Raw genomic sequence first — 243,793 nt, forward strand, 5'->3', positions numbered from 1 at the left:
TGGTGGCAGGACATGGTGACAAAGTGATGCCACGACGACGACAGTGAGGGACCAGGAAACTGCAGAGCATGCCGGTTGGAACCCCAACCCTGGAGGATAGAAAAATAACAACAGCGAAGCTTTTATTGAATGCTCACCACACATTGGATAGAATACTGGTTTCCATGTGCCGACTCACTGGCTCGTGCAGTAACGGTGAGGTTCGTTCTGATATGAGTTCTACTTGACAGACAGGGGGAACCTCATGCCAAGAGGTTAAAGCATGTTCCCAGGCTCCAGGCTCCAGGTCCCATGTGTGAGGCTCGGGGCAGGGTTACAAATGGAGACCCACTGACCGCACATCTAAATACTTGAAAGTTATGAATCCACCTAACAAATTAAGTAGAAACATTCTCTCATCCTTCTTGACAGATATGCCTGGGTAATGACTGCAAAGCCCATTGTGAATTCAGGATTCTCACCATCAGGAATGCCCGTTGTGGTTCAGTGGTAATGAATCTGACGAGCAGACAGGAGGACCGGGTTCGATCCCCGGCCATGCTCAGTGGGTTAAGGATCTGGCATTGCCATGAGCTGTGGTATAGGTCACAGACGTGGCTCGTTTATGGTGTTGCTGTGGCTGTGGCGTAGGCAGGCAGCAAGAGCTCTGATTCAACCCCTAGCCTGGGAATTTCCGTATGCTGCAGGTACAGCCCCAAAAAGCCAAAAAAAAGAGAAGAATTCTCATGCTCCTTGGAGTTCTAGACCAGAATCAGTGGCCCCAAGAGAGCGGTCCCTGGCCCACTGCTCACCTTCTTCTCTTCCTACACCAGCTCTGCCTTAAACCAGGAAGGACTGTTCACACGTGCTTGTGGTCACACCAGCCCATGCATCCGAGCCTTAGACTTTCCCCTGCAAGCAGCCCTCGGGAATAGTACGTCTGCACACCATGTTCCACTGGAGGACCGACCCACAGGGGAGGGTTCCTGGATCCTGGGAGCGGACCTGGGGTCATTCAGGCAGAGTTCCGTGGTTCCAGGGACCCAGGCTGTATCTAGAATGAGAAACGTAGGTTTCAGGAGGTCACGTCCTCTTAGCCTGGTTGGGAAGGACAGAGACGAAAAAGAGCCAGGGGAGACCCTCTAAAATTCAGGGTCTGGAGCAGGCTCAGTGGCAGAGCTGCCCCAGGCTCTCCGGCTCCTGAATCCAGACGCTGTATTATCTCTTGTGAACCGGAGGCTGGCACTTGCCATCTGCCTCTACACGGATGGAATCATGAGCCGCTGCAGGTGCCGACCCTCAGCCCCCCTGAAAGGAGCTCAGGGCGGAGACCAGGACGGAGGCGCTCGTGCTCTGGGGAAACTGGCAGAACAGGTCTTCAGATAATTAGATATTTTCAGGCGGAGATTTTATAAGCCCAAATCTTGCATCTCCTCGTATCTAGAAACACGCTAAAATCCTTCATGGGGATGTCTGCTCCTCGTGACTAGCAGTAACCGTCACAAGACCAGCAGGGATCTTTTGCAAAAAATGTGTGCAAATGGAGGCTGCAAGGACCTCCCCCTTCATCAAAATCACATATACACTGACCTTCCCCGTGTCTATCTGGAGTGGTTTCTCAGAGCTCTCTGAAATGCTGCCTCCTGGGCTTTGGTCCGCATTTTGCCCCAAATAAAACTTAATTGTCAACTTTTAGGTCATATATATATACACATATATATATACATATATACATATATACACACACACACATATATACATATATACATACATATATACATACACATATATACACATACACATATACATATATCTACATACACATATACATATACATACACATATGTATATATATACATATATGGTCTTTTGTCTTTTTAGGGCCGCACCCATGGCACATGGAGGTACCCAGGCTAGGGGTCTAATTGGAGCTGTAGCTGCCAGCCTACACCACAGCCACAGCAATGCCAGATCCAAGCCCCATCTGCAACCTACACTGCAGCTCACAGCAACGCCGGATCCTTGACTCATTGAGCAAGGCCAGGGATTGAACCTGCAACCTCATGGTACCTAGTCGGATTCGTTTCTGCTGCACCACGATGGGAACTCCATGGTCGGATTTATTTTTTTAAGTCAACACTCTCAATAACAAAACATCAAATCCAAGGAGTGGATATGGACTCCTGGAATCCCACAGTGTTAGGGCAGGGAGGGAGCTATACAATTTAAAGATCATCCAGTCTAACTCCTGCCCATGATTGCTTTGACTCTTCACCCATTTTTATGGATAAAGAAACCAAGGCTCAGAAAGGTTAAGTGGGAGTTCCCTCTGTGGCTCAGCCGGTTAAGAACCTGACATAGTATCCATGGAATGCGAGTTCAATCCCTGGCCTTGCTCAGTGGGTTAAGAATCCAATGTTGCCACAAGCCACGGTGTCAGTCACAGATACGGCTCAGATCCCGCATTGCTGTGGCTGTGGTGTAGGCGGGCAGCTGCAGCTCCATTTCGATCCCTGGCCTGGCAACTTCCAGATACTGCAGGTGTGGCCCCTTAAAAAAAAAAAAAAAGAAAGAAAGGAAAAGAAAGAAATGTTAAATGACCGGTTGCCCATCTGATCCGTTGTCTCCTGCTCCACCCCACCACCCCACCTGTCCCCACCCCACCCACCAGCTTTCTATGGAGGACCTGGATGCGTGTCCCTACAGGGCACACCTCCCTGCCTGTGACCTCCGGTGTGTGTTCTCAGGCCAAGGCGGAGATTCCTACTCCCATCTGTGTGTCGGGCCGCCGGAAGCCCTGGGTGGTGTCAGTATGTTCCAGTTAGCCTCCTGAATCATATTTGTTGTCTTAAAGTATTTATATCCAACCACTTTCCACCAGCTTGAGCTGAATTTTAGCCTCACTTCCTTGCCATCTCAAGCCCAAAGGAGCCCTCTTGCCACTTGAGTTGTTTGTGACATCAGTGGCGTCTTCCAAGGGCGGTCGTGTTTCCTAATGGGACATAAGCAGGATGAACGGGGCCACGACCCAGGGCAGTGAGGTCCTTGCACTTGGAGCTTATGGGTTCTGACACCTGCAGGTTGCTTCCACCAAGAGGGGCCATTTACCATTCTGTTTACCCACTTCAGCGGGCTCCATGCTTCTGCTGCGCTGTGGGGACACCCCATGCCCCCCCCATATACTTTTACCCTTCTCTGTGGATGGGGAAAAGCAGAGCTCTATTACTGCCAGTTACATGGGCATTCTTCTTTCCTAAGTGGTCATCGGCATCATGTCATGTCCTTTTAATCCGCAAGCCGCAGAGCACAATGGAAAGAGCCCAGTTGCAAAGCCAGGATTTGTTTGAGTTCTATCTCTTAATAGCTCTGTGACCTGGATTTCATTATTTAACCTCGCCAAGTCCCCATTTGCAAAATAAGGATGAGGAAGAAATTACAGTAAAGAGGTGATAACATGAGCTGCTAGCGCGGCTTATCACTTTCTGGGAACACCCGCCCCGTGCCCCACGGCTTCCAAATCCCTTTGAAATATGTCACTTGCCCAGTGGAAGATCTGGCTTATTATGGCAGGCGTGCTATTCCAGAGGGGAGGCAGGAGGGGAGGAAGGCAAGTGCCACCTTTTTACAAAGGAGGAAGGCGAGGCTTAGAGGAATCCAGGGACCGGCCACCCTCACCCCGCGGGGAAGCTTCAGTGCCAGGAACCCCACCTGGCAGGCCTGGCCCCACCTTCCAAAGGCTGTCCTTTCGTCCTCAGAGGGGACAACCCCGCCCAAGGAGAGCCACGTGGCTAAAAAGGTGTGTGCCTAGGTGACACCCTGCACCATGCTTTCTCTCCTTGGGAGCCTGAAATTGGGCACTTGGACATCTCACCCAAGGTACCAAAATGATGCCAGGGCAGCTTCCCCTCTCCAACATATTGCTTCATCTCATGGATTATAATATGTATTGAAATACTGAGTCCCATGAGATTTTGGCAGAATTTGTATTAGTCGTCTTCCTCCTATTCCCCATCCCTTCAGACCATCAATCTCCAAGTCCCCTCAAGTCCCAGGAGGATAAAGCCATGAGGGCAGGCATCCTGTTTTTCATTTTATTTTTTTATTTCATTTTCAGGGTGGTTTTTTTTTTTTTTTTAAATCTTTTCCTAGGGCCACACCTGTGGCATATAGAGTTTCCCAGGCTAGAGGTCTAATTGGAGCTGTAGCTGCCAGCCTACACCACAGCTACAGCAACCCCAGATCCAAGCCTCATCTGCGACCTACACCATAGCTCACGGCAACACCAGATCCTTGACACACTGAGTGAGGCCAGGGATCGAACCCACATCCTCATGGATACTAGTTGGGTTCATTACCACTAAGCTACAATGGGAACGCCTCATTTTATTTTTTTAATTAGAGTATAGGGAGTTCCCGTCGTGGCACAGTGGAAATGAATCTGACTAGGGACCATGAGGTTGAGGGTTCAATCCCTGGCCTGCTCAGTGGGTTAAGGATCTGACGTTGCTGTGAGCTGTGGTGTAGGTTGCGGACACGGCTCGGATCTGGTGTTGCTGTGGCTCTGGCGTAGGCCGGTGGCTACAGCTCCGATTCGACCCCTAGCCTGGGAACCTCCATATGCCGTGGGAGCGGCCCTCAAAAAAAAAAAAAGAAAAAAGACAAAAGATAAAAAAAAAATTGTAGTTGATTTACAGAATTATGCCAATTTCTGCTATATTCAGAGTGACTCAATTATATGTATGTATACAATTTTTTTGGTATTCTTTTCCATCTTGGTCTATCCCAGGAGATTGGATATATAGTTCCCTGTGCTGTACAGTGGGACCTCATTGCTTATCCATCTAAATGTAGTAGTTTGCATCTACCGACCTCAAACTCCCCGTCCATCCCACTCCCTCCCCCTCCCTCTTGGCAACCACGAGTCTGTTCTCTATGTCTGTGAGTCTGTTTCTGCTTTGTAGATAGGTTTGTTTGTATCATATTTCAGATTCCACATATAATTGATCTCATGTGGTATTTGTCTTTCTCTTTACTTCCTTCGTCTGATCATCTCTAGTTGCCTCCATGTTGCTGCAAAAGGCAGGGCCCTCGTTGAGGTGCTGTGTGGGGACAGACAGCTGGGCTAGATCTGTGACCCCTCCTTCCCCCTAGCTGTATGACCTTGGGCAAGTCATTTGACTTTCCTGATCCTCAGTTCCCCTTTCTGTACGATGAAATTGATCATGTGTGTTCTCTGACCCCAAATGCTATCTTTTAGTCATTGGGTGAGAAGTCTGTCTACTCTGACAACCTACAAACCCCCTGAGGACAGGGTTCCTTTTAATGGAAAAAAATGCAAGACCTTTTTCCATATTGGATTGCAAAACACTTTAAAAACGGTAAGAGAGCGGAGTGCCCGTGGTGGCTCAGTGGCTAACAAATCTGACTAGGAACCACGGGGTTTCAGGTTCCATCCCTGGCCTCGCTCAGTGGGTTAAGGATCCGGCATTGCCGTGAGCTGTGGTGTAGGTTGCAGACGCGGCTCGGATCCCGCGTTGCTGTGGCTCTGGCGTAGGCTGGTGGCTACAGCTCTGATTAGACTCCTAGCCTGGGAACCTCCATATGCCCCGGGAGCAGCCAAGATGCTTTTCCATCCACACTCTCCCTTAATCCTGACCGTGACCCTCTGCTGTATGATTATCTTCATTTTATGGTAAGAACACCGAGGGCTAGAAAGGATAGAGGAATTGTGCCAAGGTCACATGGACCCCGAGTGATGGAGCTTGACTTGCGCCTGCCTCTCTCTGATGTCAACAGGCTCCGTGAGTTTGTCTTTCCCACGCTGCTGTCATTGGGGGGTTTTCAGCCTGTGCAGAGGCTGCTTTGTGCCAGCTGCCTGTGCTCAGGAAGGCTGAGGATGGGGCTGACATTTCACTTTTTAAATTTTCCTTCCATTTTAATAAATAATATGTCACAAGGCAGGCAGGCCAGCTGAATAATAATTTGTCGAGCCCGGAGCCCGACTTAGCTTATTCCCACACGTCTTCCTACCTCCTACCTCTCTTTCTCAGTCCAGTCTTCACACATCCTGCTGAGCTCCAGATATTTCTGCCTGGGTGCTGTCATCATCCCCGGAGACATGGCCAACAGCGGCTCTTTGTCTTTCCCAGTTCTCTGCTCAGCCTGCTGCGATAGGCTTTGTGGCTTAGACTATGGATGGAGAGAAAGCCGAGGGCCCTGACGACCCTGCTGAGACACCCCAGGAGCTGGTTTTCACCCCATATCCTAACCCCAAGAACCTGGTCCCTTTTGACCTTCCACTTGATTTCTCAGAGTGTGATAGGTTGGGCTGCAGGAGCTCCCAAGGAACAGATTTGTGCCCTAATCTGCAAATGTTAAGGCTTAGGTTTGTACAAAATATATATGTATTTTTTCCCTTCTTACCAATGCTGTAAATCCACATATTCACACATAGAGCCCCAAAAACTATTTTTGAAAAACTCTATATACACAACAGGTGCTGTATTCTTGCCACATAATAGTCACCCTCATGACAGCTGGCATTCCTAGGAACCTTTTAGTTTCGTGAGGGCTTTCACACCTATCCTCCCATTTGACCCTCACAACAGTTGTGTGATGTTATGATAAGGGCAGGTGTCAGTATACCCATTATGTGGATGAGGAAACCAAGGCATGAGCAACATGCTGCGAAAACACAAGGGGAGGAAGATTCAGATCCTAGACCAAGAATAGCTTCACGGTAAGCTTGGCATTGGAGGTGAATTTTGAAAAATGAGGAGTGTGCAGAGGAGTGGAAGCAATAAGCTCAGCTTTCTGGAACAGCATGAGCAAAAGGTGGGAGGCTTGGGAATTTTGTGGCATGCCTGGGATCTGGATAGAGGCTGGGGCCCAGTCACAGAGAGTCTTGACTAGCCTCCTCCACCTGCCAAGGTATTTATTTTCTCTTGCCTTAGGGTAGATTCCCCAGAAACAGATCCTGAGACAAGGATTTAAGTGCAAGTGAGTTATTAGGAAGTATTCCCAGGAAAAATCAATAGTGAATTGGGACCTTGACATTGGCCAAGCCAAGCAAGGCAACCATAAGCCTCTGAGAAGAAAAATGTCCTCCGTCTCATGGGGTGTCCTGCAAACAGCGTAGACCAGCGGTACTCCAAGCATGGTCCTGGACCGGCAGCATTGCCAGGCACCAGGGAGACGGTCAGAGGTGCAGAATCTCAACCCTGGCACAGACGCTCTGAATCAGGTGGTCAGGTCTTCTTCTACTGGTGTAGATCACATCTCAGCATTGACCCTGAACACACAAAGGAGTATTCACACTGCAGCTGTCTGTCAGTCATTGGTTAAGGGTTGCTCCCTAGGGAGCATGTAAACTCCCAGGTACTTCCAGCTTCCATGGGGTGGATACAGATTCTGGCGGGCAGAGGACAGCCTGTGGACAGAGGCTCGCTGCTGGGACTGAAAGCACATCATCCCAGGAAAGCAGTGGCGGTTCCAGGGGGTGCATGAGCAGAGCACTCTAGGGTCTGGTCACCCCAGCAGCCCCAGTGCAAGCACAGACACACGACCCCATCCTTTCGTCCAAAGGCACAAAATCTCTTGGGCAGTCAGCTGGGGAGGGAGGGTTGACGCTCTAGAGGAAGGGACCCATTGCAAACGGAGTCACTAATCTCCAGATTCATCCTGGGGAAGCTTCCTGACACTTAGCAAGTGTTAACAAAGGGTTCTAAGTAGCGTTAAGCAGGGCTTCCCCCCCACTGAGTGAACAGATAAAGCATCTTTGTAATTAGAGCATTAACATGTAAATGGATACCATTAAAGGACTTTCCAGTCCCTCAGTTCTTTCAAGGAGGTTAAACATTTCCCTGAAACCTGGGGTGAACTCTTTAGTTGCTTCGTAATTCCTGCCCTGTAGACTACGTGGGGACCCATGCTTATTGATCAAGGGCCAATTCGGGAAAAAAAAATTGGAAAATACATATATGCAGGGATTTTTCTATTCAATTCAGAAATAGCTGTAGTGTAGCCCACGGCCCCATCCCCCCCAAAAAAGTGTGTTATGGAAACTTGATTTATCTTCTTTATTGTCTAGGACCATGCCAATTAGAATGTTTGGCACCGCTTTTTTACCTGGAAAATATTAATATCTGAGCACTTAGGAGAAATAGCACCAGAGAGACAGCTTTCCAATTGTTTCCTCTTAAAATCAAATCACGCACTGTATCATCGTGAAGCAGGATGGGGTGTGGATTTGCTGTACAGTAAAGGAGTCAACTTTTACGTGGCTGTTGTTGATTTGTCACTAGATCTGGATTAGTGGGTACCTGCAGTCAGGAGGTGAGGGACCAGGGCCAGCGGAACCTCTCTGCTCCCTGCCCATCCAACAGACCCCAAGGCTTGCAGATCCTTCTTAATGCATGTCACCTTGGGAAGAGTAAGCCCATCTTCTTGTCCCCATTTATAGCTCCGTCTTTAAAAAAATATATACCCACACTTCTTTTGAATCTATGAAACCGTGTGTAGCTTTGGCCTAGAACATGTCTTTATTAAGAAGAAGGGGAAGGAGAGGCAGAGGAGGAAAGAAGGAAAAAGAAGTGTCTTTCATGGTGAAGGGAAAACCATCTTAGAGTAAGAGCACGGTGGTGAACTCTGGGGTCAACTCCTCAACACGCAAGCTCCCTCTTCTACTGATAGATGGGGTGGACTTGCTTCATCAGAAATTCAGAGAAAGGCATGGAGCACAATTCTGGCCAATGAGATACAAAGACATGCTTGCTGGGCATGTGTTTTCTGTCCTAGGAAGGGACGCTACAGCCTCAAGGGAACGAGCCCTAGTTCTGCGAAAGCCAGCCCTGTGAATGGCGGGGTTGGGGGGGGCGGCAGTCCTTGGAATGTGGCCCATCCTCGCTCTTGGTGGCCAGCAGCTTCTCCTTATCATCTTCCCCTTCCTCATCCTCTTCTTTCATCGGTACCTCCTCCTCCTTCCCCTTCCTCTTCTTTTAGCATATTTATGACTTTATTGAGATGTGATTCATTACCATAATATACACATATTTGAAGTGTTCGATCTGATGAATTTTAACAAGTACACCTGTAAACCCATCAATATGATCAAGAAAATAAATATGTCTCTCACCTCCAATGTCACCTCGCGCCCTCTTGTAATCCCTTCTTCTTTCAATCTCCATCCTTAGGGAACAGCTGATCTGGTTTCTGTCCCTCTACTTTAGTGTGAATTTTCTAGAACTCTATAGAAATGAAACAGTATGTTCTCTTTCTTGGCTGACTTCAACTGAGCACAATAACTGGCCGAGTGGAAACGAATCCATCTAGTATCCGTGAGGACACAGGTTCAATCCCTGGCCTCGTTCAGTGGATTAAGGATCCGGCGTTGCAGTGAGCTCTGGTGTAGGTTGCAGATGCGTCTTGGATCTGGAGTTGCTGCAGCTGTGGTGTAGCCTGGCAGCTACAGCTCCTATTGGACCCCTAGTCTGGGAACCTCTGTGTGCCATGTGTGTGGCCCTTTAAAAAAAAAATGAAAAAATACTTTTATACTTTATATTGTTGCATATATAAGCTAGACATACGTATTAGTCTTCTGCAAATTCCTTACAGTCTTCTACACAGATGATTATTTTTATCTGTGACTAAAAATGGTTTTACATCTCCCTTTCCAGTGGATATGCCTTTTGTTTATGTTTCTTATCTTACTGCGCTGGCTGGCACCTCCTCTGCAATGCCCAACAGAAGTGTAAGAGCAGACATTCTTGCCTTGTCCTTGACCTTAAGGGAGAACACTTCACTGACCTTTTTTTTTTTTTTTTCCCCTGTCTTTTTGTTTTTTGACAGCTACTCCCACGGCATGTGGAGATTCCCAGGATAGGGGTCCAGTCGGAGCTGTTGCTGTCAGCCACAGCCACAGCCACAGCCACACCAGATCAGAGCCGCGTCTTCGACCTACAGCACCGGATCCTTAACCCACTAAGCAAGGCCAGGGATCGAACCCACAAACTCATGGTTCCTAGTCGGATTCGTTAACCACTGAGCGACAACAGGAACTCCTAAGGGATACTATTAAACATCTTACCACACACAGGACAGCAGCCTATGACAAATAATTATCTAGCCTCCAACCCTAGCAGTGTCAGAGTTGAAAAACCCTGTTCTAGAGTAACCATCAAAACCAGTAAACAAAGAGACAGCTTAGGAAGCCAACAAAGGGGAGAACATGGAATCATAAAAAATAATTAATCTGAAAGAAGGCAGGGCAAGCAAAAACAGGAACAAAGACCAGATTAACAACAAATAGCAAGCTGGAAGACTGAAAATCCAACCATGCTAAAAATCACGTTAAATAAAATAGCCTCGACATCTCAATTAAAGGCAGAGAGGGTCAGATTGGATACAAAAAAGCAAGACCTATTTCCATATACTGCAGGTGAGGCCCTAAAAAGACAAAAAACAAAACAAAAAACAGTATCTCTTAGCCTCTACCCACTAGATACCACTCGTCACCAGCACCTCTCCCCACACTGTGACGAGTATCCCCAGGAGAGGCCACCTAGAACCACAGGTCTAGAGTTTACAGTGTAAAACGTTGTCACCGTCTGTCTTCAAGCAAACGAAACAAACTCTCAAAAGTGTGCTTACATCTCCTCCCCCCCACCTTAGTGCTTTTTCATACATTTTACTTCTCCGTGTGCTATAAACCCCACCATCCATCATTATTTTTACATTTTGAATATCACCTTTTAAAGAGGTTTTTTTAATAAGAAAGAATAGTTTATGGTTACTCACATATTCCTTATATAAATTCACAGATCCATCTGGTATCATTTTATTTTCTGCTTAAAGGACTTTAACGTTTCATGTGGTAGTTGTCTGCTAGTGAATAAATTCTGTCATTCTTTGTATGTTTGAAAAAATCTCTGGTTCACTTTTGTTTTTGAAACATATTTTCACTCGATAGAAAATTCTGGGTCAACGGTTATTTTCTTTCAGTACTTTCAAGATGTCATTCCACTGTCTTCTGGCTTGCAGTGTATCCGAGATGCCTGTTTTCGTTTTTATCTTTGTTCCTCTATATACAGTGTATCTTTTTCTCTGACTCGAGATCTTCTCTTTATCACTACTTTTCAGTAATTTGGTTACAGTGTACTTGAGGTAGTTGTCTGTGTTTCTTATATTTGCGGTTCATTGACTTATTTGCGTCTATGGATTTATCATTTTCATCAAATTTTGAAAAATTCTGGCCTTTGTTTCTTCAAGTTTTCTTTCTTCTCTTTTTTTCTGTTCCTCCAGTTACATGAATACAAGGTCCCTTGATGCCATCCCCTAGCTCACTGATACTCTAATATTTTTATTTTGCCTTTTCTCTCTGTTTTTCATTCTGGTTAGTTTCTATTGCTGGTGTCTTCAGGTTCAGGGACCTTTTCTTCTGTCATACCTGATCTTCAGTGAATTCCATCCAGTGTATTTTTCATTGAAGACACTATACCTTTCCTCTCTGAAATTTTGCTTTGGGTCTTAATATTGTCCCTGTCTTTCCTTATCATGCTCACACTTTTCTCTATATTCTTAAACAAGTGGTATATGCTTTCGACAGCTGTTTTAATATCCTGTCTGATCATCTTTTTCATTTGGCAGTCTGTTTTTATTGATTGTTGTTCCTCATGATCATGCTTTTTCATTTTTGCATGCCTTATCAATTTTTTTTTTTTTTGGCCCTGCCCATGGCATGTAGAAGTTCCTGAGCCAAGGATTAGACCTGCACCATCGCAGTGACAACACCAGATCCTTCACGCACTGCACTACGAGAGAACGCTGCCTTATCTTTGCTGATGGGATGTCAGATGTTATGAATTTATGTTGTTTCTTATTATTTTTCAATTCCTCTAAATGTTGGGAGGCTTTCTTCTAAGATGCAGTTAAATTATTTGGAAACAATTGTAATGCCTTAGAGCAGGGAACCAGCCAGCTATATTCTGCATGCAAAAGCCAGCCTATTTTCTGTTCTTGTAAATGAAGTTTTAATGGCTCACAGTCACCAGCCCCATTCCTGCATGTATATATGGTTGGTGGCTATGTTTGCATGACAACAGGAGAATTAAGTAATTGAGACAGGAACCATATGTTTGGAAGAGCCTAAACTATTTACTGTCTGGCCCTTTACAGTAAATGTTTGACAACCCCTGCTTCAGAAGCCTGCTTTTAAGCTTTATTAGGTGGGTCAAGGGCAGCCCTAGTCTATGGCTAATTTGTCTCCACTACTGAAAAAACACCGTTCTGAGCACTCTGCTTGATGCCTGGTGTACTGCAAAGTGATTGCACTCTGGCTGATAGAAAAACGCAGTATTCCTGGCCTTGTTTGATCTCTGGGGATGGTCCTGCCTGCTGTGGTTCTTTCTCTGAGTCTTGGTCCTTTCCTCATATACATGCACTCAGCAGTACTCACCAAAGCCTCCAGGGAGACTTTCTGCCAACTTCTGGGACACTTTCTCTATACAGCTTTGTCTCTAAGGTATTCTACCCCACGAATTCCAGCCCTTTGGCCTTCCTGAATTTTCAACTCTGTCACCTCAACTCAGGAAGGCTGTCAGGCTCTCTTAGGGGTCCCCCTCTCTCTACTGCAGTCTAGAAACTCTTGGGCATTCATGGGGCTCACCTTGTTTGTTGCCCTTCTCTCGGTGAGCACTGTCCTGTACTGACCATTCTCCCAGGTCTGAAAACCATTCTAGGCTTCTTTTTTGCCTTTTTTTAGGGCTGCACCCACGGCATATGGAAGTTCCCAGGCTAGGGGTCAAATCGGAGCTGCAGCTGCTGGCCTACACCACAGCCACAGCAACGTAGGATCCATGCTGCGTCTGCAACCTACACCACAGCTCATGGCAACACTGGATCCTCCACCCACAGATCGAGGCCAGGGATCAAACCTGCAACCTCCTGGTTACCAGTCGGACTCTATTCCACTGCGCCACGAGGGGAACTCCCATTCTAGGCTTCTTATGCTAACTAAAGAATGTACTGTGTGAGCCAGATTGAGATGGGTTTTCTATGTGCACCCCCAAGCTCCCCCACTGATACAGTCATCCACGAGGATGGGGTGCCTGTTTCTGGAGAGAATGTTTTTATCCCTTTGAATCCTGAACAGCCATGTCGTGAAGGAGTTCGTGAAACAAGCACACAGAGCATAATCAAAAACTGAGAAACAACGCCCCACTCTAGGAAAGGGATATTTCAAAACAACAGAGTCACTTTTTACCGATGCCAGTAGGCAGCGTTACAGACAAGGCATGATCAGTTTGCTTTCCATTTAGACTTTTGTTATTATACGTGCTTTGTTTTGCTTTAATAAGAGATTCCCAGAGAAGGTGCCAGAGGATTGGAATTGAATAAATCTTTGAGGCAAATTTCTCTCTTTTATTAATACTGCAAAAGAAGTGATGGGAGTTGATTGCTCTTGAGATATTTATCGACGGTCCCAGCTTTCAAGATCTTAACGCGTTTGCTTACATTAAGCAGGTGCTAAAACCCATGTAAATCGCTACTACTCTCTGAGGGCCATGAGTTCTGGACTCTTACTACTTGCTGTTGGAAGCAGGGCTGCCTTTCATTGTCCAGCACTTACTGTTGAATTGGAGCAAACCCAGCAAAGCCCCAGGTCCTAAGGACCAGTGCTTGGGTAGGATTAGCAGGTCTGGTGCTGGCAATGAGTCCTGGCCATAGAGAGGTCAGAAGGTGATGGAATGCAGGGAGGCGTGTAAAAAAAAAGCCAGGGGAGAGCAAAGGATGGGAGTCCAGGGCAGGACCTTGGGAGAGGTTTGAGGATTTCAATTAAAAGCAGTCAGAAGAGGCAACAGGGCACAGAAGCCAGGATAATCAGGGGCAGGTAGGGTCATCGTATTTGGGATGCTTCTTGCAAAGGATGCACAGGACTAGAAATCTGACACGTTTGGGGATTGACCACATGCCACGGGAGAAAGTTTTCCAAAGACATAAGTTAATGGCATTGGACCGAGGGGGCTGTCCTTCCCTCCAGAGTCTCAGTTGGCAGCACTTTTAGGAAATTTGGGGCATTTATAACTCTGCTATTCCCAGCATGTCCTCTTACAGGCAATGCCTTTCTCAGTTGGCGTGTTCCAGATGGAGAGGTTTTACGAGGGCTACGTCAGCGCAGGTGTCCTTCCATGTTACAGTGGTTGATGAGGTATTGAGTTTGGGGGCAAGATACCTTGGTTCTGCTTCTGTATCATCCTGGCCACCAGATAGCCAGGTGCATTGGGGCAAATGGCTTTAACCTCCTGATACAGTAGTCTCTCTTCCTTAGAGTAAAGGGCTTGGGTCACGTGGCTCAGTGATAGCAAGAGACGCCTTTAACCGCACACTATAGAATATGCCAATTTCCATAGTTGACATTTCAGATACAAAGCTCAGGTCCTCCAAAGAGCCCCATCACCTAGACATTATCATTATCGTCTTCATTTGATGAAGACCCCACAGCTCAGAGAGTTTAAGGATGTGCCCAGATTCGCACAGCTAGGAGGTGACAGAGCCGGGACTCTGTGGTGGGTCTTGATGCCAAAGCCACAGGCTCCCGCCTCCTTCTAACTAATGATGATTTTGCCAAGTATGATGGAGCATATGTAGCTGGAATGCACATCTTCAAATCTGATGTAAACCCCAGGAAAATGGACCAGGAGGGTGATGGCTGATGCCTTGTTCCATCACTGCACGAACCAGGGCGTGATAGAGAACCACCGGTGAAAGATTATCGTGGATCCAGACTTCTTTTTCTGGCCATGCCCCCTGTGCCATCAGGGAACTCCAGTGCTTCTTAATCCGAGTCCTCGTCATTCAGAGATAAAAGTAAATACGGTGTCCGTGGTTTTTGTTTGTTTGTTTGTTTGTTTGTTTAAGTAGATCTTTTCAAATTACCTCTACCGCTGGAAACTTTGGGGGTCTCAGCAGGTAAAGGAAATCCATTTAAAATCAGTATCCTTTTTCTAAAAGTGAGGGCTCTCAAATGAAGCATTCCCTTCATGCATCAGCAACTCCCGAGTCCAACCATTAATTATTATAATGTTAAAGGTCTTTTGTGTTTACGATGCGCGCGTGCGTCCTGCAGGCTTATTATGAATTGTAAGTTTTTCATTAACTGCCCTCATATTCATTATTTGCCCTCTATTATATCTTAGTTGATCATTTATATAACATTCGAAAGTAATAAAACTATTTTTCATTAAAATCACTCTATGATTCCAACGTTTCACTACGGTTAATAAAAACCTGCTTTGGAAGGGGGTGGTGTGGGGTGCAGGAAGAAAGGTTAGTTTCAGTAAAATGAGTTTCCTTGAAAATGCACAGTTCAGCGTGGTGGTCACACTTGGAAGACAAGAGGCGGATGGGCCTCACGTCGAAGCTTTGCTCTCCTTAGATTTTAAGCGTTGCATTCCAGCTACATGTGTTCAGCCATGCTGGGCAATATCACCCTTGGTTAGAGACAGGACGGAGCCTTGAGCATGCATGGTCCTGGGCGTGTTCGTGTCCCCTCTCTGAGCATCAGTGTCTTTATCTGTAAAATAGGGACAATGACAATGATAACGATTTCCTATTAATGAACGTTGTGAGGTGTTTGAATGAAGGAACTGCGGAGGCAGTGGAAATACACCCGTCCACCAATGCATGAGGTCGGGAACACCGCCCTCCTCTAAGAGAGAAGAGAAATCAACAGGAACCTGTCACGGTGACAGCTGTGGGCAAGTTGGAAGGGAATGAATTTATCGCTTCCAGAGCGGTAGCCTATCATTGTATATACTTCACAGCGCGAAGAGCGGAAAGCCTGCATCGGCTTCATTTACATACAGAGGCTCAGGGGAGAATGACAAGGATCTGAAGGAGATAATTTCGAAATTGCCACTGTTTCCTTTGCCGCTGCCTAGATTGATATTGCCTCGTCCATTACGATGGAGAGAGAATTCTCGAATGTCAAATAGGCCCCCAGCACAGGCACGGAGAAGAGAATGAGGTATTAAAAAAGGACGAATTAAAGTTATAATCAGATAATTATAGTCTCTCGTAATTGAGACACTGATTTTCTCAACACAGTGGTTCGGCCCAGTCTGGCACCTCCCAGCAACCTAGAGCTGGAACAAGTTTCAGACTGCAGAACAGCAACAATAATAATAGCTACCAGCACCACCAAAGGCATGGGGCAGAGCTCAGGGCAGCCCTTTCTTCCTTCTTATCTCATTTGGGTGCTTCAGGAGCCCTGCGAGAAAAGCATGCAACCTCAGTTTTCCAGGGGCTTAGGTCAAACATCTTGGCATCCAGGGTTCCTGTTGTGACTCACCAGGTTAAGAACCCCACATAGTGTCCATGAGGATGCAGGTTCGATCCCCAGCCTCGCTGGGTAGATTAAAGATCCAGCGTTGGAGTTCCCATCATGGCGCAGTGGAAACGAATCTGACTGGGAACCATGAGGTTGCAGGTTCGATCCCTGGCCTCACTCAGTGGGTTGGGGATCCAGCATTGCCATGGGCTGTGGTGTAGGTTGCAGATGCGGCTTGGATCTGGCTGCTGTGGCTCTGGTGTAGGCCGGCAGCAACAGCTCTGATTGGATCCCTAGCCTGGGAACCTCTGTATGCCATGGGTGTGGCCCTAGAGGGACAAAAGGACAAAAAATAAAAATGAAAGAGATCCAGCATTGATGCAAGCTGTGTCATAGGTTGCAGATGTGGCTCAGATCTGTCGTGGCTGTGGCTGTGGCTGTGGCCAGCAACTGCAGTTCCGATTCGACCCCTAGCCTGGGAATTTCCATATGCTGAAAGTGTGGTCCTAAAAAGAACAGAAAAAAAAAATTGACATCCTTTTTCTTATAAAGCCCACTTCTTACCGGCCCAGCAGATCCTGTTGGCTGTTCCTTCAGAATACGCACCGAATCTGACCATTTCTCTAATGCCATTACCTCCCTGCTCCACGCAGCCTCATCTCTTGCCTGGACTGTTGTGGAAAACTTCCAGCTTCCCGTGTATGGCTTGGACCTGCAATAGGCCCTTCTCAAGCCAATGGTCCCTCTGAGGTCCTTTAAAAACGCAAAGCAGATCCTGTCACCTTGTCTCTCCAAACCCTCTGTTAGTCTCGCATCTCGGGGGGGACTGAAGGTCAGAGGCTCTAGCAGGTTCTACACAATCTGGTCCCTTTTACCTTCCGATCTCAGCTCCGGCTACAGGGCCCCTCGCTGACTCTGCTTTGGCCACGTGCCTTCTTGCTGTTCCAGGGACAGTTTCGAGGTCTGCTTTTTCCTTTTCCCCTTTTGCTCCTGCCGTGTCTCTAGCCTTAGAACTCTACCCAGATCAATAGGTATTTGTCTAAAGCAATGGTTTCTTAAAATGAGCTCTGAAGTCAGACTGTGGCGGGGGGGGGGGTTGCCTTGCAGATCTGCCACTTACTAACTCTGTGACCCTGAGCGGTCTCCGCACCTATAAAATGGGGATAACAGACGTAGCTATTTCCTAGGTGTGGCGAGTTGAATCGTGTCTCCCAGAGGGATAGGGCCAAGTCCTAACTCTTGGTACCTGTGAACATGACCTTTTTGGGACCTCGTCTTTGCAGATGTAAATGAGTTAGGATCTCAGCATCCTATCATCCTGGATTGAGGCTGGATCCTAAATCCAATGGCTGGTATCCTTGAGAGGAAGGAAAGGGAGATGCGAGGCTCAGGAAGAAGGCAGTGGAGGGAGAGACAAGTTGTGCAGCCACAAACCAAGGAATGCCAGGAGCCACCAGCAGTTGAAAGAAGTAAAAATGGATTTCTTCCTCCATCCCTCCGAGGGAGCACAGCCAGCTCACCCCTTGATTTCAGACTTCCAGCCTCCGGAACTATAAGAGAGTTAACTTGTGATAATTTGTGGAGTTCCCTGGTGGTGCAGTGGGTTAAGGACCTGGCCTTGTCACTGATGGGGCTCAGGTTGCTGGTATGGTGCAGGTTCGAGCCCTAGCTTGGAAACATCCACATGCTTTGGGCATGGCCAAAAACAAAAAACAAACAAACAAAAAAAAAACTTACGATAATTCATTACATCAGTTCCAGGAAGCGAATACAATATTGTCGTTGATCTTATCTATAGAAAGAGTTTCACTGTGAGTCTCTAGGATTAGCTTTGTTTTACAGACAATGAAAAGTGCTGAGAAGAGAAGTGACTTATCCAAGAGCTCACAGCTGCTATGCAGTAGGTCAGGGGTCAGACCTCCCACATCATGGCTCCAGTTCTGCCAGGCCGCCTGGCATTTTGATGCCAACAACCCCTGACAGATAGTAGCCCCCGTTAAGTCTCTTCCAGCTCCTAATCATCTGTGAATTGCTTTCTATAAAGGTTTTTTTTTTTTTTCCTTTTCCATCAAAAGTTAACCGAAACTGCCCCAAAGAGGTTCCGAGTTGCGAAAGGACATGTTCCAGATGTGAAACAGCACGCCCGGGTGACCTTGACATTTGCCCACAGAGACCAGAAGGAACAGAGCTTTTAGCCAATCAGATTTGCCCGATCGGGCCCCCACTGGTCACCACTTCAGTCTATGAACTGGTCGCTTCACACAACTCCACACACACGGGCTCGGAGAAGCGGGAAATGTGCCCAAATGTTGTCTGGAGTTGGAATTCTGGCCAATAGTAAGTGGCTTCGAGAAGCATGGTCTCTGAACATCGCAGGGTCCTTGAACAGCTGAGTGAGTTCTCCCAGTCATGGTTTCCAGTAGCAATTTTCCCTGTAAATCAGCCAGCGTGAAATCACTGCCAAGGACTTGTGGCGGCGATTCCTGGCCGGGTGGAGGGAAAGGGAGGAGCAGGGGGATGAAGAGGGATTTCAAATGGAACTGTTCCCTGTCCCCACCTGGCCAGCCCCGGATCCCAGGAAGCGGTGGTGATACTCTTGAAGGCGCCCTGCCTTCCGAGTATTCGGGGAACAGAGGGACCCAGTGGAAGGGAGGGACCCACCAGCAAGGCAAGGCGATGCTCCCCACCTCCGTGACACCTCCCCGAGGCACCACCTGGTCACCACAACTGGGACAGTGCTCCCCCTCCTGCCTTGTGAGGCCTGGAGGAGGCGGGGAGCGGGGATGGGGGGCTTTGCTGAGCTTTGGCCACTGACAATACAACTAATGAAATACCTCTTGCAAGAGAAGAGCATCTCAATAGGAAAACTGGCTGCATGCCCGAGAATCGTGCTCTTTTGGCAGGTGGAGTCCGATCGCTTGCTCCTGATGGAGATGCAGGGCTGGGGCTGGGGTCTGTTATCCGGAAACAGAGAGTGTAGGCCTTGAGAGCAAAAGGACAACCATATTCTGAGAGCGAGCCCCTCAGACCAGCAGGAAAGCAGTTCTCAGCTGGTGCCTAAGGAAAAGCTGGAATAAGGGCAGGAGGGAGGAGCCCTGGGTAACCAAGAGGTGGTTTGGATGGGGATGGGCTGATCCTGGGCAGCTCCCAGAGCCTATGGTAAAGCGTTATCACAAAAGTAGTTACATTTGCACCTTCTGGAGTCAGCCTGCTTGCCTTCAAAGGCAAACTCCTCCATTCGGAAGCTCTGTAGCCAAGGCAAAAATCTCTTAACCGCTCAGCCTCCGTTTCCTTATCCGTAAAATGAAGTTTGCAGAGATTAAGCGAGTTAATTCCTGGAAAGTACTTAGTGCCTGGTGTGTAGCAAGTGCTCATTGGCTGTGGGTATTTACTCTTATCACTGTTACTGTTGTCAGCAGATCTATTAAAGGGACTGGGCTGGGCTGGATTCTAAAGCCTGACCATCAGAAACAGCCCTGCTTCTGCCTAAGCTGCCTGCTTCGACGTCCCACAGGGGGCGATGGCGAAAAGTCACAATGTGGCGCATGCCCACCAAGAGGAAGGACCAAGACTGAACAGTGGAAGTGGCCATGGGGCAACAGGAGAGAAAGCAAAGGCGGAGGGCATTTGTGTCTTAGGCTGCTGTTCAGTGGTCTCAGTGATGTTTCTGAACTTTGGAAGTCAGCAAACCATTGTGGACCAATAGAATTTAGGGTCACGATCTTATAGTAAATCTTTCTATAATTTCCTGGCCATTCTTTTCCAATTATTTTTATTCCTTGGAAAATCTGAAGGGAGGCTAGGCTTCTTAAAGTGGAGGTGGGGCCTTATGATTCCTCCAGAGAGCCACAGGAGACAAGCAAGGAAATCTAGGAACGAGTTACGGACAGATCACACATTGGGGCAGATAAAACCTTTCAGAAGGAAGTTGTCATCAATTCCTGTTTTCATTCCACAAATACTCCTCCCACCCCTCCTCTGGGAGGGACACACTAGTCCCCAGGAAGGTCGTGAAGGTCCCTGCATCAAAGAGCCCCACCGAATCACCGTTAAGAGGTGATTAAACGTGGATGTGACTTATGATGAAAAAGTAGAATGGAAGGGTCTTTAGAGCAGAGGAACTAACTTGGCAGCCGTTTCTAATGAAAAGAGGAGGCTCAGCAGGTTAAGAACCTGACGTAGTGTCTGTGAGGATACGGGTTCAATCCCTGGCCTCACTTAGTGGATCAAGGATCCGGCGTTGCCGCAGACCGAGGTGTAGTTTACCCGTGCGGCGCGGAGCCCACATTCCTGTGGCTGTGGCATAGGCTGGTAGCTGCAGCTCCATTTAGACCCCTAGCCTGGAAACTTCCATATCACATAGGTGCAGCTCTAAAAAGAAAAAATAAATGAAAAGAGCATGAGTTTTAGCATCAGCCAGACCTGGTTTCAACCTCCGGCCTTATTGCCTATGAGCTTCAGAAACTTGTACAAGCCTCTTGACCTTGAAGCCTCGGTTTCTTTCCCTGTAAAATGGCACTGCTACCTACCTTTGCATTGCAGAGGGGATGGTTTGAGAATATATATATTGTAGCCCAGTCCCTGGCACAGGGTGGAGATGCAACGAAAATCTGTTCCTTCCACTGGAGGGGGTCCAGGAGAGGCTTTCTAAAGAAGGGGCCACTTAAGCGCAGAATCCGAAGGAGGAATAAGCTCTTTGCCAGGTAGAGTGGGATGCACTTCGGGGATGCTTTCCACAATATTGTGATTTCTGCCCAACTTTTCAGGAACCCATATGCCCACTGACTGACAGTAATTTTACAAAGCCAGACGTCTCTGTATTCTTTTTCTATCCAAAAAAAAAAAAATCTTTTTTTTTTTTTTTTGGTACTTAACGGTTGTTTTGTGGTAGTTACAGAACGTCCTCTAACTGCCAGCTATGAATCTGCCAAAAATATCACAGGGGGCTTTAAATGTGCCAAGAAACTAAAAGGAAGCCAGGAACTGGTTTCCTTCCATTAAAGTGGAATGGAGGCTTGCAGGTGGAAAACTAGCCTTGCGCCCAAAGAAGAGGTGGCGGGACTGACAGCTGCACGTCTGGGTCCCCCGCCTCCCCCATTGATGGTGGTGCCCAAAGGTACTGAAGCTTCGCCATGGCATTGGCCCCCAAGGACCTGGTGGTATCCGAGCTGCCAATGAGCTTCCATTTCTCGAGCACTTGAAATTCTAGCCAAAGTGTGGAAAGAAAGAAGAGAAGGCTCCTCCCAGGATGGATTCTGGGCTGCGATCGGAGAAGAAATCTCAGCAGTACCTTGAGCAGAGTACCCGGATGTTGGCTCTAGAGGCTGGAGGAGAACTGGGTCCACGGTGACCATGAGCTGGTCTGCTCATTTGTGTCTGTGTGTGCATGCACACACGCGCACACACAGCCTCCCCTCCCTCCGTGGAGCCTTCCTCTGCCAGACTGTCTTCTTCCAGAATGAGCTCTGGAACAGCTCCCCCCACTCGGTGGAGAGAATAAAGGGGGAGATGAGGCCTGTCTGCCTGTGGTCCCAGAACTCAGACCATGCCTCCACCTCAAGCCGTTCTCTCTGTCTGGTCTGCCCTCCCCATCTCCTTTCCTGACCTGAAAACTCAGGTCAGATGCCACTGCCCGATCCACTGGACTGTAAGAGCCAGAGGATGGGGAATAAATGGGCTTATTCACCCCTGTCCCTGATGCTCAGCCCAGTGCCTGACACATAGTAGATGCTCGATGAATTTGTCAACTGAATGACATGCCCTGTCTTCTCTGACTCCACTGTCCATAAAGTGAGGGACTTTACCTGTCATTTCTCAGCTTCCTGTTTCCTATCACACAATTGTTTCCATGCCTGTCTCTCCCTCCAACAGAGACTCTTAACCTAGGGTCCATGGATAAGCTTTAGGAGAATCCAAGGGACAACCTGAGTTGTATAGTGTGTGTGTGTGTCTGTGTGTGTGTGCATGTGTGTCTGTATGTCTTTGTGTGTATCTGTGTGTGTGTCTGTGTCTATCTCTGTATGTGTATATCTTGGAGTGCATCTATGCCTGTGTATGTCTATGTGCCTTTGTGTGTGTCTGGGTGTGTATATGTCTTTGTTTGTGTATCTGTGTGTGTCTGTATCTATGTCTTTGTGTGTGTCTGCATGACTTTGTGTGTCTGTGTATGTGTCTGTGTCTTTGTGTATCTGTGTGTGTATATGTGTATGTCTGTGTGTATGTGTGTGTGTATCTATGTGTGTGTCTGTGCCTGTGTGTGTGTGTGCGTGCATGTGTCCCTAGGTTCATCTTTTTCTGGAGGGACAGTCCCAGCTTTGACCAGGTTCTCACAGAGTCCATGGCTGGGATAAGCTGGGACACTAAGCTAATCTGAGGAGGACTATGCAATGTCCCCCATGCCCCCCTCTGCCCCCCCACTGAGCCAGGATCCTGGTTAGCACCATGCCTGGTGCAAAGTAAGTGCTTCATATGTGTGCATTGAGCAAATGAGTGAGAGAATGATGCCAGGCCCAGGCCTCCACCATCACCAGATTCCCAGACACTTCTTCCTCCAGTCACACCACTCCCAACCCAGCAGCTGATGGGGACAGCTGCATCCTAGTAAGTCAGAGCAGGCTGTGTCCCTGAGCCTCAGTTTCCTCACCTGTGAAATTGGGGATAATCCTTGCTCTGCCGACATCCCTAAGCTGTCATTGAGATCAAATGAGATATGGAGTGCCCATTGTGGCTCAGCAGTAACAAACCCAACTAGTACCCTTGAGGTTGTGGGTTTGATCCCTGGCTTCTCTCAGTGGGTTAAGAATCTGGCATTGCCATGAGTTGTGGTATAGGTCACAAATGTGGCTTGGATATGGTGTTTCTGTGGCTCCGATTCAACCCCTAGCCTGGGAACCTCCATATGCCATGGGTGTAGCCCTAAAAAAGCCACACACAAAAAATCAAATGAGATAATAGTTTCTTTCACTCCTACTCAGCCAGTCCTCATTGAGCACCTACTGTGCCAGGCTCTGGAGGTAAATGGAGACATGGGATCCCTGCTCTCAGAGAGCTCAGAATCTGATGGGGGGGGAGTTCCCGTCGTGGCGCAGTGGTTAACAAATCCGACTAGGAACCATGAGGATGCAGGTTTGATCCCTGGCCTTGCTCAGTGGGTTAATGATCCGGCATTGCCATGAGCTGTGGTGAAGATTGCAGACTCAGCTCGGATCCTGCGTTGCTGTGGCTCTGGCATAGGCTGGCAGCTACAGCTCCGATTCGACCCCTAGCCTGGGAACCTCCCATATGCCATGGGAGCGGCCCAAGAAATGGCAAAAAGACAAAAAAAAAATCTGATGGGGGAGACAGACAACATAATGTGGGAAATGCTTCAGCACTGTGGGAAAGCCCACAGGCTGCCAACCTGGAAGGCTGAAAGGGGAGCCACCTCAGAGAGGCTTCAGATCTGAAGGATGAATGGATGTCATCTAGAGAAGGGAGATAAAAGACATTCTCCGAAGGGGAAACAGCCTGTGCAAATTCCAGGATATATGAACATGGCATCTTTATGGGGCTCACAGCTTGTTCAGTATATGTGGGAAAGGCAAAGAGACAAACTTGAGAGGCAAGCATGGACTGGGTTGGAGAGGGGTACCAAAATTGGGCTTTTTCCAGAAAACAGTATGAGGGATCTTGAGCAGAGGCATAGCAAGCACAATGTTGTATTTCAGAAAGCTGACTCTTGGAGTTCCCACTGGAGCACAATAGGATCAGTGGCATCTCTGAAGCACTGGGACACAGGTTCAATCCCCACCCCAGCACAATGGGTTGAAGATCTGATGTTGCCACAGCTGTGGTGTAAGACTGCAAATGTGGCTTGGATCTGATCCCTGGCCTGGGGACTCCACATTAAAAAAAAGGAAGAAAGAAAGCTGACTCTTGGCTATAAGGTGGAAAGTCCATTGGAAAAGCTGATTGAGAGCACCAAGACCAGTCAAGATAGAGTGGAGGAGTTCCCTTCATGGCTCAGCCAAAACAAATCCAACTAGGAACCATGAGGTTGTGGATTTGATCCCTGGCCTCGCTCAATGGATTAAGGATCCGGCATTGCCATAAGCTGTGGTGTAGGAATGGATCTGGTGTTTCTGTGGCTGGTGGCTACAGCTCTGACTAGACCCCTAGCCTGGGAACCTCCATATGCCACAGGTGTGGCCCTAAAAACACCAAAAAAAAAAAATGGAGTGGAAGCCCTGCAGGGAAGAGGCGAGGCTCCCATGAGGAGGGAGAGTGGCAGGGACAAAGGGAGAGAACGGATTCCACGGTCATCAGGCGGTGGGGCAGCAACCAGACCTGATGAATGAATGAGGAAGTATTTACAAACTGAAAAAGGGCTGCTTCTTTCATAGAGTAGAACTTCCTCATGCTAGATCTGGGAGCCCCAGGAAAGTCATTTCGGCCCACCACAGGCGGTTGAAACCTGCCACAATACGACACCTAGTTTTTTGTTTTTTTTGTTTTTTTTTAAAAAAAAAGACCCTTTTTTTTTCTATTTGTGAATTCTCTTATCTTTATGATTATACAAAGTCAAAACGATTTAATAACAGTCAGGAGGAGAGGACTGCTTTTTAAAAGCAAGTGACATTAACTCGGGACAGTCTTTGAAAATGCAGGGACGTAAAGTACACACAGAAATTGCCTTTCGACAACAGCTACTCAAGAGTAGTGCTAGAAATGCCCCCTAAATAGATCAGGAGGAGGGAAGCATTTCAGGCCAGATCAGACTGTGGATTGAAAACGGTGCAAAGGATCAGTGTCAGGGAGAAAGATTTTGCCAAAGAAAAACGCCTAATCAGTATCAATTGAATAGGCCACTTGAGCCATAGAAGAAGAAATGTTGATAGTCTATGGAGGCTGCTTTATAATCACCAGAGTACTTAGCTTCATAAGCCATCTCATATTCATTAGAAATAAGAGGAATTTTATTCATTTAGAAAGAACTCTTCAATTTATAGCATCTTAATTGCTTAGGGTTTTCAATTCTGACAAAGGAAGCTCCATTTTTAGTGGGAGTGGGGGTCAGGCCGAGGGGAGGATTCATTCATAATGACAAAGACATCGGGTCAGTGTGGTGCTTGATGGCTGCGTCGGGCAGGACGGGCTGGATTGTGCGGTGGGGATAAATAACCCCCAAATCTCCGTGGCTTCAGGCAACACAAATTGATGTCTGGCTCATGTCATGTGTCCAGTGTGGCTGGACAGCAGGGCACGCAGCGATCCAGGCTCCATCTCCATGTGATCAGAAGTCACATGGCAGGGTCGTACAGTCCTACCCTCCCTCGTGCCTGGGAGGAGGAGAATGTCCCAGTGACTGCACAGTGGCACTAAAGCCATCATGTCCTTTGTGTCCCCACTAAGTTGTGAGCTCCCCAAGATAGGGACCATCTTATGAATTGGGTACCACCGATACAGTGCCTCTCCCAGAGTCGATGATGGTGAATTTTTGACCTATGAATAAATGAATGTCTTTATACATGGATTGGATTTGCAGCACCTGGGGAGTTTTTCTAAAGGCATGGGTCCAGGGATGCTGGCTTATATTCTTTCATCCAATTTTCCTTCAAGATTTTCTGCATCCCCAGGAGCGAACATACTGGTTCCCCAAAGTTGAAAGAGCAGACCCCTGGGCAGGGGATGATTTGTGAAGCCTCCACTCAGCCAGGCTAGTGGGGCAGGTGGCATGTCCGTGGCTATTGTCACCTGGTTGTCTGTGACACAGGAATCAGCCATCAGAGGCCAAGGTGGAGGAAAGGGGGTAGCATAGATGGCATCCTTATTTTGTGTTAGGCACGGAGCCTACAGCTTTGAGAAACGTTTCTCATTTAATCCTCACAGCAGTTCCGAAAGGAAGATGTTATGCCTCCCCTCCCCAACCCCTGTTTTTTACCACCGAGAAAACTGACACTTGAAAAAAAGCAGGCATTTGCCCAAAGAGCTCAAGGCTACTAAATGGCTTAGAACCCAGATCTGTCCGTTTCTAAGCCAGGGCTAATCTTAACCCCTGGGCTGACGTCTGTCTTTTATAAGCAGGTCACACATGAGCTGCAAAGCGTTTTGTTAACCTAGGAACGTCCAGCCATGTGTCAACAGGGGGAAGAAATGAGAATTAACAGTTGAGAATTATGGGGCGTTCCCGCTGTGGCACAGTGGCAGGGGGGTAAGGGGAAGGCTCTGGCGTTGCTGCAGTGGTGGCATAGGTCTCAGCCTCAGCTCAGATTGGATCCCTGGACTGGGAACTTCCATATGCCTTGGGTACAGCTGAAAAAGAAAAGAAAAAGTTGAGAATTATGTTCTATTCGGGGCACTATTGAAGACGTAGTGCCCAGCAACTTGTGTCTCAGATCGCTCTGAGGAACTGTTCCAAAGGGAGAAGGGAGCAGCCAGGATATATGAGTCTTTGCTTAAACAAACAAACAAACAAAAACCATGCAGTCGAACAACAAAAGATTATTGCTAATCGCAAATGTATATATATATATATATATATATATATATATATATATATATATATATATCTCAAGTTAATGGATTTAGCACTTTTCTATATAGGCGAGAGTCTGGGCTCATTGCAGCGATAATTCCTTGGATGTGCACCTTAACCCTTTAGGGCCAGGATCTTGCTTTTCTCCATCTCAAATTCCCCTCAAGGAGCGGCTGCAGTGGTCGATGGCCTTGTGGCCTCAACACCCTTGGTTTACTGAAATGACAGGTCATGTTCTTTGTTCACACACGTGTGACTTTTTCTCACCACCCTCCAGGAGGCAGGAAGGGCCACAAAAAAGCACGCCCCCTCTCTCCCACTGAGGCCCAGCAGCTCTCCCGGAGGCCCCTGAGTCCCCTCCTTCCATTAGGATCCTCAAGCTGTCGAGCGCTGAGACATGCAGGCTCCGTGAGCTCGGCCCCCGAAACAGTGGCGGTTTGCTTCCTTTCCCTGGTTGCCCGTCTTGCAGTCACTGGGCTGATGAACCACTTAGGGGGTCCCCAGCCCTGAAGCCTGACTCTCTCCAAGTATGTGTCTCTCGGAGGTGGTGAGGTCCCAGGAAGGGAATCAGACTGCATCCCTCCCCCACCCCATCCTCCCTCCCTCTGCCTCTCGAAGTCCAGCCTCCCAAGTCTGCCTCCTCCTTTATAAAGGGGAGGGGAGGCGGGGCATCCCTTATAAAGAATGGAAGGGAAATGGCACTTGTGAAGCGCCTACAGTCTGCAGGACACAGGACATGAGAACTCTCGTGGCATCTCCACGGAGAAGGGTGTCCTGCCCCCGCTTCACAGATGAGAAAACTGTTCAAAGGGATCCAGGACCTGGCTCAAGGGCCCACAGCCAGGCAGAGAGGCAGCCAGGATGCTAAGTCTGGTTAGCCTCTTCCCAAGGTTGATGTTCGTTCTAACACGTTTGTGGATCTCCCACTTCTGCCTGAAATGAAGCGACAGCCTGGAGCACTTGTTAAAACTCAGGTTACTGAGCGCGCTCCCCACTCCCACCCCCGCCCTGAGTCTCTGATCCAGCAGGACCACAGTGGGGCTTGAGAAATTTGGTTTTTAGCATCGCAGGGGATGCTGAGGCTCTGGTCTGGGGGACGCACGTTAACAAACTATCAACAAAAGGCACTAAAACAAACTATCAACCTCTTTGACCTGTCGGAGCTCACAGCTAGGAATTCGTGAACACCAGAGGGCTCTGTATCTTGACGTGTCTCTTGAGCTACAAGGTGTCTCAGTGTGTGACCAGCATCCCTAGCAGGAACAAAGTCACTGTCCAGAGACCACTGCTATGACTATGTCTCCCAGGGTAAGGACAGACCTGCAGGGCTGGGGTCTACCCATTGTTCCTGGAAGAGGAGCACCTGTCCGTCCACAGAGGGGAAACCATGACCTTTCTCACTGTTCATGGGGGTGCTGCCCATCTGCCATCCAGACCTGGGCTCTAATTTTGCCATCACCATCTGCTGCCTGTGGTAGGAGTCAGGGTAGGGGATTTCAGTGGGTCCCCCAAGGCCAGTCCACACATGGAAAATATCACCCCCACCCATCCCCTGCCCTGGCGTCCTATATATAAAGTGCAGGCTTTCGCATCATTTGCTAAGCTTTGGGGTAGCTCATTTGAAAATGCAGGCCCTATTCCTCATTCATGCTACTAATAGTTATTGGGCAAGCTCCACATGGCAGGTATTGTACTACCAGAAAGAATGATGCACAAGTGAGCAGGAATAGAGTCATGGCCCCCTCCCCTCTGGTCAAAACTTAGTGGGTGTGGCAAACATTAATCAAAGAATTACACAAGGGAAAATGAGCTGCAACCCTGACCAGGGCTGTAAGGGTCCTGATGCTATGAGAGAGTCTGAGGAAGGGACATGGCCATGAGGCTGAAATCTCAAAGCTGAGGATTTAACTATGGCAGCAGAGAAGGGCTCTCTGGGCAGAGGGAATGATGTTTGCCAACGTGCTATGGAGGAACGAGGTAGAGCAAATAGGAGACACCAAAAAGGTGGCCAGAGGGGCTGGCGCTCAGGGTGAGATGAAGCCAGAGATGCCCAGGAACAGACTGAGGCCACATGGTGGGGTTTGGATCCCATGGTCCAGGGTTATATCTCCATCCCAAGGACAATGGGAAAGCTTTGAGCATTTCTGAGCAGGGAGTTATGCTCGGATTTGTGTTTTGAAGGCTCCATCTTTCATCTGGAGACCCCATTGGAGGAAGGCCAGTGGGGATGCAGGGAAACCTGCAGGTACAGAAGTCCAGGTAACGGGTAATAGTCATGGTGAGGATAGTGATGGAGAAAAGCAGGTCGAATTGTGTTATATTTAGGAGGTAGAATCAGCTGGGCTTAGTAATGGATTGGGTGGGAGGCCATTGACATAGAAGGTTGAAAAGCAACTCTTGTTGTGCAGCTGAATGCATGGCACCACCATTCAATGGGATTGGCATGTTGAGTTTGAAGAGCTTCCTAAAGTACTGACACACAGTATTAAATAGCAGTGACATTTGTGGGTCTAGAGTCCTGAGAAGACACTTGGGCCAGAGATAGGAACATGCCAGGCAACTGAAACCATGGGTTTTAATGAAATTTCCTAGATTGAAAAAATACGTATATTTTTTGGCTGCACTTGCAGCATACAGAAGTTCCTGGGCCAGGGAATCAAACCTGTGCCACAGCAGTGACACCACCGGATCCTTAACCTGCGGAGCCACCAGAGAGCTCAAAAAAAAAATGCATTAATATTTACTGGCTGTGAGAGAGAACCAGTGGTAGAGTAAGATCAAGAAATTGGGTTTTCCAACTCCTGGAACCATCATGCTGGTAGCATCCGGCTCACAGGGTGATGCATCAAACCACACCAGTGCATTAAAAGGTCTGATGCCTTCTGGAGCATGTGGATGTTGACCTTGAGAGCCATTGTCAGCCTTGACATCTATTTCCCTTGGTTACAGCCTACAATATCACATATCAGAAGTCCTGTAGAGGGAAGAGGGTAGGCCTAGCTCAAGTAGATGGCACTCCATGTACTGGGCTCAACACCGACAACTTCTGATCAATCAGGGCTGTGTGATGTGGAATGGACTGCCCTAGGAGATAGAGGGCTCCCCATCACAGCAAAACTGGTTGAAACATTTGCTGTGAATGTTATAGAAAGGTGTGTGATGATTATTCGAGCAACCTGATCTTTAGCCCTTTAAGATCTGTGAGGTCTTTGAGGCCCTTCCTGCAGGACATTCTTATGCTCTTCTGCTGCCTTCTCGGCTATTTCTTGTGTATTTCTTTGAGGTGGGGGATCTAGAAAACACAGGGCCTCTTGTGATGTGTGTGTGTGAACTACACAGTCGGACAATCACCTTGGTGAAACACACAACAGGAGACAGGCGATACTGCAAAAACTAAACCATAAAGGACTTTGGTCCCTTCCCTTCCTGTCTATATTTCAAGAGCTGTCCTAAAGGACCTTCAGTGGATAGACTTTTCCTACTTGTGCCTTTAATTTTGTCTGACCTCGTGCTCCCCATCTCTGAGTCAAAGAGTTAATAATCTGTTTTAAAAATGACAATGGGAAGCCATTTCCTACTTGAAAGTAATTGAGAGGTGAATCTTTTGATGACATAAGCAACCCCCAAGGGGTTTCATCTATCTAGACCTCTAGGTACCCAGTCTTTCTAAATCAAGGTCCTGCCATTTGGATCACACATCTCCGCAATTATGTTTAAATCACACTGCCAGACATTTCCATGAAAAGAATGTTCGGATGAATAAAACCAGAGGGAGAATTTACCAGAAGGATGGGTCCTCTTGGAAGGGCTCACATTCTCACATTCATGACCGCGGGTGTTTCTAGCACCGCTGGGGGTATGGTCTTTTTGGTCGGTTCCCCATGATGAGCTTCTAGAAAGTTCCTTCGCCTCTGTCGCCTCCCTAGCACAGAGCAAGATGGGCTCTGAAGTGGATTGACTTTTTCTGGGGCTCCTGTACACGTTCTGGTACAGAGGAGCCCACCCGAGGCTGCAAAAATTATGATTTCTGCAGATGCTGTTGTGATAGAATCTGAATGGGGATTGGCAGGGCCAGAGGGAGGGCTGGGAACATGGGCGTGGCCACGGAGAGGGGTGAGAGGCGTGTAGAAGAGACCGCTTTTCCACCAACCTCCTCTTCCGTGTGTGTGGAAGAAGGATTTGGGACCTAGCCGGGGCTACACTGACCCCGGGGCTTAACTCCATCAACTAAAGGACCGTGAGAGACACTCGGGGTCTCTAACTTCTGTCTGGGTGGCATTTTGGAAAGAGGAGAGCTGTGAAGGGAGCCAGGCTTGGCTTCGATGCCCAGCTCCCCTGCTTACTGGCTGTGTTGTTCCGGGTACCTTATGTCACCTCCCTGAGCCTCTAGTTTCTTATCGGTAACACTAACAGGTAACTTTTAGGGAGGGTGCGCTGTCTGCGAGGCACAAAGCGGAGTGGTTTATAGGCTCTGTCTAATTGAATCTTTACAGCAGATTTTGGGGTGATGGACAGCATCTTATTTCCTTGCTTCAATCCAACACTGTCAGCACCACGCACTGTGGGAGAGGATTTGGAAGGAAGGGACACAGCAGAGGCTGCTCATCCCTGGGAGCTGGGGTGGGACCTGGGGTGTGGGTGGTCCCAGGCGCCACGGAAGATGCCGTGTTTCCCTCTGGCCAAGGCTTGGAGAGGTGCCTCCTTCTGTTCTTCCATCACCTCCTCTCTCCTTTCAGGTTGCCCGTGACCATATCCATCCCTTCATCATGTCCATTCTTCCTGCCCCCACACCATCCAGGCTGTGAGTCCCCTGTGGGCGGGGACTCTTTCTTCGCTCTGAATCCTCGGGACCTTCTGAAGTGCCTGGCAGGTACCTGATTCTCAAGACAGGAACTTGAATAGATGACTAAATAAAAGAATGAAGCAGTCCATTCAGCAATGCCTCAGACCTGAGTCTCTAAGATTCTGGTCTTGGTTCAGCCTCTGTGTGATCCTAGTTAGGTAACTTCTCCTCTCTGGACCTCAGTTTCTTCTGTAAAATGAGGGCGTTAGAAAGGATGAGGTCTCAGAAACCTTGGAGCTTAGAAACTTTGTGACATCTACAACAGCCAATCCGCACCCTACAGTCCTAGCGCCTCGGGACTCCAGAAGGTCTCCCTTTCCGAGCAGCAGACAGCACAAGCTTGACCTGGGGAGGGTGGAGAAGGATTCAGATGACCCACACGCTCAGTGGGAAATCTCGTTTCCCAGGCCACAACACACACCAGTCGGCAGCTACATAGTGTCTCTAGTGTAGACAGCCCTGCTCGGTACTGGAGGGGATTCAAAGAACTGAGTTCTATCCCTACCTTTCATGGGATGGGCTGCCCCTCATGACCTAGGAGCACCTATCTCCAAATGTCCATCATGAGGGGCCACCAGGAGAAGAGTTTCAGGGGGTTCTGAGCCATGGTGTCCTGTGACCTCAGAAGGGGAAAAGGATGGCACCTGGGCAGAGTTGAGAAGGACTTCCTCCTCTAGGCGATGGCATCGGAAGGGCCCCGCAGCATGGGTTAGACTTGGGCACTGGAGATTGAGGACGGCTTGTCTGGCAGAGGGCTTGGAGGTGGGCAAATGGGGCAGAAAGGCCCTATTTGGGAAATGGCAGATGATCTGGTTTTGCCGGGCATAGCATTTATCGAGGAGGGACGCCAAAAGGAGGCTGGGAGCTCAGCCCAAAGCATTACCGGGCTTGAACGCCAGACTATGGTGTTTGTACCAAACGCAGTAGGCAGTGGGGAGCCATTGAAGGTTTTTGAATACGGGGCGAGAGCAGAGCTGCCTTTGGAAAAATCCTACAAGTATCATGGCCGAATCGAAGAGAGAAGAGACACAAAAACTAGGGACAATATTGAGACTGTTGCAATGGTCCAGGGGAGGAATTACAGGGAATTCAACCAAGGCGATGGCGGTGATGCTCACAAGCCAGAAGCAGAACTGGGAGCCGCTGAGGGGTAGCCCTGCAACCTGATGGAGAGGTCAGGAGAAGAGGCCCCGCTGCCTCTCGGGCTCCAGTCACAGCTGGCTTGCCCCTGGGGGAAGTGGTGCCACCAAGAGAAAGGGCAGATGCAAGAGGAGGTGCGGATTTAATGGCACTGGGGGCAGCGAAAGGGGCGGTAAGATGACAGATGCATCTGGGACAGGTTAAGTGTCACATGCTGGCCTGACACCACATCTTCCAAACAGGGGGTCTTGATCATGTGATCATACCTAGTAGGCAGTGTGCACCTACTATGGGCCACAGCCTGCATTGAGAGTCTTTATAGGTCCCAGCTCCGGTAATCACCACAACCTACCTAGGAGACAGGCATTGCTCTTCACTCCAGCCATGAGATATTCTGTGATTCCAGAATATCTGGAATATTCTGTTACCCAAGGATGCTCTTTTCGTCAGAGCAAGTCAAAACCCTGGCTCTTTCTGAAGCTCGTCAGAGGAAACAAACAAGTCGCTGTCCTCCCTCAAGCACAGGCTGAATGTGACATCCTCTGATGAGTCGCCGAGCTGCCTTCTGCACAGCCATGCTGCTCTTCTAGCGCAGGAGAGCGGGGTTCTCTTTGCTCAGCTCTGGGCTCCGCCGGCTGTCCTGGCTCTCACTGCAGCCCATCTCCTGTAGGCGCTGCAAGGGTGAAGCCAGGAAGAGGGGGCCTGACTTGCAGCCCTAGGGAAGCAGGTCCTGCCTTCATGCAGGGAGCCTAGGGCATGAGACATGCCAGGACCTCAGGGACACCTGCCATTGGGAAGAGGTGACAGTCTTCCAGGACCCTAGGAACAGGATGGGACAAAGCACATTTTCATTCTCCCAGCTAAAAAGAACTCCTCCTCGCTCTTCTGGGCTCCCTCAGCACCTGGTCCCCGCAGTCCTTGGGAACTTGACTTTCAACTTCATGTTCATTAGCTCCGGGCTTAGATCATTTCTCCCACGAGACCATGTGCTACTGGAGAGCAGAGAAGAAAGGAAAAGAAATAAGGTGCCATGGTCACCACTTCTGGGTCAAGCAAAATGCTAGTGACTTTATAACACTTGGTTTCTTTCATCTTTACAAAAACCTGGTGAGAAAGGGATTCACATCCCCATTTTCTAGGTGAAAAAAAAATAATTAAAAATTGAAGCGATTGAGTAAATTCAGGAAAAGCGGTTAGACAAGTGCCTGGCACCAGTGCCCTATAAATTACAGTGCTTGTGTTTTGAAGAGCCTGTCCAAGAACTCACAGCCTGGAATTCAGTCCAGTGTGGACTGAGTCCAGAGTCCATGGCTGCCTCGTCGCTGTGGGTGTCACAGTGCCCACTGCAGGAATTTAGAAAGCGCTCACTCATAAGTCCTTTATTCTCCCGTTTATATTGCTGACCCTCCCATACCCTGCACGATACTTAGAGTGTCTCTGTGGGTCACCAGTAAATAATCACCGAGCAAATGATTCACAGACTGAATGAATGCATGTGGAGCTGGGTGTGGAGTTGTGTGTGTGTGTGTGTGTGTGTGTGTGTGTGTGTGTGGTTAGGTGTGTCGTCGCGTGAGTGGAGTTGGGTGCATGTGTCGGTGTCAGTGGTTGGGGACAGCTGTTTTCAGAGGAGTGGGGGACTCTTCACCCCTCCCTTCAGTGGCACCGCCACCTTTGCCTGAGATTTGGGCCACAAGGAATGGGGTCAGTGGCCGGAGGAAGTTCTGCCACCTCCAGTCACCCTCCCCCCTCGCCCTCCCCGCTCTCCGCAGCAGTAAGTCCCGCTGGAAAGACTGCAGCAGCGGGCATGAACACCTGACTCCCAGGGAGGAGGTACTCCAGCGAGAGCCTAGGAAGACAGCAGCTCATCAGCATCCCAGGAGGACTCATGAGTCACCTAAATATAGAAACTGCCACCCTACCAAGAGGGAGGCGAGCTTGGCACAAGCTCAGGATGGGCCAGGAGGAGAAAGGATGGGACTGGTGACCAGACACACCTACAGGACTCCGATGGGCCCTGGGCCAGAGAACAGGTGGGAAAAAAAGCCGGCCAGGCATTTGGAAGCCAGCATCAGGCGAGGAGGAGAGGCCAGCAGGTGTGGTAGCCTGAGCTTTGTGGCAGGACACACATGAGCACAGGTTCCATTTACATGACCTTAGGTGAGGCACTCAGCCTCTCGGAGCCCTGGTTTCCTGATGTAGCCGATGAGATAGACTGCCATTGAAGAGCCCAGGGTCCTCCCACCTGAGGCTTCTCCCTGGCTGTTCCCTCTGCCTGGGGCTTTTCCCTGCAGTGTTTTGTGAGGGCTGCTCGTGCACCGCTTGGGATCTTTACTCAGACGTCACCTTCTCAGGTCGTTCTGATCAGCAGTCTAAGACCGCGACCAGCGCTGGCATTTTCGGGTCCCCCTTCCCTGCCTTAGCATTTGTTTCTGCAGCCCCCTCTTTTCCCTGAGGCATTTATCATCATCGGATATATTCTGTATCTTACCTGTTAACCCACTAGGCTGTGCGCCTCCCAAGCTCACATCTGTTTGGTCAGTGCTGTCTCTTCCATGCCTAGAGCAGTTCCTGGGGTCTAGGAGGTGTTTGTAAATACGTGTCGGATGAAGACATGAGCAATCGAGCGAGTGAGTGAGTGAGTGAAAGGAGGAGGTGGCATGTGGATGTCACTTGGCACTTTATACTGGTGGTAGGTGGTGGGTGGATGACATCTGGCAAGGGCTCAACCAGAGGTAACATGGGAGGGTCTCAGGGTGTGGGCAGGGGGCTGCATGTCAGCCTGGGGAGCCCCGGCCCACAGAGAGTGGGTCCAAGAAGCTGGTCTGCAGGAAGTGAGGCCACCTCTGGGGGCCAGGAGGGGCAGGGGGGCTTAAGAGGCAGGACATGGGATCCTGGAAGAACCTGGCATGTGGTCTGTCTCCACTGAGGAGGTGGTGCCTCTGTTTCTGTGCCTTGAAAACACTTTGTCCTTGGAGGCTGCTCAGGGGAGACTTCGCTGACACCCAGATGTGCCCTCTGTGCAATGGAGCCTCCGGGCTTCCTTCTATCAAAGGTCTCTTCAGGGTCCCTTCATGTTCACGTTCCTCCACTCTTGCCCTGCTGGGCTGAGCTCCTTGGGGACAGGACCATGTTTCCTTTGCCTCCTTATCCCCAGAGCTTATCCCAAGATCAAGCACCTAGGGGACTGCGCCGGTCAGAGTCTAGTGCAGGGAAGAGAAATAACTGTGGCCGCTTTAGGTACAAAAGGAAAGCAGGTGCTTTCAACATCCCTGGATGAAGACATGGGCTCTGGGGTGTGGTCCCCATGACTCTCAGAGTAACCCCCAGAAGTTGCCCACCGGGGGAGATGCCTCCTGGGAGGAAGGGAACCAGGAGGTCACTGCCCCCATCCCCATCCACTTGCCTTTAGACATCCAAAAAATAGCCACATGTGAAATGAACTTCCCATCACCAGGACTGGGATCCAGGAGCAAGCAGGCTCCAGGGACATAAGACGGTTTACCCAACACCTAGAACTGGAGCCTCAAGTCAGAGCGGGACCTGAGGGGAGGGAGGCTTGTTCCGGAGCCCGGATCAGGGCTTAGCCTACAAGTAGGGGTGGGTGTGTGGCTTCGGTTACAGACAAGAGAGGGCTGTGAGGAGCACGAAGCCAGGCGAGCCGTTACAACAGCCCGCTTCCAGGCAACATCCGTATCCTTGGCTTATCTAGGAATTTTATTCCGTCAGATAGTGAAAAAAACGGGCCACCCCCTGGGAGGGGGAGATGTTCCATGCAAGGGGATTTGCGTTGTGACGCTCTTTGGCCCAAAGCATTGAGACAGCTCATCTGACCGTGCCTCATTCACCCCCACATCTCACGTGCAGCCACCCAGGGCTTCCTGGGGTGCCTGCAGGATCTGCTTCTCGGCTGAGCGAGATGAGAAGTTGATTACATCAATATCCATAGGCGTGAACAGCCTCCATGGGGCTGGATGATACATAGAAATGCCCAGCTTCCCTCGGGGAGAGAACTGCCAGGTAGCAGGAAATATTCATGTCGCGTGGTTGGCATCTTCTTCTCCATCATCATCTCCTTAGAAAGTTAGGTTAGGACCAGGTGGTTGCTTGGATGGGAACTGGAGGGATTTTGATGATGCTCACGGCCAGTGTCTTGTGCTGATCTGAGGCCCCTCTCTCTCCCCTAGGGCAGCAGAATAGTAGTGTGTCTCAAGGCATGGCTTTGAAATCAAAAACCTAGTTCATTCCTAGCCCTGTCATTTCGTAGCTGAGCAGGTCCCTTATCCTCTCTAATCCTCTCTTTCTTCATGTGCACATGGAATAGTTATACCACCTCTTGGGGCATTTGTGAGTTTCACATAAAACCCCAGGGGAAGGAGTTCCCATTGTGGCTTAGAGGTAATGAACCTGACTCATATCCATGAGGACACAGGTTCGATCCTTGGTCCTGCTCAGTGGGTTAAGGACCCGGCATTGCCATGAGCTGTGGTGTAGGTCGCAGATGCAGCTCGGAGCCTGTGTTGCTGGGGCTGCCACGTAGGCTGGCAGCTGCAGCTCCAATTAGGCCCCCTAGCCTGGGAACTTCCACATGCCATGGGTGTGGTCCTGAAAAGACAAAACCAAAAAACTCCATGGGAAAAACTACCCGCTCTCCAGCTGCGAAGAGAGATTTGTTGAGATTTTTTTGCTCAGTGCAGTCCTTAGATACACAGTCATGAAGGGATCCCTACCCTCAAGGAGCTTACATTCTAGTCATAAGCAAGCAAGTAAATTAAATGTTTTGTTATGGAGAAGTACATTAAGGAAGATCAAATAGGGTGATGCAGAAGAGGATGGGGGTGGGGCAGGGTAGAATTATGGCTTTGGCTAGGGTTGGAGAAGGTTTTTCAGAAAAGACAAAAATTGGAGCTAAAACTTAAATGGTGTTAAGGAGACATCCATGCAAAAGGCAAGGAGAAGCAGCAGAAGGAAAAGCACGTGCAAAGGTCCTGTGGTAGGAACAGTTTGGTTGGAGAGGAACAGAAGGTTCGTGTGACTGCAGCACATAAAGGCAAACAAGATGCCCGACCCAGTGCTTGCCACACAGTAGGTACTCGATAAACATTAGTCCTCTTCCCCACTCCAGCAGGAAAGGCTGGAATACTCATGTCAGCCGGCTCCCCATCCTCCGCTGTAACAGTAGATGTTACTCCTTCTCTGGTAGTAATTGCATTCCTGGCTGGTGATGAGATTTGAGAAATCCCCTCAGGTCTGCTACAACCCAGCCACAAGCTGTCCCCTGGATGGGCCTCTGCTGCCGATGCCTTAATCGCCCCTGTCTTTATGTCTTTTTTATCAGCTAGAATTTCAGAGGAATGTTTGCTGACATTGCCCCAGATTTGCTCATTCTCTGCATATTAACCGAGCTGGGGCCAGAGCTGCAGAGATGCCTGAGGGCCTCTCCCCACCCTGGGGCAGTGCGCGCCGCTTACGGGCGGGGCCCACAGGGAAGCTTGCAGTCTGCTTGGAACCTGTCAGCCCCTCCTCATCCAGGCCCCATTCTGGCCACCTTCCCATCAGTCAGGCAGATGGGACCTGTCACAGGTGTCTGCCCACTCTTTGCCAGCCGTGTTTTACAGAAATAGCAAGCAGCCCCTGCTCTTCCTGCTAAGGTCACTTGCACCTAGTTGAGAAAGACTCTACCCAGGCAGAACGAGGAGAGAATGATCTCTGAATGGCCTAGAAACGTGTGGATGGCTGCTTTGGGCTGCTCCACTCTAGAGTGAAGCATCTGTGAGGCAGCAGGGGGTTGAAGCAGGACCTGAGGGCAGCCGTGCCAAGCTTAGCCCTGGAGCCACGGTTAGGAGGGGAAGGGCTCTGGTCCTAAAGCCACAGGACCTGAATTCAGTGTCTTTCCATCTTTGAAGCTCAGTTTTCCCATCTATAAAATGGGGCTAATAATCCTTATCCTTGGGTTGTGTTGGGGATCAAACGATTTACTGCAAAGGAAGTTTCTTGATCATCTTGAAAGCTTTACCATTTTTTCTCTCTTCTAAGTGGCGCCAGGTGGGAGTGAGACATCAGCTCTGGACATCCAAAAATATTAGCAAGAGTCATCACCCACCCAGCATTGTCTATGCATCGGGCATTTTACTAAGCCCTCTGGGTGAATTGTCCGGTTAAATTCTTCCAAACCTAGGGAGATGATGGCACTGTCCTTGTCCTCATTTTACAGTTGAGGACATTGAGGCCCAGGGAGACTATGGAACTTGTCCACATTACACAGCTAGAAAGTGCTCGGCCTCCAGAACCCCGGCTCTTAGACTTTGCACATGTCCCTTCAAACCAGCACCATATTGGAAGACCCACGAGAAGGCCCTAACCCAAGGGTGGGCAGTTTCAAGCCACCTTTGTGGGGATCCAACACCCTCCATGGAGGAAGGGGTCCTGGCCTGTGAGTGGAAGAAGCCCAGGATGGGTAATTAGGAGGACTCGCTTTTAGTGACAATGTCTGACCTCTGACCCTTCGCCTCTCTGGGCCTTTATTTCTCCAGGAGAGAGAGGGAAGATTGATCTAGAACAGCACCCCATCCTTTTGGACTCTTGCCCACCTAGGCGGGGCAAAAGGACCCACAGCCCCCTGCCCCGCCTGTTCTCAGTTCCATCAGGAAAGGCAGGAGACACGATGAAAGTGTTGCATTGCAAGCAGCTTGGGGGTAAGCCGGAGAAATGGGTTTTCTTTAGGAACGAGAGAGAGATGATTCACCACTGCTCTGCCCCACCCACGTGCCTTAAAGCCCAGCCATGGAAAACTCATAAGCCCAAATTATGGTTGTTAAGCAAACAACGCACAGCAAACTAAATTGGTAATGATGAAACTAAAGGAATGGTAATTGATCATTAAAAAGCAAGATCGGTAGCAACCAGAAGGCAGCTCAAGGCAATACCGCCGACATTCTCCTGAATAACGGCCCTCCCTCCTGATCTCTGCAGAACTTTCAAACTCGGGGCTGGGCTCAGGTGTACAAGGGTTTGGCAGTGCCACCCACATGGCTTAGGATTTGGGGAACTGAGCACCTAATTGAAGGCTTCAGTCAACTCAACAACCCATTCGTTTTCCACTTGCCAATACTGATGTCTAGGAACCCCTCCCCTTCACTTGATAACAAGGGCTGCCCTTTATCAGCATGTGCCTGTCCCCACACTGAGCCCTCTGCAGGCTTCGTCTCAGGGAGCAGGGATGGTTTTCAGCTTACACATGAGGTCCAGAGAGATGGAGCGACTTCCCCAAGGACGCATGGCTAATAAGTGGTGGAATTTGGTTGTGTGTGTGTGTGTGTGTGTGTGTGTTTAGGGTCACACCCTCGGCATATGGAGGTTCCCAGGCTAAGGGTCAAGTTGGACCTGTAGCTGCTGGCCTTCGCCACAGCAACACGGGATCTGAGCGTCTGTGATCTCCACCATAGCTCACGGCAATACTGGATCCTTCACCCACTGAGCAAGTCCAGGAATTGAACCTGCATCCTCATGGATGCTAGTCAAATTCATTTCTGCTGAGCCACGATGGGAACTCTGGAATTTGGTGTTGAGTCCAGGCCGATCTTGCAGGGATGTGATGCGGATCCAAAGAGATGAGGCATGGAGGCTGGTCGGAAATAAAATATAGGGCCGTTTACTCAGTGACGTCATTCCTGGCCTTTCGGTTATTAAAGCCCTTGACTCTGCTGATGGGCTGGATTCCTTGGGGTGCCTGGGGTGGGGGTTGGGGAGGAAGAACCACTGAAGTGATGGCCTCTCCTTTCGATTGGCCAGGGAGAGGATGGGGCTGCTGGCTTTGTGCCTTGACCAAGCCCCGTCTCATGAGCCATCGCAGACTTGGGTCCCCGTCTGGTCCTCCGGAATGGATCTCAGTCTCAATAACCTTCCCTGGACGCCCCCCCCCACACACAGCTCCTCCCAGACCTACTGAGGTCGGGCACATGCCCCAAAGCAAAGGAAGGGGAGGGCAGGTGAGATGAAGTGATTTCCCCAAGGACACATGGCTAATGAGTGGTGGAATTTGCATTTCCTTAGGGGCTCAGGCGGTGGCCCCCAGCCCTGGCTGCACTACAGAATCACCCAGGTAGTTTTTAAAAATATGATGTCCAAGTCCCCCACCCTGATCGGGCCCCCCACCTCATCTCATCAGCCAAAAGTGCGGTCCCAGAACTGGTAATTTTTTAAAGTTCCCCAGGTGATTCCAAGGTATGGACCAAGGCTGTGAAAGGCTGAACCAAGTTATGATTTTGTCCATTTTACAGATAAAAATACTGAGGCCCAGAGAGGTTAAGGGACTTCTCCAGGGTCCCTCCACTGCTAAGGGATGGAGCCAGTGCTCAGAACCCCAGTTTGACTCCATATGTCTAGGGGTCTTGACCACATCGGGGCGCTAATTAGAAAGTGCTTATGATAGACGTTAAGCATTCTTCTGTGGCTCCTTAACTCCTTTATAGGAAGCCTTGGGGTGGCAGAAGTGGTCTGAAATGTAACTCTTGAGTGTTAGGAAGCGCCTGAAAAGTAAAAGCACAAATCCAGAGTGATTCAGAAGTCGGTAAGGGAAAAGGACTCGGTCCACGGAATTTCAGTTTACAGACAGCATCTCAGAGACACCTCTGCAGGGCACATCCAAGAGTCACTGCATCCGGGACCAGAGAGGCCAGCCCGGTATGCCTACCTGGTGCTTGGGTCAGTGAGCTGAGGGTTACCTTAGGAACCACCCATGATGGGCCAGCATCCTTGAATGCCTACCCAACTCTAGGCTGGGCAGATGGGGGGCCCTGGCTGAGTTAGAGGCTCTTCCCAGCAAATCCTCGATGGCCCCAGCCCTGTCACTCTGTGTTGATGGGAAGTCTCAGGGCTCCAGCTGGAGCCGCTATGCTCACAGGTGGTGCTTGGAGAAGAGACAGGACATGGCCACTGCCACTAACAGCCAGTGGGGGGAAGGACAGCCGGGAGACTGCAAGCTTGGCCCTGGGTGTCCTCCGAAGCAATTAGAAATGCAAATAAGCCACACAATAATTACACACAAGTTTCAACTTCTCTTACAGCCTCACAAACCACCTGTTATGAAATTAAAGGGGATTTATTTTTTAATTAAGGTGACAGTAATTAGCAGAGAGTTCAGATGCTTAGAACAGGGCCTGCATGGAGAGGGAGCATAGGAAAAAAAAAAAGAGTGTGATTGTGTTTTTCAAAGCAGTTCTGAGCTAGTTTGGGATTCTGCAAGGGCCCCTCTCTGCATTTGCAGTCACTCAAGGCTGTGTTTGGAACCACAGCCAAGGTGCGTGTTTTAAAACGAAAGAAGGCTGGGAGTGGGTAAAGCCCAGGCATTGGGCTCAAGCAGCCCTGGGTTTGAATCGTGTAGCCTGGGAAAAATTTCTCAACGTCTCTGAGCCCTCCTTTCCCATAGCGGTGATACTCTGCCTCCCCAAGATTGTCATGAGATTCTGGGCAGTGTTAAGGGAGAAATGGAACGTGCTCTTCTACCAGCTTTTGAAAGAATAAAAAAGAATTACCTATCCCCATGAAAGCATCAGAACATGCAGTCACATTGCTGGAAGTTGGGATTGCTGGGCGTTCCCCCCATGCCTAGGACTGTCTTGGTTTCAGCACGCGGCAAAGTGGGACAACTGGTCTCCCTCATTTCCCGACAAGCAGACCCCAAGGTGGAGCTTAGCGCAGGATGTCCATTAGGGGGCGCCCTCGGGACCGACACGTTTGGCCTGCAGGGGAGGGCAGCAGGGGGTATGTCAAGCTTTTGGGATTCAGACCCCAAAAGAACCTTGGCTGAACCCTCAGGCACTCAGAGCCAGCTGGCCCTTCAGAACTAGCCTAAGTTGGGCCCTCGGGAAGGGGCGGGAGCCGACCCTTGAGGCCACGGCTGACCGCACTCCCGGTGACAGGTGGCAGGTCAGCCGCTCCTTGGAGGGGGATGGGAGAGGGCAGGCGTGTCCACCAGAGACAGGCCACCAACCCCATTGCCTGGGAGACCTACATCCCACCAACTGTGAAAGGATACGCCCTGTAATACCAGCATCAAAACAGAAATGTAAAACCTTCCTTTTCGGCAGCCGAGAAATTCCCACACATCACCCCCTTCACCGCCCTGACCAAAGGCTGGAATGTAGTATGAGGGTGGAGATCAGAGCAAGCACTCAAATTAATAAAGAAGAAGAAGTTGTTCTCTAGGAGTTCCCACTGTGGCTCAGCAGATTAAGAACCCAACATAGTGTCCGTGAGGATGTGGGTTTGATCACTGGCCTCCCTCAGTGGGTTAAGGATCTGGCGTTGCTGTGAGATGTGGTGTAGGTCGCAGATGTGACTCAGATGTGGTGCAGCACCAGATGTGTAGGCCCGCAGCTGCAGCTCTGACCCCCCAGCCTGGGAACTTCTATAGGCTGCAGGAAAAAGAAAAAAAAAAAAAATCACTTCTCTGGACTTGCGCACATTGCACGTGATCACACTGCCCCTAAATTAGTTAAGCAGACCCTCCGCCTCACACGCACTCCCACGCCTGCAGCACGTAAAGCCAAGCCGCGCCCCTCCTCAGGGAGCACCCCGGGGAAGGGCAGAGGGGGCGTCTGCAAGGAGTACGTGGAGCGCAGCGTCCCACACTCAGAGACAGGGGCTAGGGGCCATCCATCCCCAGGGGCCCCGCCAGCTGAAGCATCCAGTGAGGGCGCTGTGATTCTGAGACTGTTCGCTCACTTCTGCAATGGGGATCATCACCCCGTCCCAGGGTTGCCGTGGAAACCAGGTTATGTTTGTTGTTTTAGGGCCGCACCTGTAGCTTATGGATGTTCCCAGGCTGGGGGCTAATCAGAGCTGCAGCAGCAACTCGGGATCTGAGCTGCGTCTGCGACCTACACGACAGCTCACTGCAACGCCGAATCCTTAACCCACCAAGCAAGGCCAGGGATCAAACCCGCATCCTCATGGATACTAGTCAGGTTTCTAATCTGCTGCACCACACAATAACTCCAGGAGAGGGTTTTGTGAGCCACAGATCCTTGGACGGGAGAGAAGAAGAGGGACGCCAGGGAGGGAAAAAGCAGCTCAGCCGTCCCAGCCTTCAGGAGATTTCTTCTCCGAAGGTCTCACCCCAGGGGTGACAAAATTGCCTTCCGTCCCAGGAAGGAAGTCTTTCCATTACCAGGTGACTAGGTTCTATTTTTTTACCAAACCTTATTTAATTGAAAATTTCCCCAGGGAAAAATTTAAAAATAAATGCCTTCCATGTCTGTCTTTTCTGCATGACTGCTTTGCCCTCTAGACTGTGCTAACGTGTGGTGTAACTCATCAAGAAAGGGCTGGTGTTAGAGTTCCCGTTGTGGCTCAGCGGGTTATGAACCCAAATAATATCCCTGACGATACAGGTTTGATCCTCGGCCTCGTTCGGTAGGTTAGGGACCCAGTGTTGCCGTGACCTGTGGCGTAGTTCACAGACGAGGCTCAGATCCCACATTGCTGTGGCTGTGGGTGTAGGCTGGTACCTGCAGCTCCAATTAGACCCCTAGCCTGGGAACTTACATATGCCACAGGCACAGCCCTAGAAAGAAAAGAAGAAAGGAAGGAAGGAAGAGAAAAAAAGAGGAGAAATGGGTGGTGTTAAAAAAGGAAGGAAAGAAAAAAGAAAGAAAGAAAGAAAAAGGACAAGAAAAAAGCAGAAACTGCTGGGATTTCCTCTGTGGCTCAGTTGGTTAAGGACCCGGCGTTGTCAACTGCTGCGGCTCTGGTCACTGCTGTGGTATGATTTGATTCCTGGCCTGGGACCTTCCACATGCCATGGCCATGGCCAAAAAAAAAAAAAAAGAGGTGATTTCAGGGGCCCCTGTTTTCTTCTTTCCTCTGAGACTCTGCCCAGGTTCAGTGCTGTGTGGCTCACTTTGGGAAGCCAGGTCCCAAGAATAAATCATAAATCCTGACCCCTTAACCTGAGCTTGGAAACCCTCCATATGCCAGCTCCAGGTCCAGCAGTCTCTCTCCTCCTGCCCGGTGCAGACCTCTTGTTCCAGGGCCTCCTCCTTCCAGCCTCCTTGCCCACCCCTCCCCTTCTGCCTTTGTTCTTATCTCTTCCTCGCTCTTGCTTTGCTTTGCTATTAATCTGGATGAGCTCATTCTCCATGAAGCCTCTGGCGCCTCAGTCTGTAGGGATCTCGTCTGTCTCTGAAACACCAGCACATCACACATTCATGACTTTGCAGCGTTAGGCACCTGGTGAAGCATCTTGGCAGGTCAGTGGGAGGATAGACCCCTCCTGCTCGCTTCTGTTCCTCCTCTGGGCCACCCCCACCATGCCTGGTACGACCTAGGAGGTCTCCCCTGGGCAGCGGGAAGAGCATGGGTACCATCAAATCTGTGTGACCTTGAATGAGGACCCTACCCCTCAGAACATCAGCTCCCCCACCTGCTCCACAAGACTGCTTTGAGTATCGAAGCAGATGACATAGGAGATATCCCCAGATGAGACAACTTGAGATGGTAGATCCCTAGTCCGACGCTGACTCCCCTTCTCCCCACAACGTTGAAGCCAAAGGCCCTGTAGGAAGGGGAAACAAGATTGATTAAGCCACCCTCACGCATGAAGCACTTTATTTACATCCTGACACGTAGAATTATATGACTTGGCACAGTCGTGACTCCAAGACCATCATTCTAGAAATGAGAAAGCTGCAGCCCGGGGGGCTTTCCAAAGTCACCTATAAGGAAGTGGCAGGCATTAAAGCAGCAACCACTTCCCTCCGATTAAAGAAAGTGCCCCATGCTCATCAGTGGTAAGACCATGGAATGATGGGTTATAGGTTGACGCGACGCCTTGGTTTCCAAAGATGCTCCAAGAAGAGATCCCTTGTTCAAGGGGGGCTTGAACATTCCCCTGGAGGTGAGGGATTGAATCTCCTGACCTCTCCAGTTCTGGAATGTTCTGTGATTCCCTGGGCAGCAGGTGAGACATCTGTGCCAAAGAAATATGCACCTGTATTGGGCAGGTGGGTGGGAGGGAGCCTGTTGTCATGAAAGGAAATAAAATCCATTTTTCTTCAATTGCCGTCACTTCTCAGTAATTAAGCGGATGCTAATTCGGAGATGAAGCTTCCTCCGAAACCATAATTGGACTTTAATAAGGTGTGCGTGGAATTACAGGAAAGCAAAATGGCAGTCGGAGCCGAAATGTCAGGAAAGTTGTGTGGCAACTGCCAGCTGCCTAAACTTGACCGAGAAATTCACGACCACCTTGAGAGCTGTCTCAGCTTCCTCCTAACTGGTGAATACCTGAACTTATTAATACAGTTACTTGGGAACAATTAGCAAGGACCCGGTTCCTTGTCAGGAGCCTCATAAAGTATCTGGCACTGCGAAGACATCTAAGAGAAATATATCAGTCGAGCAAGGCTGACGCCTGTTCCTTCAAAAGGCATGATTTCAAAAGAAGGAGGGAAAGATGAAAGGAAGAAAGAGGACAGAAGGGGAAATACGACACAGACAGCCGACTAATATATGAATAAACATCCACCCTCGCTATAAGCAAATAAGAAAAAGATTAAGACAACAAAGAGATCCCATCTTTTACTTGGCAAATGGGTAGAGATTTTTTAAAAATTTCAAATCCAGTGTTGGAGGGATTGGGATGAGAAGGACATTCATACGAAGGATGTAGGGATGTAAATTGGTAGGAACTCTCTGGAAGGACCTATCGAAACATGAGTTTTCATTCACCCAAACATTAATAAACTACCTATTGTGTGCAAAGCACTGTGTTAGCGTTGGGGGGGGGTGGTGTGTGTGGCATTGACCACTTAGAGCCTCTCCAGCCAAAAACGAATGAATAGCCAACCTCATAGAACCGTGATATAATGGGTACATAGATTTTGCTTCACCTGTGTGAGGGCATAATGTTGCAATGACTAAAAGTTATGTTTTGTTTAATTTTTCGGCCATGCCCACAGCCTGTGGAAGTTCCCAGGCCAGGGATTGAACCTGCACCCCAGCAGCAAGCCACACCACAGCAGTGACAATGCTGGATCCTTAATCTGCTGAGCCACCAGAGAACCGCCGAAAGTTATATTTTAAAAACTGTTTAATAGCTTGGGTAAAGGACCATGTTACAATGCCTAGTAGAAGAGACACGACGAACACTCGCATGTGGTTGGGTCTCGGTTTAGGAAAAGATGGCTGGAAAGACATCAGACCCTTGTGGGTGATGGCTGTGTGTTGGGCTTAGAAGGGTTTTTTCCTTCTTTATGTTCCTATGTTTTTCATTTTCCTACCAAGCCAAATGCCAACCTGAAGCTGCGGAATCAGAAAAGATAACGTCAACTTTAAATTTGTATTTAATTTTTTTTTACTTTTACTGAAATATAGTTACTGTACAATGTTGTATTAGTTATAGCAAAGTGGTTCAGATATATATATATATATATATATATATATATTCTTTTTCAGCTCCTTTTCCGTTATAAATTATTGCAAGATATTGAGTGTAGTTCCCTGTCCTTGTTGGTTATCTATTTTCTATATAGTAGTGTGTATGTGTTAATCCCAAACTCATAATTTATCCCTCTCAAGTGGTATTTCTTCATATTATTTTCTTATTACTTTTATAATAAAAAATACCGTTAGAAAGTAATAAGAAAGGTACTCTCATCATGCCCATTTTACAGATAAGGAAACGGAGGGACAATGAGGTTAAGTAAGGACACGGCTCCGGAAGCATCATGATGGGAATTTGAACTCAGGCAGGTTGACCTCAGCCCCTGGGATCTTAATCTCCATGTACTTTGTAAATGGTGTTTCAATATTTAAGTGCTTTTTTTCCAGTTCATCCCAATATGTATGGGGAGGGCATCTTGGCACTATTGAACAAGACCTACCTGTGAGGGCAGGTGACCTTGAGTTAAGTCCTAGCTTTGCCACTTCCTGGTGACCTTGGACAATTTGCTTCTCCTTTCTGAATCCCAATTTATTTCTCCGTGAGATGGGTTTAATCACCCCTGCGCCGCGTGAATTGGGAGAAGGGGATATGGGTCAATGTTTCTTTGCACAGTATGACATTCTGTAGAAACCCACGGTCCAGTTATCTCCCTGCCACCCTCATGGGGCTGTGGCAGATCAGATGGCATGGCAGGTATGAAAGCATCTGTTTCATGGGCAGAAATGGACTCCTTGACCTCCAAAGTTCCCCCAACTCGAACGTCATAGTTGGTCCCCAATCTGTGATGAAAACCGCTGCCTGAGACTGGTTGCTCCAACCAGGAAGGGGAGCCTCTGAGTCAGAGCTGGATTCAGGTTAAAAGTCTTGTTGAGAGCATTGAAAAGTGATGATAATGCCACCAGATCCCTAACCCACTGAGCAAGGCCAGGGATCGAACCCGCATCCTCATGAATCCTAGTTGGATTCGTTTCTGCTGCGGCCCAAGCTGTGGCTGTGGCGTAGGCTGGCAGCTACAGCTCTGATTCAACCCCTAGCCTGGGAACTTCCATATGCCATGGCTGTGGCCCTAAAAAGCAAAAAATAAATAAAATAAGAAATAACAGTGATGATAGATGTACCATGCTCAATAAATATGCATGCCCTTCCTTCCCTGCATGTTAGCGGAGTCAAAGTTGGCGCTGGCCGTGGATTTCACTGGAGTGTGGGGTCGTTTTGCTCATTAGAAAAATCATTAGCCGTTCTTTCCTCGATTAAAACCTGCAGTGGAAACAACAGAAAGATTGCTTTGCATCGTCTGTGCTGCTACACCACAATTTCTCCAGCACGACCCTGCTGTGTCTCATTAAATGTAAAAAAAAAAAAAAAAAAGAAAAAAGAAAAAAGACGGTGACTTGAAACTCATTAGAGAACACAACACTTCCTCTGGCCCAAGCAGAGGCGTATATTGGTGCTGTCAAAGTTGCAATTGCGTCTGTCTGGTAAACCGTCACCACCTCACCTGTCCTCTAGATTGAGACACCAGCTGAACCTGTACGATGCCTTTGATCAAACAGTGAAAATCATTTCTCTTTTGGGGTGTGGCTACCAGCAAATTCAGATCTGACTTCACAGCTCACGTGCAATTGCTCACTCATCCCAATGTTTGCTTCTCTCTCCTCCCACTTGCTTTTTTTTTTTTCTTTTTATGGCCACACCTGCTGTGGCATATGGAAGTTCCCAGGCTAGGGGTCGAATGGGAGTTGCAGCTGCCTGCCTATGGCCACAGCAACGCCGGATCCGAGCGTCCTCTGTGACCTACAGCACAGCTTGTGGCAATGCCAGATCCTTAACCCACTGAGCGAGGCCAGGGATCGAACCCCCATCCTCACAGACACTGGGCCAGGTTCTAACCCACTGAGCCACAAGGGGAACTCCTCTCTCACTTGCTTTTTAATCTGCACCCTTTTTGGTAATTTTGACTGTTCACTTTATATATGTTCTAGGATACTGAAACTTCCTCCAGTTCCCTACAATGTTAGATGAATAGCCCTCCTGCCGTCTACCCCTTCCCTGTGATGTTATCCAGTTAACCTAACCCTACCCAGATTGAGATGTTAGCAGACACTTACTTCAAATGCAGGTTAAAAATAAGCAAGCACATTTTCAAAGAGGGGATGGCAGCAGTGACAAATAGAAGGACTCATTTGGACCTGTCAGTTGACATTGGCATAGGAGGATTCCCAGGTTTGGTTTTACTTCCCCCCACTGTCACCTCCCAGGAGTGACCAAAGTAACAAGAGCTCCCAAACAAATAGCCTTGGCATTTACAGGTAGACTTCCTGATCCTTCCGAATGCTTCCTCTCCCTACCTTCCTTCCAGTCTGGACCGTAGCTGCCCTTGGGAATCCAGCAGGTAGAAGCCAAGGTCCAGCAGGTGAGGACACCACTGGGATGCAGCCTTCCTCTGCTGACACAGAGAGGAAGGCTCCAGAGTCATGGGCTGGGGGCAGCATGTCTGGCTGCCTAATCTGCATGAGGGTTCTGCTTTGAGCCCGGGTCCCACGGTTTGGCTCTGAGCCAGCTAGGGGCCAGTGCCTGGGAAATGAGGTCTGAATGTCACATTCAGATCCCAGAGCCCATCTGTTTCCCAGTTTTTGATCGTGGGCGGCTAGCTGAGTCAGGTGTCCTCAGGGAGGACCTGGAAGGCAAATTTCACCCTCCATCCGGCAGCCCTGCAGCCAGCCAGATGAGGCTTTGGACCCCAGCTCTGCCACCTGGATCGCAGGACACTGGGTCCCCTCCCTAACCTCTCAAGTTGCTCCTCTGGAATATGGACAGAACCTACCCCTCTGCCTTGTAGGTTGTTGTGAGAATCGCACGAGAGGTGATGCTTTCAAAGTCACAAACACAGAGCCCAAGCACCCAGAGGTGCTCACGCGGTTATCCATTCTGCTGTTAAATGGAGGGTGACTTTTCCTCTTTACTCACTCAGTGACTTCCAGGGATTTGCCATTGACTCCAAGGAGGCAGGATGGAAGTTGAGCTCTGGGTACCCACCTATGGCATAACATATGACACTTGCCTGGGGCCATTGAAGGATATTTTTGAGACCAAATTAGAATCTGCTTCAGTGACTAAAAATAGGAGATGCTAAGAGGAAGAAAGATTTTGCAGACTCCATTCTTAACACTTTTTGTTCGTACCTGCCTGTGAGTCTACACTGGCCGTGAAGGAAGCCAGAACCGTGCCGCCTGGTTAACTGTGGCAGGCAGATGGGGAGGCTCCGCTGGCCATGGCTTCTCACCACTTAGGGCACAGTTTCTGGAGACCAAGATGCTCAACAAATCACAAAGAGGAGGAAGCCTCTTGCATACACGGGTTGACTATTTCAGTCGCAGGGTGAAGGGAGTCACCAGCATTCGTTAGCACTGACTCTGTGCTAATTAGTTCATGGAATTCTCTCAACATCTTCCTGCTATTATTTCATGGAATTCTCTCAACAGCTTCCTGAGGGAAGACTTATGACTCCTTTTTCAATCGAGGAAGAAATTGAGATTCCAGAAAGTTAAATAAGGTCCATATTGTCGGGAAGGCAGAAATGGGCAAGCAATTCCAAACAGAGGACATGTAACCTGGGGCATTTGGAAGGGCTGAAGGAGCAGGTGGCAGGGGCTGGGGTATCCCAGAGATCAGCAGCTGCAAGGAGCCGTCATCCCCTTCGAGGACTGAGAAGGCAAGGGAAGAAACCCACCAGTGTGCCTGATGTCCCAGTATACGTCCAGTTCCCAAAGAGAAACTAGACTCTATCCACACGCGTGCTAAAAAATTCCGGGAAGGGAACTGATTGGCCTAGCTGGCTCAGGTGCCCACTTAGGACCAATCACCTGGACCAAGAGAGCCGGGTCACATAAAAGGACAATTCCCCCGGGGTAATCAGTTCCCAGAAACAGAGAGGGATGAGCATTAAGTAGGACCCTATTACAAGACCGCGTCTATTACTCTAAATGACAGCACCACACTCCATTTAACTGTTGTCCTGTGGGTGGACACTTCTTGTTGCTGTTTTTTTAAGATTATAAATAATGCACCGGGAGGAGTTCCCATTACGGCTCAGTGGTAACAAACCCAACTAGTATCCATGAGGACGTGAGTTCGATCCCTGGCCTTGCTTAGTGGGTTTAGGATCCAACATTTCAGAGTCGGCTCGGCTCTGGTGTGGCTGTGGCTGTGGCATAGGCCGGTGGCTACCGCTCCAATTTGACCCCAAGCCTTGGAATTTCCATATGCCACAGGTGCGGCCTTAAAAAGCAAAAATAAGAAGAAGAAAGAAAGAATGCACTGGGGACATTTCTTTATGCACAAATCTTTTCTGTAGTTAGAAGTTTCCTTTATACACTTTCCCAGATGTGGGATATAGATTAAATAGAGTTTAAGTGGGTTTTTTTGAAAATCAGATTACCCAAATACCAACACTGATTTTACTCTTGTTGCTATGGAAACTATTTTCTCTGTTGCTAGGCAAGTGGGAAAAGATTAAGTGGTATAGACAAGTAAAAAGATAGAGTCCGTCTGTGGAGCCAACCATCTGGAGTAAACTCCACTGTTCACTGGCTCTGTGACCTTGAGCAGGTTGTTGGGCAATTGTAATGATTCTCTCTTCTTCCAAAAGTGGGACATAGTTTTCCTAACCGGGTCATTTGGAGGAGTAGGGAGAATATACAAAAAGCAAAAACAACCATCCCTGCCCCCAGCACATAGTAAGTTTTCAATGTGTTGTACTTTTTAGGTTATATCTTAGATGTTACAAAGGATGTAGTCGTTACTTTTTATCATAAGATTAAACAGGCAATTGAGGGCGTTCCCTGGTGGCCTAGCAGTTAAGAATCTGGGATTATAAGTGCTGTGGCTGGGGTCACTTCTATGGCGCAGTTTCAGTCCTTGGCCGGGGAACTTTCGAATGCCAAGGGTGCAGCCAAAAAATATATATGTATATATAGTGAGTTCCTATTGTGGCTCAGCGTTAATGAACCCAACTAGTATCCATGAAGATGTGGGTTTGATCCCTGGCCTTGCTCGGTGGGTTAAGGATCCGGGGTTCCCGTGAGCTGTGGTGTAGGCCAGAAGCTGCAGCTCCAATTCAACCCCTAGCTTGGGAACCTCCATATGCCGTGAGTGTGGCCCTAAAAAGCAAAGAAAAAAAGGCAGTTAAGAGCTTTATGGAATGCAAGAGACCTTAGCACACCTCTAGTCCAACCTGTAGCTGTCCCTAAATGTCGTCTAGCTGAGGTGTCTGCATCTCAAATTAAAAGAAAATGTGCCTGCCTAGTGAGCACACATGAAAAGGAAAGACTCAGAGGTCTAAGCAGCCCACCGAGGCTGCTGACACTGTTGCTGACGGCCACCAGGCCCTGGTCACATGGAAGAGGCAGTACTTCCTCCTCCTTCCAGCCCCACTAGACGGCATGCACTCTTCTCTCAGCCCAGCCCCAAGCCCCTAGTGAGCGTCCCTATTTATATGCGGAAGAGGAAGGGGAGGCCCCCAGATTCCAGGGTTCAGAGAGACCCCTCCCCCTAACCTTCAGGAGCCCAGACAATGTGCCCAGTGGAGGAGGAGCCATACACCAGAATCTGGCCACATCCACAGCTCCAGGAGCTCACCACCTACTGGACGCATGTACAGGATGGCCACCAAATCTGAAAACGATGCTGAATACAAAATGGTTTACTGCTAGTACATTCAGATGCATGAGAAAATAATATCTATCTTTCCAGTGAAGCCCAAAGGAGGAATTAAGATTGGGGTCACTGAACTGAGTCTTTTTTTATCTTTTTAAGGCCACACCTGCAGCATATGGAAGTTCCTGGGCCAGGGGTAGCATCAGAGCCGCAGCTGCCAGCCACAGCCTCAATCACAGCACCAGATCCTAGCTGCATCTGTGACCTATGCTGCACCTTGCAGCATTGCTGGATCCTTAACCCACTGAGTGAGGTGAGGGATCACACCCACATCCTCACACAGACTATGTCAGGTTCTTTTTTTTTGTCTTTTTAGGGCCCTGCCCAAGGCATATGGAGGTTCCCAGGCTAGGGGTCTAATCAGAGCTATAGCCGCCAGCCTACGCCAGAGCCATAGCAACCCCAGATCCGAGCCGTATCTATGACCTACACCACAGCTCACAGCAACACTGGATCCTAACCCACTGAGCCAGGGATTGAAGCTGCAACCTCATGGTTCCTAGTCAGATTCGTTTCCACTGCACCAAGACGGGAACTCCATATGTCAGGTTCTTAACCCACTGAGCCACAACTCATGAACTGAGTCTTGAGAGATGGAGCCAGGTGGACTGGAGGTGAGGGTCTGGACATTCCTAACACGTACAAAGACCTCAAGAGAGTCCCAGAGTCCCAAGCGCGTGCCAGCCTCACTTGCCCTCTCTGTCCTATCCAGAGAGAAAGCCTGCTCTTTGTATTTTGAGGGCGCCAGGCTGGCCATGGCTTGACCTGTCATGAGTCCAAATTCTCCGGGCAGGAATCTAATCCTTTATCAAAGGATGTGGCTTATCCTTTGAAGACAAAGAATGGCTCTACCAACGTCCAGAAGAAGCTGAGCGAGGAGTGGATTCATCTCCACGTGCTAGCTCTTAGCTCCCCACCTTTATCTCTTTCATCACAACACCACCCTCTGGGTGGAAATTTTACTTCTAGACGCACCATGGAGAGCCTGGCTAGTGAGCCAGGTGTCCCAGACATCTGATCGTGTTCCTTCCAAGCACGCTTTTTTGAGTTCCCGCTTCATTTCATTGCCCTCCCCACTGCTAAGATAAGCCTGGACGTTCACTTGTTTACTCAATCCTTTAATTGATGCTTCCTGAGCTCTCAGTTCATGACAAACACGGTGGACAGCTGGGCAGGCCACAGGAAACAATCTCTGGTCTTTGTCCTCAGGGGGGTTACATTCCAATGGAGGAGATAGTGAATAACCCAATACTCTTACACACGTAGACATGTGCCAATAAGGTCTGAAAACATAGGTCCCATTTCATTTTTTTTTAACAGATTGAAGATGTCCTTGTTGACATGCCAGAGGGCCACCTGTGTTCCCAGGCTTCCTGAACACCCTGTGTAATTACAGGCTGTGTTAAGAAAAGGCTCATGGAGTTCCTGTTGTGGCTCAGTAGGTTAAGAACCTGATACAGTATCAGGATATGGATTTGATCTCTGGCCTCGTTCCGTGGGTTAAGAATCCGGCATTGCTGCAAGCTGCAGCGTAGGTCACAGATGCGGTGTGGCTGTGGCTGCAGCCGATTCAACCCCTGGCCCAGGAACTTCCAAATGCTGCAGGTATGGCTCTAAAAAGAAGGGAGGAAGGAAGGAAGGAAGGAAGGAAGGAAGGAAGGAGGGAGGGAGGGAGGGAGGGAGGGAGGGAGGGAGGAAGGGAGGGAGGGAGGGAAAGAAAGAAAGAAAGGAAGGCAGGAAGGAAGGAAGGAAGAAGGAAAGGGCCTGGGCAGCTAAGAAGATGCTTAACAGAGAGACTTAGAATGAAGATTCTGGAATATTAGGGCCACAGGGAACTTCAAGATCATTAAAGACTAAGGCTTAGTGACAGTGAGGGATTACCCAGGTATTACAGGTAGTTAGTAGCTGGAAGAAACCGAGGTCCTTACCTCCTAGTGCAGCTCCTGCCCTAAAGCTCAGGGTATAAATTAGTGAAAAGAAGTTGAAGCCCAGGTAACGGGAGTTGGATCTGCTGGAAGCAAGGACCACCCCCCTGCCAACACCCCCATCGCCATCCTTGTCTTCTAGGAAACCCAACTCCAGTCCCGAGGCTTTTGGGGTCAAGTCTGCCGTCACAGCCCTGGCACTAACTCACCCCCAGAGCTTCGCTTTAGTCATGGGTGTTTGCTCTGCACTTAGAAGAAGGGAGGCCGCTGAGTGAGCACTTAGCAGGACGTTTTATGCTGCTTTTCTTTGCCAGGAAAACCTACCCCTCCTTCGTCTCTCCAGTTTTTCCCCTGAGCAAGATATAAATTATTTTAACTATCTTTACTTAAAAGCCAACAGCCTGTAAAAGAAAGCTGTTTGCCTTCTGTTTGTCACTGCTTGCAGAGCAAAGGGCAGAGCCCCCCCAGGGCACAGGAGATGGGGGGATTGGGGCTGGGAAAAGGGGACATTCTAGACAGCCTCTGGGACAAAGGTCAGAGGCAGCCTCCACCCTTGGGGAGGGGGCCCCCAGTCTGATGGCAGAGAAGTAGAGCTGCCCAGGACAACTCCTAGTGTGATGCAGAGAGCACAGTCCTGCCCTAATGGAAGCCCTAGTCTGATAGGACAGACACAACCTGGCCCTAGAGAATCCCAGTCTGATGAGAGAGGCAAAGCTCTGTTTAAGGGGAGTTCCTGGTCTGAAGAGGGAGACAGCCAGGCTGTCTTTCTTTGCAGATGAAAAGCTGCAACTCAGAGCCATTGCCCAGCTGAGTACAGATGTCTAGGACCACAGAGCTTTACACGAGGCCACTATGCTGGTCATTCAAGCTTTGCAGCCCCAGAGTGATGGCCACCCCCACCCCATTAAGGCCACCTCACAGCCTGGCACACACCCCATGGGGGCCCCGTTCACTGCGGGCAGCCCTGGCTGGGGTTTAAAAGCCAGTCCAGTGTGGTTTTAATAATGCATGTCACACAGAATTGCTAATTAAACTTTTAATAGTCTTGCACCGAGAGAGAGCAGTGGGTCTCACTCAGGACAGGGCTTAGGCTTTGAGAAGTTCAGCAGAAGTCTTCAGCTGCTCCCAGGCTCTCAGAATCAGGTCTTCTGTGGGTCTCAGTTCAAACATGTCATGTGAAGTGACACCCACCTTACAGGAACCAGGGCAGACCTCCGACCCCTTGGGTGGAGGAACTAGTTTTTTATGAGCCTCTACAATGTAGCAGCTACTTTTCACACATAAGCTTATTGCCTGTCATCCTGATCACAACGCTGAGATAATAGCTATGATCCCCATTCTAGAGACAACAATGAATAGGCAGGGAGCTAGGCCATCCACCTAAAGTCAGTAGCGGAGCTGGGCTTAACCATTGGTTTAATTGGAAGCTTTTGCGTTTTCCACTCCACCCTGGTGCCTCTTGGACATACGCAAAAAATATCCTAAAGCTGGAAAGTGGGAGGGAGGGAAACTGTTCAGACGTGAGGCATATGGCATCTCTTCAGAGCATGCTCAGTGGGCCCAAGGAGCTGAAGGGAGAGTTGAATGTGCAATATGGGGGTCCTAATATAATAAACATAAGCCAGGGATCCTTGAACATCAGGACTCATGAGAGTCACCAAGGAGATTTATTTTATTTGTTTAACTACAGCTGATTTATAATATTATGTTAGTTTCAGGTGTACAGCATGGTGATTCAGTATTGTTATAGATCATAGCTCATTTAAAGTTATTACAAAATATTGGCAATAGTCCCTGTGCTGTAGAGTATATCCTTGTTGTTTGTTTATTTTATACATAAGAGTTTGTACCTCTTAATCCCATTCCCCTATTGTGCTCTTACCTCCCTCCTTTCCTTTCCCCACTAGTAATTTCTCTGATGATTCATTATTGATGTATAGAAAAGCAGCAGATCTCTGTATATTAATCTTGGACCGTGCAGTTTCACTGAACTCATTTGTTAATTCTAATAGTGTTTGTGTGGAGATTTTGGGGTTTTCTCTATATGGTTTCCTGTTATGATGTACAAATAGTGACAGTTTTACTTCTTCCCTTCCAATGTGGATGCCTATTTCTTTTTCTTGTCTGATTGCTATTTCTAGTACTTCCAATACTCTGTTAAATAGAAGGGGTAAGAGTGGGCATCCTTGTCTTGTTCCTGATTTTAGAGGTAAAGCTTTCAGCTTTTCACCGTTGTGTGTGAGGTTAGCTGTGGGTTTATCATAAATGGCCTTTCTTGTGTTGAAATATGTTCCCTTTATACCAACTTTGATGAGAGTTTTTATCATGAATAGATATTGAATTTTGTCAAGAGCTTTTTCTGCATCTATTGAAATGATCATGTGGCTTTTCTTCTTCAGTGAATTAATGCAGTATATTGCATGGACTAATTTGCAAACATTGAACCATCCTTGCATTCCTGGACTAAATCCCACTTGATCATGGTATATGAACCTTTTTCTATGTTGTTGAGTTTGATTTGCTAATATTTTATTGCGGATATTTGCACCTATATTTATCAGACTAGGCCTTACCATCAGAGAGCCTGGCTCAGTAGCTCTGGACCAGGCCTAGGAACATGCATTATTACCATCCCTAGGGAGTCCTGAGGCAGCTGCTCTAAGAAGATATTTGGAGAAACCCAAATAACTTCTCTCCTACATGCAGCACATTATCCTTTATAAACGCATGCCCTTTCATCATCTTACATGATCCTTGCTCCCTCCCTGGCAAATAAGCAGGGCAAGACCTATTCATCCCACTTTATATATAGGAGAACCGGTTCTCCATAAGTAAAAAGGACAGCCCAAGATCACAACAGGTAGAGTTAAGGCCAGGACCAACACTCATGCCTCCAAGTTTCACATTTATTCAAGCATTCGGTCTTAACGCTCTGGGCAGAGATGGGACCGGAGGCGGGCCGGTACCCTTCAAGACATGGCCCTTGGTGAGGGTCTTTGGGTGTCGGTCCCTGAGACCATGGGAAGTCTGTGGGGCTTGCAGAGGGCACAAGCTGATGCAGAAAACAAGGTGGGGGGGAGAGGGGGGGCTTTGGCTGCATTCACAACAAGCCAGAAGGGAGAAGGAAGACTCCAGTAGCCCAGATGGGAGATGGTGGATGCCTCCCCAGGGCAGTCACTGATGTGTTGGGAGACAACATGCATGAAAGGGGTGTGGAAGATCTGTGCCCAAAACAGTGTTGCCCTCAGTAGTCACCAGTTCGGTACTGAATGAGCAAAAAGAGGATTGTCTGTGGCAACCCATCAGCCATATAGCATCAAGGATGGAATGGATGCCATAATTTTCCCAAGAAATCTTGTTCTGGGGCATCAGAGAAAAGATGGATTTGGGGAAGGGACTTGAAACAGCTCCATCCTCATCATATTTAACTCCAGTTGGGGCTGAGGTTGCCCTGGGGCTAAGAAGTCTGGAAGCAGAGAGCTACCAAGTAGACAGGAAAAAGTATGTCCCCAACACGTAAACAGTCTCAGAGTCAGGAGGGAGATGGCATTGTTGGCAGTCCAGCAAGCCTGGACCATCTGCTGGCAAAGATGACAGGCAGAGGCAAGAACTGTGTTGGGGAGGACTCTGGCAGTTCAAAAGTCAGGGAAAGTTAGAGTGAGAAGGAGCCACAGGGGTTGTCAAGTCCTAACTCCTCACTTGCCAGATGAGGAAAGGGAGGACCAGACATGAGATGTGACCCGCCCAAGCTTACACACCTGGCAACTAGATCCCAGGACTTCTGACTCCCAGGCCAGCCCGCACTCCTTCCAACCCAGCCAAGGGCATCTCGCCAACCACCTCCGCTGTCCCACTTACTAAGTAGTCTATGCTCCTGGACCTGGAGACGCAAGAGGCAGCCAATTAAAATGGGCAATTTTTAAAATGTCAACTCAGGATAGTGTATTAACATAACCCCCAGATGAAGGCATTAGCATTCGTCTCCCTCACAGTGCCTGGCGAAACTTGCTGACATGTCTAAAATTACACATGCTATTGCTACCTGAAGTGGCAGGGAACCCTCCAGGGAAGACACGGGCTGAGATGAAATGTGGAGGAGAATTGAGAGCCCCTTGGTGTCCCAGTTGAGAGGGGAGGGGGCTTGAGCAGAGGGAAACTGCACAGGATTTCATTCTCATCAGAGAAACCGTGGGCAGTGGTCAAATTCTTGGCAAGCAGGAACCCTGTAAGTCAAGGAATCCAAAAAGAAGGGCTTTTTTTTCTTTCTTTCTTTCTTTTTTTTTTTTTTGGCTTTTGTCTTTTCAGGGCCACACCCACTGCATGTAGAAATTCCTAGGCTAGGGGTCTAATCGGAGCTGTAGCTGCTGGCCTCCACCACAGCCACAGCAACGCAGGATCCAAGCCACATCTGCAACCCACACCACAGCTCACGTCAATGCCAGATCCTTAACCCGCTGAGTGAGGCCAGGGATCGAACCCTCAACCTCATGGTGCCTAGTCAGATATGTTAACCACTGAACCACGATGGGAACGCCTCTTTTTTTTTTTTTTTTTTTTAAGGCCGAACCCACAGCATATAGAAGTTCCCACGCTAGGGGTTAAGTCGGAGCTGCAACTCCCAACCTACACCACAGCCACAGCAACACAGGATCTGAGCAGCACCTGCAAACTACACAACAGTTCACAGCAGACTCAGATCCTTAACCCACTAAGCAAGGCCAGGGATCTAACCCACATCCTCATGGATACTCGGTGGGTTTGTTATCGCTGAGCCACAACGGGACCTCCAGAATGTGCATCCTAAGTGCTGGGTGATGCTGAGGAAGTCCCTCCACTGCTCTAGTCCTCAATTTCCCTTATCTTTAAAACAAGAGTTTGAAAAAGAAAAAAAGGGAGTTCCCATTGTGGCTCAGCCATAATGAACCCAAGTAATATCCACAAGGATGCAGGTTCAATCCCTGGCCTCGCTCCGTGGGTTAAGGATCCAGCATTGCCGTGAGCTGTGGTGTAGGTCACAGAGGCAGCTCAGATCTGGCATTGCTGTGGCTGTGATGTAGCTGACAGCTGCTGTTCCGATTCGACCCCTAGCCTGGGAATTTCTACATGCCACGCATGCAGCCCTAAAAAGGCAAAAAAAAAAGAAGGAAAAAAAAAAAGCTGCACCTCCAGGCAAAAAAAAAAAAAAAAAAAAAAAAAACCAAGTGTTTGGGTTTAGATGATCCCCAGGGCTCTGTGCTTCCAGCTCTGACATTCTATTTGTGGCTCCCTAAGACACCAGGGCAGCCCCTGAGCTAAGTCTCATATAAAGACTGTTCTGGAACATTCTGGCTTATTCTGGCCCATCATGACCCATCTGTTATTTCTCACTGACACGTTGTACCCCAAACTTGGCTCTGGTTTACCAGTTTCAATCTTGGCTTCTCTCAACAAGAATTCTGGCTTTCTTAGCGCCAGATACCTTGGGTCACTGCCTTTCAGCTACATCTCACTTTTATATGGACGCTTTAGGCTCGCAGACTGTCACAGCAATCCAGTGATGGTTAACAGAGTATTCTCACTGTCACTTAGAGGGAAGAAATCTGAGACTCAGAGCAACAAAAAGACATGCCCAAGGTTATACAGCTAGTCTGTGGCTCAGGACTTCTAACTCCACGTCCCCCTTTGCAATGGCTTTCCTACTTAGCAGCAGGACTGGGAATAGATTCCAGGTCCCCATTATCCGAGTCCAAGATTTCTCAATCCCCCTGGCAGGGAGGGTCAGCCACCCGCCTCCAAGGGTTCCTATGCGAGCACTGTTCCCACGAGCTTGAGGGGGAAACGAGAGAGAGTGGAGGGGCCCTGAGTTCCGCACACTCTTTAGGTATTAGGGTCTTTGTTCTGAGGCCGTGAGGACACAGGTTTGATCCCTGGCCTCTCTCAGTGGGTTAAGGATCTGGCGTTGCCATGAGCTGTGGTGTAGGTGGCAGATGCAGCTCGGATCCCGAGTTGCTGTGGCTGTGGTGTAGGCAGCGGCTACAGCTCCAGTTTGACCCTTGGCCTGGGAACCTCCATATGCCACATGTGTGACCTGAAACAGACCAAAAAAAAAAAAAAAGAAAAGAAAAGAAAACCACCAAGGAAGGTACAGTGTCCAGCACACAGTAGGTCCTCAATAAATATGTATGAAACAAATGGATGGATCAACCCACAAATGTGCAAACCGCACTCCTCTAAGTAGCACACAACAGTGCACACACACATATGCATGCACACCCCAGTACACGTAGGCAAACACACATGCACACAGGAATGCGTGCATGCTGGGATCCCCAGTGCCCAAGGTCAAGACGTGGGCATCTGACATGCAACTCTTGAATGGGATCCAGAGGGCCCCTCCCCCACTATCCCACAGCAGCCATCCCTCCGCTATCAGTCTATCTGCCCCATTTATGGTTGAAATAAAATGTGTCACGGTTGCTTCACTGGAGACCAATGTAGACGTGGAGGGAAATGGAGACATATCAGCCCAGCTTGCATTCTGGCTCACTGGCTTGGGGGAGCTTAAGGCATAAACGAGTTTGGACTTAATTGACTTTTTTATTGGGCTTTAATTCACTGGTACTTTTCCAGAGACTGACTCCAACAGGCAGATGCAGGGTTGAGCAGTCTCTGGGGCTGCCAGCCCCCCTCGCCCTCTCCTCACACCCTCAGGCTCGTTCTAAACCGCTTCTCCGCACAGGATCACCCTTGGCCCCGTGGCGATGGGAGGAAGCCGGCTGTTGGCATCCATCTCCTCCTGCCTGGCCTCCATCTCTCGCCCCTTCCCAACAGGCTCTCCTGTCACAGCTCCCTTTCCCCCAAGGGCATTTCAATTTAATGCAATAACATTGATGGAGAGCCTACTCCCTTCTCAGGCCTCTGTGGGGTGCTAGGATACAAAAATGAACGAGAAAGAATCTTTGCCCTCTGGGAGCCCACAATTAAAAGAAGAGGCAGGTACATAAATTGCACGGTAGAGTAGATACCAAAAATTCACCCACAAACAAGATCCAGAGAGGCAATGATTCAGGTAAGGCTGCCAGATGGGATGCTACTACTTCCTCGTGCAGGAGGAAAATGTTTGTCAGGCAAGTTACTCCCGGGAAGGGCATGACAGGCAAGTGGAATGGCAGGAACAAAGGCATGGAGGTATGAGAGCGTGGAGGGTGTCCAGGCACTTGCCAAGGTCCCATGTGGTGAGTGGAAGAGGGAGAAAGAGGATGCTCAGAGGAAATAGCTCAAGTCTGGGAGTCAGGAAACCTGGATCCCAGTCCCATCTTTACCACTAATTAGCACTGTGACTCTGGGCAAGTCATTTTCCTTCTCTTCATCAGTAACAAGGAGAGTCTGAACTCACCATGCTCAAAGGTCTCCTGTCCTCCGGAGAGGCTATGGAGAAAAGGGAACCCTCTTACATTGTTGGTGGGAATGTAAATTGGTGCAGCCGCTATGGAGAACAGTGTGGAGGTTACTCAAAAACTAAAAACAGAACGACCGTACGATCCAGCAATCCCACTCCTGAGCATCTATCCAAAGAAAACCATAATTTGAAAAGATATATGCGCCCCACTGTTCATCGCAGCACTATTCACAATAGCCAAGACATAGAAGCAACCTAAATGTTTATCAACAGAGGAATGGATTAAGGAGACGTGATAGCTAGCTAGCTAGCTAGCTAGCACATAGAATATTATTCAGCCATAAAAAAGAATGAAATAGGAGTTCCCGTCGTGGTACAGTGGTTAACGAATCCGACTAGGAGCCATGAGGTTGCAGGTTCGATCCCTGCCCTTGCTCAGTGGGTTAACGATCCGGCGTTGCCATGAGCTGTGGTGTAGGTCGCAGATGTGGCTCGGATCCTGCGTTGCTGTGGCTTTGGCGTAGGCTGGCAGCTACGGCTCTGATTCGACCCCTAGCCTGGGAACCTCCATATGCCGTGGGAGCGGCCCAAAGAAATAGCAAAAAGACGAAAAAAAAAAAAGAAAAAAAAGAATGAAATAATGCCACTTGCAGCAACGTGGATGATTCTAGAGATCATCACACTAAGTGAAGTTAGTCAGACAGTGAAAGACAAACGTCCGCTATCACTTATATGTGGAGGCTAGAAAAGGGTACAAGTGAACTTATTCGTAGAACAGAAACAGACGCACAGTCTTTGAAAAACTTATGGTTCCCAAAGGAGACAGGTTCAGGGGAAATAGAGGGACGGACTGGGGGTTTGGGTGGGCATATGCACACTGAGATATGGGGAATGAATGATGGGCCAACAGGCACCTGCTGGATAGCACAGAAAACGCTACCCAGTATTCTGTGGTCATCTATGGGGGAAAAGAATCCAGAAAAGAATGGACGTGTATCCACGGATACCTGAATCGCCTTGTTGTGCAGCAGAAATGATCACAACCTCATCAATCAACTCGACCTCAATAAAACTTAAAAAAATGAAAGAAAGAAACATCTTCTATTCCCCCCACCCCGGGTTGAGGGTCTTCTCATCTTCTTTGCATTAACATTTCTCTGCCCTCGTAAGTCTCTGACTTAGTTGATGCTGGTTTTGAGTTTCTGTGAAAGCAGCTGATCGCAAAAAGCCCAGTACAGAACCGCTGGGCTCTGAGACTCTGAAAGTCTTTTAGAACAAGCGTTGGTGCCTCCTCTTCTCTTGGCGCCGGGGACGAAGGGGGGATAGAATCCCCCTTCTCAGAGCTCTTCCCTGAGTATGCAGGCTGCAGGAGCTCTCCCCAGCTGAGTGGGAGAGCCTGGCCAGCTGGGGGCACAGAACCGCGTGCCCTTTCTTCCATCGGCAGAACCTGGGCTGCATGTCAAGTTCATCCTCCGGCACCATCCAGATTCTTAGCACGTCATCTGTGAAAAGATGAGCTTCAGTTATCTGGGAACCTGTTCTCTTTTCACCATATAAATGAGGCATGACTGAAAGTGGGGAGAGGATTTGGAGATTTGGAAAGCTTCAGAGCCCCCGGCAAATATACATACTCATTTGCCTTTTGCGGGGGGTGAGGGTGGGAGGGGGGCGTGGGAATGACATCCTGGTTTGTCCAGGAAGATACCAGGTTCTGCCTGTTGTCCCGGTGTCACTGCTGAGCGTGTCCCCACCTGTGAGTCTCAAAGGTGTCAATGGTGAGGCCACCGTCAATAGTGAAGCTCTCGAAGGCAGGACTGATAACCGGGAGGCAGCTTGCTCCAGTGGAAAGGAGTAAACTGTGGGGTTACGCTGGCCTGGGTGACAGTCCCACTCTGCCTTGGATGCCTGACCGAACCTTTCTGAGCTCAGCTCTCTTGTACGTAAAACAGGACTCTGATACCTTTCCCACTGAGTCGCTCGCAGAAATAAAGGCGATATTGCCCAGAAGTACCCAACACGGTCTGTGTTCGTGTCCTGGGCAATGCCACAAAGCTCAGTGCTGGGTGTAGAGGGGACCGATGGGCATGCAAGAATGGATGCGTCCATCAGTCAGTCAGGCACAGAAGCAGAAGCTGGGGATCCTCTTTCTGCACCCCAACTTTCTCTTCTGTCAAAGGGGCGGAGACCTTCTGAGAACTGAGACCCTCCCACTGACTCCTTCCCTCCACCCACCGCAGAGCCCTCTCAGAGTCTGTGCCCTGACAGCTCTCTGCTCATCCACTTTTAACTCCATCCAGCCTCTCGTCCTTTTTCTTTCTTTCTTATTAGTGGTGGCGATAAGGAGCTGGGAGCCTTCTTCATCTTCACTCCAGGGCCTCGCCTGAGAGATGAATGTAGGTTTCACCCAGCCTTTGTATTTCGTAAAGTCCTTCATTGTTTCCCAAACGTCTCCGGGCAGCAGTGTTTCATTCTTGGGGACATGGTGAAGGTAGGGTCTATGAATGTGAGTTTGGATCCTGCGCATGGGCATAAAGGGCTGAGTTTGGGGTAATAATTTGCTTGTGATAGAATATCTTATAACCTCTCAGAGTTTAATGTTCTCATCCCTAAAAGGGCCATCGTAACACCTAGGACCCTGGTGGGGGTTAAATACATAACTAGGTAAGCCGTCTTGCACCGTGTTTGGTCCCAGCCCAGCATCTTCACAGTCTGCCCCAACCTACCTTCTCCATCACACCTGCTGCTTCCTTCACCCACAGCCTCCTCTCCAGCCCCTCCAGCCCCACCAGCACACTCCCTGCTCCCAGAGCACCTCCTAACCTACCCTTGCCTCTGTGCCTCAGCCCATGCTGTTTCCTCTGCCCTTCCCCACCTTGGTGCCCTGGAATTCTCCTCCTGCAGCGAGCCACAGTGCAAGTCCCCACCCCTTTCTCCGGGCCTTTCTAAGCCCTCAGACCATAACTACTCCCTTAGCTGCAGTCTGAGTCTCCCCAGTGTATTTGACTGATCCCTCCACGTCCCACCTCTTTCCTTTTGCTGTTGTCTGTTGTAGCAACTTGCTTACACTCCTGTGCCCCAAAGGGAACATAGAGTCTTGGAGGTTAGGGGCCTTACCTGGTTCATCTCTGTATTATAATTGACCTCAATATCCTTGTGAAACAAGATAGGGCACGAGCAAATAAAATTAAAATTCCAGCCCTGATGTCTAGTTCCATTGTCATTGGACTGAGCCAACCCAAACCTGCCTTCCACTCCATGCACACGGAAATGCAAGACAAAGTACAATTTTTAAGAAAATTTAATGCAGATCCAAGCTCCAAAGAAAGGGGAACTTCAGGTGCCAGAAAGGAGAGCCCAGGAACCAAGATGGCTGCATAAAGCCAGGACCCAGGACCCAGGAATAGGTGCCTCCAATGAAAGAGTCTAGAAAATTGCACCTGCCTACCAAGGAAATAGATCTCTACTGGGGGCTCTAGGTGGGGGGGGGGGGTGTATATCCCTACTGGGGCTCTGGGTGTGTGTGGGGGGTGTATGCATATGTATATATCTACTGGGGGCTCTAGGTGGGGTGTGTGTGTGCAAATGTGTACACGTGTGCATGTGCTTTGTTCAATTCAGATAAAATCCCCTGAACACCTACTGTGCTCAGTCGCCAAGCTAGACACAGGGATCCGGCCCACAGTCCCCTCCCTCCACGGGGAATGTTAGGTGCTTCGCCGGGAGGGCAGAGACCCTTGGGGGCGTCGTCACTGCTGTTCTTCCCCCCACTCTCCTTTAGCTGTGTGACCGCCTTGCCAGGTAGAGGGTAGTACAGGAAGAATTGAGGCAAAGGAAGTGAACTCACTCCCAGGTCAGGCCAGAACCAGGGTTTGAACCCAGACAATCCGAGACTGACCCTTTTGAGTTTAGATGCCCTGGTTCATGACCTCGTGCCACATAGTAGGTGTGCAAAAATGTCTGTTGAACGAAAACCTGAGTAAGGGGCCAGGGGAGGCTCACGGAGCCATTCAGGAAGCTGCAGTCAGGGCCAGGCTGGCAGGCCCGGTCCGGGCAGTCCTGAGCAGCCAGGGGCCTTGCCACATCCAGCCCAGCTCCCTGTAAAGGGCACTGATGTTAAGTGCAACGGGCTCCCCTGGCCTGCAGGTGCTCGAGAGATGGTTTCTCCTGTCTCGGGATGATTGCATTGGACCCCCGCTCCTCTGAGATGCTTCTCAGGTTTTTTTTCCCCTCCCTGCTGTGCAGCTGGCTCTCATTCCTTTCCCGGGTCCCATTTGGTGGTTACCACTTATGTTTTAAATCGCGCCATTAGGCATCGGATGTATGGTGTGTTCGGTGGTTGTCCACACGGGTGCGCCGAGCTGTTCGTGGAAATGAAGAGGCAACCGCTGTCTGCCCGGGTCACCGCCTGCCAGGGGCCCTTTGGGGGGTCTGTGGGCCCAGCTGGGGGAGGATGGACTGTCCCCCATCTTCACAGGTGCCCCCCAGGGACACAAGGTGCAGGGTGAGCAGGTCTGGCTAAAGCACCTGTCCCCATTCTTAGCTCAAGTATCTTTGTTGGCTGAGACCCCACTCATTACATAGCCGCTGTGTGCTGGGAGCGAGATAAGAGGACTTTCCTGCCCGGGGGGCTCCTGTGTGTAACTCCAGGCCCGGCCAGACCAGCTTAGGATCTGGGGTCCATGGGGGCTGCCAAGGGGAGACCGTGTCCTGGCAACATGGACACAGAGCCCTCCAGCACCAGGCACCCCTACAGCAATGGGAATGAACTGGGGCGTGGAGAGCCCCAGCAGTCACTCCCGAAAATTGCTTGGGAGCCTCTAGAATCCTGGGATGTTATTATCAATACAAGAGTTCTGGTAGCTTTCTTCCCTGCCTTTTTTTTTTTTTTTCATCATTTATGTGTGTGTGTATATATATATATTTTTTTTTTCTTCTGTACAGCATGGTGACCCAGTTACACCTACATGTATATTCTTTTTTCTCACATTACGTGTTCCATCATAAGTGCCTAGACAGAGTTCCCAGTGCTACCCAGCAGGATCCCATCGCTAATCCATCCCGAAGGCAACATTCTGCATCAATCTTCCCTGGCTTTTGAGCCAGGCTGACCCATTCAGATACCCGTCCCTTGGCCACCCCTAAAATGTGGCCTCCAGGAGGAGCTGGTGAACGAGACAGGCCTTCAAGCTCCATCCCTTTCTCCCCACGGAACCTGTCTTTACTTGAGCTCACCTCCCCCTTATAAATAACCACAGTGAGCATGGCTGCTTAGATGCCGGGCACCCCAAGCTCATTTAATCCCATGAGGTTGGTCCAGTCTCCCATTTTCCAGATGAGAAAACTGAGGCTCATGGAGGTTTGAGTGCCTTAGTCAGATTCACGCAGCTCGTAAGCCGTGCCATGTGGCTCAGAGCCTGAAAACCCAGCCCGATTGCCAAACCCATGATTCCTCATTTGGACTTGGACCCTCCCCCGACTCCATGCCCCCACCCCCAACTCCACGCCCCTCCCCCCAAGTCTGGAGACCTTCCTGGACATCTTGGCTCTCTGCCCTGCCTCCAGCCCCAGCATCTCCCACTGTCCGCGATAAGGGTCTCTGGCTCAAGTTCATGGCTCTGGAGAACCCAGCTCTCTTCCAGACCCTCAGCCAGTGCGGGACAGGCCTGCCAATCTCCCCACTCAGGAGGAGACGTGTGGGGGCTCCTGACCAAGGTTCAGGCTTCTGCTCCTGGAACATCCTCCAAAATGCCAAGTCTAGGGGTGGGGGAGAATGCAGCGTATTTGCATAAATACTTGTAGTGACAGGAAGCTCACCGTCTCCCAACACAGCTCATTTGATTCAATTCATCTTTGTTCAATAACTAATATGTATCTGCTTTTGATTATGCAAAACATTAAATATATAGAAAGTAAACAAGATAGTATAATGAGCCCCAGGTGCCTGCTCTCCAGCTCCAGTAATATGAACATTTTGACTTTCTTGTTTCCTCGGGACCTCTGCTCACTCCTATCCTGATGACCATGAGGATTTAGCAGCTCCCTTTTGTTGTAAAATGTATATATGCTGAAATGCCTGGATCTTACCTGCACTGTGTTGACAAATGGATACAATTGTGTACCCCGTGCCTTTATGATATAGAACATACCCTTCTCCCCAGAAAGAGTATCATCCCACATTTTAATTAAGTTCTTCCCCTGGGTCCAACCCAGATCCTAGAGCCAGTCTCCACGGCAGTACAGACTAAGTCTCTTCTCTCTTCCAAATGACATCCCCTCAAATATGTACAGACGGCTGTCGTGGTCCTCCCCTACGTCGACTCTTTTCCATTCCGTTCAATACCCCCAGTTCCTCCAGCCATTTCTTCTTTGTTCGCAGAAGACGGCTGACCTTGATAAAAGGAAGGATAATTTTCTCCTCACCAGATCTCTCCCAAGCCCATCTGGCCAGAGGTCTTACCCACGGTTGACATTCTTCGTTCTTCCTTCGAAGGAAGCAGGCTCATGGGGGGTCAGGCAGGAGTCCTTGCTCTAGGCAGTTTTTGAACAGCAACATTGTGTGCAAACGTATCTTGCTTTTTAAAATAAATTGCATGATTATTCTTTCATTCTCTATTAAGTTCATCATTCCCGCAAACTTCCTTTGAGAACCTGTGCTAACCTGGGCTTTGCATAGGGCACTTGGATAAATAGGAGGGAGCGGGATGGATGCGGAGTTTAGGGTTGGCAGATGCAAACTGTTACATTTAGAGTGGATAAGCAATGAGGTCCTACTGTACAGCACAGGGAACTCTATCCAATCTCCTGGGATAGACCATGACGGAAGACAGTATGAGAAAAAGAATGTGTATCTTTGTATGACTGGGTCACTTTGCTGTACAGCAGAAATTGGCACAACATTGCAAATCAACTATACTTTAACAAAAATAAAATTTTTAAAAGGAATAATAAAGCATAAAAAAAGACACAGTCTCACCATTTAGGGATGAAGCAAAAATAGAAAAACAAATGGAAATGCTACTTTAATCTGAATTTATTGGTTACCTGCTCAGCCCCGGAACTAGGGTGGATACGGTGAACCTGGTAGCACAGAGGATGCTCGCCCCGACAGGATGGAGGCACACCCACCCAGCAACCTGCAGCAATGGCAGGCGACAGCTCTCCTCTCTGGGACTTGCCCCCTGGTGGAAAGAGGGACCTCACCCAGGGTCCTGTCCTTTCCCCCAGGGTGGCCCAAATCCAGTGCAAGTGTGATAGCTGGCCCGTCATGTCAATCCAGAACCACTCTGAAGGGCCACCCCAGCTCCAGAGCTCCCAATGGATCTGTCGGAGCCTCTATCGCAACTGCGTGGAAGCTCAGCTTCTCCCACCTCCTTTGCTCCCTTGTAGTTGTGGTCCCTGCATGTGGATCTGGAGAACACTGGCCCATAAACCTCCTGCAGGCAAGTCTCCATCTCCAGGCAGCTTCCCAGGGAACCCAGAAAGTGGGCAGAAGCGAGACAGCCTAGAATGTACAGTCCAGCACTGAGAAGCAGCATCGATCGAATGCTCACACAAATGCACGGTGACCAGGGCTTGAAGGCCCGTCCCTTCCTCAGAAGGAAGAGCTGGCTGAGATCTGAAGTTCAAGTAGGAGTAAGCAGACTATCTGGTGTGATGAGATGGAGGTGACCCAGGGTGGCCTCAAAGCTGGGAGGAAGGCACTTCCCCTTATTCTGAGGAGGCAGTCACGGAAGGCTTTCTGGAGGAGGTGGTGCCAGGCTGAGGCATCAAGAATGAGAAAGAGTTAGCTGGATGAAGGAGAGGGAAGGTCCTGAGCAGAGAGGTATGAAGTAGCATGGCCTTTTGGAGATGAGCAGAGGTGGGCAGAGCTCTTGGGGTGCAGGAGAGAAAAGGCTGGAAGGAGCTGTGCAAGCCTCAGGTCATCAGCATCTTTGCATGTCAGCCTAACCAAGGAGTTTGCAGCCAGGGAAGGGTTTGCTCTCCAGAAAGCTCCCCATGGCTTACAATGTGGAAAATAAATGGAGATGGAACAGAATGGGGGCCAGGGAGACTGTGCAGAGGCTGTGGCTGTTAACCAGGTTGGAGATGAGTAGCACCACCCTGGTGGACAGAGAGAAGTTTACAGAGGTAAGAGGAGGAAATTAACTAGAAATTGACTGGATATTTTCAGGGTAGAACCTATGGGACTTAAACCTGCAGAGAGATGCTCACCTGCCCCCCTCAATTCTCTGGTTTGGGGGAACAGGGTTGTAGGACTTCAGCTGAACTTTTAGGACATAGTCAAGACTCAGCTTGTCCATCAGTGACACCCCCGGGCCACCCAGGAGAGCCCAGACCATTGCTCTGCCATGTCTAGGAAGCAGTTGGCACTCTTGTGGTTTCCAGTCCTGGCTTGCAGTGAGTCTAACTTGTATGCAGACACATGAGAACGTGCTTTGGTGCAAATCCCAGGTTTTGCTCCATGTTAGCCTGGATTTCTTTTTGTTACTCTTTCATCGTGCGCTGCCCGGGGGCCTAGGTTTCTTAACCAGACAGACAGAGTGGAACCCCAGGCTCTGCCTCTGACTTGCTATGTGACCTTGGACGAGTCATTTGGTCTCCCATAGATTTTGTTTCCTCTCTAACAACAGGAATAATAGTAGGGTTGCTGAGAGTTTTGAATGGGATCGTGTGTGCGTGCACTCCTGGCACAGCACCTGACGTATATAACAGGCATTCCTTCTCAATTATCCCCTCTCCAAGAAGACCTGCAGCTATTATCAGAGACCTTCAAAGGCTACCACCAAACAGATGCTAACCCCCCACCTCGCATCCCAGGATAACAGACAGTTGACAGGGCTGGAGAGACAGCAAAGCCTATTAAGGATCTCTCATTTGACCCTCCCAACAGCCCTTCAGATCTCACTCTGGGTTGATACAGCCATCATTTATTTCATTTGGTCCCCGTGGCATCTCTGTGAGGCAGGAGTAGCCGGTCCACTTGACACATGAGAAAGCAGAGTCACAGAACCAGAAGCTAGAAGTGCCTGGACTTCATTCCCATCTGACCCCAAGGGGTGTTATTATCCCCATTCTTCAGAGGACAAATCAGAAGGTGAGAGAATATAAGTAATTGGCCCAAAGTTACATGGCTCAGTCCCCAGCTGGATCTGTCTCAGTAAAAGGCCTGTGACCTTTTGCTACCCTGTGATGCCTCTGCAACTAACTCACCCTCTCTGAGCCTCAGCTTCTGCGTCTGTAAATGGGATGATAGGGTCTACTTTACAAGCTTGTACGAACCAGCCATCACGTCACTTTGATCATGAATGTCGCTCCTCCTGAATGTCGCTGCCCCTGACTTTGTCTGGAGCAGGGCCCCAGACTAGGGTGAGCAGGCGAGGTAGCTGAGGTGCAAAAAAAAAATTTTTTTTTTGGTCTTTTTAGGGCCGCACCCACAGCATATGGACGTTCCCAGGCTAGGGGTTGAATCGGAGCTGTAGCTGCCTGCCTACACACCACAGCAACGCAGGATCCAAGCCACATCTGCAACCTGCACCACAGCTCATGGCAACACTGGATTTTTAACCCACTGAGCAAGGCCAGGGATCGAACCTGTGTCCTAATGGATGCTACGACGGGAAACTCCTTGAAGTGCAAATTTTAAGGAGGCGCTCACTCTGAGCTCCTGAAAGTGAGTACCTCCTTAGACTCTGTGCCCTAGGCACCTCGCCTGCCTCATCCTCCTCCAGACGGTGATTTGAAGGTGAGGTGATGCAGTGGGGCTGGTGGGGGAGTGTGGAGAGGACAGGAAAGGCCACCTGGAGGACCTGCTGATACAAAAGCAATAGCTAAAAAACAGGTCACACTCACCCAGCTCAACGGGACTGAAGAACTGGAACATATACTACACGAGTGGACCTTGCATCACGTTCATTGTTCCTCCAGAGCTGTGTTCTGTGCATTGATGTGCGTGAGTCAACCACAGCCTTGAAGCTTCTCCGCCTCCTTGAGGATCTGAAGCTGTTTTTCCTCCACGTCTACCCCGACAGCTGAGGGTGGTGTCCAAGTCTTATTTATCTTTGTACTGCCAGGACCTCGCAGAGTATTTGACACTTAACGGTTGCTCATTTGATGCTGAATGAGCTAAGGAATGCCTTGTCTTTCATTTCAAAAACCCCTCATCATCTCAGGTTCTTTGATACTTCGATCGATCATAAGTCAAGGAGTTGTGGTACCATGAAAATTACAGTCGCCTAGGCGTCTGGTCCACCAATCTGAGAAAGACATGGGGACGTTCCAGAAATATTAGCCCAACTTTCAAAGCTCATAGAATTGGTATTTGATCCCAAAGCTTATGCTGGCTCCACCAGAGCGCAGGGGGGCGATTGCAAGCAATTTCTTAAAAAAAAAAAAAATCAAAATTCTACCTCTGCCTCTTTCACTAAATAGCATCCTTTCTACCTAACCCCCCAAACTGTGCCCCTCATATTGCCCTGTGCAAACCTCCCCCCACTCTTAGGCATTGCCCCTTATTACAGAAACACTGCCACCATCAGCAGAACTTAACATTCTTCCAGCACAAGGAGGGCAAATAGGATTCAAACGACTATAGACTTGCAATAGACTCACAGTGGCAGGCAGAATTATTAGGCTGAAGGAAAAAAAAAAAAAAAAAAAAAAAAACCAAACTGTGCAACTCAGAGGGAAAGTACAGTGTTCAATTAGTTATGTCTGCTGTGGACCCAAAAAGCAGCTAACGTTACATCATGCATGCTGTGTATCTGCTGGCCAGGTCTTAATTCCACATGTCAGGAAAGCAATCTGATTAAACTACCAAAATCCCTCTGCATTTATGAATCTGCGCTGCCTCTGAACATCCATAATGCAAGCGTGGCTACTCAAATTACATTCTATTCAACCTCCGAGACCAGCCATGGGGAAGAACTGGAAAACAGTGACTTTCTCTGAGCAGTTCCTGGAGAAGCTGAAATATGTTTTTAATGAGAAAACTTGAAATCAGTGAGAATGTAGTGTGAGGAGTTTCGTGCCGTGTGGGTAGTTACCTATTTGACCTTTTCTTAATCAGCTTTTAGAATCAGCCTGCCTTGGGATTGTTTTCAGCCCTGGCATTAATTGGAACATCTGCTTTTGCTCTGTAAACATCATAAACCATCATTTGGTTTTCACCATGCGCTCTTTTCCATGCAGCTCTGTCAAATAATGTGAAATTAAGCAGGAACACAATAGAGTAATTTTCTGATCCCCTCTTTTCCCCTCCCCCATTACACACCTGCTCAAAGAAGGGCAACTCCCACAAGGTGTGTATGTGGCTCAGCGGAACCGAATCTGACTAGGATCCATGAGAACACGGGTTCGATCCCTGGCCTCGATCAATAGGTTAAGGATCCGGTGTTGCCATGAGCTGTGGTGTAGGTCATAGATGTGGCTCAGATCCCGCATTGCTGTGGCTGTGGTGTAGGCGGGGCTGGACCTCCGATTCCACCCCTAGCCTGGGAACCTGGGTTTGGCCCTAAAAAGACAAAAGAAAAAAAAAACCCACTCACAGGGGGATGGGAGGCCCACCCAAGCCCCTGGGATAGGTGCTGGGAAGATGGGGGAAGGTGACGTTCAACTGAGCAGAAATTTCCAGCCAGGATGATACAAACTTCTTATATAGGAATAGCTAAGGAATGTTCTAGAAGGGATCTAGGCAGGGCCACAGGAAAATCAAGTGGGCCCATATATCTGAAGTCCAGCAGGCAGCAGTTTGAAGTGGACGCGGGGTTGTAGTCACAGGATCAGGCAAAGTAACTGTAAGAAGAATTTGCAGCAGGGACCAAGGACCCAGAAATCACCTCGTGTGGGAGCTCAGATTTCAGAACTCCAGTGCAGAATCCCTCCTGCCAGTGCTTGTCTGAGCTACAACGTTATTAGTGAGGCCCCTCTGCCTGCCCCTTCACATCCATCGTCTTGGCAGTAATCAGAATGTAGACTAAGCTGTGTCCTGCCGTGGGGCTCTGCACCCCCAAAGGGTCGAATGAGGCTGAACTCAAGGCCACATCCCCATGTGTCTGGTTGGCCTTGAACACGCCCCACCTCCAGCCAGCTTAGCCTGGGAGCTGGTGCAGGCTGGAGCAGCAGGTGCCACATCAGCAGGGCTCGAAGGAGGGAATGAGGGCAGCAGAGGGACATGTGACAGGCTGTGGATGGTTTGTACCCACTCTTTCTCCTTCACTTCTTCAGAGCTTCTGCCCCCCTTGAAGGCAGGGTCACAACTCCCTGGGTCGTGCCCCCCACACTTACTGACAGTTAAAGGGCTGGTCTTTGCAGTCAGCCTTGGCTTGCTAGACATGTGCTTTATTAATCCGCTTGCCTTGGCGCGAGATCTCTCAGTTTGGGCTTGGTGACCTGCTGGTGGGGGGCAGATCAGAGAGCCAGGCTTGGGGGGTTGGTACGGGTCCTCTGAGATGGACACCGGTATCTTCAAAGAGCATCAGAGGCCAAGTCACTGGATCCCTGTTTTAATGATTATCGACCCACTGGCAGCTGAGCTCCCCTGATCGTTGCGCACAGTGTCTGGCACATAGTAGGTGTTCAGCCAGGATAATCTGACTCCAAAGTCTGTGTTCTTCCCCCAAACCTGCCATTTCATCTCTTTGGATCTTGGGCCATCATCTTGGAAACACTGGGAAGAATAACTTCCAATAGAATTGTTGTAAGGATCAAAAAGTTTATGATGGATCTGAAAGGGGCTTCGTAGGAAAAAAAAAAAAAAATCCTCAGCTCATCATTGTCTACCTGGGGGATGGAAACAGAAGAGAGTGGAGTGATGGACTGATAGGCAGGGCTCAGCGGGCACCACTGACCCTGCTCAGACCAGGAGCCAGCCTGAGGAATCTGTCTCAACCTGCTAAACACCACTGGGGTCACCAGCCCTGTCCCTAGAGAGAATTCTTTGTCAGCCCCCCCACCCCAATCCACCACCACTGCCCACCAGGCGGCTTCCTCTGTGCATCCTCATAGCACTTGGCACCACCCAGGATCCTTCCGTGGGACCACCCTCCCTTCTAGGTGGTTCCTAAAGAGCTGATTCATCTCGGCATCCCCAGTGCCTGGGGCGGTGCTAGAACACAAGAGATGTTCTTCAGATATGCACTAGGCAAATGAGTGGATGAGCCACAAACGTGGTCCCTAATGGAACAACATCTCAGATTCCATTTTTATAGAGTCTGTCTCGCCTCCCCTGCTCCTTCAGGGTTTGGATATAATACCACAAAGACCACAAACAAAAATGTTCCCTGCCTGGGCTGAGGATTTTTTTTTTTTTCTATGAAGCCACTTTCAGATCCATTATAAGCTTTTTGATCTTTACAACAATTCTATTGGAAGTTACTCTTCCCAGCATTTCCAAGATGATGGATCAAGATCCAAAGAGCTGAAACGACTTCCTCCAAATCAAGGAAGAGTCAGTATTGGAAGCTGGGGATGCTGGGTCCCCAGTTCCATGCTTGACTCTCTTTTTCTTGTCCCCAGACACCTGCCCATTAAGTGCCTATGATGTGTCAGGTCTGGGGCCAGGCATTGGGAATCCAGAGCTGAAAATGACACACTCCTACTGCCCCCAGGAGACCGACAGTGGAGGACGCCCACAGGAGAAGCCACCAGCCCGTCCCTGAGTCCTTTTGGAGACTTCCATCGTGCCCAGCCTCCCCTCCCCCCTCCAACCAAGCTGTGGTTCAACTTGAAAGGCTTCTAGCTCCCCACATCCCCCTTCATAACCCAAAAGTCACATGAGATGTCAGGAAAGATACAGGCTGGCCCTTCCAACGACTCTCCGGGTGCCTCAGAGTGGCCCCTGTGCCCCTGAGCCATCCTCCAAGAGAACATTTGCTCCCACGATGTTTGAAGGGAAGGGGAGCGCTCACCATCCCCCGTTGCTCCCCTCTGTGCTGTTTTCCCAGCTGACAGACAGATTTGTCATCACTCGATGCTCTTTTCTTCTGCGTGGCGCTCACACATGTCCTCCCGCGCGGTCGGAAGCTCTCTGGACCGCTGCCCAGCAGAAAAGGCCTGGGCTGTGCTTCAGGCTTGGAGAGAGGAGACAGGAGGGCCTCTTGGTGAAACCCGCACGGCAGATGTCACATCCCGGCAGAAGGGTGCAGGGGTGTGGAGGAGGGGGCGGTCCACAGTCCCAGCTTATATGTTCACATCATGCCGAGCATTCTTCGAACAATCCATCTGTATAAAGGGAAAAGCCAGGCCCACCACTCTGTAGCTGTAGGGCCTTGGAGGAGGTATTTAGCCTCGCAGAACCTTGATCTTCTCATCTACAAATTGGGGAGACTAACACCTACATCGACGGGCTTCGGGAGCCTTAAAAGACAGCTGTACGTCGCCATCCGCACGGCGCTGCCTCTTGCGAAACGTCCAATGACTGTACGGTCTTCTCTTTCTCCTCCGAAAAGGAGCCCTAACAAGAACCATATCCGTCACGTCCTAAAAGAGACTGTGACCTCTCGGTTGGGAAGAGGGGACCAGGGGCCGCCAAAGGATCACTGTCTCATCTCCTCCATTCCCAAGGACCGCGACCGCCACACAGAGGTGCTATCTTGGGGATTTGTTGAAATCACCTTTGATATCTCATCACGGGCAAAAGCACAGGCGTGCAATCGTCTGTGCTTGGAATGGGACAGGTGGTCAAATTTCTGTTGCGGGAAGAGTTGAGGGGCAAAGATTTCTTACCAAGATGCAGCTCTTGCCTTCAAAGAGCTGACCGTCTACACCGGCCTCCTCACGTCTCCGTCCCACTGCCGGATTCCACTTCCAAACACGTTCATTGCTGCTTCAGAAAACAGGAGGCAGGTGTTCCCATGGTGGCTCAGCCAGTTCAGAACCTGACACAGTGTCTGCGAGGATGCGGGTGTGATCCCTGGCCTCGCTCAGTGGGTTAAGGATCCAGTGTTGCCTCGAGCTGTGGCATCGGTGACTGTGGTGTAGACCGCAGCGGCAGCTCGGATTCAACCCCTAGCCTGGGAACGTCCATGTGCCGCAGTTGTGGCTTTAAAAAAAAAAAAGAAAAGAAAAAGAAATTTTTAAAAGGGGGGAAAGAAGAAAAAAGAAAGAAAACAAGAGGCAGCTTCATTTTGTTTCCTGGAAGCCTGGTAACCCATTAGACAGACTGCTTCATGTCCCATTGCGTGAAATGTGTTTGAGGGGTTTGATGGAGAGAAACAGCAGCAAATGAAACAAATCGATGGGCTTTAGCATGTATGTTGTTTTGAAAACAGCCTAATAAGAAATTTTAGCAATTCATGGAAAAGAAAGTTCAAGCAACTCGGGGCAGGGAAAGGGCTACGTCTAGAGGCAGCACAAGTTCATTGCCTTCAAGTGTAATAAGCAAGAAGAGACAAGAAACTCACTGCCCAGGAGAAGCCCTAAAGGTCAGGATTAATGAAGAGTTGGCAAGTTCGAAGCTTGCAGGCACAGTTGTGTGCTGGCAAGTGGGTATTTTGACATCCTTAAGGGAGCTTATACATAATTTATTTTCTTAAGTAGGGACATGGTGTAGAAAGGCTGTTTGCACTACTAATCAGACCAGAAAATTCTGTCTTCATGGGTATCAGCCGCTCCTAACCTTTCCCAGCAAAGGCTCCACTTTGCATTTCCCAGACTCTGTAAGGCAGGGTGCTCTCGTGGGTCATGCCGAGCCTGGATGCTGGCACCTGGGCCAGCAGGAGTGCCAGTCTTTCTCTTATTCCTGGATGCAGTGCCCCAGGAAGGGGAACCTAGCCGGAATCTCCACCCTCTGGCACCTGCAGACAGAAGGCTCTAGAGGAAGAGCACAGACCTAAGCCCTCAAGCCCACTCAGATCTCAGCTCCACGCCCACAGTAGCTGTGTGACTGAGGTGCAGGACCCTTCACCTCTCTGAGCTTTCAACTCCACATGCAAAATGGGACAATTGAGCAAGGAGGTTTTCAGAGCGTGCACTTTCCAAGATTCCCCAGACGGTGAGATACACCTCCCCCTCCACCAACGGGGAGACCTTGGGCTCGCAAGGCACCAGTTTCTTCTGTGTGCCCGGGAACAAAGCAGGTTGGGAGGGGGTGTGAGTGTGAGCGGCAGCTATGAGGAACCCGAGGCAAAGAGCTCAGCCCTTGGAATTAGGCAAGGATGCATTTCACCCTGGATTCTCTGCTTACCAGCTCTGTGATCTGGCTCAGCCCCTCCGGGCCTCAGTTTCCTCATCTGTAAGATGGGGGTGATAATGCCAACCTCACAGCATTGCTGCAGACGTTCATGGCAGCAGGTACAATGTGAATGGTGCACCAGAGAGGGCAGCAGAGCCACTCTGTCACATCAGAGCCACTCCGTGAGTTACTTGAAGGCAGGGAGACCCTCTCTCCATCTCCACATCTTTCTTTGATTTTGAACATGCCAATGATGAACAGTTATATGCCAAAGACTGGACAACCTGGAAGAAATGGACAAGCTTCTAGAAACACACAGCCCACCAACACTGACTCAAGAAGAAACAGATCATTTGAACAGACGGATCGCTAGAAGTGAGATAGACTCCGTTAAAGAAAAGCAACCATCGCCACCATCAAACAAACAAACAAACAAAAACCTCCCACAAACAAAAGTCCAGGAGCAGACGGCTTCACTGGGAAATTCTACCAAACATACAAACAAGAATATACAGCCATCCTTCTCAAACTTCCAAAAGACTGAAGAGGAAGGCACACTCCCAAAGTCATTCTATGAGGCCACCATCACCCTGATACCCAAACCAGGCGAAGATGCTGCCAAAAAAGAAAATTACAGGCGAGAACATGCCAGCTTCAGACTGGCAGTGGCTTATCCACTGTACCAATAGCTGGTTACAATTCGGTCGCTGGGATCCAAGTGCAGATTTTCAAAGTGGGTGGTATGCATTGAAGCAGCTCCCTCTGCTCTAGAACTCCATGGCCGCAGTAACCTCAGGAGCCTGATTCCACCCCTGGCCTGGGAACCTCCACATGCCGCGGGTGTGGCCCTAAAAAGAAAAAAAAAAAGAGAGAGAGAGAGAAAAGAAAAGTGCCCAGCAGGGGCCAGGACAGAGTAGAAGCCCAAGAAAAATGCCCAGCACAGAGTAGAGGCTCAAGCATTGTTAGTTTGCTGCCTTTCAACCTCACAGGACCCTGGGGAAACGCGAACCTGTAACTGGACACAGTCTCTAAACTGTAACGCCCAGTGCCAGTGATGGCCTTAAAGATATGGTCAAGGCGCCCACTTTAGCTCAGGCCCCTCCCCTGCCCCGCCACTCCTGGAGACCCGGGTTGGAAATGTGCACCCTGAATTCTTACAAACGGATCCAACTCGGGGCAGTTCTAGACTCTCGGCAACCCTGCAAATCCAGCCCTGCCCTCCGTCCGCAAGGAGGCTGTCGGCACTTACCCGGAGGGCAGAAACGTGCCAGGGAGAATGGCAGGTCTGAAGAAGCAGCCGGCTCGGCCTGACAGTCTAGACTTAAATAAATTGTATTTTCTGTCTGGAGGCGATAAGGCATAAATTTGAAGCGCCTGTTACACTTACACGTCATTATGCATCGAAACGGGAAAGGAGAGCGGCATTTGTCCCAAGTTTCTAGCAAAACTGCGCTGCGTGTAAATAGCTCTCAGGCCTTTGATGTTGAGCAGAGAGGAAAATTAGCCTCTCAGAGAAGCCAGGCAGCAGCGGCGGCGGGCTGGGCGGCGCGGGCAGGGAGGCCAGCGGAGGATGCAGCCAGCACGCACCTGCCTGTCGCTGGAGTCCTGCTCCTGCCCCCACGGAGGTGAACTGTCTTTGCTCCCGAAAAGACCAAGAAGCACGCGGAAAGGCTTAGGAACAATTAAGCGGGAAGCTGAGAAGAACAGAGCCGAGAAAGGGAGGGGAGGGGGTGACCCAAGATGTCACCGTGAGCTCCCGCCAGCACCAGCAAGGCCTGGCGATCAGAGGGACGGGAGGTGGCAGCACGCTGGAGCCCATTCATTCATTTATTCTTTCAACTTGCAGTCTGGTGGGCGACATATCGGGTAAATAATCAGATGAAGAACCATCTAATTAGATTCTTTGATTCACGCCGTAGAGGAAGAACACATAGGGTGTGAGCCTGTAGAACAGGAAGCCCCAGAGTAAATGGAGGCTGGGAGCAGGGAGGGGGGGGTCTGGAGAGGCTTCTGAGGAAGTGGCATCTAAGCCAAGGCCTGACCACAGGTTGGCCAGGCAGGGGGTGTGGGGAGAACATTCTCGGCCTTGTGGGGGAAGAGCCTCTTGCACATTCCAGGAACTGAATGACACACGTGGAAGAGCAGAGGAGGTGGGGCCCAGGCCAAACCATGCAGGGCCCCGTGGGGATTTGGGACTTGATCCTAAATGCACCAAGAAGCGGCAGAAAGGAAATTGTTTGACCTCTTGATGGTGGTCCTGCCTTGATGAAGAACTTGGCTGTCTTAGACTGTCACCTGGCTGTCTCTCAGACAGGCTCTGTGCCCCCCCCCCCCACTCTGGTCACCACCCCTGCTCCCCTGACGAAGCTCTGTGGGCACCTGGCAAGTCTGTGCACCTGCCCCAGGAGGAGGGGGCAGGAAAGGTGGGATTGACCCTGAGGGTTCCTGCAGAAGCTCGCTCCCTGGGCCCAGGATGGGTACCAGGCCTGGCAAGGAGCAGCCAAGGATGCGGAGCGAGTCTGTCACTCCCCCTGCAAACATCGCTCTGCTCCCTCCTCAATAAGGTCAGACTTCGATCCACGGTGGTGCCAGCCCAGTGCCTGGCACAGGGCAGGCACGCGGTCCTCCCTCTTCTCTTGTGAGTGGGGACACCAAGGGAGGCTACTAAGAAGGAAGGAACAGGCCAAACCAGGAGTCCGTGTCCCAGATGGACTCATTCTTACAGCAGAGCTTTGAGCAAGTCGCCTCCTGTCTGCCAGGTCACCATTTCCTCACCTATAAACCAAGGCAGGTGGAGAGGAGGAAACCGCCCCGCCCCCACCCCAAGACGCCTTTCAGTTCTCACACTTTGACGTCATCCTCAGAAGCTCAGAGAGGGTCAGAACCTTGGTCAACGCCACACAGCATGTTTGGGGGTGGGGGCTGCCATCACAGCTGATGTTCGAAGCCGTCACCCCATTCTAACCCCAGCCCGATATTCTGGAGTTCAAGTGTGCAGGGGTATTGAAATTGAACAAACCCGGTGCCAAGCTGAAATGTACTTTTTGCTTCCACATCTCTTCATATGCATAGACAAATTAATACTATAAAGAGTTTTGGAGCCAAAGGGAATATTTAATGGGTCTCTAAAGAAACGCTCTATTGGAGCACCCCAGACGTCACTCCAGAGGTGTTCAACCTCTTGCAGTGAATGAGCTAGCTAGAAAATGCTCGTGTTTGTGCATCGCAGTGGTCCCCCAGAGCGTCTCTCCGGGCGACAATTCGGCAGCCAAGTTCAGTGCCCTATCCAATAGCAGTGGTAAAGCTTAATTCTTTGGAAAAAAAATCACATTGCTGCTGTCCTTCCCCACCGTGCCGCTGAGAGCAGAGGGCTCGGCTGTCCTGAAGTAGGGCAGCTGGCCAGGGATCCAGAGCTGTTTGGTACAGTGGGGAAAAGTGCAGAATCTGGTGTTTTGCTGGCCCTTCCTGCAGGTCGGGAAGGCAGGTAGGAGGGCTTGGACTTCTTTACAAGCTCATAATCCTTGCACATAGTAGGAGCTCGTGTGTATGAATATTGACTGGCTGAGAGACACAATGTTTGGCTCAGGAATGTCCCAGTGACAGCTTGGCCAGAAAGAGCACGTGTGTGAGAAGCAGAGATGGCTTGGAATCCCAGCTTCCGACCTAATAGCTGTAGGACCTTCAACAAGTCACTTAACCTCTCTGGGTCATGGTTTCTGCTTCGGCACCATGGCGACAACAGTAGCCACCCGTGGTCATTACTGCGTGTGATGACTGCCATGGTGGAGGAGCAAGGGGCACAGTGAGGAGGGTCTAATACCACTTGGTCCGGGAGCTCGGGAAGGCTTCCTGGAGGAGGAGGCAGTGCATCAGTCCAGTCTTGGAGAGCAGATAGAAGTTGCTCGGGCTAGAGAGCTAGAGATCGCCCAGGCAGAAAGAGGAACGAGAGGAGTTACAGGTGGCAGAAGCAGCAACTAGAAAGCCACAAGTGAGTGGAGCAGCAGGGCACCTTCAGGGATGCTGCGAGGTGTTTCATCTGGCTTCTCACCCGCTCACCCACTCATTTATTTACTCGTTCATTCAGGCGGCATGTGTTTCTGAGCAGCCCTAGGCATCAGGCACTGTGCTAGCCCCCAGGGATAGGCTCCCCGGTGAAGAGGCTGAGGTAGTCTGTAAACCCGCGGAGCGTATCTTCTAGCGGATTCCCGTGGACTCAGACGGGAGGAGAAGGATGGGAGAGGCAGAGAGCATCGAATAGAAGGCTGTGTGTGGGGGGAGGGCCTGGGTCTTACCCTAAGGGACATGGGGCGCCCTGGTGGGTTTTAAGCCCAGGATTAACATCATCAGGTTTGCATTTCGGACAGAGGGAGCCACAGTTCACCTGGAGGATGGGCTGGAGAAAGTTGTCTGGAGTCCGGGAGCCCCGCTAGGAAACTGCAGCAGCCGGGGCGAGAAATGATGGGGCGATAGGGGCCTCGGTTGTGGTGCTGCAGAAGAGTAAAGGCCACATTCAAGCTGGGTGTCGATGGGCCCTGCCGGTTAATCGGACATGGGGGTGAGGGAGAGGCAGAGAGGACAGCCGCTCTGAGGGTCCAGCTTGAGCCCACGAGCAGGTGGCTGTGCCATTCTCGGGACATAGTGTACAGGGGGACCACCCCGGGGCGTGAGGAGGCTGAGGAAGGTCTGATCCCATGGGACATGCCGAGTGGGAGAGGGGGGGTCCGGGGCTCCCCCCGAGGTCACGTTTATCAGGCAATGAGATCAGCGTGGCTGGAGGCAGAGACTGGAGGGTCAGGAGCATGGGGACAATACCTGACCCTTGAAAGTGGACAGGACCGCCCAGAGTGGGGGCGTGGTCCGAGGGAGAAGAGACCAGATCCCAGGGCAGCAAACCCCACAGGGTGTCCAGGTTTGCTCTGTGATGCCAGAATCCCACCTGGCAAACGCCAGGCCGCTCCTGAGGGATGAGGAATTGTTGTCCCCAAGAGGGGCTGATTGGGACGGGCTGTGGGGGCTCTGGCCTGCTCTTGGACTTCTGGGGTCTCCCTCATCTCTGGAGCCCAGTCTGAAGTCACCCATGTGCTTTTCTCTCTCTCTTCTCTCCTTCAGGTGTTTACAAAATATGGGAAGTGTTACATGTTTAACTCAGGCGAGGACGGCAAACCTCTGCTCACCACGGTCAAGGGGGGGACAGGCAACGGGCTGGAGATCATGCTGGACATTCAGCAAGATGAGTACCTGCCCATCTGGGGAGAGACAGGTGAGCTGGGCACAGGGACCGGGGCCGGGGGTGATGGTGGAGGGGTGCGGACTCTGAAAGATGTCTGTCTCTGGTGGGCTGTCCTGGCCCACCCTATGACGGGCCACTCTCCATCAAGGGGTTGGTGACATGCCAGTGAATGGTAAGGATGTCCCTGGAAAAGGAGAGAAACAAAGAAATAAAGCGAGTCCTGGAGGGAGTTCCCGTTGTGGCTCAGAGGGTTAAGAACCTGACTAGTATCCATGAAGAGGCGGGTCTGATCCCTGGCCTTGCTCAGTGGGTTATGGATCGGCATGGCCGTGAGCTGTGCTGTAGGTTGTAGACACAGCTTGGATCCAGCATGACTGCGGCTCGGATTTAATCCCTGGCCGGGGAACTGCAAATGCCATAGGGTGGCCAAGGGAAAAAAAAAAAAAAAGGCAGACCCAAGATCAAACCTTCAGCCCTTTCTTTCCTGCTGATCAAATGAGCACTCTCTGCAAACTGTAAATAATGGTGACCAGTGGATGGGAGGATGGTGAGACCACCCCAAATACCCTGTACCCACAAAAGGGTCTGGAGCAACTTATCTGGAAATCCCATTCTCAGAGCAGAGCCTCTGGCACGTTTTGCTTCACCTCTGAGAAATTTCAGGAAGCAGTGAGGGAACCACTCCTCCAGGTATAATTCTCACTGACAGGAAGGATGTTTCATGCCAACCAAAGTGAATTAGGAAAAGGCAGCCTCTTTGGGTGGACTCAGTGCTATGGGCTCATGCTTAGCCCAAGGAAAGTCACTATGAAAATTATCTGAAGTGTCCTCTCCTCCTGGCTGACAATGTCTTCTTGGTCAAAGGTCGTTGTGCAGGGCACCCCTGGGAATACGCCAAGAAGGCAAGTTCAGTCACACCAGGACCTAGACAGTGTGCCCCCGGTTCAACCCTAGGGGCTGTCAGGAGTTGGGGGTATCACCTCTTACCGGAAGAGAAGGGATCTATCTGGGGAGCCCCAGTTAGGCAAAGTTAAACACGTTAATTCATGGCAGGAATTCTTGAATATACTACACCATGAATCTTGAAGATAGGAATATTGCAGGCAGCATTTATTTCCCCAATGCTTTTGACCGTGGAAAACCTTCTTTTTCATGGAAGAGCTCACAAAATAGAAAAAGGACAGAAAATCTGTCCTAGACGACAGAAGTGCAGATTTCATGACCAGCGCTTTCTAAAGGAAATTAAATTGAAGGCGGGTGGGAGGTTGTTAAAAATGAAACTCTGTGTAGATGCCTCTGAGTACCTTCACAGATAAAAGAAATAGGCAGTGGGTTATCTAGGCGGAACAAGAGAGGAACCAGATTCAAACAAGCTTGGGCATAAAAGGAACTGCATTGCCCCTGGAATCCAAGGCGAATTTCAGCAACCGAGCAGCGGGAAGGCAGCGTCAGAAACAGCTGAACCAAGGGCTCCTGTCCCGCCCCGCCCCCACCCCCCATCTCTCACCTCTCCTCGGAATTGCTTTATTCTTTCTCACCAGAGACAGGCTTTTTCCACACACATATATATTTTTTACACACGGCTCCCAGTAGATGTGTATTTTACACACCCTGCCATCAGCAAGAGACTGTGCTGAGTCTCTCACTGAACTATTAAAAAAAAAAAAAAAAAACGGGGAAGAGAATCACTGGTCCAGCCCAGTCGGGGGCCCCACCCCCGACCAATCAGTGACTGGGAATTGTATTCCTGGAAGGACAGGGTCGCCCTGAGGCCCTGAAGAAGGGGGATGGACGGCAGCGGGGTAGGCAGTCCGGTGAATGGCGCTGCTGGGAAAGCAGGAGCAGCGGCGGGGAGTGATGAGGGGTTATATCTGAGCAGATGAGACTCCGTGTGCAGGGAGCTCTGATGAACTCACCTTCTAGACAGAGAGGCTCAAAAGTTATACCTTCATTCATTCTGATGCAGAATATCCATTTTACCAAGTAAACTCTCCCTCGATGACCCCAAATCCTAGGATTGTAGAAAAACAAGTTTGATATTATATATGTATAATATGCTTTATATATATATATATGTTTTATATATATAGATATATATATATATTTATATATATATTTTTATATATATATATATTTTTTTTACGGCCGCACCTGCGGCGTATGGAAGTTCCCAGGCTAGGGATCGAATCGGAGCCGCACCTGCTGGCTTCACCACAGCCACGGCAACGCCAAATCCGTAGCCCACTGAGTGAGGCCAGGGATCCTACCCACATCCTCATGAAGACTATATCAGGTTCTTAACCCACTGAGCTACAATGGGAACTATGCCTGATATTGTATTTTTGAACAAAGGAATTATTTTTGCGAGCCTATGGCCTAACTAGAGGTCACTATCTTGCCCCATATTATCTCCCCTGCCTCATCCGCTCCTACTCCGTCCTCTTGTTCACTTGATTGTAGCCACATGGGCTTCCAAGTGCCTCCTCGTACATTCCAGGAAGACTTACCTTAGAGCCCCTGCATTCTCCATGCCGTTTGCCTAGCATTTCCTGCTCACACCCACGTGGCTCTTTGCCCGCCTCCATCACGTCTTTGCTCAGATCTCACCTACCCTGACAACCTTATTTAAAACTGCCCCCTTCCCCACTCCTCACCCCCTCCTTATCTGCTCTCCTTGTCCTTTGTTCCATGTCATGTGTCACCTTTAAGTGTACCATATCATTTACTGATTTCTTTTTTGTGGTCAGTCCCCCTCTCCTGAAACACATGCTCCAAGAGGTCAGGGATTTGGATGCCTGGCTCACTGCTGTACAGCAGGGCAATACGTATTTGCTGATGTATTTGTTGAGAGAGAGAAAAAAGTTGCTGAAATCGTGCCCACTGACGGGGCCAGGGGGAGGGAGAAATTAATGTTAGAGTAGCTCTTACATGCCAGGAACATTCCATCCCATGAATCCTCCAAGTGACCCTCCTAATGAGGTGTCATCATCCCCACAGAGAGAGAAAGACCCTGGAGCCCAGAGAGGCTGAGGAAGCTCCCCAAGAACACACGCCTCATTAAGTGCTTGAACCACGCTGAAAATACTCTTATGGACCCCAAAGCAATTCTCCTTCCACTACATGCCTTTAATGTTCAAAATGTGATTATAAAAGCACTGCCATGAAAATAGCGCAGGAAAAAAAAAAATGTTCCAGTGACATCTTTGGAGACAGAATGGCATATAATGATAGGTCTGTTGCCGTTCTCCTTTTCTATTTTTTCCTCCCTTTTTTTTTCCCCCATGGCAGAATCCTTGTATGGAACAAAAGCTGTAGCACAGCCCCAATATATAACACAGATAAAGGGAGAGGGGCTCCGGATCAACTGGAAATGGGGACCTCCGGTTGGATTTCTCCCCACTCACTGTGGCTGATCCCAAGACATTCACCGAGGAACCCTTGGGCTCCGAGGAACCCAGTTTGAAAGCCACTTTGAGTGGGTGATTGATTGGGAACGCAAACCGTCCTTTGGTCCTGTGGCTGTGTACATCCCAGGGACCAGCTCCAAGCATCTCTTCCCGGCTCCTGGGATGATGAAAGGAGCCTGCTGAGCTCCAGAGCCTCAGGAAAGTTACCAGGTTAGACGTCTGGTTGGACACAGTGGAATGAACAGAAGTTTTTATGGAGGCTCCTTCCCCAAACCTCCTCAAAATGGCAATCAAGGGTTTTTTGTTGTTTTTTTTTTCTTTTTTTAATATAAACCCACAAAGACAAAGAAGATGGGAGAGAAGTCAACAGTAGATATGGGCACATTTTTGGAAAATGGAGAACAGAGGGTAACTGACTTAGGCACAGGGCAGGCTGAAGGGTCAGGGTCTGCCCAGGGGAATTGATCAAAGCCACCCAGTTCTCACCATAGACACCCTCCGTCCCAGAAAGGATCCGGGATTGAAGGCATCAGACATCGCTGACAATGGGAATGAGAGGTGCAGCTAGAGCTAGGAGGATTTGTTAAGTTATGTGGTCCCCCAGATTAAAAGCCTCTAAAAGGAGTTAAGTTATGTGGCCCCCCAGATAGCTTCCCATGGCCCAAAGCAGCCAGGCAAATCTCTCTCTGAACCCCAGCAAAAGGTAAGTTTGAGGGAGTTCCCATTGTGGCTCAGCAGTAATAAACCTGACTGGTATCCGTAAGGATGCGGGTTCGATCCCTGGCCTCCCTTAGTGGGTTAAGGGTCTGGCATTGCTGAGAGCACCAGTGAGGTGCCAAAAACAGGGAGAGAAGGTGAAATTCTGCTTGCTGAGTAGTGAGACTCCCAGCCAGACTCATCTACACCATCCACTCCCCAGCCAGAAGTCTGGAGCAGTCCCTTCCTGGAGACAAGCTCAAAAGAAGAGATTCACAGAGAATAACAGTCAAGAGTTCCCACACAAATGACCTAGTTACGTCACCCTAGAAATCCTGCAGTCAGTTCTCTCACACACAAGGAAGACTGCGCCGCCTCTAAATAACTCTTAACTATGAATGGGCAGTCAAAAAGTCAAGGGAAGCCACTACCTGGAAAGGAACCAAAGCCAAACAAACCAAAAAGAAAGTTGGAGGAAATAGAGATAAACGATTAAGGGCCCAAGCTCTAGAGCCTGGACTAAAATCCCAGCTATATGCCTTACCAGCTACGAGACCTTGGAAAAATTACTTAACCTCTCTAGGCCTCAGTTCCATCACCTCTAAAATGGGAATATTATTTATCTACTCTTTAAGATTGTTAGGAAGATTGAAATGAGTTAGTATTTGTGAAATACTTAGAAAAGTGCCTGAGTAATAATAGGCACTAAGTATGTGTTTGATAATTTAAAAAATAAATGCAAGGAGCAGGGGAAACAGCAAACCCTTTTAATTAAAATTCTCAAGAGATAAGAAACGATACTGCATTCATAAACACCAGCTATTAAAATAGAAGGCTATTAGGAGTTCCCTTGCAGCACAGCAGGTTAAAGATCCAGCATTGTCACTAAAGTGGCTCAGGTCACTGCAGTGGCATGGGTTCTATCCCTGGCTTGGGAATTTCCCTATGCTGCAAGCATAGCCAAAAAAAAAAAAAAGAAAAAAAAGAAAAGGATGCTATTAAAAAGTAGCTTTCAAAGAAAAAGTTAAAAAAAAAAAAAACCTCCTGGAAATTAAAAATATGATCACAAACATCTTTTTAAACCCACAGAAGGGTTGGAATTGGGGAAATTGCCTTGAACAAAAAAACAAACAGATGGAAAATGGGAGAGAAAAAAAATATGGAAATGAGAGGGTAAATCCAAAAAGTCCCACATCCTACAACAAGGAGTTCCAGAATAACAAAAGTGAGAGAGTGGGGAAGAGAATGTTGCCAAAGAAATAAAATAAGAAAAATTCCCAACTGCCCCACGTGATTTTCTGTATCGAAAGAATGCACTCAATCCCATCTGCAATAAGTGGCAAGACCACCAGACCAAGACACATCCCTGTGAAATTCATGCTCATGAAGCTTTAAAAGGTTCTGAAGAGGAAAAAAACCAGTCCCATCCCTAGGATCTAGAATCAGAATAGACTTCTCAACAGATGCAGTTGAAGCCAGAAGACAATGGCGCAATGCCTTCAAATTTGGGGAAGGGCGGGGGCAGGAATCTTTCTTTTCCAAGATAGAACTCTGTATCCTGCAAGCTACAAATGAAGTATGAGGGTAGAATCTGATTTCAAATATATTCATACTTATATAAAGTTCTACTCTCTTGGCAAATTTCAATTCTATGCTATGGAGTTACCCACTGAAGTCACCAGGTTTTACATTAAGTCCTTGGACCTTTTTCATCTTATGGCTGAAAGTTTGTACACTTTTACCAGCCTCTCCATTATCCCCAGCCCAGCCCCTGGTAATGACTTTTCTGTGCTTTCTATGAGTTTGACCCTTTTTTTTTTTTTTTTCCATTTGTGTGATGGGTATAAGCCAAACACATCAAAACAAACAAACAAAAAAAACAGGAAAAACACAATAGTTTCATGAGAGAGGGATCCAAAACATTATATACTATAAGGCTGGGGTGTGAGCAATACTTAGATAATTATAATTATATAAAAGCTGCGTACCGATTTGACCAAAATAATCATGTAAGCATATAGAGGAGGGTGAAAGGAAAGCAAATATATAGCAGGATCCTTCATAAAGGAAGCCTACACCCTCAGCTCCCATGGTAGAAACTCAGTAGAGAATATTTAAAATTGTTAAAAACCAAGAAATAGGAGTTCCTGTTGTGGCTCAGCAGGTTGGGAACACGACACAGAGTCGGTGAGGATGTGGGTTCGATCCCTGGCCTCACTCAGTGGGTTAAGGACCCAGTGTTGCCATGAGCTGTGGTGTAGGTTGCAGACACAGCTTGGATGTGGCGTTGCTGTGGCTGTGGTGTGGGCTGGCGGCTGCAGCTTCAATTCAACCCTTAGCCCAGGAACCTCCATATGCTGCTCTTTAGTGTGGCCCTAAAGAGAAAAAAAAGAAAGAACTGTCAAGCAGTTGATGTCTGTGAAAATATGGACATCAGTGCCATAGAAACAGCTCAAAGAATTGAGAGTACTTGTCTCAGCAGAGGCGCACACGGGGGGTTCAGGAGAGGTGGAGCAGGAAACTACTGTTTTTCATTAAAAGCCTTGAGGTACCATTTGGCTTTTTAAATTATGTACATATATTGCTTCGATAAAAATTAAAATTAAATTAAAAATAATCATAAATTTTCCATGTAGCTGGAAGGCCTGAGCAGCTCTCAAGGGTAGCACAGTTCCCAGCCCCCATCACAGATGGGACACAGTGAGAGTGGATGCGGATGCTTGCTATGGTTTCCCCGACATCTCTGCTCCCAGGAAAGACTCTTGTCTTAGGACCTGGTACTGAGGACCTCGCCAGAAGGAGAGGTGCGGGCTCTGGTCTGAACTCCGAGGGTCTGGGTCACAGGAACCTGCCTCAGCCAGCTGGGATTCTGAACTCACTCTCAGAGTGGGCGTTTGTACTGGATGGATGGTCTCCACAGGTGCCAAGGAATCTGGAGAAGTGATGCCATAGTTAGAGGCACCAGTGGAGACACGCATCCATGACGTAGCCAAAAGAAGCCTGATTTTCATCATCTGCTTCATACAGTGGCTAAGGGCTACGCAGAAAATATACGTGCTCTAGTTAAAACCCTCAGCCAGGAGTTCCCGTCGTGGCGCAGCAGAAACGAATCTAAGAACCATGAGGTTGCGGGTTCGATCCCTGGCCTCACTCAGTGGGTTCGGGATCCGGCATTGCCATGAGCTGTGGGTGTGTAGGTCACAGATGCGGCTTGGTTTTGGCGTTGCTATGGCTCTGGTGTAGGCAGGTGACTACAGCTCCGATTAGACCTCTAGCCTGGGAACCTCCATATGCCGTGGGGTACAGCCCTAAAAAAGGACAAAGGACAAAAACAAAACAAAAGGAAAAAAAACACCTCCCAGCCAGAGTTCCCTGTTAGCCTAGGAGTTAAGGATCTGGTGGTGTTACCGCTGTGGCTCAGGTTCGATCCTTGGCCTGGGAGCTTCTGCATGCCACAGATGCAGCCAAAAAAAAAAAAAAAACTCCTCCAGTCGGACAGGCAGTGGTCTGGGGGGATCATCTAGGCAGTAGATGAAACAGACCCGCCACAGAGTTCATGTCTTCCTAGTTAGGAAATTGCCAAGAGCGCCTACTACCTGCCAGCCGCTCAGGGATACAGATGTAAAGCCCTGTCCAGGTGTGCAGAGCGTTCACCATCTAGGGACTCTCTGGAGGGCTCCTTTTAGGTAGGAGATGGAAATTCATTGACTCGACAGCTCTCCTGTAAAGGTCCTTAAGGGATGGCAGGTGTTTGCCGTCTGCTCAGGAGACGTGTAAACAATGAAATGTCATCAAGCGCTAAGACGGACAGAGGAAGCCTGGGACGCCGAGGAGGGGATAATGAGGGCTGGAAGGGAGGAAAAGGGAATGGCAGGGGGGGCTCCAGAGAAGAGATGACCTCCGTCCTACCCTCAGGCCTCTTTGCCAGGTGGCTGGGCGGTGTGTCGGAGTCAGGGAGGGTGTGGGTCATTGGGCAGGGACATGCCAGGCAGGGGGACGGGAATCGGGAGCAAAGGCCAAGGACAGTCCCAGGTGTCACAGGGCCAAGGACAGTCCCAGGTGTCAAGGGTGCAACCTGGGGCTGGAGAGGCAGGCAGAGGCCGGATCACCAGAACACAGATGTTCTGTGAGTCCTGCTGCCCAAAGTGTGGCCCTCCCACCAGCAGCACTGGCATCCCCCGGGAGCTTGTTAGAAAGGCACAACCTCAGGCCCCACCCAAATCTGCACAGTAATAGCGTCCTCGGTGACTCCCATTCAAGTCTAAGAAGCTCTGGAGCTCCCCTTGTGGCTCAGCGGATTAAGAACCCGACAGAGTGTCCATGAGGATGCTGGTTTGATACCTGGCCTCACTCAGAGGGTTAAGGATCTAGTGTTGCCACAAGCTGCAGGGTAGGTCACGGATGCAGCTTGGATCTGGTGTTGACGTGTGGTGTAGGCCAGCAGCTGCAGCTCCGATTCAACCCCTAGTCTGGGAACTTCCATATGCCGCAGGTGCGGCCCCAAAAAGAAAAAAGAAAAAAAAAAAAGGAAAAGAAGCAGCTCTGATCTAGATCATTATTTCCAACCTTTTAGAAGTACAAGGATGCCTTTTTAGCGTCAAACTATTGCTCAGACATCACCTCCACATGAATATCATGCTTTTTGCATTATTGTTGAAAATACTCGATCAGAAAAAGTTGCTATGAATTTGGTAATGCTTTGAGTGAGTTTGAATTCTGTAGTCACCCCACAATCTCTACGCCTAATCTCTCCGGCAATGTGGTTGCATCTAACTTCCGCCGTCAGAGTGTGCAAACAGAATTTTTATCAATAGAATCTCAATCATCCACCAACTTCCCCTGTCGTTTCAGAGACATGCCACTTTTTCCTGCACGCTGGTTGCCCACCCAGACGATCAGCCCTGTTAGCAAGTAATTTATAATCTCTGAGCCTGAATGATCTAGGGAAACTCATTATTTAAAGAATCCTTGGAACAAATCTTTTTATAATGAGACTAGACCCAACTCCACACTGGGTGCCTTCGCTCATGTGTGTTTTGCAAATATTCCGTTTAACAGGGATGCTTTCAGAGTGGACCCCACATCTCTGTGGCATAACCAAGACCTGACATGAACTGTGGTCTTTGCCAACACAAGCACGTCACTCTACAGTATATAAGGCACACGGCCTGTGGACTGTCCTTTGCTCCTCACAGAGTCTCATGATGTAGGCAGGGCAGTTCTCATCATTTAACCCACTTCGCAGATGTGGTAAAGCAAGTCTCCAAGATGCTGAATGACTTTCCCAGGATCTCATGCCTAAGTTTTGGAATGAGGACTTGAATCCCTATCTTCTTTTTCTTTTTTTTTTTTTTTTTTGTCTTTTTAGGACCGCACCCATGGCATATGGAGGTTCCCAGGCTAAGGGTTGAATCGGAGCTGTAGCCGCTGGCCTACACCAGAGTCACAGCAATGCCAGATCCCAGCCTCGTCTTTGACCTACACCACAGCTCATGGCAACACCGGATCCTTAACCCACTGAGTGAGGCTGGGGATTGAACCTGCATCCTCATGGATCCTAGTCAGATTCGTTTCTGCTGAGCCATGACGGGAACTCCCTGAATCCCTATCTTCTGATTTGCTCCTTGGTTCTTCCTGCCAAGAACAACTGCTCCTTAAAAATGAAGAAAAAGAAAAGGAACCATGGAGTTCCCGTCGTGGCACAGCAGAAGCGAATCCGACTAGGAACCATGAAGTTGCAGGTTCGATCCCCGGCCTCGCTCAGTGGGTTAAGGACCCGGCGTTGCCGTGAGCTGTGGTGTAGGTCACAGATGCGGCTCAGATCTGGCGTTGCTGTGGCTCTGGTGTAGGCTGGTGGCTACAGCTCTGATTAGACCCCTAGCCTGGGAACCTCCATATGCCACTGGAGCAGCCCTAGAAAGGGCAAAAAGACAAAAAAAAAAGAAAAGAAAAAGAAAAGGAACCGAAAAAAGTTTGCTTTGGGTACCAGTCATTTTATCAGAGGGTGAGCAGGTTTGTAGGGCCTTTTAAATGCTAGTGTGTTCTGTGGCTCTGCCGGAGGGGGCTGGGATTTGCAGCCATCACCAAACTTTTGTGGCCCCTTGAGCTGTTGGTGAGAACACTTTGCTACCTCCTGCTGTAGCCCTGCACAGACATAATTGCAGCCCCTCCAGCCTGGGGACTCAACGCTGATTTTTCTTCCTCCAGAAGCTCAGCTCGCCTCAAAATGTCACTCAGGAGCAATCAGGCGTGAGCGTACCTTCTCCAGGCCGGCTTTGGATTTTCTCACCCAGGATGCTGCTCAACTGGGCCTGTCTGGGAGGGGCAGGGCCACAAGGGAGGACGAGAGATGCTTTGACCGTTCTTATCAAGGCAGCAACTCGTGGGTTCTTTGTCCTGTCTTTAGAAAAAAACCACCGTTCTGACCTGACCTGCGTGCTGAACAGCCCAGTCTACTGTTTTAAAACGCGTTTCTCAGGAAATTAAAACAAGATGCCACGAGGCTAGAGGCTTGGGTGTGATCCCCAGCTCATAGAATGTTAAAGCTGAAAGTAACCTGAGAGATCAGTCCCCTTTTGCAAGGCTCAGAGAGGCATTGGAACTTGCCTGGGGTCACACAGCTGTTAGGGAGTGGGGCTGGGAGTCAGACCCAGGTCTCCGTGATTTCAGAGCCCATGCTTTTCTTGATATGCTTTCCTGCTCCTCTTCACCGGGCCCCCCGCCCCACCTGGGATTCGGGCCCTGGATTTCTCTGTACAAGCCAGGGGAGCATGAGGGATCAAGATGACACCTCTCATGGCCCAGCCCTCGAGGGGCGCCATTGCATCTGGCAGGCCCATTCTACCAGGGCTCTCAAGGGCTTGGGCTTGATCCCTGTGATTGTCTCACTGTCACAGGATCAGTGGGCTTTCCCTTGAGCTCTGAGATGAGAGCACACAGGCTTCATCCATTTCTACGTTGCAACCCATTCTGCATATTTTACAGAAAAGTGAGGCTCCAAGAGATGAAATAGCCTGCCAAAGGCCGCAAAGTTGGACTTGACCTCACCCTGCCTGAGCCCAGAGCCCCAAGCATCTCACCAAAGGTCCCAGGCACTCCCTGGCTCTGACCCCCCCCCCCCCCCCAGGTAGAAGGGGCATGTCCACTGACTTTGGCACGCCTGGTTTGCTCCTTTAGGAAAGGGACGTTCTGTCTCTGGGCACAAGCCCTGCCCACCTGGGCCCTGCTCAGCATGCAGGTGGGTCCCCCGAACTCCATAAGACATGCAGGGCAGCTGGCTCTCCTGGGGGAGACAGGGAGAGGGTCCCAGGCTCCTCCCTCCCCGCAGAAGCCTGGCCGGGCCGTGCCCACCCCTGAGGACACCTCAGTTAGTGGGGTCCTCAGAAATGAAGATGCACTGAGATCAGCTCTGCTGGGGAAGGTTAGCAGGAAAACAAGAAAACTGTGGTCACATTAAGCACCTTCAGATCCTGGAAAAAGGGGTGCAGCTAGAAACCAGGGGTAAAATCTATATGCCGGCAGTTTTCAACTCGTGCAAGGATGAACTTGGTAAAACCACGGGCCACCCCTACAGGGAGTGAGGTCTCCCTCCCCAAGTGCCCCAACCAGAGGCTGCTCTTCAGTGGATGCTGAGGCAGAGGGGCCTCCCGCTGTCTCCGGGAGGCAAATAGATGCCCTCTACCCATCCTGGGGACTTTGCCCATCAGGATCCAACCAGGAAATCGACAGCGCCACAGACTGGGCCGAACAAGGGAAGATGAATGAAGGGCCCCTCACAAGGGTGCAAGCGAGGCTTGGGGAAGGCAGTGCTGATGGGGCCAGGGAGCAGGAAGAGCCATGACCGGGCTTAGGGAAAAGGGGGAAAGCCAATATCAGAGTGGAGAGCGCCCCCCCGCAAGGCCCCAACCCAGAGCTGCGCCCATCCAAAGTGACACACAGCTAACCCACAGGAACCAGCAGATAGAGTTGGGAGACTGACTAGCCCAGCCTGACTCTCCTGTCCTCCAGTTTCCTACCCGGACTCACCACTGGCTGAAGGCAACCAGAAGCTGGAGGGCAAGGGAGCCCAACAGTACATGTTATACAAGGGCAGCTCCCAGGGCAGAGAGCAGAGGGGACAGGATGGGTAAGGGGACGGACAGAGCCAGCCTGCACTGAGATGCACCACCCACCATGCAGCCAGCCCCCCTCCACCCTCCCCTCCTAAGCCAGCACTCCTAGCCACTGTTACAAAACAGCCTCATGCCACCCAAGATTGCTTTGTACCAGCACATCCCTGCTTTAGCCTAGAAAATGCCTCCCAGATTTTTAGAGAAGCTTCTTTGCCTACTTCTCTCCAGTGTTTATGGCCTCGGCATGCTTCCTGTAATTTGCAGAGATTAAAGATGCAAGCCTCTTTTATTGCGATGTACTTTGCTGCCCCATTATGCATGCTGCCTGGCACTCCCCGTCTCCTCCCGCGGAGCTCCCCTGCCCTTGCCACGGGCACAGAGGATGCTCCACAGGTAGACCTCACCTGGCACCGCCCGTGGCCCTGCTCCCGAAAGGGGCTGGCAGACTCTGGCTTCTGCAGGCTGGACATCTCCTTACCCTCCCCCTCCTCCCCCAGATTCAGCATCATCTTTCGTGTTAGGCTGTCGAGGGCTTTGGCTTGGTCCCAATGAACAAGGGCTCCTAACAGCGGGTGTGTAGTAACTTCCCCTTCCCTGCACTCTCTCGCGCTCTCGGGGGGGGGGGGGGGGGGGGCTGTGAATCCTGGTTTGCATAATGGGTAAGCAAATCCTTCACAGCATTCTTTAAAGCAACTTGGCGTTGAAACATTTGGTGGTGGCTGCTTAAATTTAGGCTTAATTAATTCAGATTGGTTGGATTAACAATAAATAAAGCACACCAAAAATAGGTAAATATGTGAGGTGATGGATATATTAATTAACCCAATGGGGAAGGGATTCTTTCACAATGTATATCAAATCATTCCACCGTGGACTTAAGTGTCATACAATTTTATTTGTCAGTGATGGCTCAGTAAAGTTGGGGGTATATATTACTTTATTTAATCATAAATTCATTTCTTCAGTTGCACTCTTCACATTTCCTGTGGCTACCAGTACCAGGTTGGATAATACAGGTTCTAGAATATTCCATCTTTTTTCTTTTCTGCCCACCCCACGGCATATAGAGTTCCCCGGCCAGAAATTAGATGTGAGCTGCAGTTGTGACCTATGCCACAGCTGTGGCAACACCAGATCCCTTGACCCACTGTGCCAGTCCAGAGATCCAACCTGCATCCTGGCACTGCAGAGACGCGGCCCTTCCTGTCATGCCGTAGCTGGAACTCCACGGAATAGTCCATCTTGGCAGAAGCTCCCTCTAGGTGGCGCTGTCCTGGGGAGGCCAGAGACCTTCTTCATCACGCTCTTCTGCCTCTGCCCATCTGGTGGCTGCATGTTTGTAATGATAATGAGAATACTTTCGGAATTTACGCTGCTCTAGCCCCTGCTGCTTCTGAAAAAAAACTCCCCTTCGAACCCTAATGCAGTCTGGGTAGCCTTGGGCAGCTCTCGCTAAGGCGGGCATGCCTGGCTGTCTGCTTTGCCCATTACTCACGGCACTTCTGACACGACGGCCTCATTTCTCATTTCTCCCTGTAACCACAGGTACCTCCCCCTAGCCTGGCTTACTGGCTCTCAGGTTTCTTAAGCTCACTTACAAAGCAGGCGCACAGCTCCAGGTAGCTCTGGAAGACACGTTTTGGCTTCTCTCCCTCTGCAGCTCATCGAAGGAGCTTTCGGTTCACCCAAGTACGAGCATCCCTGAATCCCAGCATCACTGTGCGTTCACTCCGTTCCCCCTTCTCCCCCCTCCCCTAGCCAAGCCTGTTCTTCGGGGTCCTCGGCCTCTCCTCAAGCCCTCTCTGGGGCAGACCTTAGAAAACACAGCCCTGAAAGCTGGCTACTCAACCCTCCTCTTCCCACCCATCCTCCTCTCCCGCAGCCCCCTCCCCCTTGTACCTGTGGGCCAGGCCCTGGGCTGGGTCATGGACCCAGAAGTGAGCTGGAATGAGCAAGAAGCGCGCTCTTGTCTTGAGGCACCCACCGAGTGTGGGAAAGACTGACCCCAAACCAGGGAGGGGCCAGAGTCCAGATGGAGCCTTTGGGTAAAGATGGCGGGAGAGCTGAGTCTGGTGGAAGCAAGTGGAAGGGGTTGGGAGGCTGCCTGGAATTCTCTCCTGCTCCTTGAAGAGGTAGATGAAAGGATTCCTGGCCTAAACCGCACAGCAGCCACTGGACTCCTCATCCCGGTTGTGAAAGTCCTGCCTATCTGCCCCGCTGGTCCCTGTCCGCCTGGCAACCCTTTCCTGAACCCCCGACCTTGGACCCCCCCCTACCCTGCCTTGGTCACTGGACGCCAGGCTGTCCTGGGTCCTGTGCATTCCCGTGCCTGGCCCTTGCCCATCCGTCCTCGTCTCTCTCTTCTCTGCCAGCTTTAGAGTGTGTCCCCCAAATCTCCCCATGCTATGGCCCCAGTGCTGACACCCCCCCCCACCTTCCTGACTGCCAATCTCACGTCCCTCCCCCCATCTCCCCCTCAGTCCCCCTCCCCCCATGTCCCCCGCATTTGCCCATCCTGTCCCCGTTCTCCACCTCCAGCACCTTCCTTGACCTAGATTCTATGTTGGCTTTGCCCATTAATAAATAAGTGAGGGTTTGAGTTACAAACCTCTCACCTGTGCATTCCACAGGCCTTCCCTGGGTGCCTGCTAGATGCCCAGCCCTGTGCAGGGTCTCTGAAATCCACAGAGAAAGCTCGGGACTTGGCCTCACGATGCTCCAGCCTGGAGGAAGAGACAGGGAGATAAAGGATTATGACACGGCACGGCAGAGGCTTTATCAGGCACAGGTGAAGAATACAACCAGGAAGGAGGTGCTGCTCTGGGCGGGGCTGGGGGCTGCATCTTCAGTGATGAGCAGGGAGATGGTCGAGTGGACCGAGTAGAAAGATGTTCTAGACAGAAGGAGATGCCTGTGCCTCCGTGCAGAGCAGGCAGCAGCAGCATCCGGCGCAGTGGTCCTGGTGGGTGAGACCACGTGGTACCAGAAAGCAGAGGGCTGCCCAGAGCAAGCAAGGAAGGGGGGCGGGTTAAGGAGACTGGGCTCCCTATGCGTTACTCAGGTTTGCATTTTGGTTTTGTTGTCGTTGTTTATTTGCTTTCTCATTTTTCAAAGTTTTATTGGAGTGAAGTTGATTTACAAGGTAATGATCATTTCTGCTGCACAACAACGGGACGCAGGTATCCATGGACACACGTCCATTCGCTCTCAGATTCTTTCCCACATAGATTATCACAGAATATTGGGTAGAGTTCTCTGTGCTACCCAGCAGGTCCCTGTTGGCCAATTATTCCATACACCTCAGTGTGCATATCCCAATCCCAACCCCCAGTCCATCCCCCAGCCCCACTCGTCCCCTTTGGTAACCATACGTTTTTCAAAGTCGATGAGTCTGCTTCTATTCTGCAAGTAAGTTTGTTTTTTTGATTCTACATGTAAGTGATATCATATGATGTTTGTCTTTCGCTGACTAACTTCACTTAGTATGGTAATTTCTAGGCCCATCCGTGTTGCTGCAAATGGCATTTTTCATTCTTTTTTATGCCTGAGTAATATTCCATTGTATATGTGCCACATCTTTATCCATTCCTCTGTCAGTGTTGCTTCCATGAGGTTTGCATTTGGGACAGCCCGTTCTTCAAGCTGTCTGCAAAGAGAAAGACAGAGAATGAGACCCAGGATAGGCTGATCTAGCCCATAAGTGTACCCCGCCCCCTCCCCAGTTTTGAGAGCCCACACGTGGGATGGGCCAGGGTCTGCTGTCACATCCTTTTCTGCCACCCCTCCCACCCCTCGCTGCCGAGGGCCATTTCTCCTGCCAAAGAGAGAAAGACGAGGAGCTGCTCTTCCAGCTGCCCAGCTCCTGCAGCTCCAAAGGACTTCCAGGCAAGCCCTGTGTTTTCAGGTCACCTGCTGTATCATCATGTTTTCCTTCTCCTGAGCTCCTCGCCGCAGCTCATGGCCCAGCAGGGAAGTTAGTAAATAGAAAGAAGAGGAGTTGGACTCGCTTCATAATCTCATTCTGTGGTTTTGGAGACCAACGCAAGGACTTGGCTTAGCTGACTGGAGTGAGTTTCTGATTGCTGCAGGAACAGATTGCCACCAACTTGGTGGCATCACACAGCACAAATGTATTCCCTTACCGTTCTGGAAGCCAGAGCTCAAAAATGGGTTTCGAGGTGTCAGCAGGGCTGCCCTCCTTCTAGAGGCTCTTGGGGAAGATCCACTCCCTTGCCTTTTCTAGCTTCTGGATGCTGCCGACATGCCTCGGCATGTAGTTCCTTCCTCCCTCTTCAAAGCCAGCGGCATCGCATTTTTCCCATCTCTCTGACTCTGATCCTCCTGCCTCCCTTTGGTAGGGACCCTCGTGATCACAGTGGTTACCTGGGTACCCGAGGGCGGTCTCCCACCCCCAGATCCTTAGTTACATGGGCAGCGCCCCTTTCGCCCATGTCGGGTAACATAGCCACTCCTGCCAGGAATCAGGATGCGCACATCTCTGGAGGCCGTCATCCTGCCCTCTGCGGAGGCCTGTCCCGCATCCCTTTGAGCTTTTCCATCCCAGGACCCCACAAGCATCTGCCGTCACTGACCCGTGGCTCTGTCCGTCTTTGTTCTTTCAGAGGAAACGACGTTTGAAGCAGGCGTGAAGGTTCAGATCCACAGTCAGTCTGAGCCGCCTTTCATCCAAGAGCTGGGCTTTGGGGTGGCGCCAGGGTTCCAGACTTTCGTGGCCACACAGGAGCAGAGGGTAAGTCCCCTGGGCTCTCTGAACCCATGGTCCTCAGCCTCTCCCAGCGCCTGCCTCATGAGGAGGAGAAATAGGATTTCCACTCCGGGAAGCCTCTCAGTCCACCCAGGAGGCTGGAGCGGGGCTGGGCTCAGTCAAGAGACTCAGCCTGAAAGTGGAGAAAGGTACCAGCTTAACCTCCATAAGCCACTTCTCCTCTATTGCCTGTTGGTTCCTGAAACTAGGTGTGAAAGAAACCCAGCTTATTTTCTTTTTCATGAATCGGTTGGTTGTTTGTTTTTTTGCTGGAACTCGGGGCGGGGGGGGGGGGGGGAACAATCTTTATGAGGGCGGGGCGGGAAGACAGTGCGTGCGAAGGGAACCTGTTAGCCAGAGTTTGGTACGTTTCATCACTTGTGTTAATACGGTGCAAAGTGACTGTGCAAAGGGACAGGCGCAGGGCATCACAGAGTTCAGGTGGAAAGAAGCCTCCTCCCGCTTCGTCCACTCTCTGATTTAACACCAGGGGAGGGGTCCTCCCAGCCCGCCAGGACGGCTGCGCCAACGCCGCGTGTCAGTGGAGTGAAGGCAGGCACAGATGTGACCTTTGCAGCTTCTCAGTCGGGATGAGGTCTCAAAGCAGGACTGTAGAGACAGGGGGTTGCCTCTCTTATCCCCTGGTCTGCCTGGAATAAAAGCTGGAGAGACCATGACTCTGAGTGGACGCTAAACCAGGTCAGCCAAGACAATTTGCCCTGGGTGGCCTGGAGCTCAGAGGGAGGGCATGAGTGACAGGGAGCCCAGCTCCAGGCGGTGGGGGTGGGAGAATCTGGAGGACGGTGCAGGACTGGTCTGCAAAACGATGCGAAGTTGGCAACGTAGGAGCTCAGCTTGTTTTTAAAATTTGGCCCAAATCATCTTTCGTCTGGTACTGATCACAGCTCCTTAGCCATTGCACTGGAAACTGGCTTTAAATCTCTAGGTGAGGAGTTCCTGTTGTGGCTCAGCGGGTTAAGAACCTGACATAGTGCTAGGGGAAGGGGGAGGGAATGGGATGGATTGGGAGTCTGGGGTTAACAGATGTAAACTATTGCATTTGGAGTGAGTGGACAGTGGGAACCTGCCATATAGCACAGGGAACTATATCTGATTACTTGTGATGGATCAGGATGGAGGATAATGTGAGAAAAAGAATGTGTGTGTGTGTAACTGGGCCACTTTGCTGCATAGCAGAAATTGGCAGAACATTGTAAACCAACTATTAAAAAAAAAAACAAAAAAAAAAACCGACGTAGTAGCCATGAGGACACAGGTTTGATCCCTGGTCTCACTCTGTGGGTTAAGGACCTGGCGTTGCTGCAAGCTGTGGCGTAGGTTGCTCAGTGTTGCTGTGGCTGTGCCATAGGCTGACAGCTGCAGCTCTGATTTGACCCCTAGCCTGCAGCCCTAAAACAAAAAAAGGAAAAAAAAACATCTCTAAGTGAGCAGTATTTTTGAGTCTCTGGGAAAGCATTTCTGGGCCTCACGAACTATTCCCTGTACTTGACACCTGGGCCATTGCCAAAGGCCAAGGTCAACCTCCACTGGAGCACATAGTGAGGGGAGAGGGGGATGGCGACTTTGCGGCCCGGGTAGAGGAGGCTGGGAGGTTGCCCCAGAGATCGAGGCAGGCTGTATGGGCAGAAGTGGAGTGTGCCAGAGTGTGCAAGCTGGGGGCCTCGTGGCGCAAGCAGAAAACGTCATCCTTCAGAACAGAGGGAGGGGAAGACCCGAAGCAGACAGCAGGGAGCCAAGTTCAGGGCTGAGAATTTGAGTCAGGAAGAGTCAGAACAGAGACTAACAGGTCAAGGTATGCAAAGAGTCTGGAGCCCAAGCTATTAGCCTGGCGTAATAGCCAGCCTGCGAATACCATCAGAGATAAACTAAGCGGTTCACTAGTTAAAGCATTAAGGGCAGATTCATCAGTGATATACCATTGCGGTGGGGAACAGGGTTCAGTGTGAACGGAACTCAACTTCAGTGTGTGTGTGGAAGGCACGTGGCGTTTCAAAGGGAAAATGAGGGGTCAAGGTCAGGGAAGAGAGGGTGCTTGAGCAGAATCTGGGAGATGAAAAAAAATGCGGGAAGGTAGGGAGTTAGTCCTTGAGTCCACCTGAGTTTGTTCATAGGACCCCATCACCGTTAGGCTCTTCCTCCCGCAGAGACAGGGTGACAGGTGTTGGCAGGAACCAACCAACAGGAAGTTCTTTGGGCAGCCTCGAGTTCCTTAAGGGGGCTGGGGGTCACCCCAGGGATTTGGCGTTGAGCTGGTAGAAACCATATGAGTTTGGTCCAAGCCTTTAGAGGTCAAGGTTGAGGGCAGGGGGAGAAGAGGACGCGGAGGAGTCCAGCCAAGGAGATAATCGTGGTCAATCCTCACGTCTGGGTGTGATGCGAATCATCCCGCCTCCCTTCAGGGAGCTGGGCATGGGTTAGACTCAGTGTGCCCATGAGTTCCTTCACTCGTGAAAGGTGAATTTGGGGCTAGTTGTGCAAGGCAAGTCGGACTCTGTAGGTTGCTGAATGTAACCGCCATATGGGTCTCAAATGACGCACCTGTGGTGACCTCTCCTGTGTCTGCATTGCTGCTGTCACACAGAGGACGTGAACAGCCTTCCTTGAAACCTACCAGGTCCCCATCTCACCCCTGGCAATGGTTGGAAAGAAGGATGCTGCTCTCTGTGGGCTGCTGTGTCATCGGTCTGTGTCGTCGGAGTTCCATGCTCTCCCATCCTCACTGCCTCTCTCTTAGTGACACCCAAGGAATTTCTGGACTGGGTGGGAAGCTGGAGCTGATGCGTCTCAGAACCCTTAAGTCTCTTTCTCTTCCCCACGTGAAACCGAGGGACTCCCTGTGGCGACAGGGAACAGAATATATTCCCAGCTTCAGAAGACAAATTCGTTGTTAGCTTTGAAGTCGATGTTCAGAAAAGCAGCTTCATTCGTATTAGCATCGCTATGGGTTATTATAACTAATGGTAAGATATTTGGTTAAACATTTTACAGTCTTCAAAGCATTTCTGCGCCATCTCATTGCATCATTTCGTTCATATTAATAGAGAAATACAAAAACACATCCCGGAGCGAAATCTAATAATACATTATGTTTACATGTATATAAAAGAGCATATTCATAGGATATAAGACTCACAGGAAATAAGGCAAAATACCCACGGTGGGGGAATTATGAATGATTTCTTTTTTCTGGGCTCGCCGCGTGTTTAATGACGGGGCTTGGTTTTATGTATTTGTCGAGGAAATATTTGTTGAACACCTACTATGAGCGAGGAGATGGGGATACAGGGATGGTCAGCACGGATCTACCATCTGTCCTCTCAGAGCCTGCATGTTAGTGGTTTCTTTCACAAAGAAAGAACTAATCATTAACTAATATTAAGCCAAGTATAATTTGGAGATTGGCCCCCATTTGTATGTTCTCACTCTGCCATCAGTACTAACCTGTCCGGCTGCCCCTAGTTCTCAAATGTTGATTCTAAGATGCATTTTTTTTTCCACGTTTTGACATTTCTGAAATTGGGGCTTGTTTCCCCATCAACCTCATCTCTGTTACAAGTGGCAGTGCTTGGAGTTCCTGTGGTGGCTCATCGGGTTAAGGACCTGACTAGTATCCATGAGGATGCGGGTTCGATCCCTGGCCTCATTCAGTGGGTTGAGGATCCAGTGTTGCCATGAGCGGCAGTGTAGGTCGCAGATGTGGCTCAGATCTGGCGTTGCTGTGGTCGTGGTGTAGGTTGGCAGCTGCAGCTCCAATTCCACCCCTAGCCCGGGAACTTCCATATGCCGCGGATGCGGCCCTTAAAAAAAAAATCTTTCTTAAACTACCTTGCCCATTCTTCTTGGTAGGACTAAGAATGAATCAGGAGACCCTGAGCAGTTAGTTGGTCTCCAGCCTCATTGTTCAGAAGGTTTTCTAGAAAACAGGGCCCTGGGTTTATATTGGAGGGTCTCAGTGATACCTTGGGGAGCGATACCAAGGTCACCCAGGGGTTGGCCATCACTGCCGGGAGGTGTATCTTTCTCACCAAGACACCTGCCACTACCCGTTTGGAGCCATTGGGAATGAGAAGGGTTCCAGTCCCACAACCTAAACTCTGTGTTGGGTCCTCACTTGGGCTGCACTGAGAAGCTGCCCACTAGCCATTTGGGGGCTGTGAAGACCCAGGGCAGACACGAATGGGTCCTGCCGGCCCCAGTTAGGTCGCTGTGTGAGCACAGTCGGCTCCTGCAGAAGCCTAAGCCTTTGCCTTTGGCCACATCTCCAACATTTGGAGGGAATCCTACCCGTGGCTCACAGCGAGAAAGAGCATCCCCCACTCTACCCCTAATTCAAAAGGCCCAGATGTGGGGTGGGGTGCCCACCAGCTGCTTTTAACAGCTCCTCTCAAGCTTCCAAGGACAACTTCCCAAGTTGACGTTCAAAAGAGGAGACTCATTTGTCAATCTGACAGCCCAGATCCGCGGCCCTTGATATGCTTTGTGGGCCCCATTAGAAAGGGAGACTTGCCCCGTTGTGCTTTTCAAGGCAGGGGAGAGAATTTGTTGCACAAGCCTCGTGCAGCTTCCAAAATTGTCAAAGCCAGAGCCGCACAAACATGGCAGCCTCCACTTCTGCTCCAGAAGCGCCAGGGAGCCACCAGAGGGCGGGAGAGCCTGCCGGGTGGCCAGTCTTCCCTCACCAACAGGGAATAGTGTTTCCCATAAATAGATGAAAATAAGAATCAATTAATCATTGACGAGCGTGGCTACCTCAGCGCTCATTGCCACTCAGCCTCTAAGGGAGCCGTTATCTTCAGATCCCCCAGATGGTTTTGCCAATAGTCAGGTTTTCACCCTTTTTTTCCCTACCCAGTGAGGGTTTGTTTTTATCCATGTGGAGGCGATGACAGGGGGTGGAGGAGGGAGGAGAGGGGTCCTTCAAAGAAGTCATTCTTGGCTGGGATGAGCCAATGTGCTCAGCTCTGTTGGGGGAAACCCAAAATGGATTCACATAAAACACATTCAAGTCTTAGAAGGAAATTAAATCCCTCCATCCTGCCTCCTCTCTGCCTGGCTGTTCCTCCCGCTCCTTCCCTTCCCAAGAGTCTCCAAAGAGGTCTCTAGACCTGCTTCTCTCTACTTCCTCACCTCCCTTTCCCAGCCCACCTCCAGCGTCCCACTGAGACCCTTCTCCATCAAGGACACCCAAGGAAGTCTTTGTGGCCAAACCCCATCTCTGTCGGTGAGGACACTCTGCACTCCATCCCACCCAGTTTCTCAGCAGCACCGGAACGCTTGGCCTCGCCACCCCCTGCCCCCGAAACACTCTGCTCCCAGCTCTGGTCTGGTTTCCTTCTCGCCGCTTTGCCCGCTCCACCGGCTCATCTTTATAAGCCGGCTCATCTTTATAAGCAGTTCGTTCTCTGTTCACCCCTGAGACGAAGGGCGCCTGGGACGCTGGTTTTGACTTGTCCACCTCCGCAGTCTCCTTGAACGAGCGTGCCCTTCACCGGGACTTTTCAGATCGCTACCCCCAGCCCAGATTTCTTTCCTGAGCCCCAGATGTAGCCAGCCAGGTGCAGTCGAACGCGTCCCTGTGGGCATCTCAAACACAACAGTCTAAGTGGAACTCATCTTCCACCGCACACCTCCACCCCCAAACTGCTGCTCCCCCTAGATCCTCCAACCCTGTAAATGGCCTCAGGACACATACACATTCTCTGGATGGTGACCCTGTGCCTCACTTCCTCATCCATAAAATGGGGCTAATGACAGGTCCTGTTTCAGAGGGGAACTAGAGGACTAGGTGAGTTATGCATGCTCAGAACAGTTCGGGCATACAGCAAGTGCTCAGTAGGTGCCTCCACCCCGACGGGACTTTAATTTAGTCCTTTATGGTTCCTCTCCTGCCTTGCAGGTCTCCCTGTGGCTCGCTCACCTTGTCCCTCTCCAATCCATTCTCTGCATCAACACGATCTTCCTGAAAAACAGCTCTGAGCATCTCCCTCCCTCGTTTCCTCGAGGATGAAGCCCAGGAGCCACTTCACAGCCCTTTCTGTTCCGATCCCTACCTACCTTTTGGCAGCATCTCTCTCTCTCTCCTCCCCCGGCCTCCCACGCGGAGCCCCGAGTCTCCTAAACTGTGCGCAGTTATTCCCAAGCATCCCATGCTCTCTCCTCGCTCTCCCGCAGCCAGCAACACCCTTCCCACCCTCTCTTTACTTCATTTGTATGTGTCCTTTGAGACTCGGCGCTCATGTTCCCTCCCCCAGAAAGCCACCCTGGAGGATTGCGTGTGAATCGCCAGCATAAAATTCACACGTTATAATCATCTGTTTACTTATCTCTCTCCGCGCCAGATTGTGAGTTCTTTGCGACTCGGACCCTATCTTATTTCCGTTCTTTGTATTTCGGCATTTGAGACGGAGCCTGACATCACAGGAGATGCTTGATAGACTGTATTGAATACATGAATAAATGAATGCATGAAAGAGACAGGCAGAGAGCCTACTTCATCATCTCAGTCTCCGGCTTGATGCCCATTAGTAACTTTCCCAACCTCGAGAATAAAATCCAAGTGCCGCATCCCGGCTCCAGCTCTCACCTTCCCCCGTGACTCTACTCTCCAGCAGCGCCCCCCACCCCCCCGCCCCAGGTCCACGCACTGCCCTCTACACGGGCCATGAACCTCCCTGCCCCATTCCTTGAGCTTCCTGCTGACTCATTCGTTTATGGAGTATCTACAATGTGCCATGAGGGATACAGCGAAAGACAGGACTAAGCTGGTTCTTCTCAGCTTACAGTCTAGCGGGAGCAGCAGAAAATCAATCACAGATTAAGAGCTGTATGTGTCTGTGTCATCTGCCCCCCGTATGTTGTTAAGGAGAACGATGAGGTCTTAATCGTTCTCAGATGGAGGGATGGATGGATGGAATGTTGTAGAATGATCTCTGAAGGCTACCTTCATTCATTTACCATCCATTTAAGCTCTGCTTAGCCTTCAGAGATGATGTCACTGAATTCAACAGTCTTTAGCACTAAGAACATAAAATTTACACGTTATAATCATCTGTTTACTTATCTCTTCTTCCTGAGTGCTTAGGGGAAAAGGTGATACGTTCACAGTGGTACTAACTGATATGGCAGCGCCAGTCTGGGTCCAAAGTCTAGACCCTTGGTGGTACCCACTGTCACGAGCATCCACCAGGGCAGAACTCGCTTCTCCGGGATCCTCTCTGCACTGCCTCTGACATCAGAAGCCGGTTGTTTATCTCTCAATGGCTTATTTCCTCCTCAGACCCAGCAGAGGAAAGGCAGCCTACTGTCTGCTGACTCCCCCACTTCATCTTCCTCAGGAGACAATAAATGATGACAACCTTTGGTTGCATCCTGACACCCAATATCCCATTCTCTCTTGAGTCACGAGCAGCCTCTGAACTCTGAGTACGGTGGCCTTGGTTAAGCATGGTTGTTTTGGTGTGGGTTTTGGAGAGGAGAGGAGACCTCCGTACACAGGGTGAAAGCTTTTTCTTGCCCCCTTGAAAGGTAGAAGATAGTCACACACAGAAATATCAGCCAGAATGAATGAATGAATGAAGTGGTCCTGCTGATGGCCACACTCTTAGGAAGGGCACAGGGAAGGGGGCTGGGAAAGGGATCTCCTTCCTATTTCTCCCCTCCTCCTTCACGCGTGACAACAACAGTTACCCTCCGGAGATGGAGAAATCCTTGTGCTTGTTTACGTGGTGACAAGCAGGCTGGAGAGCCCCACGAATCACTCACTGTGGGCGAGTAAATCTCAGTGATAACCTGTTAGTCTAGCCCCAAAGCAGCTCTGGTTTCTTACCTATTGAGACCTCTCATCTTTTTGCTTTGGAAACCTTTTAATGACAGTCTGCTGGCTGGGAGTATACATTTCCCTAAATAACCCGAGTTCTTTGCATGTCTTGCTCCGTGGAGGAGGGTATGCTCTCTGAAGGCAAGGACGCCGAGCAACTAGCACAGAGCCTAACGCTGTCGATCAAAGAATGAGTTATTTATTAATTAATTGCAGAGTGAATCAGTATTGGTGAATGCATGGCTCCCAACCCTGCAGCCCAGAGTATTGTGGAACAACAACAACAACAAAAAAATCATTCTAAGTGAGTGAGTGTTATCACTCCCCAATTTATCTGCCTTATGTTTTAAGACAGCACTCTCAGGAGTTCCCTGGTGGGCCTGGTGGTTAAGGGTCCAGTGTTGTCGCTGCTATGGTGTGGGTTCTATCCCTGGTCCAGGAATTACTGCATACCTCAGGCGCAGCCAAAAAATTACATAAATAAAGATAGCACTGCCAGTCGTTTGATACAAATTAGGTGACAAAGGCTAGGAAGATGGCATTTGGCCAAGAAGACTATAAAAGGAACAAGCAGAAGGGAAGCGGGACTCCAGAAAAGAGGCCACCCGTCTCTGGAGAAGGCAGACGAGACAGCTGCTGAGGGCGTGGAAACTGGTAGAGCCTTTGGGTAGCGAGGTGGGCGGGGACTCGGCAGCATCCATTCAAATAAAAAAGCACACCTCCGCTTCGATGGAGCAATTTCCCTTCTTGGAATCTGCCCTAAAGTCATCCTTACCCAGGTCCCGCAGGGAGCACGGACGGAGATCTTTTACGCAGCACTGTTTGGAAGAGCAAACCTTTAGAAACAATTTCAATGTTCAGCAAGTGGAGAATGATTCCATCAAGGAGGGCCAATGCCTATGCGTTCCCCTGCCCCCTGCAGCAGTTAAAATGGGTGAGGAAGCCCCGGTGGTCCCTTAGGGGACATTTCCAAGACATGATGGTAAGTGAAAAAAGCAAGTCAGAACGATATATGCAGTGTGGTCTCATTTGTGTTCAGAACACCCCCACACAAAACTAAACCATGTCTTTATAAATGCACATGTATGCATGGTAGCACGCAGGAAAATCCTGGAGAATTTTAAATTCTGGAGAATGTAAAAAATACTGACAGCTGCTCAGAGGAAAAGAACCGAAGTGAATGTGCAAGATTCTTCGTTTTTTTCTGGATCTTTGGAATATCCAGAATGCACTAGTGTATTCACGTATTAATTGTGCCATTTTTAAAAACGTGCATCATGCAGCTATTTACAAATATGTTTTCTCGTTTGGACCCAGCATCAAACAGACAAGCTCACATCCAGGGGTGGGGGTGCTGCTCCCCCCAGCCAAGGGCAGGCCGCCACGCCAGGCTGGTCCTGCGACACCTTCCCCAGCAGACATCCTCCTCCAGCCCCTGGTTCTGCTCCTGGCACAGGCAGAGGCCACAGGGAAAGGCTCTAAAGTATTTCTTCCAGGAAGAGCAATTTGTGTACAGATTTTTGCCTGGTTTTGAAGTTAAAAAAAAAAAAAAAAAAGTGCCCATCAGAGTTCCTGCTGTGGCTCAGTGGGTTAAAGCCCCAGTGTTGTCTCTGTAAGGGTGCTGTTTCACCTCTCTGGCCTCTCTCAGTGGCTTAAGGATCTGGAGTTGCTGCAAGCTGTGGCATAGGTCGAAGATGTGGCTCGGATCCCACGTGGCTGTGGCTGTGGCGTGGGCCAGCAGCTGCAGCTGCGATTCAGCCCCCAGCTGGGGCCGAAGGGCGCAGTTCTCAAAGATTGAAAACCACAGTGCCTGGGATCATGCTGGTCCTTCATCCACGTGGGATGGGTTTAATTAACCCAATAGGCTGGACGGGACTGAATTCGATTAGATGGACAGCTCTCCTTATCCAGCCCCTAAAATGACACTCTCCTCTCCCCTGCCTCAACTGGGCATCACAGGGATGTCCCCACTCTCAGTTTTTATCCCCACTCTGAGCTGGACATCTTCTCTCTGCCTCACCATGAGGGCTCCAGGTCCCATAATTATAGGTCCTTCCCACTCATCTGTCTCTAGGACTGAGACCCAGGCCTGGGGGTGTCCCCGCGCCCGCCCCAGTGCTCAGTACACAATGAGGGCTCATCAATGCATATTGAACTGAACTCAGCCCCCTAAACCTGTAAGAAAAGTTGTTAACAAATATGACTAGGAACCATGAGATTGCAGGTTCGATCCCTGGCCTTGCTCAGTGGGTTAAGGATCCGGCATTGCTGTGACCTGTGGTGTAGGTCGCAGACGCGGCTCGGATCCCGTGTTGCTGTGGCTGTGGCGTAGGCCGGCGGCTACAGCTCCAATTAGACCCCTAGCCTGGGAACCTCCATATGCCTTGGGTGCGGCCCTAGAAAAAAAAGACAAAAAGGCAAAAAAAAAGAAAAGGCCTGGGGGGAGCCAGCATCAGGAGCAGACCCAGCCAGGGTAGGGGTGCTCCAGCCAGAGCAGTCAGGCTGCTTGTGAGGTCAAGCCCCAGAACCACCATTGGAAGCAGTTGCTCCTGTGACCCAAAGGGTAAAGGATGATGGGACACTCTGGTGCTTGGTGATGGCCGATGGAGGAGAGGTGGCTGAACTCGGCCACTTTGGGAGCCTCAATGATAAAAGAGCACAAGCAGGTCCTCCCACCTCTCAGAGGGGACACAGCCACATAGGAGGCATCACTCTGCGGAAAAGACTTTCAAGGAATCAGAATTGGTATTTATTGAGTCCAGAACCTTTCTAAATGCATCATCCCCACCACCTCAGGTGTGCCTCTCAAATCTAAGAAGGTAGAAATGATTGGAAACCATTTCACGGAAAATAACACTGGAGCACAGAGAAGTTAAGAAACTTGCCAAAGACACACAGCCAGGAAGTGGTACAAGCTTGGAATCAGGATCAGCTTGACACCAAAGCCTAGAACACTACCCATTTAGAAATACCACCTTCGGGAGTTCCTGTCGTGGCTCAGTGTAAACAAATCTGACTGCTATGCATGAGGACACAGGTTCAATCCCTGGCCTCGATCAGTTAAGGATCCAATATTGCCGTGAGCTGTGGTATAGGTCGCAGACGTAGCTCGGATTTGGCATTGCTGTGGCTATAGCATAGGCCAGAGGCTACAGCTCTGGTTCAGCCCCTAGCCTGGGAACCTCCATATGCTGTGGGTGCAGCCCTAAAAAAAAAAAAAAAAAAAAGGAAAAGAGAAATACTGCCTTCAGTGGCCCTGGAGTGTTCTGCTTTATTCTGTCTGGGAAAACAGGACAGGCTCTGAGGAACTCAGAGAGAGAGGAACTCAGACATGGAATAAGGCCTCCCCCTCCCTGCACAGGTGTTGTGCAAAGCCCCAGGTGTAGGGGAAGGAAGGTCAGCTCAGGAAATGGAACTTACTAGAAGGTCTGGGGAAAGGGGAAGGAACGACACAGATATGAATTCAGCACAGGCACCATGAGTCCAAAAAGGAGAGAGAGGAGGCAGGGCCAACACAGACTCGAAAAAGAGCCAACGGCAACCGTCACGGGTCCTGTGGGCCGGCAAGATCTTACAGCCGTGTGTGTACAAGATTTGGCGGGGAGGACAGACAATTAGGAAAAAATAACCCATAGAACCCCCACTTGGAGGAAGGCATGGTTAGGCTCTGGCCTCTCTCCTTGCTGTTTGCTCCCTGTGTGCTGTTAGGACTTTGCGGGGTGCAAGGAGCAGATCGCCTCGGAGGGTAACACAAGGAAAAAGGGCCATGGTTGCTGAAGGCTGCAGAAGGGCTGCCAGAGAGCCCCGAGGACACAGCGCGTGGCCTCTGGAACCCAAACCAGGGAGCTGCCCTCTTCTTACTCCATATGATCGTGTGTCTCCCTTGCTTTGTCTTGTCCTCTCTCCTTTCTGTCCCTCCCCTCCCCTTCCTCCCCTTCCCCCCTTCCCCTTCCTCCTCCCCTCCCCCAGTTCATCCCTCCTTATCACTCTTTCTCTCTCCTTTCGGAGGCCACACGGGACATCCTTGCGTCTCTCCATCCGCGCTCGCTGTCTTTCTGCGGGTGGGCTTCCTAACCCCACTCACACTTCAGACGTGGCTTTGCCTCTTCATAGTCTCCGCTTGCCCAAAGCCCATGGTGGCCCTCTGAGAAGGGCTTTGGGTGGGGCAGGTTCCCACCATCGTCTCTATCCAGTGCATTCGCTGGACCTGGATTTTGTTCTGTCCTTTCATCCGCCCCCATCACTTCCCCTGAGCATCTCCTCTTGCCTCGAGATGGCCTTCGCATCAGTGGTAGCGCTTCATCGCAGTTCACTGAGTCGAGATGCCCTAGTGGACACCATCATTCTTTGCTTTTAGACCCGTAGGACCCCGGGGGGTGACAGTGGTCGTGAGTGAGCACTGCGGGCCAGCCACTTTCTCCCAGCTGCCTCATCACGACCGCCTTGCCTTGCGTTTCCCTATGCCCATCTCACAGATAGGGAAACTGAGGCTTAGTAGTGCAGAGAGTAGTGGAGAGCATCTCTCCGCGACTGAGATACCAAACCCAGACCTTTCAGCTTCCAAAGCCTGTGCGCCTTCCCTCAGCCTGTGCCAAGCTCACAGGCCACCAAGGGAGCCAGGCCTCGGACAACGTGGGGGGCAGAATCCCTGGCCACCAAGAGGAACTGGGACCCGCAATTAAGAAGAAGCCATTTCGGAGCTCCACATCTCTCTCTGATGCCACCTTCTCTTTGCCTGTGATCCATGTTGCTGGACTTCACAAGCTTTTAAGAAGCCACTCCGTGATGACAACCCACTTCCTGACGGGTAGCACACATCGCTCTTATCATGGCTGTTCCCCCGGGCTCACCCGTTTCTTCAATTGGTCCTAGTGGAAAGGAGGAGGTGACACTTGAAATCTTCCAAGGAAACACACTCCCGTCTTGTCCACACACCATGGCAACCGTCACAAAACACAGGCTTGAGGGTACCGTACATGCCATGCGTTGAGGCAGCATGAGGGGCCCGCCTGGGACTATATTCACTGTGGCACTGCTTTCCCTTGTGTTTCCTACCAGCAAATGGGATTATTCATCCTCTCCCTAGTGGGGAGATGCGTGTGTCATTAGAGAGCAGGAATGAAGGCTGAGCTCCCTGCCTGCTGCCTCGCAGGGAGAGAGGAAGCAACAGATGCAGCCCCAGAGTGGAGAAAAGAGGCCCTGGTCAAAATCCTGACTCTGCCATTCACCTTCTAGGTAGCTATGGGCAGGCCCCTCACTACACCTCTTTGGGCCTCAGCCTCTCTACCTGTCCAATGGGCTACTAATGCCCGCTTATCTCACTCGGCTCTTGAGAGAATCAGGTTTGGTGATAACTATGCCAGTACTTCAGTTGGGAAGGGGCCCCATCAGTCTCTTCTGCACGGAGAGGCGATGACCCGTGAGTCAGGCACACCTGTTTCAAATCTGCTGTTTACTTGGGGAAAGCAGTTAAGCCCTGGTATTCCCACTGTGGCACAACAGGATCGGTGGCGTCTCTGTAGTGCCAGGATGCAGGTTTGATCCCCGGCCCAGCACAGTGGGTTAAAGGATCCAGCGTTGCCGCAGCTGTGGTGTAAGTTGCAACTGCCGCTGAGATCCGATCCCTGGCCCGGGAATTCCATGTGACCCAGGGCAACCACAAAAGAAAATATAATAGTGGTAGAGTGAGCCTGGTGTTGAGATGTGGTAACAAGAGTAGGTTTATTCTCCCACCTAAAACAACCAAAAACAACTACAGCAAAAAAGATGACGTATATGAAACGACCGTTTTCGAGAGTTCTGAATACTAGACAACAAAGAGCAATCAGTGATCCCAGAGAGCGGGAGGCAGAAATGTTGAGTCCAATGCCTGCCCCCAGCTTACATCCTTCAGAGAGTGTCCAGGCCACAGTGCCTGCAAGGGGAGCCCCAGCAGAGCCTCATGGGTGCCCTGAGTGAGGACATATTACTGAGGGTCCAGAAAGACCAAGGCAGCTAGAGTTCGCAGGACAGAACGTCAGAGAAGAGAGGACAGTACAGAGAGGATGCCGAGGAGCCATAGCAGGTCCCCCTTCCGAATTCAGGCTCCTGATTGGGCTCTGCATGTGAGAAAACTACCCAAGGCCAGGGAAAGAATGACCCAACAGGGTTAGCGGGAGCCGTGCCTATCACTCACACAGAGCTGGGGATGCTGCCAGTTCCTAGCCGCCAACCTGGAAACCCTCATAATCCCGAGACTTGGGGAAAGGCATCCACAAGGGTCTTGCATCAGTCGTGGGGACTGATTAGTCCCAGACTAAAAGCTACTCCGCTTCCACCTTACAACTCCCATGGGAAACCCAAAAAGGTCAGACTATCATCAAGGAACTTAAATGTGTCTCAGAACAAAGCTCGAGAAAAGTTAAAGGATTACAAAAGTATCTGACACAAAAATTTCACCATGTCTGGCATCCAATCAAATATTACCAGACACAAAGAAGCATGAAGCTATGATTTATAATGGACAAAAATGATCAATCCATTGAAACCAACCCAGAACTAACACATGTGAAAAATAGCCAATGAGGTCATTAGAGTAGTTATAACTAAATTCCACATGTTTAAGACTTGCGGTTGCCAAGAGGGAGGGGGAGGGACTGGGAACTGGGGGTTAATAGATGCCACCTATTGCCTTTGGAATGGATAAGCAATGGAATCCTGCTGTATAGCACTGGGAACTATGTCTGGTCACTTGTAATGGAGCATGATAATGTGAGAAAAAATAATGTATACATGTATGTATGACTGGGTCACTTTGCTGTGCAGTAGAAAATCGACAGAACACTGTAAATCAGCTATAATGGAAAAAATAAAAATCGTCATATATTTTTAAAACAGATACACGCACCCCAATGTTCATTGCACCCCAATGTTCTTGGTTTACGAGAGCCAAGACATGGAAGCATCCTAAATGTCCACTGACAGGTGAATGAATAAAGAAGATGTGGTATATATGTACAATGGAATATTATTCGGCCATAAAAAGGATTAAATAATATCATTTGCAGCAACAAAAAAATAAGCAAATAATAAATAAATTCCATACGTTCAAAGTATGGCCATGGAATATTTTTTTTTTAAAGACCCAAATTGAGCTTCTAGAAATAAAAACTGCAATGTCTGAGATGAAGAATACACTGAAGGGGACTAACAGCAAGTTAGTTCAAGTAATATTATGTGAGAAAAAGAGTAGTTAACTTGAAGAAATAGTAATTAAATACAGAGAAAATTCTTTAAATTTTTAAATGAAGAGTGTCATTTTTTTTCTTTTTAATGAAGAGCCATAGGGCAATGTCAAGTTGCCTAACATGTTTATCTGGAGAATTTCTAAGAAAGGGGAAGGGCAGAAAAAAATATTTGAGGAAATGATGGCCAAAACCTTTCCAAATTTGATGAAAACTCTAAGTCTAGAGATCTGAAAAGCTCAGTGAACCCCAGTCTCAAGAAACTTCAAGAAATCTACACCAAAATCGCTCAAAATCAGGAATAAAACCCTTCGAAGCAGCCAGAGAGAAATAACTCATGAACATACAGAGAAACAACGAAAAGAATGGCTACAGATTTTTCATCAGAAACAAAGCAAGTAAGAGGACAGTGAATCGATATCTTTCAAGTCCTGAAAGATGGAAAACCGTCAATCGGATATCATATACCCACTGAAACTATCTTCCAAAAATAAAGGCTTTTTCACACACGTAAAAGCTGAAGATCCAGCAGATCCGTGTCCCACCAGATCCATCGCCCGCAGATCTGTATTCCGAAAGATACTAAGGAAAGTCCTCTAGGCAAAAGGAAGATGATGGCAAATGAAAACATGGATTCACATAAAAGGAATGAACAAACGATAACTACACTGGTCAAAATAGAAGATATTTTTTATTGTTTCAATGAGTTTAAAAGATAACTGACTGCTTAAATAATAACGATGTATTGGGACGTTTATAATGTATGTATAAGTAAAAAGAATGCCAGCAATAGCATAAAAGCCAAGAGAGGGAAAATGGGAGATGACTATTAAAAGATTTTTCTATGATGCATGAAGTGCTATAATATCGCTTGAAGCTAAATAGGGATTTTTAAAGATGCGCACTGTAAGTCAAAGACGTACACGATAACCCCCAGAGCAACCACTAAAATATCAAAACAAAGTTATCACTAATAACCCAACAAAAGATATTTAACAATCACGAAAATAAATACTCACCCAGTCGACTAAAAGGCAGACAGGAGGGGAAGGGGAGCAGAGGACAAACGGGACCAACAGAACACATGTAGCAAGTTGGTAGACGTGACTCTATCACATGAAGTGAAAACGGTTTAAGCATCGCAATTAAAAGGTAGATTGTGGAACTGAATAAAAACGCCAGTCCCAACTATATTCTGGTTATCAAAACAAAAGCGAAAACAAAACTCTGTATTTTAAACGTAAAAATGCAAATAGTTAAGAGGATAAAACCATATGCCAGGCCTGCGATAATCACAAGTTGGAAGGTCTGTACAAATATCAGACAAAGTAGATTTCAGAACCAGTGGTATCGGCAGGGATAAAGAAGGTCATTTCACAATGATGAAAGGGTCACGTCGTTAAGAAGACATAGCAATCCTAAACATTCATGCACCTGATAGCAAAGCTTCAAAAACACGTAAAGCAAAAACAGATAGAACTGCAAAGAAAAGTAGACAAACCCACAATTATAATTGAAGATTTCAAACCTCCTCTCTCGGTAACTGATAGGGGAGTTCCCATCACGGTGCAGCGGAAACAAATCCGACCAGGAACCATGAGGCTTCGGAATCAATCCCTGGCCTCGATCGGTGGGGTAAGGATCCGGCGTTGCCATGAGATGTGGTGTATGTCGCAGATGTGGCTTGGATCTGGCGTCACTGTGGCTCTGGTGTAGGCTAGTAGCTATAGCTCCCATTGGACCCCTAGCCTGGGAACCTCCATATGCCACAGGTATGGCCCTAAAAAGCAAAAAACAAAACAAAACAAAACAAAACCTGATAGAACAAGTAGACAGAAAACCAGCAAGAATGTAGAATATTTGAACAACACTATCAACCAAGCTGATCTCATGGGCATTTATACAGCACTCCCTGCAACAATAGCATAATACACATTCTTTTCAGGTACACGCAGAACATTTGCCAAGATCAACAATATTCTGGGCCATAAAACAAATTTCAATAAAGTTAAAAGGATTCAAGTCAAATAAAGTATGTTCTCTGATTACAATGGAATTAAATTAGAAACCAGTAACAGAAAGGTAGCTGGAAAATCCCCAAATATTTAGAAGCTAAATAACAGTTCTCAATAATCCATAAGTGAAAGAAGAAATCAAAAGGGAAATTAGAAAGGATTTTGAAATGAATAAAAATGAAAGCCTATTGTACAGAAATTTGTGGCTGCCACTAGAGCAGTCCTAAAAAGGGAAATTGATGGAATTGAACACCCATATTAGAAAAAGAGGAAAGTCTCAAATCAATGACCTCAGCTTCCACATTAAGAAACTAGAAATAGAAGAGCAAATTAAACCAAAAGTCAGCACAATGAAGGAAATAATTAAGACCAGAACAGAAATCAATGAAATATTAAAATAGAGAAAAACGATGAAGCCAGAAGATTTTTTTTTTGAGAAGATTAATAAAATTGATAAACCTCTAGCCAGAATGATCAGGAAAAAAAAAAAAAAAAGAGCGGGAATAAACATAAGCGATCAATATCAGGCAGGAGAGAGGTGACATCAGTACAGAATCCATAGAAGAAGGGTTATAAGAGAAAATGATTCATAACTTCATGCCAATAAATTCAAAACTCGGGACTTGGGGCTGGGTTGCAATGGCTCAAATTTGCAATCTCTTTCGGAAGCCTCCAGGGGTGACCAACCATCCTGGTCCAGAACTGAGAGGTCTCCTGGGATGTGGGAGTTTTGATGCTAAAATTGGAATGGCTGGTCACCACAGGCCTGCGTCCTCCGGGTCCCGCTCCTCTCCCCCAAGTCCAATCACTCAGAAGTCACCCAAGTCTACCAGGCTTGACTTTGTCCTTGTGCCCTCTGGGTTGTCTGAGTGCGTAAGGATCTCTGCTTGACCTTTCTCTCCATGGTGGTCCCACAAGTCAGAGGCAGGGTCTAGCCCAGGCACTCCAGGCCGCAAATGCACCGAATTCATCCTCCCCTTGCTTTGGGAGAGGTGGCTAGAGTCTCAGAAACACCTCTGGAGGCAGCATTAACAAATGACTCCCGGAGTTCCCATCGTGGCACAGCAGAAACGAATCCAACCAGGAACCATGAGGTTGTGGGTTCAATCCCTGGCCTCGCTCAGCCAGTTAAGGATCTAGCATTGCTGTGAGCTGTGAGACGTGGCTTGGATCTGGTGTGGCTGGGGCTGGGGCGCAGGCCAGCGGCTACAGCTCCAATTAGACCCCTAGCCTGGGAACCTCCATATGTCCTGGGTGCAGCCCTAAAAAGACCAAAAAAAATAGTGACTCCCAGGAAGTTCCTATTGTGGCTCAGCAGATTGAGGACCTGACTAGTATCCATGAGGATGTGGGTTTGATGATCCCTGGCCTCGCTCAGTGGGTTAAGGATCTGGCATTGCCACAGGCATTGCTGTGGCTATGGCTGTAGCATAGGCAGGCAGCTGCAAATCTGATCTGACCCCTAGCCTGGAAACTTCCACATGCCGCAGGTTCGCCCCTAAAAAAGGAAGAAAAAAAAAGTGACTCCTAGCAGCCAGGGCTGGAAGTGGTTTTGAAAGTCTAAGTCCTAGCCTGGGCCACAGCCATCCTCCACCTCTCTAACCATTAACGCTAAGGATTCACTTCTTTTCTTTTTAAATGTCTCTGTGTTTCTGCCTCTCCCTACCCTAATGGGAGTTCCTGCGCATTCGAGACAACCGATGGAGAAAAAGTCAGACTTCACAGGCATCCCTGAGCCTTGCCCCGCCCTCACTCAGGCACCCTCCATAGGGTGTCCCTGCTGTCTAAAGAGTCAAGTACAGTTTCATGGAGCCAAAGTTCAAGGCCTCCCACCATCGCAGTTCCTACTTCAGGAGATGCTCTGGCAAAGAGCGCTGCTCGCTGCAGGTTCCTGACTCTGAACTTTCTTCTGCTCTATTTCCACTTCTCAGAATTCCATCTCTTCTAGCTCTTCATGTACAAATCCCACACTTCTTTTCCTGCTCACCTCAAATGCCATCTCCTCCAGGAAACCACCTCAGATGCCCACAGCTGGAAGGGAGGTCTTTTCTTCTGAATCAGCTTTGTCTGTGGCTCTTGGCACTTTCTGCTCAGCATCAGAGCTATTCACACACACAAGTTCCCTTGACTTCTGGATTCTAATTCTTCCTTGACAGCAAGCTCCCCATCTTCTAAATCTTACTACCCAGCCGTGAGCTGACCCCATCCCTTAGCCCCCAGAACTCTATATTTTAGCCGTCCTAAATAGCTTGTCAGTCCCGTCCCCCCCCCCGCCACAGGGCTGTACTTGCTCAGGGAAGATTCTGGGTTTTTACCCGTGCTGTTCCCACCCTCCATCATTCTCTTCCTCCAGGTCCACTTGAAAACCTATCCATCATTTTACACCCCGAATTTACTTCCCCAAGTCACCAGGCTCCCACCTGTTGCCAAGGGGTCATGTATTATTCTGTACTATCCCATCTCCTGGCATCCCTGTCCCTTCACTATACTGGGGGTACCTGGAGGGCATATGCCTTACATTCATATTCCTGATGCCCATCTTTATATCCCTGCCCCACCACGAAGTATGCAGCAAATGTTTGTTGATTGAATGATTGAGCATCAACACTCTAAGTCATAGTTCCCTGATGAACAGGCAGCTCACCACCTCGAAAAGCCTATACTGATTTACTTCATCCTGAACTAGAAGCTGATTAACATTGCTGTGTGACTTTAGGAAAGTCACTTTCCCTCTCTGGATCTTAAGTCGTTCACCTATAATATGAAGGGTTTGGATTTGATGGAAAAAGAGGAACCTGCCAAGTTTCCCCTTTTCTGATCCTGGTTCAGTGACACTGAGTTTTAGCCTAAATCTTCGATATTCACTTGCCTATTCTCTTCAAGTGACCCATGAGACTATCCTTCACCCTCCAGCCCAAGCCCAGCACCAGGCTGGGTTCCCCCAAAGCCCTACTGAACACCTGCTGATTAAGTATTCGGCCTCTCAGGGGTCCAGGGTCTTGCCACCAGCAAGCAGGGTAAGAACCCCAAAATAAAGGTACCATAGGATCCAGCAATCCCACTTCTAGGCATCTAACCAGAGAAAACCATAATTCAAAAAGATACATGCATCCCAGTGTTCATTGCAGCACTATTTACAATAACCAAGACAAGGAAGCGACCTAAATGTCCACTGACAGATGAATGGATAAAGATGTGGTATATTTATACAGTGGGATATCACTCAGCTTATCCAAAAGAATGAAATAATGCCATTTGCAGCAACATGAATGGACCTAGAAATTACCATACTAAGTAAGCCAGAGAAAGACAAATATCATATGATATCACTAATACATGGAATCTTTAAAAAATGATACAAATGAACTCATATATAAAACAGAAACAGACTCACAGACATAGAAAACAAACTTTTGGTTACCAAGGGGGGAAAAGGGGTGGGGAGGGATAAATTAGGAGCTGGGGATTAACATATGCATACTACTATATATAAAATAGATAACAGGGAGTTCCCATCTTGGCTCAGTGGTAACGAACCCGACTAGTATCTATGAGGACTCGGGTTCGATCCCTGGCCTCACTCAGTGGGTTAAGGATCCGGTGTTGCCATGAGCTGTGGTGTAGGTCGCAGATGCAGCTTGGATCTGGCGTTGCTGTGGCCGTGGTGTAGGCCAGCAGCTGCAGCTCCAATTTAGTCGCTAGCCTGGGAGATCCCATGTGCCGTGGGTGCAGCCCTAGGAAGACAAAAAAAAAAATTAAAAATTAAAAATTAAATAAAATAGATCATAAACAAGGACCTACTGTATAGTCCTTGCTGCTCAATAAAATGCTACTCAATATTTTGTAATAACCTATAAAGGAAAAGAATACAAAAATATATATAAGTATAACTGAATCACTGTGCTATACACCTGAACTAACACAATGTTATAAATCAACTCTACTTCAATAAAAAGAAAAAAAAAGAATCACACACCATACATGCCAGAGCTAAGGGCACCACATCGGACAAGCCATGCCTCCCCCAGGTGACAGGTGGATGTGTTCCAAGTCATTCTTTCTAACCCTCCTCACTCACTGATATGTCCCCATCTCCAGAAGCTCTTTACTGCCACTGCACAGCAAAGACGTGGCCTGAGAGAGAAGGACATCGGCTCCCACCGTGGGGGCCAACTGGCAGGAGGTGGGTTCACACGACCCCAGAGGAAATTCTGCTTCGGAAGATGTCCCGGGGCTCCCGCGTGCTGGGGCAAGAGCTGGTGGAAGACAGCCTTCCAGTTGCCGGGTGGGAGGTGGTTTGATGTGTTGCATTAGCGACCCACTGGCCTGAGACGGACTGCCCGCTCTGCCCTCACCAGCCGTGGCATCTTAAACAAGGGCCTTAGTTGCTCAGTCTCATCTGTCCAAGTGGAATGCAAAGCATTTCAATTTCAAAGGGCTGTTGTGAGGGGTCCATGGGACAAACCATCTGGTGTATAGGGGTTTGGTGTTTTTTTTCACTTTACTCCACTTGTATTCTTTCAAATGCGTAGCTCCGTTTTTCTCCAATTCCCGTTCTCTCTCCTCAGCCTGTTAGGTCACGTGAGGCTGATGGTAATGACACAGACGCCATTCTCGTGCTGGAATTTCTTGCATATGGTGGACCCTTCATAGATGTCCATTGGACGGATGAATAAAGATCTAGTCATACCTGGAAGGTAAGGATGGACGTTGCCCCCATCCTCCTCCAGGTATCGTTTGAGTAATAATAATAATTCATTCGGTTGTTTTCAATTGCTATAGAGCCCCTAATAAGCGCCATTCATTTTAGTAAATGAATTTAACCCCCGAACCACCCTGTCCACTCAGTGTGATGTGTCCTCATGTTCCATCTGAGGAAACTGATCCTGGAAGGATTTATCCACAGACCTTGTAAGGGACAGGGCTCTGGTTCAAGTCCACTGTGCAAAGGATGTATCATCTTTCCATTTCAGAAGTTATATGCATGCCTCTTCTTGGACTTGGAAAAGACAGAAAAATGGCAAGCATGAAAGTTTAACCACCAGAAGACATCTTGAGTTTAATATCTTGGAATATATGTTCAGATTCTTCTGTGTGTGCATAGATTTCGTGCATTTGTTTTTTGGTTGGTGGCAGGGGGGTGGTTTAAAGCCATAATCATATGATAGAAGCAGGTGTGTATCCTGGTTAAGAGCTCATTGAAAGGATTTTCTCCTTACCTTTGCTCCATCATGTTAACGGCTGCATAATACTTCTATTCGATGCCCTCACCCCTGAATTTATTTATCCTCCCTCTATTGTTAAACTGGAATTGTTTTATCTGCTTTTGCTATTGTAAACAATACGCTGCCTGCTGTCTTTGTAGACGGAGCTTCTCAGGCTAATTTTAATTCTTTCTCTTAGGCTAGTTTCTACAAGAATGAGATTCCTGGGTCAAGGGAAATGAGCATTTGTAAGGCTCTTGAAAAATCCAGTGTCTTGTGTTTTCTCAAAGGTTTTCATGTTAAAAGGGGGGCGGGGAGGAGCGGCTGAGGACCAAAGAAAGATATAGATGGTTACCAGACGGCTGACAGCCAGACAAGAAAAAACAGGGCCTGCCAGCTATAAAGCTTTATCACAGACTGAGCCGTGTCAAAGAGAAGCAAGAACAAAAAGCCAAGAGCTGTTTTCTTATTTCTCGGGAAGGGGAAAAACATATAAATACTGCATGTGGATTCATGAAAGATATTTTCAATCACTCTAAAAGCACAACAGGTATGCTTGCTCGAAAAAAAAAAAATGACAGGTGGAAATCTACTTGCAGAGGACAAATTTCCTGGCCTTTTCTACTCTGCCACACGTCTGTACTTCGAGAAAGAAGTACAGACTTGGTTCTAACTTGAGGTCTGTCACTGAACAGCTTTATAATCAGCTGCTTTTCTGTACCTCGGCTTATTGGTCTGCCTGGCCTACCTCCCTGAGGTTATTAGTAGGACGAATAAGCCCGTGTGTATGAAAATCCTTTGTAAAATTTCAATTCCTCATATGATTTGTGGGTCAAAAAATAATTTCCTGTTAATTATGATTCATAGGATAAGGACAGTCAAGGCTCTCCGAAAGGCATTCAGCAGAGTTTCTCAAAATGTTTTAATATGCCAGGAAACTTTATGCAGTTCCTTTGAAATAGGCGCCTAGCAATGTGTAAGAGTGAGGAATGCTCCTCTTTTACCGGAAAACTCAGATTGTGTAAAGCGAGGCATCACCTCGTGCTGAGTGTGGGCAGGTGCCTTGGCCTGGTGCTCCCGGCTCAACCGCCAGACGGGACTGTGCTGATTCACACGCCCCCTGGAGCTGGGCTGACCCACATCTGTATGACTGGGCTCACTTAACCACCGAGGACCTGGGCCGACCCCACCCCCTACCCCTGCAAGAACCCCTGACCCTGAGTCAGCTCTGGAGGCAAGACTAGCTACGAGGGCCATTCCTTTTCAGTCCTCCTGAGCACCCTGGGGACCTTGCTTGAAAAGACGCTTCCTTCCACTCCCTGGAGTCTTATTCCAGAAATGTGTTTGGTTCCTCCAAATCCAGCAAAACCTCGGAAGACGCTGGGGGTTGACAGGCCATCGTTACAATGACGTCAGAGCACATGATGGGCCGCATTTCAACTTTCATGCGTCTGCCATCTTGGCTTCCAGCCACCACGTTCACGTCCATCCACAGGGCCAGAGGGGAGCATGGGTGCCCAGGGCTGAAAGGGGCAAAGATCATCTAGTTCTTTCCCTGGATTTACAGTTGAGGTATCGGGGTCCAGAGAGGTGGCACCCCCTCATCTCTTGGATATTGAGTATGAAGTTTTCCCAAGCCAGCTGTTCTTCAACCTCAATGTGCATCAGAAGGAGGCAGGAAGTTAGTCAAATGTATATTCCTGGGCCCAACCCCACACCTGCTACATCAGACTCTCTGAAGGTGGAACCCAAGGATCAAGTCTCCCAGGATTGCAGATGCTCCCAAGATTGTAAAACTCCTGAATGGCAAGGAGGACCACTCGAGCCCATGCCTCCTGCCGCTGCCGGCCCTAATTTAGCACCTGCTGGTACTGCTTCCATGCCCATCTGCCTAAACACACACACCAGCGCAGGCACTTACAGCGGGTCTGTTGACCTAGGGGTGGGAAGCGACCAGGCGAGTTCAACATCCAGAGAGGCTCAAGGACAAGAGAGGCCTGCACACGGTCAGCAGCTTTGGGAGAAGCCCTCTGGCCTCCGGAGGAAATCCCGGGCAGCTGGGGAAGGGCTGAAAACACACTCGGTGTCTTCCGATGACAGCAGCTCATGACTTGAAGACGCCAGCTCAATGGGGAATTTCATTCCCAGATCATAGACAGCCTCTTCTGCCCATTAATTTCTTCCTGAGGGCAATCCCTGATGGGAACAACTTCGATTCCTGATGGGTCACTTGTTGGCCAGTAAACTTGAGAGAGCAGCCCAGGACACCCAGCCCTGAAATCCCGCACGTGACAATGACTGTGGAGATATCAGGCTCTAATACAGATACATGGGGATTTGGGGAAAATCCACAGCTAACCCCGAACATGGCTTGAGGGCTGGGAAATAAGACCTGTGAGCCTGATGATGTGGGCATCTCCCCAAAGAAGCTGGATCCCATCCGGAGTGGGGGAAGGCGTTAGACACCCCGCCCTGAACTGTCAGGAGTGATAACTAGGCAGACGGCATTCAGCTTGCCTATCTTTAACTTGAGGTCTTTGACTTCAATTCCCTTCCAAGCTCTCCTGTTAACTTCTGCCTGGATTTTTCCAACAGAGTGAATCTCACACACACACACACACACACACACACACACACACAGCTGTGTGTCCATGGGGTCTCTCGCCTCCCATAAAGGTTCAGTGGCATAGACCCGTTAGAGCTTTGAATGAAGAATCCAGGGATAATCCAGAGAACTGGATTCTAACCCCTCCTTTGCCGCCCACTGCGTGACCCTGGGCAAACGTGGCCTTTCTGGACCTCAGTCTTCTCATCTATTGAATAGGTTGAACTAGATTAATGGTTTCAACTTAGTTACAGGACTAGGCTCCTCTAGGGAGCTTTTGAAAAATTCTGATATTTGGACCTCATGCCAGAACCATTGAATCCTCACCTCTAGGGTGAGCCCTGGGGGAGCTATAATGTATACAGTTACCTCCAGGTGATTCTGATTCAGAGTGTGAACAGAGAGCTGCTGGGCTGGGGGATCCAGTTCTGCTGTTCAGTTAATTCCACTATTTATCATCAAGGAGACAAGATGGGGAGAAGTTGGAGTGGCCACTTTTCTTCTGAGTCCCATGAAGAGAGGCCAAGGACAGAAAGGCTCAAATGTGCCATCTGGGATTCAGGGTGACTTAAGGATTTCCTGAATAGAAAGAAAATGATGGTCTGATGATCTATACTCAGACCACAAAAGCCCTGGGCTTCAGGTGTCTTCGCAGAAATATGCTGCCAAGCCACAGGAAGAACTTCCTCTCCACCTGGTACAGCCTGGGGTGTGGGACAAGCTGGGAATCTCGGGGGTGGGGTGGGGGGGGGGCAGGCATCCAATGAAGGCAGAGAACCCTCCCTCCTTGGCCCTGGGCTTAAAGACGCTTTCCGAGCACCTTCTCGGGCCCCACAGGAAATGAAACCGCAGCAATTAAGCCCCTTGGCAGCCAAGCAGCCCCGGATAAGTCCCTTCTCTGTGCTCCTCTCATTTTCCTCTATAAAATGGGGAGGGTGGGCGTTAAGGCAAATATCCTGTTCCATCCAGGCTGAGCCACACATTTAACAGCTCTGACATAGAGGGGGGGGTCTCACCATCGGCAGGATTCTTGTCAGAGGTGTTCATCCAGACGGTGCCTCTTACAGTGGAGAGCATCTTAGCTTTGGTAAAAGGCGGTAATACGTCTGGTCCCTTCAATTCAACCATTCTAACAACTGCATGATTCTGTGACTCCGTGGCCTTTAAAGAGTACGTGCATTAAGCCCTAGGGAGAGGCACCAGTATCTCCTAGTTCCTTGCCATTCAGTCTTATCCGGGGACCAGCAGCATCTGCCACCTCCACACATCAGGAACACCAGCTGGACACAAACTCAGAGTCTCAGGCCCCACCCCAAACCTGCTGAATCAGATCCTGTATTTTAATAAGATCCTCTCGTGGTTCCGGGCACATCAAAGTGTGAAGAGCACTGTAATAGTTCACACTCCTCCACCCAACACACACACATAAATCTGTTTGCCAGGAACACTCATCCGGAGCCTTACTATAAATAAGAACCTCCGTGGAGCTCCATTTCGTTTCGTGCTTGCATACACTGCTCTCGGTTTGTTTGAAGCCTGAAATAGGAAGGGAAACCCTGGGAGGATGTAAACATGTACTGTTCCTTTAAGAGCCAGAGGTGGGGCAGGTGGATAAGGGCAGCTGTAGCCACACCCTCTTAGATGGTGGAACTAGGGCTGGGTACCAACATCAGCATCTCTAGCACCACCCATCTCCTTCCTGGGCCCTGCTTTTGGAACCCAGCTGACCCAGAGAACCCATCTTCTCTTTGGATCCCTAACACCAGTCTAGTCCTGGCTAATCGTCTCTGCCCCCTGGACCTCGACTTCACATCTATGTTTTCCACTTTCCTTTGTCCTTCTTATTTCCAGCCTTGCAGTACTTCCCATGGTCCGCTATCCATCCATCCATCCATCCACCCATTAATTGGACAAGCATGTATCAGGCATCTGCACACCTTGGGAACCCATAGGGGCTTCAGCGCACAGGCTGATGGAGGAGGCCAACCAACACACGAGCCCCTGGTTGTCGTGCCTCATGGTAAGGGCTAGGAGAGAAGCACAGGTGCTGTAGGAGTCCAAGGAGGGAGGCTCACTCTAACATAGGGGGTCAGGGAAGGCTGCCTGGAGGAGTGGCTGTCTAAATGGGTATTCAGGGATCAGTAAACCTGAGCTGGATGAAAAAAGAAGGAAAGGCATTCCAGCCATCATGAACCGCCTAAGAAAAGGCACAGAGGCAAGAATCAAGCTTAATGGGCAATTAATAAAGCCTGGATCAGGAAGTAGGAGGCAGGTGAGGCTGGATCAAGTAGGGCCTGTCAGGTGTTGGACTTTAACCTTAGGACTTCTGTTGTCCTGCAACAGATACTTAATGAGAGCCTTCAGGGTATCCTGAACCAGGTGAAGTTGAGTCAAAAGAACCACCAGGCAGATTCTGTTCTCAAAGAGCTTAGAGATGGATAGAAAGATGCCAGATCATAGAAAGATAAGTGGGGGCACAGGGCTGCGTGCACTGAGCACCCAGCGATCAGACAGGAAGTGCGACAGGAGTCAAGAAAAGGGAGAGGGGGAGGATCAGCCAGGAAAGCTTCCTGGAGGAGGCAGGACTTAAGAAGCAAGTTAGCAAATTCAGCCATAATATAGGGATTCAAAGCAGACAGAAGCACAGGAAGTTCTCAGAAGACTGGCCAACTCATAGAGGACCTTGGGAAACCAGAAATGACCCTTGGGGAATGAATAGTCCTGGAGCGGGAGAGCAACATGTGGCAACGGGATAATTAATAGATGAAGAGCTGCATGGGAATCAGAGTAAGCGGGGTGTCTGGACTGAGTGGGTGATGCTCAGGGATACCCTCTCCATGCAGCCATCAGGGGCCAAACCCCATGGCCAAGGCCAGGCGTCTGGGAGAGAGGCACTGCCAGCTTCATAAGAAGCCACTGAATTCTGTTTTCAGCTTGCTAAACCTACGACTGTAACCCCATTGGGTGAAGCTGACTCTCCTGTATTCCCAGAGTGCTGGGAGAGGGACGGGTCATTCCAACCCCACCCCATGATGCCACTTCCCTGGGAAATGCTGCCGGAAGAGCCCTAACCCAGGGGCTAACAAGGGCTTGGTGGAGGGAAGGGAGCTTGCCCCAAGCCGCGTGGCCCACGACAGCGGCAGGGCTCCCTGAGCCTGTCCCTGGTGGGACATGGAGTGTGCTGAGAATCCCGTCTTCTTTACTCAATGCTCTCCCTGAAGTCAGAGCCTCTGTGGAACAAGTTGCAAGCCTGCAAACAGCCTTTTCCCCAAGCCAGGGCATCATCAATCATGCCCATTCCTCATCGGGATCAATACAAGGGGACATTTTACCCCAGTTTTTTATATCTGAGGGATAGTTTATGAGCCAAATGACAGAAGTCTAAATAATGAAGCCATGTTTACTTGATAAATGAAGCGCCGGAATGCCTAAGACGCCAAATTTGCTAAACCTGCACCATAAGCTTTTCTGTAATGATAAATTCTCTCTGGCATCAGGCAAAGCTGAACGCCACAGGCGCTCCCAAGGACAGCCTCCTGAAGAATTGTGGCTCACACAGACACAGCTAAGGAAAAAGTCTGAATACTGATTTTCCTGGCACGACTGTGCTGTGTTAGCGGTAGAATCATAGCATCCCGGGATGCTGAACTGGGAAAGCCCAGAGAGACCATTAAGGACTAGTCCTTGCCAAGTAACCTCCTACTTTTACTTATGGAGAAACGGAGGCCCGAGGAGGGAAGGTTGCCTTGGTAACTGGCTTGGCTGCCCAGAACGGGGGTCGAGTCAGTTGAGCTCCAGCTTTGTAGCCCCACCACCACCACCCTGGGAGAAGAGAAATTGGTCCCTCGCCTCTCTCCTGCAAAGCTTGAGGGCTACTAGGAAGCAGAAATGTCAGCTGATGAGTACAAGAAGGTGATGCAGGTGTGGGCATAAAACACAAGCCTGGATACCAGGGTTCAAGGGCAAGAAGGAATGGATGGAGAAGGCTTCTTGGTCAAGGGATACAAACTGAGCCTTGAAAGCCAGGTAGCTGGTTGCAGGCTGTGAAGCTGGAAGAACTATCCAGGCAGGGAAAGGTGGAAAGGGCTATGGTAGCCCGAGGGTTTGGGAAAAGATGAGAGGAAGGACAGGGAGGAAGATCCTGAAGGGTCTTCTGAAGAGAAGGAACTTGGATTCTATGGGGGAAGGTGGTGACATGACTGAGTGCATTTCAGGAAGATCAGGTGGGAGTCAGATTGGAGGGGGTGCCTGAGAGGCACATGAGGGGGTGACATTTAGGAGACTGCAATGGCCTAGGAGGGAGCTGAGGACAGTCCTAACTTGTCAAGAGTAGGGGACACTTGCATGGACATGAGGAGATAGAATGGGACTTGCTCACCTCCATCTAGTTGAGACTAAGGGAGGAAGAGAAGGGGTCAATTTATTGCATGTAAAAATTAAGAATCCATGTATCCAATATTCTTCAAGTTGTAAGCAGAGTGTGCACACAACAGCCAGCAGAGGGAAGTTACAGTGTACTGTTGGCTTAGTAGAAGCCCCTGCGCTAACTCAGGATGAACTGCCCTGGGTTTCCTTCAGTTTGAGGAATTGAGTTCTGTTAAATAAGGTATTGCCATAGTAGACAGGAGAGGCCAGCTGCTATAACAACCAGACCTTAAATCTGAGTGGTTTGACACAATGCATGTTTATTCCTCCCTTACGTCAGGGTCCAATGCAATGGGCAGTGGAGCTCTGCTCCATGTAGTCATTCAGGGATCCAGCTTTCTCCCATCTGTGGCTCTGTCCTCCTCTAGGTTTTCAGACTCATCTCTCTTCCACCATCAGCTGGGGAAAGAGAGAGACCATCTCCTCTTAACTGCCTCAGCCAAGGAGAACTCATGAGATGCCCTACCTAGAGGCACAGGGGTCTGGGAAAGGCCACCAGCCCAGGAAGAAGATGAGGATTCCAATACCAGAGCCTCATGGACTCCACCACACTGCCCTGGTTTACCTGTGTGGTAGCGTCACAATTTATCCAGAACATGGCATTTTCTTCATGGAGATGCTCTAGGCACTCACTGGAGCTCAGTGGTTAGGATTTGACCGGCCATCCTTGAGCCAAAGACCCCAAACAGGCAGGGTGCCCCATACCCTGGGGCGGGGGGTCACTGATCATAGACTGTGTCCTGCATCCTGTGCCCTCGGCCTCTCCATCCTGACACAAGAGCTCAGTTTCCACCTGCTAACTTCCTGATGCCAGGAGCTTCCTGTTCTCCATGTGTCCTTCCTAATAGATGGCTCTTCCCTTGGACACCCACAGGAGACAGAGGCTCTAAGGCAGTTGTCAAGAATTACCACAGCCCAGAGAAAGGACGGGGAGAATGAAAGTGATTCATCAAGAAGACTTATAAGCCGATTGGGCAACCCATGATTAGAGCTGTTTAGATACCCAAAGGGAGAGCAAGATAAATTACAGCCAGAAGAATTAACAATTACAACCATGGCCTCTTCTATTGTAAAGGCGTATCCCAGTGACAGGTGACTGGGCTTTAAAAGTTTAGGGGGAAACGTTTGGGGGGCCTGACTCTGCATTTATATCTTGCTTTAAACAACTGAAGGATGCTTCCTGGGAAAGAAGGTAAGATGGATATTTATAAATGAAATCTTTTTCTTGGATTACGCTTTCAGACCTATTTCTTTCTCCAGGTCTCTCTGATTTCTAGCAGGTGATGTTTCCTAGCACTGGCTTTCCATAACATGAGCTGTGCTCTTTCTCTCCCCCTATGAACACCACTGTCAAGGAGCTAATGAATCATAAACAGGCATGGCAGCGTGCACATGTAGCTGCCATTTAAAGGACCCTGGCGAAGTCCTTTGTGAAAATCAGGGATCCTTGAATAATTAAAATGACCCCTGCCCTGACTCAAGACTGGGTGAATTTTATAAACGGATTTTCCTAAGGCAGATAAAATGTTCTGGACTCTTTTGTCAATGACAAAGGTCAGGATCTCAGCTCCATGGAGCACCTGCTGTGTGTCACATAAACAGTGCGCTAGATTCAGTTCACATGTTATCTCATAAAAACTCTCCAAGGCAGAGAAAAATATTCCCATTTCGCAAGAGGTAACTGATACTCAAAGAGATTCAGGACCCAAGGCCACCAAGCTAGCACATGGTCAAGCTGAGTTTCAAGCTTCGACTGTCTGACTCCAAACTCCATAATTCTTTCTGCTCTCAACACAATCATCAAATAAGATGTCTGTCTGTGGGCGTCTCTGGAGGATTCTAGAGAGGGGTCAGTTCATTCATATTTTTTTGAAATGCTCCCAGGAAAATACAAAACTTAAATCTGCAGGGCTATGGACAGTGTGATGGTGGACTCGGTGTATGGGATTACTCGTCTCTGACAGCTGGCTGGACAGAACCCAGAAAGGGGGCTAGACAGGGGAGGTGGGAGAGGCAGCTGGCTCAGTGTGGGCCAGGACCGGAGTCAAACGACTCGGTTCTTGTCCAAACCCTCCCTCTGAATTGCTAGATGATCGCAGGCAAGTCATTGTGCTTCTGTCACCCTCTGTCTTCTCCTCTGTACAGTGGCGTTGATACAGCTGCCCCACATGGAGAGGAAAGGGGAGGCCTTCCATTGAGCATCCTGGGACGTGCAGGCATCTCTCAGTGGATCTCGTAATGAGTGGCTTCTTTCTGGGGCAGTGGCTGTCCCCTCCCAATACACAGGGACGGCTTCCTCGGAGGGGAAAGGGGGGGGGGACAGTGGGGCCAGGCTTCAGCGTCCGACTGTCCAAGTCTGAATCCTGACCCCACCTCTTCCCAGCCGTGGGACCCTGGGCAAGCTTCTGTACATCCCTGCCTCATCTCCCTCATCTGTATAAGAGGGAGAGCATGGTACCTACATCAGACTTACTCTAAGCCAGTTTCCTGGGCTGAAAGGGTGTCCGTCCAGTGACCACCCCCCCCCTCCATCAGGATGGGATACGCCAGAGTCCCCACCACCAGGCAGAAGAGCTGAGGCTGAGGAACCACCTCTAGGAGCCTGACAAAGAGCTCGAATGGGGGCTATTTGTTCCTCTTTGAAAGGCGGGCACCTAGGGCTTCCTCGTGGTCTGACAGTTTGCATCTGTTCATCTGTGATGTTCCAGACTTGCAAGGGAAGGTTCACTTCAAAGCCCCTTTATCAGAGCAGCGGGGAAGACATCTGAGCATTTTGTAGTTAAGTCAATATTGCTTATGGTTTCCGCCGACACGCTTGCCAAAGCCTCTGAGTCGGAGAGTGGGGGAGTGGGGTGGGCAGCATGACATTTTTGGGGCACCCACCCTATGGCTATCTGGGGGGCACCTACACACAGTACCTACTACCAAGACCTGTAGACAGGGTGTCTTGCCACTGTGGTCATCTGGAGTCAGAATTTAACACCTCAATCCAGTCTCTCAGGGACAGAGGGGAAAGGATGCTGCCAATCCATGGTGCCAACCCAAGGCTGCCCTCTCTTACCACCTGTGTCCACCCCTGGGGTGATGGGAAGCAGGTGGGGACCCAGGAGTGGCTCTCAGTTTAGACCGCTGGAGAATTTTCCCAGCAGCCACGTCCAGTAGAAAGAGGTCTCAGTGGGACATCATCATCATAGTCGCTACCCAGGTTGGTCTTCATCATGGTCTTCATGCCCAGCAGGGTTGCCAGCCACGGTTTCCCTCCTTTAACGGTCCTATCCAGTTCAAGCATCCTTGCCCTGAACCTTGGTACCACTGGGGGCAGCAGTGAGCAAGAGACCTTGTTTAACAGGGCCAAGGAGCTTGCGCATCAGGAATCTTAGCCCTGGAGTGTGTGTCTCCCTGGTTAAGAACCCTGCAAAGGGTCGGTGATGATGTGGGCTCAATCCCTGGCCTCGGTCAGTGGGTTAAGGATCCAGCGTTGCCGCTCCAATCGGGTGTTGCTGTGGTTGCAGCTCCGAGCTGAGCCCTAGCCAGGGAACTTCCATGTGCCACAGGTGCAGCTCTAAAAATAAAATAAAATTTTAAATAAGAATTTTGGCCCTTCCCACCCCCACAGCCCTCTCATCCTACCCCATCCCACACCCACACCCCCAACCCTTGGGCCAAAACTCCACACAAAGGGGAGGTTTCCCCTGGGTACAGTGCCAGGCTGGGGAAGATACATCCGGAGCCCCTTTTATATGAGAAATGCTGTGATGGGTGCCTCTGTCTCCAAGCTTTCTTATTTAAAAGTCCCTCAAACCCTAGTGAGCAGAGATCATTATTCCCATTGTGCAGATGAGGAAACAGGCTCAAAGAGATTTTAAAACTTGCCCAAGTTGGCATAGGAAGTGCTCACCACAGCTCCATTTATTGAGCACCTGTGCCTGTGCCAGACATATGCCGAACCCTTCAGGCATGAGCTCATTTGCAATGTTTCATCAAACCTAAGACAGTGACAACGGTAGGGTCAGCATTATTATATGTGCTGGTGAGAAAGAAAAACATTACCGGAGTTCCCATCGTGGTGCAGTGGAAACGAATCCGACTAGGAACCATAAGGTTGCGGGTTTGATCCCTGGCCTTGCTCAGTGGGTTAAGGATCCAGCATTGCTGTGAGCTGTGGTGTAGACTGCATACGCAGCTCAGATCCTGCGTTGCTGTGGCTGTGGTGTAGGCCGGTGGCTACAGCTCCAATTAGATCCCTAGCCTGGGAACCTCCATATGCCGTAAGTGCGGCCCTTAAAAAAAAAAACACATTACCACTGATGGTAAGGTCTTACAGAGATGTTAGGACTTGGGAAAAATATTGATTTCATAATATTGATCAATATTGATTTAGTGATATTGATCAATATTACTAAATATTGATTTAACAATCAATGAAATAGACATTCTCACAACAGCGAGATATGTACTATTTTTTTTTTGTCTTTTTGCCATTTCTTGGGCCGCTCCTGCGGCATATGGAGGTTCCCAGGCCAGGGGTCCAGTCGGAGCTGTAGCCACCAGCCTATGCCAGAGCCACAGCAACATGGGATCCGAGCCGCGTCTACAACCTACACCGCAGCTCACGGCAACGCCGGATCCTTAACCCACTGAGCAAGGCCAGGGACGGAACCCGCAACCTCATGGTTCTTAGTCGGATTCGTTAACCACTGCGCCACGATGGGAATTCCGAGATATGTACTATTACTTTCACTTTACAATTGGGGAAACTAAGCCAGTAAGTGACAGAGCTAGAACCCAAAGCCAGCCTGCCTGAGTCCAGAGCCGTCTTTTAACCTCACAGAGCTACCCCTGGCTATTGACTAAGTCCCTGCCCTGTTCCAGCGCCAAAACTCTCCTAGGCCACCTCCCTCTGTCTCCATGCAAACCTGTGGGTGGTACGGCTGTCCCTCATTTAGCGATGAAGACTCAGCTCATCGTTAGAATCCCAGGGCCCAGGTCCAAGATCCCTGTTCTCTTTTCGAGACATCAGGCGGCCCATCCCCTGCCTCCTCCTGCCTCTGCAATCCCCAAGACATCTTTTCCAGGAGCCCACGTGGTGTCCTGTGTGGACACCGACTCTGCCGGGCCCCCACTGGGAACGCGAGGGTGAATGTCTTTCTCAGGGCCCGGCCAGGAGCCAGCCTGTAACACGTACAAATGCCATTGAACTCCTGAGGCTGGTGGGGCACTTTGCAGCGTGGTCCTTCCTGATGGTCAAAGCATCTAAGATGAGGTCTGAAAGAGCAGTGCCTCCCCAGTTCCGCCTTCAAAGTGTTTCCTGGATGCACCGGTGCATCTGTAACTATCACAGGGAGCCATCCCAGACCACCAGCGCAGCCATGCAAAATTGGACTCATTTAGTGGAAAAGAAGGGTCCGTCTCAGGTTGTGAAGTGCTCTGATCATGCAAGCAGTCTGGCCCAGCGGGCTGACGGTGGTGGCATTGCTAGGACTGTTGGAAAGGAAGTCCCAGTTTGAAGGCCTGAACGGTCGTGATAGATGGGCTTTCACGATTATAATGAGCCCCCTACAAATATTAATTATTAGGGGAACAAGGGAACATGGTGTGGCATTACAACCAGCCTAGATGCAGCGCAGGTCGCCCTCTTTGGAAAAAGTCATGATTCGCTTAAAGACACGTCCAGTTGGTGCAGAGCTGAGCCAGAAAGTTTGGACCTGAGACCTCAGCCTCCATCTGAGAGTTGAGGGGCAAAAGCATCCACTTTTGCTTTTTTTTTTTTTTTAGGGCTGCATCTGCAGCAAAGGAATGTTCCCAGGGGTCGAAAGGGAGCTGCCACTGCCAGCCTACACCACAGCCACAGCAAGGCCAAATCCCCAATCCCCAAGCAAGGCCAGGGATCGAATCCGCATCCTCATGGATACGAGTCGGATTTGTTTCTGCTGCACCACAACGGGAACTCCCAAAAGCATGAACTTTTGCTTCCAGATTGCCTCCGCCCAGCATCCACACGTGTTTTATGCCTGTGAACATCCACCCCCCCCAACCCCCGCACCCACCCTGGAGAGCTACAGGAGGGGGGCAAGAAAAGATGAATTTTACGGCAGCTGCTCTGTGCACACAGAGGCTCTCCGTGGGGCCATCTCAGGCTTGCTGGGAGGGAGGTCACGGAGCATTCATCACGCAGGGTTGCAGCCCAGGGAGGAAATTCATCCAGACTCTTGATCACGAGCATCCAGGGCTGCAGCGATGGAGTCCCAGGGGGAGAAGGTGGCTGTGGCTTATTTCGATGCCCTTGCTGGGCCTTCAGATGGCTCCCGTGGGGGGTGGGGCATGGAGTTATTTAAAGTGCCGCTGGACCCCTGCCTCGAGATTTTTATCCTGAGAATTAACCGAAGCTGCACCCGTGGTCTGGGCAAGGGCTCAGCAAGCATCCCATCCTTCCTTACTCAGGGCGAGGACTTGCAGCGTGTGCTGGGTCAGCGCCAAACCCTCCCGGGTAGCTCAGACGCTGTTCTAGGGCCCGTGGAGGGCTTAGGTGGGGGTGGGAAAGGGGGACGGGCAAGTGGCCCCAGGTGAGGCCAGAGGGGGAGGGCAGAGCTGCGCAGCCTTGCCCTGTGTTCAGCCCATCCCATACCCAGCACCCACGTGCTCACCCTCCCAGCCTAGGCAGAAGCCACCCCAAGACCATGGACACTCCTCCCAACCCTGCCTCCACCCCAAAATGTGAACAGTGGATTCTGAATGGAGCTAAAAGCCAAAACTGTAGCAAATGCACTGAGGCACGCTCCACTTGAAGCAAACCCATTAAGTGAACATTGAAACCTGCACCCCACTTCTCGCTCAATAATACTCATTTTGAAAAAAGCCAGCTCAGAGTTCCCCTTGTGGCTCAGCAGGTTACGAACCCAACATAGTGTCCATGAGGATGCAGGTTCGATCCCTGGCCTCAGTCAGTTGGTGAATGATCCAGCATTGCTGAACTCTGTCATGTAAGTTGCACCAGCTGAGGCTTGGATCTGGTGTGGCTGTGGTGTAGGCTGGCAGCAGCAGCTCTGATTTGCCCCCCCGCCTGGGAACTTCCATATGCCGCAGGTGTGGCCTTAAAAAAGAAAAAAAAAGAAAAGAAAAAGTTAGGTCATAAAAGGCGCCCATTCCAATAGAGATTGTGAACAGAGGCCAGTCTGCGCGCCCACAAACACACTTAAGACCCCAGGCCCAAGCCCCTGCCCCTTCCAGTCAAACAGGAATGTTTTCATTGCCTGAAAAGGTGGTGTGTTTTACAGGGAAACAGTGGGATGATGGGGGTTGGAGCTAGATGGCCGTGAACCCCAGGCGGGGTTGCAGTAGAGGGAGACAGACTGCTCAGGCTGCCCGGTGCACTCTCTGGAGGCGACATGCACACCTTACTGCATATGAATCTCCTGCTGTTGTGCAGTGCGTGCCCTGCACAGCCGTACTCAGCAGCTCTGAGGTGGTCTAGTCTAACAAGAGAGAGGTCAGTCTTCTAGACTCTTCTAGACTCTTCTATCGGTGACGCCTGGAGGTGGAAACTGGACTGAGGGATCTTCTTAGATGAAAATGTGCCCAGGGTTTTTAATTTTTGTAAAAAAAAAAAAAGGAGAGGACTTCCCATGTGGCTCAGCTTGTTAGGAACTTGACCTGATGTCCATGAGGATTCGGTATCCCTGGCCTCGCTCTGTGGGTTAAGGATCTGGCATTGCCCTGAGCTGTGGCATAGGTTACAGACACAGCTCAGATCTAGCATTGCTGTGGCTGTGGCTGTGGCTGTGGCTGCAGCAGAGGCCGGGAGCTGGAGCTCTGATTCGCCCCCTAGCCCAGGAACTTCCATATGCCGCAGATGCGGCCCTAAAAAGATGAAAAAAATTTAAAAAGGAGGAAGAGGAAGGGAAGAGAGTGCAGGGCAGAGGTGCTGTCTGGCCACTTTCCAGCTTACAGAAATGAGTATATGGGTCAGAGAAAGGGGTTTGGGGAGTCAGGACCCCCTAGTACCATGTCATGAGGACCCCAGCAACACTGATTCCAGAGGAGAACCCTCTGGAGCCCAGGACAGGAAAAGAAAAGGACACTTATGGTAACAGCCAGGCCTGGGGTTGGAGGGAGGGAAGAAAGCCCGAGGCTTTAAGCGGGGGGATGGGTGGCCCAGGGCAGCGGCCCAGCCAGGACATGTGCCTCTGACCTCCTTCCTCTGGGTGAGGTCACCTCCCTGCCCCCATCCCTGAGACCCTTCCCCTCTCCCTGTTCCAACCAGTGAAGCACACACCAAGGCAATTTGCTGAGAACGCGCTGCCGATGCCGACAGCACTTGCCCGAGAAATTGTGTTGGGATGAAGATGTGATTATAATGGTGTGTCAGCATGCACAGACACACACACTGAAGACGCTCTTCTGCCGAGGCAGCACTCACACTTGGGGAGTGGAGGGAGGGCCTGAATTTTGCAGGGACTCCTGCATACCAGTGACGTATTCACTGCATGTGCAGGAGTCGACGAACAGTCGGGGAGAATTTTTCAGTCACCGGGGGCTGTTCCCCAGGCACTTTGCAAGGCACACCAGCCCGACACTTGTAGCCGAAACTAGCTTCTGTCCACTGGCACCAATCAAGCCTCAGAGACAGAGTTTTGGGTGAAGCAGAAAGAACAGCTTTATTGCTTTACCAGGCAAAGGAGGCCACAGCAGGCCAATGCCTCAAAACCGTGTCCTCCCTGGAGAGGGGAGAGCAAGGGGGTTTATAGGTTTAACTTGAAAGACAGGGTTATTAATTAAAGTGTCTGCATTCTTCTCCCTCCATAGATCATTTCAGAGTCATCAAGGCCAGGCTCAGGTGGACCAGTGATGGTTTCCGGTGGCCTCCGGGGTTATTGCTCCTTGACCTTCTCCCAGGAATGAAGATTGTTTACAAAGGGAAGGGGTGTTGGGGAGTGTTCCGAGAGACAAGAAAACACTAGGTGCCCTGTAACTCTAACTAGAAAGTAAGCATTAGTAAAAAAAAGCAATTAAGCAAGGAAGAGATCATTTGGGAGAAGCCAGTTGGAGTAAGTTAGTGGGCCAAGGCAGGATCTAACATCACGGAGGCCGTTTTAACTAGTTTTATTTTTTTTAGCTGTAACACAGTCACCCACAGGCCCACCCACCTTGTTGCACTGCCTGAGGCTCCCCCTCCAGGCTGGGCCACTCTTTATCGCTGCGTCTTTGCCTGGGCTGTTCTCCAGACCAAGAGAGCCCTTCCCACTCCAGACCTGTCTAATGACCACCACAGTCTTTCTAGACTCAGGTCAAAGGTGACCACCCCCTCCATAAAGAATTTTCTGATTCCTACCCCCACTCCAAGTTGGTCTGGCCATGCCCTTTTCATTGCCCCCATTACTCCTGTACATTGTTACCCCATTATAATACTCAATTTGCTGTGTACATGTCTGTTCTTTTTAGACTGCAAGTCCGCTGGTCATAGGAACCACATCTTATTCATCTTCATAGCCTCAATTCCCAGCAGCGTTCCTAGAAGAGATTAGGTGCTAAACAAATGTTTATCACACACTTGGAAGGTGGATGAGTATGGGTGAGTGGGTGGATGGATGTGGAGTTGGCGGATGGATGGGTAGATGAAGGGGGAGTTGGTGGACAGATGGATGGATGGATGAATGGATATGGAGTTGGTGGATGGAAGGATGAAGGGAGGGTGGATGAATGAATGGATGGAGGGATGAATGGAGGGTGGGTGGGTGAATAAAAGGATGGGTGGGTGGATGGATGGATGGATGTGGAGTTGGTAGATGGATGGATGGATGGTGGATGAATGGATGGAGGGATGAATGGAGGGTAGGTGGGTGGGTGAATAAGGGATGGATAGGTAAATAAAGGAATGGATGGGTGGATGGATGGATAGATAGTAAAAATAAAACTACAGAGGTTGTCTGCCCCCTAAACACAAAAGCTGGAGAGATTCTTATAAAGCTTCCAGAGCCAGCAACCCCAAGGTGAAAGTAATGTTAGAATGAGGCGAGTTGCAGTTTTTTGCTCTTGTCACATTTTCCCCCACTCACAGACATTTTTTGCAGTGGATATAACCTCATTATATTCTTATTAGTCACAAACCAGGAGCAATTCACTTTTTAAATTGATTTTTGTTGCTAGCTAAATGCTGCATCAGCTACACTACTACATAATTTCCGGCCAGCACAACAAGCAACTCTGTGTGTGACCCCCGTGCAGGACCAGGGTGCTGACGAATTCTGACTAGAGGTCAGAATGGTCCAAATGGCAGTGAGGGGTGTTCCCTGTGTCAGAGGGCAGGTTCTGGTTACTCTTCTTACAGGGAAGTCACATTCGGTACTTTGCATAGGACAGAATAAGTCTTAACTAGCCTATGCGAATATTTAACAAAGTGTCATTTGACGGTTTCTGTATATGAAACTTCCCCCAAATACAACATTTTCTCTCGGTTCTAATTTCAGTCAAATAGCAGTGTTAGGTAAGTTCTAACACCATCTCTGTGATCGATTGGTGATGTCTGCCACAGGCCCAGGATGGGGGGAGGAGTACAGTCACCTGGTTTGTCTATAAATCACCCCCTGGAGGTAACCTATTCTGAACCCAGATGCTCCAGAAGAAAAAACTAAGTCCCCTAGAAAGGACAGCAAGGTGACAGAAAAGACAAGATTGGGTTGTTCCCTATCCCCCCCCAGTCAGGAAACTTGTGGTCAGACAGGCCTGGGTTTCAGTCCTGCCTCTGCCACTTCTTAGTTGTGTGGTGTTGGAAAGTTACTGTCTGCTCCTCTGTAAAATGGGGATGATGATATTTATTTTTTATCATTTATTTATATATATATTTTTTTCTACTGTACAGCATGGTGACTCAGTTACACTTAACATGTATATATTTTTTTTTCTCACATTACGTGTTCCATCATAAGTGACGAGACAGAGTTCCCAGTGCTACACAGCAGGATCCCATTGCTAATCCATCCCGAAGGCAACATTCTGCTTCTATTTATCCCCAGCTCCCAGTCTCTCCCAGTCCCTCCCCTTCCCCCTTGGCAACCACAAGTCTATTCTCCAAGTCCATGATTTTCTACTCTGTGGAAAGATTCCTTTGTGCCATATATTATATTCCAGATAAAAGTGATATCATATGATATTTGTCTTTCTCTTTCTGACTTACTTCACTCAGGATGAGAGTCTCTAGTTCCATCCATGTGGCTGCAAATGGCATTATTTTGTTCTTTTTTATGGCTGAGTAGTATTCCATTGCATATATATACCACCATCTCCCTAATCCAATCAGTGGACATTTGGGTTGATTCCATGTCTTGGCTATTGTGAATAGTGCTGCAATGAACATGTGGGTGTATGTGTCTTTTTTAAGGAGAGTTTTGTCTGGATATATGCCCAAGAGTGGGATTGCCGGGTCGTATGGTAGTTCTATGTATAGTTTTCTAAGGTACCTCCATACTGTTCTCCAAGGGATGATGATATTTAATTGGCCATACTATTGGAAGGCCTAAACCATTCAACGAATCTATGCAGTATTTCCTCTGTTGGGATCTGAAAAACATCTGTTCCCGTTCCCAAATCCCTGCCATAGCCTCCATCCACCCACAGGACTTGCCTTGGCTTCCACGGACCCCACCCACTGCAGCGTATTCTTTTTTCAGGCAAGGCAGGGTAGGTCATCGATAAACCTATAGATGCTGGATTCCAGTTCCAGTTCCGCTTCCTACTATCCCTGATGGTCTCTTTCCTACTCCAGTCTCCCTGTATATACAGCGGAGATCCTAAATACCAACCCCACAAGGTTGTTGCAAGGATTTATGGAGTCATTCCAAGTAAAGGGCTTAGTGTGAGTTCAGTCAACATTGGTTATGTCTATACCATCAATTAATCTACACTGGGTCTTTAGGGCAAGTAGTTTTTACTCACACAGGGTCATTGTGAGGGTTGAAGGAGATGCTATTCTTACAACTATCAACCACGGGGCCTGGGAGGGGTTATTCTTGCTCTGTTGCTCATCTCTGCGATGACTTTTGCTTCTTCCCGGTGCCATCTCTCCTGCTTTGACCTTGGGGGTTGAACTCAGGGGAGCCGTAGGGACAGGGGGTGGGGGGACCTCACTGCCTCCATGCTACCTGCAAGGATATGTTTCCCGAGACTCCCATTGCTGCCTCGGTTACCAACTGACCGGTGGGTGTGATTTTAGTATTTTATTTGATTTTAGTATTGTTTAAAAGGAGCACAATATAATCTTTTGTGAGCACACTTAAATCACTCAGCGGAATGCAATAAAGACATCAATCCCAAAATTATGGCTCAAAAAGCAGGCTTTGGTTTCCCCCTCCAGCTGAGTGGGGCCAGGAGAAGTTTGCTCTTATAGTGGAAGATGGAAAAATGAGGGGGTAGCAGGTTAAGGACTCAGCATTGTCACTGAAGCAGCTCGGGTTGCTGCTGTGGTGTGGGTTCAATCCATGGCCTGGGAACTTCAATGTAGGCAGGGCCAAAAAAAAAAAAAAATTGAGGAGGAGGTCAAAAAGCACGGCTAGGACCAGGGGGACCTCGCGAGGCCATGAATCCCAGAACCTGGGCCCTCTAGGATCAGTGAAACCTTACAGCACTGCCCCTTACAGATGGAACAGAGAAGCCCAGAGAGGCTGAGTGGCATGCCCAAGGTCACATAGGAAAACCTGCCACCAGCTAGTTCAGAACTCAGATGTGACTGAGCCCACCTCAATACAGAGCCCATGGGGACCAACGCGGAGGACCCTCTGCTCCTGCTGTACCAGGAGAGAGCAGCCCCCTGCACTCGTCCTCTGTTCTAGGGCTAAGAGGAGGAAGGAAGGTGCAATTCATTCATTCATTTATTCAGTAAGTATCAAGCACCTCTATATGCCAGCCTCTGGACTAGAGGCAGGGGATCCAGTGACCGGGAAGTGAATGTGGCTGGAGAGGGGGATGCCAATTACTACGGGCTTGTGGGACCAGCCACCGACTAAGATACCTTGAATGAAGGACTTCCAGGAGCTCCTCCCAAAGCTAAGAAGGGTCAACAAACACGAGGCAATACTGTGCGAGCCCCTCCCACCTCTTGTCTCATTTAGCCCTCGGAGAAGCCCTGTGAGTTGCAGACCGTTAGTTCTGCTTTTGTTTTGCTTTTGTTTTGCTTTTTAGGGCCACACCAGCGGCATACGGAGGTTCCCAAGCCAGGAGTCACATCAGAGCCACAGCTGCTGGCCTGCACCACTGCCACAGCAACACTGAGTGAGGCCAGGGATCGAACCCGAATCCTCATGGATCCTCGTCGGGTTCGTTAACTGCTGAGCTATGAAGGGAACTCTTAGCTCTGTTTGGCAGATAAGGAAGCTGAGGCCCAGAGTAGTTAGGTAACTTAGCCAAGGCCACACAGCCTGTCAGTGGTGGCACCATATACTTCTCCTGTGCATGCTCAGGGAGGAGGAGGAAGAGAAGAGGCCCTAAGGTGGTGGCAGGAGGGGGCTCTGGCAAACAGGAGCCCCTGGAGAGCAGGTACCCCCCATTTCACTCACTTCTCTTGCCCCGGTGCCCAGCCCAGTGCCTGACACTTCATAAGAATTAATGAAGTGCTCATTCAGCTGGGCTGGACCACCGGGCTGGCTGGGCTAACGAAAGCCCTTCTGAGCCCAGACTACCCGACACCGGATCCCTGCACCCTCAGAGGCCAGGCCCCTCTGGCTGAGCACTTCTTCGTCCATGGGAAGCTCACTGAGTGACCTAAATACCCTGCCTGACTGTGTTTTCTGGAAAACAGTTCCCAAAGAGGATTTTCTTTTTCTCCTTTAGTCTCCAGGCAGTTCCCCCCACCCCCACCCCCCCAGTGAAGGCTGCCTGCTGGCTCTGAGCCAGGGTCTCTCTGGCCTCAACTGGATCAGTTTCACCAAACATCCAAGGCAAGAAAAGATGATCTGAGCCAAACAGTCAGACCAGATCAGTCATCGGAGAGCAGCCCACCCTCTTCCCACCCTTTATCCTGGATGGTATTAAGTGAGACACACAGACTCAAAACTTTTGAAGATTCAGAGACATTTAGCAGCTCTCTGCTCCAGACTGGCTTTTTATGGAGCCAGTAAGCAAAGCTCAGAGGTTACAATTTCTGCCCAAGGAACCACATAAGTCACTAGAACCCCGCTGGGTTCAAACCCTGCCTCGTAAGCCTTGCTTTGAGAGTCCTTGGGGGTTGCTGCAGGGGCCAGACTGAGCATAAAATTCTGGACTCTCACCCCACAGCCTCTCTCCTTTGCTTATTATACTGGCATCGGTGTCATATTTGACTTGAAAAGCGGAAAAGTTTCGTGGCTTTTGAAAGGTTTGCAAGTCACTTTAAGGAGTAGGGGTTTTGGAGTCTGAAAGACCTGGAATCAATGTCACTGGTGACCCAGTGGGAAATGGACATAACCTGACTTGGCCTCGGTTTCCTCATCTGTCAAATGGGGGCAACAATACCAACCCTGCTGCTTAAGGAGAAGCTGAAATGAGAAAGCTCAATTAAAGGGCCAGTGCAGGGTTTAAGGCTTGGAGGGCACCCAGCAATGGGGCTGCCCTCCTCCTGGGGGGCCCCAGCAACGCTCCGCTCACAATACTACCCACGACGTTTCATTTCTGGCACAGTTGTGGAGAAGTCCAAACTGCGAACGCTAGCTTGCCAGTCACTTGAGTGCAGATAGAGTCCAGAGAGATTTCAGAAGTAACAGAAAATAAGTGTGCACCCCAGGTCATCAGGGCGCGCTCCTGATGACTTCCGGTCATCACGTATCCGTGTTACTGATGCAAAGCGCAGCTGGGAGAAGGCTTTGTTGTCTGGTCACTGTACACCACGAGGCGGCGCCCTGGTGAGCAGGTAAGAGGCCAACAATGTCTCCAGTTTATTCAGCATCTATTATTCACCAGGCAGTTTTGGAGATGTTTTACACAGAACAAGGCAGGGGGAAAAAAAAAAAAAAAAAACCATGTCACCATCTGGCTTTAGAATTTCTCCTAGGGAGGGATGTGCCTTTCCTTGAGTCTCCATGGGAAAGGATGCTGCCATGTGCCAAGATGTCAGAGGATGAGGCAGCGACTTCACAGTAGGCTGGTTCTGCTCCTGGAAAGAGCAGCAAAGCACACGAGTGGAGAGAAAGGAGGAGGAGGGGGGAAGGGAAGGCGAGGAGACAGGAAGATGGAGAGGGGATGGCCTTAGGCACGGCGAAGGGGGTTTCTCCGAGGCAGACCCTCCTCCGCTCTTCGTGACATCTTCCGTGTGCTCCTTGGGTGAGTGAGCTTTCTATGCAGATGGACAAGGGCTTGAGTGTCACATCCCATCCATGTGACACAGAGCCGAGACTGGAAGATGTCAGCCGAGGATGGCAGCTGGGTTACACATACCTGACGTTCCCTCGGAAGCAGCTAATATCTCAGGGTGGTTCTCGTGCAGAAAGGGGAGGTCTGAGGGCCTCAGCCACTTGCTCAACATCCCCCACTGAGTGAGTGGCAGAACCGGGATTCCAAGCCAGCTGGGTCTGACCACAGAGCACGTGCTCCTAACACGCGTGCTCCCAGCAGACGGGACCAGGATCTCAGCCAGGGGGTTAGCGAGGAAGAGGAGGAAGCCAGGCAGGCCAACATGAAGACCCTGACCCAGCCCGGGGAGGAATCTGCAGGGGGCGCCCAGAGCCTAAAGGGATTTGGTCCAGGTGAGCATCATGTCCGGTCCCTAAAGTGAGAGGCCAAGTGGTTGACATAATGAAAGGGCCACATGGGTACCAGCTGAGTTCCATGGGCCTCTCTCCTTGTCTCCCTCCTCCTTCCTCTCTCCTCAGGTCTTCCCCAAGCTTTACAGGAACAGAACAAACACATTCTTATGCAGGCCCGTCATCGTCGCAGCACACACATCCACACCCATAGCAGCACCCCACCCCTCAGAGTGTGGGCTGCAGAGGAAGAAAAGGCCCAGGGAGCTTGGCAAGGTCCTAACAGACGGGCTGACTCCCTCTAGGCCGTGACTACCCTCTAGGCAGCTTGGGTAGCCAAGCCAAGCGCCACGCCACCTGCTGGCACACCTCGGGATCTGTGGGCTGGGCGAGGCTGGGAAAGCCAGTGGCTGAGAAACAGCATAGGATGTCCTAGGCAGGAAGGGTGCAAACACAAGCTTCTCCCTATAAAATGAAAATGACTGTGGAGCAATTATAGGCCAGCACCAGAGTATTTCATCACAAAAGTTCTGAGTTCTTTGCTCAGTTCATACATTTAAGCAATAGTGCAAAGCCCCCCAGTTTCGTGGCACAGTGAGGAAAAAAAAAAGGCTAAAGGTGGACGAATTGTCAAGCCAATGCCCATTCTGAGCATCTCTCCTCTCTCCCTGGGCTGGCTCATCCACAACCTACCAATGCCCCGCCCCCATTTACATCTCCAGCCCAGATCTCTCTCCCAGCACCAGACTCCAGACCAGCTGCTGTCACCTCGACTTGGATGTCTGCGCTGGCAGGAGTCCTTATCATAACAGACCCCAACCCAAAACCACTTGAGCCAAATAGGATGGAGATTTGCTGGTCAGTAAAACCAGATGTCAGGGAGAGCAGAGGTGGGGCCGGGCTGTTTGTCGACGACCTAAGGAAAGAAAGGGTAGCAAACATGCTGGGGAGGGAGATGGGAACTCGGTCTTGGTGAGCACTGATGAGCTGCTGGGCACTCATTTCACTGAATGAGGAGACTCAAAGCTGGGGCCGGGGCCTGGGGAGTGGGGGTTCTGTCGCTTACCCGAAGTCACAGAGCCAGCTCGTGAAAAGCGTGGGGGTCAAGGTTCTGTCTGATTTGTTCTACTTTTTCTAATTCTCAAATTAAAATAATAGATGTAGGGTCTATGATCAGACGTAGGAGCTTGAGAGATTTCAGAATCTCCAACTGCACACGCCATATGCCTGAATCTGTCTCTTCCCATCCTACCCAAGTAGTTGTACGGCTCCTGCTTGAATACCCCTCATGATGGGAACTCATCCTCTAGACAGAGAGTTTATTGCTATTATTGAATCATCGTGGATTAGAAGGTTGAACTGGAATAGATCCTCCTTAGGATTAAATAAGGGGAGGCATATAAAGTGGCGACCGCAGGGCGTGCAACGTCAGTCCCTCTGATCATTCTCCCCACTTCCCTTGTTACAACTATTCTTGTGTCTCACTTCCCCTTGGGATGCCAGGAAACAAATCTAATTCTTCTTCCCAGAGACAGCCCTTCAGATATTTGAAGAAAGTGCTTCAGGGTCCCCCTGAGGCTTCGCTTACCCGGGATAAACAAATACTCCAACCCACTTTCAGACAGTCATTGGCAAGCAAGAGTCGATGCCGTGCACACTTGTGATTTTCCAGCTGCTGTGGTGTGTGAAGCTTCAGAAAATCTGATGGAACAAATGATACATCAGCCACAGCGGGGTAGGCTTAGTATCTGGATCATGACCTCTTTGCATCAAAAAAGGGAAGTCACTGACCTTCAACCAACTGCGGCCCCTTCCCAGAGCTTCACCAGCTACATTCTTGGCCCACCCACTGTGGGAACCTGTATTAGAAAAGGAAATGAGTCCCTCCCAAAATGATTTCACAGCACTTTAGACCCCCGGCCTTGCCAAAATCACTAGGAATCCCTCCCAAATCCGGTTTGTGTGCTTATGGATCCAGTATGGAGCAACAGAGGGAACACAATCCATTCTAATCGAAGACTCTCCACCTCCCCCGAAACCCCCTATATTTACAGTTGGAAAAACTCAGGCCAGAGGAGAGCAGACGTGTCCAAAGTCATACAGGAAATTCACGCAAAATCTCGGTCAGATCCGAACTCCTAAGAAAGATGAAAGAATAATGCAAACTTTCATGGGAAAGGAAGAAGAAAGGAACCGTTAGAAAAAAACAAAAGAGAAAAGCTCCGCAAGGTCCTCCCTGGTGTTGCTCCTTCTCTTCTACCAAGGTCCTGCAGAGACCATGTAATACGCTGAGACAAGCACAAGATCAGGGTTAGAAATCACGAGGTCCTTGGAGTTCCCGTCATGGCTCAGCAATAACTATCCTGACCAGTATCCATGAGGACAAGGGTTCAATCCCTGGCCTTGCTCAGTGGGTTAAGGATCCAGCATTGCCGTGAGCTGTGGTGTAGGTCACAGGTGCAGCTCAGATCCTGCATTGCTGTGGCTGCGGTGTAGGCCAGCAGCTGCAGCTCCAGTTCGACCCCGAGCCTGGGAACTTATATATGCGGCACCTTCGGCCCTAAAAAAAAAAAAAAAAAGAAGAAAAATTTTTTAATAAAACATAAATAAAACATGACACCAGCAATTACAGATACACACTTTTGAAGTGCTTATGGAGCTTTCACCAAAATACACCATATGCTGGATGACAAAACGATTTTAATAAATTTCAAAGGAATGAAACCACAGAGAGTATGTTTTCTGATCAAAGCACAATTAAATTAGAAATCAGAAACAATAAGGACAAAGAGAGATAACACAAGTTACCAATATCAGGAATGTAAGAGAGCACATCACTAGAATACGAACATATGAAAAAATGATAAGAGAATATTATATGCTAATAAATTTTAAGCTAATAAATTAAAAAACTTAGATGAGATGGACAGGTCCCTCGGAAGAAATAGAAAAGCTGAAGGTCTCTAAATCTATTAAGGGAACTGACTTCATAATTTAAAATCTTTACCACACAGGGAGTTCCCATAGTGGCTCAGCAGTAATGAACCCAACAAGTATCCATGAGGTTGCGGGTTCGATCCCTGGCCTCACTCAGTGGGTTAAGGATCCAGCACAGCCATGAGCTGTGGTATAAGTCCCAGACACAGTTCGGATCTGGTGTTTCTGTGGCTGGGGTGTAGGCCAGCAGCTGCACCTCTGATTGGACCCCCAGCCTAGGAACTTCCATATGCCTCAAGTACGGCCCTAAAAATAAAAAAATAATAATAATAAAGACAGAAAGGAAGAAATAAAAGTCAGCAATAAAAAGAAATGAATTGGCGCAGTGGTTAACGAATCCGACTAGGAACCATGAGGTTGCTGGTTCCATCCCTGGCCTCACTCAGTGGGTTAAGGATCCGGTGTTGCCGTGAGCTGTGGTGTAGGTCACAGACGCAGCTCAGGTCCCGCATTGCTGTGGCCCTGGTGTAGACCGGCGGCTACAGCTCCAATTAGACCCCTAGCCTGGGAACCTCCATGTGCCAAGGGTGAGGCCCTAGAAAAGACAAAAAAAAAAAAGAAAAAAAATGAAATGAATTGGGAGGTCCCTGGCAGTTAGAATTCAGTACTTTCACCGCTGTGGCCCAGGTTCAATACCTGGTCTAGGAACTGCCACTTCACATCACAGCCAAAAAAAAAAAAAAAAAAAAAAAAAAGAGTGAACTACTGATAATATGCAAGCATAAATGAATCTCGAAAACATTCTGCAGAGAAAAAGAAGTCAGACAGAGAGTACACACTGTATGCTTCTAATTATATATAATCCTAGACCAGGCAAAACTAATTGATAAAGACAGAAAGCAGATGAGTGAAGGCCTGAGGTTGGGGAGGTGGCGTGACTGCAGAGAGGGGACTTTTAGGGGTTAATGGAAATGTCCTATATCTTGATTTGAATGGTTGTTACAAGGGGGGTACACATTTGTAAGAATTCATTAAGTGGTACATTAAAATGGATGCATTTTATTATGTGTAAACTACATCTTAATGAGGTTGATTTTTAAAGTAGAAAAAATACTATATACCATTAAGAAAATGAAAAAGTATGCTATAGAAGGCATAGAGAAAATTATGTATATCTATATATCTAGCATTCATTATATATATTATATATATTTATATTACATACATACATTTTGTGTGTGTGATATATGCTATATGTATACATTATATATGTTATATGTGTGTATATTTATATATCTGTGACAAAGGATTGTATCCAGAATATATAGAGAACTCTTACAACTCAATAACAAAAGTTAAAAAAAAAAAAAAGCAAGTTTTTTTTTGGTTTTTTTTGTTTTGTTTTTTGTCTTTTTGCCTTTTCTAGGGCCGCATCCACGGCATATGGCGGTTCCCAGGCTAGGGGTCCAATTGGAGCTGTATCCGCCGACCTACACCACAGCCACAGCGACGCGGGATCCGAGCTGCATCTGCAACCTACACCACAGCTCACAGGTAATGCCGGATCCTCAACCCACTGAGCAAGGCCAGGGATCGAACCTGCAAACTCATGGTTCCGAGTCGGATTCATTAACCACTGAGCCACAACGGGAACTCCAAAAGCAAGTTTTCTTTTTAATGGGCAAAAGATTTGAAAAGACATGTCACAAAAGATAATAGATGAATAGCCAATAAGCACATAAAATTATACTCACAATCATCCATCATCAGGAAACTGCAGAGAAACAACGATGAGATACAGCTGTACACCTAACAGAATGTCTACAATTTAATGGACAAAATGGACAAAATCAAGATTGGGCAAAAATGTAACTAGTACCTCTTATGCTAAGGGGTGGCAATGAAAAATAGTACACCCGGTGTAGACACGCATTTCTGGTTATAAAGTTATAAGTAGACCTATCTTATGAACCAGCTACTCTGCTCCTAGCCATTTACTTGAGAGAAAGTAAAATATATGTCCACAAAATGACTTCTCATAAATGTTCATAAGGGCTTTTCATAATCACCCCAAAACTGGACACAGTCCAAGTGCCCACCATCAAGTAAATGGATCAGCAGACTGCAGTGTATTGGTACACTGGCAAACGAGTCAGCAACACAAAGGAATGGGCTGATGCACGCAACCATGTGGATAAATCTAAACAACATCACAAGGAGCAAAAGGAGCCAGGCACAAACAAGTACGAAGTGTTAGTTTTCATATCTATCAAGTTGGGAACCAGGCAAAACCAACTTAGGGAGGTAGAATCCAGAACCATCCCAGGAGTTCCTGTCGTGGCTCAGAGGTTAACAAGTCCAACTGGCATCCATGAGGACTCTGGCCCAATCCTTGGCCTTGCTCAGTGGGTTAAGGATCCAGCATTGCCGTGAGCTGTGGTGTAGGTCGCAGATGTGGCTTGGTTCCCACATTGCTGTGGCTGTGGTACAGGCCAGCAGCTACAGCTCTGACTCAACCCCTAGCCTAGGAACCTCCATATGCCATGGGTGCGGCCCTAAAAAGACAAAATAAATAAATAGCTAAATAGATGAATAATTCATAGCTATCCTGGATTTCCTAGATATCCTGGATTTCTTGGGCAGGTGGGAGGTTGATTGGAAATGTTCAGAAAAGAACATTCTGCAGTGTTGAAAAATGTCTTAAGATATAAGTGGTGGTTACATATGTATGTACGTTTTTCAGAATTTGTTGAACTGTGTACTGAAAATGTGCATTTTACTGTGCTCTGTATTCTTCAATTTTAAAAAGACAGGTATGAGTTCCCACTGTGGCTCAGCAGTAATGAACCCGACTAGTATTCACGAGGATGTGGATTCAATCCCTGGCCTCCCTCAGTGGGTTAAGGATTTGGTGTCACCGTGAGCTGTGGTGTAGGTCGCAGACGTGGCTCAGATCCCATGTTCCTGTGGCTGGCAGCTGCAGCTCCAATTCGACCCCTAGCCTGGAAACTTCCATATGCCATGGGTGTGACCCTAAAAAACCATAAATAAATAAATAAAGGTATAAGAGACTTAGCTTAACCCATAGTAAATGCTCAGCAACCATTAATTTCCCTCATCCTTCACCCTTCCATCCCCAGCAGGTGAGCACCATAGGCGTGAGAACGTTTTATGGTCCCCAAAGGAGTCTGAATAGGATGACACGGGTGCGTTGTTCTAGTCAGAGCCAAGGATCATAAGTAGCAGTGGTTATGCCTCAAACATTTCATCCTGTACCCGCCCCCTCCAGATTTCATCTTCCACTATCCCAAGCCAAGAAAGAGGAATTCAGTTGGGTCTTCCCAAGAGATGAGAGATGACAAATTGTGGCAGTGGGAAGAAGTAGCCATGTAAGAGACTTCGAAAAGACCAGAATTGATAGGAAGGTTATCAAAGATAAGACAGAAAAATGGGTATCAGAGCCAGGTGTCAAAGGCCTGTGACATCAGTGGAGTTTAGATCATCACGTAATAGATGCTCAATCCTTGTTTGTTGATTGAATAAGTTCCTCATCATGTTCCTCCACTTCACTGCTGTGTGATCTGGCACAAGTTACTAAAGCTCTCTGTTCTTACCTCCATTATCACCTCCTCCTTCCTGTCTTGCAGCTCACATACCTGCCCCCGCCGTGGGGCGAGTGCCGGTCCTCGGAGATGGGACTCGACTTCTTTCCTGTTTACAGCATCACCGCCTGTAGGATTGACTGTGAGACCCGCTACATCGTGGAGAACTGCAACTGTCGAATGGTCCACATGCCAGGTCAGTGGCAGGGGAGGGCAACTGCAGGACGGCGGGACTGCCTGTGACCTACTGTGCACACCTCACCCTGATAGGAAGCTCTTCACCCACTCCATGCGGATGCAAAGGGATGCTGTTGAGGGAAGACTGTTACATGATCCCACAAATGTAGGGGGGGCTAGATGGAAACAGAGGAACCAACCAGGGCAGCATCCTGGTGTCCAGAAGCAGTCAGATGTTTGGAGAATATTCCTCTCAATGTTCAATATGTTTGCTAATCGTTTGCTGCTCTTCCCTCCCGGAGTTTAGTGTCCAGATATTTGGATGCTTAACAATTCTTGCATCCTGGTGTGGTACACATTCAAACATCCAGATGTTTATTGCTTTCATCCAGATGTTTCCATTCTTGCATCCAAATACGCCTAGCACTCCTTCAAGTAAGGCAAGTGTCCATGCACCAGCAAATGAATGTGTGGGTACTGGCATTTCTATTGTAAGCCTAACAATGCACAGTCATCGTCAGAGGCAGTTCGCTCGTTAAGAGTTGGAAGTGGAGCCAGAAGAGGGGTGGGAAGCGGCTGATTGGGGCAGGAGGAACTTGGTATAGCTGCATGGAAGGAAGGATGACTGAGGCTGGAGTCAGTGGCCTTGACTTCTCATCAAGTTCCTCCACTTCACTGCTGTGTGATCTGGCACAAGTTACTAAAGCTCTCTGTTCTTACCTCCATTATCTTTAAAACACAACTATTCATTGTCATGAGGGTGAAATTTGGCTAAGATACAAAAATGCAGCTGCAGAAGTCAGTGGTTATTTTGTTAGCACATGGAGAGAGGGAAGTGGGAGTCCTGGTGACTAAAGACCTGCTATGTGCCAGGAACTTGGCGATTATAGCTAATGGCTACTATTTCATGGTTAAATCATACTTTACTTAACTAAATCCTGATGTCGAACATTGAGTTCACTACCAATTGTTTTCTGTTATAACCAGTGCTGAAATGAACATCCTTAGAGCTAAATTTTGAATTATTTCATTAGTACTCAGTAATTTCTTTAGGAATCTAAATTTAGAATTATCAATTTCTAAAATTGCCTCTGAGGTTCCCAGAAGACAAAGCAAAAAGGGAAATGTCCGTGAAATTGTTATTACTGGAAAGAAGGAAGCATATCCGTCCTTCTGCTCAAAAAAAAAAAAAAAAAAAGGTGTTTAGGTAAATGCGAAGGAAAGGATGCTGTTGGGCTTTACCTTTAGCACTTGGTGAAGGGAGGAAAAGAAGTTCCTGGATTTCTACAGAGACCAGAGAGGGTTGAGCACTGGTAAATGCTACTGGGCTGATGCTCAGGCTGGCTCACCAGCCAGTGAGGTTCTCCCCATGGAACCTGAGTCCAAGAGAAGCAGTAGAGGTTTTAATCATCCCCCCATGACACCGCTGCTGACATCTCAGTTATTAGGTGGAATAAGCGAGGAGGAGACAGACAATACAGCCCTCGCTCTTAACTGGCGGTATGGCGCCACAGAAGGAGCACTAAGATCTGAGGATCAGACTGACCTGGGCTCAGAGCCCGCCACCATCACTGCTGGCTGATGTCCTGGGAAGACATCAAGCCTCAAGTCTCTCAATACTGTACATGGAAAACAGCGTATTTCCTCCGTCCAAAGGTACCCACATGGGCTAAGCCCAAGCTCACAGAGCAGATCAGAACCCAAGCCTCAGGTCCCCACCACCCATTGGTGAACCACTGCCCCTCCCAGATACCAGGATGCCGTCCCTTGCCCCAGCCCCAGGAGGGGAGGGGTTGCTGCCTGAGTACCTCTCCCTGTCTTTCTTCTTTGCAGGGGATGCCCCTTTCTGTACCCCTGAGCAGCACAAGGAGTGCGCAGAGCCTGCCCTAGGTCAGTACCAGGGGCCAGATGGAATGGTGGGGGTGGTCGATGGAGACCCTGGAGACCTTCCAGGTGTAGGAGAGAGATGGGGGCAGAGGGGAGGTGGGCAAAGGAGAGGGGAAAGATGCTAGACAGAGTGGCTGCCCTGCTGGGACAGGAAAGGGAGGAGGAGGAAGGATGGGGGAGCAAAGTGAAAACTGATGCAAGTAGATGAGGGCTGGAGGGGGGGAGCAAATAGGAGCAGAGAGCACTGAGGAAGCGGGAGGGGGCTGAGATGGAGAGAGGATGGACAGTGGGCATCCACGTGGGCATCACTTGAGGGAGCTTGGAGATACCGGCACACACACACGAGCTTATTCCCAAACTGCCCTGTCTTTGCATGCTCCATGCATTCCACAGATGCCGAAGGAAGGCAGGAGCCCTTTCCCCCCTCTCCATCTTGCTGGGTGTTTGCTGGTCCACCTCCTCCTCCCCACCAGCCCCGAAAACTTCCGGTGAGAGAGAGAGTGCACAAACAAGCCAAAAGCAACCCCAAAGCTAGACCCACTCCACATGCCCGCCTCTCCCAGGACCTGGGACAGGATTTACAACCAAGACAAGTGGAGAGTATTTAAATCATCCAGACTCAACTGCATTCAGCAGCTGCACTTGCTGGAGCTGAGTGGAGCAGCTCTGGACCCACATGTCCCGATGCCTCCAGAAGGCTAGGGGCAGAGAAAAAGGCCCTTGGAAGGTAACAGGTCAGGGTCTCCCTTGCAGCCCATTCTCCAAATGTGGTGCCTTGTCAAATGTGTATCAAGGGCGGCATGAGAGTAAAGGAAGCAGAAGGAAAACAGGACCAGGTAATATAGAAAGAGAGGGCACAGAGTTCCTGCTGTGGTGCAGTGGGTTAAGGATCCGGCATTGCTGCAGCTGTGGTGTAGGTTGCAGCTACAGCTCACATCTGATCCCTCACCTGAGAACTTCCATATGCAGCAGGTGCAGCCAGAAAAGAAAGCAAAAGGAAAAAGACATGACTACTTGATTTGGATTTTGTTTTATCCTTTTAGGGCAGCTCGTGTGGCCTACGGAAGTTCCCAGGCTAGGGGTCAAATTGGAGCTCCAGCTGCCAGCCTATACCACAGCTACAGCACTTCCAGATGCAAGCCACATCTGCAGCCTACACCACAGGTCTTGGCAACACCGGATCCTCAACCCACTGAGCGAGGCCAGGGATCGAACCTGAGTCCTCATGCATACTAGTCGAGCCACAGCATTACCACTGAGCCAAAACAGAACTCCCGAGAGGGCATTATTTTTGAGAGTTCATATCCGCATCAACCTCAAGCAAAAGCCCAGCTCCCCTTCTTTCCTCAGCAACCCCCCCAACCTCTCATTTACCCTGATGGCTCCTCCTCCCAGCTCACTTCTCTGCTGCAGGAACTGGGCTACTTTGGGCCCAGAGGTCCCAGTACTCACACCTGACTAAGCCCTGCTTTCCCTCTCCCCTCCAGGTCTGCTGGCAGAAAAGGACAGTAATTACTGTCTCTGCAGGACACCCTGCAACCTGACCCGTTACAACAAAGAGCTCTCCATGGTGAAGATCCCCAGTAAGACGTCAGCCAAGTACCTGGAGAAGAAATTTAACAAATCAGAAAAATATATCTCGTAAGCTAAGTGGGCATGGTGGAATTGTGTTGGGGGGTGGGGGAGGATGGACGAGGAGGGAACTGGGGCACTCGAGGAGGAGGGCAAAGGTAAGCAATTAGTTCTATTTGATAGACATGAATTGAGCACCCGCTGTGCTCAGACTCAGAATATGAAGACAAAAGCTGATGAAGATGCAGCTCCGGCCTTTAAGAGCATACAGTCTCCTGGAGATGTTGGCTGCACTTTGCATGGGGTGCTGTCAAGAAAAGATTCAGAGGGTTTTTTTTAATGAGATGCAGAAGAGTTTCCCAGGCAGATTTTGCACATTCTGTTCCCTCTGCCTGGAATGCTTTTCCTCTCACTCTGCGCCTCATTGTGCAGGTCTCCATTTAAATGCCCTTTCTTTGGACGGCTAACTTAGGCCTCCCCCTGTGATTTTTCTCTCAAAGCACTCCAGTGTTTTCCTTTATAACACACAGCACCATGTGTAGTTCTATATTTATGCATGTGTTTCATTAAGTTGCCTGCCTGTCCCACAAGACTGTAAGCACCTGGAGGGCAGGAACCTTTTTTTTTCTCCACTGTAGAGTGTCTGGTACTGAGCTGATGCTCAAATAAATATCGTGTAACTGAATAAATGAAAGACACAGGAGAAGAGCGTGTCCTAGGTAGAGGCTCAGGAGTGAGACAGTCCAGGGCAGCCAAGATTACGGTGGGACAAGCTGGGGAGGTGGGTGTGTCCCAGTGAGAGGACCCTGTAGGCTGAGCCAGGAAGGACTGGGATGCAGGCAGTGGACTTTATTCTAAGAGGCTAGGGAGCCAAGGAAGAGCTCCAAGCAAGCAGTTGACAGGCTGTTGGCATTTGAGACCACTGTTCTCCAGTGCTCTGTATCTGTATGTCCAACATGGTGGCCACCAGCCATATGTGGCTGTTGAGCATTTTACAGGTAGCCTGAGGGCCGGAGGAAGTGGATGCTAATTTTAGGTAATGTTGAGTTAGTTTCATGGTTTTAGGAAGACCCTGCAGGTGGCAACTAGAGGACTGGCCAGAAGCCAGATGCATGGAAGGGAGCAATCGCCATGAACCCGGCAAGAGATGGAGGCGCTGTGAATGGCGCCTGGCCGAGCCCCCCCGTGGAGAGGGCTCCTCTCCTGCAGCCTCTCCCTTCCACCCACACAGTCCCCAGACCTCGTCCTGGGATGTCTTTTGCTCCACGGGTTGAGGACATCGAGAGCGTTGTGAGTGGCGTTGAAGGAGATAGGACTGTAGGAGACAGCAGACCTGGCTATTAGCAGGCATTGTGCCGTGGGGATGATTTTCTGCCAAGATGCATCTCATTCACTAGCTGCCCCCAAAGAGCAAAAGGCCACCAAGGTGTTTCCATCAGAAAACCCAGCGGCCTGATATAGGTTTGCTCCCTAAAAACCCTCCCTGGCCAGCTGTTTCACTTCTCTGGGCCTCAGTTTCCCCATCTGTCCATGGGGAGATTGTATTAGAAGATCCCCATGGGTCTTGATGCTTCTAACCATGTATGACACTGAACATTCCCTCTGCAGAGAGAACATCCTTGTTCTGGATATATTTTTTGAAGCTCTTAATTACGAGACCATTGAACAGAAAAAGGCGTATGAAGTTGCTGCCTTACTTGGTAAGTCAGAGTGTGTGTTGCACAAATTTCCACCTCTCATGGGGGTTGGGAGGGAGGGGGCTGGGCGCGGGAGCGGGCAGGAGGTAGGTTTATGAGCCTCCTGACCTGTCCAGCCTTTGAAGGCCCTGATTACTCCTTCTGTCCTCGCACTGCTCCTGTCCCAGAACAGGAAGCATGGCCCAGGTCATGCCCTCAGTTTCCCATCAACACTGGGAGCCAGGTGAGCTAGACAGGCTCTCAGGACCTTTCTAGCCTTACTCTCTTGGGCTCTGCAGTGCTCTGCCCCCGGGTTGGAGCCAGAGCCCTGGGGCTGTGGCAGGAAGAAAGACCTGTCAGGCGGAGGGAGGGCTGAGCTTTGGGTGATCCTGGGCAGCAGGCACCACAAGGGGCCCCCACCTAGGAAGTAATGTTGCCAAGGAACAGAGTTCCTGTTGTGGCTCAGCAGGTTAAGAACCCAACTAGTATCTCTTATGTCACTGCTCCCGAAACCCTTGTTCAGCACATTTGACACGTCTCCAGCTAGACAGTACCCTCCCCCAGGGTAGGGACCACACACATCTTGTGTATCCTCAGGCCAGAGCCAAAGCTGGGCCCCACCAACGTGGTCCTGAGGGGAACAGAACAAGCGCATCAGCCTGTTAGGTCTAGTCCAGCCCCTCCCCCACCCAGTAAGTAGACAGGTTAGTTCCTATCCCCACTGGGTGTTGAAAACCATCAGCTCGGCCTTCCCCTTGTAGGTCAGTGGGTTAAGAACCCAACTAGTATCCATGAGGAGGTGGGTTCGATCCCTGGCCCCACTCGGTGGCTTAAGGATCCGGCGCTGGCATGAGCTGTGGCGTGGGTCACAGATGCAGCTTGGTTCCTGCATTGCTGTGGCTGTCATGCAGGCTGGCAGCTGCAGCTCGGATTCAACCCCTAGCCTGGGAATTTACATGTACCACAGGTGTGGACCTAAAACAAAAGAGAAAGAAAGAAAACCATCAGCTCTCAGCACTGTGTGGCGGGGGAGAGCTTGTCAAGGCCTGGCCTTGCGTTACCAGGCCCAGGCTCCCTGGGGAGGAGGAACCATCCAGAAAGCCTGCTTTCTGAGTTCTTAGGCCATTCGCCTCCTCTAGACGTGCTGTCGGTAAAGCCCAGTCTTTGCCGTCTCTCTCTCTCTCCAGGTGACATTGGTGGTCAGATGGGACTCTTTATTGGTGCTAGTATCCTTACCATACTGGAGCTCTTTGATTATATTTATGAGGTAAGATCTGGGGTTGCCCATGTGGAGCTGACCTGCCCTGTGTCCAGACAAAGCCTGGGTTGGGGAGAGCAGGGCCTGTCTCCACCCACGGCTGCTGCCCCTCCCTGTCGGTGGATATGGTCCATGACCAGGTTGTAAGCACGGGGTGGGGGGTGAGGGAGGGGGAGACGGAAGCCACAGGCCCATCTACACTCGCGGGGAGGGAGAGGAAGGATAAGGAGAGGAGACTGTGCTGAGGCCAGCTCAGAGCCCCTCCAGAGGCTAGACCAGATAGAGAGGCTTTGGACACGGATGTGTCTACATCCACACACTCAAACACCCCACTCACACAACACATGCACCATATATGCAGACATACACACTACACACACTCCACACATGCCACAGATAAACACAAGACAGGCAGACATATATACTACACACACCATATACAGATATATACACACACACTCCATATACCCACACATACACATCACACATACATTTATACCACACACCTTACACACACACTCCATACACACACTTCACTCATACACCACACACTCACACACCCCTCACACACAACCACTCACATACATCACACACTCCATACACAACCTCACACACACACCCATACACTCACACACCACTCACACAATATACCACACACACACATACCACTCACATCACACACACCCACACACTCCACTCATATACCACACTCCATACACACACACCACACAACCCATACACACCCACAACATACACCATACAGTCCACACACACACACCGCTCACACATATACACCCATACACACATGGACCACACACACCACACAACCCATACACACCCACAACATACACCATACAGTCCATACACACACCACACATACACACAACCAGCTCACACATTACATACACACCATACACACATGTAACACCACACCACACCACCCATCACACCAACCCACAACATGAACACCATACAGTCCATACACACACCACTCACATGTACACACCCATACACACACGCACCACACTACACAACCACCCAAACCACACACATACACAGCCATACACACACAGCACCTTCACACATACACCACACACACCCATACACACACACCCCTCACAGCCATACATCACACACACTCCATACACTCACACATATACACCACACACCTATACACAACAACAATATACACTCCATGCATGCATACTGACACACACACATACACACACATTGACACATACACCACACACGCTCATACTCATCCAGAGCACACACCCCACTCCATACACATCCATACACACACACACCACTAACACATATACACCACACTCCATACACACCCATACAGCACACACACACACGCTCCATACACACCCTCACACACACCACTGACATAGACCACACTCACACCCATACACACACCTCACAGCCATACACCACACACACTCCATTCCCTCACACAGACACACCACTGACCAACACACTCACTATACACTCTTAAACACACCATTCACACAATACACCACACACATATTACACACACCTATACACACACACCATACACACTCCATACACACCCATGCACTCACACACTCCATACACATACACCACTCACACTCCATACACACATACTGACACAACCCATACACACACCGACACACATACACTACACATGCTCATACTCACACAGCACACACCCCACTCATGCACTCCATACACACCCACACACAAACACACCACTAACATATACACCACACTCCATACACACCCATACACCACAACACCACACAGACCACACGCATTCACACACACACACACCACAGCCATACACTGCACACACTCCATACCCTCACACACATACCACTGACACAACACCACACACACTCCGCTCACACACCCACACACCACTCACACAAACATCGTACACACCCATACACACCACTCACACACCACACGTGCCCATACACATTCCACTCACACACATGCACCACACTCCATACACACCCCACTCACACCCATCCACCACACACACACTGACACTCATACACCTCACATGACCACACACTCCATATACACCCATGCACACCCATACACCACACATACACACACACATTATACCTCATACTCCATACACAAACACCACTCGCACACCACACCCATACACACTCCACTCACACTCATACACCATACACACCACACACCTATGCACACCACACACCACTCACACCATACATGACACACTCCACTCACAATACACTACACATTCACTCACACTCATATACCTCACATTCCATATACAAACACTACCACACACACACTACACACCCATACACACCCCACTCACCACTCTAGACACACCCATACACACACACCCCACAAACACCAATATGCCACTCACACCACTCCGCACCCACCCATACACACACCACTCACACAATACTACACACTCATAACACACCACACATACACCACTGTACACACCCACACACTCCACTCACATACCACTCTATACAAACCCACACACACACACACACAATACACCACACACACTCCACTCACACACATACACCCACACACCCTTCACCCACACAGCAGGCCATCCACACCCATACATACCAAAACCACTCACACATACGCACACAGCACACACACTCCATGCATACCCATACATACATACACCACTCACACACTCCATACACGCATACTCACACACACCCCACTGACACACAGTATACCACACATGCTCATACTCATACACCACTCACACCCCACTCATACACCACTCCATACACACACACCACGAACACATATACACCACACTCCATACCCATACACCACACACACACACCAGACATAGACCACACACTGACACATATATACCTCACACACACACACACTCCATACCCTCACACACAACCACGACCACAACAACCACACACTCCACTCACACACCCATACACACTCACACAATACACCACACACATTCCACTCTTAGCACACCCCATACATACCCCACTCACATCCATACACCACACACTCTCACCCATACACACACACCACACACTCATACACCTCACACTCCATCCACACAACCACCCATACACACACACTCCATAACACCCATACACACACACCACACACACATCCACTCACACTCATATACCTCACACTCCATACACCACTCACACACCACACACACCCATACACACTCCACTCACACCACACACTATACACACCCACACACCCATACACTGACATACACCTCATACACACACTCATATGCACAAACCACTCACATACACCACACACTCCATACACATACACACACCAGACAATACACCACACACTCACAAACTCATACACACCCTCCACTCTCATATACCTCACTCCATACACACACACCACTCACAGCCATACACACACATATACAACTTACACAACGTACCCACAGGCACCACTCACATCCACACCCATACACGCCCAAACCACTCACACACATACACAGCCATACACCCACACTCCATACACTCATACACATATACCACACAACCCACTATTCACAATACACCACACACACCACTGACACGCTCTACACACACAATCACACACACCAACACATATACACATGCTCACACTCATATATACACACCACACACACTCCATACACACCCTCACACACAACCATAGACATATATACCTCACACACACTCCATACACACCCTCACACACAACCATAGACACATATACCTCACACACACCACTCACAGCTATACAACACACACCAACCCATACAGACACATATACACCTCACAACACCACTCAGCCATACACCAAACACACTCCATACATACCCTCACACACACACTCACACAATACACTACACACACCCATACACACCACACACATACCACTCACGCATACACCACACTCCAAACACACCCATACACACACACATGCTCCACTCAGCCATCCACCACACCCATACACACACTGCACTCATACACCACACTCCGTACACACACACACTCACATATACCACACACACTCATAACACACCATGCACACCCACACACACCACTCACACCCATACAACTCATAGCCATACACACACGTCACACACCACACACTCCATACACACCGACACACACACTCACGTACACCACACTCCATACACTCACACACCACTCACATACACCATACACTCCATACACACACACCACTCACATACACCACACACTCCATACATACACACCACTCACACCACACTCCATACACACCCACACACATCCATACACACTCCACTCATACACCACTGTACACACCCATACACACACACCACTCACACATATACACCACAAACACACCCTTCACAAACCACACACCCATACACACACTACACTCATACACCACACACACCACTCGCTCGTAACACACCACTCACACCACACACACTCCTCCACTCACACATACACCTCACACTCCATACACACCCACACACCAGTCAGCCATACATCACACACACACTCCACTCATATACACCACACCCATAAACACAACACTCACACAATAGACCACACTCCATACACACACACCATACACTCCATACATACACTCACACACACACTCCACTCATACACCACACTCCATACAAACCCATACACACACACACACCACTCACACCACTCAATACACCACACTCTCATAACACACCACTCACACACACACCTCCACTCACACCTCACATTCCATATACAACCAGTCACAGCCATACATCACACATACACACACACCCATACACAAACTCCATCCACTCACACCCATAAACACACCACTCACACACCATACACCCATCCACTCACACACACACAACACATACACCACACGCTCACTCATACACACACCACTCATATACCACACTCCATACACACCCGTACACATCCATACACACCGACACATACACCACGCACTCCATACACACACATTACACACACACCACAACACACTCCACACACACCCTCACAACCGACCCACATTCACCACACACTCACAGCCACACACCACTCAGTCCATACATACCCTCACACACACACCACACACACCCATACACACCACTTACACACACCACACACCAATACCCATACACACCATTCACACACCCATACACTCTCACACACCACACACCCCATACACATACACACTTCACTCACACTCATATACCTCACTTCAAATACACACACACCACAGACACTCCACTCACTCATACACCACACACCCTATACACACCCAGACACACCACTGACACAATATACCACATACACACACCCATACACACACAATACACCACACACACCCTCACAGCCACACACATACCACACTCTATACACCCATATACACACACTCCACTCACTCATACACCACTCCATACACACACACCACTCACACAATACTCCACACATACACCACACACCATACACACACCACACACACCCATACACACACACTCCACTCGCTCATACACCACACACTCCATACACACAATACACCACTCATAACATGCCACTCACATACATACACCACAAACCCACACACCCTCCACTCGCACATACACCTCACTCCATACACACACACCACTCACACATGTACACCACACTCACATACTCACACACCACACACCCATACATACTCCACTCACACACATATACCTCACAATCCATACACACCCACAACACACACACCCATACACACACACCAGTCCATACACACCCACACCATTCACATCTACACACCCATACACATGCACCAATCACACACATAGCCACACACACACAGTACCTTCACACATACAGCACACACATTCCATGCATACCCATACACACAAACACCACTCACAAATACACCACATGCACACACAAACACAGACACCCATCCTCCTGGTGGTCTGTCACCCAAGCAGCACCTTCCGTGGTCCAGGCAGGTTTCAGGAAGTAGCACCCCTCAATCCTCATGGATTCTGAGCAGGAGAACAGGGTGTCCCAGCTGCCCCCAGCCACTGACAGTCCTGGCTGTTGTCCCCTCAGAGGAGGCAGGCGATGGCCAAAGGCCACTGGGAGTCACTGCAGGGAGCTGAGGGCCAGGCCCTCTGGAGCCCCACATCCTACCTCTCAGCATGGTGACCTTGTTCCCAAACCCAAGCCAGGACACACAGCCAGATTTTATTCTGCCTGGTTTATTTCTGTGAACAGCTGTACAAAATTACAGAAATTAAATCACACCAAGGAATGTATTTAATAACTTTGCTTTCTTGCTAAGAATGAACTCAGGTATGTCCTGAGCTTGTGAACTCCGGAGTTGTCAGGCCTCAAAAGTGATTAGTGGAGCTCCCATTGTGGCTCAGCAGGTTAAGAACCTGACTAGTATCCATGAAAATGCAGGTTTGATCCCTGGCCTCACTCAGTAGTTTAAGGATCCAGTGTTTCCATGAGCTGTGATGTAGGTCGAGGCTGTGGCTTGGATCTGGCATTGCTGTGAGCTGTGGTGTAGGCCCACAACTGCAGCTCCGATTCAACCCCTAGCCTGGAAACTTCCATATGCCACAGGTGTGACCCTGAAAAGAAAAAAAAGAAAGTGATCCATAATCCTGTCCCCCAAAGCCAAGGCTCAGCCTAAGAAGGGAGCTCCCAGGAGTCTCCTGAGGACAGACAAGGGGACAGCCATGACCCCCTCCAAGCTCTAGCTCCTGAACTACAATCTTATTTCAGCTGCAAGATTGGGTAGGGGCCCCAGCACAGGCTCCCAGGCTGGGCTCCTGTCGAGGTTGGTCCAGCCACAGCCCTGGCAGCTGCTTCCCCCACTCCCACCCCTCCCAATCAACCCCGTCCCCTAGATCTTGGTCTCTCCACCTTGGCACCATTCTCCCGGCCTGACCACCCCCTCCTGCCTTCCTTGCAGCTGATCAAAGAGAAGCTATTAGACCTGCTTGGCAAAGAAGAGGATGAAGGGAGCCACGATGAAAATGTGGTAAGGGCAGCCCCGGGCCTTACTCAGTTCCTCAGGCTTGTACGGGCCTTGTGAACCCAGATGCTGGGGCCAGGCATGAGGGCCGTCCATCACACCTTTCCAAGGCTCATGACACTCTATCAGCTCCCAAGTCCACAGACACTCTGACTGAACCTTGAGCTTCTTTCTGAGATTCATCCCAGAACACAACTGTAAGCCACAGATGCAGCAAAGACCAGGAGATGCTTCTGTCTGGCCTGGCCCAGCTTTTCCCAGGCCAGAGGCTACTCTCCTGTTCTCCTGCCTTGGGAGAAGCCAAGAGGCTCCATGCAGGTCCACTCCTTTATTCCCCAGTGTGGCAAAATGCAAGCACATCACTGGTACTCTACCCCATTTGAAGAGAACATAGGCTGTGGGGTCCTGTGAAGCTGGTAGAAGCAATGACACCCATTACAACTGCTGTCCATCTGTTGTGTGCCTGATACACGCCAGGCACTGCCTACGTGCCTTAAGAGTGCTATGGCGAGAGTTTCCTTTGTGGCTCAGTGGTAACGAACCCAGCTAGTAACCATGAGAACGCAGGTTTGATCCCTGGCCTCACTCAGTGGGTTAAGGATCCAGCGTTGCCATGAGCTATGGTGCAGGTCACAGATTTGGCTCAGATTCCGTGTTGCTATGGCTGTGTTGTAGGCCGGCAGCTATAGCTCCAATTCAACATCTAGCCTAGGAACCTCCATATGCTGCAGGTGCAGCCCTAAAAAGACCCAAAAAAAAAAAAAAAAAAGTGTGCCATGTCATTTCAGCCCTGCAGTCACCTGCAGTGGAGGAAGGTCTATTTTTATCTCCACTTTGTACCTGAGGCAGTTAACCAGAGATGAAGGTCACACAACTGGTGAGTGTCACAGCTGGGCGTAAAGCTCCCCTTTTAGCCACTGTCCTGCTCTGCCTTGCTTTCCTCGAGCTGAAGAGGCAGCATCTCTTATGCTGTCCATTCTCCTTCCCAGACTCACTCCACCCTGGGACCTCAGTCTCCACTGAAGGTTATAGGTATTGCTAGCTGTCCCCATGTCAACACCCCCAGCCCTGAGAGAACCACCTCCTTAGAGGCCACTTCCTCCTGTGAACTGGAGGTTGGCACTTGCCATCTGCTTCTACACAGATTGACTCATGAGCCACTGCAGGTGCCAACCCTCGGCACCCCCTGAAAGGAGCTCAGGGTGGAGACCAGGATGGGGGGCACTCTGTGCTCTCGGAAAACTGGCAGAACAGGTCTTTAGGTAGTTAGGTATGTTTAGGAAAGGATTTTTTTTTAGCCCAACTCTTGCATCTCCTCGTATCTAGAAAAGCGCTAAAATCATTCATGGTGACGTCTGCTCCTCGTGACTAGCAGTAACCTTCACAAGACCATCAGCAAACTTCTATAAAATGTGTGCTTGGCTGCATGGACCTCCCCCCTCACCAAAATCACATATACACTGACCTCCCCCCTGCCTCTTTGGAGCAGTTTTTTAGAGCTCTCTGAAATGCTACCTCCTGGGCTATAGTCCTCATTTTGCCCCAAATAAAACTTAACTCTCAACTTTTAAGTTATGCATATTTTTAAGTCAACACCCCTTAAAGTCAAAACATCCCAAATAGAACCCAGCCTCCTCCTATATGGGCTCCCATTTCTGTTGCAGACCCTACTCTACCTCTCAGGCTAAAATTTTTACTTTGAGGAGGTCTAGTGGTTAAGGACACAGCATTGTCATTGCTGTGGTTCAGGTCACTGCTGTGCTTGGGTTGATCCCTGGCCCGGGCACTTCTGCATGCCATGGGTGCAGCCAAAAAAAAAAAAAAATCTGGCTATAATTTTCTCGGGTCCCTGTGGTCTAAGTGAACAGACATGGCTTCTGTTGAGGAGAGGGCAGGGTGGGAGGAGCCTGAAATCAGCTGACCTGCCCGGATCCCAGGTCCCTGAGCTGTGTGCTTGGGGGCACTTTATTCCCCCATCCCGGATTCTGCCAAATCCCTTGGGACCTCAGGGGGTGCCATTTGGATTAAGTGAGACCATGCCTGAAAAGCAATGAGCTTTGCCTAGTTTATAGTAAGCGCTCAGAGAGGTGGGCTCCCTCCCTCCCACCCTCCCTCCTGCTTCAGAATATCTTCAAATAAAAACAAGTGCACAACCTAAAAGTTGAAAGTTACGTTTCATTCGGTGGACAAAACTGAAGGCTTAAGCCTAGGAGGCAGCATTTAACGCTTTTCTATGTATGGAAAGATGCAATGGTCTGAGCTCACCAAAATCATTCCTTTGATGTCCACCTCAGCTCTTTGGGGCCAGTATCCTGTGTTTTCACATCCTGAGTTTCCTTTGGGCTCACCAGCTTACCTGGAGGTGGCTGCAATCTCTGATGACTATGGCATCCTTTGCTGCAGATGTGGCAGGCAAGATTTTATTTCTCACATCTCAGAGCCATAGCTTCCCCTCTGCCCGCACCCCCTCCCCAGCCTCATTCTCGTCAACTCTCCCCTAAATTCTTGGCACAGAATTCTGCTCCCATCCCTCTCAGCCTCCACCCTCCGCAGCCTGGGAATCCCCCAGAAGATTCAAAGCCATCTCAGCCCCACCCTGCTCAGGGACATAGGACAGCTCTTCCCTGGGGCCAGCCAGCTCTGGTTCTGGCTGTCAGGGGCCCCCACTGCTTGGCCTCAGCGTTTGGCACCTCTGGCCCAGGCCTAGCCACACAGGAGGGGGTGTTCCCATCGTGGCTCAGTCGTAAAGAACCCGACTAGGATCCATGAGCACTCGGATTCAATCCCTGGCCTGGCTCAGTGGGTTAAGGATCCAGCATTGCCATGAGCTGTGGTGTAGGTACAGACGCGGCTAAGATCCCTCACTGCTGTGGCTGTGGTATAGGCCAGTAGCCATAGTTCTGATTCGACCCTAGCCTGGGACCCTCCTTATGCTGTGGGTGTGGCCCTAAAACGCAAAATAAAATAAAGATTAAAAAGGAGGGGAAGGTTACACAATTCAGGGGAAGGGGGAGGGTGTCGAGTCTGATGACCAAGCAATTGTTGGACCAGGAATTGACATAGAAAGATGTGCAGGGAGGGAGGGTTCTGTCACCATCCTCCTGGGAACCTATCACCAGGCAACATGAACTTTGGCCAATGACCATCAACCCCCACTTTCCTCTTCCCTCCAGAGCACTTGTGACACGATGCCAAACCACTCTGAAACCATCAGCCACACTGTGAACGTGCCCCTGCAGACGGCCCTGGGGACCTTGGAGGAGATCGCCTGCTGACAGCCCTCGGACTCCCCGGCATCCCCCTCCCGCAAACAGACCTTGAGGCCCTGGACCCAGGACAGGGGACTGCAGGCTCAGGTGGGATGGCCCCTGCCGCCAGAAAGATGCAAGAGCCCCCTCTGCACACCTAGCCAACTCTCCGCCGAAACCTCGCTCCGGCCACGTCTGGCACGACGCGTCCTCCGGTCCTGCCGGGCGTCCGTCCCTCTCACGAGAAATGAGTCACGCTCTGGAACTGTCCGAGAAAACCGACCTGCCATCACATCTCACTGCCAGATGTATAAAACACCTGCATGCTCTGCCTCCTCATGGCGCCACCTCCGCGTCTGTCTCTGTACGTGACTCTCTGGTTCCCAGCAGCCCCTCTGCTGCCATGTGGTGCCGGCGGGAGGACCAGGTTCCAGCCCCAAAGTCACCCCAAGGCCACGCTGGAACCACACCCGATCCAGAGAGAGACTGCCGAACTCTCAACCACATCCGGTCCTTCTGGTCCTTGTGTAGTTCGTGAAGGTTCTTAACCTGCCCACAAACCCCCTCCCCTCACCCCCAGGTGGCCCGCAAGGTGACCGGGGCCAACGCCCCCCTCCCCTCCCAGGGCCTGTGAGGGAGGCACGGTGGCCTGGGGGACTCGTCCACGGCACCCACGTCGTCCTGCTCTCCCCGTGACGCAGCTTGTACAGTCTGGTTCTGTTTCTTTGGGGGGGGGGGCCTTTTTTTTGTCTGTCAGAGCTCTGTTTTGTTTTCTGAATTTGGGTTTTGCTGTTCTGAGGTTTGGTTTGGTTTTTCCATTTTCTCTGGCATTTATTTATTCGTGCTTCCAATCTCGGTCATATTAAAAGCTGGTCTTGTGGAAATGGCCATGACTTGTTTCTGCCCTTCCCCCACGCTCTTGCTTCCCTACGAGTTTAAGAAAAAGAAAGGGCCAGACCTGCCAGGTCAAAACCCATGGGTCATATAGATAAACTTTATGCAACGAAAGGTGTTGACCTTTGCAAAACACGTACACTCTGTTTCATGCTATCCTACATCTTCAATCACTGTTGATTGCAATGCTGTAAATGACTTCAGGACCCTACTAAGAGGGTCTGCATGGCCACACAGACTAACATGGTCTGAATGAACGCCCTGGACCACAGGGAGGCAGACACACAGCCCAGACCCGCAAACTTTAAAGGAGGCATTCTCGTCCCTCTCCTCTTCTGTCCTCTCCGGGCACCTCCTGACGCTGTCAAGGAATTCGGGCAAGACACAGGCCCCAGCACGGCCTCCCTCCCACACTCCTGCCTTTTCTAATCCTCTCTGCACCCCACCTCCTCACCTCCTCCAAACAGACCTGCTACAGCCTTGCTCCCCACAACACCTGCGTGGACATCCATGTAGGAAAGGAGGTTGGGAGGTGCCTCTGGTGGGGTGGGGGACATGGCCTTACAAGCCCCCCCTCCCCATGGCAAGAGAGAGCTTCCCCATTCAGGCAGAATCCTTGTCCTCACAGCATCAGGCTAACCGCTTTCTTTCTTGTCTTTTTAGGGCCGCACCCATACCAAATGGAGGTTTCCAGCCTAGGGATGGAAGGCAAGCTGTAGCTGCAGGCCACAGACACAGCCACATGGAATCCGAGATGCATCTGCAACCTACACCACAGCTCACAGCCACACTGGATCCTTAAGCCACTGAGCAAGGCCAGGGATCAAACCCACGTCTTCATGGATGCTAGTCAGGTTCGTTAACGACTGAGCCACAATGGGAACTCTGATCATGCTAATTCTATAGGGACAGTTCCTGCAGTCTAACCCTTTACTTCCCCCTACTTCCCCACCACACCCGCTTCCAACTCAAAGCCACTAAGAAAGGCCTGAAGTGGTTTGTGCCTCCCTCCTCGGGCACAAGAGTGCAGAAAACACTGGCTAGACCAGAGCTTCTGGTCCTGCTCTGCTATCCAGTCTCTGTCTTTCTCCACCTGTCTGTCTCTCTCTCCCTTAACATGAGGAATGGATGGATGAGCTCCTGCACCGCCCTGGGCTCAGTTCCCTCCGTTTGAGGATGAAGATAGTACCTTACCTGTGTCTTCATAGATGATCTTCTGAGGCCCCTTCAGAGTCGAGGTGCTATGACAATACTGGTGGGACCAGTCACACAGACACAGGCACCAGCACATGCGAGCACACAGGTGGTGGGAGTGGGGGGCAGAAACTGGCAGTCACCGGGCCCCAGGAGGCAGCTGGGACTGAGCCCCCACTCTGATCCCTCCTCCCAAGCATCCTTTCAGCTGAGGTTACCCAAGTTATTGGCAAAGCTGGGTCTTGATTTTTAGAAACAGAGTGTGCCACTGCTGGAAGTGACCTTGTTTTAGTTTTCTATCTCTGCCGTAGCAACAACGACAAACTTAGTAGCTTAAAACATCACAGATGTATCCTCTTAAGAGTTCTGGAAATTGGACATGGGTCTCACCAGGCTAAAATCTAGGTGTCAGCAGGCCTTCATTCCTTTCTTGAGGCGCTGGAAGCGCTAAAGGAGAAGCTTCACCTCGCCTTTTCCAGTTTGTGGAGGCTGCCTGTGTTCCTTTTCCTCCTTCTTCAAAGGCAGTTATGATTGGCTGAGTTCGTACACGCATGACAAGACCTTCTTCTGCAGTCACATCTCCCTCTAACTCAAATCCTTTCCTGCCTTCCTGTTCCATTTTTGCTTATTTGTTTGGGGGCCACACCTGCAGCCTATGAAGCTCCTGGGCCCACACCACAGCCATAGCAACACCAGATCCGAGCTGCATCTGCAATCTATACCAGATCCTTAACCCACTGAGGGAGGCCAGGGGTCGAACCTGCATCCTCAGGGAGACTATGTTGAGTTCTTAACCTACCGAGCCACAATGGGAACTTCCTCTTCGTACAGTTTTAAAGGATCCTTTAGATTCAATTCAATTAGATTAGACTAGACTAGACCCAACCAATAATCCAGGATAACCCTCCCATCTCAAAGTGGCTAACTAATCACACCTTCAAAATAACAAGACAGGGATGCCCACTCTCACCACTGCTATTCAGCATAGTTTTGGAAGTCCTAGCCACAGCAATTAAACAAACAAAAGAAATAAAAGGCATCCATATAGGAAGAGAAAAGATAAAACTGTCGCTGTACACAGACAACATGATACTATACATAGAAAACCCTGAGGACTCAACCCAAAAAATTCTTGAACTGATTAATAAAGTCAGCAAAGTAGCAGGATATAAGATTAACATTCAGAAGTCAGTTGCATTTCTGTATACCAGCAATGAAATATTAGAAAAGGAATACAAAAATACAATACCTTTTAAAATTGCACCTCACAAAATCAAATACCTCAGAATACACCTGACCAAGGAGATAAAGGACTTATATGCTGAGAACTATAAAACTATAATCAAAGAAATCAAAGATGTAAAGAAATGGAAAGATATTCCATGTTCATGGATTGGAAAAATCAATATTGTAAAAATGGCCCTACTACCCAAAGCAATCTACAGATTCAATGCAATCCCTATCAAATTACCCATGACATTTTTCACAGAACTAGAACAAACAATCCAAACATTTATATGGAACCACAAAAGACCCAGAATTGCCAAAGCAATCCTGAGAAACAAAAACCAAGCAGGAGGCATAACTCTCCCAGACTTCAAGAAATACTACAAAGCCACAGTCATCAAAACAGTGTGGTACTGGTATCAAAACAGACAGACAGACCAATGGAACAGAATGGAGAACCCAGAAATAAACCCTGTCACCTAGGGGCAATTAATCTTTGACAAGGGAGGCAAGAACATAAAATGGGAAAAAGAAAATCTATTCAGCAAGCATTGCTAGGAAACCTGGACAGCTGCATGCAAAGCAATGAAACTAGAACACACCCTCACACCATGCACAAAAATAAACTCCAAATGGCTGAAAGACTTAAATATACAACAGGACACCATCAAACTCCTAGAAGAGGACATAGGCAAAACACTCTCTGACATCAACATCATGAATATTTTCTCAGGTCAGTCTCCCAAAGCAATAGAAATAAGAGCAAAAATAAACCAATGGGACCTAATCAAACTGAAAAGCTTTTGCACAGCAAAGGAAACCCAAAAGAAAACAAAAAGTCAACTTACAGAATGGGAGAAAATACTTTCAAATGATGTAATGGATAAGGGCTTAATCTCTAGAATATATAAGCAATATATACAACTCAACAGCAAAAAGCCAATCAACCAATGGTAAAATGGGCAAAAGACTTGAACAGACTGTTTTCCAAGGAAGATATACAGATGGCCAGCAAACACATGAAAAAAATGCTTAACATCGCTGATTATAAGAGAAATGCAAATCAAAACTACCATGAGATATCACCTCACACCTGTCAGAATGGCCATCATTAATAAGTCCACAAAGAACAAGTGCTGGAGGGGCTGTGGAGAAAAGGGAACCCTCCTGCACTGTTGGGGGGAATATAAACTGGTACAGCCACTATGGAGAACAGTTTGGAGATACCTTAGAAATCTATACATAGAACTTCCATATGACCCCACAATCCCACTCTTGGGCATATATCTGGACAAAACTCTACTTAAAAGAGACACATGCACCCGCAAGTTCACTGCAGCCCTATTCACAATAGCCAGGACATGGAAACAACCCAAATGTCCATCAACAGATGATTGGATTAGGAAGATGTGGTATATATACACAATGGAATACTACTCAGCCATAAAAAAGAACAAAATAATGCCATTTGCAGCAACATGGATGGAACTAGAGAATCTCATACTGAGTCAGAAAGAGAAAGACAAATACCATATGATATCACTTATAACTGGAATCTAATATCCAGCACAAATGAACATGTCCACAGAAAAGAAAATCATGGACTTGGAAAATAGATTTGTGACTGCCTGATGGGAGAGGGAGGGAGTGGGAGGGACCAGGAGCTTGGGGTTATCAGACACAACTTAGAATAGATTTACAAGGAGATCCTGCTGAGTAGCATTGAGAACTATGTCTAGATACTCATACTGCAAAAGAACAAAGGGTGTGGGGAAAAAATGTATACATGTAAGGATAACTTGATCCCCTTGCTGTACAGTGGGAAAAAAATTTTTAAATAAAAAACAAATATCTTTTACCATGTAAAGCAAAAAAGCAAGGAAAGGGAAACACATATTCACAGGTTCTAGGCACTGGGATCTGGATATCTTGGGGCCATTATTCTGCCTTCCAAGAGCCCTTTGCACCACATAGCCGACTACCCTCAGCTTCCAAAGGAGCAAACCCAAAAGGGGAGGGAGGGACCCAAGGGTCACACCGTTAGTCTAGCAGTGCCAAAGCCATACCTCCAAGCTCCCAGGCTCCCAGTTCCATCTGTAGACTCACTTAAAGCAAGAAGGACTGGAAGTTCCCATTGTGGCTCAGGAGTAATGAACCCAACTAGGATCCATGAAGATGCAGGTTCAATCCCTGGCCTTGCTCAGTGGGTTTAAGGATCTAGTGTTTCCATGAGCTGTGGTGTAGGTCACAGACATGGCTCGGATCCCGCATTGCCGTGGTTGTGCCATAGGCCAGTAGCTGTAGCTCTGATTCAGCCCCTAGCCTAGAAATCTCCACATGCCATGGGTGCGGCTCTAAAAAGAAGAAGAAGAAAAAAAAAAAAAAAACGGACTGGAGCGCTCATTTTTCCAGACTTTGCCAGGGCATGGAAGCCCCTTTTCTGAGAGAAATGCCTTCCTGACTGCATTGGGCTGGAAATGTTCTTTGGGGGCCTAGACTATAGAACGCAGACCAGAGAGCATCCTCAGATGGCTCCCCTCAGAGATGGAAACCAAATTAAATGTCTAGTCAGTGAGTTGGGAGTTTACCTGATGCTTCTGCCTAGTTCCAGTTTAACAGTTTCATAAATTGTTAAAAGTCTATCCCCTAAATTGAAATTTGAACTGCTCCATTAGATTTCAGGCTTCCTTTTTTAAAAAACAAAAACTTCAGATCACCCTAAAAAGACCAAAAATATATATTTAGTGCATCTTCAGATTCATGGATTCTGGCTTTATTCATCTGGGAGCAGAAAAACAAACTAAACTTGTTTAAAGAAAACCAAACAGGAAATTCAAGAGAGCAAAATCATAGCCAGCCACTGATTATCATTAACAAGTTGTTAACCAAAGACACAGTTGTAAGCCTAAATTTCTAGAGGTGGTGGTGTGTTTTCCATTTATCATCCTCTCAAACAAGTAGCCGTATGTGTAATCACTTTTTTTTTTTTTTTTTTTGGTAGGGCTGCACCTGCAGCATATGGAAGCTCCCAGTCTAGGAGTGGAATCAGAGCTGTGGCCTACACCACAGGCACAGCAATGCTGGATCTGAGCTCCATCTATGACCTTCATTGCAGCTTGTGGCAACACAGAATCCTTAAACCACTGAGTGAGGTCAGGAATTGAACTCAAATCCTCATGGACACTATATCATGTTCTCAACCAGCAGCTAAGCCACAACAAGAACTCTTTTTTTTTTTTTTTCCCCCTCTTTTAGATCTGTATGCTGGCCTATTTAGGTGATTGCTTTCCAATTGTGGTTTCCTTCATCCAATTTCTTACTTTTTTTATTTAGAGAAGCCCTTTCAGTATTTCTTTTAGAATGGGTTAGAACTGCTGTAGTCTTTAAGCTTTTGTTTGTTGGAGAAATTATTTTCCCTTCTATTTTAAATGATATTCTTGCTGGACAGAGTATTCTAGGTTGCAAATTTTTTCCTTTCACCACTTAAATATATCTTGTCACTCCTTTCTGGCCTGTAGTATTTCTGTAGAGAAATCAGCTGATAGCCTTGCGGGGGTTCCCTTATAATTAATGCTTTCCTTTTCTGTTTCCTTTAGAATCCTCTCTTTAATTTTTGCCATTTTTATTCTAATATGTCATGGTGTGGGACTGTTTGGGTTCAACTTGTTTGGGGCCCTCTGTGCTTCCTGTATCTTGATAACAGTATCCTTTAGATTTGGAAAGTTTTCAGCCATAATTTCTTCAAATATATTTCCTATCCTCTTTTCTTTTTCTTCTCCTTCTGGAATTCCTATTATGCATAGATTGGCCCACTTTACATTATCCCATAGGTCTCCTATGTTGCTTTCACATTTTTTTCATTTGGTTTTCTGTCTGCTGTCCTGATCGGGTGATTTCCATTATTCTGTCTTCCACATCACTAATTCATTTCTCTGCATTATTCATTCTGCTCTTTATTGCCTTTAGCTCTGTTTGCATCTCTGCAAATGAATTTTCTAGTTTTTCTTGGCTCCTCATATTTTCCACTTACTTTCTAAAGGAATCTGCATTATTATTCATATCCTCTCTTAATTCCTGGATATTCTCCCTTAATTCCTTCAATATTTTCACTATCTCCCTTTTGAACTCAATGTCTGTCAGACTGCAGAGGTCTGTTTCATTGTTGACTGCTTTAGGTGAATTCTCCTATTGCTTTAACTGGGAATGGTTTCTGAGCTTCTTCATCTTGCTTAAGTTTTTCTTTTTCTGTGAGTTTAGGGAAGCCAAACTGTAGTCTTGGAGGGCTACCTCCATGCAAGAGCACCTCTTTGAATTTTCAGGGGGTCACTATTTATTTTTGGCATGGGAGTTTGGATATTTGCTGTCTCTTTCTTTGGTGCGAGCAGGCTAGTATCCCCAGGGTGCTGAGTGTGTTTCCAGGGAGAAGGAGACAATGGGTAGGGCCAGCAGACAGTGCATGGTCGCTGGGCTCTTAACAGCAGCAAGGACCTGCAGGAAGGTGGCACAGACAACTCCTAGTTGCAGGGACCTGGGAAATGATCGTGAGGCTTAGGCAGATTTATGAAGTGCCCAGAGCATTTGGCCATGGCAGCGGGAGGGTGTGTGAGTTCCCAGGGGAGTGAGAGCAACAACAGGTAGTGTTTGATTGCAATGCCCGCAATGCCCTCCTCTGAGGTGACTGGAGTCTCAAGTGGTGCCTGTTTACTGATCCCTCCTGGTGATGGGCCACGCCCAGCTCTGGAGTCAAAGATAACTGCAGCAGTTTGCCCCCGCCACCTGTAGACCATGAAAGAAACACCTCATCCCACTTAGCCCCCACAGGAGGGGCTGCACCAGCTGCTCCTAATTGTAGGTTCCTGGGATCAAGCATCTGGGCACTGCCCAGAGCATTTGGCAATGGCAGCAGCAGGGCAGGTGTGCTTCCAGGGGAGATAAAGCAACAACAGGTGGTGTTCCATCACAATGTCCTCCTCTGTGGTGCCCTGAGGTAGTTTGGACTGCAAGTGGTTCTTGTTCAGGGATCCCTAGTTGTAGTGGGCCACACCCACCTCTGGAGTCAGAGATAACTTGCAGTGGTTTGCCCCTGCCACCTGCAGACCACGTAAGCAGCAGCCCTTCCCACTTAGCCCACGCAGGTGATGCTGCACCAGCTGCTCCTTGTTGTAGGGTCTTGGGAAGGGACAGTGATCAAGTGTCTGGGCACTGCCCAGAGTGCTTGGCAGTGGCAGCTGTAGGGTGGATGTGTTCCCAGGGAGCAACAACATGTGGTGCTTGGTTGCACTGCCCTTTTTGCCAACCCCTGAGGTGACTGCAGCTGCAGGTGGAGCCCATGCACAGGCCCCCAGTGGTGGCAGGCCACGCCTCCCTCTCACCTGAGAGGACCACCCAGGTCCTTCCCTTCCTCCTGGAGATCACTCAAGAGGTACCACGTCGCACTGAGCCCCCAGGTGCACTCAGCCCACCCAAGAGGTGCCCGGCCACCCATAGCCTGCACAATAAGCGCCTGGTCTGCCATAGCCTGAGCAAGTGGCTTCTTGCCACCCATAGCCTGCAGCAGAGGCGCCCCACCCTCTGAGAGCACGAGCGCGGGCGCGCATGCGCAGAGAGATTCCAATGGCGGTCTGCCCCTCCTCCTCTCGCCAGGCCAAACAATGGCACCTTGCTTCCTCCCCAGGGACCAGATCTTTTCCAGTATTCCCTGTGCCTGGCGGTCCACTCCCCACTGTAGCACACTGCTCCCCCACCCGTAGCACACGGCTCCTTAGCCCCTCAGGTCCCCACACAGCCAACCCTAGTCCTCTCCCAGCACTGACCTCTGGAGCCTGAGCCTCAGCGCCCAGCCCCTGCCTCAGCGTCTCAGGCTGTGGTGTCCTGGGGTGGTGTCAATGGCCTCTGCGGCTCTCACTCCACTTTGCCCTCCTTCGTCCAGTGGCTGCACTTTTCTCCGGGACTTTGAGGGCCCTCTGATTCAACTGATCTCCTGGGAGGCGCCCTGCCCGCTGAGAGCACGCCCACGCATGCGCAGGGAGATTCCAATGGCGGTCTGCCCCTCCTCTTCTCCCCCTCCCCAACAATGGCGCCTTGCTTCTCCTGAGGACCGAAACCTCCTATGGGGTTCCCTCTGCCATGGCGTTCCTCTCCCCAGCCCATAGCACACCACTCCCCCACCCATGGCACACCGCTCCTTAGCCTCTCAGGTCCCCCCACAGCCAACCCTCATCCTCTCCCCGCACTGACCTCTGAAGCCCGAGTCTCAGCACCCACCATTGCCCAAGCATCTCAGGCTGTGGCTTCCGGGGCCTTGGTGCAGATGACCTCCGTGGCTTTCACTCTACTCTGCCCTCCCAATCCAGCTGCTGCGCTTTTCTGGGGGACTTTGAGGTCCCGCCCACTCAGCTGATCTCGCGGGAGCGCCACGCCCTCTGAGAGCACGCCCACGCATGCGCAGGGAGATCCCAATGGCGGTCTGCTGCTCCTCCTGTTGCCCTCCCCAACAATGGCGCCTGGCTTCTCCTGAGGGCCCAGACCTCCTCTGGGATTCCCTCAGCCATGGTATTTCTCTCCCTAGCCCGTGGCATACAGTTCCTTAGCCTCTCAAGCTGTCCCCACACAGCCAACCCTAGTCCTGTCCCAGCAGTGACCTATGAAGCCTGAGTCTCAGGGCCCAACCCCTGCCGGTGCATCTCAGGCTGTGGTGTCCTGGCTGGTGGTTCAGGTGATCTGTGCCACTCCCACTCTACTTTGCCCTCCTCAGTCCAGCTGCTGCGCTTTTCATGGGGAATTTGAGGTCCCTGAGTCTCAGCTGATCTCCTGGTTGGTTAGGTGGCTTCCCAGGAAGTGGGTTCCTTTTCTCTTGCACAGCTCTGGTACCACCACAAGCCCAAAGCACAGGTTTGAGTTATCAGTGACCTCAGAGGGTGAGATGAGTCAGTCAATCAATGGATTGATCAAATAATGGCACATAATCTCAGAAACAGAATCAGTGGAGTCTGCTGCAATTCAGGGGAAGGAAAAAGCTTTTCTTTGAGTAGCCTTGCCAGGACTAAGCCCGCTGCTTACACATTGCTGTTTAGTTGTTTTAGGTGGAGAGAGGCCAGAGTTCTTGTATTTTCCTCTCTCCAACTAAAAGCTGCTTTTTTAAGCTTCTGAACCATGAGCATGCCTAGTGAGAAATGGTCCACAGAGGGCCTCTGGATAGGTTCTTGGGGAGCTGGGAGAGAGGAAGGCAGAGGTAAGCCCTGCCCACAGGTGTGATCCTGGTGGTGATAGGCTCCCTCAGGTAAAGTTCAGCCCAGCCAGCTCGAGCCTGGGGCACAAGGAAAAGCCTAAGAACACAAGCTCAGAAATTTCAGTTGGATTTCGAGACCTAAACTCAGAGCAGAGGCAAGGGCCTCTGGAAAGCACCCTTGAATGAGCTCCCCTGTTAGGGAAAAGCAAGGAAGAGATTGTGTCTTTTCCCTTCCCTTGCTGCCCTCTGCCCTCCCAGCTACACCAAGAAGCCTGTCCTGTGTGGGGGGGGGGCGCAGGGGGGGCAGGGTCCTGCCCTGGCTGTGGAAGGACCAGGGCTGGCAGTACACACCCCACAGAGACAAATTCCTTGCTTCTCCCTAACAGGGAACTCAGAGCTAAACTCTCTGAAAGAACACAAGGGTACCACAAAGAGCAACCACTATTTCTTCCCCTAAAGGATATTCTTTTTTTCAATTTACAGGAGGGGAAAAGGCTAGCATTTGGCCAACTTTCAAGTTTTTTCTCCCATAATTGTTTAAACCTTTGGCACCTGGAGTTCCCATTGTGGTTTAGCGGGTTAAGAACCTGACTGGTACCCACAAGGATGTGCGTTCGATCCCTGGCCTCATTCAGTGGATTAAGGATCCGGCATTGCCGTGAGCTGCAGCAAAGGTCACGGATGTGCCTCTCGGATCCTGTGTTGCTGTGGCTGTGGCATAGGCTGGCAGCTGCAGCTCAGATTCACCCCCTAGCCTGGGAATTTATATATGCTGCAGGTGTGGCTGTAAAAAGACAAATAAACCTTTGGTACCTGCTACAGCTTCTGCGCTAGCAAGTCCTTACCAATGGTAAAAATGAATGAATGAGCAGAAAATGAGTATGAACAGAGAACCTTGGGGATGTGACTTCATCAGATTATTTGATGCTCATGGAAATTATGAGGGCCAAGGGGACCTGCATACGTAGGAAGCCACTGCAGTATCGCTTTGCAAACATCCCCATGGCCTGTTTCCTTGGGAATGTGACCATGGCATCCACCTCATGCAGGAAATGCACACACTCGTTCTCTGGCTAGAGTGGAGCTCCTGGACACACACCCATATTGACATTTCATTTGCTTCTGAGCAAGATTGTAATGGTGCTTATTGTCTTAAAAAAAAAAAAAAGTGATAATGGCTGCGAGCGATGCCTCGGGATGGGCGATTTGCCTCCTTAAAGCTGTTCTCCACCTGTGCTTCTGAAGGAAGTGGCTCGTGTGGCTAACTTAGCACCATCATGGGCCATTTATCTTTAGTGTAATTCAGACTTTGTGGCTTCTTTTCAAAAAGAATTTCATCCACGTTAAAAGAGGCCCAAGAGAAAGTGAACAGTGAGCACCGAAGCATCCTAGACTCAAAATGCCTTACAGGGAGGAGAGACAAGAAACAGCTGGAAGATGCCGGGAACACTCTCCAATATTCTGTGATACCCTTTATGGGAAAAGAATCTGAAAAAGAATGAGGAAAAAAAAAAGAGAGGAAACATCTGGAAGACTTCCCAGCACCGGGGGCGGTGGGGGTGGGCAGTGGTCTCTGTCTGGACTTCCTCACTCCAGGAGCATTTTCTGTGTGCCCACCACGTGCCAGGCACTGTGCTACCCACTGGGGGTTCATATGTCACGAAGATGCAACCTCAGGGCGGGGGTGATCAGAGTCTAGGCAGGCAGAGCTGGGCCTCAGACACACACACACAAAGAACCTGAGCAGAGGAGTTCCCATTGTGGCTCAGCGTTAAGGACCAGATGTTGTCCCTATGAGGATGCAAGTTCAATCCCTGGCTTCACTTAGTGGGTTAAGGATCCAGTATTGCCACAAAATGCAGCAAAGATCACAGATGCAGCTTGGATCCCATACTGCCATGGACTGTGGCGCAGGCCTCAGCTACAGCTCTAATTCGACCCCTGACCCGGGAACTTCCACATGCTGAAAATGTGACTGTAAAAAGAAAAAAAAAAAAAAAAAGAACCTGAGCAGAGAGACGACATACAGCAGAAGTGCACCAGGCACCAGGCACTCCTTGGAGAAGAGGCACTGGGCTCTCTCCCTGGCTGGAACCGAGCAGATTCTGGCTGAAGCCCTGAGAGGTGGGTAGAAGTTGCCGGGGAGGCAGGTTTGCAGAGGAGATATCTGAGCAAAGGTTTGGAGGCAGAGGAGAACATGGAGTGTCTGGGAAAGGACAGATATATGCTGGATAGAAGTGGGCCATCTCTCCACTGCCCTCCATCCACTGAGCCGTCCCACCCCCAGGGTCCAGCTGAGAGTTCAAGGGCTAGTCCAGTTATGGCAGCTGGGAGATGCTGCAGACAAAGCACAGCCTTTGCAACCTGACAGCCCCATCCGAAATCCAGCCCCACCAAGTGTATTCACCTTGGGCAAGTTCTAGAACTTGTCGGGGGCTCAGTTTCCTTCTAAAAAAGGGAGATGACCAACTCCACCTGCTGAGGATGCTCTGAGGGGGAATGAGATCAACCATGGGCAGTGGTGAGGTGATGCCTGACACATGGTACATCAGAGGTGATGAAGCCCCACCCTACACGCCAACTCCATCCAGAGTGGCTGCCATCAAAGCATCAGAAGGATTCCTGGCCACATAGAATAGAGGCTGATGCTCAGCTGTCAATAGAGGCATCCAGTGAGTGCTGGATCCCATTGAATGAGGCCAACTTGCCATAGTTTCCCATGCTAGCAGCTTCAGGCTAGTGTCCAGAGTGGGGAAAACCAGCCACATCCAGCTGAGTGTAAGGATCTCACAGGCAGAACACAGGGACCTCAGTCCAAGTGAAACACAGAGCAGAGGCTCCCTCAGCTCTCAGGAGCCCTGGCCCCTCACCTGTACTTACAGGTAGAAAGAGCTAGTTACCCCACCTTAGCAAGTTAATTATCCTCTGGGGTATTCACCCCACCCTTAGCACGAAACATTTAGAAAAAGCCCATTTCTAATTGGACTCCTGGAGCCAAACTAGTCCAAGAAAGAGGTGATTTGGACTTTTCTAGGGAGGTCTTTGGAGGTGATTTGGACTTTTCTGGGGGGGTCAAATTGGAGCTGTAGCTGCCAGCCTATGCCACAGCAACAGAGCCACAGCCAGAGCCGCATCTGCAAGCTACACCACAGCTCATGGCAACACTGGATCCTTAACCCACTGACTGAGGCCAGGGATCGAACCTGCATCCTCACGGATGCTATGTCAGGTTCTTAACATGCTGAGCCACAGTGGGAACTCCTGGACTTTAAAAAGTGACAAAACTTCATTTAATTCTCCCCACTTTCTACAGAAATTCCTGCCACTTTATCCAAGCCATCCCCCTTGCCCCTTTGCTCCTTCTTCCCGAACCCTCTCCTCTCCTCTTCCTCCTTCTCAGCAAACAGTAAGGAGGACACTGCTGCAGACCTCCAAGGAAGCCCTGGTCACCAGCACAGGCCGGACGGGTGCCCACCAGTAGGCTGGATCTTGGTACCCCCAGAGTTTAGGGAAACCAGACAAGAGGTTAGTGTTTCTTGAGGCCCCCCGACTCTGTGCCAAGCCCCATACTAGGTTATATAATTGGTATAATATATAACTGGTATAATATTGCAAGATGGCCTTTTATATTATATATAATAGTTGCTATATAATATACATTATATATTGTATGTAATTGTGTATATATTATATAATTATACATTATATATTATATAATTGTAATATATAATGATATATATCATTATATAGAATATATAATGATATATATATTTATATAAAATTATATAATATTGCAAGATGGTCTTATATAAACAATAATATATACTATTAATATTATTGTAATTATATACTATATAATATATAATGATATATATCATTATATAAAATATATGATATATATTTATATAAAATTATATAATATTGCAAGATGGTCTTATATAAACAATAATATATACTATTAATATTATTGTAATTATATACTATATAATATTCATATATAATATTAATATATAATATGTAATTATATACTATATAATATATAGGGAACGTATATATATCTATAAGATTGTATATATTATATATAATTATATACTATTGCAAGATGGCCTAGTTTAGCTCCCCTTGCCTATGAGGAATGTCCCCATCAGAGGCGGAGTGACTTTTCCAAGGTCAGGCAGCCGGGAGAAAGGAGAAACCCCACTGAGCCAACTTTCCACAAATTGTGCCAAATCCCATTGTTCCAAGATGTGGCCACGTGGAAGGTGAGCAGGATTTAGAGGAGAAGCAGCCAGAGTGGTCCCCCTGAGAGGTAGAGATCTCCCCTTGAGGGCTCAGGAGGGGCTGTGGTTCCAGCTAGAGGGAAGCCTGGGGCCTGACAGCTAGTGCTCAGCCCACACCACTGAATGAACTGTATCCATACTGCAAGACCATATCAGGACCCATTCATTCACTGATTCTACCAGGGTCAGCTGAGCGCCTGCCATCCATTCAGGATGCATCTTGCATGCATCAATCATATATTCAACAGGTTCCTCTGGGAAACTCGGACAGGCATGGGCAATGGAGGCACTGACACGCCCCCTCCCCCGGGCCTCCAGGAGACAAACCCCACCCCACCCCCAGGCTTTTGGGAGGTCAGCTGAACCCCAGCCCATGGGGACAGTGAGGAAACCCTGAGATGCTTCCAGCTCCAGCACACCACCTGGAAACACAGTGAGAGCTGAGAACCACGCTTACGTTAAACTCTATTTTATTCACTGACTTGCCTTCCCAGGCCTGGGTCGAGAACCAACCCACATCTCCCAGAGAGGATCCTATAAGTCACAGCCATCGACCCAGTCAGTGAGGTCCTTGCCCTGGCAGTGGTGCCTCCAGGCCTCCCTGAGAATGGAAGAGGGGAAAGAGGAGAGACCAAATCAGCTGCGGTCTTTAGTCTTTGCTCAGAGAAAAACAGGAAGGAGGCGTGGGCTCTAATTCAGAAGTGAGGTGAGGGGAAGAGAGGTAGCCAGCTGTGTTAACAGCAAAGAACCCCCCTGGAAAAAGTGCAAAAAGAGAGAGCATGGCCCTTAAAAACTTACCTGTCTAGCCTCCCTAGTTTACCAATGGAAATACACAGTCAGTTTGCTCAGGGACACCCAGAAGTCCAAGGCAAAGACCTGGAGTCCTAGGGTCCAGCACCCCAGTCCAAGGCTCTCTTCCTACACCATGTTCCTTCTGCTGACATTGCTGCCACCATAGGTGTGCACAGCCCTTTACAGTTTACATAGCACTGTCACATCCAGCACACATGTATCTGCCACGCCCCCCTCCCCCAGCAGCCCTGTAAGTTAGCTTGGGCAGACACCATGTTCCCTATATTCCAAATGAGAAGCTGAGACTGAGTTGCAAAATTACTTGCAAAATGCACCTACACCCAGTTCTCTTTGGCTACCAACCTGGGTCTTTCAGTTGTTGGTAACTACAGTTTATAGGCTCTTTTAGGACCGTTGCCTTGTTTTGTTGTGACATGAGCATCTTGAGGAAGATGAGCAAGATCCTGGGGTCCTGGGGTCCCAGGGGTTCCAAACTTGGGTAACTAGTGTCCTCTATGACGTCAATGTCAAAGGGATCAATGGTTGGTTTGTCTCTTCCATCGGATTGAGACCCTTGAGGGCAAAGAACTGGGTCTCAGTCAAGTGTGAAGCCCAGCACCCAGCACAGAGCCTGGCATGGATGAAGTCTCAGTGTGAGCCTTTGGAAGGAATAAACAGCACCCTGCCTGCCTTCTGGGACTACTCACTACTAGCCTCTGCCACCTCTCAGAGGTTGTACATGCCGCAGGTTTACTCCCAGAGCACCAAAGAAAGTTGTTCTTTGATTTGACTCAAAAGAACCTGTTTCCTCCATCCCAGGGTGGTGTCTCCAAGGCCTTGAGCTCAGCCTGCAGTCACTCTTCCTGATTTTATGGCTGCGCCTTATGTCCTGCTGAAGCTGCCTTGTTCCAGATTCAGTTCCGGGGGCTTCAACTATCCTCAAACCAACACACCTCCCAGGCTGTGGCCACTGGCAAGGCCCACCTTGGACCTTCTCTATGTTCACAGTCATTTTCAGCTCCTTCCCTCCCCTCTGCTCTCCCCCCCCCCCCAACCCCTGCCTGTGGTCTGTCTCCTTCCTTCTGCTCTTAGGCTGACATTTGAGGCCCTCCAAATGACCTTGCCAGCCCTGTCACTATTGTATCTACCCTTAGTTCTGGAGGATTTTACCTCCCCCACATTCTGTCTCCTGCTGGACTCCCATCCAGATATAGGAGTAAAGGGAGGCTGGAGACTCCACATAGGGCAACTCTCATCACAGGAGATCAGGAAGCTGTAGGGCCACTGCTTTAGGGGCTCCATAGATCTTAGTCCAATCCCCCAACAGAAGCTCATCCAACTCCCTTGCCTGGGAGGATAGCTTCAAAGGCCATCTTATGGGAACAAGGTGGGAAAAGAGAAAGCTAATGGGGTGAGGCTCCAGAACGCCCATCCAGTTTTCTAGCAGGGAAGCTCTTCTTTGATCGGTGATACATCTTGAGAGTTTATACAAAAGTTTATTTATAAAAAAGATGCCACCATTAAGAAACAAACAGACAAGGTGTCCCAGACCCTGGTCTACTAGACCTGTAGGCAGGCATCCCAACATGGGAAAACCTTGGAAGAACCAGGCTTGGCTCCGTGAGGATTAAATTGTGAGGCCATGGAAGGGAGCTTGGGAGAAAGAGGACACTCGGATAAGGTTAGTTTCTGGCTGTGGGCCTGGCCATGTGGCCCTGGGGAGACCCAGCCTGCATCACTTACCAGGTCCCCAGCCCCTTGGGATCTTGAGCTATCTTCATGGCACAGATAATAGTATCCTTGAGGTTAGGATTCAACAAGTCTGGGGTAGGAGGCAGAGGAACACGATGAGGGAGCAGGAGATGGAGCTGGACATCCAAGTCTGTTTCTGTCTATCTCTATGTCTCTCTCTCTTACACACACACACACACACACACACACACTCACTCACACTACATCCTAAACCCAGTCTTGTCTCTTGACCCCTGTGGAAGCACAGGTCTCACTCTGTCACTCCCCACTCCCTGGGGGCCATCCGCATCCATGCCCATGGCTCTCAGGTCAAGGTCCCATCTCTGACCTCAAATCAGATTCATGAAGGACCACCCCTCATCAATCACCCCACCCCACTCTCCTTGGGGGAACCGGCAGGCTGTGGAGGGTCCCCACTCAGACATAAAGGCAGGAGGAGCAAATATGGGTGAGGGCCCGGCTCCAGCCAGCCCCAGGCACATGCAAGCCCAGCCTACCAGAGCAGTACATCTGGCACAAGTTGGGGACACTGGGGTTGAGATTTCTGCACCACTTCCGGCTGTTGATCTGGAAGATGCCACTGTTGGTGCTTCCATCTGCTTCGTGGTCCACAGCAGCTGTGTTGAAGCCACTTGCGAAGTAAGCCAGACAGACCCCTGCAGAGGGTGGGGACACAGGCCTGCAGGTCAGACGAGCCATGGTCAAAGCCAGCCCGGACCAGAGAGCTCACCACACATCACATATCAGCATCTCCGAGCCTCGACTCCTGCTTCCACATCATCAGGGCAGATGCCCTCCCACCTCCTTGAAAAATGAATCCATCAAAGCTGGGGTCGGGGTTGGGGAGGATGAGTGACTTCCTCCAGGTAAGTCAGACAGCAACCAAATAACAAGAGGCAGGACTGGACCACTGGCCTCCTGAGGCCCCGGGCCAGGAATCTTCCCGCTGTCTCACATAGTAGGACCCAAGAAATGTCGGTGGAATGAATGAACAAGAGCTCCGTCTTTAGAGACAGGCCCAGGAAGGCACTGGTGAGACCTAGAGAGGGTGCTGGAACTTGAGAAGAAATGAGTCCAGGTGAGGCTGTCCTTCCTCCAGCCTGAAGAGTTTGGTCTCATCGCTTTGCTCGGTTTGCCCTAAACTTTGTTGCGACTGTCTGATTCTGGTGGTCAGGATTTGGACTCAGGTTAGGGTACAAAAATGATCCTTTGCCTTCCGCTCTCAACTTTCCCAGCGGGGGAGAAAGTAAAGGGTGATTCTGATCTGCCTGTAAATAAATAGAATCCCTTTTTTTTTTTTTTTGGTCTTTTTGCCTTTTCTGGGGCCGCTCCCGCGGCACAGGGAGGTTCCCAGGCTAGGGGTCCAATCGAAGCTGTAGCCACCAGCCTATGCCAGAGCCACAGCAACAAGGGATCTGAGCCGCATCTGTGACCCAAACCACAGCCCATGGCAACGCTGGATCCCCAACCCACTGAGCAAGGCCAGGGACGGAACCCGCAACCTCATGGTTCCCAGTCAGATTCATTAACCACTGAGCCACGATGGGAACTCCAAGAGAATCCTTATTTTACAAAGGGGAACTGAGGCTCTGAAAGCCATCAGAGCCACACTGCTTGAGGGATAAGGAGGGAGGGGGAGAGGGAGCCTGAGGCCGTCCAGGGAGGTGGGGTCCTCACAGTTAGCCAGGCTGTATCCTCGGAATCCATCCAAGCCTAAATCCTGGAGCAGTCTGGCCAGCTCGCAGCGACTGTAGACCTTGGCCTGGCCGGAGGTGAGCAGACAGCTGAGCAGAGAGGCCAAGGTCAACAACACAATCCCGGGTGGGCACGGCCGCCTCCTGGGAGCCCGGCTCCGGGCTTCCATGTGGGCAGCAGAGGCGGAGCCCCTGCCACACTGGCTCAGAGCTGCGCTTTGAGAGGACAGGCGGCTCAACAGCCCTGAGGGATCCACTCACCGAAGGCTCCCTCTGGGAAGAAGAAGGGAAGCAGGACCTGCGCGGAACTGGCAAGTCGAACAAGGCTCCCGCCCTGCCAACCTGCTCCCACGCAGGTGATAACGCATCACCCATGCCTCCAAGAGCCAGGACAGGATTCCCCAGCCAGGACCCCTCCCTTCCAATCCTTCTCTGTAACCCTTGCCCCGGAGGCTAAGAAAAGAAGAGGGGAAAGGAAGGGAGGCAAATATATTTTGAGCTCCAGACATGCCATGCATTCCTAAATCCTGAAGCCCAAGATTTTACAACTAAACCAGTTTATGGCACTCCAGAGCTCCACTGGGGTATGGCCACGAGCAGACGTTCCCAGAGGGAACGGCCGAGCTGTGTGAGTGTAAATCAGTCCCTCCGCCCCGGTGCCTTGGAAGCTCTCTTCTAGCCCTGAGCCGCCCTGTCCTGGCCTGAACTGAAGCCACGTCTCCCCCGGGGCCCTGCCACCCTGCAGTCTCTCAAGAGGGGGCTGCTGTTTCCTCCCACACACAGCGCTCCCCCGAGGCGGGGGTGAAACTCTCCTCCACGCCCCCGCCACCGGGAGGCTTCTAAACCATCACCTTGGAAAGCCCCGCCCCCTCGAAGCTTGCCTCACCCCGCCCCCCCCCCCGCCTCCCCCGATGGGTTTGCCCTCCACTCCTCTCATCCCTGGCTCGGCAGGCCAGTCCCCAAGGTCATGAAGAACATTCACACCTGGTTGTGACCTTGGCCTCCACTCTGTCTCAGCCACCCGCTCCCACGGCCGTGTCGTCCCTGCATCCCGTCTTTGCACCACATCCCCTGACGTCCCCAGCCTCGCATCTGTCCCCGAACGCCTCTGACATACCTTCCACGTCTCTCACCATCTCACCGCCCCCCCCCACACACACACACACTTGCCCTCCACCTTCATAGACTCCAAAGACGAAACACCGCCTGCCTCGGGAGTGGGTGGTCCTGCGATGTGCAGCCCCCGGCCCTGAGATGACAAGGGTGTGCTTTGCAATAAGCCTTGTCTCAGGGGGAACCCTGCCTCTGTGTGTTACACCTCTGACCTGGCCCCTTCCCCAGCCTCATTTTCTTCCCCTAGAAAATGAGGAAATAAGGAACACCTGCCTCGCCCGGCTGTGGCGAGGAAGAGTGAGAAAGGAAAGGCACAGAGAGAAGCGGACTCTTTGCACAAGAACAAGGCTGGTCATGGTTTCTCTTTTGCAGTGCAGCTGGCACTGGTGCTAAGGCTTGGGTCAGCGTTTTCTCTGTTTCATTTTCCTCAGAGGGTACGCACCACCGTCACTACCACCCTCAAGCCCCCTCCCTGCCCTCTCTCACCTCATCTCCTGCCTCACTGAGAAAAACAAGGTGGTCACAGGTGAAATTTCCTTCCTCTCTCTGCTTTCCCTTCATCCCACTCACAAGCGCCTCAGTTGGCTCGTAGAGGACGTGCCTCTACCCTTAGGGAACCCATCTTTCCTCCCAGCTCAGCATGTCATCATTTCCCATCTCTCAGCCCTGTCCCACCAGCTACCTCCATGCTCTCAGCACCGCCAGCATCACCTCTGCACCAGCTCCCACTGTCTCTACAGGTACCAACCCGCCTAGGGCTCCGGCTTCTAAAATACCTTCCCTGGACTCCTTATCTATAGCGAGCCATCCCTCTCCCTCTCTTCTCATCTAAACTTCTGGGGGAAATCTACAGTTTTCTCGCCTCCCATTTTTCAACCCAGTGAAATATAGTGTTGCCAGCACAACCACCAGCTTAACACTGTTCCTCTCAGTCCAACGGACCCTCATCTGCTCCCTGCAGCCTTGCACACTGCCGCCACTCTTGCCTCTCTCTGGCTTCTATGATGTTCCCTTCCTTGAAAGCTATTTCTTCCATTTCCCCTTGATGGAATCCACTTCTGCCCTGGTCTTTTCTTTTCTTTTCTTTTTTCTTTCTTTCTTTCTTTTTTTTTTTTTGGCTTTTTGCTATTTCTTTGGGCCGCTCCCGTGGCATATGGAGGTTCCCAGGCTAGGGGTCGAATCGGAGCTGTAGCCACCGGCCTACGCCAGAGCCACAGCAACACAGGATCCGAGCCGTGTCTGCAACCTACACCACAGCTCACGGCAACGCCGGATCGTTAACCCACTGAGCAAGGGCAGGGACCGAACCCGCAACCTCATGGTTCCTAGTCAGATTCGTTAACCACTGCGCCACGACAGGAACTCTTTTTTTTTTTTTTTTTTTGTAGGGCCACACCTACAGCATACGGAGTTTCCCAGGCTAGGGGTCAAATCAGAGCTTCGGCTGCCAGCCTATATCACAGCCATAGCAACACAGGATCTGAGCCATATCTGCGACCTACATCACAGCTCATGACAATGCCAGATCCTTAACCCACTGAGCAAGGCCAGAGATTGAAACCAACGTCCTCATGGATACTAGTTGGTTTTGTTTCCAGGTACTCCATCTGCCTAGATCTTAAATGCAGATGTGCTTCCTAGGCGCTTCTCCCTTGAGCCCTCCTCTCTTCCACTACAAGATACCCCTGGGCAGCCTGCAGGATGCCTAAGCATGTCTATACCTACTGCCCCCTGCAGGATGATGGCTTGCATTACATCTTCCCAGGAGCAGCAGCCCACACAGGTAACTGCTTCCTGGCTATCTCTGCATGGATATGGCAGTCACCTCAAAGTAAGCATGTCCAAAACAGAACAAATGGTATCACTAAAATCTGCTCTCTTTTTTTTTTTGGCTGTACCTTCAGCATGCGAAAGTTCCCTGGCTAGGGATCGAACCCATGCCACAGCAGTGACCCAAGCCACTGCCTTGACAACACTGGATCCTTAACTCACTGAGCCCCAAGATAACTCCAAAATCTGCTTTTTTTTTTTTAATATTTTCCCTTTCAGGGTTCAAAATATTCTTGCATTTAAACTCATCATGTCTTTTGGTTTAAACCCATTTATCCAAACTAGAAATATGAATGTCTTTCTTTTTTCCTTGTCTCCATGGCTACATCTTTCATCCATCCCCCATCAATCAATCTCAATATGCCGTTGTTGAGTCCACCCGCCCTCCAGGAGCAACGTCTTTCCCTTGGTTCAGACCACTCTCCTCACGTGCTGGTGGCTTCCTTTTATCCAGTCCTGATGTTTCTCCCAAACAATTCTACACACATTCACCAGTGTGAATGGTTGAAGCAAGAAGCCTGGCCCTGTGACATCTTTTGATGACTTCTTTCCTCACTGCTTCTAAGCATGGTCCACAAGGACCCTCATAACCCAGGCTTGCTGCCCTCCCCTCACTTACACATTAAGATCCAGTGATGCCATTGGATTCACTCATGATACTCCCGCTGTCTAGACAGGAAGCCTCTCCATTCCTTTACACACTTCACTCTCCCTCCTACTTCAAAGGTCACATCAGAGGTGAGTTCCCCAGCGAGACGCCCCCAGGAGGCCACCGCCGCCCCCCAACACTCCCAAAGCGCCCCGTGGTTCTCCCCTTCCACTGCCACACTAGACTCTCAGATGTATTAGTTCTTTCCCGCTACAGGGTGAACTTCCAAAGAACAGTGGTGCTCTATTTCTCTTAGCCTAAGAGTCAAGCTGAGCTGCTGGCACAGAGTGTGTGTTCAGTGGGTGCATCTTAAGACCAAAGTACGTTGACATCGCGACTACAAGAGCATGAGCCCCTCTCAAAGTTGGGGGGCGGTTAGAGGGGGGGAAGACCCCCTCCTGAGTTCTGAAAAATCTGGCAGACACCGAGCTGGACCTTTCCTGGATGGTTTCTAACTTAATCTCCTCTAATCCTCTCAACAATTCAAGAGGGGGTAGGATGAAGAGCTCCCCTTTAGAACTGAAGAAACCAAGCAGACTGCTATCCAGAGGCTGGTTTTGATACTTTTGGGGGGGTAGCCGCATAACTTAAAAGGAATTTCATTCTCAGCCTTTCACAGTGGGTCTAGAGGAAAAGTCAGGGCTGGTGATTCAGAGACCAGAGACCTGCGGGCGTGGCCTCCCCTCTCCCTCTCTTAACTCCCCCCACCCCACCCCGCACCAGCCCAGGAACCCCCCGACCCCATCTCGGACCTCTGCCTTCCTTTATCATGCCCCTCTCTAGCCAGACCAGCCCGGAGCCCTGGTTAACAGCTGCAGGAAGAGGGGAAAGGGGGCTCACTGATCAGGTGTCGTCCCCACCAGAGCTGTCTCAGCAGCGACAGTGGCAGTAATAGCAGTGGCCCTACTTCAGCTCAGGACACCCCCCATGATACTGCGGCCCCAGGCACCCAGCTTTAACAGAACGAAGGGAAAGGGCAGGCTCCAGACTGAGGTGTGCCCTTCCGGAACTCCCTGTTTCTGTGAGCTCACCTTCTAGAACCACCTTCACCACTGAGCTGGTGGCCTGGGGGCACATTAAGAGCATCAACCCCTTTTGCCCCTTGCTACCCAGACACACAATGCTTTTTTTTTGGGGGGGGGGGGCATTTTAGGGCCGAACCCACGGCATATGGAAGTTGCCAGGCTCAGGGTCTAATCAGAGCTGTAGTCACTGGCCTACACCACAGCCACAGCAATGCTGGATCTGAGACGCATCTGCCACCTACAGCACAGCTTATGACAATGCTGGATCCTTAACCCACTGATCGAGGTCAGAGATCAAACCTGCATCCTCATGGATATCAGTCAGATTCGTTTCCACTGCGCCACAATGGGAATCCCCATACTCGCGCAATACTTTAAAGGATGACTCTTCTCATCCCAACAGACTCTTCCAGTGGTTACGGGGTGATGATGCTGGTGGCCGGGGGTGCCCTCTGCCTCCCCAGGCAGCCTACCTCACCGTCAAACTCCTTTGACTGGCAGAAAGTTCTGCTTCCTTAATGCTGAGCCATAAACCGCCCCCTTTCTCCAGCTGGACAATGACAGTTCAGTGTGGACAAGCCTGGGACAAAGTTGATGCTGTGGATCCTAAAGCTGTCAGGACAGGGCCATGAAGTAGAAGGACATGTGACACACACCCCAACATCTATACGCCCAGAGACCCCTGCCTGGAAGCCATGTGACACAGCAGCGAGAGCACAGATTTTGCCATCACGCTGAACTGAGTGTGAACACAAGCTTGGGACTGCCAGCTGGGTGACCCAGTGAAAGTGACTTAATTCCGTGGCAAGTTTCCTTCTTTGCTGAGGCTGCATAGTCTACCACTGGGTGCATGAACCAGACTTTCTCTATCCATTCGTCTAATAGGAATATAGGTTGTTTCCACATCTTGGCTATTATGAATAATGCTGCAGTGAACATACAAATGCTAATATCTCTTCAAGATTCTGATTTTCAGTTCTTTTGGATAAATACCCAGAAGCGGGATTGCTGGATCATCTGCTCAGTTCTATTTTCAACGTTTTGAGGATTCAGTTTTCCATAGCAGCTTCACCATTTGGCATTCTTACCAACAGAGCACAAGGGCTTAATGTCTGTAACCTTTGCCCAAACTTGTTCTCTTTTGCTTGTTTTTAAAATTCTTTTATTATAGTTGATTTAACAATGTTCTGTCAATTTCTGCTGTATAGCAAAGTGACCCAGTTATACATATATATCTATTCTTTTCCTCATATTCTATCCCCCCCCCCTTTTTTTTTTTTTTGGTCTTTTTAGAGCCACACCCATGGCCTATGGAGGTTCCCAGGCTAAGGGTTCTAATCAGAGCTGTAGCCGCCGGCCTACACCACAGCCACAGCATCACCAGATCCAAGCCGCGTCTGTGACTTACACCACAGCTCACGGCCATGCCAGATCCTTAACCCACTGATCAAGGCCAGGGATCCTAGTTGGATTCGTTTCCGCTGCGCCACGACAGCTATTATGTTCTATCACAAGTGACTGAACATCTTTTTTTAAAAATAATGGCCATCCTGACAGGTGTGAGGTGGTATCTCATTGGGGTTTTGATTTGCATTTCCCTGATGATTAGTGATGTTGGCCATCTTTGCATATGCCTGTTGGCCACCTGTATGTCTTCTTTGGAGAAATGTCTCTTTAGCATCAGGGGACCTACACCACAGCTCACAGCAACACCAGATCCCCGATCCACCGAGTGAGGCCAGGGATCAAACCCACATCCTCAAGGATACTAGTCAGATTCATTCCTGCTCTGCCTCAATGGGAACTCTCAGCATGAGTGTGTCTTAAAAGCTCCCCCAGAGAATTGCAATGTTCAGCCAAAGCTTAAGCCTTTGTCTGAACTTGAGATAGAAAACATTGAGTTCAATGTCTTGTTCTGTCCCTGACCGGCTGTTTGGTCTTGACGCCATTTCATCATCTCTTCAATGGAGCCACTATCCTGTCCCACCCCCTGGAACCTCGGGACTTAATCTCCCCAAGCCTCATTTTGCTCCTCTGTAAAATAGGAATAACCCTCTTTCACTGTCCCCAGGCCTGAAGATGCTTATCCGCACATCTTGGCTATTGTTTTTATTATCTGGCCCTGGGTGGTGATTCTGTCTCATTGAGTTTGGGGTTTTTACTGCATCAGTCTGCTTTTACTATTTTATCGCTTCTTTTTATTGAGTAATCTTTTAGCTTATTTTTATTTTATTGCATGGTGTGTTATTTCCCACTTGGCTTTCACTTGTAAATGGAGAATAGGAAACAGTAGCTCAAAAGAAACAGTTACGAGGGCGGACAAGGTCCAGGTTGCTGATCGGTGGGTCTTTATTTCTCTGCTGATCTCAGCACAAGTCTTTCCCGTTTCCTCAAAGCGAGCTCGGATCTTGGCCGCAAACCAGCAGCGATCCCCTGCAGGCTCCCTCCAAGTTTAAGTTCTCCTGAAGCATCTCCTACATTCCTGGTTCTCAGTCCTGGCTGCATTTCAGAAAAAAATACTGATGTCTGGCCCCCACTCTAGACGAATAACATCCAAATCCCTGGGGGAGCAGGGCCCAGGCATTTTTTTTAACACTTCCACGTGATTCCAAAGTGCTACCCAAAGGAAGAACCACTGTTCTAACCAAAATTCTTTGTGTGTGTGGTGTGTGTTTTTAGGGCCACACGTGCAGCATATGGAGGTTCCCAGGCTAAGGAGCCAAAGCAGAGCTACAGCTGCCGGCCTACAACAGCCACAGCAACTCAGGATCTGAGCCACATCTGCGGCCTACACCACAGTTCATGGCAACACCAGATCTTTAACCCACTGAGCGAGGCCAGGGATCAAACCCACGTCCTCATGGATGCCAGTCAGATTCATTTCCACTGAGCCACAAGGAGAACTCCGAGCCAAATTTTTGTGCATTTATATATACTCATCCTAGTAGTTGGACTGACACACTCCTCATGTGAAGTTGGTAGAAAAATCATTTAACAGTCATCAGGTTCCTCAGTCCCCATGACTCCCTTCCTTGCTGTGGTGCCACGACCGGCTGACTGTCTTCCCTCCCCTCTGATGACGTGTGCCTTCCACAGCACAGGGCAGCTGCCTGAGAGCAGCCAGATCTGTGCTGGGGTCCTGCTGTCTCAGAATTTACTAGCTCTGTACCCCTGGTGGGTTAGTTAGCCTGGCTGAACCTCAAGATCCTCTTTTTAACGTGAGAAAACCACCATCCAGAGGGTTGTTGCAAGGATTCATGAGATAACATGCAATGCAGCTTACGCAGGACCTGGCCCCAAGCAGACACTCCGTACAAGGTCATTTTTAATGATTCTTACTTGGCTGGAGAGGAAACCAACTAAGCATGCTTTTGAGAACCATACTTGAATAATCAAAAAAAAAAAAAAAAAGGCTTTGAGTCAAAGGGCCTGAAGGATATTGCAAAGGGAAAGCAGGAGCTTGTTTTAAGCAATCAGGAGACTTTTCCTGGGAGTTTCCATATGCCACACCTGCAGCCCTAAAAAGACAACAGCAAAAAAAAAGTCTTTTCCCAGTTTTTGCTGTTGGCCCTCATGGAAGACACAAGCTCTGGATGATCAGAGAATTAGTCTACAGCCTTGATCCTCTTGGACTTACTCCTTAGGAATCAGCCACCAATCTGGTTGGTGCCATCAGCATATCTTTTTTTTTTTTTTTTTTGGTCTTTTTAGGGCCATAACCGCGGCATATGGAAGTTCCCAGGCTAGGGGTCTAATCAGAGCTGTAGCCCCCAGCCCAGGCCACAGCCGCAGCAACACCAGATCTGAGCCGCGTCTGCAACCTCCACCACAGCTCACGGCAACGCCAGATCTTTAACCCACTGAGCAAGGCCAGGGATTGAACCGGCAACCTCATGGTTCCTAGTCAGAGTCGTTTCTACTGCACCACCACGAGAACTGCACTGTCAGCATATCTTGCCTGGGACTGCAATCATTTGCTCAGGGGGTCTCTCTGCCTCTAGGTGAGATCTTTCGCTGGATCTGCATCCCTTGCAGGACTAGCTCATCAACAAAGTGGTCCTCCACACTCTTGCCTCCCCCCACATCTCTGGCACTTTCCTTCCTGCAACGCCACCACCCCTGGGCTTCTGCAGTTCTGAACTGCCCATGCGTCCCCAAACACATCGGCCCCAAATCGCTCCTCCTTGGGCACCAGACAACCCCACGTCATCCTCCAACATCAAGCACTGCAACTTTTACCGAAAGTGTTCATCCATCACTCTCCACCTTCTGGGTCCTCCAGTCTATTTTCTTGTCCCGGCACCTTGAGTTATGCTGTCATAGAACTCCCACCCTGCAGTGTAATTTATGGTGACCGTGACTGCAGACCTGTGTGTGAGCTCTTCCAGAGCAAGTGGTAAGTTATAGTTATCTCTGTATGTCCTTGACCTGTGAGTGAGAGACCCGGAAGGCATAGAATAAAGGTTAGGAAACTACATTTTAAAACATTTAAAAAAAAAAAAAAAGTAGTTCCCACGGTGGTGCAGTGGGTTAAGAATCTGACTGCAATGTCTTGGGTGGCTACAGAGACATAGGTTTGATCCCAGGCCCCGTGCAGTGGGTTAAGGATCTGGCAGTTGCCGCAGCTACAGCTGAGATTCGATCCCTGGCCCTGGAACTTCCATATGCCACCGGAAGGGAGGGAGATCCATGCGACTAAACAGGGAGAGCCCAAGGGAGATTTTGTGGTGCTGGGATAGTTCTGGTTCTTGATCAGGACGGGAGGAACACAAACGCACGTGTTATAAAATGACACAGAACCACACACACACACTGTCACAATGTCAAGGTCCTGACTGATAGTAGAGGGGTCCCTCCATATCTGTGGGGTTTGGGTTCCACCAGGATACCAAAATCTGCAGATACTCAAGTCCCTTGTGGAAAACGGCCTAGTACACTCAGCCTTCTGTATTGACGGATTCAACCAAGGGTAGCTGGAAACCCACAGATAGGGAAGAGCAACCACATCCTATAATTATAAGGATATTGCAAAGGTAAGCAGGAGCTTATTTTAACCAATCAGAGGCCTCTTCCCCATCCGAGTTTGTGCTGCTCTGACCCTCGCAGAAGTCATGAGATCTCTGGATAGGCAGGAAATTACTACCGTTGATCCTCTTGGACTTGTAAGATGTAACCACTGGGGGAAATTGAAGACTCCATGGCATCTCGCTACCATTTTGCAGCTTTCTGTGAATCTATAATTATTTGATAAGAGTTTTTATTTATTTTTATCAGAGTATAGATTAATAATGTCGGGCCAATTTCTGCCGTACAGCAAAGTGACACAGATATATACATATATATTCCTTTCTTATATTATCTTCCATCATGGTCTGTCCCAAGGGACTGGATATAGTTCCCTGTGCCCTACAGGGGGACCTTACTGCTTCTCCATTCTAAATGTAATGGTTTGCATCTACTAACCCCAGACTCCCCGTCCACCCCCCTCCCACCTCCTCCCCCTTGGCAACCCCAAGTCTGCTTGATAAGAAATTTTTTAAAGGAAAAATGCACAGGCTTGTTTTACTGTTCCAACAAATCCAATAAAATAATTGGAAATGAGGGGCAGTCAACCCTGGAATTTCTCACAAAGTCTAATTGAAGATTATTTAAAACTGGCTGGCTAGAGGGTGAATGATGAGAACATGAACAGAACCCAAATGTGCTTCAACATCTGCTTTATTTAGAATCATATCAAGTTCCTGCTCTAAAGGCCTTGGCATCAGTACCTAAGGGGTAAGAACCAGGCGTGGAATGAATCAGGTCAGCGCAGCTGCGGGAGCAGAATGAGGCTGCCTGTGATGACGTGCCTGAGAAAAACATTAAGCTTCTGTCCTTCTACCTGACCAGAGAGAAAGAGGCTGAACAGGGGGAGAAAACTGCATGCCTGACTCACAACTCTGGGGAGACACGGGACCGAAAAATCTGAGTCCACATCCCTAGCAACCTGGAAGCCCTGAAGATGCCAAACATGGAGATTTCTGGGAAACTAGGACCTTCGAAGGCCAAAGGCCTCCCCACACCCAGGGCCTCTGACATCCTGAGTTTCCTAGCAACCAGGATAGGCTCACAACCTGATGAGGTCAAGAGCCAAGAGTTTTAGAAGCCTGGGGTCTCTCACAACGGATGTCTCTGAGAACCATGAAGCCTTCAACAAATTGGAAAACTGAATAACCTGGGGCTTCTAACAACCCGAGACCTATAATAAACTGAGACTCTTAGCAACCCAGGTCGCCTAGCAACCTGGGGATTCTGATTATCAGAGACTCCTAGCAACAAGGGAGATTGCACAACCTGGGGCCCCAGCATACATCCAACCCTGGACCCAGCCTGCCTCTCCTTCTGCAATGACTGCACACTGAATCTTGAGAGGCAATGTAATCTGAGAGACAGGAGCCAAATCCAGAACATAAGAGGCAAAAATCCAGAACTTAAGGTATAATATTCTGATATGGCCACTTACTATGTTCTTTGGTTTCACCTCCCTGTCTGACTCCTCACATATAAAATGAGAATGATAATTACAATACCTCACTCAAAAAATGATTGTGAGACTCAGGTAAGAAGGCTTATGGGAAAGCATTTTGACAGTCATACATACGCATGTTGCCAAGTCTGACTGTCCCCTATCTCCTCCCAGCTCAAGACCCACCGTATTGTATCAGCTGGAAGTCAACGCCACTTCAAAAAAATATTCCGCATCTGTTCCAGCTCCATCACCTCTGCCGAAGTCTCAAGTCCCCCACTGCCTACATCGCCACCAGTTATCTTTCCAAAACACAGGTGCTGTCCTGTTTCTTTTGCCCCCAGGCTTCCATGGGCTCCCTTGTTCTTGGAGTCAAGTTCAAACTCTTTAGCACGGTATATAAACTCCTCATCAACAAGCCCTGGCTTTCCAATTTCATCTTCCCTTTCCCAACCTCCACTTCCTTTATTTACTGTGAAAACAAACCTGAGAGGTGGGTATGAATCAGCTCGGTGTCACAGATAAAGAAAACGGGGCCAAAGTTGCTCACTCAAGGGCCGATAGCCTGGGAGCAGTGATTTGAAGCCAAGTCTGACTCCAAAACCTAAGTCCTTTGACTGCAAAGGCATCACTGCTTCATGAAATTGCCCCCAAAATGTGTTTTTCTGGTTACTTTCTTCATAAAGCCACCTTGGTCTTGTACCAAATCTCCTCCACCCTTTTCTGCAGGAGCCACTACAGCACACTGGGCCTTGGTGGAGCTTAAGGATTCACACTAGGGGGCGCTCTCCTTGCACAGAAAAGCAACATCAGACCTAAGATACAATTGAGACCACGCCCAGTAACGCTTTACCTGTGGCCAAACTTATGTTGCCTTAGGGCTCACAGTATAATTTTAGGATAATGTCTCCATGTTGCCGCTTTTCAAAAAAGCCAGATATCCACATTTTAGGGGCTAAAAACGTCATTTTTGTTAACATCTTCCCTGTAAGTGGAACAGGTTTTAAGGATATATTCCTCCATTCCTCCGTGGAACTCAATAAAACACTTTTTTTTTTTTTTTTTGGCTGCCCCTAAGGCATACAGAAGTTCCCAGGCCTGGGTGGGATGGAACTCAAGCCAGAACAGTGACCTGAGCCAGAGCAGTGACAACGCCCGATCCTGAACCCCTAGACCACCAAGCAACTCCCACTACTCTCGTTTTTAATTAAAATAAATATGACCTGTAAACAGCTTGATTTGCTGTTTGAGTCTCAAGGTTGGGGTGTAGGGAGGCTGATGGAGAGAGCAGAAGATTTTTCATCACAGGTAGAGTCTGGCATCTTCATCTTATGAATCTGGGGACAAAAAGCCCCAAAGGAAACGCAAATTGCTTTGGGGCCCATGCTAAGTAAGAGTCAGGGCAGGGACCAGCTCTAACTTTCCAGAACATAACTTGATATTAACACACTCATCTTGTGCCTACTAGGAGCCCTCTGACATTACTGCTCAGGGGCTCAGAGCAACAGCGTGAACACTGTGTGGGGCTCCTTGTGGGGCATGGAAGAGAAACCATAGTTGGTTCTAGGAGTATGGTCAATCCGGAGCATCTGTGAAATGGGAGATGGTAAGTACCTCTCAGAAGGCCTGGCTTTCCTCCCTCTGCCACCTTCCCCCCAGCTCCCTGAGAGCCACCCTCCCTAGGCGGTGATCAGGGGTCCCAGCAGAGCTCTCCCACGATGCTAGGGGGCAGGGTGGGGAGGAAAGACTTTCTCCCCTTGGACCCCAAATCAGTTTCCCTCCCAAACGGCTAGAGAAGCGCCAAGTGCCAGATTCATGCTGTTCAGTGGGGCCAGAGGGGCTGTCCGCTGGGGGGTGATTTCATCCCCTGGGAGCCGATTAACAATGACTGAAGGACTTCCTGTTGTGGCTCAGTGGTAACAAACCCAATTAGTATCCATGAGGACACACGTTTGATCCCCTGGCCTTGCTCAGCGGGTTAAGGATCCAGCGTTGCCTTGAGCAGCTGCATAGGTCACGGACGCGGTTCAGATCCCGCATTGCTGCGGCTGTGCGGTAGGCTGGCAACTGCAGCTCCGAGTCAACCCCTAGCCTGGGAATTTCCATATGCTGCAGGGGTGGCCGTAAAAAGCAAAAGCCCCAAGAGAGGACATGGCATATCCTTGGCCGAGCAGTGAGCACAGTGTGTTTGCGGCCAGGATTTACATCATCGACTGTTTTAAGAAATGATGATGACTCTGTTAGGATGGAGGGAGGGAAACCAGAGGAGGGGGTGAGAGCCACGTCTTTGCCGCCACAGGATTATCAATTGATAATGTCTCTAATTGATAATATACCTGTATAGTTACTTCTTGATATTTAGCAACAGAGAGGCAAATGCCAGAGTAAAAAGCTAAGAGTTCAAAATAGTTGCCTCAGGCTGGAATGGGGCAGAAAGGGGGCCAGGGGACAGAAAGGGGACAGAGAGGAGGATTGGGGTGGAAGAATTTTTTTAAAAAAACAGTCAACATTGTTGTGTCAGGCTTTCCAGTAAAATATAAGATGTCCGACTACATTGGAATTTCAGATAAACAATGAATATTTTTAAAGTGTAAGTATGCCCACGTGATGTTGGGGATGGGTTTATTCTAAAAAGTGTATTCGTTGTTTATCCACAATTCCAATGTATCTAGACAATCTGTATTCTTTGTTGTTTAATCAGACAACCCTAGGTTAAGTGAATTACAGTGATAAAAATAAATGGGACATTGGAAAAAGGTTTGAAGATAAAAAAAAACAAAAAACAAACAAAAAAAACCAGAATATCCTCACTTCCATTTCCTCAACTATAGTATGGGGATAATTATTCCTACCTCACCTTCACTGTGTGAGAAATGAATGATCTTACATAGAGCCAGTGCTTAATAAACATTTGTCTTAAAAAAAATAATAATAATGGATCAGCAGGGGGAAAAAAAACTCAAGGGAATTGTGATTTACTGAAAAATGCTCTCATTCAACAGCCCACCAGGGCAGAGAGACCTTTGAGACAAGAGAATCACATTTTTTTCCAGAACTTTCCAGGAGGCAGCTATGGATCTTGGGCTTTGCAGGTGATTTAGTGAGGGGGAGATAACAGGTACTGGAGATGCACAGGCCTGTATTTGGGGCTCTGACCCATCCTCAGAAGAAACGTGTCTGTCAGAAAATTTTATTTTTTTTTAAAAAGGTATATATTTTATCAGCACCATTAGTTGGTATTCTTAACATCAGTGATAAATGTATCTCTCAAAAACTGTTTTGTGTATCTAAGTTCTAGACAAATCCTGCAGTTACTGTTGAGTTTTAATTTTACATATACATTTTATAGAAGATACATGTAATTTGCTTTTATTTGCATTTATAAACGGTGAAACAGAGTATAAACTGTGAGGCATATTTTTCTTTTCATTTTTTTAAAAGTAAAATAGAGTTGCTTTACAATGTTGTGCCAATTTCTCCTGTACAGCAAAGTAACCCAGTCATACCTATATATACCTTTTTTGCTATTATCTTCCATCATGGTCTGTCCCAAGAGATTGGATATTGTTCCCTGTGCTATGCAGTAGGGTCTCACTGCTTATCCATTCTAACAGTTATTACAGTTACTTTGCATCTACCAACCCCCTCCCTCTCCCTTCCCTATCAGAAAATTGTAAAACAGAAGAGTCATTGCAACAGGCCAGTCAAGATGGAGCAGGGATTACAGAGCTTTGATGCAAATCTGACCTGAATTCAAACCTCCGCAGTGGCCTAATTATCAATAGGGATGATAACTGCAAGTGTATTAGGAGCCGTGTGACTTTCAAGTGAGAGAAAGCATCCAGAAAGTGCTTCATAATGTTAGCTCTCCTTGCTATGATGTGCTAAGGGCCACAGACAGGTCCCAGTCAATGCGCTGCCTGCCTAGGCTCACCTGCATTCTTTTTTTATGGCCACACCTGCAACCTATGGCAGGCTAAGGGGTGAAGGGGACCTACAACTGCCTGCTTACTCCACATCCACAGCAATGCAGGATCCGAGCCGCATCTGCAACCTACACCGCAGCTCATGGCAAAGCTGAAGCCCTAACCCACTCAGCGAGGCCAGGGATCGAATCCACATCCTCATGGATACTTTGTTGGGTTCTTAACCCACTGAACCACACTGGGAACTCCTAACTTGTATTCTTACTTAAGATTTTCACGGGAAATCACAAACATTGCCAAAGCACCTTATGGTTCCATGTGAAAGATGCTTAAGATCCTGTGCTATGCTTCCCCCGCTACACACACACACACACATTTTACATACAGCAAAAGCGAACATCTGGCATTTGCTCAACACAAGGATCTGAAGAATGGAGCATAACAACGTTTGCTTTAAAAAAAAAAAAACCCAGCATCTTTGCCCACCCTCCACTACACGCCCAAGAACATGTGAGTCAAAGGAGGTGAAGATGGCTGCTCTTGACGGTTTAAAGCGGAGAAAACGCCATCCAACCCCCCTGAGCAAAGAAAGCAATCTTGTAATACAGAATCTGTCCCATGGTGATGCCAAGACCATCTTTTATGATTAAAGGTCGATAAGGATGTTGATATGTTAACCTATGCAGAGAACTAACACTCTAAATGCCAAGTCCTAAGGCTAAGCATCTAAAACCCATCATTCAAAACCCAAGGACATGCCACCCTGAGGAATGATGGGAATCTGAGCCTCTCCACTGGATCTAAAACCCAGATCGCCAGCATCCTGCCAAGGCTCCCACGCGGAGCCCCTGAGCTCAGAACCGACTCCGAGTACAAGTCTCCGCCTTCTTGCATTGGGGTTCACGGGACGGTACACGGATCATCGAGCTCCCAAGTGAGCATTTATCCGGCTCAGAGGACAGAAGGAGTCGGGCTTGGTGGAGGAAATAGAAAGGAAGGCAGAGGTGGTAGGAGAGGATGCTCACATCTAATTCTGGTTCCTTCAACGTTCTGAAAAATAAGTCAAAACTTACGCTTCTCCTGGTGAATCCTCCCTTTCTCCAAGGAAGCTGGCTTTTAGTTATCACTCAGTTTCTTCATCAAAGGAAGTCAATTTACTGTATAAAAAGGCAATGATTAGCAATGAGATCCTGCTGTGTAGCACTGGGAACTCTGTCTAGTCACTTAGGATGGAGCATGAGAATGTGAGAAAAAAGAATGCATACATGTATGTGTAACTGGGTCACCATGCCGTACAGTAGAAAATTGACAGAACACTGTAAACCAGCTATAATGGAAAAAATAAAAATCATTATATATATAAAAAAAAGGCAATGGTGTTATTCCAGAAAGTTTAATCTCATTATATTAGCTACACTTGCCCCTAAATTCAATACTTGTCCTTAAAAAATAGCCACTTTCTTTGAGTCTAGGGCAAGGGGTTGAGAACAAGCCAGATCAGGGCTCAGGACAGGGGTGGGGTGGAGGGAGAATTGCAGCTCCAGGGCTGGCTTCTGGGGAAGGAGCCTTTACAAGCTCAAGGGCGAAATTCAAAAGGTCAAGCAAGCTCAAGGGTGAAAGAGACAACTGGTAGGAAAGGCGCCCTGGCTGGGATGAGAGCACAGCAGCGGAAGGTCTGCACAGCCAACCAAAGCTACGTGTACAGAAATCAGTCCTGGAAAACCGTCCATCTAGGGCCAGACCTCACCACCAAGTGGGTGGAGGAAAAAACATGCATGTGGCCCTGTCTTCTTCTTTCTCACTATCTTCTCAGGGCCTGACCCAGACACTGGTACGTAATCGACGCTTAATAGGTATTTGCAGAGTGAGTGAATGCCAAACAAAGCCCCTAGAGAGTTCAAGTCCATGCGCCTTCTTCTTGCCTCCTCCATCCTACCCTAGGGGGATGGGAGAGGGCACCATTGCCTGCCTAGGGACTCCCTGGTGATTTATTAAGTCACTCATTTTAATTAGGCACCAAGAACCAAGGACGAACACTGCCAAGCTGTAAGGGACCAGAATATCATAGGAGAATCTAGAGGGAGAGAGACACCGAGAGTGGAGATGGATCTGCCGATTGAGCTCTGTGGCGGGGCCTGGGGGGTTCGTAAAAGTAGCCGATGTCAGAGCAAGTGGGGCTGGCAACAGGTGCCCTGTGGGCTTGTCCCCTCTGTGGCATGGAGAAAGGCAGAGGACACTGGAACTTACTTCCTGGTCTGGCCAGATGCAAGGGACGCATACCTATGGAGAGCAGCCCAGCAAGCCCGAGGCGGGTGCGGCCTGGCCCATCATCTGTGCAGTTTCCCTCCCCTGCATGGGCTCCCCGTGCAGCCAGGAGGAGAGCAAAGAAGTGCAGAGAGGCCAGGTGGGATGGGGCTGGCCGTGGCTCAGCTCTAGAAACAGCAAACCAGGCTGCCTGCCGCAAAGGTGAGGCCATGGTGCAAATCCGTAATGATAAGAGCCACAGTCCCCCTGCCGGGAGATTCAGGAACTGAGAGCCAGATGTTCCACGGGACAAGGATGTCCTGCCTGAGTCAGAGGCAGGCAAGGAGCTGGGGTGCTGCGATCCGGTCAGTTGGGGCTGAGCCATGGAACAAATTAGGGTCGTTTACTAGCTTGTCATCTGGGTTTACCTGCAGTCAGGGGTGGTCGGAGGCATCCTCTTTACACCTGTAAAAAGAAAAAGGAAAGAAGAAAACTTACAGAAAACCTGAACACTCCTTGGTTCTCCCACCTCGGAAAGCAATTTCACACCATCCAGAAGAGCTGAAGATGCACGTGCTTTAGCTGTCCACTAACTACCCCACCTCTAGGTGGCTGCACACCATACAGCAGGGGCAGAAAACTGTTTCCGTAAAGGGTCAGAAAGTAAACGTTTTAGGCATTGCAGACCAGACGATCTTACGAGACGACACAACCACTCAACTCTGCCATTTGAGCATGAAAGCAGACAGAGACGATACTTAAAATGAATGTTCGTGGCCGGGTTCCAATAAACCATTTTTAGGAACACTGAAATGTGAATTTCATATCATTTGCATCAGTCACAAAATATTCTTGCTTTTTAACCATCAAAAATGTAAAAACCGGAGTTCCCGCTGTGGTACAGTGGGTTAACAATCCAACTGCATCTGTTCGGGTTGCTGTAGAGGTATGGGTTCCATCCCGGGCCTAGTGCAGTGGGTTAAGGATCTGGCATTGTGGCAAGCTATGGTGGAGGTCACAGATGCGGCTCAGATCCTGTGTTGCCCTGGCTGTGGCACAGGCCTGCAGTTGTGGCTCCAATTCCATCCCTCACCTGGGAACTTCCATATGCTGTGGGTGCAGCAGCAAAAAGAAAAACAAACAAACAAACAAACAAAAAACCATCCATGGACAGGAGAATGGGTGAACAAAATGTGGTAGACACATACAGTGGAATATTGTTCACTTTTTTTTTTTTTTTGGTCTTTTTAGGGCCACACTCATGGCATATGGAGGTTCCCAGCCTAGGGGTCTAATCAGAACTGTAGCTGCCAGCCTACGCCACAGCCACAGCAACGCCAGATCCAAGCCACGTCTGCGACGTATAACACAGCTCACAGCAACGCCAGATCCTCAACCCACTGATCGAGGCCAGGGATGGAACCTGCAACCTCATGGTTCCTAGTCGGATTTGCTTCCGCTGCGCCACGACGGGAACTCCTGTTCACCCTCAAAAGGCACCTGGAATTCTAACACACGCTACAACACGGGTGAACCTTAAGGACAAGATGCTAAGTAAACCAGTCACAAAAGGACAAATAGTGTGTGATTCCATTCATATAAAGTACATAGAGTAGTCAAATGCATAGACAGAAAGTGGATGAGGGGAGAAGGGCATAAAGATTTACTGTTTAGTGGGCACAGAGTATCAGTTTACGAAAATGAGAAAGTTCCCGAGATGATTGGTGGTGATGGTTATACCACAATGTGAATGTTGCGCCACTGAGTTCAATCTTCCCTTTTATCTTTGGCATCATTCGTTAAAACATTAATTAATTAACCACGAAAACCCTATGTGAATGTATTCAATGCCACCAAACCATGTACTAAAATGGTTAGAATAGTCACACTTTATGCTATGCATATTTTAGGGCATTTTTCTTTTCTTTTTCAACGGCGCCCGCGGCACATGGAAGTTCCCAGGCCAGGGACTGAATCCAAGCCACAGCTTTGACTTACACCACAGGGGCAGTAATGCTGGATCCCTAACCCACTGCAACGGACAGGGGATCAAACCGGTGCCTCCAGAGAGAGAGAAGCCAGATCATTAACCCACTGTACCACAGCAAGAACTCCTTTACAGCAATTTTTCAAAATGACCATGAAAAAAAAATGTAAACTATTCATTCACAGCCCCATACTAAAACAGGTGGAGGCCAGATTTGACCTCCAGGCAGTATTTACTAACATTTGCCCTGAAGAGATGCTCTCTCACATATGCCCAGGAGTTCATCACAGCATGGTGTTGAAAAAGAAAAAAAATGGAAATAACCTAAATATTCATCAACAGGAAAATAAGGAAAATGGAGCAATACATTGCGGTATAATTATTCAATGGAATACCCAGTGATAAGTGGACTGTGTTACAATTTAAATGTAAAGCTTAAAGCCCTGCTGAATAATGCTATACTGCATTAATGGATACATAAATATGCAGAAAAATTGTAAAACTATACATAGGCATGATAAACACTGGATTCACGGTAATAGTTACCTCTGAGGAGGAGGGAGAAGAATAGGAATGGGAGTGGAAAATGCAGGGAGCTCCAATTATATCAGTAATGTTTTATTTCTTTAAATGAGATCTAATGCAAATATGACACAATGTTAAGATTTGATAAAGCTTAATGGTGGGTAAATAGGTATTCATTATGCTCTTTTCTAGTCTTGTCTGATCTTTGAAATATTTCACAATGAAAAAAATCATTCATAAAAGTGGAAAAAAGGCAAAGGGAAGGAAAAAATTTTAAGAAAAAAAAATCAATTTTCAAAACATGCCAGTAGCTGCCAGAAAAACAACAGAAGAAGTTATGAATTCATCTCACTCATCCTTCTGGGCTTTCTCCACCGGCTTAGAACTCCAGGTCAGGAGGCCGGGCAGATGCAAACCAGATGCAGAGACCCATGTTCAGACCCATTGAACAGCTCTGGAAAGCTGACAGATCCCAGCGCAGCCATCCCCAAGAACCATGTTCCAGATAAAAGCCACTTTCCAGAGGCAAACCTGCCCTCAATCACAAGGCACAAGATGATATTTAAGGAGTCCCCATAGTGGCCTAGCAGAAATGAATCTGACTAGCATCCATAAGGATGCAGGTTCGATCCCTGGGCTCATTCAGTGGGTTAAGGATCCAGCGTTGCCATGAGCTGTGGTGTAAGTTGCAGATGTGGCTCGGATTCAACATTGCTGTGACTGTGGCATAAACCAGTGGCTACAGCTCAGATTCAACCCTTAGCCTGGGAACCTCCATATACTGTGGGTGCAGCCCTAAAAAAAAAAAAAAAAGAAGGTATTTAAAGGCTTCAGGATATTTCCTTGTGAAAACTCAGGTTCTCTCACCAATACCTACAGAGGTAGAAAAAGACAAGCTACCTCCCAAGCCTTCTATTGGGGACTCATCCTCAAGTCAACTAACATTGACTGACCTTAGTTCTCGTCCATATTGAATGCAGTCAAGTAAGGTGAGGTTAGACTAAAAGTGACAGGAAACCCAAACAACAGTGGCTTCAACAAGACAGAAGTTTTTTCCATCTCATGTGAAATAAGTTCAGAGGTAGATAAAGTCAGTGCAGTGTGAAGGTGCTGTCATTCCTAGGGTGTGACTTGTCCTCCTGTTCCAAGATGGCTGCTAAAGCTCCAGATATCAGATCTGCCTTCCAAGCAGTGAGATGGAAGGAAGAGAGAAGGACCTGCTTCCTCCATGCTATCACTTCCTTGCCCCTCAGTCAATGCATTGGACTTGGAAGGTCATAGTTAAGATCCTTTCCAGATCTAATATCCTATTTTATACTAAGGTTTTATCTTCATGTAATTCATTGATTCCAAACTTGGAAGTGAAAGAAACTAATATGTATCACTTAATCATGAATGATCAACTCTTTCTTTCTTCATCTCTTTTTAACCTCCTTTGACTAGCAGTTACTTAGTCTATGTGTGCCTCGTATTTTTTTCATCTGCAAAATAGAATAATAATGGTACCTATACCATAGGGTGGTTAGGAAGAGTAAATGAGTGAGTAAACATAAAACTATTGGAGAATAGCTGAGGGGTAATATTAGTCTACAGGTGTTGGCTAGTATCCTATTAGGCAACATCTGAGAGGTTCCTTGAGGAGAACTAAGGAACACGGAGGATGTTCCAGGAAGAAGAACCAGCCCAATCCATAGCTGGGAGGCAATGATGGTGGAGTCAAGTCTAAAGGCATGGGCAGGGGTCATGGGGTCTCCAACTTCAGTTTTTAAGTGGGGCCTCAGCAGGTGGTAGGTCTCCACCAGTTGCATACCTCATTTGAATAGATCTTAGGAAAAACCCTAAGAATGGAAAGAGTCTACAGACAGGAATCTCAAATTTTATCTTGAAGGGAAGGGAAGAGTAACACATGCAAGCTCTCAACTGGGTGGTCTCCACTGCACGAGGAGCATGAAAAGGAGGCAGCCTGTCAGCCAGAGAGAAGTACACGAACTTGGGTCCTGGCTCTGTGTTGGCCCTTATCGTGTCATATACCAGGTCTTGTGGCCGGTTAGTCACAGCTGGCAACCAGCCAGGACCCAAACACCCAGTCCCACCTTCTGAACTTTGCCCCCAAGCAGGAAATTTTCGCCCCTGTGTACTTAAGGAAGGGACAGCTCTCCAGGGTCACACCTACAGGCCCATCTGGCCACAGTGCTACTGCCAACAGGGCTGTCCCCCTACCCCCACACCAGCCCCTCCCAGGGAGAAGCATCTCATTCTTTCAGGGGCCATGTGCAGATCCAGACTTTATAGAACTAGGCGAACCTGGCCTGGGTTCTTATCCCAAATCTGCTACTAAGTCATTCTTGTTGTGGTCTCCGCACATGGGTGGAAAAAGAATTTTCCATATTCAAAGCAAGGCGTAGTTTATTGGGGTAAGAGACACTGTTTAACGCAGAAAGCTGACTTCCCGATAATCAGGGAGAGCTGACCCTGGGCACATGGGTGGGTCTGTTTTTAGAGCCCAGGGACAAAGGAGAGAGAGGTCTTACCATGCACCTGCTGACCTGCTGATTAGAAAGGGGTCTTCAGATACCCTTGCTGGTTGATTGGGGGCGTATATTGCCCCTATAGGGGGCAGGGTAAGGAGTGGGCCACATACCTTTCCTGGCAGGGGGCAGGAAAGAGCAGGCCAAGTGGCTGGGGTGGGCAGGTCCTTAGGAACATGGTAACAATTACAGTGAGATGGGTGCCATGATAAAGGTCTGGTTAATTCTTAGCCCGAGGCTTTCAAGTTTTATCTCCTCAGAGAGGCCTTGAAGTCCCACATGAAGCCCCACAGTTCTGTGGTCTTGAGCCAGTACCCTGATCTCCCGAAGCCTTGGGTCACCGGAAACGATTCCACCCTTCCCTTAGGATCGTTCACTGGACATGACGCTTAAATGAAATAATGCATGTGCGGCGTACAGCATAAATAGGGACCCAGGTCATGCAAGGCCCCTTGTTTCTAAAGCTTCCCCTCAGCTTCAGCGCTCTCCACACTGCAATGATGAGCTCCATGATTAGATGGCTTATCTTTTTTCATCCTAAGCATACTGGGTACTTTGCAGTTAGTGAGTTTACCTTTGAATGCTTACATACTGTTTATGCTTTTATGACTTTTTAATCACACCTTTCACGTGATAACCACCGGGAGGGGCCCCAGGCAGCATGTTCCCTCTCCTCTTCTTCAAGCGCCAATAAGATCCAACCAGCGACCACAGACACACAAGGATCATAAGCCAGATGAGAACAAATAGCAGGTTTGCTCATCTACTCTGGTACATTCCAGCTCGCAAACCACAGGCTTTCCTATTATTTGTGCTGGAGAACTCAGATCAGGACAAGGGTATACATGGAACTTCTTAGCTCCCAAATCTAGATATGGGAACGTATCCCACATGCACACCCTGAAGCTTGCCTGCAGAGACTGGGATGAGGGCTCATAGGAGGCTCAAGCTCAACTACACAGGCAAGGATGCCAGCCTTCTAGAAGACAGCCCTGAGCCTGAACCAAATGTTTTCCAGCCTCAGACAGTAAGAGGATGGGAACTCGCTGAGGAGGTTGGGCAGTTGGAAAGGAAGCAGCTGACCTGGTTCCTGATTCTGAGTCATCGCAGCCCTGCCCACTAAAAAGTGACCCCGTGAATATCTGCTTCTGGCCGGCGGGTCGGGACACTCCTCTTGCTGGGCAGGAGCAAAGAACAGTTTGGAAAAGACACCACACAGCCTCTTATGTGCTTCCATCATGAGAAGAGCACATCTGAGTGGAATTTCTAAAGAAAGGTGAGGAGAGAGATTTCATCTTGCCCAAAAACACGGGTCTCCCATTTGTAGTCTTACCTTCAGCAAGAGCAAATCTCTACCTTTGAATATGCACACATGTGCATGTGCACACGCGTGTGCACATGCGCACGTGCGCCCGCACACACACACACACACACACCCCACTTGATCCCACCTGTGCAAGAAACCCTAGGTTGAAGTTGAGTGGAATGACTTGAGTTTGGCCTCCTAGCCAGACTTGTTACCCAGCTAGAACATAAAGGTTGGATTAAAGGCATATCCAAATCATTGGAGAAATAACACACGCCTTATATCTGGTATACAAGGGAAAATTTTGCTGAATTTTGTTCCCACAGTCCCTGTGGCTGACACCCTAAAAATAAATAGAGACAGGAGCTCCTGGCATGGCTCAGTGGTGGCGAACCCAACTAGTACCCATGAGGACGCGGGTTTGATCCCTGGCCTCGCTCAGTGGGTTAAGGATCCAGCATTGCCATGAGCTGTGGACGCAGCTCGGATCTGATGTTGCTGTGGCTGTGGCATAGGCTGACAGCTGCAGCTCTGATTTGAACCCTAGCCTGGGAGCTTCCATATGCCATGGGCATGGCCCTAAAAAGATAAATTTATATATATATAGATATATATATATCTATATATATATATATATAGAAACATGGTGATCCATCTGCCATTCTGAAATGTTAATCCAACAGACCAGCAGGCCAGTGTCATAGATTAACACCAACAAGGGTTTTATGGTACCTTCCAGAGAGAGGGATCCAAGGTTCAGCCTTACACGGGGCCACTGCCCAGTCGTCACGTCCAAATGGAGCCCCAGGGCAGGCAATGAACTTGGTCTGCCTTCTCTTCTAAGATCTTCCCGTACAAGCCACACGGACTCTTCTCAGACTTCAGTGTCCTCCCTGCTAAGTCTCGTTTTCCTCTTTTCATAACAGAAACAAGTGCTACCCCTGGGGATTCCCTAGGCATGTTCGAAGGGGCCCACGGACTCCAGCAAGGGGGGTAGGGGGCGTGATCCCAAGGAGAGGGCAAGAGGGATGCACAATGTCCCATCGGGTCGGGGGGAATTACCAGGCCAACAACAGCAGTGATCGAGGGAGCTCTGTTCATCTTTCATAAGCCAGATGGGGGCACATCACCTGGCAAGACACTCTAAGAAAGCTTCTCACAGGAAAAAAACAGAGCCAAAAGTTGTCAGGAGCAAAACAGGGAATCCCATTTGCAGAAGTACATCATGAAGAGCAGAGAGAGAAGTGGCAAAGGTGAGGGGCTGAAACAGACATCGCTAAAAAATAAAAATGCAAAGAACCAAAGTGAGACGTCTATACAAAGAGAACGGTAATTAAGAGAGAAAGGCAGGGTCACGGGCAGGATGGAGGGCCATGTGCAGACATCCCTGGGAGAGACGGGCAGGCCAGAGGGCTGCGATGGAGCTGGAGAAGGAGAGACAGATAAAGATGGTGCCCGGGAGGAGCTCCCACTGCGGCACAATGGGATCAGCACCAGGATGCAAGTTCAAGCCCCAGCCCAGCACAGTGAGTTAAAGGGTCCACTGTTGCCACATGTGTGCATAGGTTGAGACTGCAGCTCAGATCTGATCCCTGGCTTGGGAGCTCCCTATGCCATGGGGGGGCCAAAAAAGGGAAAAAAAAAAAAAAAAAGATGGTTGCCCATGAGAAGTATGGACAATAAGCAGTGTTTGAAGCTCTTTTCCAGGAGCAGGAAAGGCCGGCACGAGGGGTAGGAGGGAGGCCATGGAGGAAGAACACGGTTCCCAGCTAACATCATATTTCTAATTTCCTTATTTTTCTTTTTTCTTACTTATAGCCGTACCTGCAGCATAGGGAAGTTCCCAGGCCAGGGGTTGAATGGGAGCTACAGCGGCCGGCCTATACCACAGCCACGGGAACGCAGGATCCAAGCCACATCTGCGACCTACACCACAGCTCACGTCAACACCAGATCCTGAACCCACTGAGTGAGGACGGGGATCGAACCCACATCCTCATGGATACCATGTCATGTGCTTAACCCACTGAGCCACATGGGAACCTCCCAACATCATAATTCTAGAACAGACCAAGCCATACAACCAAGACAGTGGCCCAGAGACTGAGGGTCTGGCTATCAAGTTCTCCAAACTGGCCCAAGACCAAGCAAAGCTTGGACGGCGGTCACAGGGGCAGGAGAGGGCCAGCCGAGGAGACGGTGATGCGTGGGGAAAGGACAGTGAGCAGCTCGAATGAGCTGAAGCCCACTGCTGTGGCTCAGTCCCACCACGAGTAGGGGAGCAAGGCTTCTGTGCCAAGTGGGGCATGAGGGGGACGCAGCAGCAGACAAGGCAGGATGGCAGCAAACCACGTGGTCATCCCAGGAGCAATCCCAGGGGTCGCCAAGGCAGGAGAGGTCATCATGTTCATGCCCAAAACCAGCTCTGGACCAGACAAGGGTCCAGGAGAAACCTCAGCGGAAACTCTGGAGGGGAAGAAAATGCCAGACATTTGAGAGAAATCGCCTGCAGAGGATGGTGCTGTGGGGGTGAGGTTCAGCCATTAGCCTTTGAAAACTGCATGACAGGGACTCCGCAAAGTGTGTCACCCTCAGGCAGGGCTGGACCAACAGGGCAGACACAGAAGGGCATTTGAGTATTTGCTGTTGGAAGAAACGCTGAACACCACGGAGGCATGTATGGTACTTCAAAGTGGATGTGGCCACAATTTTTTGAGTACCCACTGGGTGCAGGGCCGTGGGCCAGGCACGGTGCAGTCATTAGATCCTTCAGTTCGCGCACACACACACACACACACACACACACTTTATTGACTTATTGACAAGAGCACTGATACTTCAGAGTGGGTAAGCAATTTACCTAAGGCCACACAGCTAATAAGTGGCAAAGCTGGAAATTGGATCCAGGTTGGCTTGACTCCCAAGGCCATGTGCAGAAAAGCTCTTCTGTCCCTTAAGAAGACAGAAAGCAATGCTGCTTTGAGCAAGGCTTTCATTTCTCCTCTCGGTGGAATCTGGAATCTGGTCAGCAGGGAGGGCTCTGTGTTAAAGGTTCTCCAGCACGGGAGGGGGTCCGAGTCAGCGGCTCTGGGCTAAAGGAGGGGCTTTTTCTTTTCTCTCCTTCAGATCCCCCTGCTTCCTGCTGCCTCCACATTGTATTATAAGCATCTGTTTACACATCTGTCTCAGCTGTTAGGCCAGTGAGTGCCTCTCCTCCCTGGCTGCACATTAGAAGCTCTTTTGAAAAATAACAATTCCTGGGTCCCACTCAAGACCAATTAAATCAGAATCTCTAGGGCTAGGACTTGGGCTTTTTTTTTTTTTTTTTAATTCAATGCTTCAGATATGCCACCAGGGTTGCAGCCCACCGGTGCTGACCGTGGGCCTGTCTAGGTCAAGGGCCAGGCCACCGAGCATCTGAGTCCCTGGAGCCCAGCAGAATCTGAGTGATCATGGGGGCTCCATACATGTTTACTGAGGATGAAGACGAAGATCAAGAACAGGGAAAGAAAAATCAGGGACCCATTACGCCGAAAGGGTGGGGGAAGAAGGAGGGATTTGAGACTGAGAAGCATGAAGATCTTTTCAGATGCCGGGGGCAAAGAAAGAACCTGGGCAAGGCTGTCTTGCATAACAAATCTCCAGTTAAAGCTAATACCCAGCCTCGGTGCTGCAGAATAAACATCACCAGCCTCAGAGCGAAATGAGGTGAAGAGGAGTCAAGAACGTGAGTTTCTGCCTGTGCCGGAACAATGGGCTTCAGGGGCCGGAAGATTCTGTCTGGATGAAAGGAGAGGAAGCAGGCAAGGGCCAAAAAGAAAGAAAAAGAACAGGATTGTGGTTTTTGAGAACCACTGAAATAATGGAAAAGACTATGGCCAGGAAGACAAAGCCCACGATGGGGGAAAAACAAAACAAAACAAAACAAAAAAGGGACAACAAGAGGAAGCAAGGTACGGCATGAGCAGGGAGGGAGGTCCTAAGTCATTTGTAGGTGTATTTGCTCCAAATGCTGTTGTTTCAGTGGTGGGGAAAGAATCCGAGGTAAATAAAATATGCAAATGCATTTCCTAATGAAAATCCTGTGATGAACAACCAAGATAATCTCTGTGAAAATTCTTTGAAAAAAGAAATACACAAAATGTTTTAGACATAGAAGGCGGCATGATTAGCATTCTAAGGTAGCCGTTCCCGTGTGTGCTAAGAAAATTGGCTCTCTGCATGCTGGTCATTGGTCAACTAAACAAAGGCCAAGAGTTCTGTCTGTCTGATTTCAGAGAGCTTGCAAGGCTCTCCAGGGCTGCATCTTGGAGGAGAAAAGAGCTGGCCTGGTAGACATACCTGGTGCCCTGGGGCATCTCCAGTTGGGAGAATGAGGTTTCCGTCTCTGGTTGAAATACATAGAGCCGGAAAAGAGGGAGAAACAAAATAAAGGTAGGCGGGTAGTTAAAAGGAGAGAAGGGGAAGGTATCTAGCATTTACCATAGGCACTGGGCAGAGGGTATTTTATGTAACCATCAAAATAACACTACAACAGCCTTAGGCTGGGCCAAGGTCATAGGAGAGGTTAGGTGCCTTCTGACCCTCTTTTCACTCCACACTCTTTCCTTAGCATCACACCATGAGCCGTGACTCTATCATTAATGACCTATGAACAATCACCAGCCCAGGCTTCTCTGAGCTTCGAACCATGATACCAAACTCAACTCAGAGATCTCAAAAGCACCTTGTACTCTCCGCATCCAAAGCAGAGGGTTTCCACCTCTTCCCCCAACCTGATCCTCTTCTGCCAGCTCCGATACCAGCAATCTCCATTCCCAAACCATCATCGCCATGTAGGGCAAACCTGAGGCCAAGGAGGTTTTCTGGATACTCCCATCATCCTGCATCACTGTCCCATATCCGATCTGCTCCAAGTCCTCTTTCTTTCACTTCCTAAATCTCTCTCAGATGTATCCCCTCCCCTAACTTTCCATCCTCCTCTGCCTCCCTAGACCCAGCTACCATCTCTCTTGCCTTGACTAGTGCAATCATAGCATTGGGTCTCCCCCATCCACTCTGGCCCAATCCAATTGGTTCTCCACAAAGAAGCCCAAAAGATCTTTTCAAAACACAGAACTGATTGTGTCTCTAGCACCAGCCCGCTCCAACTGCACCAGCTTGGAAGAGACCTTCTGAATGGATTCACGACACTCTTCAGATGAAGACCAATACCCCTCACGTGGGGTAAAAGGTCTGGGATGGTTTGATCTCCTGCCTCACTGTCAGCTTCCTTCCTCCCAGTCTCCTTGCCAATCCCACTGGCCTCATCTCGGTTCTTGTCCTTCTGCCAAAGGACGTTGGCATGAGCTCCTTGTGTCTCCTCGACCCCTGCACTCCTGCTTATCCTCCAGGTAATAGACCCCTTTTAATGGAAGCCTTCCTTGACATCCAGGTAGACCAATTCCCCTAATCATCTTTCGAAAGATTTTAGCACTCTCCTTAAACTACTGTTAAAACGTTTCATTTTCCATTTACTTAAACAATCATTTGCTTGATAGCTGCCTTTCCTCCCTCATCCATAATCCCATGATTTATCTTGGTCTCCTACCCACTGCTTAGACAATGCTTGGCACATAACACAACACATGTCCAATGGAAAATGCAGAAGAAGGGAGGCAGGGAGATGGGAAAGGAGATGGCTACAGAGGGGCAGACTCAGGACCCAAACCCACCTATGACTCCCCTCAAACCCTGGCACCAGGGAAGAGAAGGGGAGGAGGGGAAGAAGGACGATAGATGACATTATCTCGCCACCGCCTGGTCCAGATGAAGAGAGGCTGTTCTCTAAGGGAGGGTGCACTAGTGCCATCATCAATGGAATTTTGTCATCAGTCTTCCTTTCAAGTTACGTTTGACGGCCAGGCTGTGCCTCTTCGAATGAAACTCTGTGCAGAGAATGGCTCTGTGAGGCACCAAGAATTATTGGGATTACAGCTCCAACGGCTCTTGATTGTTCTCAGAATAACATAATAAGCACGATTCGTGGGTCCTGCTTGGCTTTCCCTGATTTTGTTTCCGACCCCCGCTCCCATCACTGCTTCTTCTCATCTAAGACTCTAACCACACATGCTCTGTTCCTTCGTATCTACCTTGGGACACATGGCTTCCCCTCTGTGCTCCTCCCCACCCTGTCTGCCTGACCACTTCCCACTATCCTTCTAGACTCCCCTGGCTCATCTCATCACCCACAGCCATCTCCTTAATCCCCTCCTGTCCCCACCTTTAACCTTGAGCTGGGTGTCTGACAATAAAGAAAGGTTTGGGAGTTCCTATGGTGGCTCAGCGGGTTAAGAACCTGACATAGTGTCTGCAAGGATGCAGGTTCAATCCCTGCCCTCATTCAGTGGGTTAAGGATCCGGCCCTGCCACCAGCTGCGGCAAAGTTTGCACATACAGCTCAGATCCAGTGTTGCCGTGGCTGTGGTGTAGGCCGGCAGCTGCAGCTTCGATTAGACCCCTAGCCTGGGAACTTCCATATGCCACAGGTAACAGCCATTAAAAAAATTAATTACTTAGGAGTTCCCGTCGTGGCGCAGTGGTTAACGAATCCGACTAGGAACCATGAGGTTGTGGGTTCGGTCCCTGCCCTTGCTCAGTGGGTTAACGATCCGGCGTTGCCATGAGCTGTGGTGTAGGTTGCAGACGTGGCTCAGATCCCGCGTTGCTGTGGCTCTGGCATAGGCTGGTGGCTACAGCTCCGATTGGACCCCTAGCCTGGGAACCTCCACATGCCGAGGGAGCGGCCCAAGAAATAGCAAAAAGACCAAAAAAAAATTAATTACTTAAAAAATAATAATAAATAAATAAAAATAAAGGAAGGTTTAATTTCTTCCAGCCTGGTTTGTGTGTTTCACCACTACATTTAACCTGTGGATGTTATTATTAATCATTCAGCTATGGTACTTCACTGCTTCAAACATTTCAAGGCTATTTATTTGATCCCTGGAATGAGAGAGCATTTTCTGAGCATAAAAGCGATGGAAGAAATCACTATGGGAAAGAAAATCAATGCATTTGACTACACCAAATTTAAAACTTCTGGATGTCAGAAACCATTCTAAACAAAACTAAAAGGCAAATGACAAGGCTGCAGAGAGTCTAGGCAATAAATATGACAAAGGGCTGTTATCCTTCATATATAAAGAGTCAATACAGATCGATAAGAAAAATATTAAAATCCCAGAAGAAAAAAACTGGCAAAGGACATGAATAAACACAAAAAGCTAATAAACACATGAAAAATCTTTAACTCCACCAGTAGTCAGGGAAACAGTAGATTAACACAATGCTAAACCCTGGTTCACCTATCAAATTCGGATAACACTAAAGGCAGATTAGGGTGCAGAGATCATTTGATCATGTTCCAAGAAAAATGAGAACTTGTTTGGAGTTCCCTGGTGGCTCAGTGGGTTAGGGACCTGGTGTTGTCATTTCTGTGGCTTGGGTTCCATACCCCCAGCACCCAGAACAGAGTAAGCAAACACTACTTGTTTTCAGGGAGGGGGGCATGGGGGAGGGAGAGAGGAGATGAGGAGGGAGGGAGGAGATGAGAAGGGAGGGAGGGGAGGGCAGGAGGAGGGAAGGAGGAAATAGATGGAAATTCTTCACTTGACACCTTCCCCAAGCATCCAAGGTCCTAACGCAACCTGGGAGCTTTGAAGTGTAAATCATTTTCTAAGGATCAGGCTCATGTGGCCCCATGCAGGTGAAAGGGTCTCTGAAGAGAAGGAACTCCTAGAATGAGGTGCTCAGGGAATAAGCACCAGGGGAAGCTGGACGCCAGGGACACCTGTCCCACCTGGGAGATTTCACAAGCTGGAGGAGGTTCCTGGTGTTCTGGAGGAATATATCACTGCTATGGCATGGGGTCCATCCCTGGCCTGGGAACTGCTGCATGCTGCTGGCACGGTCAAAAAAAAAAAGAACTTTTTCAATTTTCAATATCTCCCTAGCACTTAGAGGAAAAGTCCAGGCTCTAGTCTTTGCCTTCCTCTCCCATCTCATCTCCACCAAGCCCCACCTCCCATCTGACACTTGCAATAACAACTCCTAATCACTTCCTGTCCCCACCTTTAACCTTGAGCTGGGTGTCAGACATCCCGGCCCAGGATGCCAGCTACTCCAGCCTTCCCTGGATCCTCCATCCCCCTTCACCTCCTCCTTCTAGTCTCCTGGGCAACCTTCGTCTCCCGGCTGCTTATTCCTCCTTAACAACCCTTTGGAGACAGCATCACCTGCTAGAAACTCTCAGGAGCTGGGGCTGGTACCCTGCTCTGCGTTCTCACCGCACACACCTCCCCTTACCCAGCACTTGCCGAATGGCACTGAAAAAAATGACTCTTTACAGGTTTCTTCCCATCTTAGATTATGCAAGCCTCAAGAGAGGCATGATGTTTTTATTCATTCCTGTATCCCAGGGTTTAGTCCCAAATAGATGGTCCACAGACGACTCTTGAGCTAATCAATCACGTAATAAATTAATCATTCCATTTTGCACAGGAATTTTTTTTTTGCCACCCTTCTGCTAAATGCATGTTTTACTTCAAAAGGATGAAATTAAGTCATTGTGAATGGAGAGAGACTACCTCAGCCATGCCCAAACCCTCATTTTGGTGCCTGTGTTCTATCACCCTATGGATTATAACTGATTAGTGGGCCATGAAATTAATTTACGGGTCATGACCGCCATTTTTTTTTCATGAAAACGATTAGAACTAGAAGAGGTTGGAATGCCTCTGGTATCTGCTGTTTCCTCCCTGTCGTGAATTTCCCCCACTCACTGCACCTGGGCAGGCGGAAGTGGGCTTGAAAAATACAGGTGGGGAGCTGAAGTTCTTGCTCAGACTTTTTTTTTTTTTTTTTCCCCTGCTCTGATCCTTAATAAAGCCAGGAAAATTAGAGATCTCTCTAGGCTTCAGTTTCCTTATCTGTATGATAAAAATACAGGCAGAAGGACACAGCCAGTTATGTTGCAAATTCTTAAAACTACTCATCAGCATTTCCATTTCTTTTTCTTTTTTTTTGTTTTTGTTGTTGTTGTTGTTTTGTTTGTTTTTAGGGCCGCACCTGCGGCATATGGAGGTTCCTGGGCTAGGGGTCAAATCAGAGCTGTAATCACTGTCCTACACCACAGCCACAGCAATGCCAGTCTGAGCCTATCTGTGACCTACACCACAGCTCAGGGCAACACGAGATCCTTAACCCACTGAGCGGGGCCAGGGATCGAATTTGTGTCCTCATGGATACTAGTCAGATTCGTTTCCACTGAGCCACGATGGGAACTCCCAACTCATCAGCATTTCTGATACAGAGACGCTGTCGGCACCTACCAGGATCAGACCCAGCACCAGGACATGATCACCCCCACATTTTCTAGCCCTGGCCCCCCTCTTCCTCCATCCCTAACCAGTGGCCCACCCTGCCTTTGTACTGTGATGTCAGGAGCCTCTCAGACTCAGGGGGAAATAGGGACTCGATGGCATTAGGCACATTTAAGGCTCCTGGAGTCTAATGTCATAGAGAATGAAGGAAATGACTTTTTTTTTTTTTTCCTTTTTAAGACCTCACCTGTGGATACAGAAGTTCCCCCCACTAGGGGTCGATTCAGAGCTGCAGCCTCCGGCCTACACCACAGCCACGGCAATCCCAGATCCAAGCCGCATCTGTGATCTGTGCTGCAGCTTGTGGCAATGCTGGATCCTTAACCCACTGAGCGAGGCCAGGGACTGAACCTGCATCCTCACGAAGACAATGGGGGGTCCTTACCCCACGGAGCCACGATGGCAACTCCACTTTCTAAACTGCAAATCAGACCATGCCATGCCCTGGTTACAGACTTTCTAGAGTCCCCATCAGGCTCAGGATAAAACTTCAACTCCTTAATATAACCTATACGGTCCTCTGTGACCTGCCAACCTGTCCAGCCTGTTCTCGCCTCTCACCCTCAGCACCGATCCCCTGTCACCTGCGTCTCTCACGGGAGTGGTGCTTTCCTGGCCCCCTGGACCTTTCCAGCGCCCCTCCCTGACCCTCTGTCAAGTCTCCACGTGGGCATGAGCTCCTCCCAGGTTCCTTCCCTATCTTGACTGCACCCCTTCCCTGCCCTGGGCCCCCCCCAAAACCCCAGCCATGAATCCTTCCCTCACTACACTCCCGTGATTCAATAACCACTCACTTGTCTCTGCTTCTTAAAGCCAAGTTTTGTGCCTTTGGTTCTGTATCCCCAGCACGTAGCACAGAGCAAGGGAACAGTACTGGTTTGGGGTGGGGGTGGGGGGAGGGAGGAGATGAGAAGGGAGAGGGGAGGGCAGGAGGAAGGAAGGAGGAAATAAATGGAAATTCTTCACTTGACACCTTCCCCAAGTACCCAAGGTCCCAGGCAACGAGGCGGCTTTGAACTGCCAGTCATTTTCTAAGGAACGGGCCCATGGGGCCCCAAGGGAGGTGAAAGGGTCTCTGAAGAGAAGGAACTCCGGGAATGAGGCGCTCAGGGTATAAGCACCGGGGGAAGCTGGATGCCAGGGACACGTGTCCCGCCTGGGAGATTTCACAAGCTGGAGGAGGTTCTGCGCCCTCCGGAGGAATGCAAGCTGGGCAGCCAACCCTGGGAACGCTGATAAGAGGCCAAAAGCCTTGACTGCCTTCCTGTTGTGAACGTATTTGGGGTGGGGCAGGCACAAGGCTGGGCCACTCTCCCTACTGCAGTCATCCCAGAATTTTGGCTACTCGGTTCCAGAGCTCATGACCAGAAGCCTCTGCTTGCATCAGCTGCATCAGGACACAGGGGGCTCTGGAGAAAAAGGGGTTAACATCGGCTGATGGTTTCAAGCACGCCAAGGGCATTTTGCACATACTGGTTCACTCGACCGACAGACATGCCAACCCAGTGAGGCAATAGCCTTGACGTTACAGGTGGGAAAGCTAAGGTCCAGAGGTTAAGACACTTGTCCAAGTTGACCCAGTCAATGACAACACCCAAATTTGAACCTGATCCTGAGTTCAAAGAGCTTGCTCTGTTTACCCTTGACTCCTCTCCGTAATTCCTTCTTCATTCAGAATCTGAGGGGGGCGGGGCGGGGGTGGTCATAGGAGACAAGATCCCCCACCATATACGCAGACACACGTGAACGTGAACGAGAGACTTGGGAAACCATGCCTGGCTGGATCCCCAGTGCTCACCAACCAGCCCCTCCCAAGTGAGGAGGCAAGTTCAGTCCACTCCCAAAGGGCTAGAAGAATGGGGGTGCCTCCCCCCCGAAAGACGATGCTTCCACCTCAACCATCAGCCCACCAACACCAGCTTTACCCACAGACTTCTTATCTGTCCCGCCCTGGAGACAAAAGAAAAACTACACAGCTGTGGGACCAGAGATCCTACAGCTTAGCGGACACTCCCAGAGTCTTCAGCCACCTCCTCGCAACTAAAGGGGCAGCATCTTAGGGCTTCGGGCAGTAGGTGCACCAGGATTTGCCAGGGCTCAGAGGTGGGAGGTGATGGTGGATGTTGCTTTAGGGGCACTGGGAAAATTCCCCACCCCTAACCCCACACCTCATGCATGGTTTTTCCTAGGTCAGTTAAGCACGCTCTTCGGCTTAGGGCTCGGGTCCAGGTTCAAATGTAGGGACATTTACAGAGTTCCTGTTGTAGCTCAGCAAGTTAAGAACCTGACATAGTGGCTAAGAGGATGCAGCTTTGATCCCTGACCTCCCTCAGTGGGTTAAGGATCCGGCATTGCCGTGAGCTGTGGTGTAGGTTGCAGATGTGGCTTGGATCCCGCGTTGCTGTGGCTCTGGCGCAGGCCGGCGGCTACAGCTCCTGTCCCACCCTTAGCCCATGAACTTCCCTATGCCTTAAGTTCAGCCATAGAAAGAAAACAAAAAGCAAAAAACAAATGGGACCTAATTAAACCTAGAAGCTTTTGCACAGCCAAGGAAACCATACACAAAACAAAAACGAAACCTATAGAATGGGAGAAAATATTTGCAAATGATGCAACTGACAAGGGATTAATTTCCAAAATATACAAACAGCTCAATATAAGAAAAATTTAAAAAAAAATATGCCAGGACATTTACAATTGTGGCAGCCACTGTGACCTTAAGCCTGGTGGTTTCCAGGCTGGTTACAAAAACAGGTATGGAAAGGAAGGGAAAAAAACAAACACTGGAGGACTATTGGCATCTGTCAACAGAGGCCACAAGTAGAAATGTCACAATGACTCCGTGGACATTTCCCATTCACAGCTCACCAGTGGGACAGGAAAGTTCCCGGCATGTGTTCAGCATAGACGGGGATGGATAAGCCAATAACATGTCCCAGGTGATCAGGAGCCCCTCACCTCCATCCTTTCATGAGAGTTGAGTCCCAGCTTTCCTCTCCCAGTCCCATCTCCCCAGGTGGGTGTCAGCATCTACTGTGCTGGTTAGAAGCATCTTGCATTTTAGGGGAGGATGAAACTAGACAGTGACACATCTCAATGACAAACAAGGACCTTACCTTGGACTTGAGACTATGGGCTCCTGCTTCTCTAGATGTGGGTTGAGGGATTTGCTGACTTGAGCTAGTGCACAGAAAATGAAATGGGAACAGACATGGGGCTCCAAGCATGCTCAACAGCATAGGATATGAACCAAGGCAGGTCTCCAGCCAGGGCCCTCTCCCGAGAGCAAGGATGGCACTGAGATCCAGGGAAGAAGTCAAGCGTAGCTGGTGTTCCTAGACACTCGTGATAGCAATTATGGGATTTGGGTGCATGTCTGAATTACGCAGTTGTGATTCTGAGTCCCACCAAGGTCTCAGGTCATAAAAACACTCCTGATCTTTCAACATTTGCCAAACAACAGAAAGGGGACCCATCTTTCATGGATGTCATTGCCAGGGCGGAAACTACTTCCTGGTGGTATCTTCACCTCTGCCTGAACCCTCTGGGGGCGGGGCGTGGGGGCTGCGGACTCTAAATATCTCATCTTGAGTCAGACATATAAGGCATCCTCGAGATTCTCGTCCTCTTTCCATCCTCAGACAAATAGGTCTCACACACCACGCCTTTGAATTTGACTCAACAACGACACACTTGAGGGAAAGCTAAGTACATGTTTACTTTCCACCTAGTGGTGGCTAGGTAAAATTGCAGGCATAATGATTTTTTTTTTTAAAAAAGGAATGATCAACTCTACATTGCTCACCTTCAAACACAAACTTGTAAAGGAAAGAGGGACTCAGATGCCTCAGACACCAGGCAAATAATACAAACAAATGGAATAGGCCAGGTGAGAGAGTATAAGCATTGTCAAGAGAGGCAGCTCCTACTTAGTTTCAACTGATTGTCCTCTTTGGAAAACGCAGATCAGAGTTGCCTCACCTTCTGATTGTTCAAGAGAAGCCAGACCTTCTGATTCTGATGTGAAATCTCCTGATTCTTAGGCAGTGGCTCGATTTTCTTGAAAGCACGAGGTGAGCTAAACAAAGCTGCTGGTCCTCCAGGTTCCGAAGCTCTGCTGTATAGACAGTGGCTGTCGCCTCCCCTAACTGTGGGTTTAGACTGCCGGTCACCAGCCACCATCTGGAACTACATGGGAGGCATCCACAGAGGGGCCCTCCTGCTTTACTAGGCACACCGCTGGACTCCCCCCCCCCCCCCCCCCCGCCAGTGGAGAACAACTAACTCTACGGGAGAAAATGGAAGGCTTGGCTGAGCCGCCCAGCCACGGCAGTGGGCTGCCCTTTGGGATCAGCTCCTGGCCGGTAGGCACTAAATAGCTGACTGCTCCTGCAGGAAGCCTTCGGGGCCCGGGAGGCCTTTATCTGGCTCGGAAGCCAAGGCTGCTTCTCGAAGGACTTCCAGGTGCTCCTCGGCGGCTGACAGTGACTGGTCGATCCAATCCAGGCCCCCAGTCAGGTGGCAGGCATTCCTGGTCACCAGCACAAGATGACTGACCGACAGGAGCAAGGCAGTTGTCCTAGGAAAAAACAACAGCATCAGGATCCCTCGGATATAAAGAAACGCGGCTGCAAAGCCCAAATGGCTAGAGTCCAGTGTTCTCTAAGCTGGAGTTTCTTCCCTGGGAGGTTGCTGAGTAGGACATTTAAAGATGATTTCACGTCCAGAGTTCCTGTCATGGCTCAGCGGTAACGAATCCAACTAGGATCCATGAGGATGCGTGTTTGATCCCTGGTCTTGCTCAGTGGGTTAAGGATCCAGCTGTGACACAGGTCACAGATGCAGCTTGGATCCCGCGTTGCTGTGCCTGTGGCATAGGCCAGCAGCTGCAGCTGCAGCTCCAATTTGACTCCTAGCCTGGGAACTTCTATATGTTGAAGGTGCAGCCCTAAAAAGACCAAAAAAAAAAAAAAAGAGTTGATTCCACTTTCATATAAATTTGGGAACGTCTGGGTTAAATAACTGAAGCCTGGAGTTCCCGTCGTGGCGCAGTGGTTAATGAATCCAACTAGGAACCATGAGGTTGCGGGTTCAATCCCTGCCCTTGCTCCGTGGGTTAAGGATCCGGCATTGCCGTGAGCTGTGGTGTAGGTGGCAGGCGTGGCTCAGATCCAGCGTTGCTGTGGCTCTGGCGTAGGCCGGTGGCTACAGCTCCGGGTGGACCCCTAGCCTGGGAACCTCCACGTGCCGCGGGAGCGGCCCTAGAAAAGGCAAAAAAAGATTAAAAAAAAAAAAAGAGTAACTGAAGCCCTTTTCAGCTGATGCATGTGCTAAAACTCTTAGAAGAATATAATACTCTGAGTCTCCCTAACTTACTTAAGACTCTGAGCCCACTTTCTGCCACGCACCCATTCACATCGCCCAGAAGAGGGTTTTGTGGGACAGACAGGATCTAGTCAATTGGATGAGCATGTCCCCAACCACTGCCCCTTGAGGGCAGGATATTCATACTCCACTGTGGGCATCACCTATTGACCCTGAATCAATAAAGCCAGGGGCTAGTTTCCCATGCTCTAAAAAAAAAAAAAAATTAATTGCAAACCAAATGGAGGAGGAGGTTTTATTTTTTTTCAGTATTGAAAGATTTGCTGTGGAAGATTCCTGGACAGTGAGTGTGCACGATCCACTGGGGAACACGTTAGCGATGACGAGCCCACGGCCACCGCTGGGCAGCCACAGCAGTGGGGCTGAAACTCCAGCTGAGTGTCTGTGATCCACGGCCTCGCTGGCCATTATTACACAAGGGGTCTATGAAACAGTCGTCTGACTCCGAGAGACAAAAGAACCTGGTTTTTTAAAGTGGGTTTGCATCTGGCAGAAGGACAGAACAATCTCAATCTCCATGTGTTAGGGGAGGATGACAAGACAGGGGTTTAGCCGATTTGTCGCTTCCATGCTCATTTCCTTGCCCACCAGGGACCTACTGGGCGAGACTCATGACTGAGGCACGTCTGTTTCCAGGGTCCAAAGAGCAGAGAGGGCCCTCGGGGAACTGGGGGGAGGGGAGGTGCAGACAGGACTCAGCCTGGTCAAGAATAAACAGTCAACATCTGGAGTTCCCGTTGTGGCTCAGTGGAAATGAACCCGCATCAGCGAGGATGCGGGTTCAATCCCTGGCCTTGTTCAGTGGGTTAAGGATCTGGCGTTCCCGTGAGCTATAGTGTAAGACACAGACAAGGCTTGGATCCTGTGTTGCTGTGGCTGTGGTGTAGGCCGGCAGGTGCAGCTCCGATTCAACCCCCAGTATGGGAACTGCCATATGCTACAGGTGTGGCCCTAAAAAGACAAAAAAAAAATCAAAATCTAAGACTGGCTCTTCCTCCTCTGGGGTTTCAGGAAGAGCACTGGCCTCTAGCCCCCAGCCAGGCTTGGCTCACTAGTTGGCTGACCAGTCACAATGAAATAAATGGTACCCGATGCCTGGGCAGCCTCAGGAACCCACCGAACCAGCCCTCTCCTCAACAACCCAAACAGCCAACCTCACAGATCTGACACACGGGCAGCCTTGAGCGGGGGGAAAAGCCACACAACCACCCCGCTCTCACCGGGCATCCAGAAGCTTCGGGTCCAACGGAGGGTACATCGATTTCACCACATCGTCCACTCTGAAGGGAGGCAAAGGGTTTTCAGTATTTCCCTTTTTTTGGGGGGGTCTTTTCTCCCTCCTTTCTTTCCTTACCCCGATTCTTCTAAGAGTCCAGACCCAGTCCCTAGTGACTTTCTCTTAACCTGCGTTCTCAGACAGAGACTTAAAAGAGAAAGACTTCAGGTTCAGTGCAGAGAATAGCAGTTTTTTCTGCTTTTGTTTTAGTTCCAATGGTTTACAAAGTACCATCTGACACATCTGGAATGATGTTTGAGATATACTGCTACACTAAAAAGGCATATTTAAAACAGGCATATTGCCAAACAATAAAGTTTGATCAATCTCATTTGCATAAAAATGAATAAACAAAAGCTATGTTTATTCATAGATGGGGGCCATCTAGAGGAATACACATCATTCAATAGCAGTCCCTCCAGGAATTAGGATGGGATGGAATTTAGGGGTTCCTTCACTTGTCGGAGACTCTATGTCTGCAGTGTTTTAACTTTTATGACTATTTATTACTTGTTTTTAAGTTTATGATGTTTATGTTTTCTATTCTAGTTGATTTACAGTATTTATTACTTTTATATTAAAAAATGGGTAAAGGTAGTTACAGAGAACACTAGGAAAAAACCTCCAGGTTTAATTTGGGTTCAAACTGCTCCAGTGGATTTCTTTTAGCACAAGGTACAGTTCCATGGGTTTTTTTGTTTGTTTTTTTTTTAATATCGAATTCAGGAAGGAACTACTATTCATTCTGGTTTGCGTGGTTCAAGCTTTTCCTCCAGATCTTTGCTTGTGGACCAGTTGATAGTCAAGAAGCAAAAAACAATGTCTTGTTTGATTTCCAAAAGCACTTGAAAACAGATGCCCTTGAACGCCCTTGTCTTGAGGCTGAGGGGCTGGTGAGGAAGCGCAGAGGCACGGTCACGCTCAGTGCCCGGCTCAGCCAGCCCTTCTCTGCCCTGCAGCTGAAGTCCATCTCCTTGAAACTAAAATGCTATCAACACCCTATTTGGAATAAATGGAGCAAGAAAAACAATGGGAACAACAACAAAACAGCCAGGAGACAGAAGTCTGAGGGCAAAGAGACAAAGGACCCTGATTGATTTATGGCAGGGATCATTCTGGAAGCAGTCCGAGGTGCTCTGTCAGACCTGCGGCTGGATGAGCACCAGGTCAGGTCGACCACACCCTCGCTCCAGCACCCAGGCTAATCTCTTAGCCGTGGCCCTTAGAAGTGACCGGAAGCACGCGGGAGATCCAGCAGATACGGGCGATGCAGACTCTGTCAATCACAGGTGGCCAGAGGAAAATCTGGGGCTTGCCCAGATCCTGGGTTACAGGGTCCACAGGCCAAGGGGCCAACCCAGACTGACACCACTCACGTAGCCACGCCTGCCTGGGACAGCTCCAGAGAAAGCCGAGAACCGTCCGGATTATCTCCCTCCCACTTTCTCAACACACTGAACTCCCTGCACGGAGTTCAAGAGCATCAACTCTTTTATTTTCCCTCAGAGGGCTGCCTCCTCACGATCCACCCAAGGCGGTGGCAACGTGGAAAGCGAGGACCCCCCGGGAACTCAGTGGCTGGTTAAGGAAATACCTGAAACCTGGAAGGACCCTGGGCTCAGGCACATCCACATACCAGCCACCAGATGGCAGCACAAACTTAGTACCACCCTTCCTTCTAAGAAAAGGGCTTTATTTTCTTCTCAAAATCAAGCCCAAATGAGGGGGTGGAGCTGTTGACTGCAATCCTGCTGGTTGCCTCCCACGGGGGATTTTGCAGACAGCCTGGAATTTGGGGGATCTGAATGATCTCTTCACCTCCCACCCCGTCCTGGAGGCTGCTGGCTGGGCCATGGATGGGGCGGCGGGGGACAGCACAGAGGCAAGGAGCTGGTCTCCAGGACAGACTCTGGCTGGGACGGGGCATAGCCGGGAGGTTGCTGCACGAGGGGTGGGCACCAGTGGGAACTGTGCTTCTGGCCCAGAACACATAAACAACCAAAGTTGCCCACTTTGGAGTTTCTTAGGAGCCTGGCCCTGCCCCCACCTCAGCTCCGGGCCCTTCCCTTGGAGTGTGGGGACCTCACGGTCCTGACGGCTCACCTGGGGCTGATCCGCTTGGCCACCACGATGATGTCACTGACACTGGCTGAATTCTTCATCTTGGCCCCGGACCCCATTGTCATGGCAACTAGTTTTTCCGTCAGAGTGTGACAAATCTAACGCAGCGGGAAGGAGAGAGGTGATGAGGCGGGACCCGCTCCCAGAGGCTTTCTGACACCCCCACAAAGACAAAACGGCACCCCCAGCCCACACCTGGGCCCCCCCAAACTCAGCAGGCAGACTGAAGTGGAAAGTACACAGAGATTAGAGGAAACGGGGGAGAAGAGGCAAAGCCGGAGACGTGGCCGGGTGAGGGAGGGGCAGGAGCCTCAGACCAGGGTCAGGGTCTCGGCTTAGAGAAGCCAGAGCTGAAATAATCTGTCTAAGAAAAATCATGTGCTCTGAGTTTCACCTTCTCGCTTAAGGGCAAAAACCTATTTTCTCTTTCGATTCCTTCATCTCCTGGCTTAGTCTTTGCAAATGCTAAAGATCTCTGCAGGCAGCCTCAGAAACATGACGGGGACCAGGAGCAACCCTTCCCTTTGAGCACGTCCTCTAAAAGCAGAACCGATTTCAACAATTTTCTTGGGTGACCTTTTAGCGTGTTTGTCAAGATGATGGGAAAAGGGCTTTGGGGGAAAAAAAAAAAAGGCAGGAAAGTGGCAAGACTAGGACATGTGGCCTTTCTCACCCTCCACCAACAGTACTGGCCACGCTCCAAAGCTTGGCTCCCCACGTCCATGCCTCCCCCATGTCAGAACCTGGCTGTGTTTCTGTCCCTGGCAAAGAAGTCCCACCACTCGCCTTATACTCGGGGCTGGAAAAGAGACAGAAAGAAGCCCAAGAGCCCAGGCCCTTCCCCCGAGGTCCCATCACAAGGACTCAAGGGCAGGTAGCCAAACAAAAGAGATGCCAAGAGGAAGGGGAGAACCTCTCCTTTGATCTGAGCATCTCAGGATGGACCACTGAGTCCAATCCAGGAAACCTCCTCCCGGCTTATCAATTCCACACCTCAGCTGTCATTCATCTCCCTGCTCTAACAGGCAAGTGCAGTGGACAAAACCCAGCGCCACAACATGTCTTGATTGTGAGAGGGGGGAGTAATAGGGCATCCTTGCTCTAGTCATCAGACTCACCTCTCTCCATCTGTGACCCTGTCTATACCCAGAGAGCTTCTTGAAATTCAGTAATAAGCCTGGACTCTTTGTCCCCCCAAGAGACAGCTGAAGAAGAGACTTTTGAATATCTTGGACTGAGTGACACTGAAGAAAAGATAAAGCCGCCTTTAATTACTAGACAGAGAAAGAAATGTGCGGTGTCCCAGGTTACTGGCCAAAAGTTTCATTATTATTATCCTATTAAGTAGGAGAGTACCTGGCAAGAATTGAAAACCAAATGCTGGGACTAGAAAAACCTCCCAAAACTATAAAAATTACCCCAAATGCAAATTGATGCAACTCTCCACCTAGTCCTGGAGGCTGCAGGCATTCAAAGAAAAAAAAAAAATCTGCCTTCAAGTTGAAGTCCTGATGCTTGGGATATGGGTGATTGTCCCGGTTGACTGACCACCATCACAGCCAAAAAGGGCTGGTGACGAACTTTCTAGTAACTGAAGAAGCCCCCCTACAGAACTCAACAGGCTGCAGAGGGCTGAGCTCTCTGCTAAAGAAAGTGCATGCCAGGGAGGGGCTGGGAAGCCCCGTTCTGCCCCAGACAGCTGCACAGCCCCGGCCACTCAGCCTTCTCCAAGGTCAGTGAAGATGGGTTAGTGACTGCCCGGGCTGCTCAGGCCACCGCACTAGGACAGGACCCGGTGGACCGATGCCTTTGAAAGGGCCTGGACAGTTCTAAAGCAGAACAGACCATCTAGGCGGGAGCGAAAGTGAACGGGAGAGATTCCAAGTGCCACGCAGGTGACAGGCCTCAGACGCAGGCCAGCGCAAAGCCCCTTCCCCTCGGACACTGTGCGCTGGCTGTTTTGGTGACCACCCTTTATTTATGCTCATGGGCAAATCCAAGAGTGTTACCTTCAAGATGGCAATGCAGTGGGACATGAGACCCCTGGGGAGGCAAAAAAAAATTCATGAGTGCTTCTCCAGAGAAGCCCACAACCCTCAGGCCACCACCTCTGCACCTCATCCAGCTCTGACCCACGGCAAGGCTGGACACCATGTGACAGCAGTGATAAAATGGACAAGCCTGGGAGCTAAACCAGGAAGCACCTTCCCTCCCCGCCTTCTCTCTTCCACCCTCCCCGACCCAGCAGACTCTTCCAGGAGGTGCTACCCCCCGCTGCCCCCAACAAGTTGAGACATGCCTTTGCATCTCTCTGACCTTCTCAGACTGTTCCCTCCTTCCAGGGGCTCCTTCCCCTTACGCTCAGCTGGGCAAACTCATCTTTCAAGACCCACGACAAAAGGTGCCCACTTTGGGAAAGGCTTCACGAAATCCAACCCTCCCGAGCCCCCCCCCAGGCAACTCTAGACCCCACCTCCTCCGCGTGCCCACTGTATGGTGCACAAAGACACCCCCCACCCATCATTTCTGAAATACTGTATTTAGCAGGATTCTGTCTCCACCCCCAGTCTCATGGACTGGCCGAGTGCCCACCCATCACAGCCATAAACACCTGCCCAGTGAGGGCGTGGCTGAGAGACAGGGAAGGGGGCAGCACACACTTCTTAACCTGCAGCATCTCCTGGTGGGAGGCGGGATGCCCAAGGGGCACTGGAGACAGAGGCTTCATCCCTGGAGCCTGGGGGTCAAATTCACAGGCACCCCAGGGTTCGCCCAAGCACATTAGGGTGATTTCGGAACACCTCTGCCACACATCTACGGGCCTCAGTGTTCAGGTCTACAGAATGGGGCGGGCAGGGACAAACACTGTGGTGTCACAGTCTAAGTCCCCCCCCCCACGGTGACATCAGGGGAAAGAGCAGTGACTGCTCCTGAGCGCTCGGTCGAGGGCTCTAACAAAGGAAGGTTGGCAAGAGCACCCAGAAGCCCCGGTCGCCGTCCCCAGGTGGCACACGGTCCCCAAGCCCTTACGAGGCATCTTCAATCCAGTCTTCATTCTCCAGAATGGCCTCGATGTGGGGGTTGGTGATGACAACGTCACCCAGCTCGAGCTCAGAGGGCTCAGACTGGGTCTCCATGGCGCTGATGAGGTCCACGATGGGCCTGGAGGGAAAGCCCAGGCACATAGTTTCATAACGAGTGACTGAGGCTCTCTCCTCCTCGGGGCCCACACACCACCCCCGAAAGGATGGCAGTTAAAGCAGGGACTTGCTCTGGACGCAAACCTAAGGCTAGTGGGACTGTGGCATGGGCAGGGCACACGACTAGGCAGTGAGTCAAGAAGACAGGGGCACGAAAACAAAAGTGACACAGAGCTCCCATTTTGTGGTGCACTGGAAACGCATCCGACTAGGACCCATGAGGTTGCGGGTTTGATTCCCCGGTCTTGCTCAGTGGGTTAAGGATCCAGTGTTGCCACGAGCTGTGGTGTAGGTTGCAGACGCGGCTCAGATCTGGTGTTGCTGTGGCTGTGGTGTAGGTGGACAGCTGCAGCTTCAATTAGACCCCTAGCCTGGGAATCTCCATATGCCATGGGAGTGGCCCTTAAAAAAAAAAGAAAGAAAGAAAGAAAAGTGACATGGAACAAGGTGAGCCGCTCAGGAAAAGGATAAGCTACAGCCATAATCGTGACAAAGATGTATTATTCAAGGCTGCTGCTTTGAGACAAAATAAGATCCATTTGTGACTTATTTCCCCTTCAAGCCTCCCTTCTATGAAGCTCAAGTTCCCATTACCCAAACTTACCTGTACCCACCTATGTGCTCTGCAGAATCAGTCCTGGGACCCACTGTGGCCCACCCACACAGCCCCAACCCTCCCAGTTACACCAGAGACACGGAGACGTCCAAACACCTCCTATTCCAACAGGGTTCTTGAAAACAGGAGACACCAAAGCAGAGGTTTCTTGGGTCACATAAATAAGCATTTACTCATTATTAACTACTCAACAGAGATGCTGATAGGTTTTCAGAGAGAGGGGTAAGAAAAACTGAGGGTTGGTGGTCAGGGTCTCTTAGGATCTATCAATTACAATATCCTTAAACTTGGAGTTTCCATTGTGGCTCAGCAGGTTAAGAACCCAACATAGTGCCCCTGAGGAGGCAGGTTCAATTCATGGCCTCATTCAGTGGGTTAAGGATCCAGCATTGCCTCAAGCTTCAGTGTAGCTTGCAGAGGCAGCTCGGATCTGGCGCTGCTGTGGCTATGGTGTAGGCTGGCAGTTGCAGCTCCAATTCATCTCCCAGCTCGGGAACTTCCATGTGCTGCAGCTGTGGCCATAGAAAAAAAAGAAAAAGTAGCTTATATACATGTGAGTGTTGTAGACATCTGGATTATTCAAGGGCAACTCAGAATTTTGAATTACACAAATATTGAACCAACTATACATTTAAAAAAATCCTTACACTGAAAGCAGGATCTTGCTTACTAAATACGTTTCACATGAAGAGCATCAGGGAGGAATGTGCGCAGAGAGACAGATGGTCCTGTGCTGGGACTTCGTGACACCCAGGGTCTCTTGCTTAGATGTGTAGCATCGGATTTCCGCTCCTACGAGTTTGGCTGGAAAGGGATTCGGCTGGTCCAATGCTAAGCGAGGTCGCCAGTGTGGGACAGATATGTTCTGGGTGAAGCCATTCAGTGACAGAGTCCGAGGCTGCTCAGGATGGTGGGGCGAGGAGGGGGGTGGGGGGGGGCGCTTAAGGAATATTCTTAAACTCTGAGGTCTTTTTTTGTGAAGGACAGCCTTCGGGGACCATTTTAGAGACAAAAAGCCCAGCACCAAACTTCTTTTGCTTTTGTTGGAGCCCCAGGGCACAGCCCATCTCCCTTCCCACCCCCTCCCTAGGCCACTCACTTGGAATCATAGCGCTGCAGGAGGTCCCGGGGCCGGCAGTAGCGCTGCCTGCAAACCACTACCAAGGCTGCAAATGAGGCCAGAAAGATGGTGGCCAGCACGCCTATGGCCACAATCACCACAGTCTCCATGCTTCCAGGAGGGTCCCTCAGTCCCGGTCAATCTCCCGCATGGGCTGAAGCTGGAAAGACACAAGGGCAGGGCAGCCTGGTGAAGAAGCAGCCAAAGAGGGTGGGGCAGTGCGGTCTTGGCTGCTGGTGGGTTGAAGGGGAGGGCAGCTGGGTCCCCCCAAGTCACCTGCGGAGACCCAAGGGCCTGAACAGAATCAGGACACATCTTATGTCATGCCCCAAATTTGCCTTTTCGTTTGTTTGTTTTTGGGGTTTTGTTTGTTTGTTTGTTTTTGCTTTTTAGGGCCACACCCGTGGCATACGGAAGTTCCCAAGCTAGGGATTGAACCGGAACTACAGCTGCTGGCCTACCTCACAACCACAGCAACACAGGATCCAAGCCGAGTCTGCAACCTACATCACAGCTCACAGCAACACCGGATCCTTAACCCACTAGGTGAGGCCAGGGATCAAACCCTCATCCTTATGGATCCCAGTTGGATTCGTTACTGCTAAGCCACAATGGAAACTCCCTGCCTTTTCCTTTACCAAAAGCATTTGCTCCCCATTCGGACTAGGATGGCCTTTCTGACCTGAGACAAAAGGAAACACCTACACTAGCACTGTCGTCTTCACATCTGCACCGGGGGCACGAAAAAATACCCACCTAAGAAGAAGGGCAGGACTGTATTCACTGAGGGCGACTCTGTTCAAGACATCTGGCATGCGTTAACTTCTCTAAGGGTCCTATAAGGTAGGTAGCAGTCTCCCCATTCTACAGTTGAGAAGACTGAGGTCCAGAGAGGTGACATAATTTATCCAGGTTTATATAGTCGGGAAGCAGAAAGCCATCCACTCAAGCTGAGCTGGATAATCACCTCTCTTGTTCTTTCTGAGGAGGAAAGAGAATTCTAAAAGTTCTAGGGAAAGTTTTGATTGTGAGTGTCAGCGCTGGAATCTTACAACTGGTATTAAAGTGTCTGTTGCCCATCTGTTGCCTGTTTTCATTGAGGAGGTTCTATCGCCCCTATTTTAAACTTATAGGCTGGAGGAACCCTGGCATCTCAGAGAAGTAAGTATTCACAACATCATGTCATTGCAGTTCTCCCACTCGTCCTTTTGAGCAAGTCTCCTTCCCTTTCTGGGCTTGAATTTCTCCACCTGCAAAAAACAGTGCTTTGACCAAGTGTTCTCTCTGACTCCAGGACGGCGCATCTCCTCCTCTATTTGGATTTAATGCTATGTTCCATGTTTTGGGGGGTTCGAATGCTCCTGATCATTAATAAATATTTATTACTATGTACCAAGCACTGGACTGGATTCTGGAGATTAGGCCCCCAAACTTGGGGAGTGGGTGGGAGAGGCAGACAGGCAGACAAACCCTTTCAACTCCCTGCGCCTGTGCCACGTGCAGAAATTCCCAGAAAAGAGTACCCAGAGATTGCACAACGCTTTCTTCACCAGGCAGGTAATGCTGGAGCTGGGTTTTGAGGGATGAGTAGAAGTTTCCCAGGCGGACAAGGTGGGGACTTGGCTGACTGAAAGTGCCAAGAAGGGCTTCTCAGAGTTGTTCTCCCACCTGGGGTTCACTCGCCCACGAGGGTGAGAGGGCTGGGATCTACCTGTCTCGTCTCTGTATCTCTGATGGGGGGGGTTCTCTAGATGTATTTCTCGATACTGTCCCTCCTAAAGGGCCGCCTCCTTTAGCCCTTTTGCTTTCTTTCTTTTCTGATTTCTCACTGACTCTCCTCATTTCCCCCTCTCTCGCCCCCCTCACCCCGTCTCTCTTCTCCCCTCCCTCATTTCTGGCTTTCTCGGCGTTTCCTTGCCCCTCCCCCCTGCCCCATGGCCTCCAAGACCACGGGCTTTGTTTCCTCTCTTCCTGTGCGTTTCGGGTGTGTTTCTCCGAGTGTGCATGAGCTTTTCTCTGAGTTGTTGCCGTCTATCTCCGCAGTCGGTCTGCAGGAGCGTTTCTCCGTGTGTTTTTCTTTTTCTTTGTGTCTGCTCCTCTGTGTGTTTCAGGATGAGTTTTTCTGTTTCTCTCTATCGAGTTCCACAAGGTAAAACGGACCCAAGAGAGCCCTCCTGCTTCCCCCCCGTGCGGCCACCCAGACCCCTCGCTCCAGACCCAGATACCGGAGGGACCTCCGCCCGGCCCGCGCGTGCCACGCGGGGCTCACTGGCTCCGGAGCGCTGAGCCCCGACTCTCCCCGATCCGGGCGCCGGGCTCCCCTCCCCCTCCTCTCCCGCACTCCCCGCCCCGCTCGCCCCGCGCCCAGCTCCGAGGGGACTGGCGGGGGCGGCCCTCCGGGGGCCCCGGTCCCAGGCTCCGCGGCCCGCCGGGCTCACCCACCTGAGGCTGCGGCTCCGGGACGCAGGCGGGGGCGCTCCCGCGGCCGGGCCCCCGGCGATGGCAAAGTCCGGGCGCGGGACTGGCGGCCGCCTGCGAGCGGGGCATGCCGGGAAGAAACCGAGATAAGTCCGGGCGGCCAAACCCCCGGAGGTGCTGCGCGGGCGGGGGAGCGGCCGGCCGAGCATCCAAATCCCCCGCTGCCAGGCGCCGCCGTCACCGCCTGGCCCTCGGGACGGCCGGGGGTTGGGGCCGCCGGAGGCCGGGGCAGCTGCGAGCCCGTTGCTCAGCGACCCGACGGGCGGTCCCCGCGCCCCCCGGGAGGCCGGGCAGGGCGGGCGGAGGGGAGGGAGGCACGGAGGGTCTGGCCGCCCAGTGGGGGCTGGGAAGCACCAGCGGACTCCAGGGTGCGCCTGGTCGTGGAGCTTGGAGGAGTCTGCGCTGCTACACTCAGTCCGGTTTCGTTTCTGACTCTGCTTGTGGGCAACGAATTTCACTTCTTGGTACCTTAGTTCCATCCTCTGTGGGCAACGAATTTCACTTCTTGGTACCTTAGTTCCATCCTCTGTAAAAGCCGCTGCGACTTGTAAGCATCCTGAGTTAGTATAAGGGTCAAAGACCACGATGCATGCAACCCACTTACTAGGGCCAGGCCTAGGGTGTGGTGAAGAGCGATCGCTCTTACGACAGCCCCAGCCGACTGGACAGTGACAAGCAGGCCCACCGCTACCAGCGACTGTGAGATGAGAGATGGGGAAGAAGAGAGGTGAGTCGGAGAGTCTTCCTCCGTTTCTTGACCCTCTTAGAAATCACCTTCCCCACCTGCCCCACGCCAGAGTTCACGCCTGAGCGACACGCCCGCGTTTCACCCCCTTGTGCCTGGACTTAAAACCTGATTGGCTAGCCTCTTAAAGAGAAAGACAAACAGCAGGTCCTAGAGAAAGGTAATTAAACCAAAGGGTAGAGGTATCTCCCATCATTGCAAAGGGAATCAGGTGTGCTATCTTGGTCTTTGTATTTCTTAGGAATGAGAAAATTCAAGATATATGCACCCTTATGTTCACTGCAGCATTATTTACAATAGCCAAGATATGAGGACCACCTAAATACCCACTGGTGGATCAACAGATAAGGAAGATGTGGAATATATACACACATAGATATACAATGCCACTAAAAAGAAAGTTTTTTGCCATTTGCAATAACGTGGGTGGAACTTGAAGGTGTTATGCCAAGTGAAATAAGACAGCGGGAGACAAATATGATTTCACTCATGTGTAATATAAGCTACAACAAAAGATAAATGAACCAATCAGCCAGACAGAAACACACAGGTACAGAGAACAGAGTAGGTTACCAAAGGAAAAGGCACGGCGAGGGAGGATAAAATGAGTAAAAATCAACTGTATGGCGGTGAGTGAGGAGACACTGCAGTGTATACAGAAGCAAACATAGCATACTGTATGCAGAAAACGGATACGATGTTATAAACCCACGTTACTTCAATACAAAATAACTTTTGCAAATAATAAAAAGGGGGAGGAAAACACTAGAATAAGCAAGAGATGAAGGCTGTGATATCCATCTCTAGAGTTCTTTCCAAAAAATCTTGTGGCAATTTTAGGCGTTTTTGCCAAGAGGATAAAACAGCCCCCGATTGAGGGGCACCCGACTCCTTAGCCCACAAGTCAAGCCCAGTACCCGTGATGGGTGACAGGACTGGGGGAGAAAGCGCGTGTCCCTGTAGACTCAGCCACATCCAGCTTGGGGCAGCAGCATCTAGACGGCGTCAGGGACATGAGGACCCCCCTCAGCTCTTGAGTCAGCTGGGTTGGCAGTTCCCCAGGACAACCGTGGGCTGGAAGAGGCTTGTGTCACTACCTGGCATTTGCCTGAACCCTAAGGGTTAGGGTGTTCCCCAAACCATCCTGAGATGCTTGTTCTGGATCCCAGGACAAAGTAGAAACCCAGCAGGGAAGCCCAGGTCTGGGCTGACAGCCCCCAGGTGGCCTTCGACTGCCCATGTCCCATGACCCACCTGAGAGCAGCATCTCCATCCTCCTAGAGGGCGCAGGGCCTCTTGTACAACTAGGGAGAGAATCGGGGAGGGCTTGAGCAGCTCCCAGGAGCAACACAAAGCCCCCTGATCCTTTCCTACCAGGCTGCCTCAAGGGGCTGCTGACACGCTAAAACCCAGAAGGTGTATTTCAGGGAGTGGTCGCTGGGTGTCACCCCTGCTTCCTAGGCAAGGGCCCTCATGGCTTCACTAACACTCAAGGGTGCTGGAGAGAGCAAATCCCTTCTCTGAGATTCTGTTTACAGGCCCAACATCTTCTGTGCCTCTGTGAATCCCCCAGGGCTCTCAAGTCTCTCATCCCCCGATCCTCCAGGCTGGCCTGGATTGCACACTCCATCGTGGCGTGGCTCCCTGGCCCCTCTCCCCTTTCTAGCTCGTTCTGCAGAACCCACACTCTGCCTTCTCTCGAGGGGCACTGGGACAGATGCATGCCCTGGAAAAGGTCACACAGCAACACCGGCTTTGCTTTCGAGGATCACAGACAGGCACTCATTCCCCGGAAGCCATCTGCCCATAGATGTCCAAGCCTCATGCTCCTAACCCCGAGACAACAATTCCACATTTTATCTGCAAACTTCTGGTGCCCCTCCTCCACTTTCACTTGATATTAAAAAAAAAAAAAAAAAAAAAAGGAGATCCCGTCGTGGCGCAGTGGTTAATGAATCTGACTAGGAACCATGAGGTTGCAGGTTCGATCCCTGGCCTCGATCAGTGGGTTAAGGATCCAGCATTGCCGTGAGCTGTGGTGTAGGTTGCAGACACAACTCGGATCTGGCGTTGCTGTGGCTCTGGCGTAGACCAGCGGCTGCAGCCCCGATTTGACCCCTAAGCCTGAGAACCTCCATATGCCTCAGGAGCGGCCCTAGAAAAGACAAAAAAAAAAAAAAAAGTTCCTGAAGGCACCGGTTTAATCCCTGGCTTTGATCCCTGGCCAGGCTCGGTGGGTGGTGGGAATCTCAGCTCCAGCTCAGATTCATTTCCTGGGTTGGGGAACTTTCATAAGCCGTGGAGGGAGTGGCCAAAAAGGGGGGGGGGGATAAAGTACTAATTTCTTCAGTTTTCCTCACCAAATCTCTAAACTTCCCATGCTTGCACACACCTTCTCTTTCCCTTCTCTGAATCCTATCTCCCCACCTTGTCCCCCTCTCAAGGTAGGACCCTTGGTCCTTTGCCTCTTCCGAATTAATAGCTCCCCTTACACTGGAGAATTCCCATTAGCAAATAATTGTGCTCTAGTATCTATTATGTTCAAAATCTCTCTGTTCGAGGTGACTCTCCAGCCACCAGCTGAGTCTCTGTCTCGGTTCCCTTTCAGCGCTAAATTTCTTTTTCTTCTTCTTCTTCTTTTTTCTTTTTAAGGTGGCCTTGTGGCATCTGGAGGTTCCCAGGCTAAGGGGTCCAATCGGAGCTGTAGCCGCCAGCGTACGCCAGAGCCACAGCAACACCAGATCTGAGCTGCATCTGTGACCTACACCACAGCTCACGGCAACACCCGATCCTTAACCCACTGAGCAAGGCCAGGGATCAAATCCGCATCCTCATGGATCCTAGTCAGATTCGTTTCCGCTGAGCCACGAAGGGAAAGAAATTCCAGTATTTCTGGAATTTTTCCTTTTGTCTCAACACAACCAAAAAAGTGGAATCTGCTGACTACCTCCCATTTCCTCTTCAACCTGCTCAAATATGGCAGATATTCAACCTGCTCTAGTGACCTGACTTCTCAAGGTCACCACGATCTCCATGTCGCCAGACATGAGCATCTTCTAACACGCTCGCAAGGATTGTTGCGCAGGGGCTGGAACACTTTGTCCCCTCCTGGCTTCCATGGCCCACCCTGTACTCATTTCTCAGATTTCTCTTCCTTGGTTTCCTTTGAATGTTCTCCACCATCTGCATCTAAATGCTGGAATTTCTCTGGTCGTGGTCCCAGATGGGCTTCTCTTTTCCTCTTTATCCCATCTTCCTAGGTAATGGCACCCATTCCTGCTGATTCCTATGTCACTCTTTTACGCTGATGGTTCCCAAAGTTGTATTTTTGGTCCTCTCGCCTGACATCTTGCACATTTCATAGGTATGTAAGACATGTCCAGAATGAAATTCTCAATTTACACTCCCCCCAAACTCCTGTCCTCCCTCCTTTAGGCTTGTCTATTTCTATAACCAGCCCCACCATCCACCACACTGTGCCAGCCCCAAGCCTAGGAATCATCACTTTTTCCTGCATCCCATATCCATTCCATTAGCAAATTCAATTGGTTTGATCTCAAATTCCATTACTTTTTTTTTCTTTTTTTTTTTAATGACCACACCCATGGCAGAGGGAAGTTCCTAGGCTAGAGGTCAAATTGGAGCTGTAGTGGCCAACCTATGCCACAGCCACAGCCAGGCCAGATCCAAGCCACACCTGCAACCTACACCACAGCTTTTGGCAACACCAGATCCCTAACCCACTGAGGGAGGCCAGGGATCAAACCCACACCCTCACGGACATTATGTCGGTGTCTTAACCCACTGAGCCACAACGGAAACTCCTCAAATCCTATTTCAAATCTTTTCACTTCTTTCCGTCTTGATCGCTACCCTATATAACCCATCATCATCTCTCTACTAAATTCATGCAAAACATTTCTAACTAATATTCCCATTTCTACACTCTTTTCAATCTCCTTGACATGGCAGCAACAATGAAGAAAATGTTCTGCATCTTAACCTGGGTGTATACATCCCCATAGATACAATATATATTTACATATATAGTTATATGGGTGTGTAATTTAGATATGTATGTATTTACATATATTTACATATGTATGTGATTTATGTATATTCATGTAAATTTAATGTAATATAAATATATACTTGTGTATTACATATATTACATAATCTATATTATCGTATATAATATAAATATGTATTACATAAATATTATAATTATCATATATAATATAAATATATATTACATAAATAATACATCATATATAAGTATATTACAGAAATGCATATTCATGTATTATATATATTTATGTATTATATAGTCTAACTATATATTTGCATAAATATATATATATTTACATATATATGTAAAACTTTGAGGTATGCTTGAGATTTGTACACTTTACTGTAGGGTAAACCTCAGCAACAACAAACACCTCAGCAAGATGTCAGCTCCCTCATTAAAGTCCCGCAGCAGCTTTACACCGTCCTGAGAACACAAGACAAACCCTGCATGACTTGGCCCCAAGCTTTTGCTCCAGCTTCATCTCCTAATGTCCTTCTCCTCTGCTCGCCAGAACCCAGCTGCCCTGCCTTCCATTCAGCTTTCCTAACGCACTAAAGGCTTTCCTGCCTGCCTCAGGACCTTTGCTCAGGCTGCTCCCGCAGCCCAGAACCCTTCCCTTCTTTTCCCTCTTGTCACCTACCCAGGCTTTCCCAGAGCGCTCACTATACCTAAAACAGATCAGCCCACTTATTCGTTCTGCTCCCAAATTATTGTATTTTAAGACTATTGTAATTGTTTTTCCACAGTTGGAACCAGCTTATACATTTGACTGACACCTATTACATATGTGCTCTTATGCTAAGTGCTACCAACGCCATGAGTCTTATACTCAAAGAGCAAACAGATTCCTTTTCCCCTTATTTTGTAGTTCTTATAGGTCAAGGTAGGGGTGCTCAAATTAAGGAAAAAATAACCACTTCATATAAGTACAGCACCCCTCACCCTGGCATGGGGTGGGGGTGAGCGACAATAAGTCCCCAGTGTAACAGGGTGAACTATGTTCTCCAAAAAGACAAGAGGTAAGCTCAAAATGGGAGAGGAGTGCGTAAGAAAAAAATTTAAAAACCATACACAAACATTACACAAACACAAGAGAGTGACTTTCCTTTATTTTTCCCCCTCACAAATTAAGTCAGAGGTTAAAAATGCAAGACCTGCAGACAGGTACATCTGCAACAGGTGCGTATCAGATGCTTCCTCTTCCAACTGAGCTCTCCAACACATGCAATTTTTTTTTTTTTGACAAGTGCAATCATTTCAGCAGAGCCATTCAGAGCCTCTTCATGTATTCTGAAGCTCTCCCAAGGGGATCCCTGCTTGGTGGCTTCAAGAATCTCTCTGCGGGTGATGGCTCTTCTGTGGTGGCAGAAGGACAGTCTCACCGCCTCCAGGCTAACCTGTTCCAGCTGCCAGTGCTCCAGAGCTCCCCCTGCATCCAAGATCCAGGGGCACCCACTGAAGTCTGAGTGGGTCTGGGACAGAAACAGCCCAAAGATGAGACAGAGAAGTGAAGGCCCGCGTGGTAAGGGAGGTATGGTCCAACCCAGCACCCATGGCTTCTGTGGATTCGTGCACCCGACGGGACACAGGTCGGGATGTGATGAAGGTACCTATCAACTGTCTGAGGAGGCAGGAAGGAGGGGA

At 49.4% G+C, this 243,793-nt stretch overlaps 3 protein-coding genes across 4 annotated transcripts; 1 reads left to right on the forward strand and 2 right to left on the reverse strand.

Moving 5' to 3' along the window:
* Nucleotides 1-83,533: 83,533 nt before the first annotated feature.
* ASIC2 (acid sensing ion channel subunit 2) lies at nt 83,534-169,899 on the forward strand. Its single transcript, XM_047758426.1, has 9 exons — nt 83,534-83,688; nt 100,495-100,622; nt 152,232-152,382; nt 154,197-154,253; nt 155,738-155,891; nt 157,431-157,522; nt 158,686-158,765; nt 165,705-165,773; nt 168,941-169,899. The coding sequence occupies exons 1-9, from the start codon at nt 83,565-83,567 to the stop codon at nt 169,040-169,042; spliced, it is 957 nt and encodes a 318-aa protein (XP_047614382.1). The 5' UTR covers nt 83,534-83,564; the 3' UTR covers nt 169,043-169,899.
* A 14,392-nt stretch (nt 169,900-184,291) lies between these two features.
* SPACA3 (sperm acrosome associated 3) lies at nt 184,292-224,725 on the reverse strand. Its single transcript, XM_047757938.1, has 7 exons — nt 224,253-224,725; nt 205,797-205,833; nt 204,198-204,281; nt 188,060-188,349; nt 186,880-187,038; nt 186,374-186,452; nt 184,292-184,439 (listed from the first exon to the last, which is right to left on the reverse strand). Exons 4-7 carry the CDS (start codon nt 188,244-188,246, stop codon nt 184,373-184,375), a joined length of 492 nt encoding a protein of 163 aa, XP_047613894.1. The 5' UTR covers nt 188,247-188,349; nt 204,198-204,281; nt 205,797-205,833; nt 224,253-224,725; the 3' UTR covers nt 184,292-184,372.
* A 110-nt stretch (nt 224,726-224,835) lies between these two features.
* Nucleotides 224,836-237,495, reverse strand: TMEM98 (transmembrane protein 98). Of its 2 annotated transcripts, XM_047757937.1 has the most exons (8): nt 237,297-237,495; nt 235,611-235,835; nt 234,834-235,014; nt 232,949-233,080; nt 231,928-231,961; nt 229,901-230,016; nt 227,742-227,801; nt 224,836-225,715 (listed from the first exon to the last, which is right to left on the reverse strand). In XM_047757937.1, the coding sequence occupies exons 3-8, from the start codon at nt 234,962-234,964 to the stop codon at nt 225,508-225,510; spliced, it is 681 nt and encodes a 226-aa protein (XP_047613893.1). In that variant the 5' UTR covers nt 234,965-235,014; nt 235,611-235,835; nt 237,297-237,495; the 3' UTR covers nt 224,836-225,507. The 2 variants fall into 2 exon arrangements, with proteins under 2 accessions (XP_047613893.1, XP_047613892.1); XM_047757936.1 differs by lacking the exon at nt 235,611-235,835 and having other exon boundaries at nt 237,297-237,491.
* Between the last annotated feature and the right edge of the window lie 6,298 nt (nt 237,496-243,793).

Source organism: Phacochoerus africanus, chromosome 14, assembly GCF_016906955.1.
Source record: "Phacochoerus africanus isolate WHEZ1 chromosome 14, ROS_Pafr_v1, whole genome shotgun sequence".
Classification (NCBI taxonomy): Eukaryota; Metazoa; Chordata; class Mammalia; order Artiodactyla; family Suidae; genus Phacochoerus; species Phacochoerus africanus.

What these genes read in the sequence shown, in the direction of transcription:
- ASIC2 (XM_047758426.1), top strand. Translation starts at nt 83,565, where the DNA reads ATGTTTAACTCAGGCGAGGACGGCAAACCTCTGCTCACCACGGTCAAG. An exon ending in TGAAGTTGCTGCCTTACTTG is followed by an intron (nt 157,523 to 158,685) that starts GTAAGTCAGAGT and finishes CTCTCTCTCCAG; the next exon opens with GTGACATTGGTGGTCAGATG. An exon ending in TCTTTGATTATATTTATGAG is followed by an intron (nt 158,766 to 165,704) that starts GTAAGATCTGGG and finishes CCTTCCTTGCAG; the next exon opens with CTGATCAAAGAGAAGCTATT.
- SPACA3 (XM_047757938.1), bottom strand. Translation starts at nt 188,246, where the DNA reads ATGGAAGCCCGGAGCCGGGCTCCCAGGAGGCGGCCGTGCCCACCCGGG. An exon ending in AGGATACAGCCTGGCTAACT is followed by an intron (nt 187,039 to 188,059) that starts GTGAGGACCCCA and finishes CACCCTCTGCAG; the next exon opens with GGGTCTGTCTGGCTTACTTC. An exon ending in GTGCCAGATGTACTGCTCTG is followed by an intron (nt 186,453 to 186,879) that starts GTAGGCTGGGCT and finishes CTCCTACCCCAG; the next exon opens with ACTTGTTGAATCCTAACCTC.
- TMEM98 (XM_047757937.1), bottom strand. Translation starts at nt 234,964, where the DNA reads ATGGAGACTGTGGTGATTGTGGCCATAGGCGTGCTGGCCACCATCTTT. An exon ending in CTGCAGCGCTATGATTCCAA is followed by an intron (nt 233,081 to 234,833) that starts GTGAGTGGCCTA and finishes CTTTCCCTCCAG; the next exon opens with GCCCATCGTGGACCTCATCA. An exon ending in ACTGCATTGCCATCTTGAAG is followed by an intron (nt 230,017 to 231,927) that starts GTAACACTCTTG and finishes CCGCTGCGTTAG; the next exon opens with ATTTGTCACACTCTGACGGA.